The 288,358-nt window shown below is 47.7% G+C and overlaps 1 protein-coding gene across 1 annotated transcript; it reads left to right on the top strand.

Moving 5' to 3' along the window:
* Positions 1-4,036: 4,036 nt before the first annotated feature.
* LOC140480811 (disintegrin and metalloproteinase domain-containing protein 12-like) lies at positions 4,037-234,783 on the top strand. The gene is made up of 14 exons (XM_072576233.1): positions 4,037-4,253; positions 56,380-56,489; positions 88,261-88,337; positions 104,944-105,022; positions 116,337-116,413; positions 117,336-117,510; positions 140,625-140,690; positions 142,070-142,141; positions 158,870-159,036; positions 171,288-171,372; positions 182,546-182,691; positions 218,786-218,963; positions 223,943-224,038; positions 234,532-234,783. The coding sequence occupies exons 1-14, from the start codon at positions 4,037-4,039 to the stop codon at positions 234,781-234,783; spliced, it is 1,797 nt and encodes a 598-aa protein (XP_072432334.1).
* Positions 234,784-288,358: the final 53,575 nt, after the last annotated feature.

Below are 288,358 nucleotides of genomic sequence, written 5' to 3' on the forward strand. Positions count from 1 at the left end.
AACATTCAGTATGTGCTTGTATTTGGGTAAAGGAGCTGCTAGGCAGGAGTCTCAGGAAAATGTTGTAGTGGTGATGAGAGGGAGAGAAAGAATGACAGAGTTAGAGACCCCTCTCCCTTCAGCAGCAGATCCAGTGCTCTCTTTTCGCAGACCCACAGAAATGGGCGTATCAAGGGAGGCCACTCATCCATCATGTCTGTATCTGCTCTTTAAAAGAACAACTCAGTTTGTCTCATTTCACTCCTTCTCCCTCTCTTCCAGCCTTGCAGATTTTTCCTTCCAGTTATTTATGATATTTACTGTGGCTTCTGTTTCCACTGTCCTTTACTCATTGTGTCAGAGAGGCTTCTCACCTCACCTGTTTCTATACCCACTTTCCTTACAGACAGTGCTTTTGGCTGCAGTTTACAAACACTGCCAAAATATCAAAAACTCTGATGTTGTGCCAACCTTTTATCCTACTCTAAGATCAAACTAACCTACATACCCTTCATTTCACTGTCATCCATGTGCCTATCCAAGAGTCGCTTAAATGTCCCTAATTGTCTGACTCTGCTACCACTGCTGGCAATGCATTCCACATACCCTCCACTCTCTGTGTAATGAGCCTACTAATGACATCTCCCCTAAACCTTCCTCCAATCACCTTAAAATGATACCCCTTTGTGATAGCCATTTCCGCCCTGGGAAAAAGTTTTGTACATCTCTATCAAGTCACCTCTCATCCTTCTTCACTCCAATGAGAAAAGCCCGAGCTCCCTCAACCTTTCTTCATAAGACAGGCCTCCAGTCCAGACAGCATCCTGGTAAATCTCCTGTGCAACCTCTCTAATGCATCTACATTTTCCCTGTAGTGGGGTGACCAGAACTGAACACATTAACCCAAGTGTGGTCCAGCCAGGGATTTATAGAGCTGCAGCATAACCTCATGGCTCTTAAACTCAATCCCCCTGCTAATGAAAGCCAACACACCATACACCTTCTTAACAACCTTATCAACTTGTGTAGCAATGTTAAGGGATATATGGACACGGACCCCAAGATAACTCTGTTCCTGCATGCTGCCAAAAATCCTGCCTTTAACCCTGTAATCTGCATTCAAATTTGACCTTTCAAAATGAATCACTTCACACTTTTCCAGGTTGAACTTGTGAGAAACAAATCCCACTTAATCAATAATTTTAGTCCGAGTCAAAGAGTTCTGAAGCAGCACATTTATTCGAACATTTTTAAAGATGGGTGGCTGTACGAGGAGAGATATACCCGACAATAAAATACAGAGCTTTTATACTTTTCTGAGGGGTCTCTCAACACCCCTACACTGAGCAATAAACCTATCATAAGAGTCTATTTCATTCTATCCCCTTATTTGATTATTACTTGCGCCCGTTATTCCTTCATTTGCTAATTCCCTGCACCCAAGCCTAAGCCTATCATACTTATTAATTACCTCACTTGTTTTTCTTTAAATCTGCCTTATTTGGCTGTCCTTGTTTGTTACAGCCTTCCTGTTATTTTGTCCAGTTTCTCTTTTCTTATCTAACCTTCTGACTTCTGAGATCATCCTTTACTATCTTGATAGTCCAAAAAGTGGCATCCAAGGAGCAGGAGAATCGACTTTTCGGGCATGAGCAGAAGGGCTCATGCCAAAACGTTGATTCTCCTGCTCCTTGGATGCTGCCTGACCTGCTGCATTTTTCCAGCAACACATCTTCAGCTCTGATCTCCAGCATCTGCAGTCCTCACTTTCTCCTAGTCCAAAAAGCGGACCTACAATTGCAAAATGCTCCTCCTGCTTTTTTTCTTTTGTGGTCAGCTACAGCATTCAAAGTAATTTCTTAGCTTAAAACTATTTCTTAAAAGACCCTCTATATTCATTAAAATCAACATACACCTGACAACCTGAAAATTTTCTCTCTCAAACTCCATCTGCCACTTCTCAGCCCATCTCTGCATCCTGTCAATGTTCTGTTGCAACCTACAACAGATCTCCACACTCCATAACTCCACCAGCCTTCATGTCATAACGAACTTAGTAATCCATCTTTCCACTTCCTTATCCAAGTCATTTTTAAAAATCATAAATGCAGAGGTCCCAGAACTGATCCCTGCGGAATACTACTGGTCACCGAGCACCAGGCTGAATACTTTCCATAACTACCACCCTTTGCCTTGTATGGGCCAGCCAATTCTGCATCCAGACACCCAGACCTTCCCTGCTTCCTGTGCGTCCTTACTTTCTGAATGAACCTACCATGGGGAACCTTATCAAATGCTTTGCTAAAAATCATGTACAGAAGCACCTCGACTTACGAACTTAATCCGTTCCGGGACCCAGTTCGCGAACCGAGAAGTTCGCGAACTGAATCAATTTTTCCCATTGTTCGGATAGCGTAAGAATGCTTGGACAGCTGCTCACAGCGCACGCACCAAAGACGAACTGAATGAGATCACGCGGGGCCCGAGAGCGTTTGCGTTCAACAAGCGCATAGCAAAGCAGAACAATGAAACCACATGGTCGCACATGGGCTTTTTGCATTTGTCCCTTCATTCGTACCTTGAATTTCATATATATGTTGAATCAAAATTTTAGGTACAATCCTGTTCGTAAACTGATTTGTTCGTGAACGGGGTCGTTCGTATGTCAAGGCGCTACTGTACACCACATCCACTGCTCGACTTTATCAATGTGTTTTGTCACATCCTCAAAGAATTCAGTAAAGTTTATAAGGCATGACCTGCCCCTCACAAAGCCATGTTGACTATCTCTAATCAAGCTGTGGTTTTCCAATTAATCATAAATCCTACCTCTCAAAAACCTCTTGAATAATTTACCCACCCCTAATGTAAGACTGACTGGTCTCTATTCCCTTTCTTGATCAAGGGAGTAGCATTTGCCACCTTCTAATCATCTGGCACTATTACAGTGAACAGCAAGGATGCAAAGATCATCTCCAAAGTGCAGCAATCTCTTCCCTTGCTTCCTGTAATAACCATGGGAATATCCCGTCTGGCCCAAGGGACTTATCTATCCTTATGTTTTTCAAACTTTTCAGTGTATCTTCCTTCTTAACATCTACCTGTTCAAACATATCAGCCTGTTTGACGCTGTCCTCACAAATGTCAAGGTCCCTCTCACGAATGAATACTGAAGAAAAGTATTCATTAAGGACCTCCCCTACTTCCTCTGACTCCAGGCACAAGATCTCTCCACTATCCCTGATCAGCCTTATTCTCATTTTGGCCATCCTTATGTTCCTCATAGAAGTGTAGAATGTCTTAGATTTTCCTTAATCTTACTCGCTAAAGCTTTTCATGCCCCCTTCTTCCTTTCCTCAGTCCATTCTTCAGTTCCTTGCTGGCTATCTTGTAACCCTTTTGAGCCCTGCCTGATCCTTGCCTCTTCAACCTTCGTTCTTCCTCTTGACTATATGTTCCACATCCCTTGTCACTCACAATTCTCTCAACCTACCATCCCTTCCTTTCTCGAACCAATGTTCATTGGTGACGTGACCTGTTGCTGCATCTTTCCTTTATGGTCTTTGAGTTGTCCCTCTAGCCCCGACAGGAATTCAGACAATTCCCCTGTCCTCTGCAGAGCCCAGTAAGTTCCCCTTATCCAGTGAAGCAGTTTGGGCAGGATGAGGGGAAGTGGGTACAGTGCATGCTCTATCAGAAATGCACAGAAAGTCAAAACTGATCTCTGTACATTTTGTATTTGTCCTGTAGAAGTGTACAGTGTCTCGGCAGAATGTACTGTCGTCAGATTACTAGGTCCCAACTTTTTCAATTCTGTCTCTTTTTCAGGGTTTCCTCTTTCTGCCTGGGTAAGGTTAGGGCTGTTACAAAGTTATTTCTGACATGAATCCCAGAATGATACAGATTCTGAAACAAGCTGAGACACAGAGAGGTTGAGAGCACAAGCACAGAGAAACTGAAAAGGGAAAGAGAGATCAATGAGGAGGTCAGGCAGAAAACTGTGTTAACACAGAGACAGAACTTTGAAGTGGAGAGCAGAGAGTTGTGATCATTTACAATGTCCGCCTGCAATGTGTGTTTGGTATTTCTGATCTGGTGCCAGGTTTTAAATCTTTCAGCAGCAGGGAATGAAGAATCTGCCGTTGACAATGGGAACCGTGGAAATGGAACTGTGTTCACTGTCCCCCGTAACAGACCTACCAGTCATTCACCAGGAGTTGGCTGGGAGACCAAGATTAAAGGAGCTACTTCACGTAGACAAGGAACTGCTTCAGGTGAGGAAGATTGCTTTCTTGTTTTTAATGGAATGAGGACATTGCTGGCTGGGCCAGTATTTACAGCTGATCATAAATTTCCTGGAGGGAAGTTAAGAGTGAACAACAGTCCTGTGGGTCTGGAGTGACAATTTCGGCCAGACCAGATAACGATGGCTGCTTCCTTCCCTAAAGGACATTAATGAGCCTGATGGTTTTTTCCCTGACAATCGACAATGGTTTCTTGGTCATCATTAGAGTGTCAATTCCAGATTTTCATTGAGTCTGAACCTCAACATCTGACATAGTGGGATTTGAACACTGGTCCCCTGATCATTACCCTTGTCCCCTGATCATGACACTGGTTCTCTGATCATTATCCGGGTCCCCTGATAACTATCCTGGGTCCCCTGATTATGACCTGGGTCCCCTGAGCATTACCCTGGGAGCCTGGATCATTACCCCAGGAGTCCTAATCATTACCCCGTGTCCCCTCATCATTTCCCCTGGTTCCCTGACAATTACCCAGGTCCCCTATCATTACCCCAGGACTCCTGAAGGTTCCCTGACCATCACCCTGAGACCCCTGACCATTACCCCGCATTCACTGACCATTACCCAGGTCCTCTGATCATTACTCCGGGACCCCTGACAATTACTCCTGGTCCCCTGACACCTACCCTGGGTCCCCTGATCATTACCCCGGACCCCTGACAACTACCCCAGGCCATGATCATTACCCAGGTTCACTGGCCATTACCCCGGATCCCTAATTGTTACCCAGGTTCCCTGACCATTATCCTGATCCCCTGTTCATTACACTGGGTCCCTTGACAATTACCCAAGTCCACTGATCATTACCCAAGCCCCCTGATCATTCCCCGGGTCCCCGATCACTACCCAAGTCCCCTAACTGTTACCCCAAGTCACCAGATTATTACCCACATCCCGTAATCATAACCCACGTTCCTCCAAACCAAAGGAGTAGCCATGGGCACCCGCATGGGCCCCAGCTATGCCTGCCTCTTCATAGGATATGTGGAAGAGTCCATCTTCTGCAGCTACACTGGCACCACCCCCCACCTTTTCCTCCGCTACATCGATGACTGTATCAGCGCTGCCTCGTGCTCCCACAAGGAGGTTGAACAGTTCATCCATTTTACTAACACCTTCCACCCCGACCTCAAATTTACCTGGACCGCCTCAGACACCTCCCTCCCCTTCCTAGAGCTCTCCATTTCTATCTTGGGCAACCGAGTCAACACGGACATTTACTATAAACCAACCGACTCCCACAGCTACCTAGATTACACCTCCTCCCACCCTGCCCCCTGTAAAAACGCCATCCCATATTCCCAATTCCTTCGCCTCTGCCGCATCTGCTCCCAGGAGGACCAATTCCAATACCGAACAACCCAGAAGGCCTCCTTTTTCAAAGACCGCAATTTCCCCTCAGACGTGATTGACAATGCTCTCCACTGCATCTCCTCCACTTCCCGCTCCTCTGCCCTTGAGCCCCGCCCCACCAACTGCCCCCAGGACAGAACCCCACTGGTCCTCACCTACCACCCCACCAACCTCTATATACAGCATATCATCCGCCGTCATTTCCACCATCTCCAAACGTACCCCACCACTAGGGATATATTTCCCTCCCCTCCCCTATCAGTGTTCCAAAAAGACCACTCCCTCCGTGACTCCCTCATCAGGTCAACACTCCCCACCAACCCAACCTCCACTCCCAGCACCTTCCCCTGCAACTGCAAGAAATGCAAAACTTGCGCCCACACCTCTCCCCTTAATTCCCTCCAAGGCCCCAAGGGATACTTCCATATCTGCCACAAATGGGCAGCACGGTGGACGGCACGGTGGCACAGTGGTTAGCACTGCTGCCTCACAGCGCCTGAGACCCGGGTTCAATTCCTGCCTCAGGCGACTGACTGTGTGGAGTTTGCACGTTCTCCCCGTGTCTGCGTGGGTTTCCTACGGGTGCTCCGGTTTCCTCCCACAGTCCAAAGATGTGCAGGCCAGGTGAATTGGCCATGCTAAATTGCCCATAGTGTTAGGTAAGGGGTAAATGTAGATGTAGGGGTATGGGTGGGTTACGCTTCGGCGGGGCGGTGTGGACTTGTTGGGCCGAAGGGCCTGTTTCCACACTGTAAGTAATCTAATCTAATCTAAATTCACTTGCACCTCCACACATATCATTTATTGCATCCACTGCACCCGATGTGGTCTCCTCTATATTGGGGAGACAGGCCACCTACTTGTGGAACGTTTCAGAGAACACCTCTGGGACACCCGGACCAACCAACCCAACCACCCAGTGGCTCAACACTTCAACTCCCCCTCCCATTCCACCAAGGACATGCAGGTCCTTCGACTCCTCCATCGCTAGACCATAGCAACACAACGGTTGGAGGAAAAGCGCCTCATCTTCTGCCTAGGAACCCTCCAACCACAAGAGATGAACTCAGATTTCTCCAGTTTCCTCATTTCCCCTCCCCCCACCTTGTCTCAGTCCCAACCCTCGAACTCAGCACCACCTTCCTAACCTGCAATCTTCTTCCTGACCTCTCCGCTCCCCACCCCCAGTCCGGCCTATCACCCTCACCTTATCACCCTCACCTTAACCTCCTTCCACCTATCGCATTTCCACGCCCCTCCCCCAAATCCCTCCTCCCTACCGTTTATCTTAGCCTGCTGGACACACTTTCCTCATTCCTGGAGAAGGGCTCATGCCTTAAACGTCGATTCTCCTGCTCCTTGGATGCTACCTGAGGTGCTGCGCTTTTCCAGCAACACATTTTCAGGCCCTATTCTCTCCCTAGTTACCCTTTTGTCCTTAATGTATTTGCACAAACCCTTTGGATTACAAAATCATGAGGGGCATGGATAGGATAAATAGACAAAGTCTTTTCCCTGAGGTTGGGGATTCCAGAACTAGAGGGCATAGGTTTAGGGTGAGAGTGGAAAGATATAAAAGTAACCTAACAGGCAACTTTTTCACACAGAGGGCAATACGTGTATGGAATGAGCTGCCAGAGGATATGGTGGAGGCTGGTACAATTTCAACATTTAAGAGCCATCTGGATGGGTATATGAATAGGAAGGGTTTGGAGGGATATGGGCCGGGTATTGGCAGGTGGGATGAGATTGGGTTGGGATATCTGTTCGGCATGGACGGGTTGGACCTAAGGGTCTGTTTCCATGCTGTACATCTTTATAACTCTATCTCATGCCTCCTTTTTGCCTCCTGATTTCCTCAGGTCACACGGCATCTGAGGAGCAGGTAAATCGATGTTTCTGGCAAGAGCACTTCATCAGGAATAAGGCTGAAAGCCTCAGGAGTAGAGCAATAAATGGGACCAGGGATTGGGGCTGGGGAGAAGGTAGCTGGGAGTGCAAGAGATGGATGGAGGAAGGGGTAAAGCTGATAGGTCAGAGAGGAGGGTGGAGTGGATAGGTGGGAAGGAAGATTGATAGGTAGGACAGGTCATGAGGACGGTGCTGAGCTGGAAGTTTGGAACTGGGATAAGGTGGGGGAGGGGAAATGAGGAAACTGGTGAAGTCACATTGATGCCCTGGGGTTGAAGGGTTCCGAGGTGGAAGGTAAGGCGTTCTTCCTGCAGGCATCAGGTGGCGAGGGAGTGATGGTGGAGGAGACCCAGGACCTGCATATCCACAGCAGAGTGGGAGGGGGAGTTGAAATGTTTAGCCATGGGGCAGTGGGGTTGATTGGTGCGGGTGTCGCGGAGATGTTCTCTAAAGCATGTTGTGAGAAGGCATCCAGTCTTCCAAATGTAGAGGAGACTGCATCGGGAGCAACGGATCCAATCAATGATATTGATGCATATGCAGGTGAACCTTTGATGGATGTAGAAGGTTCCTTTGTGGCCTTAGATGGAGGTGAGGGGGGAGGTGTGGGTGCAGGTTTTGCAATTCCTGCGGTGGCAGGGGAAAGTGCCAGGTGGGGAGGGTGTGGACGTGACCAGGTTGTCACAGAGGGAACAGTCTTTGCAGATAGCGGATACGGGTGGGGAGGGAAATACATCCCTGGTATTGGGGTCCGTTAGAGGGGTGGGGATTGAGGGCGGAGGTGCGAGATGTGGATGAGATGCATTGGAGGGCATCTTCAACCATGTGGGAGAGGAAATTTTGGTCTTTTAAGAAGGAGGTCATCTGGTGTGTTCTGTGGTGAAACTGGTCCTCCTGGGAGCAGATATGGCAGAAGCGGAGGAATTGGGAATATTGGATAGCATTTTTGCAGGACGTAGGGTTGGAGGATGAGTATTCCAGGTCGCTGTGGGAGTTAGTGGGTTTGTAAAAAAATGTTGAGTCGGTCACCATTGATGGAGATGGAGAGGTCAGGGAAGGGGAGGGAAGTATCAGAGATGGTCCAGGTGAATTTAAGGTCAGGGTGGAATGTGTTGGTAAAGTTGATGAACTTGGTTCTGGATTAGTGGTGCTGGAAGAGCACAGCAGTTCAGGCAGCATCCAAGAAGCTTCGAAACCGACGTTTCGGGCAAAAGCCCAGCACCAAAGTTGATGAACCATTACCCAGGCCCCTCTGACCATTACCCTGCTCCCATGACCATTACCCGGCTCCCCTGACCATTACTCTGGCTCCACCAACCATTACCCGGGTCCGCTAACCATTACCGCGGTTCCCCTGACCATTACCATGCTCCCCTGACCATTACCCAGCTCCCCTGACCAATATCCAACCCCCTGACCATTACCCTGCTCGACTGACCATTACCCCAACTCCCCTGATCATTACCGGGTCCCCTGACCATTACCCTGGCTCCTCTGACCATTACCCTGCTCCCCTGACCATGACCCGGCTCCACTGACCATTACCCCGGCTCCCCTGACCATGACCCGGCTCCCCTGATCATTACCCTGCTCCCCAGACCATTACCCGGCTCCCCTGACCATTACCCTGCTCCCCTGACCATGACCCGGCTCCACTGACCATTACCCCGGCTCCCCTGACCATTACCCGGCTCCCCTGATCATTACCCTGCTCCCCAGACCATTACCCGGCTCCCCTGACCATTACACTGCTCCCCTGACCATTATCCCTGTTGATTTCGAAGCTCCTTGGATGCTGCCTGAACTGCTGTGCTCTTCCAGCACCACTAATCCATTATCCCGGTTCCTCTGACCATTACCCTGCTCCCCTGATCATTACCCTGCTCCCCTGACCATGACCCGGCTCCCCTGACCATTACCCTGCTCCCCTGACCATAACCCTAGCTCCCCTGACCATAACCCTAGCTCCCCTGACCATTACCCTGCTCCCCTGACCATTACCCTGCTCCCCTGACCATTACCCTGCTCCCCTGACCATAACCCTAGCTCCCCTGACCATTACACTGCTCCCCTGACCATTACACTGCTCCCCTGACCATTATCCCTGTTGATTTCGAAGCTCCTTGGATGCTGCCTGAACTGCTGTGCTCTTCCACTAATCCACTATCCTGGTTCCCCTGACCATTACCCTGCTCCCCTGACCATGACCCGGCTCCACTGACCATTACCCCGGCTACCCTGACCATTACCCTGCTCCCCTGACCATGACCCGGCTCCCCTGACCATTACTCGGCTCCCCTGACCATTACCCTGGCTCCTCTGACCATTACCCTGCTCCCCTGGCCATTTCCCAGCTCCACTGACCATTACTCCGGCTCCACTGACCATTACCCTGCTCCCCTGATCATTACCGGATCCCCTGACCATTACCCCGGCTACCTTGACCATTACCCGGCTCCCCTGACCATTACCCTGCTCCCCTGACCATTACCCGGCTCCCCTGATCAATACCTGGCTCCCCTGACCATTATCCCGGTTGATTTTGAAGCTCCTTGGATGCTGCATGAACTGCTGTGCTCTTCCACTAATCCATTATCCCGGTTCCCCTGACCATTTCCCGGTCTCCCCTGGCCATTACCCCGGCTCCCCTGAACATTACCCTGCTTTCCTGACCATTACTCGGCTCCCCTGGCCATTACTCGGCTCCCCTGACCATTACCCTGCTCCCCTAACCATTACGCTGCTCCCCTGACCATTTCCCGGTCTCCCCTAACCATTACCCTGCTCTCCTGACCATTTCCCAGCTTCACTGACCATTACCCCGGCTCCCCTGACCATTTCCCAGCTTCACTGACCATTACCCCGGCTCCCCTGACCATTTCCAAGCTCCACTGACCATTACCCTGGCTCCCCTGACCATTACCTCAGGTCCCCTGACCATTACCCTGCTCCCCTGACCATTACCCTGCTCCCCTGACCATTACCCTGCTCCCCTGACCATTACCCCGGCTCCCCTGACCATTACCCTGCTCCCCTGACCATTACCCTCGCTCCTCTGACAATTACCCTGCTCCCCTCACCATGACCCTGACAACCCTGACCATGACCCGGGTCCCCTGACCATTACCCCGGGTCCCCTGACCATTATCCGGGACCACTGACCCTTATTCCGGCTCCCCAGACCATTACCCTGGCTTGCCTGACCATTACCCTGCTCCCCTGACCATTACCCCGGCTAGCCTGGCCATTACCCTGCTCCCCTGACCATTACCCCGGCTGCCCTGACCATTACCCTGCTCCCCTGACCATTACCCTGCTCCCCTGACCATTACCCCAGCTCCTCTGACAATTACCCTGCTCCCCTGACCATGACCCCGAGTCCCCTGACCATTACCCAGGTCCCCTGACCATTACCCGGGTCCCCTGACCATTATCACGGCTTGCCTGACCATTACCCTGACCCCTGCCCCTGCTGCCCTGACCATTACCCTGCTCCCCTGACCATTACCCTCGCTCCTCTGACCATTACCCTGCTCCCCTGACCATTACACTGCCACCCTGACCAATACCCGGCTCCCCTGACCATTACCCTGTTCCCCTGACCATTACCCTGCTCCCCTGACCATTAAACTGCTCCCCAGACCATTACCCTGCTCCCCTGACCATTAAACTGCTCCCTTGACCATTAAACACGGCTCACCTGAGCATTATCTTGCTGGCCTGACCATTATCCTGGTTCCCCTGACCATTTCCCTGCTCCCCAGACCATTACCGCAGCTCCTCTGACCATTACCCTGCTCTCCTGACCATTACACTGCTCCCCTGACTATTACCCCAGCTCCCCTGACCATGACCGGCTCCCCTGACCATTATCCTGCTCCCCTGACCATTACCCCGGCTCCCCTGACCATGACCCGGTCTCCCCTGACCATTACCCTGCCCCTCTGACCATTTCCCGGCTCCACTAACCATTACCCGGGTCCCTTGACCATTACCCTGCCTCCCCTGACCATTACACTGCTCGCCTGACCATTATCCCGGCTCCCCTGACCATTTGCTGAACAAGGGCTCATGCCCGAAAAGTCAATTCTCCTGCTTCTTGGATGCTGCCTGACCTGCTGCGCTTTTCCAGCAACATATTTTCAGCTCCCCTGACCATCTGCAGTCCTCACTTTCTCTCCTGACCATTATCCCGGTACCCCTGACCATGACCGGCTCCCCTGACCATTATCCTGCACCCCTGACCATGACCCGGTCTCCCCTGACCATTACCCTGCTCCCCTGACCATTTCCCGGCTCCACTAACCATTACCCGGGTCCCTTGACCATTAACCTGCTCCCCTGACAATTTGCTGAAGAAGGGCTCATGCTCGAAACGTCGATTCTCCTGCTCCTTTGATGCTGCCTGACCTCCTGTGTTTTTCCAGCAAAACATTTTCAGCTATGATCTCCAATATCTTCAGTCCTCACTTTCTCTCCTGACCATTACCCGGCTCCCCTGACCATTACCTCGGCTCCCCTGACCATTACCCGGCTCCCCTGACCATTACCCGGCTCCCCTGACCATTACCTCGGCTCCCCTGACCATTACCCGGCTCCCCTGACCATTACCTCGGCTCCCCTGACCATTACCCGGCTCCCCTGACCATTACCTCGGCTCCCCTGACCATTACCCTGCTCCCCTGACCATTACCTCGGCTCCCCTGACCATTACCCGGCTCCCCTGACCATTATCCCGGTGCCCCTGACGATTACCCTGCTCCACTGACCATTACCCCGGCTCCCCTGACCATTATCCCGGTGCCCCTGACGATTACCCAGTCTCCCCTGACCATTACCCGGTCTCCCCTGACCATTATCCCAGCTCCCCTGACCATTACCCTGCTCCACTGACCATTACCCCGGCTCCTCTGACCATTACACTGCTCCCCTGACCATTACCTTGCTGCCCTGACCATTACCCCAGCTCCCCTGACCATTACCGTGACTCCCCTGACCATTACCCCGGCTCCCCTGACCATTACCCCGGCTCCCCTGACCATTACTCCGGCTCCCTGACCATTACCCTGCTCCCCTGACCATTACCCCGGCTCCCCTGACCATTACCCTGCTCCCCTGACCATTACTCTTATCCCCTGACCATTACCCCGGCTCCCCTGACCATTACCCTGCTCCCCTGACCATTACCCTGCTCCCCTGACCATTACCCCGGCTCCCCTGACCATTACTCCGGCTCCCTGACCATTACCCTGCTCCCCTGACCATTACCCTGCTCCCCTGACCATTACCGTGGCTCCTCTGACCATTACCGTATCCCCTGACCATTACACTGCTCCCCTGACCATTATCCGGCTCCCCTGACCATTACCCTGCTCCCCTGACCATTACCCGGCTCTCCTGACTATTACCCCGGCTCTCCTGACTATTACCGTATCCCCTGACCATTACCCGGCTCTCCTGACCATTACCGGGTCGCATGGCCATTACCCCAGCTCCCATGACCATTACTGGGTCCCCTGACCATTATCCCGGGTCCCCTGACCATTACCGTATCCCCTGACCATTACACTGCTCCCCTGACCATTATCCGGCTCCCCTGACCATTACCCTGCTCCCCTGACCATTACCCCGGCTCTCCTGACTATTACCGTATCCCCTGACCATTACCCTGCTCCCCTGACCATTACCCCGGCTCTCCTGACTATTACCGTATCCCCTGACCATTACCCGGCTCTCCTGACTATTACCCCGGCTCTCCTGACTATTACCGTATCCCCTGACCATTACCCGGCTCTCCTGACCATTACCGGGTCGCATGGCCATTACCCCAGCTCCCATGACCATTACTGGGTCCCCTGACCATTATCCCGGGTCCCCTGACCATTACCCGGCTCCCCTGACCATCACTGCAGCTCCCCTGACCATTACCCCGGCTCCCCTGACCATTACCCTGCTCCCCTGACCATTACCCTAGCTGCCCTAACCATTACCAGGGCTCCCCTGACCATTACTCGTGTCACCTCACATTTGCCCGGGACCTCTGACATTTTTCCGGGACCCCTGACCATCATCTGGGTCCCCAGACTATTACCCGGGTCTTCTCATACCCCCCCCACCACACATCGCCCCATCATTTCCACTCCCTCCCCACACTGCTCCATCATACCCACCCACATCCCCCCCACCCCCACACCCCCACACTGCCCCATCATACCCACTCCCCTCCCACACACCACACCATCATTCCCACTCCCCCCCAACATGCCGCCCCATAATACTGCACCCCCCACACACCACCCTATCGTACCCACTGCCCCCCCAACACACTGCTCCAACATACCCTGTCCCCCCCTACATCGCAACATCATACCCACTCCACCCCCACACCACCCCATCATACCCACTCCCTCCCCCCACACCGCCCCATCGTACCCACTCCACCCCCACACCACCCCATCATACCCACTCCCTCCCCGCACATCGCCCCATCATACCCACTCCGCCCCACACATCACCCCATCATACCCACTCCGCCCCACACATCGCCCCACACATCGCCCCACAATACACAATCCCCCCACAACAAACCCCCCATCATACCCACCCCCCCCACACACCACCCCTTCATACCCACTCCCCCCACACACCGCCCCATCATACTCCCCCCGCCAACACGCTGCCCCATCAATCCCATTCACCCCCAAATGCCGCCCCTTCATACTCCCCCTGACATGCCGCCCCATCATACTCCCCCCCCAAACTCATTGCCCCATCATGCCAACTCCACCCCAACACACCACCCCATCATACCCAGTCCCCCCTCCCACACCACCCCATCATACCCCCCCACCAACACATCACTCACCCCACACATGCCGCATCATACCCACACCCCCCCCCCCGCGCCGCCCCATCATACCCACTATCCCCCCCGAACACACTACCCCATCATAGCCACTCGCCCCCCAACACACCGCCCCTTCATACCAGCTCCCTCCTGCACACACCGCCCCATCATACCCACTTCTCCCCCACACACCGCCTCATCATACCCACTCCCCTCCCTACACATTGCCCCATCATACCCACTCCCCCACACACCACTCCATCATACCCACTCTTCCCCAACACACTGCCCATCATACCCACTCCCCCCTCACCGCCCCATCATATCCGCTCCCCCCACACACCACCCTATCATACCCACTCCCCCTCCCCCCCACACCGCCCCATCATACCCACTCTCCCCCCACATACTACCCCATCATACCCAACCACCCACACATCGTCCCATCATACCCAGTTGCCCCAACACGCTACCCCATCATACCACTCCACACCTCCCATACCGCCCCATCATACCCCCCAACACCCCCTACCCCATCATAGAAATCACGCCTCCCCCACACTGCCCCATCATACCCACTCCCCCAGCACACACCGCCCCATCATACTCCCCTCCCGACACTGCCCCATCATACTCACTCGTTCCCCACACACTGCCCCATAATACTCACATCCCCCCACACACACCGCCCCATCATACCCACTCCCCCCCACACACACCGCCCCATTATAACCCCACACACCCCACACACGGCCCCATCATACCCACTCCCCCCCACACACTGACCTTTCATAGCCACTCCCCCCCCCACTGCCCCATCATACCCACTCCCCCCACACACACCGCCCCATCATAACCCCACACACCCCACACACCCCACACACCGCCCCATCATACCCACTCCCCCCCACACACTGACCTTTCATAGCCACTCCCCCCCACTGCCCCATCATACCCACTCCCCCCCCACACACCGCACCATGATACCCACTCCTCCCTCCCACACCGCCCCATCATACTCCCCCCCACACGCTGCCCCATCATACCCACACCCCCCCCACACACACACACCGCCCCATCATAACCCCACACACCCCCACACACACCACCCCTTCATACCAACTCGCCTCCCACACACACCACCCCATCATACCCCCCCACACCGCCCCATCATACCCACTCCCCCCCACACACACCGCCCCATCATAACCCCACACACCCCACACACCCCACACACCGCCCCATCATACCCACTCCCCCCCACACACTGACCTTTCATAGCCACTCCCCCCCACTGCCCCATCATACCCACTCCCCCCCCACACACCGCACCATGATACCCACTCCTCCCTCCCACACCGCCCCATCATACTCCCCCCCACACGCTGCCCCATCATACCCACACCCCCCCCACACACACACACCGCCCCATCATAACCCCACACACCCCACACATCGCCCCATCATACCCACTCCCCCCACACACACCGCCCCATCATAACCCCACACACCCCACACACCCCACACACTGCCCCATCATAGCCACTCCCCCCCACACACCGACCTTTCATAGCCACTCCCCCCCACTGCCCCATCATACACATTCCCCCCCCAAACACCGCACCATGATACCCACTCCTCCTTCCCACACCGCCCCATCATACTCCCCCCCCCCCACACACTGCCCCATCATACCCACACCCCCCACACACACACACACCGCCCCATCATACCCACACACCCCCACACATACCACCCCTTCATACCAACTCGCCTCCCACACACACCGCCCCATCATACCCCCCGACACCACCCCATTGTACCCACACCCCCACACACACCGCCCCATCATACAAACTCGCCTCCCACACACTGCCCCATCATACCCACTCCCCCCCACATACTGCCCCATTGTTCCCACTCCGCTCCCACACACTGCCCCATTGTACCCACTCCCCCCACACCGCCCCATCTTACCCACTCTATCCCCACACACTACCCCATCATACCCACCCCCCCAAACACCGTCCCATCATACCCACTTGCTCCCCACACGCTGCCATATCATACCCACTTCCCCCCACCTACATGCCGCCCCATCATACCCACCTTCCCACCCGCACACTGGCCTATCATACCCACTCCCCCCCCAAACACTGCCCCATCATACCCACTCCCCCCTCACACTCCACCCTACACACCGACCCATCTTACCCTCTCACCCCCACACACTGCCCCTTCATACCCACACCCCCCCACACACCGCCGCTTCATACCAACTCGCCTCCCAAACACCACCCCATCATACCCACTCCCCCCGCACACACCGCCCCTTCATACCCACACCCCCCTCACACTCCACCCTGCACACCGACCCATCCTACCCACTCCCCCCCACACACCGCCCCTTCATACCCACACACCCCCACACACCGCCCCTTCATACCCACTCCCCTCCCCCTCACCGCCCCATCATAGACACTCTCCCCTCCACACCGCTCCATCAAACCGACTCACCCCAACACATCGCGCATCATTCCCACTCCCCTCCCCCACATCGCTCCATCATACCCATTCACCCCTCACACATCGTCCCATCATACCCACTACCCTCCAACACACCGCCCCTTCATACCCACTCCCCCCACACGCACCACTCCATCATACCCACTCCCACCCCCACACATCGCTCCATCATACCCACTCCCCTTTCCCACACATCACCCCATCATACACACTCCCCCCACACATCGCCCCATCATACCCACACCCCCCAACACACCACCCCATCTTACCTACACACCCCCAACACACCGCCCCATCATACCCACTCCCCCCACACACCGCCCCATCATACCAATTCCGCTCCCACACACCGCCCCAACATACCCACTCCCTCCCACATGCTGCCCCATCATACCCACCGCCCCATCATACTCACTCCTTCCCACACACCGCCCCATCTTACCCACTCTATCCCCACACACTACCCCATCATACCCACCCCCCCAAACACCGTCCCATCATACCCACTTGCTCCCCACACGCTGCCATATCATACCCACTTCCCCCCCCCTACATGCCGCCCCATCATACCCACCTTCCCACCCGCACACTGGCCTATCATACCCACTCCCCCCCCAAACACTGCCCCATCATACCCACTCCACCATCACTCCACCCCGTGATACCCACTCCCCTCCTTTCATATCGCCTCATCATACCCACTCCCCCCTACACGCCGCCCCATCATACCCACTCGCCTCCCACACACCGCCCCATCATACCCACTCCCCCCCCACACTGCCCCATCATACTCACTCCCCCCCCCACACCGCCCCTTAATACCCACTACCCCCCCCCCCCCACATGCCGCCCCATCATACCTACTTTCTCACCCGCATACTGGTCCATCATACCCACTCCCCCCCCAAACACTGCCCCATCATACCCACTCCCCCCTCACACTCCACCCTACACACCGACCCATCTTACCCACTCACCCCCACACACTGCCCCTTCATACCCACACCCCCCCACACACCGCCCCTTCATACCAACTCGCCTCCCAAACACCGCCCCATCATACCCACTCCCCCCGCACACACCGCCCCATCATACCCACTTTCCCACCCGCATACTGGCCCATCATATCCACTCCCCACACATCGTCCCATCATACCCACTCCCCCCTCACACTCCACCCTACACACCGACCCATCCTACCCACTCCCCCCCCACACACCGCCCCTTCATACCCACTCCCCCCCACACACCGCCCCTTCATACCCACACACCGCCCCTTCATACCCACACCCCCCAGCACACACCGCCCCATCATACCCACTCCCCCCCACACACCGCCCCTTCATACCCACTCCCCCCCACACACCGCCCCTTCATACCCACTCCCCCCCACACACCGCCCCTTCATACCCACTCCCCCCCACACACCGCCCCATCATACCCACTCCCCCCAGCACACACCGCCCCATCATACCCACTCCCCCCACACACCGCCCCATCATACCCACTCCCCCCACACACCGCCCCATCATACCAATTCCGCTCCCACACACCGCCCCAACATACCCACTCCCTCGCACATGCTGCCCCATCATACCCACCGCCCCATCATACTCACTCCTTCCCACACACCGCCCCATCATACCCACTCCCCCTCACAAACTGCACAATCTTACCCACTCCGCTCCCACACACACCGCTCCATCGTACCCACTCAACCCCCACACAACCCCATCGTACCCACGCCCCCCCCCCACACACCGCCCCATCATACCCACTCCCCCCACACACCACTCCATCATACACACTCCGCTCCCACACACCGCCCCATCATACCCACTCTCCCCCCACACACCACCCTATCATACCCACTCCCCCTCCCCCCCACACCGCCCCATCGTACCCACTCTCCCCCCACACACTACCCCATCATACCCAAGCACCCACACATCGTCCCATCATACCCACTTGTCCTCACACGCTACCCCATCATCCCACTCCCCACCTCCCATACCGCCCCATCATACCCCCCACCACCCCCTGCCCCATCATACAAATCATGCCTCCCCCACACCGCCCCATCATACCCACTCCCCCCCGACACAATGCCCCATCATACCCACTCCCTCCCCACACACCACCCCATCATACCCAATTCCTCCCCACACACACCGCCCCATCATACCCACTCCTCTCCCACACACCGCCCCATCATACCCACTCCCCACCACACACTGCCCCATCATACCCACTCCCCATCACACACCGCCCCATTGTACCCACTCCGCTCCCACACACCACCCCATCATACCCACTCTCCCCCCACACACCGCCCCACTATACCCATTCCCCCCCACACACCGCTCCATTGTACCCTCTCCGCTCCCACACACCGCCCCATCATACCCACTCCCCCCAGCACACCACCCTATTATACCCACTCCGCTCCCACACACCGCCCCATCATACCCACTCCACCCAGCACGCTGCCCCATCTTACCCACTCCCCCCCACACACCGCCTCATCATACCCACAGCCCCCACACACCACCCCATATACCAACTCGCCTCCCACACACCGCCCCATCATCCATCATTCCCACTCCGCTCCCATACACCGCCCCATCATACCCACTCCTCTCCCACACACCGTCCCATCATACTCACTCCCTGCCCACACACCGCCCCATCTTACCCACTCCCCCACACACACCGCTCCATCATACCCACTCCGCTCCCACACACCGCCCCATCGTACCCACTCCACTCCCACACACCACCCCATCGTACCCACTCAACCCCCACACCGCCCCATCATATCCACTCCCCCCCACACACCACCCTATCATACCCACTCCCCCTCGCACACAGACCGCCCAATCCTATCCACTCCCTCCCACACGCCGCCCCCATCATACCCACTCCCTCCCACACACTGCCCCATCATACCCACTCCCTCCCACACATCGCCCCATTGTACCCACTCCCCCCCACACACCGCTCCATCGTATCCACTCAGCCCCATCATACCCACTCCCCGCCCTCACACCACCCGATTATACCCACTTCCCTCCCCCACACAACGCTCCATCATACCCACTCCACCCACACACACCCTCCCATCATACCCATCACTCCCCCCACACTTCGCCCCATCATACCCACTCCCCTCTCCCACACATCACCCCAGCATACACACTCCCCCCACACACCGCCCCATCATACCCACTCCCCACCCCCACACACCACCCCATCATACCTACTCCCTCCCCCACACCACCCCATCATACCCACTCCCCTCCCCCACACTGCCCCATCATACCCACTCCCTACCCCCACACACACCTCATCATACACACTCCACTCCCCCACACCGCCCCATCATACCAACTCCCTACCCCCACACACCACCCCATCATACCCACTCCCCTCCCCCACACCGCCCCATCATACCAACTCCCTCCCCCACACCGCCCCATCATATACACTCCCCCCAGACACACCGCCCCATCATACCCACTCCCCTCCCCCACATCGCTCCATCATACCCAATACCCCCACACACCGCCCCATCATACCCACTCCCCCAACACACACCCCCATCATACCCATTCCTCCAGCACATACTGCCCCATTGAACCCACTCTGCTCCCACACATCACCCCATCATATCCACTCTCCCCCCACACACCGCACCATTGTACCCACTCCACTCCCACACACCGCCCCATCATACCCACTCTCCCCCCACACACCGCGTTATCATACCCATTCCCCCCCACACATCGCACCATCGTGCCCACTCTGCTCCCACACACTGCCCCATCATACCCAATCTCCCCCCACACACCGCCCCATCATACCCACTCTCCCCCCACACACCGCCCCATCATACCCACTCCCCCCCACACACACCGCCCCATCATACCCACTCTCCCCCCACACACCGCGTTATCATACCCATTCCCCCCCACACACCGCACCATCGTGCCCACTCTGCTCCCACACACTGCCCCATCATACCCAATCTCCCCCCACACACCGCCCCATCATACCCACTCTCCCCCCACACACCGCCCCATCATACCCACTCCCCCCCACACACACCGCCCCATCATACCCACTCCCCCCCACACACTGCCCCATTATACCCACTCCCCACCACACACCGCCCCATCATACCCACTCCTCTCCCACACACCGCCCCATTATACCACTCCCTCCCCACACACTGCCCCATCATACCCACTCCCCACCACACGCCGCCCCATCATACCCATTCCCCCCCACACACCGCCCCATTGCACCCACTCCGTTCCCACACACCGCCCCATCATACCCACTCCCCCCACACCGCCCCATCATACCCACTCCCCCCACACCGCCCCATCGTACCCACTCTCCCCCCACACACTACTCCATCATACCCACCCCACACACACACCGTCCCATCATACCCACTCGCCCCCCACACGCTGCCCAATCATCCCACTCCCCCCTCCCATACCGCCCCATCATACCCCCCACCACCCACTGCCCCATCATACAAATCATGCCTCCCACACACCGCCCCATCATAGCCACTCCCCCTCACACACCGCCCCATCATACCCACTCCCTCCCCACACACTGCCCCATAATACCCACTCCCTCCCCACAAACTGCCCCATCATACCCACACACCCCCCCACACACACCGCCCCATCATAGCCACTCCCCCTCACACACCGCCCCATCATACCCACTCCCTCCCCACACACTGCCCCATAATACCCACTCCCTCCCCACACACTGCCCCATAATACCCACTCCCTCCCCACAAACTGCCCCATCATACCCACACACCCCCCCACACACACCGCCCCATCATACCCACACACCCCCCACACACCGCTCATCCTACCCACACCATCCCCCACACACACCGCCCCATCATTCCCACACACACCCCACACACCGCCCTTTCATAGCCACTCCCCCCCACCGCCCCATCATACCCACTCCCCCCCACACACCGCACCATGACACCCACTCCTCCCTCCCACACCGCCCCATCATACCCACACCCCCCCCACACACACCGGCCCATCATACCCCCCCACACCGCCCCATCGTACCCACACCCCCACACACACCGCCCCATCATACCAACTCGCCTCCCACACACTGCCCCATCATACCCACTCCCCCCCACATACTGCCCCATTGTTCCCACTCCGCTCCCACACACCGCCCCATTGTACCCACTCCCCCCACACCGCCCCATCTTACCCACTCTACCCCCACACACTCCATACACCGCACCATCATACCCACCCCCCCAAACACCGTCCCATCATACCCACTTGCTCCCCACAAGCTGCCATATCATACCCACTTCCCCCCCCCCTACATGCCGCCCCATCATACCCACCTTCCCACCCGCACACTGGCCTATCATACCCACTCCCCCCCCAAACACTGCCCCATCATACCCACTCCCCCCTCACACTCCACCCCGTGATACCCACTCGCCTCCCTTCATATCGCCTCATCATACCCACTCCCCCCTACACGCCGCCCCATCATACCCACTCGCCTCCCAAACACCGCCCCATCATACCCACTCCCCCCGCACACACCGCCCGATCAAACCCACTTTCCCACCCGCATACTGGCCCATCATATCCACTCCCCACACACATCGCCCCATCATACCCACTCCCCCCTCACACTCCACCCTACACACCGACCCATCCTACCCACTCCCCCCCCACACACCGCCCCTTCATACCCACACACCCCCACACACCGCCCCTTCATACCCACTCCCCTCCCCCTCACCACCCCATCATTGACACTCTCCCCTCCACACCGCTCTATCAAACCAACTCACCCCAACACATCGCGCATCATTCCCACTCCCCTCCCCCACATCGCTCCATCATACCCATTCACCCCTCACACATCGTCCCATCATACCCACTACCCTCCAACACACCGCCCCTTCATACCCACTCCCCCCACACGCACCACTCCATCATACCCACACCCACCCCCACACATCGCTCCATCATACCCACTCCCCTTTCCCACACATCACCCCATCATACACACTCCCCCCACACATCGCCCCATCATACCCACACCCCCCAACACACCACCCCATCTTACCTACACACCCCCAACACACCGCCCCATCATACCCACTCCCCCCAACACACCACCCCATCTTACCTACACACCCCCAACACACCGCCCCATCATACACACTCTCCCCCCACACACCGCCCCATCCTACCAATTCCACTCTCACACACCGCCCCAACATACCCACTCCCTCCCACATGCTTCCCCATCATACCCACCGCCCCATCATACTCACCCCTTCCCACAGACCGCCCCATCATACCCACTCCCCCTCACATACTGCACAATCGTACCCACTCCGCTCCCACACACACCGCCCCATCATACCCACTCGCCCCACACACCACTCCATCATACCCACTCTCCCCCAACACATTGCCCCATCATACCCACTCCCCCCCTCACCGCCCCATCATATCCACTCCCCCCACACACCACCCTATCATACCCACTCCCCCTCCCCCCCACACCGCCCCATCGTACCCACTCTCCCCCCACACACTACCCCATCATACCCAACCACCCACACATCGTCCCATCATACCCACTTGCCCCCACACGCTACCCCATCATACCACTCCCCACCTCCCATACCCCCCCATCATACACCCCAACACCCCCTGCCCCATCATACAAATCACGCTCCCCCACACTGCCCCATCATACCCACTCCCCCAGCACACACCGCCCCATCATACTCCCCCCCCCACACTGCCCCATCATACTCACTCGTTCCCCACACACTGCCCCATAATATCCCCACACACCCCACACACCGCCCCATCATAGCCACTCCCCCCCACACACAGACCTTTCTTAGCCACTCCCCCCCCACTGCCCCATCATACCCACTCCCCCCCCACACACCGCACCATGATACCCACTCCTCCCTCCCACACCGCCCCATCATACTCCCCCCCCCACAAACTGCCCCATCATACCCACACCCCCCCCCACACACACACACCGCCCCATCATACCCACACACCCCCACACACACCACCCCTTCATACCAACTCGCCTACCACACACACCGCCCCATCATACCCCCCCATACCGCCCCATTGTACCCACACCCCCACACACACCGCCCCATCATACAAACTCGCCTCCCACACACTGCCCCATCATACCCACTCCCCCCCACATACTGCCCCATTGTTCCCCCTCCGCTCCCACACACCGCCCCATTGTACCCACTCCCCCCACACCGCCCCATCTTACCCACTCTATCCCCACACACTACCCCATCATACCCACCCCCCCAAACACCGTCCCATCATACCCACTTGCTCCCCACACGCTGCCATATCATACCCACTTCCCCCCACCTACATGCCGCCCCATCATACCCACCTTCCCACCCGCACACTGGCCTATCATACCCACTCCCCCCCCAAACATTGCCCCATCATACCCACTCCCCCCTCACACTCCACCCTACACACCGACCCATCTTACCCACTCACCCCCACACACTGCCCCTTCATACCCACACCCCCCCACACACACACACCGCCCCATCATAACCCCACACACCCCACACACCGCCCCATCATACCCACTCCCCCCACACATACCGCCCCATCATAACCCCACACACCCCACACACCGCCCCATCATAGCCACTCCCCCCCACACACCGACCTTTCATAGCCACTCCCCCCCCACACACCGCACCATGATACCCACTCCTCCCTCCCACACCGCCCCATCATACTCCCCCCCCCACACACTGCCCCATCATACCCACACCCCCCCCACACACACACACCGCCCCATCATACCCACACACCCCCACACACACCACCCCTTCATACCAACTCGCCTCCCACACACACCACCCCATCATACCCCCCCACACCGCCCCATTGTACCCACACCCCCACACACACCGCCCCATCATACAAACTCGCCTCCCACACACTGCCCCATCATACCCACTCCCCCCCACACACCGCCCCATTGCACCCACTCCGTTCCCACACACCGCCCCATCATACCCACTCCCCCCCACACCGCCCCATCGTACCCACTCCCCCCACACCGCCCCATCATACCCACTCCCCCCACACCGCCCCATCATACCCACTCCCCCCACACCGCCCCATCGTACCCACTCCCCCCACACCGCCCCATCGTACCCACTCTCCCCCCACACACTACTCCATCATACCCACCCCACACACACACCGTCCCATCATACCCACTCGCCCCCCACACGCTGCCCAATCATCCCACTCCCCCCTCCCATACCGCCCCATCATACACCCACCACCCACTGCCCCATCATACAAATCATGCCTCCCACACACCGCCCCATCATACCCACTCCCCCTCACACACCGCCCCATCATACCCACTCCCTCCCCACACACTGCCCCATCATACCCACTCCCTCCCCACACACTGCCCCATAATACCCACTCCCTCCCCCCACACCGCCCCATGATACTCCCCCCACACACTACCCCATCATACCCACTCCCTCCCCACACACTGCCCCATCATACCCACATCCCCCCACACACACCGCCCCATCATACCCACACACCCTCACACACACCGCCCCATCATACCCACTCCCCCCACACACACCGCCCCATCATAACCCCACACCCCCTAAACACAGCCCCATCATACCCTCTCCTTCCACCCACACACCGCCCTTTCATAGCCACTCCTCCCCACTGCCCCATCATACCCACTCCCCCCCACACACCTCACAATGACACCCACTCCTCCCTCCCACACCGCCCCATCATACTCCCCCCCCCACAAACTGCCCCATCATACCCACACACCCCCCCACACACACCGCCCCATCATACCCACACACCCCCCACACACCGCTCATCCTACCCACACCATCCCCCACACTCACCGCCCCATCATTCCCACACACCCCCCACACACCGCTCATCCTACCCACACCATCCCCCACACACACCGCCCCATCATTCCCACACACCCCCCCACACACCGCCCTTTCATAGCCACTCCCCCCCACCGCCCCATCATACCCACTCCCCCCCACACACCGCACCATGACACCCACTCCTCCCTCCCACACCGCCCCATCATACCCACACCCCCCCACACACACCGCCCCATCATACCCACACACCCACCACACACTGCCCATCCTACCCACACCATCCCCCACACACACCGGCGCATCATACCCCCCCCACACCGCCCCATCGTACCCACACCCCCACACACACCGCCCCATCATACAAACTCACCTCCCACACACTGCCCCATCATACCCACTCCCCCCCACATACTGCCCCATTGTTCCCACTCCGCTCCCACACACCGCCCCATTGTACCCACTCCCCCCACACCGCCCCATCTTACCCACTCTATCCCCACACACTACCCCATCATACCCACCCCCCCAAACACCGTCCCATCATACCCACTTGCTCCCCACACGCTGCCATATCATACCCACTTCCCCCCCACCACATGCCGCCCCATCATACCCACCTTCCCACCTGCACACTGGCCTATCATACCCACTCCCCCCCCAAACACTGCCCCATCATACCCACTCCCCCCTCACACTCCACCCCGTGATACCCACTCGCCTCCCTTCATATCGCCTCATCATACCCACTCCCCCCTACACGCCGCCCCATCTTACCCACTCGCCTCCCAAACACCGCCCCATCATACCCACTCCCCCCGCACACACCGCCCGATCAAACCCACTTTCCCACCCGCATACTGGCCCATCATATCCACTCCCCACACATCGCCCCATCATACCCACTCCCCCCTCACACTCCACCCTACACACCGACCCATCCTACCCACTCCCCCCCACACACCGCCCCTTCACACCCACACCCCCCCCACACACCGCCCTTCATACCCACTCCCCTCCCCCTCACCACCCCATCATAGACACTCTCCCCTCCACACCGCTCTATCAAACCAACTCACCCCAACACATCGCGCATCATTCCCACTCCCCTCCCCCACATCGCTCCATCATACCCATTCACCCCTCACACATCGTTCCATCATACCCACTATCCTCCAACACACCGCCCCTTCATACCCACTCCCCCCACACGCACCACTCCATCATACCCACTCCCACCCCCACACATCGCTCCATCATACCCACTCCCCTTTCCCACACATCACCCCATCATACACACTCCCCCCACATATCGCCCCATCATACCCACACCCCCCCAACACACCACCCCATCTTACCTACACACCCCCAACACACCGCCCCATCATACACACTCTCCCCCCACACACCGCCCCCATCCTACCAATTCCACTCCCACACACCGCCCCAACATACCCACTCCCTCCCACATGCTTCCCCATCATACCCACCGCCCCATCATACTCACCCCTTCCCACAGACCGCCCCATCATACCCACTCCCCCTCACATACTGCACAATCGTACCCACTCCGCTCCCACACACACCGCCCCATCATACCCACTCGCCCCACACACCACTCCATCATACCCACTCTCCCCCAACACATTGCCCCATCATACCCACTCCCCCCTCACCGCCCCATCATATCCACTCCCCCCACACACCACCCTATCATACCCACTCCCCCTCCCCCCCACACCGCCCCATCGTACCCACTCTCCCCCCACACACTACCCCATCATACCCAACCACCCACACATCGTCCCATCATACCCACTTGCCCCCACACGCTACCCCATCATACCACTCCCCACCTCCCATACCCCCCCATCATACACCCCAACACCCCCTGCCCCATCATACAAATCACGCTCCCCCCACACTGCCCCATCATACCCACTCCCCCAGCACACACCGCCCCATCATACTCCCCCCCCCACACTGCCCCATCATACTCACTCGTTCCCCACACACTGCCCCATAATATCCCCACACACCCCACACACCGCCCCATCATAGCCACTCCCCCCCACACACAGACCTTTCTTAGCCACTCCCCCCCCACTGCCCCATCATACCCACTCCCCCCCCACACACCGCACCATGATACCCACTCCTCCCTCCCACACCGCCCCATCATACTCCCCCCCCCACAAACTGCCCCATCATACCCACACACCCCCCACACACACACACCGCCCCATCATACCCACACACCCCCACACACACCACCCCTTCATACCAACTCGCCTCCCACACACACCGCCCCATCATACCCCCCCACACCGCCCCATTGTACCCACACCCCCACACACACCGCCCCATCATACAAACTCGCCTCCCACACACTGCCCCATCATACCCACTCCCCCCCACATACTGCCCCATTGTTCCCACTCCGCTCCCCACACACCGCCCCATTGTACCCACTCCCCCCACACCGCCCCTCTTACCCACTCTATCCCCACACACTACCCCATCATACCCACCCCCCCAAACACCGTCCCATCATACCCACTTGCTCCCCACACGCTGCCATATCATACCCACTTCCCCCCACCTACATGCCGCCCCATCATACCCACCTTCCCACCCACACACTGGCCTATCATACCCACTCCCCCCCCAAACATTGCCCCATCATACCCACTCCCCCCTCACACTCCACCCTACACACCGACCCATCTTACCCACTCACCCCCACACACTGCCCCTTCATACCCACACCCCCCCACACACACACACCGCCCCATCATAACCCCACACACCCCACACACCGCCCCATCATACCCACTCCCCCCACACACACCGCCCCATCATAACCCCACACACCCCACACACCGCCCCATCATACCCACTCCCCCCACACACACCGACCTTTCATAGCCACTCCCCCCAACACACCGACCTTTCATAGCCACTCCCCCCCCACTGCCCCGTCATACCCACTCCCCCGCCACACACCGCACCATGATACCCACTCCTCCCTCCCACACCGCCCCATCATACTCCCCCCCCCACACACTGCCCCATCATACCCACACCCCCCCCACACACACACACCGCCCCATCATACCCACACACCCCCACACACACCACCCCTTCATACCAACTCGCCTCCCACACACACCGCCCCATCATACCCCCCCACACCGCCCCATTGTACCCACACCCCCACACACACCGCCCCATCATACAAACTTGCCTCCCACACACTGCCCCATCATACCCACTCCCCCCGCACACACCGCCCCTTCATACCCACACCCCCCTCACACTCCACCCTACACACCGACCCATCCTACCCACTCCCCCCAACACACCGCCCCTTCATACCCACACACCCCCACACACCGCCCCTTCATACCCACTCCCCTCCCCCTCACCGCCCCATCATAGACACTCTCCCCTCCACACCGCTCCATCAAACCAACTCACCCCAACACATCGCGCATCATTCCCACTCCCCTCCCCCACATCGCTCCATCATACCCATTCACCCCTCACACATCGTTCCATCATACCCACTACCCTCCAACACACCGCCCCTTCATACCCACTCCCCCCACACGCACCACTCCATCATACCCACTCCCACCCCCACACATCGCTCCATCATACCCACTCCCCTTTCCCACACATCACCCCACCATACACACTCCCCCCACACATCGCCCCATCATACCCACACCCCCCAACACACCACCCCATCTTACCTACACACCCCCAACACACCGCCCCATCATACCCACTCCCCCCACACACCGCCCCATCATACCCACTCCCCCCAGCACACACCGCCCCATCATACCCACTCCCCCCACACACCGCCCCATCATACCAATTCCGCTCCCACACACCGCCCCAACATACCCACTCCCTCCCACATGCTGCCCCATCATACCCACCGCCCCATCATACTCACTCCTTCCCACACACCGCCCCATCTTACCCACTCTATCCCCACACACTACCCCATCATACCCACCCCCCCCAAACACCGTCCCATCATACCCACTTGCTCCCCACACGCTGCCATATCATACCCACTTCCTCCCCCCTACATGCCGCCCCATCATACCCACCTTCCCACCCGCACACTGGCCTAACATACCCACTCCCCCCCCAAACACTGCCCCATCATACCCACTCCACCATCACACTCCACCCCGTGATACCCACTCCCCTCCTTTCATATCGCCTCATCATACCCACTCCCCCCTACACGCCGGCCCATCATACCCACTCGCCTCCCACACACCGCCCCATCATACCCACTCGCCTCCCACACACCGCCCCATCATACCCACTCCCCCCCCACACTGCCCCATCATACTCACTTCCCCCACACACCGCCCCTTAATACCCACTACCCCCCCCCCCCCCCACATGCCGCCCCATCATACCTACTTTCTCACCCGCATACTGGTCCATCATACCCACTCCCCCCCCAAACACTGCCCCATCATACCCACTCCCCCCTCACACTCCACCCTACACACCGACCCATCTTACCCACTCACCCCCACACACTGCCCCATCATACCCACTCCCCCCGCACACACCGCCCCTTCATACCCACACCCCCCTCACACTCCACCCTGCACACCGACCCATCCTACCCACTCCCCCCCACACCGCCCCATCTTACCCACTCTATCCCCACACACTCCATACACCGCCCCTTCATACCCACACCCCCCTCACACTCCACCCTACACACCGACCCATCTTACCCACTCACCCCCACACACTGCCCCTTCATACCCACTCCCCCCCACACACCGCCCCTTCATACCCACTCCCCTCCCCCTCACCGCCCCATCATAGACACTCTCCCCTCCACACCGCTCCATCAAACCAACTCACCCCAACACATCGCCCATCATTCCCACTCCCCTCCCCCACATCGCTCCATCATACCCATTCACCCCTCACACACCGCCCCTTCATACCCACTCCCCCCACACGCACCACTCCATCATAAACACTCCGCTCCCACACACCGCCCCATCATACCCACTCTCCCCCCCTCACCGCCCCATCATACCCACTCTCCCCCCACACACCACCCTATCATACACACTCCCCCTCCCCCTCACACCGCCCCATCGTACCCACTCTCCCCCCACACACTACCCCATCATACCCAACCACCCACACATCGTCCCATCATACCCACTTGTCCTCACACGCTACCCCATCATCCCACTCCCCACCTCCCATACCGCCCCATCATACCCCCCACCACCCCCTGCCCCATCATACAAATCATGCCTCCCCCACACTGCCCCATCATACCCACTCGCCCAGCACACACCGATCCATCATACTCCCCCCCCCACACTGCCCCATCATACTCATTCGTTCCCCACACACTGCCCCATAATACCCACATCCCCCCACACACACCGCCCCATCATACCCACACACCCTCACACACACCGCCCCATCATACCCACTCACCCCACACACACCGCCCCATCATAACCCCACACACCCCACACACCGCCCCATCATACCCACTCCCCCCCACACACAGCACCACGATACCCACTCCTCCCTCCCACACCGCCCCATCATACACCCCCCCCCACACACACCGCCCCATCATACCCACACACACCCCCACACACCGCCCCATCCTACCCACACCATCCCCCCACACACACCGGCCCATCATACCCCTACACACTGCCCCATCATACCCACCCCCTCCCCACACACCGTCCCTTCTTACACACTCCCCCCGAAACACAATGCTCCATCATACCCAATCCCCCCCACACACCGCCCCATCATACCCACTCCCCCTCACACACCACCTCATCGTACCCATTCCGCTCCCACACACTGCCCCATCATATCCACTCCCCCCCACACACCACCCTATCAATCCCACCGCCCCTCCCACACACACCGCCCCATCGTACCCACTCCCCCACTCACTGCCCCATCATACCCACTCTCCCCCCACACACTACCCCATCATACCCAACCCCCCATACACCATCCCATCATACCCACTTGCCCCCACATGCTACCCCATCATCCCACTCCCCCCTCCCATACCGCCCCATCATACCCCCCACCTCCCACTGCCCCATCATACAAACAACGCCTCTCCCACACCGCCCCATCATACCCACTCCCCCAGCACACACCGCCCCATCATACTCCCCCCCCAAACACTGCCCCATCAGACCCACTCTCCCCTCACACTCCACCCCATCATACCCACTCCCCTCCCTTCATATCGCCTCATCATACCCACTCCCCCCCCAAACACTGCCCCATCATACTCCCCCCCCAAACACTGCCCCATCAGACCCACTCTCCCCTCACACTCCACCCCATCATACCCACTTCCCTCCCTTCATATCGCCTCATCATACCCACTCCCCCCCCAAACACTGCCCCATCATACCCACTCCCCCCTTACACTCCACCCCGTGATACCCACTCCCCTCCCTTCATATCGCCTCATCATACCCACTCCCCCCTACACGCCGCCCCATCTTACCCACTCCCCCCCCCACACACCGCCCCATTGTACCCACTCCCCCACACACACCGCCCCATCATACCAACTCGCCTCCCACACACCGCCCCATCTTACCCACTCCCCCACTCACTGCCCCATCATACCCACTCCCCCCAACACACTGCCCCATCGTTCCCACTCCGCTCCCATACACCGCCCCATTGTACCCACTCCCCCCACACCGCCCCATCTTACCCACTCTATCCCCACACACTACCCCATCATACTCACCCCCCCAAACACCGTCCCATCATACCCACCTTCCCACCCGCACACTGGCCCATCATACCCACTCCCCCCCCAAACACTGCCCCATCATACCCACTCCCCCTCACACTCCACCCCGTCATACCCACTCCCCTCCCTTCATATTGCCTCATCATACCCACTCCCCCCTACACGCCGCCCCATCTTACCCACTCCCCCCCACACACCACCCCATTATACCCACTCCCCCCCAACGCCACCCCATATAACAACTCGCCTCCCACACACTGCCCCATCATACTCACTCCCCCCACACACCGCCCCTTAATACCCACTACCCCACCCCCCCACATGCCGCCCCATCATACCCACTTTCCCACCCGCATACTGGCCCATCATACCCACTCCACCCCCAAACACTGCCCCATCATACCCACTCCCCCCGACACGCCACCCCATCTTACCCACTCCCCCCCACACACTGCCCCATTATACCCACTCCCCCCCACACACCACCCCATATAACAACTCACCTCCCACACACTGCCCCATCATACCCACTCCCTCCCCACACACTGCCCCATAATACCCACTCCCTCCCCCCACACCGCCCCATGATACTCCCCCCACACACTACCCCATCATACCCACTCCCTCCCCACACACTGCCCCATCATACCAACATCCCCCCAAACACACCGCCCCATCATACCCACCGCCCCATCATATCCACTCCCCCTCACACACTGCACAATCGTACCCACTCCGCTCCCACACACACCGCCCCATCGTACCCACTCAACCCCCACACAGCCCCATCGTACCCGCGCCCCCCCCACACACCGCCCCATCATACCCACTCCCCCCACACATCACTCCATCATACACACTCCGCTCCCACACACCGCCCCATCATACCCACTCTCCCCCAACACACTGCCCCATCATACCCACTCCCCCCCTCACCGCCCCATCATATCCGCTCCCCCCACACACCACCCTATCATACCCACTCCCCCTCCCCCCCACACCGCCCCATCGTACCCACTCTCCCCCCACACACTACCCCATCATACCCAACCACCCACACATCGTCCCATCATACCCACTTGTCCTCACACGCTACCCCATCATCCCACTCCCCACCTCCCATACCGCCCCATCATACCCCCCACCACCCCCTGCCCCATCATACAAATCACGCCTCCCCCACACTGCCACATCATATCCACTCCCCCAGCACACACCGCCCCATCATACCCACTCCCCTAGCACACACCGATCCATCATACTCCCCCCCCACACTGCCCCATCATACCCACTCCCTCCCCACACACTGCCCCATAATACCCACATCCCCCCACACACACCGCCCATCATACCAACTCCCCCAGCACACACCGATCCATCATACTCCCCCCCCCACACTGCCCCATCATACTCATTCGTTCCCCACACACTGCCCCATAATACCCACATCCCCCCACACACACCGCCCCATCATACCCACACACCCTCACACACACCGCCCCATCATACCCACTCCCCCCACACACACCGCCCCATCATAACCCCACACACCCCACACACTGCCCCATCATACCCACTCCCCCCCACACACCGCACCATGATACCCACTCCTCCCTCCCACAACGCCCCATCATACTCCCCCCCCACACACTGCCCCATCATACCCACCCCCCCCCCCACACACACCGCCCCATCATACCCACACACACCCCCACACACCGTCCCATCCTACCCACACCATCCCCCACACACACCGGCCCATCATACCCCCACACACTGCCCCATCATACCCACCCCCTCCCCACACACCGTCCCTTCTTATACACTCCCCCCGAAACACAATGCTCCATCATACCCCATCCCCCCCACACACCGCCCCATCATACCCACTCCCCCTCACACACCACCTCATCGTACCCATTCCGCTCCCACACACCGCCCCATCATACCCACTCCCCCTCACACACCGCCCCATCATACCCACTCCCCCACACACTGCCCCATCATACCCACTCCCCCCCTCACCGCCCCATCATATCCACTCCCCCCCCCACACACCACCCTATCAATCCCACCGCCCCTCCCACACACACCGCCCCATCGTACCCACTCCCCCACTCACTGCCCCATCATACCCACTCCCCCCAACACACTGCCCCATCGTTCCCACTCCGCTCCCACACACCACCCCATTGTACCCACTCCCCCCACATCGCCCCATCTTACCCACTCGCCCCCCACACACTACCCCATCATACTCACCCCCCCAAACACCGTCCCATCATACCCACTTGCTCCCCACACGCTGTGCCATCAAACCCACTCCCCCCCCCCAACATGCTGCCCCATCATACCCACCTTCCCACCCGCACACTGGCCCATCATACCCACTCCCCCCCCCCAAACACTGCCCCATCATACCCACTCCCCCTCACACTCCACCCCGTCATACCCACTCCCCTCCCTTCATATCGCCTCATCATACCCACTCCCATCTACACGCCGCCCCATCTTACCCACTCCCCCCCACATACTGCCCCATTATACCCACTCCCCCCCAACGCCACCCCATATAACAACTCGCCTCCCACACACTGCCCCATCATACTCACTCCCCCCACACACCGCCCCTTAATACCCACTACCCCACCCCCCCACATGCCGCCCCATCATACCCACTTTCCCACCCGCATACTGGCCCATTATACCCACTCCACCCCCAAACACTGCCCCATCATACCCACTCCCCCCTACCCGCCACCCCATCTTACCCACTCCCCCCCACACACCGCTCCATTATACCCACTCCACCCCACACACCACCCCATATAACAACTCGCCTCCCACACACTGCCCCATCATACCCACTCCCCCCCCACACACTGCCCCATAATACCCACTCCCTCCCCCCACACCGCCCCATGATACTCCCCCCACACACTACCCCATCATACCCACTCCCTCCCCACACACTGCCCCATCATACCCACATCCCCCCCCACACACCGCCCTATCATACCCACATACCCTCACACACACCGCCCCATCATACCCACTCCCCCCACACACACCGCCCCATCATACCCACTCCCCCCCCACACACCGCCCTTTCATAGCCACTTCCCCCCCACCGCCCCATCATACCCACTCGCCCCCACACACAATGCACCATGATACCCACTCCTCCCTCCCACACCGCCCCATCATCCTCCCCCCCCACACACTGCCCCATCATACCCACACCCCCCACACACACACCACCCCATCATACCCACACACCCCACACACAACGCCCCATCCTACCCACACCATCCCCCCACACACCGGCCCTTCATACCCCCCCACACTGCCCCATTGTACCCACTCCCCCCTGACACTCCACCCCATCATACCCACTCCCCTCCCTTCATATCGCCTCATCATACCGACTCCCCCCTACACGCCACCCCATCTTACCCACTGCCCCCCACACACCGCCCCATCATACCCACTCCCCCCCACACTGCCCCATCATACTCACTCCCCCCACACACCGCCCCATCATACCCACTCCCCCCACATGCCGCCCCATCATACCACACCCCCCTCACACTCCACCCAACACACCGACCCATCTTACCCACTCCCCCCCCACACACCGCCCCATCATACCCACACCCCCCCACCCTCCGCCCCTTCATATCAACTAGCCTCCCACACACCGCCCCATCATACCAACTCGCCTCCCACACACCGCCCCATCATACCCACACCCCCCCACACACCGCCCCTTCATATCAACTAGCCTCCCACACACCGCCCCATCATACCAACTCGCCTCCCACACACCGCCCCATCATACCCACACCCCCCCACCCTCCGCCCCTTCATATCAACTAGCCTCCCACATACCGCCCCATCATACCAAATCCCCTCCCCCACATCGCTCCATCATACCCATTCACCCCCCACACATCGTCCCATCATACCCACTACCCCCCAACACACCGTCCCTTCATACCCACTCCCCCCATTCACACCACTCCATCATACCCACTCCCACCCCCACACATCACCCCATCATACACACTCCCCCCCAGATCACCCAATCATACCCACACCCCCCCCAAAACACCACCTCATCTTACCTACACCCCCCCAACACACCGCCCCATCACACCCACTCCGCTCCCACACACCGCTCCAACATACCCACTCCCTCCCACACACCGCCCCATCATACCCACTCCTTCCCACACACCGCCCCATCATACCCACTCAACCCCCCACACACCGCCCCATCGTACCCACGCCCCCCCCACACACCGCCCCATCATACCCACTCTCCCCCAACACACTGGCTCATCATACCCACTCCCCCTCCCACACACACCGCCCCATCATACCCACTCCCCCCACACATCGCCCCATCGTACCCACTCCACTCCCACACACCGCCCCATCGTACCCACTCAACCTCCACACCGCCCCATCGTACCCACTCTCCCCCCACACACTGCCCCATCATACCCACTCTCCCCCCACACACCGCCCCATAATACCCACCTACCCCCACATCATCCCATCATACCCACTTGCCCCCCACACGCTGCCCCATCATCTCACTCCCCACCTCCCATACTGCCCCATCATACCCCCCACCACCCACTGCCCCATCATACAAATCACGCCTCCCCCACACCGTCCCATCATACCCACTCCCCCAGCACACACTGCCCCATCATACCCACTCCGCTCCCACACACCGTCCCATGATACCCACACCCCCCCACGCACCGCCCCATGATACCCACTCCTCCCCCACACACCACCCTATCATACTCCCCCCCCCACACACTGCCCCATCATACCCACTCCCTCCCCACACACTGCCCTATAATACCCGCTCCGTCCCCCCACACCGCCCCATCATACTCCCCCCCCCACACACTACCCCATCATACCCACTCCCTCCCCACACTACCCCATCCTACCCACACCCCCCCCACACACCGCCCCATCATACCTACTCCCCACCCCACACACCACCCCTTCGTATGCACTCCCCCCCACACACCACCCCATCATACCCATGCCCACCCACACACCATCCCATCATACCCACTCCCCCCCACCGCCCCATCATACTCCCCCCCCCCCCCCCCACACACTACCCCATCATACCCACTCCCTCCCCACAATAGACAATAGACAATCGACAATAGACAATAGATGCAGGAGTAGGCCATTCAGCCCTTCGAGCCTGCACCGCCATTCAATATGATCATGGCTGACCATTCCCAATCAGTATCCTGTTCCAGCCTTATCTCCATAACCCTTGACTCCACTATCTTTAAGAGCTCTATCCAATTCTTTCTTAAATGAATCCAGAGACTGGGCCTCCACTGCCCTCTGGGGCAGAGCATTCCACACAGCCACCACTCTCTGGGTGAAGTAGTTTCTCCTCATCTCTGTCCTAAATGGTCTACCTCGTATTTTTAAGTTGTGTCCTCTGGTTCGGCACTCCCCCATCAGCGGAAATATGTTTCCTCCTGCCAGAGTGTCCAATCCTTTCATAATCCTATACGTTTCAATCAGATCCCCTCTCAGTCTTCTAAACTCAAGGGTATACAAGCCCAGTCGCTTCAGTCTTTCAGTGTAAGGTAATCCTGCCATTCCAGGAATTGACCTCGTGAACCTACGCTGCACTCCCTCAATAGCCAGAATGTCTTTCCTCAAATTTGGAGACCAGAACTGTACACAGTACTCCAGGTGTGGTCTCACCAGGGCCCTGTACAGCTGCAGAAGCACCTCTTTGCTTCTATACTCAATCCCTCTTGTTATGAAGGCCAGCATGCTATTAGCCTTCTTCACGACCTGCTGTACCTGCATGCTTGCCTTCATTGACTGGTGGACAAGAACACCCAGATCTCTCTGAACAGCCCCTTTACCTAATTTGATACCATTGAGGTAGTAATCTGCCTTCCTGTTCTTGCCACCAAAGTGGATAACCAGACATTTATCCACATTAAACTGCATCTGCCATGCATCTGCCCACTCACCCAACTTGTCCAGGTCACCCTGTAATCTCCTAACATCCTCGTCACATTTCACCCTACCACCCAGCTTTGTATCATCAGCAAATTTGCTAATGTTATTGCTGATACCATCTTCTATATCATTTACATATATTGTAAAAAGCTGCGGTCCCAGCACGGATCCCTGCGGTACCCCACTGGTCACTGCCTGCCATTCCGAAATGGAGCCGTTAATCACTACCCTTTGCTTCCTATTAGCCAACCAATTCTCTATCCAAACTAGTACTTTGCCCCCAATCCCGTGCGCCCTAATTTTACTCACTAACCTCTTGTGTGGGACTTTATCAAAAGCTTTCTGAAAGTCCAGGTACACTACATCCACTGGATCTCCCTCGTCCATCTTCCGAGTTACATCCTCAAAAAATTCAAGAAGATTAGTCAAGCATGATTTCCCCTTCATAAATCCATGCTGACTCTGTCCTATCCTGTTACTATTATCCAGATGTGCCGTAATTTCATCCTTTATAATAGACTCCAGCATCTTTCCCACCACTGAGGTCAAACTAACTGGTCTATAATTTCCTGCTTTCTCCCGCCCACCCTTCTTAAAAAGTGGCACAACATTAGCCGCCCTCCAATCCTCAGGAACCGACCCCGATTCTATTGAACTCTGGAAAATAATCACCAGCGCATCCACGATTTCCCGAGCCACCTCCTTCAGTACCCTGGGATGCAGGCCATCAGGTCCCGGAGACTTATCAACCTTCAGACCTAACAGTCTCTCCAACACCAAATCCTGGCAAATATAAATTCCCTTAAGTTCAGGTCCTTCAGCCACTGTTATCTCAGGGAGATTGTTTGTGTCTTCCCCAGTGAACACAGATCTGAAGTACCCATTTAATTCCTCTGCCATTTCTTTGTTCCCAGTCATATATTCCCCTGTTTCTGTCTTCAAGGGCCCAATTTTTGTCCTAACCATTTTTTTGCCTTGGACATACCTAAAAAAGCTTTTACTATCCTCCTTTATATTCTTGGCCAGTTTACCTTCGTACCTCATTTTTTCTCTGCGTATTTCCTTCTTACTAATCCTCTGTTGTTCTTTAAAAGCTTCCCAGTCCTCAGTTTTCCCACTTATCTTCGCTAAGTTATACTTTTTCTCTTTTAACTTTATATGTTTTTTTACTTCCCTCGTCAGCCACGGCCGCCCATGTCTCCTCCTGGGATCTTTCTTCCTTTTAGGAATGAACTGATCCTGCAACTTCTGCATTATACACAGAAATATCCGCCATTGTTCCTCCACGGTCTTCCCTGTTAAGGTATTGCACCATTGAACTTTGGCCAGTTGCTCCCTCATAGCTCCATATTTCCCTTTATTCAACTGAAATATTGTCACTTCCGATTGTACCCACTCCCTCTCAAATTGCAGATTGAAGCTTATTGTATTATGGTCACTACTTCCCAATGGTTCCTTCACTTCGAGGACACTGACCAATTCAGGTTCGTTACACAATACCAGATCCAGAATCGCCTTATCCCTGGTCAGCTCCAGCACCAGCTGCTCTAAAAATCCATCTCTGAGGCACTCCACAAAGTCTCTTTCTTGAGGCCTGATACCATCCTGATTCTCCCAGTCTACCTGCATGTTAAAATCCCCCATAACAACTGTAGTAACATCTTTGCGACAAGCCAATTTCAGCTCCTGATTCAACTTACATCCGACATCCAGACTACTGTTTGGGGGCCTGTAGATGACTCCCATGAGGGTCTTTTTACCCTTAGTGTTTCGAAGCTCTATCCATACTGACTCTACATCCCCTGACTCTAGGTCCCCCCGCGCAAGGGACTGAATATCCTCCCTTACCAACAAGGCCACCCCACCCCCTCTGCCCGTCAGTCTGTCCTTACGATAGCACGTGTAGCCTTGAATATTCATTTCCCAGGCCCTGTCCCCATGAAGCCACATCTCAGTTATCCCCACAATATCGTATCTGCCAATTTCCAAAAGAGCCTCAAGCTCATCCACCTTGTGTCTAATGCTTCGTGCATTCATATATAGAATTTTTAATTTGTTACTGCTCTCACCCATCCCCTCAACCCTTATTTCACTCAACTTTACAGCATGATGCCTTTTCCAGTTTTCTGCCTCCTTGATACAGTTGTCTTTCTTTACTTCTCTTGTTCTAACTACCCCTTCAATTTCCTTTTTAAACATCCAGCTTGTCCCCTCCCCCCGCTACTTAGTTTAAATGTAGCGGTGTTGCAGCAGAAAACCTGCCTGCCAGAATGCTGATCCCTGATCTATTAAGGTGCAAGCCGTCTCTCTTGTAGAATTTATGGTTACCATAAAATATACCCCAGTGATCCAAGAACTTGAAACCTTGCTTCCTGCACCAGTTCCCCAACCACACGTTCAAGTCCATTATCTCCCGGTTTCTGGCCACACTAGCCCGAGGAACTGGAAGCAAACTGGAGATAACCAACTTGGACGTCCTGCTTTTTAGCCTTCTTCCTAGTTCTCCGAAGTCTCGCTGTAGTATGTTCCTCCTCTTCTTCCCGACATCATTTGTGCCGACGTGTACCACCACCTCGGGCTCTTCACCCTCGTCCTTGAGGATGTCCTGCACTCTGTCCGCGATGTCTTTCACTCTAGCACCAGGAAGGCAACACACCATCCTTAAATCCCGTCTGCTGCCACAAAAACCCCGGTCAGTTCCTCTCACGATGGAGTCCCCTATTACCACGGCTCTGTGCGATGTCCGACTCTTCCGCTCTGCTTCTGCGGCAACTTTTGATTGACAAACATGGCCGCCTTGCGAACTGGCAGTGTCATCAGACTCTACTGTGTCCAAAAGCTTCAACTTGTTCCTGACAGGTACTTCTCCCGGCGTCTCTTGCACCTGTCTCCTCTCTGCCTTCCTCATCGTCTGCTCTCTTCTGCTCTCTTCTGGCATGATTGGTGTAATAACATCACTGAAGGTCTTGTCCAGAAAGATCTCGTTCTCTCGGATGAGCCTAAGGTCTTCGAGTTCTTTCGTCAGTGCAGCAATATGCTTGGTCAATTGCTGAATGTGCGCACACTTTCCACACATATACGAGCCAGACACACCAGAGTCGTTGACCTGCCACATCAAACACGTAGCGCACTGAACCAGCTGAGCAGTCATGTCTTCACCCTCTTCAACTGTGGCGTAATCTCTTTACTCAACCTCCTTATCAAGATTCCTGAGCTGAAGCCTCACTCTTCGATCTAAACTTCCTTAGACCCTCTTCCTATGGCAAGTCTGTGGACTCTTAATTAAGGTTAGAGGAGGAGGGAGGGAGGGAGACTCGACTTTGTAGGAGCTGGGGTTTAGAACACACCCACTCTAATAACAATCACTTACCTTCCCGACCGGCTTTGCACTCCATCTGAACTTCCGCCCAGCTCCCGCCGCTCTCTGCCGCCCCATCATACCCACATCCCCCCACACACCGCCCCATCATACCTACTCCCCACCCCACACACCACCCCTTCGTATGCACTTCCCCCCCCACACACCACCCCATCTTACCCACTCCCCCACACACACCGCCCCATCATACCCACACCACCCCTCCACACCGCCCCATTGTACCTACTCCCCCACACACACCGCCCCATCATACCAACTTGCCTCCCACACACCGCCCCATCATACCTACTCCCCCCACACACCGCCCCATCGTTCCCACTCCGCTCCCACACACCGCCCCATTGTACCCACTCCCCCCCACACCGCCCCATCTTACCCACTCTCCCCCCACACACTACCCCATCATACCCACCCCCCCAAACACCGTCCCATCATACCCACTTGCTCCCCACACGCTGCCCAATCATCCCACTCCCCACCTCCCATACCGCCCCATCATACCCCCCACCACCCATTGGCCCATCATACAAATCACACCTCCCTCACACCACCCCATCATAGCCACTCCCCCAGCACACCGCCCTATCATAGCCACTCCGCTCCCACATACTGCCCCATCATACCCACTCCTCCCCCCACCGCCCCATCATGCCCACTCCCCCCCCCACATGCCGCCCCATCATACCCACTTTCCCACCCGCACACTGGCCCATCATACCCACTCCCCCCCCCAAACACTGCCCCATCATACCCACTCCCCCCTCACACTCCACCCCGTCATACCCACTCCCCCCACACACACCGCCACGTGATACCCACTCCCCTCCTTTCATTTTGCCTCATCATACCCACTCCCCCCTACACGATGCCCCATCTTACCCACTCCCCCCCACACATCACCCCATTATACCCACTGCCCCCCGCACACCACCCCATATACCAACTCGCCTCCCACACACCGCCCCATCATACCCACTCCCCCCCCACACTCCCCCATCATACTCACTCCCACCACACACCGCCCCATCATACCCACTCCCCCCCACATGCCGCCCCATCATACCCACACCCCCCCACACACCGCCCCTTCATACCAACTCGCCTCCCACACACTGCCCCATCATACCCACCCACCCCACACATCGTCTCATCATACCCACTTGCCCCCCACACGCTGCCCCATCATCCCACTCCCCACCTCCCATACCGCCCCATCATACCGCCCACCACCCACTGCCCCATCATACAAATCACGCCTCCCCCACACCGCCCCATCATACCCACTCCCCCAGCACACACCGCCCCATCATACTCCCCCCCCCAAACACTGCCCCATCAGACCCACTCCCTCCCCACACACCGCCCTATCATACCCACTCCGCTCCCACATACCGCCCCATCATACCCACTCCTCCCACACACCACCCCATCATACCCACTCCTCTCCCACACACCGCCCCATCATACCCACACCCCCCCACGCACCGCCCCATGGTACCCACTCCTCCCCCACACACTGCCCCATCATACTCCCCCTGCCACACACTGCCCCATCATACCCACTCCCTCCCCACACACTGCCCTATAATACCCACCCCTTCCCCCCACACCGCCCCATCATACTCCCTCCCCACACACTACCCCATCATACCCACTCCCTCCCCACACTGCCCCATCATACCCACACTCCCCCCACACACCGCCCCATCATACCCACTCCCCCCCACACACCGCCCCATCATACCCACACACCCTCACACACACCGCCCCATCATACCCACTCCCCCCACACACACTGCCCCATCATACCCACTCCCCCCCCACACACACCACCCCATCATACCCACTCCCCCCCCACACACACCGCCCCATCATACCCCCACACCCCCCACACACCGCCCCATCATACCCACTTCCCCCACGACACTCCGCCCTTTCATAGCCACTCCCCCCCACACACCGCCCCATGATACCCACTCCTCTCCCCCACACCGCCCCATCATACTCCCCCCCACACACACTGCCCCATCATACCCACACCCCCCCATACACACTGCCCCATCATACCCACTCCCCCCCACACACCACCACATCATACCCACACCCCCCATCATACCCACTCCTCCCCTCACACTGCTCCATCATACCCACACCATCCCCCACACCTCCCCATTGTACCCTCTCCCCCACACACACCGCCCCATCATACCCACTCCCCCCTCACTATCACCGGCCCATCATACTCCCACTCACCGCCCCATCATACCCACTCCCTCCTGACACACCGCCCCTTCTTACCCACTCCCCCCGAAACACAACGCTCCATCATACCCAATCCCCCCTACACACCGCCCCATCATACCCACACACCCCCCACACACCGCCCCAACATTCCCACTCCCCCCACACACTGCCCCATCATACCCACTCTCCTCCATACACCGCTGTATCATACCCACACACCCTCAAACACACCGCCCCATCATACCCACATTCCCCCCCACACACTGCCCCATCATACCCACACCACCTCCCCACACCGCCCCATTGTACCCACTCCCCCCACACACCGCCCCATCATACCCACTCCCCACCCCACACACCACCCCTTCGTTTGCACTCCCCCCCACACACCGCCCCATCATACCCACTCCCACCCACACACCACCCCATCATACCCACTTCCCGCCACTGCCCCATCATACCCACTCCCTCCCACACACCACCCCATCATACCCACTACCCCTTAAACACAATGCTCCATCATACCCAATAACCCCCACACACCGCCCCATCATACCCCACACCACCCCCCACACCGCCCCATTGTACCCACTCCCCCACACACACCGCCCCATCATACCCACTGCCCACCCCACACACCACCCCTTAGTATGCACTCGCCCCCACACACCATCCCATCATACCCACTCCCACCCACACACCACCCCATCATACCCACTCCCCCCCACTGCCCCATCTTACCCACTCCCCCACACACACCGCCCCATCATACCCACACCACCCCCCCACACCGCCCCATTGCACCCACTCCCCCACACACACACCGCCCCATCATACCAACTTGCCTCCCACACACTACCCCATCATACCCAACCACCCACACACCGTCCCATCATACCCACTTGCTCCCCACACGCTACCCCATCATTCCACTCCCCACCTCCCATACCGCCCCATCATACCCCCCACCACCCACTGCCCCATCATACAAATCACGCCTCCCCCGACACACTGACCCATCATACCCACTCCCTCCCCACACACCGCCCTATCATACCCACTCCGCTCCCACATACCGTCCCATCATACCCACTCCTCCCACACACCACCTCATCATACCCACTCTCGCCCCCCCCCCAACATGCCGCCCCATCATACCCACCTTCCCACCCGCACACTGGCCCATCATACCCACTCCCAACCCCACTGTACCCACTCCCCCCCATCGCCCCATCATACCCACTCCCTCCCACACACCGCCCCATGATACCCACTCCTCCCCACCCACACCGCCCCATCATTCCCACACCCTCCACACACACTGCTCCATCATACCCACTTCCCCCCCCCCCACAAACCGCCCCATCATACCCACTCCCCCCTCACACCGCCCCTTCGTACCACTACCCCTCACACGCCGCCCCATCGTAGCCAATCCCCCCACACACTGCCCCATCGTACCCACTCCCCCCCCACACCGCTCCATCATACCCACTAACCCCTCCACACACTGCCCCATCATACCCACTTTCCACCCCCACACCACCCCATCATTACCATTACCCCACCCCACTCACTGCCCTTCATACCCACTCCCCCCACACACTGCCCCATCATACCCCCTCCCCCCCACAAACCACCCCATCATACCCACTCCTCCCCACACACCGCCCCATCATACCCACTACCACCCCCACTCACCGCCCCATCATACCCACTCCTCCACCACACACCACCCCATCATATCCACTCTCCCACACAGCCTGCCCACTGCCCCTGCCTGCCCATTCCGCCCACCTTCACTGCCATGGGCTGAGCACCCCCTTCGCCTCACTGCCACTCAGGATGGATGCCATCAGCACAGGGGATCTCTCTTGCCATTACATGGCTTCACCTTCCCCACGCTGGCTGAATCTTCTCTGCAACCAGCTCTTCAGTCCTGCACACCTCACATCCAAGAAGTTGGTTCAATTAAGAAAAAAATGTCATGAAAGTAGAAAAAAAGAAGTGAAAGTGTTCACAGTAGATGAGCTCCAAGCTGGAGCCCTCGTGTTACACTGCCACTCCACTGCCATTAATTCACCAAGGTGCCCAGAACTGAACACTCAGCCTCATCCTCACATTCACTATTCTCCCTAGCTTAGTATCATCTGTAAATTTACAGATCTTGCCATCAACATCCAACTCCAAATTGTTTCTATAAATCAGAAAAAGCAAGAGTCCCAACACAGATTTGTGGGGAACACTACTTGCAGTTGGTCTCTAATTTGAGAAATGCCCATCTACACCTTCCCCCGTTTCCTATCTTTTTGCCAATTGCTCATCCATGCTGCCATGGGCTCTTCAATTCCAAATGGTTCCAATTTGCTGAGCAACCTGCCACGTGGAATCGTATCAATACTTTCCAGGAGTCCAAATATACAATATCCACTGCACTACCCTCATTCATTACCTCTTCAGAGAACTTAATTAAATTTGTCAGACATGACCTGCCCTTGACAAAACCATGTGACCATCTGGTATTACCTTATTTTTCTCTATGTGTAAATTTACCTTATCCTCTTTTATGATGATTATCAGTTTTCCCACTGTTGATGTCAAACTGACAGGTCTGTAGTTTCCTGCTTTATTCTTTCTCCTTTCTTGAAAAGTGATATCACATTTGCAATCCTCCAGACCCTCAGGATTAAACCTGTCTTCAGGGAGGCCAGGAAAATGTCTGTAAACAGCTGCACTGTTTGCTCCTTTATTTCTGTCATAATCTGGGATGTGCATCCCATCCGGGTCTGGTGGCTTCTCTACCTAGAATACTGCCAGCTTTTTTAGCACCTCTTCTTTATTGATCATTATGTTGTTCAGTTGCTCAACACCCATGTTTTCAACAAGCTTATTGTTACCATTTTCTAATTTGCTAAAGGCTGAAGCAAATGTTCATTTAGTACCTCTCCCATACCTTAGCTTCAGTGAGAGCTTACCCTGCTTGTTCCTTATATGCTCCATGCTATTCCTCACTCATTTTTGACTATGAAATATTTGAAGAACATTTTACTATTCATTTTATTGCAGTCTACCATCCTTTCCTCATGCTTCCTCCTAGTGTTCCTTATTTCAGCCTTAGTCTCTGTTCTGTATTTAATATTTTCTTTCTGATTTCTATTGCTGTTATTATTCTACTGTGCCTGATATTTCTCCTTTCTCTTTTTAATCAATATTATTAGTCATCCAAGGTACTTTGGCTACCCAGTATTTATTTCTCATGGGTATGTAACTAGCTTTCACCCTATTCATCTTCCTTTTGAAATGTTCCCATTTTTATTTCACTGTTTTACCTACCAGAATGCATTTATAACCAACACACTCCAGTTCAATGTTAAGATCATGAAAATCTGCCCTTTTCCAATCTGGGATCTTAATCATTGACTGATTTGTGTCCATTTCCAAATTCATACTGAACCTGATTATGTTATGATTACTATTTCCCAAATGCTCCCTCACTCAGACGTTCTCCAATTGGCCTGCTTGATTCAGAACAGATTCAGCACAGCCTCCTTCCTGGTAGGACTGGAATTAGATTATAGAACAGTATAGGCCTTTCAGCCCTCAATGTTGTGCTGGCCTTTTATCCTACTTTAAGATCAAACTAACTTACATACCTTACAGTTTATTATGGTCCATGTGCCTATCCAAGAGTCGCTTAAATGCCCCGAATGTATCTGACCGTACTACCACTGCTGGCAGTGTATTCCACGCACCCATGACTCTCTGCATAAAGGACCGACCTGTGACATCTCCCCTAAATCTTCCTTCAACCACCTTAAAATTATGACCCCTTGTGATAGACATTTCCGCCATGGGAAAAAGTCTCTGGCCATCTACTCTATCTATGCCTCTCAACAGCTTGTACACCTCAATCAAGTCACCTTTCATCCTTCTTCGCTCTAATGAGAAAAGCCCTAGCTCTCTCAACCTTTCTTCAAAAGCCATGCCCTCCAGTCTAGACAGCATTCTGGTAAATCTCCTCTGCAACCTCTATGAAGCTTCCACATCCTTACTATAATGAGGTGATCAGAACTAGACATAATATTCCAAGTGTGGTCTAACTAGGGCTTTATAGAACTGCAGCATAACCTTACGATTCTTAAACTCAATTCTCCTGCTAATGAAAGTCAACACATTGTATGCCGTCTTCACAATCCTATCAATTTGGGTGGCAACTTTGAGAGATCTATGGATGTTGACCCCAAGATCCCTCTATTCCTCCACACTGCCAAGAATCCTGCCTTTAACCCTGTAATCTGCATTCAAATTGGACGTTCCAAAGAGTGAATTACTTCACACTTTTCCAGATTGAACTCCAGCTCTGTATCCTGTCAGTATCCCGTTGCAATCTACAACAGCCCTCCACACTATCCACAACACCACCAAGCTTCGTGTAATTGGCAAACTTACTAAGCCACCCTTCCACTTCCTCATCTAAGTCATTTTTAAAAATCACAAGGAGCAAAGGTCTCAGAACAGATCCCTGCAGAACACCACTGGTCACCGACCTCCAGTGTGAATACTTTCAATCTACACTGTCTTCTATGGGCCTGCCGATTCTATATACAGACAAGCAAATTTCCCTGCATCCCATTCGTCCTTACTTTCTGAATGAACTTCTCAAACGTCTTGCTAAAATGCATATATAACACATCCAGTACTCTACCTTCATCAATGTGTTTTGTTACATCCTGAAAGAATTTGATAAGGTTTGTGAGGCATGACCTGCTCACTATTTCTAATTAAACTGGGCCTTTTCAAATAATCATAAACCCTGTCTCTCAGAATCCTCTCCAATAATTTGCCCACCACCGATGTAAAACTGATTGGCCTGTACTTCTCAGGGTTAAGCCTATACCCTTTCTTGAACAAGAGAATAACATTTGCTACCCTCCAATCATCTGGCACCACTCCAGTGGACAGTGAGGATGCAAAGAACCTTGCCAAAGGTGCAGCATTTTCACTCCTCACTTCCTGTAATGACCTTGGGTATATCCCAACTGGTCCAGTGGACTTATCTATCCTTATGCTTTTCAAAATTTTCAGCACATCCTCCTTAATATCAGGGAGAAAGTGAGGACTGCAGATGCTGGAGATCAGAGTCGAGAGTGTAGTGCTAGAAAAGCACAGCAGGTCAGGCAGCATCCAAAGAGTGGGAGAATTGACATTTCTGGCATAAGCCCTTCATCAGGAATTAGGTCTTATGCCCGAAATGTTGATTCTCCTGCTCCTCGGATCCTGCGCTTTTCTAGCACTACACTCCCGGCTCCTTCTTAACATCAAGCTATTTAAGCGTATCAGCCTGTTTCACGCTGTCCTCATAAACGACAATATTTGTTAATGACCTCCCCTACCTCCGTGGCTCCAGCATAAATTCCCTCCATTATCCCTGACCCCCCTAGTCCAGGAACTCCCCACATACATTCGAGATACCACCCACGCCCTCCACCTCCTCCAAGACTTCCATTTCCCGGCCCCCAACGCCTCATCTTCACCATGGATATCCAATCCCTCTACACCTCCATCCGCCATGACCAGGGCCTCCAAGCCCTCCATTTTTTCCTCTCCAGACGTCCCCAACAGTACCCTTCCACTGACATTCTCATTCGTTTGGCCGAACTGGTCCTCACCCTTAACAATTTCTCCTTTGAATCCTCCCACTTCCTCCAGACCAAAGGGGTAGCCATGGGCACACGTATGGGCCCCAGCTATGCCTGTCTCTTTGTTGGCTACGTAGAGCAGTTGATCTTCCGTAATTACACCGGCACCACTCCCCACCTCTTCCTCCGCTACATTGATGACTGCATTGGCGCCACCTCGTGCTCCCACGAGAAGGTTGAGCAATTCATCAACTTCACCAACACATTCCACCCTGACCTTAAATTTACCTGGACCATCTCTGACACCTCCCTCCCCTTCCTGGACCTCTCCATCTCCATTAATGACGACCGACTTGACGCTGACATTTTTTACAAACCCACCGACTCCCACAGCTACCTGGATTACACCTCTGCCCACCCTACCTCTTGCAAAAATGCCATTCCGTATTCCCAATTCCTTCACCTCCGCCGTATCTGCTCCCAGGAGGACCAGTTCCACCACAGAACACATCAGATGGCCTCCTTCTTTAGAGACCGCAATTTCCCTTCCCACGTGGTTAAAGATGCCCTCCAATGCATCTCATCCACATCCCGCACCTCCGTCCTCAGACCCCACCCCTCCAACCGTAACAAGGACAGAACACGCCTGGTGCTCACCTTCCACCCTACCCACCTTCGCATAAACCAAATCATCCGCCGACATTTTCGCCACCTCCAAACAGACCCCACCACCAGGGATATATTTCCCTCCCCACCCCTTTCCACCTTCCGCAAAGACCGTTCACTCCGTGACTACCTGGTCAGGTCCACACACCCCCAACAACCCACCCTCCCATTCTGGCACCTTCCCCTGCCACCGCAGGAACTGTAAAACCTGCGCCCACACCTCCTCCCTCACCTCTATCCAAGGCCCTAAAGGAGCCTTCCACATCCATCAAAGTTTTACCTGCACATTCACTAATATCATTTATTGTATCCATTGCTCCCAATGCGGTCTCCTCTACATTGGGGAGACTGGATGCCTCCTAGCAGAGCACTTTAGGGAACATCTCTGGGACACCCGCACCAATCAACCACACCGCCCCGTGGCCCAACATTTCAACTCCCCCTCCCACTCTTGCCGAGGACATGGAGGTCCTGGGCCTCCTTCACTGCCGCTCCCTCACCACCAGACGCCTGGAGGAAGAACGCCTCATCTTCTGCCTCGGAACACTTCAACTCCAGGGCATCAATGTGGACTTCAACAGTTTCCTCATTTCCCCTTCCCCCACCTCACCCTAGTTCCAAACTTCTAGCTCAGCACTGTCCCCATGACTTGTCCAGACTTGTCCTACCTGCCTATCTCCTTTTTCACCTACCACTCCACCCTCTCCTCCCTGACCTATCACCGTCATCCCCTCCTCCACTCACCCATTGTACTCTATGCTACTCTCTCCCCACCCCCACCCTCCTCTAGCTTATCTCTCCACGCTTCAGGCTCACTGCCTCTATTCCTGATGAAGGGCTTTTGCCCGAAACGTCGATTTCGCTGCTCCTTGGATGCTGCCTGAACTGTTGTGCTCTTCCAGCACCTCAAATCCAGAACCATGCCCTCACTCTGCCCATCATCTTGTTCCTCACATAATTGTAGAATGCCTTGACTAGATGTTCCACTTATCTTGTCATTCAAGGTTCCTTCACCCTACCATCTTTTCCTTGCCTCAGTGGGGCAAACCTGTCCAGCACTATCTGCAAGTGCTCCCTAAACAACTTCCACATTTCTGTCATGCATTTCCCTCAGAATAACTGCTCCCAGTTTATGCTCCACAGTTCCTGCCTAAGTGCATTGTAGTTCCCCGTCCTCCAATTAAATACTTGCCCCTGTCGTCTACTCCTATCTATCTCCATGAGTATGGTAAAGGTCAGGGAGTTGTGATCACTATCACTTCAGTGCTCTCCCACTGAGAGATCTACACCTGACCTGGTTCATTGCCAAGCACCAAATCCAATATGACCTCACCTCTTATTGGTCTATCTACATATTGAGTCAGGAATCCTGACAAAATCTGCTCCATCCAAACTATTTGAACTAAGTTGGTTCCAATCAATATTCGGGAAGTTAAAGTCACCCATGACAACAACCCTTTTACTTCTGCACCTTTCCAGAATCTGCCTCCCAATCTGCTCCTCTGTGTCTCTGTTGTGGCGTCTGTAGAAAACTCCAAATAAAGTAACTGCTCCTTTCCTGTTTCTGACTTCCACCCATACTGACTCTGTAGACAAACCCTCCTCAACAATCTCCCTTTCTGCAGCTGTGATACTATCCCTGATGAGAAATGCCACTCTTCCACCTCTTTTATCTTCTCCCCTATTCATTTTGAAACATCTAAACTTTGGAACATCTAACAACCATTCCTGCCCTGTGATATCCAAATCTCCGTAATGGCCACAACATCATCGTTCCAAATACTGATCCATGCTCTAAGATCATCACCCTTATTCCTGACACTTTTTTTAGATTAGATTAGATTAGATTACTTACAGTGTGGAAACAGGCCCTTCGGCCCAACAAGTCCACACTGCCCCGCCGAAGCGCAACCCACCCATACCCCTAACCTACACTACAGGCAATTTAGGATGGCCAATTCACCTGACGTACACATCTTTGGACTGTGGGAGGAAACCGGAGCATCCGGAGGAAACCCACGCAGACACGGGGAGAACGTGCAAACTCCACACAGTCAGTTGCCTGAGGCGGGAATTGAACCCGGGTCTCTGGCGCTGTGAGGCAGCAGTGCTAACCACTGTGCCACCGTGCCGCCCACTATTTTAACTTATTATGTTAAAATAGACACACTTCAACCCATTACACTGACTGCCACTTTGCCTATCAACTTCTATTGTTCCTCACAGACTCTCTGTATCAGGCTGTTTACTACCTACCCTCTCCTCTGATCAGTAGCTCAGGTTCCCACCCCCTGCCAAACTAGTTTAAACCCTCCTGAAGAGCTCTAGCAAACCTCTCACCCAGGATATTGGTGCCCCTCCAGTTCAGGTTGAACCTGTCCTCCTTGTACAGGTCCCACCTTCCCCAGAAGGTATATGATCAACATATCTGAAGCCCTCCCTCCTACGCCAGCCCTGCAGCCACGTATTCAGCTGCACTCGTTGTCTGTTCCTAGCTTCACCAGCACATGGCACCTGTAGCAATCCTGAGATTATTACTCTGCTCCTTCTGCACTATAGCTTCCAACCTAACTCCCTATATTCTCTTTTCAGGTCCTCATCCCTTCTACTACCTATGTCATTGATACCAATGTGTACCACTACTTCTGGCTGCTCACCCACGTCCTTAAATATCCTGTAGACTTGATCCGAGATATTTCTGACCCTGGCACCTGAGATACCATCCGGGAGTCTTGCTCACAATCACAGAATCTCCTGTCTGTTCCTCTAACTGTAGAATCTCCTTTCACTGTTGTTCTCCTAATCTCCCTCCTTCCCTTCTGAGTCACAGAGCCAGGCCCAGTGCAGAAACCTGGCCACTGTGGCTTTCCCTGTTAGGTCGCTCCCCTCAACATTATCCAAAATGGGATACTTATTGTTGAAGGGGAACTTCCACACGGGGTTCCTGCACTGTCTGCCTATTCTCTTTCCCTCTCCTGACGGTCTCCTAGCTCCCCTTATCCTGTAACTTATGTGTGACTGCCTCCCTACAACTCCTCTCTATCACCCAGTCAGCCTCCAGAATGATCCAAAGTTCATCCAGTTCCAGCTCCAGTTCCCTAACGCGGTCTGTGAGGAGCTGGAGTTGGGTGCACTTCTCCCAATGAAGTCAGCAGGGACACCATTGGTGACCCTTACCCCCCACATCCTGCACGAGGAGCATGTTACTGCCCTAGCCTCCATCCCCTCTGCTCTAAATTGCCAAAAGAGATAAAAAGAAACCTTACCAATCCTTGTCACAACCTTTTTTTTGGTTAGAGGAGAAGGTTGCGTGGGAGATACCCGCCTGGAATTGTACTGTTCCAGAAAGTTCTCCTGGACACATAACAGGAATGACTTCCCTTCCTTGCCCCATACTCAACCTTTTTTCTCAGTCTACCCTAGGGTAGTTGTCATCACCAGCCATCCTTGTCCTGCAGATTTCCATGATCTTCATAGAAATGCTCTCTTCTACTTCCTCTCCACCATTTGGAGGTTTATAGTAATTACCCAACAAGTTCACTGGCCATTTCCTGTTTCTCACCTCCAACCATATTGATTCTAATTTACAAATGGTATCTTGTTCAAGGATAATGATAGTATCTTTAACCACCATTTCCCCGAAAACTCACCCTATTTCCACTGAAATCTTTATAATGCTGGATGTTAAGTATCATGTTCTGGCTTGAACCAAGTTCCTTTCAATGCTACAATGTCATATTCCCTGAGAGCAATTTTAGCTTCTCGTTCCCCAGTTTTGGAGAAATGTACTTCTCCTATAACACTGTAGGTGTGTTCCAGCGAAACCTCGCTTACTAGAAATAATGGGGCCTATGGGAAAAGTGGGGTTGAGGCAAACCAGCAAAAAGTATCACTCACAATCACTCAAAAATCACCCAAAAGTCTAACACAAAGTATAGCACAGCCTGAATGAATCATATTTATTAACAAACAAAAGTTAATTTAACACAGTACATTTAGAAAATGTAAGAAAGCTGCTTTCTGTATCTCTCACAGAAAGTTGCTCTGTCAGCAGCTGACATCATACATACAGCATGAAGCGCGCAAACTGATTCCTGCTGGAATTGTGCTATTGCAAATAGAGGTAAGTGTTCTTGAAAATACTGTTCCCTAATTCACCAGTGATGTGAAAGCAAAATCACACTGCCGAAACGTACGTTATCCCAGAACTACCTGTACATATAATTTAACCCTGCCCTTATCTCTTTCTTACCCATTGGAAGCCATTTAAGCCTTCCCTGTCTTCCTTTCTCCTGTTCCCCATCTTCTCTCTTTGGTCATCTCTAGTACTTAGGGAGAAAGAGAGGACTGCAGTTGTTGGAGAGTCAGAGTCAAAAAGTGCAGAGCTGGAAAAGTACAGCGGGTCAGGCAGCACCAGAGGAGCAGGTGAGTCGACATTTTGGGCATAAGCACTCCCGTCAGGAATGTAGAGGGTTTATGCCCAAAACGCTGCCTCTCCTGCTCCTCAGATGCTGCCTGACCTGCTGTACTGTTCCACCACCACACTTCTTGTCTCTAGAACTTCCGAAACCAGGTCCGTTAGCAAACCTAATCCCCTGCCTTAAATCCACCCCTACAAAACATCTTCCTCTCTCAATCAGGAGATTCGTTCCGTTCCTGCTCAGGTGAAGGCTATCTCTTCTAAACAGTTTTCTTCTTTCACAAAAATGATCCCAATGTCCCAGAAATCTAAACTTGTCAAGCTCTGATCAGCTTTCGCCTGAACAGTCAAGTTTGTGGCACAGGGATTATTTCTGAGATTACTAACCTGTGTGTGTTCGGGAATGTGTTTCAACCCACTCCCGAACTGAAGCTGTTACTGCAAGACGTCTGAGCTGCTGCTGTCTACGTTATTGGTTCCCACATGAACCACTACCACTGGCTGTTCACCCTTCCTTTCCAAAAGTTTATTCAGCCTTTCCATTATATCCTGAACTCTTGCAACTCTTCCAATCACACAGGACTCATGATTTTGACTGTAAACTTGTTTCAGTGTTCTTTGACACCAGGTCTTTCATGATCTCTTAAAAAGTCATGGTGACTGAGCTGATTTCTCCCAGAATTGTCCCCAGTCGCTTCTCACTAACACTCTTTGTTCTGAAGCAACTATAGTTATTACTTATGTGTCTTGTTCTCATGAAAACTGCTGATCTGACGTGACAAGTAGACAATTAGTGCACATAATGGAATGCTCCTGACTGTTAAGGATGTAATTTGTCAGCTGAACGTTTGAAAAATTGCTGACCTCTTGAAAAAGAGCAAATTGAAGACAGACTGGAGACATTACTGAATCATTAAAAACATCTTTATTTCATATAACACTGGCACGAGCTCAACACCAAAGCCCTTTTCTCTCCCTGAAGAAGAAACACTAATGAATGCTGCTCACTTAGTGTGAAGACATTGCCATTTTGTGAAGTTACTGTGAGCTTTCAAACTGTTGTGCTGAGAGATCCCAGTGCTAGGCTCTGCTAGTGCTGGGAGATCCCTGTACTAGGATCTGCTGATGCAGGGTGTTCCCAGAGCTGCTGCTGTGTGGTTATAATGGTGCAGAAATCCTGATAGATCATTCAAGACCTGTGCACTGACCATTGTTGATGTGTCATTCATTTCCCCCCTGTGTTTCAAACAGGCTTTCGATTTCGCCAGGAAAAGTTACTTGAAGAACTGAAGGATTATAAGTTTGTATTCCCCCTGCTGCTTTCAGGAAGAGGGAAGCGGAGTATATCCATACTGCCTCAGGTAATGACTGTGAATCAGATCTCCAGGCTGATTGCTTCAGCTCACTCCAATCCACATGCTGTTGCTGCTGCTCCTGAAGCTGTGATCAGAATCTCAATCATTCAAGGTAATGAGAGGCATGGACAGAGTAGATAGCCAGAGACTTTTCCCCAGGACAGAAATGGCTGTCACGAGGGGTAATAATTTTAAGGTGTCTGGAGGAAGGTTTAGGAGAGATGTCAGAGGTAGGTTCTTTATGCAGAGAGTTGTGGGTACATGGAATGCACTGCCAGCGGTGGCAGTAGAGTCAGAGACGTTAGGGACATTTAAGTGACTGCTGGACAAGCACGTGGATGGCAGTAAATTGAGGGGAGTGTAGATTAGGTTGGTCTTAGAGTCACAGAGTCATAGAGATGTACAGCATGGAAAAAGACCCTTCGGTCCAACCCGTCCATGCCGACCAGATATCCCAATCCAATCTAGTCCCACCTGCCAGAACCCGGCCCATATCCCTCCAAACCCTTCCTAATCATATACCCATCCAAATGCCTCTTAAATGTTGCAATTGTACCAGCCTCCACCACTTCTTCTGGCAGCTCATTTCATACATGTACCACCCTTTGCGTGAAAACGTTGCCCCTTAGGTCACTTTTATATCTTTCCCCTCTCATCCTAAACCTATGCCCTCTAGTTCTGGACTTCCCGACCCCAGAGAAAAGACTTTGTCTATTTATCCTATCCATGCCCCTCATAATTTTGTAAACCTCTATAAGGTAACCCCGCAGCCTCTGACGCTCCAGGGAAAACAGCCCCAGCCTGTTCAGCATCTCCCTGTAGCTCAGATCCTCCAACCCTGGCAACGTCCTTGTAAATCTTTTCTGAATCCTTTCAAGTTTCACAACATCTTTCCGATAGGAAGGAGACCAGAATTGCATGCAATATTCCAACAGTGGCCTAACCAATGTCCTGTACAGCCGCAACATGACCTCCCAACTCCTGTACTCAATACTCTTACCAATAAAGGAAAGCATACCAAACGCCTTCTTCACTATCCTACCTACATGCGACTCCACTTTCAAGGAGCTATGAACCTGCACTCAAAGGTCTCTTTGTTCAGCAACACTCCCTAGGACCTTACCATGAAGTGTATAAGTCCTGCTAAGATTTGCTTTCCCAAAATGTAGCACCTCGCATTTATCTGAATTAAACTCCATCTGCCACTTCTCATCCCATTGGCCCATCTGGTCCAGATCTTGTTGTAATCTGGGGTAACCCGCTTCCCTGTCCATTACACCTCCAATTTTGGTGTCATCTGCAAACTTACTAACTGTACCTCTTATGCTCACATCCAAATCAATATGTGTTCTCTAGTTTACTACCGGTGCCACGAGATAACGAGGTGAGGAACAGGGAGAGGGCGCAGCTTAATACGTGGCTTCGCAGCCGGTGTAGGAGGGAGGGCTTCAGATATGTAGATAATTGGGATGCCTTCTGAGGAAGGTGGGACCTGCACAAGAAGGACGGGTTGCATCTGAACTGGAAGGAGACCAATGTCCTGGGTGCAAGTTTTGCACAAGTAGTTCGAGAGGGTTTAAACTAGTATGGCAGGGGGGTGGAACCTGAGCTGTACATCGGAGATGAGAGTTGATGCAGATGAGGCAGTAGCAAGAGGTCGACCAGCTAGTGGGAAGGATTTTCCTGGCAAGGAACCAAGGTATCAGTTAAAGTGTGTTTGCTTTAACGCAACGAGTATCAGGAATAAAAGTGATGAACTTAGAGCATGGATCAATACCTGGTGCTATGATGTTGTGGCCATAACAGAGACATGGGTTTCTCAGGGGCAGGAACGGTTGCTGGATGTTCCAGGGTATAGAGCATTTAAAAAGAATAGGGAGGGGGGAAAAAGAGGAGGGGGTGTAGCACTACTAATCAGAGAGGGTATCACAGCTACAGGAGCTTCCATTGTCGAGGAAGATCTGCCTACCGAGTCAGTATGGGTGGAAATTAGGAACAGCAAGGGAGCAGTCACCTCTTTCGGGGTTTACTACAGGCCCCCCAATAGCAGCAGGGAGATGGAAGAAAGCATAGGTCGGCAGATTTTGGAAAAGTGTGGACGTAGTAGGGTTGTTGTAATGGGTGACTTTAACTTTCCCAATACTGATTGGAACCTCCTTCAAGCAGATTTGAATGGAGCTGTTTTTGTAAGGTGTGTTCAGGAGGGTTTCCTAACTCAGTACATTGACAGGCCGATGAGGGGAGAGGCCATTCTAGACTTGGTGCTTGGAAACGAGCCGGGGCAGGTATCAGATCTTGTGGTGGGAGAGCATTTTGGTGATAGTGACCACAACTGCCTCACATTCTACATAACTATGAAGAAGGAGAGGATTAGGCAAAATGGGAGGATGTTTAATTGGGGAAGAGGAAACTATGATGCAATTAGACATGAGTTAGGAAGCATGGATTGGGAGCAATTGTTCCATGGTAAAGGCACTATAGACATGTGGAGACTGTTTAAGGAACAGTTGTTGCAAATGATGAATAAATATGTCCCTCTGAGACAGGCAAGAATTGGTAAGATAAAGGAACCTTGGATGACGAGAGGGGTGGAGCTTCTCGTCAAAAGGAAAAAGGTAGCTTACGTAAGGTGGAGGAAGCTAGGGTCAAGCTCAGCTCTAGAGGATTACAGGCAGGTGAGGAAGGAGCTTAAAAATAGTCTGAGGAGAGCCAGGAGGGGGCACGAGAAAGGCTTGGCAGAATGGATTAGGGAGAACACAAAGGCATTTTACACTTATGTGAGGAATAAGAGAATGGTCAAAGAAAGAGTAGGCCCAATCAGGGATAGCATAGGGAATTTGTGTGTGAAGTCTGAGGAGGTAGGGGAAGCCCTAAATGAGTTTTTTGCTTCTGTCTTTACAAAAGAAACAAACTTTGTCATGAATGAAACCTTTGAAGAGCAGGTGTGCATGCTGGAATGGATAGAGATAGAGGAAGCTGATGTGCTGAAAGTTTTGTCAAACATTAAGATTGACAAGTTGCCAGGCCCGGACCAGATTTGTCCTCGGCTGCTTTGGGAAACGAGAAATGCAATTGCTTCACCACTTGCGAAGATCTTTTCATCCTCGCTCTCCACTGAAGTCGGACCTGAGGACTGGAGAGAGGCAAATGTAATTCCTCTCTTCAAGAAAGGAAATAGGGAAATCCCTGGCAATTACAGACCAGTAAGTCTCACATCTGTCGTCTGCAAGGTGTTAGAAAGGATTCTGAGGGATAGAATTTATGACCATCTGGAAGAGCATGGCTTGATTAAATGCAATCAACACGGCTTTGTGAGGGGCAGGTCATGCCTCACAAACCTTATCGAGTTCTTTGAGGATATGACTAGAAAGGTTGCTGAGGGTCGAGCTGTGGATGTGGTGTATATGGACTTCAGCAAGGCATTTGATAAGGTTCTCCATGGTAGGCTCATTCAGAAGGTCAGGAGGAATGGGATTCAGGGGAACATAGCTGTCTGGATACAGAATTGGCTGGCCAACAGAAGACAGCGAGTGGTAGTAGAAGGAAAATATTCTGTCTGGAAGTCAGTGGTGAGTGGTGTTCCACAGGGCTCTGTCCTTGGGCCTCTACTGTTTGTAATTTGTATTAATGACTTGGATGAGGGGATTGAAGGATGGGTTAGCAAGTTTGCAGATGACACAAAGGTTGGAGGTGTCATTGACAGTGTAGAGGGCTGTTGTAGGCTGCAGCAGGACATTGATAGGATGCAGAGATGGGCTGAGAGATGGCAGATGGAGTTCAACTTGGATAAATGTGAGGTGATGCATTTTGGAAGGTCGAATTTGAAAGCTGAGTACAGGATTAAGGATAGGATTCTTGGCAGTGTGGAGGAACAGAGGGATCTTGGGGTGCAGGTACATACATCCCTTAAAATGGCCACCCAAGTGGACAGGGTTGTTAAGAAAGCACATGGTGTTTTGGCTTACATTAACAGGGGTATTGAATTTAAGAGTCGTGAGATCTTGTTGCAGCTCTATAAAACTTTGGTTAGACCGCACTTGGAATACTGCATCCAGTTCTGGTCACCCTATTATAGAAAGATGTGGATGATTTGGAGAGGGTTCAGAGGAGGTTTACCAGGATGCTGCCTGGACTGGAGGGCTTATCTTATGAGAAGAGGTTGACTGAGCTCGGACCTTTTTCATTGGAGAAAAGGAGGAGGAGAGGGGACCTAATTGAGGTATACAAGGTAATGAGAGGTATAGATAGAGTTGATAGCCAGAGAGTATTTCCCAGGGCAGAAATGACTAACACGAGGGGTCATAGTTTTAAGCTGGTTGGAGGAAAGTATAGAGGGGATGTCAGAGCTGGGTTCTTTACACAGAGAGTTGTGAGAGCATGGAATGCGTTGCCAGCAGCAGTTGTGGAAGCAAGGTCATTGGGGACATTTAACAGACTCCTCGACATACATATGGTCACAGAAATTTGAGGGTGCATATATGACGATCAGTGGTCGGCACAACATCGTGGGCTGAAGGCCCTGTTCTGTGCTGTACTGTTCTATGTTCTATGTTCTATGTAAATGACACAAAGTAGAGGACCCAGCACCAATCTTTGTGGCACTCCACTGATCACAGGCCTCCTGATCACAGGCTGAGAAACAACCCTCCACCACCACCCTCTGTCTTCTCCCTTTGAGCCAGTTCTGTATCCAAATGGCTAGTTCTCCCTGTATTCTATGAGATCTAACCTTGCTAAGCAGTCTCCCATGGGGAACCTTGTTGAATACCTTACTGAAGTCCATATAGATCACATCTACTGCTCTGCCCTCATCTATCTTCTTTGTTACTTCTTCAAAAAACACAATCAAGTTTGTGAGACATGATTTCCCACACACAAAGCCATGTTGACTATCCCGAATCAGTCCTTGCCTTTCCAAATACATGTACATCCTGTCCCTCAGGATTCCCTCCAATAACTTGCCCACCACTGAGGTCAGGCTCACCGGTCTATACCGGTGGCTTGTCTTTACCACCCTTCTTAAACAGTGGCACCACGTTTGCCAACCTCCAGTTTTCCGGCACCTCACCTGTGACTATCGATGATACAAATATCTCAGCAAGAGGCCCAGCAATCACTTCTCTAGCTTCCCACAGAGTTCTCGGGTACACCTGATCAGGTCCTGGGATTTATCCGCCTTTAACCATTTTAAGACATCCAGCACTTCCTCCTCTGTAATCTGGACATTTTGCAAGATGTCACCATCTATTTCCCTCCAGTCTATATCTTCCGTATCCTTTTCCACAGTAAATACTAATGCAAAATATTCATTTAGTATCTCCCCCATTTTCTGTGGCTCCATACAAAGGCCGCCTTGCTGATCTTTGAGGGGCCCTATTCTCTCCTGAGTTACCATTTTGTCCTTAATATATTTGTAAAAACCCTTTGGATTCTCCTTAATTCTATTTGCCAAAGCTATCTCATGTCCCCGTTTTGCCCTCCTGATTTCCCTCTGAAGTATACTTCTACTTCCTTTATACTCTTCTAAGGATTCACTCGATCTAGCCTGTCTATGCCTGACATATGCTTCCTTCTTTTTCTGAACCAAAACCTCAATTTCTTTCGTCATCCAGCATTCCCTATATCTACCAGCCTTCCCTTTCACCCTGACAGGAATATATTTTCTCTAGATTCATTTCCGAAGGCTTCCCATTTTCCAGCTGTTCCTTTACCTGCAAACATCTGCCTCCAATCAGCTTTTGAAAGTTCTTGCCTAATACCGTCAAAATTGGCCTTTCTCCAATTTAGAACTTCAACTTTTAGATCTGGTCTATCCTTTTCCATCACTATTTTAAAACAAGTAGAATTATGGTCGCTGGCCCCAAAGTGCTCCCCCACTGACACCTCAGTCACCTGCCCTGCCTTATTTCCCAAGAGTAGTTCAAGTTTTGCACCTTCTCTAATAGGTACATCCACATACTGAATCAGAAAATTGTCTTGTACGCACTTAAGAAATTCCTCTCCATCTAAACCTTTAACACTATGGCAGTCCCAGTCTATATTTGGAAAGTTAAAATCCCCTACCATAACTATACTATTATTCTTACAGATAGCTGAGATCTCCTTTCAAGTTTGCTTCTCAATTTCCCTCTGACTATTGCAGGGTCTATAATACAATCCCAATAAGGTGATCATCCCCTTGTTATTTCTCAGTTCCACCCAAATAACTTCCCTGGATGTATTTCCAGGAATATCCTCCCTCAGCACAGCTGTAATGATATGCCTTATCAAAAATGCCACTCCCCCTCCTCTCTTGCCTCCCTTTCTCTCCTTCCTGTCGCATTTGTATCCTGGAATATTAAGCTGCTAGTCAGGCCCTTCCCTGACCCATGTTTCCATAATTGCTATGATATCCCAGTCCCATGTTCCTAACCATGCCCTGAGTTCATCTGCCTTCCCTGTTAGGCCCCTTGCATTGAAATAAATGCAGTTTAATTTATTCGTCCTACCTTGTCCCTGCCTGCCCTGACTGTTTGATTCACTTCTGTTCTCAGCTGTATCTGTCTCAGATCGATCTCTTTCCTCACTATCTCCCTGTATCCCACCCCCCACCTGACTAGTTTAAATCCTCCCAAGCAGTTCTAGCAAATGTCCCTGCCAGTATATTAGTCCCCTTCCAATTTAGGTGCAATCTGTCCTTCTTGTACAGGTCACTTCTACCCCAAAAGAGATTCCAATGATCCAAAAATTATGAATCCTTCTCCCATACACCAGCTCTCAGCCAAAGATTCATCTGCTCTATCCTCCTATTCCTGCCCTCACTAGCTCGTAGCACTGGGAGTAATCCAGATATTACTACCCTTGAGGACCTCCTTTTTAAATTTCTACCTAACTGTCTGTAATCTCCCTTCAGAGTCTCAACCTTTTCCCGTCCAATGTCATTGGTTCCAATGTGGATAGTGACCACCTGCTGGCCCCTCTCCCCCGTGAAAACATTCTGCTCCTCTCTGAGACATCCTTGATCCTGGCACCAGGGAAACAACACACCATTCTGCTTTTTCTCTGCTGGCCACAGAAACATCTGTCTGTACCTCGGACTACAGAATCCCCTAACACAATTGATCTTGTGGAAGCTGACGTACCCCTCGTTGTTAGTGTTTTTGGAGATAAGTCTCTTGATTAAACTTAAAATATAAGCCACAGATATTAATTTAACCTGGGCAAATTAACTACTGCAGCCTTTCTCTTGGACAGACTTAAAACAACAATTAACTTATCTGATTCTGTGCTGTGAACTTTGCCCAACAGTTCCTCCAAGATTAGTTGTGAATTTCACTGTTTGTTAATTTTCCCAGATGCACTCCGATGTCCAGCGATACACGAATTCAACCAGCGAAGGCAGTAACTGTGCAGGTTTTCTTTCTTTCTCTCTCTCTCTCTCTCCTGCACTGTCATCACCATGTGCTTCCTTTGCCTGTTCTTCTCCCTTTTAAACTGCTGTTGTTTTGACTTTTTTTTTCCAAAGTTCCAAAATAATGCAACAGCATATGAAACAGTAATTGCTGCTCCTGGAATTCAAGGAAATCACCTCCAGCACCTAAAATACCTCAAAAAAAAGGAGCAGCTCTTACAGCTAGAAATTTTTCCCGTCCTCCATTTTGGATTACCCAGAATCCATTCAGATAAATGCTTGGCACAACATTGAAGGCTGAAGGGCCTGTACTGTGCGATACTTTTCTGTGTTCTGTGATATTGTGTCAATAACTGGTCGTTACCAGGAGAATGAGGGAAGAGGAGGACGAGTCAGAGAGATCAAACATGGATGTAAGACAGGACATACCTTCACAAATCAGTAAGTGGGGTGGGGGTCTGCTGTTTCTTATCAACCTCCCCCCTCCACGTTCCCCTCCCCCGTCCCCCCCAAGCCAGTGAAAATGTCTTGTACTCTCTTTACATCACAGAGTTCCCTATAGAAAGGGGGTGCCCTGAACAAGGTCAGTATGATTTTTCAGCCACTGACCCAGCCCAGCAGCAGCAGCAGAGTTCTGTCCTGTCCTGTCCCCTTCCTGTCCCTTCCCCTCCCCTTCCTGTACCATACTGACCTTGGGCAGTTACAGTCCCATTATAACCACTCCATCACAGTTTGTACCACTCTGCAGCTTATGTGACATGGTGAATGAGAGCAGCTATCAGGAGATTGTCTGTTCCTTCTTCAGCTCAGGGTGAGAGAAAGATTGAGGTGCTTTCTCCTTTTCAGGCTCGAGCTTCTTCTAGTTTTTTCCAAGTCTGTGGTCACCTGCACAGATTCCAACGCAGTCCTGAATTGTCCTGACTAAAGAATCAATCTGAGGACAGTTCTGGACATCCTGCCTGCATCAAACACACACATCAGCAGTGCCTTGCTATCTCACAGTCTCTCCCACTGCCTGAATAACGCCACATTGTGGACACAACCCACAATCTGTCCTAGAAACTCATTTTTAAAACTGCAGCATCTTCTTCCATAGTTTTAGTCATTCAAAATGGTAGCTCTTCCCATTTATAATCCACAGTCAAAAAACAAACCATCTCTGCATTGACATCATGTGGACTAAGTAAGACTGGTATCTGTAATGCTGGGGACAACTGGGGATCATTCATTCAGCTCTCTCCAAATGCTTCAGCCATATCTTTTGCATTGATGTGCTGGGCTTTTCTATGACAGGGAAAGGGGATATTTGTGGAGCCTCCTCCTCCAGTGAGTTGTTTAATTGTTCTCCACCATTCACCAACTTACAAGACAACCAGTATTACCAGCAAGTGATAGAACTTGGTAATCCCTCAACCAATGGGTCAGATCAAATTTGCAGTCCTTGGGCAGCCATTGCTCCCCAAACCTTGAAATTCTCTCCATCAAATGCCACCCTTTCTATCTACCATGGGAATGTACCGCTGCTATACTAACTGCTGTGTACATACCGCCACAAGCAAAGTTGAGGAAGCTCTGGATGTTCTGTACTCCACCACTAACATTCTGGAGACTGAATACCCTGAGGCCCTGCTATTGTAACTGGTGGTTCAATCAAGCCAATCTAAGGAAGGTGTTGCCCAAGTACCACCGGAACATTACCTGCCCCACCAGGGGCCTGAACATTTTAGACCACTGCTACACCACTGAGAAGGATGCCTACTGCTCCATCCCTGCCCTTATTTCAGGAACTCTGACCACGATGCCATGTTTCTTCTCCTGGCTTACAGGCAAAAGCATAAACAGGAGACCCTCCCCTTGTGGGTCCAGTGCTAGTCAGAGGAGGCAGAGGATCAACTCTGGTGCTGTCTGGAATCAGCTGATTGGGCCATGTTCAAACAGCCTGCAGGTACCTTGGACGGTATTCCACCACCGTCACTGACTTTATCAGCAAGCGTGAGGAGGATTGCATACCGAGGAAGTCATTCCTGGTGTTCCCCAACAGGAAACCCTGGATTAATCAGGACATATAGAACCTGCTAAAAACCAGGCATGAGACCTTCAGACCAGGAGACCCCAGCCAAGGACCATTACTGATTCAAACTAGAGACCCAGACAGACACCTTGCAACTATAGCAAGGACTGAATGACATCACCGGTTCTAAAAAGAAACAGTGCACGGTAGTAAATGATGACATATCGGATGACATATCCCTCCTAGATCGCCTCAACAGATTCTGTGCTCGCTTTGAGCAGAATTTTGGGGGAGAGGTAACACCTATTAGTTCTGACTAACTTATCCCAACAGTCACTGCATCAGAGGTCAGATCAGTTTTTCTTCATGTCAATCCAAGACTGAGTAAGAGGTTGTGCACTCAGAGCATGTGCAGATCAACTGGCAGAGGTCTTCTCCCTGCAGCAGACCACTGTCCCTGCCTGTTTCAAGAGGGCCAACATTATTCCTGTGCATAAAAAGGCTCATGCAGCATGTCTCAATGACTACCGCCCAATGGCCCTAAATTTAGTTGTCATGATGTGCTTTGAAAGGTTGGTTATGGCAGCCTCCCCACGACTCTTGACCCACTCCAATTTGCCTATCAGACCAACCGATCCACATCAATGCTGTATCACTTGCCCTTCACTCCTCCCTAGAACATCTTGACACCAAGGACAGCTCCTTAACAATCCTACAGGGAGAACTAGCCATTTGGATACAGAACTGGCTCAAAGGTAGAAGACAGGGTCGTGGAGGGTTACTTTTCAGACTGGAGGCCTGTGACCAGTGGAGTGCCACAAGGATTGGTGCTGGGTCCTCTACTTTTTGTCATTTACATAAATGTTGTGGATGTGAGCATAAGAGGTACAGTTAGTAAGTTTGCAGATGACACCAAAATTGGAGGTGTAGTGAATAGGGAAGAGGGTTACCTCAGATTTCAACAGGATCTTGACCAGATGGGCTAATGGGCTGAGAAGTGGCGATGGAGGTTAATTCAGATAAATGTGAGGTGCTGCATTTTGGGAAAGCAAATTTTAGCAGGACTTATACACTTAATGGTAAGGTCCTAGGGTGTGTTGCTGAACAAAGAGACCTTGGAGTGCAGGTTCATAGCTCCTTGAAAGTGGAGTAGCAGGTAGATAGGATAGTGAAGAAGGCGTTTGGTATGCTTTCCTTTATTGGTCAGAGTATTGAGTTCAGGAGTTGAGAGGTCATGTTGCAGGTGTACAGGACATTGGTTAGGCCACTGTTGGAATATTGCGTGCAATTCTGGTCTCCTTCCTATCGGAAAGATGTTCTGAAAATTAAAAGGGTTCAGAAAAGATTTACAAGGATGTTGCCAGGATTGGAGGATCTGAAATACAGGGAGAGGCTGAACAGGCTGGGGCTGTTTTCCCTGGAGCATTGGAGGCTGAGGGGTAACCTTATAGAGGTTTACAAAATTGATGGGCATGGATAGGGTAAATAGGCAAAGTCTTTTCCCTGGGATTGGGGAGTCCAGAACTAGAGGGTGAGAGGGGAAATATATTAAAGAGACATAAGGGGCAACTTTTTCATGCAGAGCGTGGTACGTATATGGAATAAGCTGCCAGAGGGTGTGGTGGAGGCTGGTACAATTGCAACATTTAAGAGGCATTTGGTTGGGCATATGAAGGGGAAGGGTTTGGAGGGATATGGTCCGGGTTCTGGCAGGTGGGACTAGATTGGGTTGGGATATCTGGTCAGCATGGACGGGTTGGACCGAAGGGTCTTTTTCCATGCTGTACATCTCTATGACTCTACTCACTGACTACAATTCAGCCTTCAACACTAATATCCTCTCAAGACTGATTACTAAATTTAGTGATCTTGGACTAAGCCCCACTCTCTAACTGTTTCCTCAGTTTCCTGACTCACAGGCCACAATAAGTGAAGATTAGGGACAATATTTCATCCTCACTAACACTCAACACTGGAGCCCCCTAGGGATGCTACTGTACTCTACTGTCATGTATGCACATGACTGTCGCTAAATACCTGACAAATGCCATTTACAAGTTCGCTGAGGACACGATCATCGTCAGTCAAATTTGAGATGGCAACAAAACAGACTACACACAGGAGGTGGAAGACTTGGAAAAATTGTGCACTGAGAACAACCTAGCTCTCAATGCCAGCAAAACCAAGGAACTCATTACGGACTTTCGGCAGGATGTTAGTCATGCCATCTTACACATGAACAGCACAGAGGTAGAACGAGTGGAGAGTGTCAAGCTTCCTGGGAGTGGTCATCCACAACAAGCTTCCTTGGACTCTTCATGTGGACGCACTGGTTACAAAGGCCCAACATTGTCTCTTCTTCCACTGGCAGCAGAGGAAATTTGGCATGACTTTTATAGATATACCCAGACAGAATGCTCTCGATGGCACATCACCTGCTGGTTTAGCAGCTGTACCATTTAAGATCTGAGATGGTTACAGAGAGTGGTGATCTCGGCCCAGACAATTACAAAGGCCAACCTCCCATCTATAGAATCCATCTACCAGGCCCACTGTCAAGGAAAGGCCGCCAGCATTCTCAAAGATCCATCCCACCCTGGCAATGTTTTTCTACAACTTCTACCATCGGGGAGAAGGTACAGAAGCCTGAACACACACACCAGCTGGTTTCCTAACCATTTCTATCCTACTGTTGTTAGAATACTGAATGAACTCACAAACTCCTCGCATTCGCCTGTACCTATTTTTGTTTGCCACTGCTTACCTATTATTACTTATCCATGCTATTTCACTCTGTGATCTGCCTGTGTTGCTCACAAGACAAAGCTTTTCATTGTGCCTCGGTACACATGGCAATAAATTCAATTCAATTCAGAACTGGGCTGATATGTGGCAGTTGAAGTTCAACCAGAAAAAGTGTGAAGTGATTCATTTTGAAGGTCAAATTTGAATGCAGATTACAGGGTTAAAGGCAGGATTCTTGGCAGTGTGGAGGAGTAGAAGGATCTTCGGGTCCATGTCCATAGACCCCTCAATGTTGCCACCCAAGTTGATAGGGCTTTAAGTATGCATATAGTACTTTGGCTTTCATTAGCAGGGGAATTTAGTTTAAGAGCCACAACACTTGGAATATTGGGTTCAGTTCTGCTCACCTCCATATCGGAAGGATATGGCAGCTTCAGAGAGTGCTGAGGAGATTTACCAGGATGCTGCCTGGACTGGAGGGCATGTCTTGTGAAGAAAACTTGAGAAGTTAGGGCTTTTCTCATTGGAGCAAAGAAAGGTGAGAGGCAACTTGATAGAGGTGTACAAGATGATGAAAGGCTGGATAGCCAGAGACCATTTCCCAGGGCAGAAATGGCTTTTTCTCAGGACACAAGGGGGAATAATTTTAAGGTGTTTGGAGAAAAACTTAGGGGAGATTTCAGGGGTAGATTCTTTACACAGTGAGTGGTGGGTAGAGTCAGTGACTCTTGGATGGGCACATGGATGATAGTAAAATGAAGGGTATGTAGGTTAGTTTAATCTTAGAGTTAAATAAATTGTCGGCACAACATCAAGTGTCAAAGGGCCTATATTGTACTATACTGTTCTATGTTGAATCAGGGAGCCCTGGCTGACAGATGAAAAGTGTCAGAGATTCTGGCACTCTGAGATGACTATGGAGAGGCAGTACAGAAGTCAAGGACTCTTCATGCAAAATAAAGGTATTTTGATGGGATACTGGCCTCTTTGGAGATATTTCAGTGGTGATAAGAGTCAAGCATGTTCCTGAAGAAACTCTCAACAGTTGTCTTTCAGTTCTGGTATCATGCTGTTATTTGGGAAGCTTGCCCCACTTCAGGGCTGCGGAAGACTGAGCTCAGTATATGGAAAGAATGCATACTTTTTTTTCCAGGCAAGTGACATTGGAGCAGACAAAAAAGCAACAAGTGATTTCCCTGACAGCCTGTGGAGCTGCAGCTTTTTCAGTTATTAGGAACTTGACTTTCCCTGAGGCATCAAATACTAAAACCAATAAAATGCTAAATTCACCTTGATGGATTTAGCTGAACAATATTACGACCCCAAGACTCCCTTAATTCTGAGACATGATTATTTTTATTTTGAAATTTAAGAACCATTGGAATCTGTATTGGGATTTTAGACCATAAGAACTGGCAGATGCATGTGATTTTGGTTTAACCTTTAATGAGATGCTCAGAGATCACTTGGGGGGGGGTATGTGGGATTAATGATGTAAGTGTGCAAAAGTACCTACTAGCTGAAGCCCAACTGGATTTCAAACAAACACTACAGCTGGCTTTCTCATTGGAAAATATAGTAAGTGGAGCATATGAGTTGCAGGTTTTTCTGTTGGAAGTAGACATCCTCACCAGTCTTATTTAGCGTGGGGAACACTACTTGAATACAGGCACTTGCACAGCCTCACTCAGGACATATCCTAAACAGAGGAACTCCAGGTCAGCCCACAGCAAAACCCTAAAACAAAACAAAACCTGGCCATAAGGTTAAATTTCTTGAGGATCCTGTCCAGGAGGCCATTGTAGTTGCTGCTGGTGTGCAGATTCGAGACAACTAAAGAGTCCTACTAGATATAAATTGAGTAGCTTGACACATAGGCTGGTTTCCAGGAGAGTTTATATGCTGGAGAGTCCACCTACATCTGGTTTGAAACAGATAAATTGCTTAGCTACATCAAACTCAGAACCAATCAGCATAAACATCTCATTAAATGGTCATCCAGTTCTAATAGAGGCTGATACTAGCTCATCTGTATCAGTGATCAAGGAGCTTGTCTTCAATTAAATTCCCCTGGACTACCATTTATAAGTTTGTGCAAGACCTCAGCCAGGCTAAGAATCCATACTGGGGACCCTTTACAGATTAACAGTACAACTTTAGTTCCCATCTCTTATGAGAAGCAGTTGATTTAGTTACCACTGATTGTAGTAAAAAGCTATTTGGGAGAGACATTCACCTAGATTTACTCAACATTTCCCAATTAGAAAATGCCTGAGAGGTTTACAGGAAGGTCTGGGAATTATGAGAGGAGTGAGGGCCACCTTGCATGTTCCATGATACCCTGTGTTATTTGTCTTTGGTGCAAATGTAGGAGCAGAAATGAGAAGATTGGAAAGTGAAGGAATCATCAAACCTGTACAGTCTGTGGATTGGGCAGCACCAGTTGTACCGCTCGTGAAGCCTGAAGAGTCGGTTTGCCTTTGTAAATGGTAAACTGCTTCTCGCTGCTGATTAAATACCCAATCCCTCACATCGAGGGCTTGTACACAAAGCTGGCATGGAGGCTGTCCTTCACAAAGCTGGACGTGAGCCAGGCTTACCTACAATTAGAGTCATAGAGATGTACAGCATGGAAACAGACCCTTCGGTCCAACCCGTCCATGCCGACCAGATATCCCAACCCAATCTAGTCCCACGTGCCAGAACCCGGCCCATATCCCTCCAAACCCTTCCTATTCATATACCCATCCAAATGCCTCTTAAATGTTGCAATTGTACCAGCCTCCACCACTTCCTCTGGCAGCTCATTCCATACACGTACCACCCTCTGCGTGAAAACGTTGCCCCTTAGGCCTCTTTTATATCTTTTCCCTCTCACCCTAAACCTATGCCCTCTAGTTCCGGACTCCCCGATCCTAGGGAAAAGACTTGCCTATTTACCTGATCCATACCTCTCATAATTTTATAAACCTCTATAAGGTCACCCCTCAGACTCCCCTCCAGGGAAAACAGCCCCAGCCTGTTCAGCCTCTCCCTATAACTCAGATCCGCCAACCCTGGCAACATCCTTGTAAATCTTTTCTGAACCCTTTCAAGTTTCACAGCATCTTTCCAATAGGAAGGAGACCAGAATTGCACGCAATATTCCAACAGTGGCCTAACCAATGTCCTGTACACCTGCAACATGACCTCTCAACTCCTGAACTCAATACTCTGACCAATAAAGGAAAGCATACCAAACGCCTTCTTCACTATCCTATCTACCTGCTACTCCACTTTCAAGGAGCTATGAACCTGCACTCCAAGGTCTCTTTGTTCAGCAACACACCCTAGGACCTTACCATTAAGTGTATAAGTCCTGCTAAAATTTGCTTTCCCAAAATGCAGCACCTCACATTTATCTGAATTAACCTCCATCGCCACTTCTCAGCCCATTAGCCCATCTGGTCAAGATCCTGTTGAAATCTGAGGTAACCCTCTTCCCTATTCACTACACCTCCAATTTTGGTGTCATCTGCAAACTTACTAACTGTACCTCTTATGCTCACATCCACAACATTTATGTAAATGACAAAAAGTAGAGGACCCAGCACCAATCCTTGTGGCACTCCACTGGTCACAGGCCTCCAGTCTGAAAAGTAACCCTCCACGACCCTGTCTTCTACCTTTGAGCCAGTTCTGTATCCAAATGGCTAGTTCTCCCTGTAGGATTGTTAAGGAGCTGTCCTTGGTGTCAAGATGTTCTAGGGAGGAGTGAAGGGCAAGTGATACAGCATTGATGTGGATCGGTTGGTCTGATAGGCAAATTGGAGTGGGTCAAGAGTCGTGGGGAGGCTGCCATAACCAACCTTTCAAAGCACATCATGACAACTAAATTTAGGGCCATTGGGCGGTAGTCATTGAGACATGCTGCATGAGCCTTTTTATGCACAGGAATAATGTTGGCCCTCTTGAAACAGGCAGGGACAGTGGTCTGCTGCAGGGAGAAGACCTCTGCCAGTTGATCTGCACATGCTCTGAGTGCACAACCTCTTACTCAGTCTTGGATTGACATGAAGAAAAACTGATCTGACCTCTGATGCAGTGACTGTTGGGATAAGTTAGTCAGAACTAATAGGTGTTACCTCTCCCCCAAAATTCTGCTCAAAGCGAGCACAGAATCTGTTGAGGCGATCTAGGAGGGATATGTCATCCGATATGTCATCATTTACTACCGTGCACTGTTTCTTTTTAGAACCGGTGATGTCATTCAGTCCTTGCTATAGTTGCAAGGTGTCTGTCTGGGTCTCTAGTTTGAATCAGTAATGGTCCTTGGCTGGGGTCTCCTGGTCTGAAGGTCTCATGCCTGGTTTTTAGCAGGTTCTATATGTCCTGATTAATCCAGGGTTTCCTGTTGGGGAACACCAGGAATGACTTCCTCGGTATGCAATCCTCCTCACGCTTGCTGATAAAGTCAGTGACGGTGGTGGAATACCGTCCAAGGTACCTGCAGGCTGTTTGAACATGGCCCAATCAGCTGATTCCAGACAGCACCAGAGTTGATCCTCTGCCTCCTCTGACTAGCACTGGACCCACAAGGGGAGGGTCTCCTGTTTATGCTTTTGCCTGTAAGCCAGGAGAAGAAACATGGCATCGTGGTCAGAGTTCCTGAAATAAGGGCAGGGATGGAGCAGTAGGCATCCTTCTCAGTGGTGTAGCAGTGGTCTAAAATGTTCAGGCCCCTGGTGGGGCAGGTAATGTTCCGGTGGTACTTGGGCAACACCTTCCTTAGATTGGCTTGATTGAACCACCAGTTACAATAGCAGGGCCTCAGGGTATTCAGTCTCCAGAATGTTAGTGGTGGAGTACAGAACATCCAGAGCTTCCTCAACTTTGCTTGTGGCGGTATGTACACAGCAGTTAGTATAGCAGCGGTACATTCCCATGGTAGATAGAAAGGGTGGCATTTGATGGAGAGAATTTCAAGGTTTGGGGAGCAATGGCTGCCCAAGGACTGCAAATTTGATCTGACCCATTGGTTGAGGGATTACCAAGTTCTATCACTTGCTGGTAATACTGGTTGTCTTGTAAGTTGGTGAATGGTGGAGAACAATTAAACAACTCACTGGAGGAGGAGGCTCCACAAATATCCCCTTTCCCTGTCATAGAAAAGCCCAGCACATCAATGCAAAAGATATGGCTGAAGCATTTGGAGAGAGCTGAATGAATGATCCCCAGTTGTCCCCAGCATTACAGATACCAGTCTTACTTAGTCCACATGATGTCAATGCAGAGATGGTTTGTTTTTTGACTGTGGATTATAAATGGGAAGAGCTACCATTTTGAATGACTAAAACTATGGAAGAAGATGCTGCAGTTTTAAAAATGAGTTTCTAGGACAGATTGTGGGTTGTGTCCACAATGTGGCGTTATTCAGGCAGTGGGAGAGACTGTGAGATAGCAAGGCACTGCTGATGTGTGTGTTTGATGCAGGCAGGATGTCCAGAACTGTCCTCAGATTGATTCTTTAGTCAGGACAATTCAGGACTGCGTTGGAATCTGTGCAGGTGACCACAGACTTGGAAAAAACTAGAAGAAGCTCGAGCCTGAAAAGGAGAAAGCACCTCAATCTTTCTCTCACCCTGAGCTGAAGAAGGAACAGACAATCTCCTGATAGCTGCTCTCATTCACCATGTCACATAAGCTGCAGAGTGGTACAAACTGTGATGGAGTGGTTATAATGGGACTGTAACTGCCCAAGGTCAGTATGGTACAGGAAGGGGAGGGGAAGGGACAGGAAGGGGACAGGACAGGACAGAACTCTGCTGCTGCTGCTGGGCTGGGTCAGTGGCTGAAAAATCATACTGACCTTGTTCAGGGCACCCCCTTTCTATAGGGAACTCTGTGATGTAAAGAGAGTACAAGACATTTTCACTGGCTTGGGGGGGACGGGGGAGGGGAACGTGGAGGGGGGAGGTTGATAAGAAACAGCAGACCCCCACCCCACTTACTGATTTGTGAAGGTATGTCCTGTCTTACATCCATGTTTGATCTCTCTGACTCGTCCTCCTCTTCCCTCATTCTCCTGGTAACGACCAGTTATTGACACAATATCACAGAACACAGAAAAGTATCGCACAGTACAGGCCCTTCAGCCTTCAATGTTGTGCCAAGCATTTATCTGAATGGATTCTGGGTAATCCAAAATGGAGGACGGGAAAAATTTCTAGCTGTAAGAGCTGCTCCTTTTTTTTGAGGTATTTTAGGTGCTGGAGGTGATTTCCTTGAATTCCAGGAGCAGCAATTACTGTTTCATATGCTGTTGCATTATTTTGGAACTTTGGAAAAAAAAAGTCAAAACAACAGCAGTTTAAAAGGGAGAAGAACAGGCAAAGGAAGCACATGGTGATGACAGTGCAGGAGAGAGAGAGAGAGAGAAAGAAAGAAAACCTGCACAGTTACTGCCTTCGCTGGTTGAATTCGTGTATCGCTGGACATCGGAGTGCATCTGGGAAAATTAACAAACAGTGAAATTCACAACTAATCTTGGAGGAACTGTTGGGCAAAGTTCACAGCACAGAATCAGATAAGTTAATTGTTGTTTTAAGTCTGTCCAAGAGAAAGGCTGCAGTAGTTAATTTGCCCAGGTTAAATTAATATCTGTGGCTTATATTTTAAGTTTAATCAAGAGACTTATCTCCAAAAACACTAACAACGAGGGGTACGTCAGCTTCCACAAGATCAATTGTGTTAGGGGATTCTGTAGTCCGAGGTACAGACAGATGTTTCTGTGGCCAGCAGAGAAAAAGCAGAATGGTGTGTTGTTTCCCTGGTGCCAGGATCAAGGATGTCTCAGAGAGGAGCAGAATGTTTTCACGGGGGAGAGGGGCCAGCAGGTGGTCACTATCCACATTGGAACCAATGACATTGGACGGGAAAAGGTTGAGACTCTGAAGGGAGATTACAGACAGTTAGGTAGAAATTTAAAAAGGAGGTCCTCAAGGGTAGTAATATCTGGATTACTCCCAGTGCTACGAGCTAGTGAGGGCAGGAATAGGAGGATAGAGCAGATGAATCTTTGGCTGAGAGCTGGTGTATGGGAGAAGGATTCATAATTTTTGGATCATTGGAATCTCTTTTGGGGTAGAAGTGACCTGTACAAGAAGGACAGATTGCACCTAAATTGGAAGGGGACTAATATACTGGCAGGGACATTTGCTAGAACTGCTTGGGAGGATTTAAACTAGTCAGGTGGGGGGTGGGATACAGGGAGATAGTGAGGAAAGAGATCGATCTGAGACAGATACAGCTGAGAACAGAAGTGAATCAAACAGTCAGGGCAGGCAGGGACAAGGTAGGACGAATAAATTAAACTGCATTTATTTCAATGCAAGGGGCCTAACAGGGAAGGCAGATGAACTCAGGGCATGGTTAGGAACATGGGACTGGGATATCATAGCAATTATGGAAACATGGGTCAGGGAAGGGCCTGACTAGCAGCTTAATATTCCAGGATACAAATGCGACAGGAAGGAGAGAAAGGGAGGCAAGAGAGGAGGGGGAGTGGCATTTTTGATAAGGCATATCATTACAGCTGTGCTGAGGGAGGATATTCCTGGAAATACATCCAGGGAAGTTATTTGGGTGGAACTGAGAAATAACAAGGGGATGATCACCTTATTGGGATTGTATTATAGACCCTGCAATAGTCAGAGGAAAATTGAGAAGCAAACTTGAAAGGAGATCTCAGCTATCTGTAAGAATAATAGTATAGTTATGGTAGGGGATTTTAACTTTCCAAATATAGACTGGGACTGCCATAGTGTTAAAGGTTTAGATGGAGAGGAATTTCTTAAGTGCGTACAAGACAATTTTCTGATTCAGTATGTGGATGTACCTATTAGAGAAGGTGCAAAACTTGAACTACTCTTGGGAAATAAGGCAGGGCAGGTGACTGAGGTGTCAGTGGGGGAGCACGTTGGGGCCAGCGACCATAATTCTACTTGTTTTAAAATAGTGATGGAAAAGGATAGACCAGATCTAAAAGTTGAAGTTCTAAATTGGAGAAAGGCCAATTTTGACGGTATTAGGCAAGAACTTTCAAAAGCTGATTGGAGGCAGATGTTTGCAGGTAAAGGAACAGCTGGAAAATGGGAAGCCTTCGGAAATGAATCTAGAGAAAATATATTCCTGTCAGGGTGAAAGGGAAGGCTGGTAGATATAGGGAATGCTGGATGACGAAAGAAATTGAGGTTTTGGTTCAGAAAAAGAAGGAAGCATATGTCAGGCATAGACAGGCTAGATCGAGTGAATCCTTAGAAGAGTATAAAGGAAGTAGAAGTATACTTCAGAGGGAAATCAGGAGGGCAAAACGGGGACATGAGATAGCTTTGGCAAATAGAATTAAGGAGAATCCAAAGGGTTTTTACAAATATATTAAGGACAAAATGGTAACTCAGGAGAGAATAGGGCCCCTCAAAGATCAGCAAGGCGGCCTTTGTATGGAGCCACAGAAAATGGGGGAGATACTAAATGAATATTTTGCATTAGTATTTACTGTGGAAAAGGATACGGAAGATATAGACTGGAGGGAAATAGATGGTGACATCTTGCAAAATGTCCAGATTACAGAGGAGGAAGTGCTGGATGTCTTAAAATGGTTAAAGGCGGATAAATCCCAGGACCTGATCAGGTGTACCCGAGAACTCTGTGGGAAGCTAGAGAAGTGATTGCTGGGCCTCTTGCTGAGATATTTGTATCATCGATAGTCACAGGTGAGGTGCCGGAAAACTGGAGGTTGGCAAACGTGGTGCCACTGTTTAAGAAGGGTGGTAAAGACAAGCCACCGGTATAGACCGGTGAGCCTGACCTAGCAACACACCCTAGGACCTTACCATTAAGTGTATAAGTCCTGCTAAAATTTGCTTTCCCAAAATGCAGCACCTTGCATTTATCTCAATTAAACTCCATCTGCCACTTCTCTGCCCATTGGCCCATTTGATCAAGATCCTGTTGTAATCTGAGGTAACCCTCTTTGCTGTCCACTACACCTCCAATTTTGGCGTCATCTGCAAACTTACTAAATCTACCTCTTATGCTCGCATCCAAATCATTTATGTAAATGACAAAAGTAAGGGGCTTAGCACCGATCCTTGTGGCACTCCACTGGTCACAGGCCTCCAGTCTGAAAAACAACCCTCCACCACCACCCTCTGTCTTCTACCTTTGAGCCAGTTTTGTATCCAAATGGCTAGTTCTCCCTGTATTCCGTAAGATTTAACCTTGCTAATCAGTCTCCCATGAGGAACCTTGTCGAACGCCTTACTGAAGTCCACATAGTTCATATTTACCACTCTGCCCTCATCAATCCTCTTTGTTACTTCCTCAAAAAACTCAATCAGGTTTGTGAGATATGATTTCCCATGCACAAAGCCAATTACCAGAGTCCCAGAAATATGCAACAATTATTACTCATACGGGTTTGTACCAGTACGTGATACTGCCATTTGGGGTATTATCAGTCTATGCCACTTTTCAGTGGATGATGCAGAACAAAGAACATTTACCCCATGTCGCTATTTATATGGATGCAATGGTAATAAGAATGAATATTAATAAGGAACACTTAGAGAACTTGGTTATAGTCCTAAATCAATTTTTCCAATGTGGGCATCTGCTTAGGAAGGGAATAATGTGTGCTCCACATCTCTGCTTGAGCTACAGAGTTGGCATGACCAGGTTATACCTGTTGGAAGATAAAGAGAGGATGATCAAAGGTGCCTCAGCCCATGTCTGTCCAGGAGCTTAGTTCATCTCTGGGTCTGGTAAATTATTACAGCAAGATCATTGATAACCTGGCTTCCATTCTTGCACCTTTGCATCAACTCTAAAAAATAGGGTCTGCCTTGGAAATGGTCACATAGACAAGCCCTAGATTCCAGTGAAGTTAAGAGACAGCTATTATCCTCGAAGGTGTTAGCACATTATATCCCAAGAAAGATCTGATACTGACATGCGATGCCTCCCTGTACAGCATCAGCGTGGTATGAGCTCAAATACCACGGGGTGGCCCAATTGAGAAGAACAACCCTTAGCTTATGCAGAGAGTAAATACACTCAGTTAGAGGAAGAAGGATTAGTAGTCCCAACAATATCTTTGTGGATGAAAATTGTGATAATAGTGCACCACAAACCTCTCTTGGTCTGCTTTAAGAGGACAAGGCAGTGCTGCCCATAGCTTCAAGGCACATTCAGCAGTGGGCTGTAATACTTCGTGTGAATAATTACAAATTAGAACACCATCCAGGAGGTCGAATAATGAATGTGGACGCATTGAGCCACCTCCTGTTAGCAGGTAAACCACCGTTGTAACACCAAAAGTGTGTAATGATATTAAATTTTCTGGACACACTCAGTCACAGCTGACAATATCAGAACTATGGACACAGCAAGATCTGTTCCTGATAAATCAGAAACAGCTGGGGAAACCAAGTGGTCATCCCAGACAGAAATGAAATCCTTTTAACCCGGACAGACCAGCTCATGTTAGAGGATGGCATATTGTTATAGGAAGTGAGACTGATTGTCCCGAGCAAAGGTCGCTGCAAAATTGTGGCTGAACCTCACCAGGGTCTTCCAGGGATCTCCAAAATGAAGGTGTTGGGAAGAAGTTCTGTCTGGTGGTCAGGACTGGATACAGACATAGTTGCATTGATGATGCAGTGCCCAGAGGGTCAGCAAGGACAAAATTACCACCAGCAGCTTTTCCCACATCAGTGGGAATGGCTGGGTAAACCCTGGACTCAGTTACATGTCAACTATGCTGGTCTATTCATGGGCCCAATGTTCTTCATCATTCTAGATGTTCACTCAAAGTAGTTGACTATGCATAGAGTTAATTTGTCACACATGATGATGTTAAATATTGTGCAAGCATTTTTTGCAGTTCATGGACTCCAGACATGTTAGTCCTAGACAGCAGATCTTCATTTACCAGCAGTGAGATTGAGTATTTTGTAAAGTCGAATGGGATTTGGCACATAAGAACAGCTCTGTACCATCCATCGTTCAATGGTTTGGCAGAAAGAGCAGTCCAAACTTTGAAGACAGGCTTAAAGAAACAGTCTACAGCTTCATTAGATTCCAAACTGTCCCAGATTCTATTTGAATATAGAGCCATCCTTAATGCAACGACAGTTGCTAATGGGAAGACTCCTCACCAGATTAAGTTTGATCACCCCAGACCTAGCGGGAGAATGAAACAGGATCAAGAACACCAAAGCCACACACAAGATTCTGCCAAGTGAGAGAGACAGGTTGATGCCAAATCCCATTCGACTTTACAAAATACTCAAACTCACTGCTGGTGTAAGGACCATGGAAATTGTCATGCATTGGGAAGAGGCATGGTCAAGTTGAGGTCAGATTCAGTGATGTATAGGTTTGGGTAGGGGCGATGGTCCTGAACAAGCCTGTGGACCATATGAAAGCCACACACTCTCAAATGGTGCTGGAGCAAAACATGCTGTATCTCTGTTTTCTGAAAAGTCAGAAAAGCTTCCAGAACCCATCATCTCAGTTGATTCCATCTCTTAGCAACCTTTAATACCCTTCTTCCCCATCTTGTCATTTAGACACTTTCAACGATGACTAACTGCTTTGTATTTCCTTTCTCACCATGTTTAACCCACCCATTCCTCTTTAACAGCCATGTGGGAGTGTATTAAAACTCCTCACTACCACCCCACCTCACCTCTGCACGGGTTGATTTCAGGTCCAGGATGGGTGAGATAGAACAAAATGAATGGCCAATGCACCATCATGCTGAGCTGCTGCCAATCTTAATGTGTGTAGGGAGAGGGATTGGGTTTTTGTTTATCAGCCAGTCTGTCTCACCTTTAACACTGAGGTTCTGACCAGGCTGACCACTGACTAGTTTAAGACTGACATGTGCCTTCAAGCATGTGACTGGCGGGCTCAGATTGAAGCAGACTAGAGAGATACATTTTGGCTCTTCAGTGGGAAGGGTACCAAAGGGAGGGGGAGCCACCTCATTTGGAGGATCCATTGGCTAATACCTAATGTACGCAACCTGCAGCCTCCATACCCCAATAACTGAGGCACATGCCCTCCCACCCAACTACAGTGGCTGCAGTCCTCAATCCTACCCAACCCAAAAATGTCCCACACTTACCTTTCAGTCCAGTATCCATAAACTTTCACTTGAATCCAGTTTCAGAATTCTGCTTTAGATTGTCCTTACTTTTCTCTATTCGAAAATGTTGAAACCAGACAGAGAGGAGAATTCAGCAGGAGAATTTCTCTTTTAAAATTGGTTCTGATCTGATTCCGCACAAAACCCTCCACTTGTGGAGTCCAGTTTGTAAATGACCTGCAAAAAACTATCTTTCAAGTTAAGAGGTCAAGTGTTCACTGTGGGTGATAACTCACAACATGTACACACAAGTATACAAGGAACAGGTAAGGGGAAAGACATGACTGCAGAATACTGTTGTTAAAGAAAAATCTGTTAAAAACTTTCATCTCAAAGTCATCAGGACATTTCACACACCTCCCTTGTTAGGTCCACGCCCCCGCCAACTCCCTCTCCATATCTGGCACCTTCCCGTGCTACCGCAAGGGATGCAAAACCTGCACCCACACCTCCCCCTCCCTCCATCCAAGGCCACAACGGATCATTCCAAATCCGGCAGAAATGTACTTGCATATCCTCAAACCCCATTTACTGCATCTGTTGCTCTCATAGAAACAAAGACAAAGAACATGCGGATGATACGAAAGTCGGAGGAGTTGTAGACAGTGAGGAAGGATATGGCAGGTTACAGCGGGATATAGAGAAGCTGCAGAGCTGGGCAGAAAGGTGGCAAATGGAGTTCAATGTAGCTAAGTGTGAAGTGATTCACTTTGGTAAGAGTAATAAAAAGATGGATTACTGGGCTAATGGTAGACTACTTGGTAGTGTGGAAGAGCAGAGGGATCTTGGTGTCCATGTACACAGATCTCTGAAAGTTGCCACCCAGGTAAATAGTGCAGTGAAGAAGGCATATGGCGTACTGGCTTTTATTGGTAGAGGAATTGAGTTCCGGAGTCCTGAGGTCATGCTGCAGTTGTATAAGACTCTGGTGCGGCCACATCTGGAATATTGTGTGCAGTTTTGGTCGCCATACTATAGGAAGGATGTGGAGGCACTGGAACGGGTGCAGAGGAAGTTTACCAGGATGTTGCCTGGTATGGTAGGAAGATCCTATGAGGAAAGGCTGAGGCACTTGGGGTTGTTTTCATTGGAGAAAAGAAGGTTTAGGGGTGATTTGATAGAGGTGTACAAGATGATTAGGAGGTTAGATAGGGTTGACAGTGAGAACCTTTTTCCACGTATGGAGTCAGCTATTACAAGGGGGCATAGCTTTAAATTAAGGGGGGGTAGATATAGGACTGATGTTAGGGGTAGGTTCTTCACTCAGCGAGTCGTAAGTTCATGGAATGCCCTGCCAGTAGCAGTAGTGGACTCTCCCTCTTTATGGGTATTTAAGCGGGCATTGGATAGGTATATGGAGGATAGTGGGTTAGTGTAGGTTAGGTGGGCTTTGATCGGCGCAACATCGAGGGCTGAAGGGCCTGTACTGCGCTGTATTCTTCTATGTTCTATGTTCTATGTTAACATTACAGCACAGGAACAGGCCCTTCGGTCCTCCAAGCCTGCGCCAATCCAGATCCTCAATCTAAACCTGTCGCCTGTTTTCTAAGGATATGTATCCCATTGCTCCCTGCCCATTTATGGATCTGTTGAGATATATCTTAAATGACACTATCATTCCTGCCCCTACCACCTCCGTTAGCAATGCGTTCCAGGCACCAACCACCCTCTGCATGAAGAATTTTCCCAATCTATCTCCCCTAAACTTTTCCCCTCTCTCTTTGAACTTGTGACCCCTAGTAACTGAGTCCTCTACTCTGGGAAAACTTTCTTGCTATCCACCCTGTCTACATCTCTCATGATTTTGTAGGCTTCATGCCAGTCTCCTTTCTATTGAAAATAATCCTAATCTACTCAATCTCTCCTTGTAGCTAATACCCTCCATGCTAGGCAACATCCTGGTGAACCTCCTCTGCACCCTTTCCAAAGCATCCACATCCTTTTGGTAATGTGGTGACCAGAACTGTACGTAGTATTCCAAATGTTGCCGAGCCGAAGTCTTGTATAACTGTAACTTGACCTGCCAACTGTTGTACTCAATAACCCGTCCAATGAAGAAAAGCATGCCGTATGCCTTCCTGACCACTCTATCAACTTACATTGCCACCTTCAGGGAACAATGGACATGAACATCCAGATCTCTCTTTACATCAATTTTCCCCAGGATTTTTTCATTTACTGGATAGTTCGCTCTGGAATTGCATCTTCTAAAAAGCATCACCTCACATTGGTCTGATTTGAACTCCATCTGCCATTTTTCTGCCCAACTCTGATCTATCTATACTCTGCTGTATCCTTTGACAGTCCCTTCACTATTTGCCACTCCACCAATCTTTAGTGTCATCTGCAAACTTGCTAATGAGGCAACCTCCACCTTCCTCCAAATCATTTATGTATATCACAAACAACAGTGGCCCCAGCACGGCTCCCTGTGGGACACCACTGGTTACAGGTCTCCACAACTACTCAGTCTTCTGTTGCCCAATCAGTTCTCTATCCATCTAGCCAGAACACCCTGGACCCCATGTGACTTCACCTTCTTCATCAGCCTATCATAGGAACTTTCCTGAAGAAGGGCTGATGCCTGAAACGTCGATTCTCCTGTTCCTTGGATGCTGCCTGACCTGCGCTTTTCCAGCAACACATTTTCAGCTCTGATCTCCAGCATCTGCAGTCCTCACTTTCTCCTCGAACTTTATCAAACGCCTTACTAAAGTCCATATATATATTTCATCCACACCGCCTTCCCTCATGAATCAACTTTGTCACCTCTTCAAAGAATTCTATTACGTATGTAAGATATGACATTCCCCCCACAAAACCATGCTGCCGATCACTGATAAACCCATTTTCTTCCAAATGGGTATATATCCTATCCCTCAGTATCTTCTCCAGCAGCTTCCCTACCACTGACATCAGGCTCACAGGTCTGTACTTAACTGGATTATCCCTGCTACCCTTCTTAAATAAGGGGACAACATTAGCAATTCTCCAGTCGTCTTGGACCGCTCCTCCCTCCTACCCCCCACCACTGCATTCAAGGACACTGCAAAGATATCCATTAAAGCCCCAGCTATTTCCTCTCACATCCCTCAAAATTTGGGATAGATCCCATTTGGATATGGGGACTTGTGCACCTTAATGCCTTTTAGAGTACACAACATTTCCTCCCTCCTTATGCCAACTTGACCTAAAGTAATTAAAGATCTATCCCTAACCTCAATGTCCACCATGACCCTCTCCTCGGTGAATACCACTGCATTACATCCATTTTCTCTGACACCACGCATATCTTTCCTCTTTTGTCCTTGTGTGGGCAACCCTTTCCCGAGTTACCCTCTTGCTCCTTACATATGAATAAAAGGCTTTAGGGGTTTCCTTAACCCTGCTCACTAAGGATATCTCATGACCCCTTTTAGCCATCTTAATATCTCATTTCAAATTGGCCCTACATTCCCAATATTCTTCCAAGGCTTTGTCTGTCTTCAGTCCATATATCGAATGTGGATTTCCCTTCAAACAGCTGCTCCCAATCTTCATTCCCTAGCTCCTGCTGAATTTTGGTATTGCTGGCCTTCCTCCAATTTAGCCCTCTTCCTTTAGGACCACTCTCATCTTTGTCCATGAGTATTCTAATATTTATGGAATTGTGATCACTATTCCCAAACTAATCCCCAACTAAAACTTCAACCACCCAGCCGGGCTCATTCCCCAACAGCAGGTCCAGTATGGCCCCTTCCAAGTTGGACTATTTACCTACTGCCTGAGAAAACCCTCTGGATGCACCTTACAAATTCTGCTCCATCTAGACCTCTAACACTAAATGAATCGCAGTCAATGTTGGGAAAATTAAAATCTCCCATCACCACCACCCTATTGCTCCAACATCTTTCTATAATCTCTCTACATAGTTGTACCTCTACCTCACCTTTGTTGTTGGGAGGCCTGTAGTATAGCCCCAACATTGTTACCTTACCCTTCCTATTTCTGAGCTCTGCCCATATTGCCTCACTGCTCGGGTCCTCCATCATGCCGTCCGTCAGCACAGCTGTGCTATCCTCTCTGACCAGTAATGCAACTCCTCCACCCCTTTTATCTTCCTCTCCATCCTACCTGAAGCATCGATATCCTGGGATATTTAGTTGCCAATCTTGCCCTCCCTCAACCAATTCTCAGAAACAGCAATAACTTTACACTCTCAGGGACTAATCCAAGCCCATAGTTCATCTCCCTTACCGACTACACTTGCTGTATTAAAACAAGTGCACCTCAGATCACCAGTCCATTTGCATTCAATATCTGCCCCCTGCTTACTCTTCCCCTTAGTCACGCTGACTTCATTATCTAGTTCCTTACAGGCTTTAGTTACTGCCTCCTTCCTGTCCACCAGCCTTCTCATTTGGTTCCCATCCCCCTGCCACATTAGTTGAAACCCTCCCCAACAGCATTAGCAAATGCGTCCCCAAGTACATTGGTTCCACTCCAGCCCAGGTATAGACCATCCAATATATAATAGTCCCACCTTTCCCAGAACCGGTCCCAATATCCCAAAGATCTGAACCCCTCCCTCCTGCACCATCTCTCAAGTCACACATTTGTCCCGCCTATTCTTTCATTTCTACTTTGACCAATGCATGACATTGGCAGCAATCCTGAGATTACTACCTCTGAGGTTCTACTTTTTAACTTGGCTCCAAACTCCTTAAATTCTGCTTGTAGGAACTCATCCTGTTTTTTTAACAATATCATTGGTGCTTATATGAACTGGCTATTCACCCTTCCCCTTGAGATTTTACTGCAGTCGATCTAAGACATCCCTGACCTGTGCATCTGGGAGGCAACATACCATTTTGGAGTTTCGTTTTTGACCACAGAAATGCCTAACTACTCCCCTTACAATTGAACTCCCTATGAATATAACCCTTCCACTCTCTTTCCCACCTTTCTGAACAGCAGAGCCAGCCACGGTGCCATGGACCAGGCTACTGCTGCCTTCCCTTGCTGATCCATCTCCCCTAACCGTATCCAAAATGGTAAACAAAATGGGAGATGACCACAGGGCACACCTGCACTACCTTCCTGCTCTGTCTCTGCCTTTTGGTCACCCATCCCCTTTCTACCTCAGCAATTCTAATCTGCGGTGTGACCAATTCACTAAACATGCTATCCACAATCCCCTCAGCATCGCGGATGATCCAAAGTGAGTCAATCTGCATCTCTAAAGCTGTCATGCAGTTTTAACAAGAGCTGTAACTGGACACACATCCTGCATGTGAAGGAGCCAGGGACATTAGTAATGTCTCTGAGCTCCCACATTGAGCAAGAGGAACATAGCATGGGTCTGCGATCTCCTACCATCTTAAGCTTTACCTAAGTTGAGACAAAAGTCACAAAAAAGGAAAGAGAAGTTTTCTTTTTACCAACTTACTTTAACTTACCAAAATCCTTCCCTTATCAACACACCACAGTCTTTTTTTGATGAGAGGAGGAGGTAGGGTGGGAAATACTAGACAGGTAGTGTCTCGGGTTCAGCCAATGCCCGAATATATCAGCCTTTTATGCGGTTTGCTTACCTTCCTGGCAGCCTCCCAGTCGTCATGCTCTCCACCCTCACTGCAATTAAAATGGACCCCACAGCCTCCTGAGGGAAGCTTTTTAAATAGTTTGTTTACCTTCCTTGTTCGCTCCGCCCTTGCTGCAATTAAAATGGAGGCTGCAGACTCAAGAGGGAAGGTTTTTTAATTATTTGTTTGCCTACCTGGCAGCGACCCCCACCCACCCATCAGTTTTCGTTCTCTCCGCCCTTGCTGCAACTAAAATGGAGGCCACAGACTCCCAAAGGAAGTTCTCGATGTTATCTCCTCTACGTAGGAGAGACCAAATGCAAACTTGCAGAACAGTTCAGGGATCATCTCTAGTCCGTACAGACCAACCACTCCCACTTTCCTGTGGCCAATCTCCCACCTCCCACCCCCACTCCCACTCCTCTGATGAGATGTCCATTCTGGGCCTCCTCCACTGCCTACACAAGGCTACCTGCAAGCTGGAGGAGGAACACCTCATCCTACGCCTCAGGAGCCAGCAACAACACAGCCTCAGCATTGAACTTACCAGTTTCCATATCTCCCCTCCCCCACCACATCCCAGATCCAACCCTCCAACTTGGCACCGCTCTCTTGACCTGACCATCGTCCTTTCCACCGACCTATCACATCGCCTACCCTCATCCACTATTGCTGTCCCACCTACCTTCCACCACCCCATCCCATCCCATCACCATCCCCCTTCCTCTATTTATTTCTCAGCCACCTTCCCCTCGCCAGTCCATATGAAGGGTCCTGCCTGAAACATTCACTGTGGGCGGCACAGTGGCACAGTGGTTAGCACAACTGCCTCACAGCGCCAGAGACCCGGGTTCATTTCCCGCCTCAGGCAACTGACTGTGTGGAGTTTGCACGTTCTTCCTGTGTCTGCGTGGGTTTCCTCCGGGTGCTCCGGTTTCCTCCCACAGTCCAAAGATGTGCAGGTCAGGTGAATTGGCCATGCTAAATTGCCCGTAGTGTTAGGTAAGGGGTAGATGTAGGGGTATGGGTGGGTTGCGCTTCGGCGGGGCGGTGTGGACTTGTTGGGCCGAAGGGCCTGTTTCCACACTGTAAGTAATCTAATCTAATCTAATCCTGCTCCTCAGACGCTGCCTGACCTGCTAAGCTTTCCCAGCACCACATTTTACCAACTCTTTTCACAAGAATACCAACATAAAGGAAAAGCGACATTTGCACTGATCGAGAGGAGAGTGCTGATTGGTTAACAAGTACAATCTGATTGGAAAGTGAACTCTGAATGGCCAATTGGCAACTCTGAGTCAAAATTCTTCAAGCTGCATGAAGAGGTTAAAGATCAAACAGGTGGCATCAAATTCAGTTCAAACTTTTGATTCAGTCATGATGACAAATTGACCATACAATTAGAGTATGGTACCGCACAGGAGGGCACAATCGGGTCTTTCCATCAGTGTCAGCTTCTTCGGAAAGCATTTGGATTAGTGCCACTGAACATACCATAATCATCCTGGTTGGTCCATGTGTGACTCCTTCCCAGTGATGAAATCAGAATGTCTATTGAGAGGTCAGTCAGTCCTATTCACAGTGTGAGAGCACCTGATTGGGAAAAACTAGGGAGTGAAAGCCAGTGCTGCTTTTTCAGATGTGACAGGTTCATCAGACAAAGGAACAAATTCAATTTACTTAACTTTCTTTCAAATGTTTATTCAATTCACCATTGGTTCATGTGCAAATTTCAAAACAGCATTTAGAAAGAAGGGAGGTAGGTATTTGAACAATCATTTACTGTTTAAAGAAATTACACTGCTGTGTGTAACTCATCAGGTTCAGTGAGTAAATCAATTTGAATAACAACCCATTCATTGTATCCCACACAGAGCAACTTTTCAAATAACCTCACCATCTTGGTGGAGCTTGATGGAAAGAACTGCACATTGGACCTCAGCAGCAACGAGTAAGTTACATTATTTACACAACTCTATCACCAATCCAGTGTGACTGTGGTACATTATTAATACAGCTCTATCACATATCCGCTATGCCTGTATTACATTATTAACACAGCTCTATAATCAATCTACTGTCACTGTTTTACATTATTAACATAGCTCTATTACCAATCCACTGTGTCAGTGTTACATAGAACATAGAACATAGAAGAATACAGCGCAGTACAGGCCCTTCAGCCCTCGATGTGGGGCTGATCAAAGCCCACCTAACCTACACTAACCCACTATCCTCCATATACCTATCCAATGCCTGCTTAAATACCCATAAAGAGGGAGAGTCCACTACTGCTACTGGCAGGGCATTCCATGAACTTACGACTCGCTGAGTGAAGAACCTACCCCTAACATCAGTCCTATATCTACCCCCCCTTAATTTAAAGCTATGCCCCCTTGTAATAGCTGACTCCATACGTGGAAAAAGGTTCTCACTGTCAACCCGATCTAACCCCCTAATCATCTTGTACACCTCTATCAAATCACCCCTAAACCTTCTTTTCTCCAATGAAAACAACCCCAAGTGCCTCAGCCTTTCCTCATAGGATTTTCCTACCATACCAGGCAACATCCTGGTAAACTTCCTCTGCACCCGTTCCAGTGCCTCCACATCCTTCCTATAGTATGGCGACCAAAACTGCACACAATATTCCAGATGCGGCCGCACCAGAGTCTTATATAACTGCAGCATAACCTCAGGACTCCGGAACTCAATTCCTCTACCAATAAAAGCCAGTACGCCATATGCCTTCTTCACTGCACTATTTACCTGGGTGGCAACTTTCAGAGATCTGTGTACATGGACACCAAGATCCCTCTGCTCTTCCACACTACCAAGTAGTCTACCATTAGCCCAGTAATCCATCTTTTTATTACTCTTACCAAAGTGAATCACTTCACACTTAGCTACATTGAACTCCATTTGCCACCCTTCTGCCCAGCTCTGCAGCTTCTCTATATCCCGCTGTAACCTGCCATATCCTTCCTCACTGTCTACAACTCCTCCGACTTTCGTATCATCCGCAAACTTGCTCACCCAACCTTCTAACCCTTCCTCCAGGTCATTTATAAAAATGACAAACAGCAATGGTCCCAAAACAGATCCTTGCGGAACACCGCTAGTGACGGCACTCCAAGATGAACCTTTGCCATCAACTACTACCCTCTGTCTTCTTCCAGAGAGCCAATTCCTAATCCAAACCTCCAACTCACCCTCAATGCCATATCTCTGTATTTTCTGCAGTAGCCTACCATGGGGGACCTTATCAAACGCCTTACTAAAATCCATATATACCACATCTACCGCTTTCCCCTCATCTACCTCCTTAGTCACCTTCTCAAAGAATTCAATAAGGTTTGTGAGGCACGACCTGCCCTTCACAAAACCATGCTGACTATCCTTGATCACATCATTCTTATCCAGATGTGCATAAATCCTATCCCTTACAATTCTCTCTAAGACTTTGCCCACAACAGAAGTGAGACTCACTGGCCTATAGTTACTAGGATTATCCCTACTCCCCTTCTTGAACAAGGGAACCACGTTTGCTAGCCTCCAGTCCTCTGGCACTACTCCTGTCGACAAAGAGGACACAAAAATCAAGGCCAATGGCTCTGCAATCTCCTCCCTTGCTTCCCAGAGAATCCTAGGATAAATGCCATCAGGCCCAGGGGACTTATCTATTTTCACCCTTGCCAGAATTTCCAACACCTCTCTCTACATATCTCAAAGCCATCCATTCTACTTATTCGTGCCTCAGTATTTATATCGACAACAATGTCCTGTTCCTGAGTGAATACTGACGAAAAGTATTCATTCAGCGCCTCCCCAATCTCTTCAGCCTCCACACGCAACTTCCCATTACTATCCTTGATTGGACCTATTCCTTCCCTAGTCATTCTTTTATTCCTAACATACCTATAGAAAGCCTTAGGGTTTTCCCTAATCCTACCAACTAAGGACCTTTCATGTCCCCTCCTTGCTGCTCTTAGCTCTCTCTTCAGGTCCTTCCGGGCTACCTTATAACTCTCAATTGCCCCTATTGAACCTTCACGCCTCATCTTTACAAAGGCCGCCCTCTTCCATTTAACCAGGGATTCCAACTCCTTATTAAACCACGGCTCCCTCACACGACCCTTTCCTCCCTGCCTGATAGGTACGCACTTATCAAGGACACTCAATAGTTGCTCCTTGAACAAGTTCCACATATCAATTACGCTCTTGCCTTGGAATCTACTTTTCCAATCCACACATCCTAAGTCATGCCTCAACGCATCATAATTTCCCTGCCCCCAGCTATAACTCTTGCCCTGTAGTACACACTTATCCCTCTCCATCACTAGAGTAAAAATCACCGAATTGTGGTCACTGTCCCCAAAGTGCTCACCTACCTCTAGTTCTAATACCTGGCCTGGTTCGTTACCCAGAACCAAATCCAGTATGGCCTCACCTCTTGTTGGCTTATCTACATATTGTGTCAGGAAACTCTCCTGCACACATTGCACAAACACTGACCCATCTAACGAACTTGAGCTATAGCTTTCCCAATCAACATTATTAACACAGCTCCATCACCAATCCACTGTGTCAGTGTTACATTATTAACCCAGCTTTATCACCAATCCACTGTGTCAGTGTTACATTATTAACACAGCTCTATCACCAATCCACTGTGTCAGTGTTACATTATTATTACAGTTCCATCACCAATCCACTGTGTCAGTATTACATTATTAATACAGCTCTATCACCAATCCACTGTGTCAGTGTTACATTATTAACCCAGCTCTATCACCAATCCACTGTGTCAATGTTACATTATTAATACAGCTCTATCACCAATCCACTGTGTCAGTGTTACATTATTAATACAGCTCTATCACCAATCCACTGTGTCAATGTTACATTATTAATACAGCTCTATCACCAATCCACTGTGTCAATGTTACATTATTAACACAGTTCAATCACCAATCCACTGTGTCAGTGTTACATTATTAACCCAGCTCTATCACCAATCCACTGTGTCAGTGTTACCTTATTAACACAGCTCTATCTTTAATCCATTGTGATTATGCAGATTATTGCTGATGCTTGATGGCACTGTTGATGACACCTTCCATCACTTCACTGATAGGGTCGTAATTGGCTGGGTTGGATTTGTCCTATGACTTTGGGACCATTTCTGGTTGAGGTAGGGCCTGTCCAAATTCGATGGGTTCCACCTCGGCATGGGACCGATATCCTATAGTGATTGTTATCTCAAGCAGTTATGTAGGGTTTAAATTAATGTTTGAAGTTTTTTTGCGAAGAAAACTTATGTAAGGAGTCAGAGAAGGAGCATGGATAAAAGCAAAAAGTAGAAAAGGGAATATGAAAAGTGATAGGCAGAGAAACCAGACAATTCAAACAGGGCTGTTGAGAAAAGTATTGTGGAGGAGTGGATGTTGGACTTGGGTGGACAAAGTTAAAAATCATGCAATAGGTTATAGTCCAACAGGTTTATTTGGAAGTACTAGCTTTCGGAGCACTGCTCCTTCATCAGGTGGATGTGGAGTAAAAGATCTTAAGAGAGAATTTATAGCAAAGGTTAACAGTGTTGTAACAGTGATATATTGAACAAACTTGGATTGTTAAGTCTTTCATCTTTTAGAATGGTTTGCAAGTTTCATTTGCGAGACAAACGGTGTTAAAAAAGACAAGCTAAAAAAACTTGGGCCTTAATGAGGAGAACATTTGCAATAAAGTGGATGAACTAATCATGCAGATCAATTTAAACGGATATGATATAATTGTTTTACCAAGACGGTGACCAGGATGGGAACTGAATGTCCCAAGATATTCAGCATTTAGAAAGCACAGGCAAAAAGGAAAAGGTGGTGGAGTGGCTTTGCTGGTTAAAGAGTACAATTAACACCATAGTGAGAAAGGATGCTAGCTCTGACAATGTGGAGTCTGTATGGGTTGAGCTGATAAATACCAAGGGTGAAAATATTAGTGGGTGTATTATATAAAACCTCAAGTTGAAGTAGTGATGTTGAGAATGGCGTTGAACAGGATGATAGAGATGCATGTGACATGAGAACATCAGTGATCATGGATGATTTTAATCTGAACACAAATTGGGAAAATCAGATTAGCTACAATGCCAAAGAGGAGGAAATCCTGGAGTTTATATGGTTTTCTTGATCAATATTAGTTTAGATTACTTACAGTGTGGAAACAGGCCCTTCGGCCCAACAAGTCCACACCGCCCCGCCGAAGCGCAACCCACCCATACCCCTACATCTACCCCTTACCTAACACTACGGGCAATTTAGCATAGCCAATTCACCTGACCTGCACATCTTTGGACTGTGGGAGGAAACCGGAGCACCCGGAGGAAACCCACGCAGACACGGGGAGAATGTGCAAACTCCACACAGTCAGTCGCCTGAGGCAGGAATTGAACCCGGGTCTCTGGCACTGTGAGGCAGCAGTGCTAACCACTGTGCCACCGTGCCGCCCATATGTGGAAGATCCAACAAAGCAGCAGGCCACCTTAGACTGAGTACTGTGTAATGAGAAGGGAATCATTGCCAATCTAACTGTGCCAGACCTCTTGGGGATGAGTGACCATAACATGATAGAATTTTATATCAAGATGAAGAGTGAGATAGTTGATTTGGAGACTGTGGTGCTGAATCTTAATAAAGGAAACTATGAAGACATGAGGCGTGCGTTGGCCTTGATAGATTGGGAGAGTTACTTAAAGGGATGACAGTGGATAGGCAATGGCAAATTCAAGGAACATATTGGGGAACTGCAACAACTGTTTATTCCTGTCCAGAGCAAAAGCAACATGGTTAAGAGGACCAATCCATGGATTACAAAGGAAGTTAGAGATAGTATCTGATCCAAGGAAGAAACATACAGATTGACCAAGAAAAATATTAGGTCTGAGGATTGGCAGCAGTTTAAAGTTCAGCAAAGAAGGAACAAGGAATTGATGAAGAAGGGAAATTGCAATACGAAAGTAAGCTTGCTGGGAACATAAAGACTGACTAAGAATTTCTATAGGCATGTAAAGAGAGAGAGAGATTGGTGAAGACAAATGTAGGTCTCCTACAGACAGAAACAGGGCAATGTATAATTGGGGGCACATGAAATGGCTGAGCAACTAAATACATACAGTGGCTCTGTCTTCACAAAAGAGGACACAAATCAGATACCAGAAACATTGGAGAACGCAAGATTTAGTGAGAGGGAAGAACTGACGGAGATCAGTATTAGTAGAGAAATTGACGGAATTGAAGGTGGATAAATCCCCAGGGTACTTAAGGAAGTGGCTGTAGAAATAATGGATGCATTGTAGTCACCTTCTAGGATTCGATACACTGTGAAAGAATCTGCAGATTGGATGGTGACTAATGCCACTTCAATGTTCAAAAAGGGAGGTAGAGAGAGACCAGGGATTTGTAGACCAGGAAGCCTAACATCGGTCATGGGGAGAAGTCCCACATAAGAGATTATTGTGCAAGATTAAAGGCCATGGGATTGGGGGAAGTGTATTGAGATGGATAGAAAACTGGTTGGCAGAGAGGAAATGTCGAGTAGGAATTAATGGGTCCTTTTCACATTGGCAGGCAGTAACTAGTGAGGTGCCACAGGGATCGGTGCGAGGATCCCAGCTATTCCCAATATGTATTAATGATCTGGATCAGGGAAGGAAACGGAACATCTCAAAGTGTGCAGATGATACCAAGTTGGGTGGGAGGGTGAATTGTGATGAGGATGCAGAGATCCTTCACCATGATCTGGATAGGTTGGGTGTGTGAGCAAATCAGTGGTGGTTGCACGTTCTCCCCGTGTCTGCGTGGGTTTCCTCCGGGTGCTCTGGTTTCCTCCCACAGTCCAAAGATGTGCAGGTCAGGTGAATTGGCCATGTTAAATTGCACATAGTGTTAGGTAAGGGGTAAATGTAGGGGTATGGGTGAGTTGCGCTTCGGCGGGGCGGTGTGGACTTGTTGGGCCGAAGGGCCTGTTTCCACACTGTAAGCAATCTAATCTAATCTAATCTAATCGAATCTAATGTGAGGTTATTCACTTTGGAAGCAAAAGCAAGAAGACAGATTATGACCTGAATGGCTGTAAACTGGGAGAGGGGAGTGTGCAGTGGGACCTGGGTGTCCTTGTGCACCAGTTGCTGAAGGTAAGCTTGCAGGTGGAGCAGGCGGTAACGAAGGCAAATGGGATGTGGGCCTTCATTGCGAGAGGTTTCGAGTCCAGGAGCAGGGATGTGTTGTTATAGTTATACAGGGCTTTGCTGAGGTCACGCTGAGAATATTGTGTACAGTTTTAGTCTCCTTTTCTGAGGAAGGATGCTCTTGCTGTCGAGGGAGTGTAATGAAGGTTTACCAGGCTGATTCTGGGGATGCTGGGACTGATGAATAGGGAGAGATTGACTCAGGTGGGATTGTTTTCACTGGAGTTCACACAAATGAGGGGAGAATCTTATAAAGACTTTTAAAATTCTAACAGGACTAGACAGGGTAGATGTAGGGAAGATGTTCCCAATGGTGGGTGTCCAGAATCAGGGCGTCACAGTCTGAGGATTCGGGGGTCCATTTAGGATGTTGATGAGGAGACATTTGTTCTCCCACAGAGTGGTGAGCCTGTGGGATTCATTACCACAGGAAGGAGTTGATGTCAATCCATTGAATGTATACAAGAGGCAGCTAGATGTAGCACTTGGGGGGGAATGGGATCAAAGGTTATGGGGAGAAAGCAGGATTAGGCGACTGAGTTGGGCAATCAGCCGTGATTGGGAGGAATGGCGGAGCAGGCTCAAAGGGCTGAATGGCCTCCTGCTCATATCTTCAAGTTTGCTGTGTTTTACAGGACACAGCTGGGCAATTTTCCACATTGATGTGTGCATGCCAGTGTTGTAACGGTACTGGAACAGCCTGGGTAGGGACATAGAAAATTCTGTAAAGCAAGTAGGACAAGTTGTTGGAGGGAATCCTGAGGGACAGAATGTACATGTATTTGGAAAGGCAAGGACTGATTAGGGAAAGTCAACATGGTTTTGTGCATGGGAAATCATGTCTCACAAACTTGATTGAGTTTTAGAAAAAGTAACAAAGAGGATTGATGAGGGCAGAGCAGGAGATGTGATCTATATGGACTTCAGTAAGGCGTTTGACAAGGTTCCCCATGGGAGACTGGCTAGCAAGGTTAGATCTCATGGAATACAGGGAGATCTAGCCATTTGGGTACAGAACTGGCTCAAAGATAGAAGACAGAGGGTGGTGGTGGAGGGTTGTTTTTCAGACTGGAGGCCTGTGACCAGTGGAGTGCCACAAGGATCGGTGCTGGGTCCACTACTTTTTGTCATTTCCATAAATGATTTGGATGCGAGCATAAGAGGTACAGTTAGTAAGTTTGCAGATGACACCAAAATTGGAGGTGTAGTGGATAGCGAAGAGGGTTACCTCAGACTGCAACAGGATCTGGACCAGATGGGCGAATGGGCTGAGAAGTGGCAGATGGAGTTTAATTGAGATAAATGCAAGGTGCTCCATTTTGGGAAAGCAAATCTTAGCAGGACTTATACACTTAATGGTAAAGTCCTAGGGAGTGTTGCTGAAGAAAGAGACCTTGGAATGCAGGTTCATTGCTCCTTGAAAGTGGAGTCGCAGGTAGATAGGATGGTGAAGAAAGTGTTTGGTATGCTTTCCTTTATTGGTCAAAGTATAGAGTACAGGAATTGGGAGGTCAGTTTGCGGCTGTACAGGACATTGATTAGGCCACTGTTAGAGTATTGCGTGCAATTCTGGTCTCCTTCCTATTGGAAAGCTGTTGTGAAACTTGAAAGGGTTCAGAAAAGATTTATAAGGATGTTGCCAGGGTTGGAAGATTTGAGCCAAACGGAGAGGCTGAACAGGCTGGAGCTGTTTTACCTGGACCATTGGAGGGGTGACCTTATAGAGGTTTACAAAATTATGAGGGGCATGGATTGGATAAATAGGCCAAGTCTTTTCCCTGGGGTTGAAGAGTCCAGAACTAGAGGGCATAGGTTTAGGGTGAGAGGGGAAAGATATAAAAGAGACCTAAGGGGTAACGTTTTCACACAGAGGGTGGTATGTGTATGGAATGAGCTGCCAGAGGAAGTGGTGGAGGCTGGTACAATTGCAACATTTAAGAGGCATTTGGATGGGTATATGAATAGGAAGGGTTTGGAGGGATATGGGCCGGGTGCTGGCAGGTGGGCCTAGATAAGAATAAAAAGATATAACTGAAAGAGAATCCTGAACCCTGAGCCAACTCACCAGTACCCACTGCTGCCTGCACCAGACCCAGCAATGTAGGCATCGCTACTCTTTAGGTTTCATCTCTTTGCCACTGGGCCTGCCTTACCACTGACACTAATGCCATGTCCCGTATGGAAACCATACTTACCCGACAACTGCTGCCGGGCCTACTGCACCCAAGGGTGCCTGTACTGGGCCTACTGCAACCAGGAGTCCCTGCTTTTGGACTAGCGCAACCAGAGGTTCCCATGCTGAGTCTATTACAACCAAGAGTCTCCGCTTTGGGCCTTCCACAACCAGGGGTGCCCACTCTGGGTCTACTGCAACCAGATGTCCCTGCTTTGGGCCTACCACAACCAAGGGTCCCTGCACTGGGTCTATAGCAACCAGGAATCTTTCCTCTGGTTCTACTCCAACCAGGACTACTCACTCTGTGCCTACTACAACCAGGAGTCCCTGCTCTGGTCCTACTACAACCAGGGGTCCCCGCTCTGGTCCTACTACAACCAGGAGTCCCTGCTCTGGTCCTCCAACAACCAGGGGTCCCCGCTCTGGTCCTCCAACAACCAGGAGTCCCTGCTCTGGTCCTCCAACAACCAGGGGTCCCCGCTCTGGTCCTCCAACAACTAGGAGTCCCCGCTCTGGTCCTACTACAACCAGGAGTCCCCGCTCTGGGCCTACTACAACCAGGGGTCCCCACTCTGGTCCTCCAACAACTAGGAGTCCCCGCTCTGGTCCTACTACAACCAGGAGTCCCCGCTCTGGGCCTACTACAACCAGGGGTCCCCACTCTGGTCCTCCAACAACTAGGAGTCCCCGCTCTGGTCCTACTACAACTAGGAGTCCCCGCTCTGGTCCTCCAACAACCAGGGGTCCCCGCTCTGGTCCTACTACAACCAGGAGTCCCCGCTCTGGTCCTCAAACAACCAGGAGTCCCTGCTCTGGTCCTCCAACAACCAGGGGTCCCTGCTCTGGTCCTACTACAACCAGGGTTCCCCACTCTGGGCCTACTACAACCAGGGGTCCCCACTCTGGTCCTCCAACAACCAGGGTTCCCCGCTCTGGTCCTACTACAACTAGGAGTCCCCGCTCTGGTCCTCCAACAACCAGGGGTCCCCGCTCTGGTCCTCCAACAACCAGGGGTCCCCACTCTGGTCCTCCAACAACCAGGGGTCCCCGCTCTGGTCCTCCAACAACCAGGGGTCCCCGCTCTGGTCCTCCAACAACCAGGGGTCCCTGCTCTGGTCCTACTACAACCAGGTTTCCCCGCTCTGGTCCTCCAACAACCAGGATTCCCCGCTCTGGTCCTACTACAACTAGGAGTCCCCGCTCTGGTCCTCCAACAACCAGGGTTCCCTGCTCTGGTCCTACTACAACTAGGAGTCCCCGCTCTGGTCCTCCAACAACCAGGGGTCCCTGCTCTGGTCCTCCAACAACCAGGGTTCCCTGCTCTGGGCCTACTACAACCAGGGGTCCCCACTCTGGTCCTCCAACAACTAGGAGTCCCCGCTCTGGTCCTCCAACAACCAGGGGTCCCCACTCTGGTCCTCCAACAACTAGGAGTCCCCGCTCTGGTCCTCCAACAACCAGGGTTCCCTGCTCTGGTCCTACTACAACTCGGAGTCCCCGCTCTGGTCCTCCAACAACCAGGGGTCCCTGCTCTGGTCCTCCAACAACCAGGGTTCCCCGCTCTGGGCCTACTACAACCAGGGGTCCCCACTCTGGTCCTCCAACAACTAGGAGTCCCCGCTCTGGTCCTACTACAACTAGACAGTAGGCATTATTTGTTTGGATCTTAGTAACACCTTTGACAAGGTTCCACATGGTAGACTCATTTGTAAAGATAGAGCACGTAATTCAGGATGCACTTGCCAATTGGATACATCACAGGCCTATGACCAGCGGTGTCTTTTGTTTTTCATTTATATAAATGATTTGGATGAAAATATAGAATGCATAGTTAGTAAGTTTGCAGACAACACCAAAATTGATGACATAATATACAGTGAAGAAGGTTATCTAAGATTACAAAGGGATCTTGATCAAATGGGTCAGTGGGCTGAAAAATGGGAGATGGAGTTCAATCTGGATAAATGCAATTACAAATAGAATTTGGTAAAACAAACAGGGGTAGGACCCATACAATTAATGGTAAGGCCTTGAGTTGTGTTGTAAAAGAGAGACACCTAGGGGCTCAGGTACATAATTATTTGAAGTTTCTGTCACTTACAGATATGGTGGTTAAAAAAAAGCATTTAGCACTCTTGTGTTTGTTGCTCAGTCCTTTGAGTTTAGGAGTTGGGAAGTCATGTTGAAGTTGTACAGGACATTGGTGAGGCCTTTTCTGGAATACTGTGTCCAGTTCTGGTTACCCAGTTATAGGAAGGATATTATTAAGCTGGAGAGGGTTCAGAAGAGATTTACCAGGATGTTGCCTGATATGGAAGGTTTAAGTTTTAAAGAAAAGCTGAATAGGTTGAAAGATTTTTAACTGGAGCGTAGGAGATTGAGAAGTGACCTGATAGAAGTTTATAAAATTATGAGAGGTATAGATAGTTAATGGTAGTTGTCTTTTCACAAGAATAGGAGTTTTCAAACTAGGGGACACATTTTTAAGGTGAGAGGAAAAAATGTTTAAAAAGTCATCTTTCCCAATAGAGGCGGGGGTGGGGGTTTGTGTATGGAATGAACTTCCTGAGGAAGTGGTAGATGTGGGTACAATTACAATCTTTAAAAAAAATTTGAATGGATACATGAATAGGAAAGTTTTGGAGGGTTATGGGCCAGGAGCAGGGAGGTGGAATTAGTTTAGGTTGGTATGATGTTCAGCATGGACGTCATGGACTAAAGGGTCTGTTTCTGTGTTGTTCGGGTCCATGAGTCTATATTGCCTGGGTGGGCAGCCATCTTGAAAAGTCTGTGACCACCTCTGATTGCTGGAGGAGCTTTGCTGCTGTTGCTGTTGCCAACCTCGAACACCAGGAGAATATTCCTGCTGCCAGCACTATCTCCAATCACTCCGTGAGCTACCTTTCCACTCTTGGCTCCAGCTGCCACACCAGTTTGGCTGACTAACCTATCACGAAGGCTCCAAATGAAGGAAAACAACAGAAAAAAATGGAAAAAAAGAAGTAAAAGAGAAAAAAAAACATGAAGTCTGAGGAGGCAGTTTACATTCAGGGAGCCCGCTTGCAGCACTTCTACTCCACTGTCATCTACTTGCACAAAAGGTCAGGACATGTCCATAAAGATTCTTAGCAATTTTTATAGATGCACCCAAGAAAGCATCAATCACATGTATCACAATATGGTTTGGCAACTGGTCTGCCCAAGACTGCAAGACACTACAGAACATTGTGAGCAGAGCCCAGTCCAACATGAAAACCCACTTTCCCTCCACTCACTTCATCTACACTTCCCACTGCTTTAAGAAAGCAGCCAGCATCATCATGATTCCTCCCACCCTCTTCCACCTTCTTCCATCAGGCAGAAGACAGAAAACTTTGAAAGCAGATACCAACAGGTTTTTCCTCGCTGTCATCAGACTTTTGACGGACCTCTCATATATTAGAGTTGATCTTTCTCTGCACCTTCTCTGTAGCTGTAACACTATATTCTGCATTCTGTTCATTACTCTGATGTACTTGTGTAAGGTATGGTTTGTTGGGTTAGCATGCAAAGCAATACTTTTTCACTTTCCTGCCTTCCCCATAACCCTTGATTCCCTTTCTGATCAAGAATCTATCTTAGCCTTAAATATACACAGCTCTGCCCCCACAGCTGTCTGTGGCAAGGAGTTTCAAAGATTCACAACCCTCTGAGAGAAGACTTTTCTCCTCGTCTCAGTCTGATGCCCCTACATTTGAGATTATGTACTCTGCTCCTAGATTCTCCAACAAGGGCAGGCATCCCCTCAGTATTTGAGCTGACAATGTGTTGCTGGAAAAGCGCAGCAGGTCAGGCAGCATCCAAGGAACAGGAGAATCGACGTTTCGGGCATCAGCCCTTCTTCAGGAATCCCCTCAGTATTTACCCTGTTACCCACTTAAGTTTCAATGGCATCACTACTCATTCTTCTAAACTCCAGTCAGCCAGGTCCCAATCTGTTTAACCGTTGCTCATAAGACAATCCCTTTGTAGGGATAATGCAAGTGAACCTTCTCTGAACTGACTCCAATTAAATAATAAGTTTCCTTAAAGAAGGAAAGGGGACCAAACCTGCTGACAGGACTCCAGATGTCATCTCCCCAGCACCTTGTACAATTGCAGTAGGATTTCCCTCCTCTTATACACCAACCCCCTTGATATAAAGGCAAATATTCTAAAGGGGCTATTTCCACACCACAGGGATTCTATGATTCCGCTTCCTGATTACCTGTGTGCTATCTTTCTGTGTTTCATGCGCAAATCCTTCCAAAGTCCCTTTGTGTTGCAGCTTTCTGCACTTAATCTTCATTTAAATAATATTCTGCTCTTTTGTTCTCCCTCCCAAAATGAACAACTTCACATTTTCCCAGATTATATTCCATTTGCTAACTTTTTGCCCATTTACCTCGCCCGTCTATATCTCTGGGTAAACTGTTAGTATCCCTCTTGTAATCTGCCTTTCCACCTAATTTTGTGCAAGCTGTGAATTTGGCTCCAGTACATTCACTTCCTTCCTCCAAGTCAGTAATGTGTATCGGAAACTGGTGCAATGCCTGCACTGAGCCATGTGGAACTCCACAGGTCAGGGGTTGCAAACCTGAAAAAGATCCCCTTATCCCCACTAAACAAAAACACCAAAGAACTCAGAGGTGAATTTCCTAATCCTGCTTTTAATTCCAATGTTTTTTCTTATCACCACTCATTATTTCCTGCCCATGAGCTATTTTTCTATCCATGCCAATAACCTACCTCTCCAAAATTCACAGGCTTAACCTTTTAGAATTAGATTTAGATTTATTATTGCATATTTTGTGATGCACATTGTTTAATGCCTTCTTGAAGAGATTTCACTGAATTGCAGTGAATATAATCATAACTGATTCAAGCTCTCCTCATACATCAGCCCTATCTTTGCAGGAATCAGTCTGGTAAACTTATGTTGCACTCTTTCCATAGCCAGATAATCAAATCTATAATTGCAATAAGACATCCCTGCTCTTCTACTCGAATCCTCTCACTTTGAAGAGTAACATCCTATTGCCATGCTGCACCTGCATTCTTACTTTCAGTTACCGGAATACAAGGGCGCCCAGGTCTGATTGCACTTCCCCTTTTCCCAATCTATCACCATTCACTTAGAGTCATACAGCACAGAAACAGACCCTTCAGTCCAACTCAGCCATGCTGACCAGATATCTTAAACTGAGCTAGTCCCATTTGACTGTGTTTGGCCCATGGCCCTCTGAACCCTTCCTGTCCATGGACTTGTCCAAATGTGTTTTAAATGTAGTCATCGTACTTACTTGTACCACTTCCTCTGTCAGCTCATTCCACACACTCACCATCCTGTATGTGAAAACATTGCCCCTCAGGTCACTTTTAAAGCTTACCTCTCTCACCTTAAACCTATGCCATCTAGTTTTGGACTCACTTATCCTGGTGAAAAGATTTTGACTCGTCACCTTATCTATGGCTCTAATGATTTTATAAACCTCTTTAAGGTCACACCTCAGCCTGCTATGCTCCAGGGACAAAAGTCCCAGCCTATCCACCATTTCCTTTTAACTCAAACCCTCCAGTCTCAGTAACATTTTTGTAAATCTTTTTGGCACCATTTTCAGTTTAATAACATCCTTCTTATAGCAGGGTGACCAGAACTGCATGCAGTATGATAAATGCAGTCTTACCAATGTCCTGTACAACTATAACATGACATCCCAGCTGGTGTACTCATTGCTCTGACCAATAAAGGTAAACATACCAAACACCTTCTTCATCCCCTGTCTACCTGTGAAACTACTTTCAAGGAACTATGTACCTACACCCCTCGGTTTTTCTGTTCGACAACATCCCCCAGGGGAGACAGTGAGGTATGCAGATGCTGGAGATCAGAGTTCAGAGTGCGTTGCTGGAGAAACACAGCAGATCAGGCAGCATCCGAGGAGCAGGCGTCCTGATGAAGGGCTCTGGCCTAAAACGTGATTTCCCTGCTCCTCGGATACTGCCTGACCTGCTTTGCTTTTCCAGCAACACACTCTCAACACTTTCCAGGGTCTTACCATGAACTGTCCTGCCCTTTCATGTGCTTTTCTATTTTTGTTACCAAAGTGGATAACTTGACATTTATCCACATTTTACTGCGTGTGCCATGCATTTACCCATTCACTCAACTTGTGTAAATCTCACTGAAGTACCTTTGTATCCCCTTCACTGCTCACCCTCCCATCCAGTGCTGTGTCATTTGCAAACATTTTGTCCCCTCATCTAAATCATTAATATATTGTGAATAGCACTGATCCCTGCAATCCCATACTAGTCACTAGCTGCCACTTAGAAACTGATCCAAAAGTGATCTGCTTACTAGCCGTTCTCCATGTCAATAGCCTGGCCAAGATGCCTATTTCCACATGATATGATACTGATCCCAACCCATGAGCTTTAAGCTTACATGTTCACCATTTTTGTGAGCCTTCTGCAAGTCCAACTAAACCATATCTACCAGCTCTCCCTTAAAAATAGTACAAGTACTCAGTCCCCAGTTTGTATCTTTATGTGCATGTTCCAAAAGACGTATTTTCAATGTGGAAGAGTGGCAATCTGAGAATGATTGTTGTTCTTTTAAAGATTAAAGTCTAATGGAGAAACTTGTTCTGTTCGAGGTACATGAAGACACTGGTTTGCATCAAGTAATTTTTCTGTTTGATAACTCAGCAGCATTCTGCTGTTTCTCTGCTTTCTTTATTGTTTCACAGGTTGCAGGTGTCATTGGCTGGGCCAAAGTTAATTTCCTATCTCCAAGTGCCTGGAGAAGGTCATGGTGAGCTGTCAGCAAGAACTGCAGCAGTCCATGTTGGATAGGGTGACCAGACAATGCCCTGAGGGAGGGAATTCCAGGATTTTGATTGAACTAAACTGAAGGAACTGTAATATATTTCTGAGATAGGGTGATGTGAGCTTTAGGGTCACAGAATCAGATCCTGGAGTGCAGAAAGAGGCCATTCAGTCCATCGTGCCTGCACCAGCTCATATTGAGTATCATTATCTACAGCCAAAAGCTTGCTTTCTCCCCATCCCTTTGCACATTATTTTCATCCAAGTAACCACCAAATATCCTCTTGAATGCCTCTACCACATTTTTAGACTCTGCATTCTGTACACAAACGACTTGCTATGTCATAGATTTATAGAGCTGTACAGTCTGGAAACGGACCCTTGAGTCCAACTCATCCATGCCAACTGCAACATGACCTCCTAACACCTATATTCATTGCACTGACTAATAAAGGCAAGCATTCCAAACCCCTTCTTCACTTTCCTGTCCACCTGTGACTCTACTTCAAAGGAGCTATGAGCCTGCACTCCTAGGTCTCTTTGTTCAGCAACACTCCTGAGGACCTTACCATTAAGTGTATAAATCCTGTCCTCATTTGCCTTTCCAAAATGCAGCACCTCACATTTATCTAAATTAAACTCCATTTGTCATTCCTCCGCCCATCTCATCAAGATCCCGTTGTACTCTGAGGTAACCTTCGCTGCCTACTACACCTCTAATTTTGGTGTCATCTGCAAACTTGCTAACTATACCTCTTATGCTCGCATCCAAATCATTTATATAAATGACAAAAAGTAGTGGACCCAGCACCAAACCTTGTGGCACACAACTGGTCACAGGCCTCCAGTCTGAAAAACAACCCTCCACCACCACCCTCTGTCTTCTACGTTCGAACTAGTTCTGTATCCAAATGGCTAGTTCTCCCTATATTCCATGTGATGCAACCTTGCTAATCAGTCTCCCGTGAGGAGAGACCTTATCAAACACCTTATCATATCCAGTGCACTGCCCTCATCAATCCTCTTTGTTACTTCTTCAAAAACTCAATCAAGTTTGTGAGACATGATTTCCCACACACAAAGCCATGTTGACTATCCCTAATCAGTCCTTGTCTTTCTAAATACATGTGAATCCTGTCCCTCAGGATTCCCTCTAACAACTTGCCCACTATTGATGTCAGGTTCCACAGTCTATAGTTCCCTGGTTTTTCTTTACCACCTTTCTGAAATAATGGCACCACATTAGCAAACTTCTATAGTTCACTCTCATTCTGTTTCTTTCCACAGATTCCTCTTGCCCAGAGGGTTCCAGGTATCGCATTATGATGCCAATGGAACTCTGGTGACAGAGACAGACACTGGAATGGTGAGAGTGCAATAATTGTTAAAGAGATAGCTGTCAATCTTTGTTTCTCTTTCCTATTCCTGCTATTTCTTTCTTTGCTGTCCAGTGCATATATTATCGGCATCAAACCACGTTGGCTTGTGTTTGGTGTGACAATGCTGCCCCTTTCACGAGGTTATATTATCCTTGGCTTTTTTTTTCAGGAGGTTTAAAAGCAGCGATTCTGAAATGTCTGGGCTTTCAATGGGTGTTTGGGGCCAATTTGACGACAGATAACAGATACTGCCTCAGGCAAAAGGCTTTTAAGTTTTTTAAGACAAAATTTGTGCAATGAAAGGGAAGTGGTCAGTTATTCTATTCACCTTTTCTCTAGATTCGTTTGGTTTTGGCAGTGTGGCTATTCACTGAAAGCAGGCAGTCAGTTTGAGGCTGCTGATCCAAGAAACAGCTTCATGGAAGAGGGGTAGGGGGGTTCCATGCTGCCATCTCACTCTCTCTCCTGTAAGACTTTGTGTTTGATTTTACCTTTGGTGCCAAGGAGTATTTATGGGGACTGTTGCAAGTACTGGGAACAGCAGCATTAAGTTGGGATAATCTGCTGGGTTTTTCGATAGGTTACATTATTCAGTATTCTGTTCTCTTTTGTTTGTTTCTTTCGGCAATCTTGTAAATAAAATAAATTCTCTTTTGTTTAAAATTAAGTGATTTGACAACTGCATTCTTCCTGGAATATCCACTTTTACACCTTCTGAAAGCAGCTAGCAAAATTAGGGTCCGGGCTACTTCCTTGACATTGGAAAGATCGGACCTGGTACTTGTCTGGAAGGTTGCAGCTCAGACACCACCAGAGCTTTTTCTATGACTCTATGACCTGGGATAAAGCAGCCTGTTTGATTGGTACCTCAATGACCACCTTCAACATTCCCCCCTGCACTACCAACACACAGGAGCAGCAGATGCATCATCATCAGCCACTTGGGTCTTAATTGGCAGTGGTTTGTGGGGAAATCAAATCATCCTCTGATTAAATTCATATTTCTTAAAAAAAAACACCTATCTTTAGGGAATAACATGTTGGTTTCGACAGGAGATTGGCTCAATAACAGGAAAAAAAAGCAGGCATAAATAGATCATTTTTAGGTGGCAAGACATAATGACTGGAGTGTAACAGGTATCACTGTTGAGAATTTTTATTTATTCATTCATGGAACATGAGCGTAACTGGCTGGGCCAGAATTTATTGACCATCCCTTATCCCTGGAGAAGATACAGTCTTTGGGGTATAACGTCAATCACAATGCAACTGGGGAGGAAATTCCAGAATTTTGACCCAGCAACAGTGAAGGAACTCTATTTCCAAGTCAGGATGACATCAGAAGTCAGACAACACCAGATTAAAGTCCATCAGGTTTATTTGAAATCACAAGCTTTTAAAGCATTGCCCTTTTATCAGGTAACTTCACCCCAGTACAACACCATCACCTCCACATCATAAGTCAGAATGGTGAATGGCTTGGAGCGGAACTTGCAGTTGGTGGGTTCCCAAATATCTGCTTCCTTTGTCCTTCTAGATGGAAGTGGTCGTGAGTTTGAAAGGTGCTGTCTAAGGATCTTTGGTGAATTTCTGTAGTGCACACTGTTGTTACTGAGCATCAGTGGTGGAGTGAGTGAATATTTGTGGCTGTGGTGCCAATAAAGCGGGCTGCTTTCTCCTGGATAGTGTCAAGCTTCTTGAGTGTTGTTGGGGCTGGCAAGTGGGGAGTATTCCATCACACTCCTGACTTGTGCCTTGTAGATGGTGAACAGTCTTTAGGGAGTCAAAAGATGATTTACTTGATGTCGTATTCCAAGCCTCTGACTTGTTCTTGGAGTCACTGTGTTTATGTGGTGAGTCCAGTTGAGTTTCTGGATAACAGTAACTCCCAGGATGTTGATAGTGGAGGATTCAATGATTGTAACACAATTGAATGTCAAGGAGTGATGATTAGATTTTATCTTGCTGTGGATGGTCATTACTTGGTAATTGTGTTATGTGAATGATACTTGCTCCTCATCACAGTGACTGGGATGGGACACTTCAGCAATGGAGAAAACTTTGGAGTTATTTGGATTCTTTTCCATGGAGAGGAATTTTCAACATAATGAGAGGTTCAGATAGAGTAGATAGTAAGAAGTCCTTCTCTCTTGTAAAAGGATTGAGAACTGGAATGCATAATTTTGAAATGTCTTACAAAAGTAGCAAATGCATAGTGAAAGAAAAACTATTTGAAGCAATGGGCGGTTTTGGAATTGACTACATGGAAATCTGGTGCAGGCAGATTCAACTGAGGTATTCAAGAGTACAGTGAGTGATTATCTGAACAGAAACACAAACAAGAACACAATCTGACACATTCACACATGGCATACATTAAAATCAGAGATATCTCACCTTCACACTGACAATGAACACAGAACATTACAGCACATGAGCAGGCCTTTGGCCCACCATGTCTGTGCTGTCGATAATGCCATTCAAAATTATTCCCATCTCCCGACACAAAGTATGGATCCTGCCATTTTCAGCTTGATCATGTTCCTGTCTGAATGTCTCTTAAACAGTGCTGTAGTATCTGCTTCTATCTACCACCTCCCCTGGCAGTGCATTACAGGCACGCGTGTGAAATAAATACCTCACACATCTCCTGTAAACTTTCTTCCTCTCACCTTAAACATACTCCCCTGGTATTTGACATTTCCATCTTGGGAAAGAGAATCAGACTATTCCCTCTTATCCCTGCCTCTCATCATTTTATTTGCTTCAATCAGATTGCCCCTCAGACTCCAACACTCCAGCAAAAACAATCCAAGCCTCTCCTTATAGCTCATACACCCCAATCCAGGCAACATCCTGGTAAATCTCCTTTGCCTCTCCAAAGCCTACACATCCTTCCTGTACTGTGGTCACCAGAACTGCGCACTATATTCCAAATGTGGCCGAACTGAAGTTTTATACAACTGGAACATGACCTGCCAACTTTTATAGTCAATGTCCCAAACAATGATGCAGTATACCTTCTTGTTATTGAAGGTGTAGAAGTGTACTGTACCTTTCAGAGAGTGAAGAACTTAGGCATCCAGAGCGCTGGATAAGATACATTGTAACATTTGGCCCAGCAGATAGGGTTGCTGGTTGCCTGGATACAAAGACAAATTTGAATTAGGCCAATCGGTTTAAATTACACCCCAAAAAATACCAAACTCCGATCTAGTTTGAATTTAGTATATTGACAATATTGAAAGCCAATGACATAATCTGATGTTTTGAGGGTATAAGACCGGGAAAAATTTAACAGTTGAAGAAAGAACTGCCAAGCAAGCAGCATGTATAGACTGCCTGACACACAGCTCTTTTAAAGTATCTTACCTATCAATGACCTTTGAAACAGAAGTCCCTAAAAAAGAGGAAAATCTACAAAGGAAGATGCAAAGGTAAATCTTACTCGTTTTTTTATCAGACTAGTATTATAGAAGGAAAAGTAAACGATAGGTTAGAGGAAGGAGTTGTAAATAGTTATTAGTTATTTATCTCTGTTATTCTTTAAGAAATAAAGTTGTTAATTTTTACATTAACAAATTGGTCTCTCGAATTTTCATAGATTACTGCACAGGTTAAATCCTTTCTGTATTGCTGGTTTAAATTAGCAGAAAGGTTTACCCATGTCATAACTCTTCTTTACACCTTATCCACTTGTGTTGCCACTTTCAGGGAGCTATGGGCTTGCACCCCAAGATCCCTCTGTATTTCAGTGCTCCTAAGGGTCCAGTCACTGACTGTATACTTACTGCTTGTATTTGACCTCTCAAAATGAATCACCTCCCATTAAGTGTCAACCACATTGCTGTGGGTCTGGAGTCCCGTGTAGGCCAGGCCAGATGAGGACAGCAGATTCCTTTCCCTGAACGACATTGAGCCAAATGTTCTTTTTCATCAATCGACAGTAGTTGCATGCATGCCATTAAGCCAATTTTTGTTCCCTTATTTATTCCAGACATTTTATTGAGTTCACATTTCACCATTTATGCTTGTCTTTCCATAACTGTCTTTCCAGAACATAACTAGAACTTTTTTATATTTTCATTTTGTGGGATGTGGATGTTCCTGGCTGGGCCAATATTCATTGTCCATCCCTAGTTGCCCTTCAGAAGGCAGTGGTGAGCTGCCTTCTTGAACCGCGGCAGTTCATGTGCTGTGGATTAACCTACAATGCCATTAGGGTAGGATTTCCAGATTATTAGTCCTTTGACATTAACACCACACCACCTTCCTTTAATTAGATTGCACAGGTTTTCCAAGGTTACTGAACTGGGTCTGAATGCCATTAGATGTCTTGGCTTACAGTTTGAGTTATGCAAAAGCAAGATGCCATAATTGGTAGAAAAGTGAATCAAAAACAGAAAATGCTAGAAATTCTCACCAGATCAGGCAGCATCTAAAGAGAGAGAGTGAGGGAGGGAGTGAACTGCCAGAAGAAGTGGTAGATACAGGTATAGTTACAACATTTAAAAGATATTGAGACAGGTGCATGGATAGGAAAAATTTAGAGGGTTATACGCTGCAGGCAAGGATGCCCTGAGGCATGGTACATTGGTGAGACCAAGCAGCGGCTACAGCAGCAAATAATGGACACTGCACAACAATCAAAAGACAGGACTGTTCTTTCCCAGTCGGAGAACACTTCACTGATCCAGGACATTCAATCGCAGACCTTCGGGTGACCGTCCTCCAAGACGGACTTCAGGACAGGAAACAAAGAAAGGTGGTCGAGCAGAGGCTGATAGCTAAGTTTGGTCCCATGGGGATGGCCTCAACCAGGACCTTGGGTTCATGTCACATTACAGGTGACCCCATTGCACGATACACATACACACACAGACAGACGCACACGCACAGACAAACATAGACACACAGACACTCCTACATATACACGCACAGGCACACACACACACGCACATATACACATATAAGTTTTTCCGGGAGCAGGGGGAGACAGAGTGGAGATGACGTGGAGACCAGGAGGGTGCTGAGAAAGTAAGGCAACTGTTTAAATTCTTAACTTCAAAGCACGCATCCTTTTTTCTGTCTGGGAGCAGCAGGAGACAGAGTGGAGTGGCATGGAGATCAGGAGGGTGCCTGGAAGGTAAGGACTTAATATATTTGGGCAGCGACTAAACCTGAGGTATTACACGTGTAGTATCTCCTGTTCTCCCCCCACCCCCCCACCCCCCACCTCTAACCAGAAGAAAAAGACTCTGTAAGGTAAGGCTTTTTTTCTCTCTTTTCTTTCATATATTTAAGTGCATTGTTTGGTTTTAGTTAGTTGATATAAATGTCAAGGGGACCTCAGACCCGTGGCATGTGCTTCTTGCTTAATATGGGTACTCAGGGGCGTGGCTGACACTTACACTTGCAAGAAGTGTGTCCATGTGCAGCTCTTGTTTGACTGCATGACGGTTCTGGAGCTGCGGATGGACTCACTGTGGAGCATCCGCAATGCTGAGGAGGTCTTGGATAGCACGTTTAGTGAACTGGTCACACTACAGGTTAGAATTGCTGAGGGAGACAGTGAATGGGTGACCAAAAAGCAGAAAAAGAGTAGGAAGTCAGTGCAGGTGTCCCCTGTGGTCATCTCCCTCCAAAACAGGATACTGCTTTGGATACTGCTGGTGGAGATGGTTTACCAGGGGAGTTGCCAAGATCATGGCACAGTGGTGGGCACTGCTGTTCAGAAGGGTGGGAAAAAGACTTGTAGGGCTTTAGTCATAGGGGATTCTATTGTAAGGGGAGTAGAGAGGCATTTCTGTGGCTGAAAACAAGACTCCCGGTTGGTATGTTGCCTCCCAGGTGGTCCTGTCAGGGATGTCACCGATCGGCTACAGAGAATTCTAAAAGGGGAGGATGAACAGCCAGTTGTCTTGGTGTATATAGCCACCAACGATATAAATAAAAAATGAAATGAGGCCCTGAAAGCAGAATTCAGGGATCGAGGAGAGAAGTAAAAAAGGAGGACCTCAAAGGTAGTAATCTCAGGATTGCTATCAGTGCCATTGCTAGCCAGTGTAGAAATGAAAGAATAAGCAGGATGAACACATGGCTTGAGGGATGGTGTAGGAAGGAGGGGTTCAGATTTGTGGGACATTGGGACTGGTTCTGGGGAAGGTGGGACTCTTACAAATTGAACCAGACTGTAAGTAATGTTCTTGGGAGAGTTTTTGTGACTGCTGTTGGGGAGGTTTTAAATTAATGTGGCAGGGGGCTGGGATCCAGAAGAGAAGACAAGTAGACAGCAAGGTAGAAACTGGAGACTGTAAGAATTATGAAGATAGCATTAACGAGGGGAAGAGTAGGCAGAGAGCAGGTGAGCACAAAAGAACTGGTGGCCTGAAGTGCACATACTTTAATGCAAGGAGTATAGTGTGTAACGCAGATGAGCTTAAGGCTTGGATCGGTGCCTGGGAGTATGACATTATTGCAATCACAGAGACTTGGTTAAAGGAAGGGCATGATTGGCAACTAAATGTTCCAGGATAGAGACGCTTCAGACAGGGCAGGGAGGGAAGTAAAGGAGGGGGTGGAGTTGCATTGTTGGTCGGGGATGATATCACGGCTGTGCTAAAGAAGGACATTATGGAGGGCTTGGGTAGTGAGGCATTATGGGTGGAGCTGAGAAATAAGAAGGATGCAGTTACATTGTTGGGGCTGTATTACAGGCCTCCCAACAGTGAGCGTGAGGTAGAAAAACAAATAGGTAAACGGATGATGGAAAGATGTAAAGGCAACAGGGTGGTGGTGATGGGAGATTTTAATTTTCCCAACATTGATTGGAATACACTTCGTGTCAGAGGTCTGGAATGGACAGAATTTGTAAGAAGCGTTCAGGAGAGTTTTCTCAAGCAGTATGTCAATAGTCCAACGAGAGAAGTGGCCATATTGGACCTGACAATGGGGAATGAGCCAGGACAGGTGGTAGAAGTTGGGGGATTTCTTTGGGAACAGTGACCACAATTCTGTAAGTTTTAGAATATGTGTAGACAAAGATGAGAGTGATCCGAAGGGAAAAGTACTAAACCGGGCCAAGGCCAATTATATCAAAATTAGGCAGGAGCTGGGAAATGTGGATTGGACACAGCTATTTGAAGGAAAGCCCACATTTGATATGTGGGAGGCTTTCAAATATACATAAGCTCCAGGCAGCTAAGAACAGAACGGGCCCTGGAGGAATATCAGGAGAGGAAGTCCAGTCTTAAATGAGGAACCAAGTGGGCTAAAAGGGGTAATGAAATAGCTTTAGTGAGCAGAGTTAAGGAGAATCACAAAGCCTTTTATTCTTAGAAAGAAGCATGCAGGTAAATAGAGAAAGGATTGGTCCACTAAAGGATAAGGAAGGAAGGCTGTGTGTCGAACCTGAGAGAATGGGTGAGATTCTGAATGATTACTTTGCATCAGTGTTCACTGAGGAGAGGGACATGATGAATGTTGAGATGAGAGATAGAAATTTAATTTCTCTGGAACACGTTGACATAAGTAGGAACAGGTTGCGGAGGGAGGCCAGAGAGGAAATAGCTGGGACCCCGACAGATATCTTTGTAGCATCCTTAAACACAGGTGAGGTGCCGCAGGACTGGAGGGTTGCTCATTTTGTCCCCCTGTACAAGAAGGGTAGTAAGGATATTCCAGGTAACTACAGACCAGTGAGCCTGACGTCGATGGTGGGAAAGTTGCTGGAGAAGGTACCGAGGGATAAAATCTATTTATATTTAGAACAGAATGGTTTTGTACAGGGGAGGTTGTGCCTTCCCAACTTTCTTTGAGGAAGTGACCAAGTTGAGAGATGAAGGGAGGTCTTTTGATGTCATATACATGGACTTTAGTAAGGTGTTTGATAAGGTTCTTCATGGTAAACTAATGGAGAAAGTGAGGTCACATGGTGTGCAGGGTGTTCTACCTAGGTGGATAAAGAACTGGTTGAGCAACAGGAGACAGAGAGTAGTAGTTGAACGGAGTTTCTCGAAATGGAGGAAGGTGACCAGTGGTGTTCCACAGGGATCAGTGCTGGGGCCACTGTTGTTTGTGATATACATAAATGATCTGGAAGAGGGCACTGTTGGTATGATCAGCAAGTTTGCGGATGACACGAAGAATGGTGGAGTAGCAGAAAACATAAGGGACTGTCAGAGAATACAGATAAACTGGAGAGTTGGGCAGATAAGTGGCAGATGGAGTTCAATCCAGGCAAATGCAAGGTGATGCATTTTGGGAAGTCTAATTCTAGAGCGAATTATACAGTAAACGGAAGAGTCTTGGAAAAAGTTGATGAGCAGAACGATCTGGGAGTTCAGGTCCATTGTACCCTGAAAGTTGCTGTACAGGTGGATAGAGTGATCAAGAAGGCATATAGTATGTTTGCCTTCATCGGACAGGGTATTGAGTATAAGAGCTGGCAAGTCATGTTAAAATTGTACAAGACGTTGGTTCGGCTGCATTTAGAATACTGTGTACAGTTCTGGTTGCCACATTACCAAAAGGGTGTGGACGCTTTGGAGAGGGTGCAGAGAAGGTTTATGAGGATGTTGCCTGGCATGAAAGGTGCTAACTATGAAGAGAGGTTAAGTAGGTTAGGATTGTTTTCATTAGAAAAAAAGAGGTTGAGGGGGGACCTGATTGAGGTCTTCAAAATCATGAAGGGTGTAGACAGGGTAGATTTTTCCCAGGGTGAGGGATTCAATAACAAGTGATCATGCTTTCAAGGTGAGAGGTGAAATGTTTAAGGGGGATACATGTGGCAAGTACTTTAGACACAGGGTGGTAGGTGCCTGGAACGTGTTGCCAGCAGAGGTAGTAGAGGCAGGCACAGTAGATTCATATAAGATGCATCTGGGCAGATGCATGAGTAGGTGGGGAGCAGAGGGATGCAGATGCTTAGGAATTGGGTGACAGGTTTAGTCAGGAGATTTGGATCAGCTCAGGCTTGGAGGGCTGAAGGGGCCTGTTCCTGGACTGTAAATTTTCTTTTTTCTTCTCGGTCTTTGGGTGAATTTGTACTTGGAGAAATTCATTTTACTTTGCTCAAAAACTACATGAATCCATGGAAAATTGCGTAAATCCATTTTTTAGATTAGAATCAGTCTGATTATTGTGGCACAGACAGTCTCACACAGGGCATCTCACATCTTAAATGCATTATCTGGGCCGACATGACACTAATTGTTAAAGTTCACTTGAGAATGTAACTTTTAAATGTTCTGCAATTTACATATGAAAGAACTGAAACCAAGATGGTAATTCTAAAAGGTGAGAGACTTAACAAACAATCCAGGTCTTTTTGAAGATATAATTTCAGTTACATCACACTGTAAACTTTTACTATAATTTCTGTGTCTTACGATCTTATACTCTTCAACCATCTGGTGAAGGAGCAGCGCTTAAAAAGCTAGTGCTTCCAATTAAACCTATTGGACTATAACCTGGTGTTGTGTGACTTTATAACTTGGAACAAGTTTAAATTGGGAGACCTGGTTGGCATGGTTGAGTTGGACTGAAGAGTCTGTTTCTCTGACTCGATCTCATATTTGTGGAGCATAGGTCATAGAGTCATAGAGATGTACAGCATGGAAACAGACCCTTTGGTCCAACCTGTCCATGCCGACCAGATATCCCAACCCAATCTCGTCCCACCTGCCAGCACCCGGCCCATATCCCTCCAAACTCTTCCTATTCATATACCCATCCAAATGCCTCTTAAATGTTGCAATTGTACCAGCCTCCACTACATCCTCTGGCAGCTCATTCCATACACGTACCACCCTCTGCGTGAAAAAGTTGCCCCTTAGGTCTCTTTTATATCTTTCCCCTCTCACCCTAAACCTATGCCCTTATGTTCTGGACTCCCCGACCCCAGGGAAAAGACTTAGTCTATTTCTCCTATCCATGCTCCTCATAATTTTGTAAACCTCTATAAGGTCACTCCTCAGCCTCTGATGCTCCAGGTAAAACAGCCCCAGCCTGTTCAGGCTCTCCCTATAGCTCAAATATTCCAATCCTGGCAACATCCTTGTAGATCTTTTCTGAACCCTTTCAAGTTTCACAACATCTTTCCGATAGGAAGGAGACCAGAATTGCATGCAATATTCCAACAGTGGCCTAACCAATGTCCTGTACAGCCGCAACATGACCTCCCAACTCCTGTACTCAATACTTTGACCAAGACAATAGACAATAAGTACAGGAGTAGGCCATTCTGCCCTTCGAGCCTGCACCACCATTCAATATGATCATGGCTGATCATCCTTAATCAGTATCCTGTTCCTGCCTTATCTCCATAACCCTTGATTCCACTATCCTTGAGAGCTCTGTCCAACTCTTTCTTAAATGAATCCAGAGACTGGCCCCTCTGGGGCAGAGCATTCCACACACCCACCACTCTCTGGGTGAAGAAGTTTCTCCTCATCTCTGTCCTAAATGGTCTAACCCGTATTTTTAAGCTGTGTCCTCTGGTTCGGCACTCACCCATCAGTGGAAACATGTTTCCTGCCTCCAGTGTGTCCAATCCTTTAATAATCTTATATGTCTCAATCAGAACGCCTCTCAGTCTTCTAAACTCAAGGGTATACAAGCCCAGTCGCTCCAGTCTTTCCAGGAATCCCACCATTCCAGGAATTGACCTCGTGAACCTATGCTGCACTCCCTCTAAAGCATACTAAACACCTTCGTCACTATCCTATCTACCTGCAACTCCAAGGAGCTTTCAAAGAGCTCTGAACCTGCAGTCCAAGGTCTCTTTGTTCAGCAACACTCCCTCGGACCTTACCATTAAGGGTATAAGACCTGCTAAGATTTGCTTTCCCAAAATGCAGCACCTCGCATTTATCTGAATTAAATTCCATCTGCCACTTCTCAGCCCATTGGCCCATCTGGTCCAAATCCTGTTGTAATCTGAGGTAACCCTCTTTGCTGTCCACGACACCTCCAATTTTGGTGTCATCTGCAAACTTACTAACTGTACCTCTTATGCTCGCATCCAAATCATTTATGTAAATGACAAAATGTGGAAGACCGTGCAGACAATGATAATTATTACCCACTGACATTTAATCTGGGCAAGCTTTGTTACCCTAATTTTATCGCTTTCCTAACCTATTCAACCAGCAACCACTATCTCAATTCTCTGAGACTCATTCTGTGTGCTGCATCTGCTGGTATGGTCCATTTAAGAGAGAGCCAAATTCTGGGAAATGTGATCTCATGTGATATTGCTACTTATCAGGAGGTTTAATGCTGAGATGTATGTTCCTACAGTATCGCTGTTACTATGAGGGATCTGTGAGAAGATTCCCTGGATCCCAGGTCTCTGCAAGCATGTGCTCAGGATTCAGGTAAAGAAACTGATAGTTTCTTCTCAGGTTTTGAACTGGATTTAGGTAAGAACATTTTAGGCTTTAAGATATTACCTCGGCAGGATCACTCACTGTGTAACTGTACTGAGATGTGTTTATTCAGCAGAATGAGGGTCATTCATTGTGTAACTGTACTGGGATGTGTTTATTCAGCAGGGTGAGGGTCACTCACTGTATAACTACAGGGATGTGTTTATTCAGCAGAGTGAGGGTCATTCACTGTGTAACTGTACTGGGATGTGTTTATTCAGCAGGGTGAGGGTCACTCACTGTATAACTACAGGGATGTGTTTATTCAGCCAGATTGGGGTCACTCACTGTGTAGCTGTACTGGGATGTGTTTATTCAGCAGAGTGAGGGTCACTCATTGTGTAACTGTACTGGGATGTGTTTATTCAGTGGGGTAAGGGTCACTCATTGTGTAACTGTGCTGGGATGTGTTTATTCAGTGGGGTAAGGGTCACTCATTGTGTAACTGTACTGGGATGTGTTTATTCAGCAGAGTGAGTCTCACACACTGTAACTGTACAGGGATGTGTTTATTCAGCAGGGTGAGGGTCACTCACTGTGTAACTACAGGGATGTGTTATTCAGCCAGATTGGGGTCACACACTGTGTAACTGTACTGGGATGTGTTTATTCAGCAGAGTGAGGGTCACTCACTGTGTAACTGTACTGGGATGTGTTATTCAGCAGGGTGAGCGTCGCTCACTGTGTAACTGTACTGGGATGTGTTTATTCAGGAGGGTGAGGGTCACTCACTGTGTAACTGTACTGGGATGTGTGTCTTAGCAGGGTACAGGTCACTCACTGTGTAACTGTACTGGAGTGTGTTTATTCAGCAAGGTTACAGTTGCAAGCAATGTTTTTTTCTCTGTGTATCCCTCTGTCTTTTTTGCAGTGCTGTGATTGTGTTCAATAGTCGAACTTATGTAATTGAACCTGTGGTTGGGGATGCAGATGGTCGTCATTTGTTATACAGAGCTGAAGATCTCCTGCCAGTACCGAGTAGCTGTGGAGTCAGAAATCTAACCCTTGAGTTAAACCTGACTGATCACCTCCAGCCTTCTCAGAGGGTGAGTAATGAACACTGTAACTAACTGACTCACTGAAAGAAAGGAGTCCGGTAGAAAACACAATCTGCAGACACAGCCTTCAGCTCAGTCAGCTCATGGTAGGTTCATTTACTCAGCATATTCCCCTTTTCCTTCTAACTGTTACAACACAGCAGTGAAACCTTCTGTTAATTAAACCAACCACCCAGAAAAGCTCTTCTCGGCTCGTAATCTGTTAAAATATGAGCAACAGAGAACTCCCAAGTTACACTATTTAAAGAAAATAATATCAATTTATTCTTTCATTCTTAAAAGCGAACATTAAACAATGCATATTCACAACTGTTAGCCCCTCTTTCTCTTAATTGCTTTTTTCTGCCTCCAACTCTTCAACAGTATGCTCTTCTTATGAGGCATATTCAAAACCATACAGCAGCTGTCGTCTTTGGTGTCTTTCTTTTTCCACCTGAAGATCTACCTGGGTCATCTTCATTCTTTTTTTGTGAAAATGGAGTGTTTTGATATCTTGGGTCTTTCTCAATGACAGTTACTCTGTCTGACTTTCAAAATACCTGTCTGTTTTATACCCCCAACATCGGATTGTCTCATTAGTTCGAAGTTGCCAAAGCACTAAACTCAATTGGGTTTTAATATCCTGAGGCATGATTTAAACTGATTGGTTAAATTTGAATTGTTATCAAAATGACAATCAACTCAGGTATCTATTTCACAGCCAAATGTTACATACTTTCAATTTTCCAGTACATCCTGAGACTGCTATCAACTCAAATACACAGGTGCTTGCAAGCTCTCAGTTCAGAACAGCATTTACTCTCTCTTAAAGGTACAGTACACGCCTTCAACTTCTTAACATCTTCCCCATTCAGAAAAAATGGACCATCATAATATAGACTATAGACATGTGGAGACTGTTTAATCAACAGTTGTTGCGAGTGATGAATAAATATGTCCCTTTGAGACAGGCAAGAAGGGGTAAGATAAAGGAACCTTGGATGACGAGAGCGATGGAGCCTCTTCTCAAAAGGAAGAAGGTAGCTTACATAAGGTGAAGGAAGCTAGGGTCAAGCTTAGCTCTAGAGGATTATAGGCAGGCAAGGAAGGAGCTCAAAAATGGTCTGAGGAGAGCCAGGAGGGGGCACGAGAAAGGCTTGACAGAATAGATTAGGGAGAACACAAAGGCATTTTACACTTATGTGAGGAATAAGAGAATGGTCAAAGAAAGAGTAGGCCCAATCAGGGATAGCATAGGGAATTTGTGTGTGGAGTCTGGGGAGATAGGGGAAGACGTAAATGAGTTTTTTGCTTCTGTCTTTACAAAAGAAACAAACTTTGTCGTGAATGAAACCTTTGAAGAGCAGGTGTGCATGCTGGAATGGATAGAGATAGAGGAAGCTGATGTGCTGAAAATTTTGTCAAACATTAAGATTGACAGGTCGCCAGGCCCGGACCAGATTTGTCCTCGGCTGCTTTGGGAAACGAAAAATGCAATTGCTTCACCACTTGCGAAGATCTTTGCATCCTCGCTCTCCACTGGAGTCGTACCTGAGGACTGGAGAGAGGCAAATGTAATTCCTCTCTTCAGGAAAGGAAATAGGGAAATTTCCAGCAATTACAGACCAGTAAGTCTCACATCTGTCATCTGCAAGGTGTTAGAAAGGATTCTGAGGGATAGGATTTACGACCCTGTGGAAGAGCATGGCTTGATAAAATGCAGTCAACATGGCTTTGTGAGGGCAGGTCATGCCTCACAAACCTTATCGGGTTCTTTGAGGATGTGACTAGAAAGGTTGATGAGGGTCGAGCTGTGGATGTGATGTATAGGGACTTCAGCAAGGTATTTGATAAGGTTCTCCATGGTAGGCTCATTCAGAAGGTCAGGAGGAATGGGATTCAGGGGAACATAGCTGTCTGGATACAGAATTGGCTGGCCAACAGAAGACAGCGAGTGGTAGTAGAAGGAAAATATTCTGCCTGGAAGTCTGTGGTGAGTGGTGTTCCACAGGGCTCGGTCCTTGGGCCTCTACTGGTTGTAATTTTTATTAATGACTTGGATGAGGGGATTGAAGGATGGGTCAGCAAGTTTACAGACGATACAAAGGTTGGAGGTGTCATTGACAGTATAGAGGGCTGTTGTAGACTGCAACGGGACATTGACAGGATGCAGAGATGGGCTAGAGATGGCAGATGGAGTTCAACCTGGATAAGTGTGAGGTGATGCATTTTGGAAGGTTGAATTTGAAAGCTGAGTACAGGATTAAGAATAGGATTCTTGGCAGTGTGGAGGAGATCTTGGTGTGCAGGTACGTAGATCTCTTAAAATGGCCACCCAAGTGGACAGGGTTGTTAAGAAAGCATATGGTGTTTTGGCTTACATTAACAGGGAGACTGAGTTTAAGAGTCGTGAGATCTTGTTGCAGCTCTATAAAACTTTGGTTAGACCGCACTTGGAATACTGCGTCCAGTTCTGGTCACCCTATTATAGGAAAGATGTGGATGATTTGGAGAGGGTTCAGAGGAGGTTTACCAGGATGCTGCCTGGACTGGAGGGCTTATCTTATGAGGAGAGGTTGACTGTGCTCGGAATTTTTTCATTGGAGAAAAGGAGGAGGAGAGGGGACCTAATTGAGGTATACAAGATAATGAGAGGCATAGATAGAGTCGATAGCCAGAGACTATTTCCCAGGGCAGAAATTATTAACACGAGGGGTCATAGTTTTAAGCTGGTTGGAGGAAAGTATAGAGGGGATGTCAGAGGCGGGTTCTTTACACAGAGAGTTGTGAGAGCATGGAATGCGTTGCCAGCAGCAGTTGTGGAGGCAGGGTCACTGGGGACATTTAAGAGACTCCTGGACATGCATATGGTCACAGAAATGTGAGGATGCATACATGAGGATCAGTGGCCGGCACAACATCGTGGGCTGAAGGGCCTGTTCTGTGCTGTACTGTTCTATGTTCTATGTTCTATAATGAAAAATAGCTTCAGTTTTTAAATTCTTAACCCTATTACAATGAAATACATTGGACATTAATCTAAGTTCATATTAATTTCTGCACACATTTGTAACATTGGAACCTGTTCAATCTTATCAATACTTTATCCTTTAAATCCGCAATAGCATATCTGCTATCTCATTCTTACGACCCGCAACATGTACAGTTTGTAAATTAAAAGTCAGTAACATAAGATTCTAATGAAATAGTCTCATATTTTTATCTTTAAATTGTTCCAAGAATGTCAGAGGATTGTAGTCAGTGTACACAACTGTCTTCAATGCATTGTTTGTCACAAACATTAAAATGCTGTTAGGCCAGTATCAAATTCAATCATTCTTTCTCAATAGTAGAGTATTTTCTTTGGTTGGTGTTGAGTTTCTTTGAAAAGTTGCCAATTGGCCGTTCAATTCCAACATCATCTTCCTGTAGCGGTATAACTCCAACTCTTATATCGATTGTAATTTTGAAGGTTTTTAAAGGATTTGATGTAGCTAAAACTGCTGTGGTGGTTAATACTGCTTTTAAATTCTCAAATGCCTCCTGGCATTATTTTGTGCACCAAAGTTTTATGTTTATCTTTAGCAGTGTCGTGGCACCGCGAACAGACTTACTAAAGTTTGGAACAAACTTCTGGTAGAATCTGCTTAGTCCAAAAAATTAAAGTAACTCTTTCTTCAAGGATGGCCATGGAAATTCCTTGCTGGCCTTCGTCTTTGCGTTCCCTTATAGGACCAATGTTATGTCCCAAGAACATCACGTCTATCTTCACGAATTCTGTTTTCTTCAAGTTTATTACGAGTTTTGCCTCTCGTAATCATTTAAAGGGCTTGCCAACTGTACCGTGTGATCTTTCCATAGCTTGCTAAAGATCACATTGAGGGGGAGCGAACAGAGGACTGCTGCGTAAGTGAGGCTTTACATTTGGGTGGTTGCGTTACCCGAAACACAACTTGGGTAATGTCTCCCACCCATCCTCCTCAAAAAAAAATGTTTCTGTGTGCCGTATTGGTAAGGTAACTCATTTGTTTTTATTCTTTATTTTTCTAGTCTTGTTTGCAATTTAGAATAGTGGGAATGTGGTGAGGGCAGTTGAATGTTCCTCCTGCAGAATGTGGGAGGTAAGGGTCACCAATCGTGTCCCTGCTGGCTACATCTGTGGGAAGTGAACCCCAACTCCAGCTCCTCAAAAACTGCATTAGGGAACTGGAGCTGGAGCTGGATGAACTTCGGATCATTTGGGAGGCGGAGGGGGTTATTGAGAGGAGTTACAAGGAGGTAGTCACACCTCAGGTACAAGAAGGCGGTAGTTAGGCTACAGTCAGGGGATGCAAAGGGAACCAGCAGGCAGTGCAGGGATCCCCTGTGGCCGTTCCCCTCAAAAACAAGTACACCATTCTGGATACTATTGGAGGAGAGTCTTATCAGGGCAAACAATGGGGCACAGGTCTCTGGCACAGAGTCTGTCCCTATTACTCAGAAGGGAAGAGAGAAGAGCAGCAGAGCAATAGTCATTGGGATCTCCTTAGTTAGGGGGACACATAGGAGGTTCTGTGGGAAGCAAAGAAACTCGTGATTGGTGTGTTGCTTCCCAGCTACCAGGGTTTGTAATGTTTTGGATCTTGTTTTCAGGATCCTTGAGGAGGGGGTGCAACCCCAGGTCATGGTCCAAATAGGCACTAATGACATAGGTAGGAAAAGGGATGGGGATTTAAGGCAGACATTCAGGGAGCTGGGTGGAAGCTCAGAGCTGGAATAAACAGAGTTGCTTTCTCGGGTTTGTTGCGCCCGATTAGGGCCAAATCATCCGCCGACATTTCCGCCAACTCCAAAAAGACCCCACCTCCAGGGATATATTTCCCTCCCCGCCCCTTTCAGCCTTCCGCAAAGACTGTTCCCTCCGTGACTACCTGGTCAGGTCCACGCCCCCCTTACAACCCACCCTCCCATCCTGGCACTTTCCCCTGCCATCCGCAGGAACTGTAAAACCTGTGCCCACACCTCCTCCCTCACCTCCATCCAAGGCCCTAAAGGAGCCTTCCACATCCATCAAATGTTTTACCTGCGCATCCACCAATATCATTTATTGTATCCATTGCTCCCAATGCGGTCTCCTCTACATTATCTGCACACACTAGACAAAAACTGTCCCATCTATAGTACTCGTACTGTAGTGATCCCAGTCAATATTTGGAAAGTTGAAGTCGCCCATGACAACTACCCTATCTGTCTCACTCCTATCGAGAATCATCTTTGCTATGCTTTCCTCTACATCTTTTAAACTATTCGGAGGCCTACAGAAAACTCCCAACAGGGTTACCTCTCCTTTCCTGTTTCTAACCTCAGCCCATACTACCTTAGTTGACGAGTCCCCAAACATCCTTTCTGTAACTGTAATACTGTCCTTGACCAACAATGCCACACCTCCCCCTCTTTACCATCTTCTCTGTTCTTACTGAAACATCTTAATCCTGGAACTTGCAACAACCATTCCTGTCCCTGTTCTATCCATGTCTCCGAAATGGCCACAACATTGAAGTCCCAGGTCCAAACCCATGCTGCAAGTTCACCCACCTTATTCCGGATGCTCCTGGCGTTGAAGTCGACACACTCCAAACCAACTTCTTGTTTGCTGGTGCCATCTTACAACCCTGAAACTTGATTTTGGACTTCTCTACTCTCAACCCTTCCTATACTCGAACTACAATTTTGGTTCCCATCCCCCTGCTGTGTTAGTTTAAATCCACCTTAATAGCCTTAGCGAATATCCCCCCCAGGATATTCGTACCCCTCTGGTTCAGATGAAGACCATTCTGCTTGTAGAGTTCTCACCTACCCCAGAAAGAGCTGGTGGAAAGGTAATTACGATGCAATTAGGCAAGATTTAGGATGCATAGGTTTGGGAGGGAAACTGCAGGTATGGGCGCAACAGAAATATGGAGCTTATTCAAGGAACAGCTACCGTGTGTCCTTGATAAGTGTGTACCTGTCAAGCATGGAGGAAGCTGTCAAGCGCAGGAGCCATGATTTATGATGGACGTTGAGTCTCTTGTCAAGAAGGAGAAGGCTGATGTTCGGATGAGATGTGAAGGCTTAGTTAGGGCGCTTGAGAGTTACAGGTTAGCCAGGAAGGATCTAAAGAGAGAGCTAAGAAGAGCCAGGAGGGGACATGAGAAATCATTGGCAGATAGGATCAATGAAAACCCTAAAGCTTTCTATTGGTATATTATGTATTAGAATGGTATTATTTTGGTATAGAATGATTAGAGTAAGATTAGGGCCAATCAGGGAAAACAGTGGGAAGTTGTGCGTGAAGTCCGAGGAGATAGGGTAATCGCTAAATGAATTCATTTTGTCAGTATTCACACTGGACAAAGACAATATTGTGGAGGAAATACTGAGACACAAGCTACTAGACTTCACAGGATTGAGTTTCACAAGCAGGAGGTGTTTGCAATTCTGGAAGTGTGAAAATACATAAGTCCGGATGGGACTTATCCTTGGATTCTTTGGGAAGCCAGGGAGCAGATTGCAGAGCCTAAGGCTTTGATCTTTACATAGAACAATACAGCGCAGAACAGGCTCTTTGGCCCTTGATGTTGTGCCGACCTGTGAACTAATCTAAGCCCATCCCCTACACAATCCCATCATCATCCATGTGCTTATCCAAGGACTGTCTAAATGCCCCTAATGTGGTTGAGTTGACTACATCAGCAGGCAGGGCCTTCCACGCCCTTACCACTCTCTGAGAAAGGAACCTGCCTCTGACATCTATCTTAAACCTATCAGCCCTCAATTTGTAGCTATGCCCCCTTCTACCAAGCTGACGTTATCATCCTCGGAAAAACAGTCTCACTGTCCATCCTATCTTATCCTCTGATCATCTTGTATGTCTCTATTAAATCCCCTCGTAGCCTTCTCTTCAATGAGAACAGACACAAGTCTCTCAGCCTTTCCTCGTAAGACTTTCCCTCCATATTAGGCAACATCCTGGTAAATTTTTGCAAGGTTTGTAGCTCAGGTTGAGGTTTAGGGTGTAGGTTTGCTCGCTGAGCTGTAGGTTTGATATCCAGACATCATCAGTGGCGACCTCCAAGTGAAGTAAAGCTGTTGTCTCCTGCTTTCTATTTATATGTTTGTCCTGGATGGGGTTCCTGGGGTTTGTGGTGAAGTCATTTCCTGTTCGTTTTCTGAGGGGTTGATAGATAGCATCTAGATCTATGTGTTTGTTTATGGCGTTGTGGTTGGAGTGCCAGGTCTCTAGGAATTCTCTGGCATGTCTTTGCTTAGCCTGTCCCAGGATAGATGTGCTGTCCCAGTCGAAATGGTGTTTTTTGCCTCCGTGTGTAGGGCTACGAGGGAGAGAGGGTTGTGTCTTTTTGTGGCTAGCTGGTGTTCGTGAATCCTGGTGCTAACTTTCTTCTTGTTTGCCCTTCATAGTGTTTGTGGCAGTCCTTGCATGGAATTTTGTAGGTGACGTTGGTTTTGTCCATGGGTTGTACTGGGTCTTTTAAGTTTGTTAGTTTTTGTTTGAGAATGTTGGTGGGTTTGTGTGCTACGAGGATTCCGAGGGGTCTTAGTAGTCTGGCTGTCATTTCTGAAATGTATGGTAAGGTGATAAGGGTTTCTGGCTGTGTTTGGTCTGCTTGTTGTGGTTTGTTATTGAGGAATCTGCGCACTGTATTATTTAAGTATCCGTTCTACTTGAATACGTTGTATAGGTGGTTCTCCTCTGTTTTCCAAAGTTCGTCTGTGCTGCAGTGTGTGGTGGCTCGTTGGAATAGTGTTCTGATACAGCTTCATTTGTGTGTGTTGGGATGGTTGCTGGTGCAGTTAAGTATTTGGTCAGTGTTTGTCGGTTTTCTGTATACGCAGGTTTGTAATTCTCCGTTGTCCTTTCTTTCGACTGTGATGTCCAGGAATGCGAGTTTGTTGTCGGTTTCTTCCTCCTTGGTGAACTTTATGCCTCTGAGGGTGTTGTTGATGATGTTAAATGTCTCTTCTATCTTGTTTCGTTTTGTGATGACAAAGGTGTCATCTATGTAGCAGACCCAGATTTTTGGTTTGATGGTTGGTAGGACTGATTGTTCTAGTCTTTGTATTGCTGCTTCTGCTATGACTCCTGATAGTGGAGATCCCATGGGTGTGCTGTTGGTTTGTTTGTAGACTATGCTGTTGAAGGTGAAGTGGGTGGTGAGGCACAGGGCCACTAGTTTCATGATGTTTTAGTTGGTAATGTGATTGATGGTGGTTGGGGTGTGTGTGATGGTCTCTTCTAAAAGTGTGCTAAGTGTTTCCTTTGATTGGTCGATGTTGATGGAGGTGAACAGTGCTGTTACATCGAATGAGATCATTGCTTCGTCTTCCTCTATTTTGGTGTTTTTGATGATTTTTAGGAATTCCTGGGTGGAATGGATGGAGTGCTGTGACTCTTCTACTAGGTATTTCAGTCTTGCGTGTAGTTCTTTGGCCAGTCTGTAAGTTGGTGTTCCGGGTAGTGAGACTATAGGTCTGAGGGGGGCTCCTGGTTTATGAATTTTTGGTAGTCCGTAGAATCATGGGGTGTTGGTCTCGTCTGGTTTCATTTTCTGGAATTCCGTCTTGTTTAATTGCCCAGAATTGTGTAATTTTCTTAGGATACGTGTAATTTTGTTTCCTAATTCTGGGGTCGGGTCTAACGCTACCTGTTGGTAGGTGTTGGTGTCTGCGAGTAGTGCATTGGCTTTCTCGATGTAGTCCCTTCTGTTCAGGATGACTGTGAGCCGACCTTTGTCTGCAGGTAATATCATGATGTTTTTGTCTTTTTTGAGGTTTTCTAGGGCTTTCTTTTCTTGTGTGTTCAGTTTGTTTCCTTCCCTCTTTCGGCTCAGAGTAGGTGCAACTGTCTGTCTGATCATTTGTTGTGTTTCTTCCGTGAGATTGTTATCCTTCAATGTGGTTTCTAATGCCACTAGGAAATCCTTCTGGTCAGCGTCTCAGTAATTGAAATTTAATCCTTTGACTAGTACCGCTTTTTCTGTGTCTGATAGGGTCCGGTCTGATAAGTTCTTTATCCATGCCCCTGTGTTATCGGTTTTGTCTTTGTTCGGAATCCTAGTAGCACACAAACCCACCAACATTCTCAAACAAAAACTAACAAACTTAAAAGACCCAGTACAACCCATGGACAAAACCAACATCGCCTACAGAATTCCATGCAAGGACTGCCACAAACACTACGTAGGACAAACAGGAAGAAAGTTAGCACCAGGATACATGAACACCAGCTGGCCACAAAAATACGCGACCCTCTCTCCCTCGTAGCCCTACACATGGAGGAAAAAAAACACCATTTCGACTGGGACAGCACATCTATCCTGGGACAGGCTAAGTAAAGACATGTCAGAGAATTCCTAGAGGCCTGACACTCCAACCATAACGCCATAAACAAACACATAGATCAGATGCCATCTATCAACCCCTCAGAAAACGAACAGGAAATGACATCACCACAAACCCCAGGAACCCCATCCAGGACAAACATATAAATAGAAAGCAGGAGACAACAGCTTTACTTCACTTGGAGGTTCGCCACTGATGATGTTACCTAGCCAGGTAATGAAACATCTGGATATCAAACCTACAGCTCAGTGAGCAAACCTGCACCCTTTTTCTGGTAAATTTCCTTTGCACCTTGTCCAACGTTTCCACATCCGTCCTGTAATGGAGCGACCAGAACTGTACAATATTCCAAGTGAGGTCGCATTAGCGTTTTGTACAATTGCAGCATGACATCACGGCTCCAGAACTCAATCCCTCTACCAATAAAACCTAACACACCTTATGCCTTTTTAACAGCACTATCAACTTGGGTGGCAACTTTCAGGGATCTATGTACATGGACTCCAAGATCCCTCTGCACATCCACACTACCAAGAATCTTTCCATCGACCCAATACTCTGCCTTCCTGTTATTCTTCCCAAAGTGAATCACTTCACATTTAGCTGCACTGCACTCCATTTTCCACCTCTCAGCCCAATTCTGCAGTTTATCCAAGTCCCCCTGCAACCTGTAACATTCTTCCAAACTGTCCACTACTCCATCGACTTTAGTGTCATCTGCAAATTTACTAATCCATCCACCTATGCCTGCGTCTAAGTCATTTATAAAAATGACAAACAGCAGTGGTCCCAAAACAGACCCTTGTGGAACACCACTAGTAACTGGACTCCAGGCTGAATATTTTCCATCAACCACCACTCGCTGCCTTCTTTCAGAAAGCCAGTTTCTAATCCAAACTGCTAAATGACCCACAATCCCATGCCTCTGCATTTTCTCCATCAGCCGACCATGTGGAATCTTATCAAAGGCTTTACTGAAGTCAGTGTACACCATGTCAACTTCCCTCCCCTCATCTACATGCTTGGTCACTTTCTTAAAAAACTCAATGAGGTTTGTGAGACACGACCTGCCCTTGACGAAACCATGTTGACTGTGTCAAATCAAGTTGTTGCTTGCTAGATGATTATAAATCTTATCTCTTATAATCCTTTCCAAAAGCTTTCCTCCAACAGAAGAAAGGCTCACTGGTCTATAATTACCTGGGTCATCTCTACTGAACAAGGGCACAACATTTGCAATCCTCCAGTCCTCTGGTACTAAACCTGTAGACAATGACGACCCAAATATCAAAGCCAAAGGTCCTGCTATCTCTTCCCTAGCTTCCCAAAGAATCCTCAGATAAATCCTATCTGGCCCAGGAACTTGTCTACTTTCACTCTTTCTAGAATTGATAACACCTGTTTGTAACTAACCTCAATCATTTCTAGTCTAAGATCTCGTACCTCATTCTTATCCTCTACAATATTCTCCTTTTCCTGAGTGAAAAACTGAGAAGTGTTTGTTTAGCATCTCTCCAATCTCCACAGGGTCCACAGTCAACTTCCCACTTCTATCTTTGACTGGTCCTATTCCGACCCCAATCATCCTTTTATTCCTCACATACCTATGGAAAGCTTTAGGATTCTCCTTTATTCTATTTGCTAAAGACTGTTTGTGTCTTCTCTTTGCTCTTCTTAACTCTCTCTTTAAATTCTTCCCAGCTGATCTGTAACTCTCCATCACCTCATCTGAACTATCTTGAAAGGGGTTCAGAAAAGATTTACAAGGATGTTGTCAGGATTGGATGATTTGAGCTATAGGGAGAGGCTGAACAGGCTGGGGATGTTTTCCCTGGAGCATTGGGGGCTTAGGGGGGTTTACAAAATTATGAGGGGCATGGATAGGGTAAATAGACAAAGTCTTTTCCTTGGGGTCGGGGAGTCCAGAACTAGAGGGCAGAGGTTTAGGATGAGAGGGGAGAGATATAAAAGAGGCCTAAGGGGCAACTTTTTCACACAGAGGGTGGTAAGGGTATGGAATGAGCTGCCAGAGGAAGTGGTGCAACATTTAAGAGGTATTTGGATGGGTATATGAATAGGAAGGGTTTGGTGGGATATGGGGCGGGTGCTGGCAGGAGGGACTAGATTGGGTTGGGATATCTGGTCGGCATGGATGGATTGGACCAAAGGATCTATTTCCATGCTGTACATCTCTATGACTCTCTGACTCTAACCACGGTTCCCTTACCTTATCACATCCTCCCAGCCTGACAGGGACATACCTATCAAGGACATGCAATATATGTTCCATAAACGAGCTCCCCATTTCCATTGTCTGCATCCCCTGCATTTTTCTACCCCATTCTTTGTATCCTAATTCTTGCCTAATCGCAATATAATTGCCCTTGCCCCATCAATAACTCTTGACCTGTGGCATGTACCTATGCCTTTCCATCGCTAAACTAAACATAACTGAATTATAGTCACTCTCTCCAAAGTGCTCACCTGAATCAAACACCTGGCCTGGTTCATTACCAAGCACTAGATCCCGTGTGGCCTCCCCTCTTGTTAGCCCTTCGACATAATCTCAGGAAACTCTCCTGTACACATTGGACAAAAACTGATCCATCCGACGTGCTAGAGTTACAGCATTTCCAGTTAATGTTGGGGAAGTTAAAGTCCCCCATAATGACCACCCTGTTCCTTTTACTCCTACCCAGAATAATTTTGCCAATCCTCTCTTCCACCTCCCTGGAACTCTGCGGAGGCCTGTAAAAAAACTCCCAGCAGTGTGACTTCTCCTCTCCTGTTTCTAACCTCAGCTCACACTACCTCAGTAGACGGGTCCTTGTCAAAAGTTCTCTCAGCCACCGTTATACAATCCTTGACTAACAAAGCCACACCGCCCCCTCTTTTACTGTGTTGCCTGTTCTTAATGAACTTAATGGATTTTTACCTGTGCCACATGCTCACAAGGTGACGAGCAGGGACAAATATCAGCTAAACATGTGGCTCCAGGGATGGTGAAGGAGGCAGGGTTTCAGGTACTTGGATAATTGGGGCTCATTCTGGGGAAGGTGGGACCTGGACAAACAGGACGGTCATCACTTAAACCAGAGGGGTACTAATACCCTGAGTGGGAGATTTACTGGTGGTATTCAGGTGGGTTTAAACTAGCTCAGCAGGGGGATGGGATCCTGTGTTGTAGTTCCAGTACACAGGGGGATGAGAATAGGGAGGACAGGGACAGGATTTCATGGCCACAGGAGTGTGCTAGCAGACAGCAAGATGGTTTGAAATGTCTCTACTTCAATGCCAGGAGTATCCAGAATATGGTAGGTGAGCTTGCAGCATGGATAGGTACCTGGGACTTTGATGTTGTGGCCATTTCAGAGACATAGATAGGTCAGGAATAGATGTTGCAGGTTCCAGGGTTTAGATCTTTCATTAAGATCAGGGAAGATGGTAAAAGGGGGAGGTGTGGCCTTGTTAGACAAGGACAGTTTAATGGTGGTTGAAAGAACTTTTGAGGAAGACTCGTCTACTGAGGTGATATGGGCTAAGGTTAGAAACAGGAGAGGAGAGGTCACACAGCTGGGAGATTTTTATAGGTGTCTGCAGAGTTCCAGGGTTGTGGGAAGAGAGGATTGGCAAATCGACCTGGAGTGAAAGGAACAGGGCGGTTATTATGGTGGACTTTAACTTCCCCAACATTGACTGGAAATGCTATAACTCTAGTACTTCGGATGGATCAGTTTTTGGCCAATGTGTGCAGGAGAGTTTCCTGACACAGTATGTCGAAGGCCTGACCAGCAGGGAGGCCACACTGGATCTGGTTCCTGAAGAAGGGCTGATGCCCGAAACATCGATTCTCCTGCTCCTTGGATGCTGCCTGACCTGCTGCGCTTTTCCAGCAACACATTTTCGGCTCTGATCTCCAGCATCTGCAGTCCTCACTTTCTCCACACTGGATCTGGTGCTTGGTAATGAACCAGGACAGGTGTTCGATTTAGTGGTAGGCGAGCACTTTGGAGAGAGTGACCATAATTCAGTTACGGTTAATTTAGCGATAGAAAGGGATAGGTATAGATGGTGGAAGGGTAATTATAATTATAATGCAATGAGGCAAGACTTAGGAGGCATAGAATGGGGTAACAGGGGATGGGGACAATAGAAACCTTGAGCTGCTTTAAGGAACAGATATTGCATGTCTTTGATACGTATGTCCCTGTTAAGCAGGGAGAAAGTGATAAGGTAAGGGAATCGTGGTTTACTTAAGTTCTTGTATCTCTTGTTAAGCGGAAGAGAGAGGCTGACGTGACGTTGAAGTGAGATGGTTCAGTTGAGACAATGGATAGTTAGAGAGTACCCGGAAGGATTAAAGAGAAAGTTAAGAGCAAGGAGCAGACATGAGCAGTCTTTAGCAGGTAGAATAAAGGAGAACCCTAAAGCTTTCCATTGGTATGTCAGAAATAAAAGGATGACTAGGGTAGGAATAGGGCCAGTCAAAGACAGAAGTGGGAAGTTGTGTGTGGACCCTGTGGAGATCAGCGAGGTACTAAATGGACATTTCTCATCTGTTTTCACTCAGGAAAAATATAGTATTTTAGAGGAGAAGACTGAGATATGGGCTGTTAGACTTGAAAGGATTGAGGTTAGTAAGGAGGAGATGTCATCAATTCCTGAAGTTGTAGATAAGTCCCTTGGGCCGGATGGGATTTTTCCAAAATTCTCTGGGAAGCTAGGGAGGAGATGGCCGAGCCTTTGGCCTTGATCTTTGAGTCATCATTGTCTACAGGTTTAGTACCAGAGGATTAGAGGATTGCAAATGTTGTGCCCTTGTCCAAGGAGAGCAGGAGAAATGACCCAGGTAATTATAGACCAGTGAGCATTACGTCTGTTGTAGGAAAAGTTTTGGAAAGGATAATAAGAGATCGGATTCATAGTCAGCTGGGAAGCAACAATTTGATTGTAAATAGTTAACATGGATTCATCAAGGGCAGGTCATGTCTCACAAACCTCACTGAGTTTTTTGAGAAGGTGACCAACCATGTGAATGAGAGTAGGGCAGTTGACGTGGTATATATGGACTTTAGTAAAGCCTTTGATAAGGTTCCACGTGGTAGGCTGTTGGAGAAAATGCGGAGGCATGGGATTGAAGATGATTTTGCAGTTTGGATCAGAAACTGACTTTGTATAAGAAGCCAGCGAGTGGTGGTTGATGGAAAATATTCAGCCTGGAGTCCGGTTACTCGTGGTGTGCCACAAGGATCTGTTTTGGGACCATTGCTATTTGTCATTTTTATAAACGACTTGGACGCAGGCATAGGATGGATTAGTAAATTTGCAGATGACACTAAAGTCAGTGGAGTAGTGGACAGTTTGGAAGAATGTTACAGGTTGCAGGGGGACTTGGATAAACTGCAGATTTGGGCTGAGAGGTGGCAAATGGAGTTCAATGCAGCTAAATCTGAGGTGATTCACTTTGGGAAGAATAACAGGAAGGCAGAATACCGGGTAGATTCTTGGTATTGTGGCTGTACAGAGGGATCTTAGTGTCCATGTCCATAGATCCCTGAAAGTTGCCACCCAGGTGGATAGTGCTGTTAAGAAGGCATACGGTGTGTTAGGTTTTATTGGTAGGGGAATTGAGTTCCGGAGTCGTGATGTTACGCTGCAACTGTACAAAATGCTGGTGTGGCCGCACTTGGAATATTGTGTCCAGATCTAGTCGCCCCATTACAGGAAGGATGTGGAAGCATTGGAAAAGGTGCAGAGGAGATTTACCAGGATGTTGCCTGGTGTGAAGTGAGGTCTTATGAGGAAAGGCTGAGGGACTTGGGTCTGTTCTCATTGGAGAGCAGTAGGCTAACAGGCAATTTTGTAGAGACATACAAGATGATCAGAGGATTAGACAGAGTAGACAGTGAGAGTCTTTTTCCAAGGATGATAACGCCAGCTTATACAAGGGGGTAAAGCTGCAAATTGAATGGTGATAAATGTAAGACAGATGTTAGAGACTTGTACAAGGGGGCAGAGTGACAAATTGATAGATTTAAAACAGATGTCAGAAACAGGTTCTTTACTCAGAGAGTGGTAAGGGTGTGGAATGTCCTGCCTGCCAATGTAGTCAACTCAGCCACATTAGGGAGATTTAAACAATCCTTGGATAAGCACATGGATGATAATGGGATAATATGGGGGGATGAGCTTAGGTTAGTTCACAGGTCAGTGCAACATCAATGGCTGAAGGGCCTATTCTGCACTGTATTGTTCTATGGCAAATGTTAACCACATTCTTGTGCAGTCCAGGCCATTAAAAGTCCTATTGGACCTTAGTTTTACTCTTCCTAACACCTTGGTGAGTTCCTCCTGGTAATTCATGTGTGACCCATACACTTCCTCTCTCTGTGCTACCAACAACACAATCTGGTGCACTTTTGACTATTTCTCATCTGCACTAACCTGCCGGGGTCTCCATTTTCATCTTTAAAATAATAACCTCAGAAATGGAGGGTGATTACCTTAAATATAAATAAGGATTCTGTGAACGTCTATGAAGAATACATTCTGTCTCCCTTTCTGAGTATACATCAATACATGTATCTTTTATTGTCTCATCTTTCTATTGTCAGTCCATGAGTCTTTCAGGGGGAAACACGTCTGTCTGACCCTCTGCCTGTTCAGGTTTTTCCTGCACCATGACATCAAACAGGGTGTCCACTAACTGAACCTCACCTCCTTCATCTTTCTGTTTAGTTTATGCTTCTTGTTGTGACTTATCATAGTAGGATCTGGTTACTACTTAATCTGGAAAAATTCCAGGATGTTTTTCTTTTGACTCCTCAGTTCTTGGTCTTCCTTTGTTCTCCACAACAAGGTGTTTCACTCCCAACTTGGATCCTGCTAAATTGTTCCCAAAAACAAGCTATATTCCTGGAACTGACACTCTGTCAATCACTGCCACTGTTACTTCCCCAGTTGTGAGTTGGTACTCCAACCTGATCTTACATTGGGGAACGCTAAATTTCTGTCCATCTACCCCACAAATTACCACTCTCTCGGGTTACAGGCCAGAAAGAATGTAAGTACATTCATCTCTTACTATGAGAGACTAATTAGATCCCTTATCTGTCAAAATTATAACTACTTTCCCTTCTCCCCCTGTTCTTTCTGAGTAAACTTTATCCACAGAGGTGAAGTCTTTATAGAGGTCAGGCACTAACTATATACCTAGAATCTGCCTCAGCCGGACACTCTCCAGCAGCTCCTCAACTTTTCTTAGGGTTTTCTTTACTACTTTCACTAATATCCCCGCTTAGCCTCTTTTATCACACCTTTTCCCACAGTGCCTTTCTTTAATGACCAGCACTGTGTCTTTACATGTCCCACCTTCTGGCGGTGAAAACACCTTTTCCCAGTACCCTTCTGAAACCACCAGCACTGGAATTTTCAGCGACCCACTCCATTACAGTGAAAATACCTGAGGCCTTTCACCTCCTTTCCACCCTCTTGGGCTTCATTTTGCACTTGTGGTAAACTATTACCAGTGTGCTCTCCTCTTTATTTTGTAGTGAAGGATCTCCCTTCTCCCAGCTTCTGTCCCTCACAAGAAGAAATTCTTGCCGGAAGCTAAATTTCACCTTCTGCCCCAGTGTATATTTATCTGCCATCTCTGCTGCTCTTCTCACTACTTGAACTTTGTGTTCCTCCACATGAATTCATATCATCTCTGGAAGTGAGGTTTTAAACTCCTCTAGCAGAATAATCTCCCTAAGAACCTCATAGATATTATCTATTTTTAAGGCCTGTACCCATCTATCAAAATGACTATGTTTAATTCTTTTAAACTCAATGAGTCTGACCTGGTTCTTTCTTTACGTTTCTGAACCACTGTCCATATGCTTCTGGTACCAATTCATAGACACTCAAAATAGCCTGTCTGACACCTGCATAATCCCTGGACCCCTCATCTGACAGTGCTACAAATACCTCACTAGCTCTGCCTACCAGCTTAGTCTGAACTAGCATTACTCAAGTTTTCTGACCACTCCATCTGCCTAGCCAATTTTTCAAATGAAATAGAGAAGGCTTCAACATCTTTCTCATCAAAATGTGGCAATGTTTTAACATATTTGTACGTGTCATTACCTGCTCTCTTCATCTCCATCCTGTGAAATTGACTTTCCTGTCTAGTTTGCAGCTTCTGATATTCAAATTCTCTCTCCCATTCTCTTTCTTCTCTCTCTCTTTGCTCAGCTAAGAACCTTCTCTCTCTTTCTTTTTCAGCTCTTTCTCTTTCTTCTCTCTCTCTCTTTCTTTATCTTCTAATTCCATTTACCTCAATTGTAATTTAGGTTTTTCTAACTCTACTGCACCTGTCTGTTTCTGCTTGACCAACTCCATTACAATTTAAGCTTTCCTTTTGTCCCTGGTTAAACCCAATTCTAACCTATTTGCTAATTCTGAAAATATGGCCTTTTTCTGTCTTTTTAAACTTTCTTGGCAAATTTTCAAATCCCAGAACTTCTTCAGCCACCTTCAGAGCTATTTCTCTCACTTTTAGTTTAACAAAATACAAGTAACCAAAATTAAACAAGTTGTCTCACTTACGTTTTATTGAAAAATCTAGGAAACTAATCGGCAAGCGTTTAAATCTGCTGGAATCTTTCGCACCCCAAATCTGTTCAAATCTGTCCAAATCTCAGGCTGGATCTATCTAAACATGTCCAAATCCCAACAAATCCCCAGACTGTTCTAACACCATGGTGAACCCTCCTGTTAATTAGCCTTGCACCTAGTAAAGCTCACCTTGCCTCATAATCTGTTAAAATATGAGAGACCGAGAATTCCCAAATTCCACTATTTAAAGAAAATAATATCAATATATTTCTTTAATTCTAAAAGTAACATTAAACAATGACTATTCACAACTCTAAACCTCCCTTTCTCTTGACTTCTTATTACCTGCCTCCAACTGTATAACAATATACTATTCCAATAAAACACTTGTTAAAATTACATCAACTTAATTTCAAAACCATGCACCGGCTGTCAGCTTTTGGTGTCTTTCTTCCTTCAGTTGAAGATCTCCCTGGGGGGTCTTCTTTCTTTTTACTGCGATCATCTTTTATATGAAAAGGCACTTTTGATAGAGAGTGTTTCAAGATCTTGCACTCTCTCTCAGTGACAATTATTTTGTCTGACTTTCAAACTGCCTGTCTTTTTTATATCCCGAACATCGGATCATCACATCGGTTCGAGGTTGGCAAAACAAGAAAATCAAACTTAATTGAGTTTTAGTATCTTGTAGCAAAATTCAAAGTTGATTGTGTTTAAGTATCCTGAGGCAAAAATTAAACTGATTGTTTAAATTCAAATTGTTTGCAAAACAGCAACCAACTTAGCTATCTATTTCACAGCCAAATGTTGCATTTTTTCAATTTTCCAGGATACTTTGAGACTGCTAGTTAGCCATATGACAGGTGCTTGTAATCTCTCAGTACAAAACATTCACACTGTCTCGAAAGTACAGTAAATGCCTTCAACTTCATAACATAACTCTCCTTCTCCTGCTGAAATTCGATACTGATTCTGACTCTAGTATTGAATTCATGGCTTTGCTATTCCTGAAGTGATATCAAAGTTAGTATTTCAGGACCCTTCCTCAGAATGGATGGTAGCTGGGAAATTATCAGTTTTTATGCAGAAGGTAGGATGGGGATGGGGGTAAGGAGTAAACAATAGGTGGGGATAGAGCCCAGAGACAGAGAAAAACACTTGGACAGACAAAGGAGTGGATAACAATCTGGCTGGGAGAGTGAGTGGCTGTTCATGCAGACTGTTAATGGCTCACAGTAGGTTGTGTGGAATGGCGGACTATATGGTAACAAATGTGGTGGACCAAGGCAGACCCCCTAAAACCATTTCAAGAAAGTAGCCCAGACTCTACCTTTGCAAGTTGTTTTAAGCAGTTATAGAGACATGAAGATATACAGCATGGAAACAGACCCTTCAGTCCAACTCGTCCATGCCGACCAGATAGGGCGGCATGGTGGCACAGTGGTTAGCACTGCTGCCTCACAGCACCAGAGACCTGGGTTCAATTCCCACCTCAGGCGACTGACTGTGTGGAGTTTGCACGTTCTCCCCGTGTCTGCGTGGGTTTCCTCCGGGTGCTCCGGTTTCCTCCCACAGTCCAAAGATGTGCAGGTCAGGTGAATTGGCCATGCTAAATTGCCCGTAGTGTTAGGTAAGGGGTAGATGTAGGGGCATGGGAAGGTTGCGCTTCGGCGGGGCGGTGTGGACTTGTTGGGCTGAAGGGCCTGTTTCCACACTGTAAGTAATCTAATCTAATCTAATCTAATCTAATCTAGTTCCATTTGCCAGCACTTGGCACATATCCCTCTGAACCCTTCCTATTCATATACACATCCAGATGCCTTATAAATTTTGTAATTATACTAGCCTACACCACTTCCTCTGGCAGCTCATTCCATAAACACACCACCCTCTGTGTGAAAAAGTTGGCCCTTAGGTTCCTTTTATCTTTCCCCTCTCACCCTAAACCTATACCCTCTAGTTCTGGACTCCCCCACCCAAGGAAACGACCTTGTCTATTTGCCCTATCTATGCTCCTCATAATTTTGTAAACCTCTATAAGGTCACCCCTCAGCCTCCGACGCTCCAGAGAAAACAGCCCCAGCCTATTCAGCCTCTCTCTATAAGCCCAAATCCTCCAAACCTGGCAACATCCTTGTAAATCTTTTCTGAACACTTTTAAGTTTCACAAGATCCTTCCTGTAGGAGCGAGACCAGAATTGTCCACAATATTCCAAAAGTGGTCTAACCAATGTCCTGTACAGCCACAACATGACCTCCCAACTCCTGTACTCAATGCTCTGACCAAATACCTTCTTCACTATCCTATCTACCTGTGACTCCACTTTCAAGGAACTATGAACCTGCATATGACATAGGACGTAACAGAAGTTTTGTGTGAACCACTGTCTTAAATAATTCAGTGTATAACAATGTGTACTGGCTGAATGAAAAAAATCTTTGACTTTGTTCGACTATCTGTGCAGTTGTTTCACACTCTGCAGTGCCCCAAGCAAGCTGAAGCACTACTCTGCCCTCTGGTGCCCTACATTCATGCAACAGGAGTTGAGCCATAAAAAATTTTACACATCGTTTCTCAATTAATCTTAACCCAATCAAACTATAAGAGAGTCAGTCAGTGTCATAAATAGGTGCACAATCTTATTAGTAATCAAATTGTTAGCCCCGCTAATTCACAGCTATGACAAACGTCTCCCCAACAATTAAAACATTTCAGATGATAATTCACAAAGTCTTGTGTGTTGTCAAATCCATGATATGAGTCGTGATTCTGAACACATTTAAAGGCATGAGTCATCTTTCAACCACAACCACAATATTGCAATTACTGTGCAACTAGTCAGTAACATTTTGGATTACTCAGATATGTGGAATACAGATTCTTTGGGATATATTTTAGACTGGTCAATCTCTGAGGGGTTCCCACAGTCAATCTGAGGATCAATAATTTATTGCAATGGTTCCTAAAACAATCAGTTGTTTTAACTTGGATATCCCAGGAGAGATGCTGCTGTTGAAACCAGATAGTTTTAAACAAAACAGAATTTATTTACAAGATTACTAAATACCAGAATACAAAATAATTTAACCAATCCGAAATTTAACAGATTATCCCAATTTAATGATGTTGTTCCAACTACTGGCAACAATCTCCATAAATACCCTCGGCTGACAAAGTAACATCAAACCCAGTGTCTTGCAGGAGAGATGTCAGACAGAGAGGAGGACTAGCATAGACCTGCTTCTTTGGGTGCAGCAGCTTCACAACCACTGCTTGTTGAAACCAAACTAAACTAAACCAGAAAAAAGCTGAGCTGGGTGAACCGGCCACTCCCCTTTTCATTGTATAAGTGTTTTCTTTAAATGTGAAAGCCATTTACCTGAGGCAGTATCTGAAAGTTATAATCAAATTGGACCTAAAATCCATCCAAGCCAGACCTTTCAGAATTGCTGCTTTTACGACATCTCTGAAAAGAAAAGCCAAGGATAGCATAACCTTGTTAAAGGAGCAGCTTTGTCACACAAGGGATGTGGAGGGTGAGGTCTGGGACAGAGGGGAGTTCAGGCCCAAAAACTTTGCTGGAGCACTGCAACAAGCCTGAGACAGAGATATTGGCCAGGGAAGCTCAGCATCAGCTGGAAGAACAGCACTTCATTTTTTACTTGGGGACTGTGCATCCTTCTGCACTCAATATCGAGTTCAATAATTTTAGGACTTGAACTGTCCTATGTCCTCTAGCGCCCATCCAAACACACCAGGCCTGGACATCTCTCTGACTCCATCTACTCTATGACTGTGATTCAGCATTGTTGTACAGAGGGATCTTGGGTTTCAAGTAAGTGGCCACACATGTAGATAGAGTGGTAAATAAGAGTATGGTATGCTTGCCTTTATTGGTCTGGGAATTGAGTACAAGAGTCAGGATGTCACTTTGCAGCTTTATAAGACTTTGGTTAGGCCACACTTACAGAGTATTGTGTTCAATTCTGATCACTGCATTACAGGAAGAATGTGGAGGCTTTGTAGAGGGTGCAGAAGAGGTTTACCAGGATGCTGCCTGGATTAGAGGGTACGAGCTATAAGAAGAGGTTAGAAAAACTTAGGTTGTTTTCTCTGGAGCAGTGCAGGCTGAAGGGAGATAGAACTCTATAAAATTATGAGATGCTGGTTCCTGTGCTGTACTGTTGTATGATCTTTGACTCTATGACTCTTAACCAGTCACATAGCCATTTCTGCTGCTGGATGTCTGACCACAGGTTCAAGAAGGCAGCTCACCATCTCAAAAGCAACTTGGGATGGGCAATAAATGCTGGCCCAGCCAGTGACACCCATGTCCAATGAGAAAATAAAACAAAGGCCTTTAACAAGCAATAATAACTGTCAGTTTGCATATTGCTGCTGCCTATTGAGAACCTTGCAATGTTGCTTTTGAAGAGCATCAATGCTGGTGCATGTTGTTCCTGATGTTGAGACAGGCCACACTGCAGTGGTCACCCAATTCTCCAAATCTCGATTACCCACATCACTCAGAGAGCAGTAAGATTCTGCCCCTTGTCTCAGCCTTAAATGCATGGCTCCTAGTTCTCAATGTTCTTCCATTTCCAACCCACTGATGTATGCAGATCTGGGCCACACCTACCTGATGATGGCCCACAGATTTGATCTGCAAATTGTGATGTGAGCTTGTGTTTTCTGGGCTGGAGGCAACTGTTACTGAAAGGGAAAAGGAGAGCGGGTTGGGAAAAGGAGAATGTAAAAGAAGGTCTCGCTCTCGAATGCTTTGTGCTTGTATGTGAAGTGCCTGAAAGGGTGTAGTATAGAAGAGGCCTTTCAGCCCATCAAATCTACATCAGTCAAATATACAATATTACCTGCATTACTTGCAATTTCCTGTCGCCTTGATCCCGGTTACAGATTAAAAATACCTTTCAACAGAAGGGCTGAACAAGTCAATTAATAGACCACTCTTAATTTTAAACTGAGGATCATTCTGAGGAAATAAAGATAGTGGACGGACAAAATACTCGGGCCTACGAGAAAAGGGATAAGCCATGTGAATTGGCCTGTAACCGGTACTGGCTCATTCAGGGCTCACTGTATCGTTTCACTTTAAACTGACAGAGATTTTCTCTTTCTCCAGATGGGAAGGGATGTGCTGTCAGAGACAAGATATGTCGAGCTGGTGCTTGTGACAGACCAGAATCTGGTGGGTAAAGTCTCTTCCTGCAGGATCAGGATTGTGTTTAACTTCTACTCTTCCTGTTGCACATTTTCAATTTTATTTAATCAACAATCATTTCATGAAGATGTTCAGAATAAAGAATAATATTGTTAGTGACAATAAGGAGGAAAAGTTTCATTGATGAGAGGCTTCACCATAAGAGTAAAATTCATTAAGTTGTAGACACAGAAATGGCCATTCAGCCTCAAGAGTCTCTTTGTCAAGAAATGTGAACAGTCTTGTTCCCTCAATCTATCCCCTGACCACATATCTTTATTTTTAACTGTGACCATTCACTTTCCTTTAAAAAGTATCACCTTCTCCATTCCCATTTCTACGAAGCTCATTAGCAGAGAGGTTTACATCATTGCCACTTTCGGCACATATATGATTTTCTGGACAATGCCTGTGTATTCTGTAACTGACTCAGAAATGTCTGGTTCTCTTCATTTATTTTCCCTTATTATTGTACTTTAAACTGACATGAACCGACTGGCCTGTATTAATAAAGACAGTTCTTACCCTTTGCTTGAGAGTTATTGTCACATTTGGCTCTGTCCAAACCACTGAGCTCTTCTGAGGAATCTGGGCCAGATTAAGACATCATGCCAAGGCCTTCCACTGCGAGCATACTCATTTCCTTCAGCAACCTGTGATGTAAAGTGTAATAATAAAAGTGCAGGGTATGTATCCACTCACTGAGGAGCCAATCTCTCCAGTCTATTCTGCCAATTAATTTTCATCCATTCCCTGTACCACCTCCACTTGTCAGAATACAGAGCTCATGTACTCAGTCAGCAGCAGCTCATCTTGACAGCTTTCTATCTCCTGATACTCTTGTTTCAGCATTGGTAATTACCTGAATTCGGAAGTTCAGGCATTCCCCTTTCATGACAATCTCAGTCTCGATTGCTTTGTGCTTGTATGTGAAGTGTCTGAAAGGGTGTAGTAGAGAAGAGGCCTTTCAGCCCATCAAATCTACATCACTAAAATACACAATATTACCTGCACTACTCCCAATTTCCCGTAGGCTTGAACGTGGTTACAGTTTCAAAATACCTTTCAAAAGAAGGATTGAACAAATATGTGAGGGGGAGGAAACAATGTCAGGCTATGGGGGCAGAGCAGGAACGTGATATTAACAGGAGAGCTCCTCCACAGGTACAGCACTGGCAGGTTAGGTGAATGGCCTCAGCCTGTGCTCTCTAACCCTCCCACTGTGGAGAAGTCAGAAAGGATTATGAGGACTCCACACAACTTTGGGGAGTGTTTGGAGAGCAGTGGAGGGTGTGTGTGATCATGGGGAGTCTGAATTGGTCTGTTTGGTTCACTGAATCAGCACCAACCATTCTGTTTCCTTCCAGTATCAGAATATGGACAGTAACCGAGGAGCTGTAGTGCGAAGAATGATTGACATTGCCAACACAGTCGACCTGGTGAGTATGAAGACTCTGTTCCCATACAGGTTCACCTTTCTCTGCTAAATCTCTGTTCAGTCTCTCCTTCCTATCAGGCAGGGCAGAATGACAATGCCATTAAATACAGCATTGTGGTCATTCACAACAATTGAAATCTCTGACACAAATGTTCCCACTCCCCGCTTTCAAATCGACAGAAAATTGCGACACTTAAGCAAATCATCTAGACAGGATATTTCACCTGTATTCATGGATTACAAAAAGATCATGCACGGGTTTGTAAAGGCAATGATGGTTAACCAGGGAAGTTAAGGGTAGCTTCAGATTGAAATAAAACCACACATAGTGGCAAAAGATGTTGGTAAGTAAGAGGATTGAGAACATCCTATAAACTAACAAAAGGCAAACAAAAAATTTATAAAAAGGGAGAAAATAAATGTTGAGGGCAAAATTACAAGTAATATCAAGATGGACAGCAAGAGCTTTGTGAAATATATAACAATGTGGAGATGCTGGTGCTGGACTAGAGTGGACAAGGTCAGAAATCACATCACAGGTTATAGTCCAATAGATTTATTTAAAATCACAAGCTTTCCAAGCACTACCCTTTCATTAGGTGAAGACCTCACCTGATAAAAGAGCTGTGTTCTAAAAGCTTGTGATTCCAAAGAAACAAGTTGAACTGTAAGCTGCTGTCATGTGATTTCTGATCTGAAATATATTAGAAACAGAGAAACCAAGCCCATCAGAGAATTAAGTTAGGGAAATATTAATACCAGAAAGTGGCAGAGGAATTGGAGGATACTTTGCACCGGTCTTCACAGTAGAAGAGACGAACATCATTCCAAAGTTCCTAAATAACCGAAGGGCAAAGGAGGAGAAGAAATAAATACAATAAACATCATTAGAGAACATGTACTGAGAAAAGTAGTGAGGCTAACGACCGGTATACTCTCAGATCTGATATGATGCATTGTAGAATATTAACAATGTAGCTACAGAAAGAATGGATGCACTGGCAGTAATCTTTCATAAGTCCTCAGATTCTGGAATAGTCCCTGAAGATTGGAAAAAAAAGGCCAATGTATCATCTTTATTTAAAAAGTGTGGCAGACAGAAAACAGGTACCGATAGGCCAGTTAGTTTCATGATTGTTATTAAGAAAATGTTAGAGATGATTATAAATTATGTAGTACCAGGTTGTTTAAAAATACGCAAGCTGATTGAGGGAGAGCAACATGGCTTCATGAAGAGGAAGTCATACCTGACAAATTAATGAGAATTCTTCCAGGAGTTGACAAGCAGATGAGAGAAAGGAGAAACACTGAATGTCATACATTTGAACTTTTGGAATCAGTGGAGCATAGGATATAGGAATGGGGTAGGCCATTCAGTCCATCAAACCTCCGCTATTCAATATAATCATGGCTGATCATCCAACTCAGTCCAATGTTCCCATTTTCTCCTCATACTCTTTGATCCCTTTAGCTCTAAGAACTATATCAAATTCCTTGAAAACATTCAATGTTATCAAATCAACGACTGTCTGTGCAAGTGAATTCGATAGGTTCACCGATCACTGAGTGAAGATATTTCTCCTCATCTCAGTTCTAATGGTCTGCCCTGTATTACATTTACTGTAACCCCTGGTTACGAGCTCCCTGGTCATAGAATCAGAGTGGTGCTGGAAAAGCACAGCAGGTCAGGCAGTATCCAGGGAACAGGAGAGTCGACATTTCAAGATTAAGCTCTTCATGATTCCTGTTGGAGGGTTTATGCCTGAAACATTAATTCTCCTGCTCCTTGAATTGAATTGAATTGATTGAATTTATTGTCCCGTGTACTGAGGCACAGTGAATAGCTTTATGTTGCGAGCAATACAGGCAGATCACAGAGTTAAGTAGCATAGATAAGTAAATAATAGGTAAACAACGGTTAAAAACGAAAACACAGGTACAGGCGAACATTAAGAGTTTATGAGTCCATTCAGTAGTCTAACAACAGTAGGGTAGAAATTGTTTCAAAACTGGTTTGTGCATGTGTTCAGGCTTCTGTATCTTCTCCCCATTGTAGAAAAGCATTGCCAGGGTGGGATGGATCTTTGAGAATGCTGGTGGCCTTTCCTTGACAGTGGGCCTGGTAGATGGATTCTATGGATGGGAGGTTGGCCTTTGCGATTGTCCGGGCCGAGTTCACCACTCTCTGTAACCATCTCCGATCTTGAATGCCATTACCAGGTAGTGATACATCCAGTCAGATTGCTCTCGATGGCACACCTATAAAAGTTGGCAAGGGTATTTGTCGTCATGCCAAATTTCCTCAGCTGCCTGAGGAAGAAGAGACATTATTGAACCTTTGTAACCAGTGCGTCCACTGAAGAGTCCAAGAAAACTTGTTGTGGATGACCACTCCCAGGAGCTTGTCACTCTCCTCTCATTCCACCTCTGTGCTGTTAATATGTAGGCGGGGGGCATGAGAAACATCCTACCGAAGGTCAATGATGAGTTCCTTGGTTTTGCTGACATTGAGAGCTAGGTTGTTCTCAGTGCACCATTTTTCCAGGTCTTCCACCTCCCATCTGTAGTCTCATTCATCGCCATCTGAGATTCAACCGACTATGATCGTGTTATCAGTAAACTTGTAAATGGCATTAGTCTGGTATTTGACAATGCAGTCATAGGTATACAGTGAGTAGAGTAGGGGGCTGAGTACACATCCCTGGGGGGCTCTAATGTTGAGTGTTGGTGACAATGAAATATTGTCTCCAATCATGACTGATTGTGGCCTATTGGTCAGGAAACTGAGGATTGCAGAGAGTGGGGCTTCGTCTGACATCACAAAATTTAGTAATCGGTTTTCGAGGGGATAACTGTAGTCAATGAGTAGGTTTCTTATGTAGCTGTTCTTGGTGTCAAGATTTTCTGAGGAGGAGTTAAGGGCAAGTGATATTGCATCTGACATGGATTTGTTAGTCTGATAGACAAATTGGTGTGGGTCAAGAGTAGTGGGGAGGCTGGAGTTGATTAATGCCATGACCAGCCGTTCAAAGCACTTCATGACCACCGAAGTTAGGGCCAATGGACAGTAGTCATTGAGACATGCTGCATGAGCTTTCTTAGGTACAGGGATGATGTTCGCCTTCTTAAACAATGGGACCATGTTAGCCAACCTCCAGTCTTCTGGCACCTCACCTGTGACTATAGATGATACAAATATCTCAGCAAGAGGCCCAGCAATCACTTCTCTAGCTTCCCACAGAGTTCTGCGGTACAGCTGATCAGGTCCTGGGGATTTATCCACCTTTATGCATTTCAGGATATCCAGCACTTCCTCCTCTGTAATAAGGACATTTTGCAAGGTATGACTATCCATTTCCCTACAGTCTATATCTTCCATATCCTTTTCCACAGTAAATACTGATGCAAAATACTTGTTTAGTATTCTCCCCCCCCCCCCCCCCCCCCCATTTTCTGCGGCTCCACACAATGATAGGCTTATGTTAGGATGAGGCGTGAAGGCTCGGGGCACTTGAGAATTACAGGTTAGTCAGGGAAGACCTGAGAGAGCTGAGAAGAGCCTGGAGGTGACATGAGAGGTCATTGGCAGATAGGATAAAGGAAAACACTAAGACTTACTGTAGGTATATCAGGAATGAAAGAATGACAAGAGAAAGATTATTCAAAGTTTGGGAGAAGATTTGTAGCTCGGGTGATTGTTGTTGTGGTTCTGTTCGCCGAGCTGGGAATTTGTCTTGCAAACGTTTCGTCCCCTGTCTAGGTGACATTCTCACTGCTTGGGAGCCTCCTGTGAAGCGCTTTTGTGCTGTTTCCTCCGGCATTTATAGTGGCCTGTCTCTGCCGCTTCCGGTTGTCAGTTCCAGCTGTCCACTGTAGTGGCCGGTATATTGGGTCCAGGTCGATGTGTTTGTTGATAGAGTCTGTGGATGAGTGCCATGCCTCTAGGAACTCCCTGGCTGTTCTCTGTTTGGCTTGTCCTATAATAGTAGTGTTGTCCCAGTCGAATTCATGTTGCTTGTCATCTGTGTGTGTGGCTACTAAGGATAGCTGGTCATGTCGTTTCGTGTCTAGTTGGTGTTCATGGATACGGATCGTTAACTGTCTTCCTGTTTGTCCGATGTAGTGTTTTGTGCAGTCCTTGCATGGGATTTTGTACACTACATTGGTTTAGCTCATGTTGGGTATCGGGTCCTTCGTTCTGGTGAGTTGTTTTCTGAGAGTGGCTGTTGGTTTGTGTGCTGTTATGAGTCCTAGTGGTCGCAGTAGTCTGGCTGTCAGTTCGGAAATGCTCCTGATGTATGGTAGTGTGGCTAGTCCTTTGGGTTGGGGCATGTCCTCATTCCGTCGTCTTTCCCTTCGGCATCTGTTGATGAAATTGCGAGGGTATCCGTTTTTGGCGAATACATTTACAGGTGTTCCTCTTCCTCTTTTTGCAGTTCTGGTGTGCTGCAGTGTGTTGTGGCCCTTTTGAATAGTGTCTTGATGCAACTTCGTTTGTGTGCATTGGGGTGGTTGCTTTCATAGTTTAGGACTTGGTCTGTGTGTGTGGCTTTCTTGTAAACCTTTGTGGTGAATTCTCTGTTCGGTATCACATCTAGGAATGGGAGTTGGTTGTCCTTTTCTTCCTCTCTCGTGAATCAGATTCCTGTGAGTGTGGCATTGATGATCTGGTGGTGCGTTCTCTATTTCTGTGATTTTAATTATTACAAAGGTGTCATCCACATATCTGACCCAGAGTTTGGGTTGAATTTGCGGTAAGACTGTTTATTCTAACCTTTGCATTACTGCTTCTGCTATGAGTCCAGAGATGGGTGAGCCCATGGGTGTTCCGTTGATTCGTTCGTATATTTGGTTGTTGAATGTGAAGTGTGTTGTGAGGCACAAGTCCAGTAGTTTAAGTATGCCGTCTTTGCTGATAGGTTCAACATCCTGTTGTCTATTATGTCTGTCCAGCAGGTTGGCTATTGTTTCTCTGGCTAGGGTTTTGTCGATAGAGGTGAACAGTGACGTTACATCGAATGAGACCATAGTTTCTTCCTTGTCTATGTGTATATTTCTGATGATGTCCAAGAATTCCTGTGTCGATTGTATAGATTGTCTGGATCCGCTGATCAGGTGTTTTAGTTTCTGCCAAATTCAACCCAAACAAAGGTTTACAGGAAAGCCACACACACAGACCAAGTCCTAAACTATGAAAGCAACCACCCCAACACACACAAAAGAAGTTGCATCAGGACACTATTCAAAAGGGCCACAACACACTGCAGCACACCAGAACTGCAAAAAGAAGAAGAGGAACACCTATACAAGGTATTCACCAAAAACGGATACCCCCACAATTTCATCAACAGATGCCTAAGGGAAAGACGAAGGAACGAGGACATGCCCCAACCCAAAGGACTAGCCACACTACCATACATCAGGAGCATTTCCGAACTGACAGCCAGACTACTGCGACCACTAGGACTCATAACAGCACACAAACCAACAGCCACTCTCAGACAACAACTCACCAGAACGAAGGACCCGATACCCAACATGAGCAAAACCAATGTAGTGTACAAAATCCCATGCAAGGACTGCACAAAACACTACATCGGACAAACAGGAAGACAGTTAACGATCCGTATACACGAACACCAACTAGACACGAAACGACATGACCAGCTATCCTTAGTAGCCACACACACAGATGACAAGCAACATGAATTCGACTGGGACAACACTACCATTGTAGGGCAAGCCAAACAGAGAACAGCCAGGGAGTTCCTAGAGGCATGGCACTCATCCACAGACTCTATCAACAAACACATCGACCTGGACCCAATATACCAGCCACTACAGTGGACAGCTGGAACTGACAACCGGAAGCGGCAGAGACAGGCCACTATAAATGCCGGAGGAAACAGCACAGAAGCGCTTCACAGGAGGCTCCCGAGCACTGAGGATGTCACCTAGACAGGGGACGAAATGTTTGCAAGACAAATTCCCAGCTCGGCGAACAGAACCACAACAGAAAGATTATGGCTGATCAAGGACAGTCATGGGAAGTTGTGCATGATGTCTGAGGAGAGAGGAGAAAAATGAATATTTTTCATCAATATTCACACTGGAAAAAGACAATGGTGACGAGGAGAATACTGAGAAACAGGCTACTAGACTAGATACATTTACTATATACCAACGGACTCCCACAGCTACCAAGATTACACCTCCTCCCACCTTGCCCCCTGTAAAAACGCCATCCCATATTCCCAATTCCTTCGTCTCCGCTCCATCTGCTCCCAGGAGGACCAGTTCCAATACCGAACAACCCAGATGGCCTCCTTCTTCAAAGACTGCAATTGCCCCCCAGACGTGATTGACAATGCTCTCCATCGCATCTCCTCCACTTCCCGCTCCTCCGCCCTTGAGCCCCGCCCCTCCAATCACCACCAGGATAGAACCCCACTGGTCCTCACCTACCACCCCACCAACCTCCATATACATCATATCATCCGTCGTCATTTCCGCCACCTCCAAATAGACCCCACCACCAGGGATATATTTCCTTCCCCTCCCCTATCAGCGTTCCGAAAAGACCATTCCCTCCGTGACTCCCTCGTCAGGTCCACACCCCCCACCAACCCAACCTCCACTCCCGGCACCTTCCCCTGCAACCGCAAGAAATGCAAAACTTGCGCCCACACCTCCCCCCTTACTTCCCTCCAAGGCCCCAAAGGATCCTCCCATATCCGCCACAAATTCACCTGCACCTCCACACACATCATTTACTGCATCCGCTGCACCCGATGTGGCCTCCTCTATATTGGGGAGACAGGCCGCCTACTTGCAGAACGTTTCAGAGAACACCTCTGGGACACCCGGACCAACCAACCCAACCACCCCGTGGCTCAACACTTCAACTCCCCCTCCCACTCCACCAAGGACATGCAGGTCCTTGGACTCCTCCATCGCCAGACCATAGCAACACGACGGTTGGAGGAAGAGCGTCTCATCTTCCGCCTAGGAACCCTCCAACCACAAGGGATGAACTCAGATTTCTCCAGTTTCCTCATTTCCCCTCCCCCCACCTTATCTCAGTCCCAACCCTCGAACTCAGCACCACCTTCCTAACCTGCAATCTTCTTCCTGACCTCTCCACCCCCACCCCCACCCCCACTCCGGTCTATCACCCTCACCTAATCTCCCTCACCTTCACCTCCTTCCACCTAGAACATAGAACATAGAATATAGAACAATACAGCACACAACAGGTACTTCGGCCCATGATGTTGTACCGAACATTTGTCCGAGCTTAAGCACCTATCCATGTACCTATCCAATTGCCGCTTAAAGGTCGCCAATGATTCTGATTCTGCCACTCCCACAGACAGCGCATTCCATGTCCCCACCACTCTCTAGGTTAAGAACCTACTCCCGACATCCCCCCATACCTTCCACCCTTCACCTTAAATTTATGTCCCCTTGTAACACTCTGTTGTACCCGGGGAAAAAGTTTCTGACTGTCTTCTCTATCTATTCCTCTGATCATCTTATAAACCTCTATCAAGTCACCCCTCATCCTTCGCCGTTCCAATGAGAAAAGGCCTAGCACTCTCAACCTATCCTCGTATGACCTATTCTCCATTCTAGGCAACATCCTGGTAAATCTCTTCTGCATCCTCTCCAAAGCTTCCACATCTTTCCTAAAGTGAGGCGACCAGAACTGCACACAGTACTCCAAATGTGGCCTAACCAAAGTCCTGTACAGCTGCAACATCACTTCACGACTCTTGAATTCAATCCCTCTGCGAATGAACTCTAATACACAATAGGCCTTCTTACAAGCTCTATCCACCTGAGTGGCAACTTTCAAAGAGCTATGAACATAGACCCCAAGATCCCTCTGCTCCTCCACCTGACTAAGAACCCTACCGTTAACCCTGTATTCCGCATTCTTATTTGTCCTTCCAAAATGGACAACCTCACACTTGACAGGGTTGAACTCCATCTGCCACTCCTCAGCCCAGCTCTGCATCATATCTAAGTCCCTTTGCAGCCGACAACAGCCCTCCTCACTGTCCACAACTCCACCAATCTTCGTATCATCTGCAAATTTACTGACCCACCCTTTGACTCCCTCTTCCAAGTCATTAATAAAAATTACAAACAGCAGAGGACCCAGAACTGATCCCGGCAGAACTCCACTTGTAACTGGGCTCCAGGCTGAATATTTACCATCTACCACCACTCTCTGACTTCGACCGGTTAGCCAGTTTTCTATCCAACTGGCCAAATTTCCCTCTATCCCATGCCTCCTGACTTTCCACATAAGCCTACCATGGGGAACCTTATCAAATGCCTTACTAAAATCCATGTATACTACATCCACTGCTCTACCCTCATCCACATGCTTGGTCACCTCCTCGAAGAATTCAATAAGACTTGTAAGGCAAGACCTTCCCTTTGCAAATCCGTGCTGGCTGTCCCTAATCAAGCAGTGTCTTTCCAGATACTCATAAATCCTATTCCTCAGTACCCTTTCCATTACTTTGCCTACCACCGAAGTAAGACTAACTGGCCTGTAATTCCCGGGGTTATCCCTATTCCCTTTTTTGAACAGGGGTACAACATTCGCCACTCTCCAGTCCCCTGGTACCACCCCTGTTGACAGTGAAGACAAAAAGATCATTGCCAACTGTTCTGCAATTTCCTCTCTTGCTTCCCACATAATCCTAGGATATATCCCGTCAGGCCCGGGGGATTGTCTATCCTCATGTTTTTCAAAATGTCCAACACATCTTCCTTCCTAACAAGTATCTCTTCTAGCTTACCAATCCTTTTCACACTCTCCGCTTCACCTATTGCATTCCCAACGCCCCTCCCCCAAGTCCCTCCTCCCTACCTTTTATCTTAGCCTGCTTGGCACACTTTCCTCATTCCTGAAGAAGGGCTCATGCCCAAAACGTCGATTCTCCTGCTCCTTGGATGCTGCCTGACCTGCTGTGCTTTTCCAGCAACACATTTTCAGCTCTGATCTCCAGCATCTCCTACTAGACTAGATAGGATTTATTACTGTCTAAAAAGAAATAAGCGTTTTAGCGACAGTGAACACTGTTCTATGAAGGGTAGGTTGTGCCTCACAAATCGTATTGAGTTCTTTGAAATGGTGACCAACAGGCTGATGAGGTTAAAGCAGTTGATGTGGTGTATGTGGATTTCAGTAAGGCATTTGATAAGGTTCCCCGTGGTAGACTATTGCACAAAATATAAAGGCATGGGATTGAGGGGGATTTTGTGGTTTGGATCAGAAATTTGCTCGCTGTAAGAAGATAGAGAATGGTGGTTGATGGGAAATGTCCATCCTTGAGTTCAGCTGCTACTGGTGTACTGCAAGGATCTGTTTTGGGTCCTCTGCTGTTTGTCATTTTTATATTTGACATGGAATGATGGGTTAATAAATTTGCAGATGAGACTAAGGTCAGTAGAGTTGTGGATAGTAACCCAATGTTGTGGGTTACAGAGGGAGATAGATAAGCTGCAGAGCTGGGCTGAGCGGTGCCAACTGGAATTTAATGTGGAAAAATGTGAGATGATTCATTTTGAAAGGAACAATAGAAGTGCAGAGTACTGGGCTCATGGTAAGGTTCTGAATGTTGGTTTTCTCACTGAGCTGGAAGGTTCATTTTCAGACGTTCCGTCACCATACTAGATAACATCATCAGTGAGCCTCCAGATGAAGCACTGGTGGTATGGCCCACTTTCTATTTATGTGTTTAGGGTTCCTTGTGTTGGTGATGTCATTCTCTGTGATGATGTTATTCCCCATGATAATGTCATTTCCGGTTCTTTTTCTCGGGGGTGGTAAATGGAGCATTAAAGAGCCACAAAGACATGACCCACTCTTACTAGTATCATAGAACATAGACATAGAACATAGAAGAATACAGCGCAGTACAGGCCCTTCGGCCCTCGATGTTGCGCCGATCAAAGCCCACCTAACCTACACTAACCCACTATCCTCCATATACCTATCCAATGCCCGCTTAAATACCCATAAAGAGGGAGAGTCCACCACTGCTACTGGCAGGGCATTCCATGAACTTACAACTCGCTGAGTGAAGAACCTACCCCTAACATCAGTCCTATATCTACCCCCCCTTAATTTAAAGCTATGCCCCCTTGTAATAGCTGACTCCATACGTGGAAAAAGGTTCTCACTGTCAACCCTATCTAACCCCCTAATCATCTTGTACACCTCTATCAAGTCACCCCTAAACCTTCTTTTCTCCAATGAAAACAACCCCAAGTGCCTCAGCCTTTCCTCATAGGATCTTCCTACCATACCAGGCAACATCCTGGTAAACTTCCTCTGCACCCGTTCCAGTGCCTCCACATCCTTCCTATAGTATGCCGACCAAAACTGCACACAATATTCCAGATGCGGCCGCACCAGAGTCTTATACAACTGCAGCATGACCTCAGGACTCCGGAACTCAATTCCTCTACCAATAAAAGCCAGTACGCCATATGCCTTCTTCACTGCACTATTTACCTGGGTGGCAACTTTCAGAGATCTGTGCACATGGACACCAAGATCCCTCTGCTCTTCCACACTACCAAGTATCCGACCATTAGCCCAGTACCCCATCTTTTTGTTACTCTTACCAAAGTGAATCACCTCACACTTAGCTACATTGAACTCCATTTGCCACCTTTCTGCCCAGCTCTGCAGCTTCTCTATATCCCACTGTAACCTGCCACATCCTTCCTCACTGTTTACAACTCCTCCGACTTTCGTATCATCCGCAAACTTGCTCACCCAACCTTCTAACCCTTCCTCCAGGTCATTTATAAAAATGACAAACAGCAATGGTCCCAAAACAGATCCTTGCAGAACACCGCTAGTGACGGCACTCCAAGATGAACCTTTGCCATCAACTACTACCCTCTGTCTTCTTCCAGCCAGCCAATTCCTAATCCAAACCTCCAACTCACCCTCAATGCCATATCTCTGTATTTTCTGCAGTAGCCTACCATGGGGGACCTTATCAAATGCCTTACTAAAATCCATATATACCACATCTACCGCTTTCCCCTCATCTACCTCCTTAGTCACCTTCTCAAAGAATTCAATAAGGTTTGTGAGGCACGACCTGCCTTTCACAAAACCATGCTGACTATCCTTGATCACATTATTCTTATCCAGATGTGCATAAATCCTATCCCTTACAATTCTCTCTAAGACTTTGCCCACAACAGAAGTGAGACTCACTGGCCTATAGTTACTAGGATTATCCCTACTCCCTTTCTTGAACAAGGGAACCACGTTTGCTAGCCTCCAGTCCTCTGGCACTACTCCTGTAGACAAAGAGGACACAAAAATCAAGGCCAATGGCTCTGCAATCTCCTCCCTTGCTTCCCAGAGAATCCTAGGATAAATGCCATCAGGCCCAGGGGACTTATCTATTTTCACCCTTGCCAGAATTTCCAACACCTCTTCTCTACATATCTCAAAGCCATCCATTGTACTTATTCGTGCCTCAGTATTCATATCGACAACAATGTCCTGTCCCTGAGTGAATACTGACGAAAAGTATTCATTCAGTGCCTCCCCAATCTCTTCAGCCTCCACACGCAACTTCCCATTACTATCCTTGATTGGACCTATTCCTACCCTAGTCATTCTTTTATTCCTAACATACCTATAGAAAGCCTTAGGGTTTTCCCTAATCCTACCAACTAAGGACCTTTCATGTCCCCTCCTTGCTGCTCTTAGCTCTCTCTTCAGGTCCTTCCTGGCTTCCTTTATAACTCTCAATCGCCCCTATGGAACCTTCACGCCTCATCTTTACAAAGGCCGCCCTCTTCCATTTATCAAGGGATTCCAATTCCTTATTAAACCACGGCTCCCTCACACGACCCTTTCCTCCCTGCCTGATAGGTACGTACTTATCAAGGACACTCAATAGTTGCTCCTTGAACAAGTTCCACATATCAATTACGCTCTTGCCTTGGAATCTACTTTTCCAATCCACACATCCTAAGTCATGCCTCACCGCATCATAATTTCCCTGCCCCCAGCTATAACTCTTGCCCTGTAGTACACACTTATCCCTCTCCATCACTAGAGTAAAAATCACCGAATTGTGGTCACTGTCCCCAAAGTGCTCACCTACCTCTAGTTCTAATACCTGGCCTGGTTCGTTACCCAGAACCAAATCCAGTATGTCCTCACCTCTTGTTGGCTTATCTACATATTGTGTCAGGAAACTCTCCTGCACACATTGGACAAACACTGACCCATCTAACGAACTTGAGCTATCGCTTTCCCAATCAATATCAGGAAAGTTAAAGCCCCCATAACAACCACCCTATTACTGTCACTCTTCTCCTGAATCATCTTCGCAATCCTTTCTTCAACGATTCTAGGACTATTAGGAGGCCTGTAAAAGACTCCTAACAGGGTGACCTCACCTCTCCTATTCCTAACCTCAACCCAAACTACCTCAGATGGCAAATCTTCGTCCATCTTCCTTTCCACCGCTGTAATACTATCTTTGACAAGCAAAGCCACAACCCCCCCCTCTTTTACCCCCACCTCTGACCCTACTAAAACATTTAAACCCTGGAACCTGCAACAGCCAATCCTGTCCCTGATCTAGCCATGTCTCCGTAATAGCCATAACATCGAAGTCCCAGGTACCAACCCACGCTGCAAGTTCACCTACCTTATTTCGTATACTTCTGGCATTAAAGTATACACACTTCAAGCCACTCTTCTGTTTACAGGCACCCTCCTTTAAGATTGATGCCATATTCCTAACCTCCCTACACTCCAGGTCCTGCACCCTAAAGCTACAGTCTGGGTTCCCATGCCCCTGCAGAGTTAGTTTAAACCCCCCCCCAAGAGCACTAGCAAACCTCCCCCCAAGGATACTGGTGCCCCTCAGGTTCAGGTGCAGACCATCCTGTTTATAGAGGTTCCACCTTCCCCAGAAAGAACCCCAGTTATCCAAGTACTGAAATCCCTCCCTCCTGCACCATCCCTGTAGCCACGCATTTAACTGTTCTCTCTCCCTATTCCTTGACTCTCTATCACGTGGCACGGGTAACAAACCAGAGACAACAACTCTGTTCGTTCTAACTCTGAGCTTCCAACCTAGCTCCCTAAAAGCCTTACATGCAGATGAAGAAGGACACTACTTAACTGGGACAGCACATCTGTCCTAGGACAAGCTAAACAGAGACACATACAAGAATTTCTAGAAGCATGGCATTTCAACCAGAACTCGATCAGCAAACGCATTGACTTAGATCCCATTTACCACTCCCTGAGAGAAACAACAGTGAATGACATCACCACAAGAAATGACATCACCAACCCAAAGAAACCTAAAAACACAAATAGTCTGTGGGCCATCCCACCAGTCCTTCATCCAGAAGCTTACCTAGCATGGTATTGAAATGCCTGAAAACGAACCTTCCAGTTCAGCAAGCAAACCTACACCCAGAGCCTCAACATGAGCTACAAATCTTCTCAAAACTCACTCATGCTAAGATTCTTGGTAGTGTAGATGAGCAGAGAGATCTCGGTGTCCGTATACATAGATCCCTGAAAGTTGCCACCCAGGTTGACCAGGTTGTTAAGAAGGCATACAGTGTGTTAGCTTTTATTAGTAGAGGGATTAGATTTCAGAGCCATGAGGTCGTGCTGCAGCTGTACAAAACTCTGGTCAGACCGCACTTGGAGTATTGTGTACAGTTCTGGTCACCGCATTATAGGAAGGGTGTGGAAGCTTTGGAAAGGATTCAGAGGGAATTTACTAGAATGTTGCCTGGTATGGAGGGAAGGTCTTATGAGGGACTTGAGGCTGTTTTCATGAGAGAGAAGAAGACTGAGAGGTGACTTAATTGAGACATATGAGATAATCAGCAGATTAACAGTGAGAACCTTTTTCCGCAGATGGTGATGGCTAATACGAGGGAACACAGCTTTAAGTCGAGTGGTGATAGATGTAGGACAGATGTCAGAGGTAGTTTCTTTACTCAGAAAGTAATATATGCATGGAATGCCCTGCCTACACCAGCAATAGACTCGCCAGCTTTAAGGGCATTTAAATGGTCATTGGATAGACATATGGATGAAAATAGAATACTGTTGGACAGATAGGCTTCAGATTGGTTCCATAGGTCGACACAACATTGAAGGCCAAAGGCCTGTCGCTGTCATGTTCTATGTTCTATATTCTATATCATCCCAGAAATCAGTCTGGCAATCTTCACTGCATTCCACTATAGCCAGAAAATCCTTCTTCAGATAAGGAGACCAAAACTGTACACAGTACTCCAGGTGTGGCCTCACCAATGCCCTGTACAATTACAGCAAGATATCCCTGCTCCTGTACTCAAATCGTCTCACTGTTAGGGTCAGCATCCCATTTACTTCCTTCATTGCCTACTTCACCTACATACTTACTAGTGCGCGAAGACACCCAAGCCTCACTGCACCTCCCCCTTTCCAAATCTATCACCATTTAGATAATAATCTACTTTCCTGTTTTCACTGCCACTGTGGATAACCTCACATCTATCCACATTTTACTGCATTTGCCATGTTTGTCCACATACTCAACCTGTCCAAATCACACTACAACATCTCGGTATTCTCCTCACAGCTCACCCTCCCTCCTTGCACTTTGTCATCTGTAAACTTGGAGATATCACATTTTGTTCCCTCATCTCAATCATTAATACATTTTGTGAATAGCTGGGGTTTTAGTATTGATCCCTGTGGTACCTCTTTAGTCACTACTTGCAACTTGGAAATAGACCTGTTTGTTCCTACTTTTTGTTTCCTGTCCTGCCTGTTCTTCATTTATAGATTAGATTAGATTACTTACAGTGTGGAAACAGGCCCTTCGGCCCAACAAGTCCACACCGCCCCGCCGAAGCGCAACCCACCCATACCCCTACATTTACCCATTACCTAACACTACGGGCAATTTAGCATGGCCAATTCACCTAACCTGCACATCTTTGGACTGTGGGAGGAAACCGGAGCACCCGGAGGAAACCCACGCAGACACGTGGAGAATGTGCAAACTCCACACAGACAGTCGCCCAAGGCTGGAATCGAACCTGGGGCCCTGGCGCTGTGAGGCAACAGTGCTAACCACTGAGCCACCATGCCGCCATCTGTATGTCAGTACACTACTCCCAACTCCAGGAACTTTTACATACTAATCTCTTTATGGCACCTTGTCAAAAGCCTTCTGAAAGTCCAATTAAACCACATTCCTTGGTTCTCCTTTATCACTCTACTGGCTATGTCCTCGAGAGATTCGAGCAGAGTTTTCCTTTTGTCAATCCAAACTGATTTGATCCATTCTTATCTCGGTCTTTCAAGGCTCTCCGTTAAACCGTTCAGAATGGACTCTCGCTATCTCCCCAATCCTGATGTCAGGCTAGCCAGTTTATGATTCCCAGATTTCTCTCTGCCTCCCTTTTGAAATAGTGAGGTTACATTAGCTACCTTCCAATCTGTATTTGGAGGTATTGGACTGGAGTGGACAAATTTAAAAATCACACAACATCAGGTTATAGTCTAACAGGTTATAATCCAGCACTAGTCCTGATGAAGAAGCATTGCTTTGAAGATTAGTGCTTGCACTCTGTAGGAAGTGTTCCAGAATCTAAAGAAGTTTAGAAGATGACCACTGACACATCCATTATTTCGAGAACAACTTCCTTAAGATCCTGAAATGTACATTATTGGGCCCAAGCCTTTAATCCCATCAATTTCCCCATTACCATTTCCCTACTCATACTGATAATCTTCACTTTCACTTGACCATGTGCTCTCCAGTATTTTGGGGATATTGTTTGTATTGTCCTTTATTTAAGTAGTCTGCCAACTCTTTGTTTCACATTACAATGTCTCCTGTTTGTGATTAAAATGGGCCTACATTTATCTTCACTAATCCTTCACATTCCCTTAAAATATTTTACAATCAGTTTATATGTTCCTCACAAGCTAATGTTTGTGAGGAATGCTATTTTCCATTTCTGAGTCAACCCTTTGGTCCTTTTTTGCTGAAATCTAAACTGCTCCCAATCCTAAGGTCTGCTTTTGCCATTCTGACCAATTTGTTTCCCTTTCCTTGGATTATATAGTCCCTAATTTCCCTTGTTAACTATGGTCAGGCCATCTTTCCCATTTGATTTTTGACTCAGATGGGAATGAACATTTGTTGCAGATCCTCCATGCATGCTTTTATTGTTTCTCATTTCCTGTCCACTATCAGCTCTTTAAGTAATGTTCCCCAATTTAATATAGCCACTTCATGCCATATACCCTTGCAGTTTCCCTTATTTAGATTAAGGATCCTAATCTCAGAATCAAAAATGTCACTCTCCATATTAAAGAATAATTAATCTGTTCTTAGATTGTGACTCTAGGCAGAGTCAAATGTGGTTTTCAATGTGCAATGGGATCATTATGGAAAGAGGAAAGATTTGCAGAGCTGTAGGTGATAGGCAGGGTAGTGAGACTAACAACATTGCGAATGCAAACATTCAGTATAGATGTGTGGGCTGAATGGTCTCTTCACTATTGTAACCATTCTTTCACACTATGGTTTGGTTTATACATACACTTCAAGGGACTGAATTAATACTTCTACCAGAAGCCATTAGTTTTAGTTCAATTCAGTCCCTTGAGTGACTGACACTTCTCTTTTTCCAGTATTACAGACAATTCAACATTCGCATTGCTCTGATTGGAGTGGAGGTGTGGACCACAGACCAAATTTCTATTGACAAGAAAGCTCCATCAACAATGACCAGGTTCTTGATGTGGAGGATGAACACACTTCTCCCGCGACTCCAGAATGACAATGCCCATCTCCTCATGTATGTACCTCACACCCATCTCCCCATGTGTGTCCCTCACACCCATTTCTCCATGTGAGTACTTTAGACCTGTCAATTTTGTCCAATGTGCGCAGGAGGGTTTCCTGACTCAGTATGTAGATAGGCCAACAAGAGGTGAGGCCACATTGTATTTGTTACTGGGTAATAAGCCGGCCATGTGTTCGATTTTCCAGGTAGGTGAGCACTTTGATGATAGTGACCACAATTCAGTTACCTTTACTTTAGCAATGGAAAGGGATAGGTATATACCACAGGGCAAGAATTAATACTGGGGGAAAGGCAATTATGATGTGATTAGCAAGATTTAGGATGCATAGGATAGAGAAGGAAACTTCAGGGGATGGGCACAATAGGAATGTGGAGCTTATTCAAGGAACAGCTACTGTGTGTCCTTGATCAATATGTACCTGTCAGACAGGGAGGAAATTGTCAAGCACGGGATCGGTGGTTTACTAAGGAAGTTGAATCGCTCGTCAAAAGGAAGAAGAAAGCCTAAGTTAGGATGACATGTAAAGGCTCTGTTAGGGTGATTGAGAGTTACAAGGTTGCCAGGAAAGACCTAAAAAGAGAGCTAAGACAAGCAAGAGGGGACATGAGAAGTTGTTGGTGGATAAATCTAAATAATAGAAGCTTTCTGTAGGTATGTAAGGGATAAAAGAATGGCTAGAGTAAGATTAAGGCCACTCAAGGACAGGAGTGGGAAGTTGTGCGTGGGGTCAGAGGAAAAAAGGGAAGCGCTAAATGAATAATTTTCATCAGCATTCACACTGGAAAAAGACAATGTTGTCAAGGAGAATACTGAGAAACAGGCTACTAGACTAGATGGGATTGTAAGGCTTTTGCCCGAAACGTCGATTTTCCTGCTCCTCGGATACTGCCTGACCTGCTATGCTTTTTCAGCACCACTCTAATCTAGATGGAATTGTAGTTCACAAAGAGGAGATGTTAGCAATTCTAGAAAGTATGAAACTAGATAAGTCCCCTGGGTCGGGTGGGATTTGTCCTGGGTTTCTCGGGGAAGCCAGGAGCAGGATGCAGACCCGTTGGCTTTGATCTTTAGGCTGTCATTGTCAAAAGGAATAATGCCAGAAGACTGGAGGGTAGCAAATGTTGTTCCCTTGTTCAAGAAGGGGAGTAGAGACATCCCTGGTCTAGTGACCAGTGAGCCTTGCTTCAGTTGTTGGTAAAGTGTTGGAAAAGGTTATATGAGATAGGATTTATAACAATTAGAAAGGAATAATTTGTTCAGGGATAGTCAACATGGTTTTGTGAAGTGTAGGTCATGCCTCACAAACCTTATTGAGTTCTTTGAGAAGATGACCAACCAGGTGGATGAGGGTAAAGTGGTTGATATGGTGTGTATGGATTTCATTAAAGCATTTGATATGTTCCCCATGATAGGCTATTGCACAAAATACGGAAGAATGGAGTTGAGGATGATGTAGCGGTTTGGATCAGAAATTTGCTACCTGTGAGAAGGCAGAGGGTGGTGGTTGATGGGAAATGTCCTGGAGTTCAGTTACTAATGGTGTAACGTAAGGATTTGTTTTGGGGCTACTGCCTGGATGAGGTCATAGAAGGATAAGTTGGTAAATTTGCAGGTCTTAACAACCCTATCAACCTGGGTGGCAACTTTCACGGATCTATGTACTTGGACATTAAGATCTCTCTGTTCATCTACACTACCAAGGATATGGAAGATATAGAATATAGGGAAATAAATAGCGATGTGGGGGAAGATGGAAGAAGTACTATATGAGTATTTTGCATCAGTATTTACTGTGTAAAAGGAGGTTGAATGTCTAGTAAAGAGGAAGAAGGAGGCTTACATAGGTTGAGGAAACAAGGTTCAGACAGAGCAGTGGAGGGATACAGGATAGCCAGAAGGGACCTGAAGAAAGGGATTAGGAGAGCTAAGAGAGGGCATGAAAAATCCCTGGCGGATAGGATCAAGGATAACCCCAAGGCATTCTATGCGTATGTGAGAAACCTGAGAATGACGAGAACGAGGGTAGGTCCCATCAAGGACAGTGGTGGGAGACTGTGTATTGAGTCAGAAGAGATAGGGAGGTCTTGAACAAGTACTTCTTTTCAGTATTTACGAACGAGAGGGACCGTATTGTTGAAGAGGAGAGTGTGAAACAGACTGATAAGCTAGAAGAGATACCTGTTAGGAAGGAAGATGTGTTGGACATTTTGAACAACTTGAGGATAGACAAGTCCCCCGGGCCTGACGGGATATATCCTAGGATTATGTGGGAAGCAAGAGAGGAAATTGCAGTACCGTTGGCAATGATCTTCTCGTCTTCACTGGCAACTGGGGTGGTACCAGGGGACTGGAGAGTAGCGAATGTTGTGCCCCTGTTCAAAAAAGGGAATAGGGATAACCCCGGGAATTACAGGCCAGTTAGTCTTACTTCTGTGGTAGGCAAAGTAATGGAAAGGGTACTGAGGGATAGGATTTACGAGTATCTGGAAAGACACTGCTTGATTAGGGACAGCCAGCACGGATTTGTGAAGGGTAGGTCTTGCCTTACAAGTCTTATTGAATTCTTCGAGGAGGTGACCAAGCATGTGGATGAGGGTAGAGCAGTGGATGTAGTGTACATGGATTTTAGTAAGGCATTTGATAAGGTTCCCCATGGTAGGCTTATGCGGAAAGTCAGGAGGCATGGGATAGAGGGAAATTTGGCCAATTGGATAGAAAACTGGCTAACCGGTCGAAGTCAGAGAGTGGTGGTAGATGGTAAATATTCAGCATGGAGTCCAGTTACAAGTGGAGTTCCGCAGGGATCAGTTCTGGGTCCTCTGCTGTTTGTAATTTTTATTAATGACTTAGATGAGGGAGTCGAAGGGTGGGTCAGTAAATTTGCAGATGATACGAAGATAGGTGGAGTTGTGGACAGTGAGGAGGGCTGTTGTCGGCTGCAGAGGGACTTAGATATGATGCAGAGCTGGGCTGAGGAGTGGCAGATGGAGTTCAACCCTGCCAAGTGTGAGGTTGTCCATTTTGGAAGAACAAATAAGAATGCGGAATACAGGGTTAATGGTAGGGTTCTTGGTCAGGTGGAGGAACAGAGGGATCTTGGGGTCTATGTTCATAGATCTTTGAAAGTTGCCACTCAGGTGGATAGAGTTTGTAAGAAGGCCTATGGAGTGTTATCGTTCATTAGCAGAGGGATTGAATTCAAGAGTCGTGAAGTGATGTTGCAGCTGTACAGGGCTTTGGTTAGGCCACATTTGGAGTACTGTGTGCAGTTCTGGTCGCCTCACTTTAGGAAAGATGTGGAAGCTTTGGAGAGGGTGCAGAGAAGATTTACCAGGATGTTGCCTGGAATGGAGAGTAGGTCGTACGAGGATAGGTTGAGAGTTCTCGGCCTTTTCTCGTTGGAACGGCGAAGGATGAGGGGTGACTTGATAGAGGTTTATAAGATGATCAGAGGAATAGATAGAGTAGACAGTCAGAAACTTTTTCCCCGGGTACAACAGAGTGTTACAAGGGGACATAAATTTAAGGTGAAGGGTGGAAGGTATAGGGGAGATGTCAGGGGTGGTTTCTTTACCCAGAGAGTGGTGGGGGCATGGAATGCACTGCCCGTGGGTGTGGTAGAGTCAGATTCATTGGCGACCTTTAAGCGGCATTTGGATAGGTACATGGATGGGTGCTTAATCTAGGATAGAAGTTCGGCACAACATCGTGGGCCGAAGGGCCTGTTCTGTGCTGTATTGTTCTATGTTCTATGTTCTATGACATGGAAGATATAGACTGTACGGAAATAGATGGGTGACATCTTGAAAAGCATCCATATTACAGAGGAGGAAGTGCTGGATGTCTTGAAATGCATAAAAGTGGATAAATCCACAGGACTTGATCCGGTGCAAAAGGAAACTCTGTGGGACGCTAGGGAAGTGATTGCTGGGCATCTTACTGTGGTATTTGTGTCTTCAATAGTCACAAATGTGGTGCCGGAAGACTGGATGTTGGCTAATGTGGTCCCACTGTTTAAGAAGGGTGGTAAGAACAAGCCAGGGAACTGTAGACCAGTGAGTCTGACATTGGTGGTGAGCAAGTTGTTGGAGGGAATCCTGAGGGACAGGATGTACATGTATTTGGAAAGGCAAGGACTGATTAGGGATAGTCAACATGGCTTTGTTCGTGGGAAATCATGTCTCAGAAACTTGATTGAGTTTTTTTGAAGAAGTAGCAAAGAGGATTGAGGAGGGCAGAATGGTAGATGTGACCTCAATGGACTTCAGTAAAGCATTCAACAAGGTTCCCCATGGGAGACCGGTTAGCAAGGTTAGATCTCATGGAAGACAGGGAGAACTAGCCATTCAGATACAGAACTGGCTCAAAGGTAGAAGACAGAGAGTGGTGGTGGAGGGTTGTTTTTCAGACTTGAGGCCTGGGACCAGTGGAGTGCCACAAGGATCGGTGCTGGGTCCTCTACTTTTTGTCATTTACATAAATGATTTGGATGCAAGCATAAGAGGTACAGTTAATAAGTTAGCAGCTGACACCAAAATTGGAGGTGTAGTGGACAGTGAAGAAGATTACCTCAGATTACAGCAGGATCTGGACCAGATGGGCCAATGGGCTGAGAGGAGGCAGATGGAGTTTAATTTAGATAAATGTGAGGTGCTGCATTTTGGGAAAGCAAATCTTAGAAGGACTTATACACTTAATGGTTAGGCCTTAGGGAGTGTTGCTGAACAAAGAGACCTTGGAACGCAGGTTCATAGCTCCTTGAAAGTGGAATCGCAGGTAGATACGACAGTGAAGAAGGCATTTGGTATACTTTCTTTTATTGGTCAGAGTATTGAGTACAGGAGTTGGGAGGTCATGTTGTGGCTGTACAGGACATTGGTTAGGCCACTGTTGGAGTATTTCCTGCAATTCTGGTCTCCTTCCTATTGGAAAGCTGTTTTGAAACTTGAAAGGGTTCAGAAAAGATTTACAAGGATGTTGCCAGGGTTGAAGGATTTGAGCTATGAGGAGAGGCTGAACAGGCTGGGGCTGTTTTCCCTGGAGCGTCGGAGGCTGAAGGGTGACCTTATAGAGGTTTACAAAATAATGAGGGACATTGATAGGATAAATAGACAAAGTCTTTTCCCTGGGATTGGGGAGTCCAGAACTAGAGGGCATAGGTTTAGGGTGAGAGGGGAAAGATATAAAAGAGACCTAAGGGGCAACATTTTCACACAGAGGGTGGTATGTGTATGGAATGAGCTGCCAGAGGAAGTGGTGGAGGCTGGTACAATTGCAACATTTAAAAGGCATTTGGATGTGTATATAAATAGGAAGGGTTTGGAGGGATTTGGGTCAGGTGCTGGCAGGTGGGACTAGATTGGGTTGGGATATCTGGTCGGCATGGACGGGTTGGACCGAAGGGTCTGTTTCCAGGCTGCACATCTCTATGACTCTATTTACCAGGATGGTGCCTGGTATGGAGCGAAGGCCTTATGAGGAAAGGCTGAGGGACTGAGACATTAGAGAGAAGAAGGTTGAGTGGTGACTTATTTTAAGTATAAACAAGGGCTGCAGATGCTGGAAACCAGATTCTAGATTAGAGTGGTGGTGGAAAAGCACAGCAGTTGAGGCAGCATCTGAGGATCAGGAAAATCGCCGTTTCGGGCAAAAGCCCTTCATCAGGAATAGGATGAAGGGCTTTTGCCTGAAACGTTGATTTTCCTGCTCCTCGGATGCTGCCTCAACTGCTGTGCTTTTCCACCACCACTCTAATCTAGAACCTGGTAACTTATTTTAGACAGATAATGTCATTTATATACTTCATATAAAGTCTTCAGTACTGACTGAAGGAGAATAGCAAAGAAGGAGAATATAAAAACACTGGCAAATAAAATAAATGAAATTCCAAAGGCAATTAAGAGCAAAGTACGGACAAATGGATCGTGAGTAAGGGCCGATCAGTCGCAATCTGTGTATGCAGATGGAAAACATTGATAAGGTTTTAACTGTTTTCACCTTAGGTGAGGATGCTGGGATCGTGACATTTAGGGAGAGTGTCTTTGATACTTTTAAGTAAATTAAATTTTGAGAGGTATGAGTGATTTTAATTGGATTAAAATTGCACGAATCCTCAGGACCCGATGAAATGTACCTCAGAATGCAGTGGGAATCAAGGGAGGAGAGTGAAGGCTCCCTGACTTATTTTTCAATCCCTCTCTGGTCATTGGAAAGGTGCCAAGGGACTCGAGGACAATTAATGTGGTACCATCTTTCAAAATGATGTTGGGGTAAACTACAAGACAGTGAGTCTAACATCAGTGGTTGGGAAATTTTTGGAAAAATTTCTGAGGACCAGAATTAACCTTGATTTGGAAAGGCAAGGATTTTAGTCAGCATTGCTTTGTCACAGGGAGATGATGTCTGACAGTTTTCAAGGAGGTGACTCTGTGTGTAGGGGTCGAAGTTAGTTCAGTGGATGAAACTTTTTTGACAAGATTTTTGACAAGGGGCTACATTGCAGACAGGTCAAGAAGGTAAGAGCCCATGGGATCTAAGGAATTTGGATCTTAAATTGTCTTAGTGGTAGGAGGCAAAGAGTAATGTTCAAAGCTAGTTTACGTGGCTGGAAGTCTGTGTCCAGCTGCATATCACAGGGCTGGAGCCATTGCAGGTATTGTGTTCATTAATGATCTAGACAGGAACATATGACATGTAATCAGTAAGGTCACTGATGCTATGAAAATTGGCAAAGCAGTAAATAGTGAAGAGGAAGTCTGAGACAAAGGATGATGTGCTGAACAATATCTCATGGAGTTTAATCATGAAATGTGTGCAATTTCACAATCTGTTTGGAAAAAAAGAACATCTAAACGTGAGTTTCATTCTTCTTGGGATTGCCACAAAAATAAATAATTTAATCAAAACACCCAAGTCCTCGACTTACCACTTTGATGGGATCACCATGAACCCAAAGCACTGACGAGCTTCCCACACTTAGCAATTATAAAATACAAATCAATATATTCTAATCACAAGTAAACAGCTTCCAATTATCAACATATGGCTGTACTCAGACAAAGAAAATTACAGCACAGGAACAGGCCCTTCGGCCCAACAAGTCCACACTGACCCTCCCAGGTCTTGGCCAACAGACTCAATTCCCCCCCTACCCTATATTTACCCCTTATATAATACACCCCTGAACACTATGGGCAATTTAGCATGGCCAGTTCACCTAATCTGCACATCTTTGGACTGTGGTAGGAAACCAGAGCACCCGGAGGAAACCCACGCAGACACAGGGAGAACGTGCAAACTCCACACAGACAGTTGCCAGAGGCTTGAATCTACGAGGTAAAAACAATGACTGCAGATGCTGGACACCAGATTCTGGATTAGTGGTGCTGGAATCTAACCTGGCACTGGCACTGTGAGGCAGCAGTGCTAACCACTGAGCCAGCATGCCTCCCCTCCTAGCCCGTTCATGCATATGTCTAGATACATCCTAAATGACACTATCATGCCCACCCTTACCACTTCTACTGGCAATGCTTTCCAGGCACCCACCACCCTTTGTGTAAAAAACTTTGCACGCACATCTCCCCTAAACTTTACCCCTCTCACCTTGAGCTTGTGAACCTACTAACTGAGTCCCCTACTCTGGGATAGCTTTTTGCTAACCACCCTGTCTATACTCTCATGATTTTGTAGATCTCAATCAGGTCTCCCCCCAGTCTCCATCTTTCTAATGAAAATAATCCTAACCTACTCAACCTCTCTTCATAGCTAGTGCCCTCCATACCACGCAACATTCTGGTGAACCTCCTGTGCACCCTCTCCAAAGCAGCCACATCTTTTTGGTAATGTGGCGACCAGAATTGTACAAAGTTTTCCAAATGTGGCTGAACCAAAGTCTTATACATATGTAGCATAACCTGTCAACTCTTGTACTCAATACCCCGTCCGATGAAGGAAAGCAACCCGTATACCCTTCTGTCAACCTGCATTGCCACCTTCAGGGTACAATGGACCTAAACACCCAGATCTCTCTGTATATCAAGTTTCCCCAGAACTTTTCCATTTACCGTATAGTTCTCTCTTGGACTGGACCTTCCAAAATGTGTCACCTCGCATTTGCCCGGATTGAACTTCATCTGCATTTCTCTGCCCAATTCTCCAATCTATCTATATTCTGCTGCATTCCCTGACAGTCCCCATCACTATCTGCTCCTCCATCAATCTTAGTGACATCTACAAACCTGTTAATCAGACCACCTATACCTTCCTCCAAATCATTTATGTCCATCACAAACAACAGTGGTCCCAGCACTGATCCCTGTGGAACACCATTGGTCACAATTCTCCATTTTGAGAAACACCCGTCCACACCTACTCTCTGTCTCCTGTTGCCCAGCTAGTTCTTTATCCAGCTAGCTAGTACACCCTGGACCCCATACAGCTTTACTTTCTCCATCAGTATACCATGGGGAACTTTATCAAACACATCACTGAAGTCCATATATATGACATCTAGAGCCCTTCCCTCATCAATCAATTATGTCACTTCCTCCAAGAATTCTATCAAGTTGGTAAGACACGACCTTCCCTGCACAAAACCATATTGCCTATCACTGATAAGCCAATTTTCTCCCAAATAAGAATACATCCTATGTCTGAGGATCTTCTCGAGCAGCTTTCCTACCACTGACATCAGACTCACCGATCTGCAATTACCTGAATTATCCCTGCTACCCTTCTTAAACAAGGGGACAACAGGAGCAATTCTGCAGTCCTCTGGGACCTTGCCTGTATTCAAGGATGCTGCACAGATATCTGTTAAGGCCCCAGCTATTTCCTCTCTCACTTTCCTCTTTAACCTGGGATAATCCCAACCAGACCTGGGGACTTGTCCACCTTAATGCTTTTTAGAGTACACAACACTTCCTCCTCCTTATGCCAAATTGCCCTCGAGTAATCAAACATCTATCACTAACCTCAATATCCGTCACTCTCCTCGGTGAATACCGATACAAAGTACTTGTTCAGAATCTCACCCATTTTCTCTGACTCTATGCATAACTTTCCTCCATTGTCCTTGAGTGGACCAGCGCTTTCTCTAGTTACTCTCTTGCTCCTTATGTATGGATAAAAGGCCTTGGGATTTTCCTTAATCCTGTTTGCTAAAGATATTTCATGATCCTCTTTAGCCCTCTTAATTCCTCGTTTCAGGTTGGTCCTACATTCCCAATATTCTTCTAAACCTTCATCCATCTTCAGTTGCCTCAACCTTATGTATGCTTTGTTTCTCCTCTTAGCTAGTCTCACAATTTCACCTGTCATCCATGCTTCCCTAATCTTGCCATTTCTATCCCTCATTTTCACAGGGACATGTCTATCCTGAACTCTAACCAATCTCTCTTTAAAAGCCTCCCTCATACTGAATATGGACTTACCCTCAAACAGCTGCTCCCAATCCACATTCCTCAGCTCATGCTGAATTTTGCTATAGTTGGTGTTTCCCCCAATTTAGCACTCTTCCAAGGAACACTCGTGTCTTTGTCCATACGTATTCTAAAACTTACGGAATTGTGATCATTATTCCCAAAATAATCCCCGACTGAAACCTTAATGACCTGGCTGGGCTCATTCCCCAACACCAGGTACAGTATGGCCCTTTTCTGAGTTGGACGATTCACGTATTGCTCTAGATAACCCTCCTGGATGCTCCTTACAAATTCTGCTCCATCTAGACCTGTAACACCAAGTGAATCCCAGTCAATGTTGGGAAAATTTCCCATGAAGACCACCCTGTTGCTCCAACAACTTTCCATAATTTGTTTACATATTTGTACCTCTAGCTCGCTGTTGGGAGGCCTGTAGTACAGCCCCACATTGTTACTGGACCCGTCCTGTTTCTGAGCTCAGCCCATATTGCCTCACTGCTCGAGTCCTACATAGTGCCCTCCTTCAGCACAGCTGTGATATCCTCTCTGACCAGTAATGAATCTTCTCCACCCCTTTTACCTCCCTCTCTATCATTGTCAGTAAGCATCATTGTCAGTAATGCCCTTCCCTCAACCAAGTCTCAGTAATAGCAATAACATCACACTCCCAGGGACTAATCCAAGCCCTAAGTTCATCTCCCTTACCTACTCCGCTTGCCGCATTAAAACAAATGCACCTCAGACCACCTGACCCTTTGTGTTCATCATCTGCTCCCTGCCTACTCTTCCCCTTAGTTATTAGCTGACTTCATTATCCTGTTCCTTACAGGCTTTAGTTACTGCCGCCTTACTGTCCACTAACCTCATTTGGATTCCCTTTCACCTGCCACATTAGTTGAAACCCTCTCCAACAGCATTAGCAAAAGCACCCCCAAGGACATTGGTTCCACTCCAGCCCAGATGTTGGCCGTACAATTTTTTAAAAGTCCTACCTCCCCCAGAACTGGTCCCAATGTCCCAACAATCTGAACCCCTCCCTCCTGCACTATCTCTCAAGCCACGTATTTATCCTGTCTATTCTTTCATTTCTACTCTGACCAGCACGTGGCAATGGTGCCAATCTTGAGATTACTACCCTTGAGATCCTATTTTTAACTTGGTTCCTAACGCCCTAAATTCTGCTTGTAGGACCTCATCCCATTTATTACCTGTATCATTGGTGCCTACATGCACCACGACAGCTGCCTGTTCACCCTCCCCCTTCAGAATGTCCCGCAGACGATCTGGGACATTCCTGACCCGTGCACCTGGGAGGCAACATACCATTCGGGAGTCTTGTTTTCAACCATAGAACAGCTGATCTACTCCCCTTACAATTCAATCCCCTTTGACTATAACCCTTCCACTCTTTTTCCCGTCCTTCTGAACAGCAAAGCCAGCCACGGTGCCATGAACCTGGCTACTGTTGCCTTCCCCTGGTGAGCCACCTCCCCCAACAGTATCCAAAATAGTTTTAATACCTTGGGGCATAGTTTAAATTGATTGGTTAAATTTGAGCTGCTGTGAAAGCAACTAAGGTACCAAGGTTACAGCCAAAATGTTACATCTTTCAAATTTCCAGCACACTGTGACTGCGAGTCAGTCACATGACAGGTGCTTGCCAGTTTTTAGCTTTCACTCTCTTAAAGGTACAGTACACACCTTCAACTCAGCAATCTTTCAGAATGGGGATGCAGGTTTCAGTTCATTAATATGTAAATCCCAGAACTTCTTTCAAGTCACATTCCCAAGATAACCTCAGGTTTCATAAAACAAGGTGATATCTTAGTTCAGACAATGCATAAAAGGTGTGAGGTTAGAGTCTGTCTGTATCCCAACTTGAGTCAGACTGGTTCTATTTCCAAAGTGGACTGACATGGACTGACTGCCGACAAATTGTGCCTTTTGAACAAATTAGAATGTATCTGCAAATGCAAATTTGTATGTTTGAGTGAACGACTGAGTGAATGAGAGAGAGAGAGTGTGTGTGTGTGTGTGTGTGTGTGTGTGTGTGTGTGTGTGTGTGTGTGTGTGTGTGTGTGTGTGTCACATTCCCACAGGCCAGACCAGGTACTGGCAAATGGGACATGACGAGATAACATTTTGATGCCTGGCTCAGACATGTGGGCAAACTAATTGGGTGGCTCAGTGGTTAGCATTGCTGTCTCACACCACCAGGGACCTGGGTTCGATACCAGCCTTGGGTGACTGTCTGTATAGAGTTTGCACATTCTTCCCATGTGTGTGTGGGTTTACCCCAGGTGGTCCAGTTTCCTCCCACAGCCCAAAGATGTGCAGGTTAGTTACATTGACCATGCTAAATTGCCCATTGTGTTCAGGGATGTGGAGGTTATTCGCATTGGTCAGGGGTAAATATAGGATAATAAGGTAGGGGAAAGGGTTTGGGTGGGTTACTCTTCAGAGGTTCAGTGTGGACCTGTTGGGCTGAAGGGCCTGCTTTCACATTGTCGGGATTCGATTCTACAAATTTCTTCACGCTACAAGGCATTATGATTCGATCAAGCTTGTATACTTATAGGGTGGTAATTGACGGAGTTGGATTTGTCCTGCTTTTTATGTACAGGACTTACTGGGTGATTTTTCACAGTGTCAGGTAGATGCCAGTGTGCAACTGTCCAGGAACAGTTTGGTTAGGGGAGTAGCAAATTCTGGAGCACACAAAAAATGCAACAAGCCTGTGTTCTTTATCAAAGATGACTGTTCTGTCAAACATTTTTAATTGTAGAATGATGTTAACAGTGATTTCTCTTTTACAGAGGTGACAGTTTTGAGCATGGCGTTACAGGTTTGGCACCGTTAAGCGTGATGTGTTCATCGGATTATTCTGGAGGAGTAAATATTGTGAGTACTCATTCTACCTTTGATTTCCCAACCCCTTGGGGATTGTAACACATTGCCCCTGTCTAAGACTGAGGAGAGGACAGTGACTGATCCACTCTGAACATTGTGAGGATTTTGTTCCAATGTTTTTTCCAATGGTTTAACAGTTGTCAGGATCCCCATGGAAATCAACAAGCCAACAACAGCAAATATAGTAAATGACTGTAGTCAGTTCCTTAGGGCTTTGGACGAGGACCCTTGCTATTTGTTGTGTATGTTAATGGTTGAGATATGAATGTGGGAGGTCATAGCGTCATGGAGTCCTACAGCACGGACAAAGGCACTTCGACCCAAACTGGTCTATGCTGACCAAAAGATCCATCCACGCAAACCTCATTTCCCTGCACTTGGCCCATAAACTTTCTAAACCTTTCCTATCCATGTATTTGTACAAATGCCTTTTAAATGTTGTTAATGTCCCTTTCTCAACCACTTCCCCTGGCAACTCATTCCATATGGCGAAAGTGAAGACTGTAGATGCTGGAGGTTAGAGTCGGGCATTTCGGGCAAAAGCCCTTCATCAAGAATGAGCTGATGAAGGGCCTTTGCCGGAAACGTCGACTTTCCTGCTCATCTGATGCTACCTGATCTGCTGTGCTTTTCCAGTGCCACATTCTCAAGCTCATTCCATATGCATACCACCCTCTGTGTAAAACATTGACCCCAAGTACTCTTTTATTCTTTCCCCTCTGACCTTAAACTGATGCCCTCTCATCCTTGAATCCCCAACCCTGGGAAAAAGACTGAGTGCATTCACCCTGTCCATGCCTCTCATGATCTTATACACTTATATGACGTAATCCCCCTCATTCTCCTATGTTCTAAAGAAAAAAGCCCTAGCTTGTCCAACTTCTTCCTATAACTCAAATCATTGAGTCCTGGCAACATCCTTGTAAAATTCTTCTGCGCTCTTTCCAGTTTAATAGCATCCTTCTTGTAACAAGGTGACCAAACGGAAGACAATACTCCAAGTGCAGCCTCACCTACGTCCTGGTAAGGCCGCACCTGGAGTTTTGCGTGCAGTTCTGGTCACTACATTATAGGAAGGATGTGGAAGCTTTGGAAAGGGTTCAAAGGAGATTTACTAGAATGTTGCCTGGTATAGAAGGAAGATCTTACAAAGGAAGGCTGAGGGAACTGAGGCTGTTTTCATTGGAGAGAAGAAGGTTGAGAGGTGACTTAATCGAGATGTATAAGATGATCAGAGAGTTAGACAGTGGATAGTGAGAGCCTTTTTCCTTGGCTGGTGATGGCTAGCATGAGGGGACGTAGCATTAAATTGAGGGGTGATAGATTTAGGACAGACATCAGGGGCCGTTTCTTCACTCAGAGTAATAGGGGTGTGGAACGGCCTGCCTGCAACAGTAGTAAATCTGGCCGGCAAGGTGAGTTGGACTGAAGGGTCTGTTTCAATGCTGTACATCTCCATGTGGGTAATTAGAAGCTGGAACCACATATATCTCTCCTCCACAGATGAAAAAGGAAAGTTCTGAGTGTGAAAGTGAAACCATAGTAACAAGTTGGAATGCATTTGATGGATTATCCCCTTGGCACCCTGACTGAAGGTTGCTAAGAATGCTTCAGCCTTATCTTCTGCATTGATGAGGATAGAGATAGAGATATTTGTGGAGCCTCCTCTTCCAGTGAGTTAGAGTCATAGAGATGTACATACGGAAACAGACCCTTCAGTCCAACTGGTTCATGCTGACCACATAGCCTAAATTAATCTAGTCACATTTGACAGCACTTGGTCAATATCCCTCAAAACCCTTCCTATTCATATACCATTCAGATACCTTTTAAATGTTATAATTGTACCAGCGTCCACCACTTCCTCTGGTAGCTCATTCCATATGCACACCACCCTCTGTGTGAAAATATTGTCCCTTAGGTCCTTTTTATATCTTTCCCCTCTCAGTCCATACCCATGCCCACTATTCTGGACTCCCTGACCCCAGGGAAAAGACCTTGTCTATTTATCTTATCCATGCCCCTCATGATTTTATAAACCTCTATAAGGTCACCCCTCAGCCTCTGATGCTCCAGGGAAAACAATCCCAGCCTGTTCAGCTTCTTCATATAGTTCAAACCCTCCAACCCTACATCCTTGCAAATCTTTTCTGAACCCTTTCAAGTTTCACAGCATAGAACTTTACAGCGCAGTACAGGCCCTTCGGCCCTCGATGTTGCGCCGACCTGTCATACCAATCTGAAGCCCATCTAACCTACACTATTCCACGTACATCCATATGCTTGTCCAATGATGACTTAAATGTACTTAAAGTTGGCGAATCTACTACCATTGCAGGCAAAGCATTCCATACCCTCACTACTCTCTGAGTAAAGAAACTACCTCTGACATCTGTCCTATATCTATCACCCCTCAATTTAAAGCTATGCCCCCTCGTGTTCGCTGTCACCATTCTTGGAAAAAGGCTCTCCCTGTCCACCCTTTCTAACCCTCTAATTACTTTATATGTCTCTATTAAGTCACCTCTCAACCTTCTTCTCTCTAACGAAAACAGCCTCAAGTCCCTCAGCCTTTCCTCATAAGACCTTCCCTCCAGACCAGGCAACATCCTAGTAAATTTCCTCTGCACCCTTTCCAAAGCTTCCACATCCTTATAATGCGTTGACCAGAACTGTACACAATACTCCAAGTGTGGCCGCACCAGAGTTTTGTACAGCTGCAGCATAACCTCATGGTTCCAGAACTCTATTAATAAAAGCTAAAACACTGTATGCCTTCTTGACAACCCTTTCAACCTGGGTGGCAACTTTCAAGGATCTGTGTACATGGACACCGAGATCTCTCTGCTCATCTATACTACCAAGAGTCTTACCATTAGCCCAGTACTTTGTATTCTGGTTACTCTGACCAAAGTGAATCACCTCACACTTGTCCACATTAAACTCCATTTGCCACCTCTCAGCTCAGCTCTGTAGCTTATCTATGTCTCTCTGTAACCGACAACATCCTTCATCACTATGCACAACTCCACCGACCTTAGTGTCGTCTGCAAATTTACTAACCTATCCTTTTACGCCCTCATCCAGGTCGTTTATAAAAATGACGAACAGCAGTGGACCCAACACCGACCCTTGCGGTACACCAGTAGTAACTGGACTCCAGGATGAACATTTCCCATCAATTACCACCCTCTCTCTTCTTTCAGCAAGCCAAATACTGATCGAAACTGTTATATCTCCCACAATCCCATTCCTCCGCATTTTGTACAAAAGCCGACTGTGGGGAACCTTATCGAACGCCTTGCTGAAATCCATATACACCACATCAACCGGTTTACTCTCATCTACCTGTTTGGTCACCTTCTGAAAGAACTCAATAAGGTTTGTGAGGCACGACCTAACCTTCACAAAACCATGCTGACTATCTCTAATCAAATGAATCTTTTCTAGATGATTATAAATCCTATCTCTTATAACCTTTTCCAACACTTTACCAACAACTGAAATAAGGCTCACTGGTCTATAATTACCAGGGTTGTCTTTACTCCCCTTCTTGAACAGGGGAACCACATTTGCTATCCTCCAGTCCTCAGGCACTATTCCTGTAGACAATGATGATTTGAAGATCAATACCAAAAGCTCGGCAATCTCCTCCCTGACTTCCCAGAGGATCCTAGGATAGATCCCATCCGGCCCAGGGGACTTACCTATTTTCACACTCTGCAGGATTTCTAATACCTCTTCCTTGTGAACCTCAATCCCACCTAGTCTAGTAGCCTGTATCTCAGTAATCTCCTCGACAACATTGTCGTTTTCTAGAGTGAATACTGTCAAAAAATATTCATTTAGTGCTTCCCCTATCTCCTCCAGGGGAGCTCCACACACAGCTTCCCACTACTCTCCTTGATTGGCCCTAATCTTACTCTCGTCATTCTTTTATTCCTTAAATACCTATAGAAAGCTTTAGGGTTTACCCTGATCCTATCCGCCAACAACTTCTCATGTCTCCTCCTGGCTCTTATGAGCTCTCTCTTTAGGTCTTTCCTGGCTACCTTGTGACCCTCAAGCGCCCTAACTGAGCCTTCACATCTCATCCTAACATAAGCCTTCTTTCTCCTCTTAACCAGAGATTCCACTTCCTTCATAAACCACGGCTCCCGCGCTCTACAGCTTCCTCCCTGCCTGACAGGTACATACTTATCGAGGACACACAGGAGCTTTTCCTTGAATAAGCTCCACATTTCTAATGTGCCCATCCCCTGCAGTTTCCTTCTTCATCCTATGCTTCCTAAATCTTGCCTAATCGCATCATAATCCCCCAGCTGTAACTCTTGTCCAGTGGGTAAGTATCCCACCTATCCCTTTCTATCACTAAAGTAATATAACAGAATTGTGATCGCTATCACCAAAGTGCTCACCTACCTCCAAGTCTAATACCTGGCCGGGCTCATTACCCAGTACAAAATCGCCCCTTGTAGGCCTGTCTACTTACTGTGTCAGGAAGCCCTCCAGCACACACTGGACAAAAACTGACCCATCTATATTACTCGTATTATAGTGTTCCTGGTCAATATTTGGAAAGTTGAAGTCCCCCATGACAACTACCCTGTTTCTCTCTCACTCCTATTGAGAATCATCTTTGCTATCCTTTCTTCTATATCTCTGGACTTATTCGGAGGCCTGTAGAAAACTCCCAACAGGGTGACCTCTCCTTTCCTGTTTCTAACCTCAGCCCATATTACCTCAGTTGACAAGTCCCCAAACATTCTTTCTGCAACTGTAATACTGTCCTTTTGACAGGAGGGAGACTAGAATTGCACAAATCTTCCAAAAGTGGCCTAACCAATGTCCTGTACAGCCGCAACATAACCTCACAAATCCAGTGCTCAATGATCTCCTTTGAACTTTCCCCATCTTACCTTAAATGCATGCCTCCTAGTATTAGACATTGCAATTCTGATCGTCAATTTTATTTGCGCATCTCATAATTTTAAAGACTTCTATCAAGTGTCCCCACAGCTTTCACCACACCAGAGAAAACAACCCAAATTTTTCTAACTTGTCCTTATCGCTCATACCCTCTAATCCAGACAGCATCCTGGTAAACCTCTTCTGCATCCTCTCCAAAGGCTCCACATCCTTCCTGTAATGCAGAGACTGGAATTGAACACAGTAATCTAAGAGTGGCCTAACCAAAGTCTCACACAACTGCAGCATCACACCCTAACTCTGTACTCAATTCCCCAAACCATAAAGGCAAACATGCCATACTCCTGCTTTACCACCCTATCTACTTGTGTAGCCACTTTCAGGGAGCTATGAACCACAGGATCCCTCTATACATCAATACAATTCAGGGTGCTGCCATTAACTGTGTACTCTTCCTTAACATTTGATTTCTCAAATTGCAACACCTCACGCTGACCTGGATTAAACTCCATCTGCCATTTCTCGGCCCTATAAGGCCATAAGACTAGAAGGCTTAAGACTAGAAATTAGGCCATTCAGCCCATCAAGTCCGCTGTGCCATGCAATCATGGCTGATAAGTTTGTCAACCCCATTCTCCTGCTTTCTCACGATAACCCTTCATCCCCTTGATACTCAAGAACCTACCTATCCCAGTCTTAAATGTACTCAATGACCTGGCCTCCACAGCCTTCTGTGGCAGTGAATTCCATCGATTCCCCACTCTCTGACTGAAGAAGTTTCTCCTTATCTCCGTTCTCAAAGCTCTTCCCTTTACTCTCAGTCTGTGCCCTCGGGTCCGAGTCTCTCCGACTAATGGAAACATCTTCCCAACACCCAATCTGACCAGGCCGTTCAGTAATTTCTATGTTTCAAGTAGATAACCCCTCATTCTTCAAAATTCCATTGTGTATTAACCCAAAATCCTCCAATGTTCCTCGTATGTTAAGCTGTTCACTTCTGGAACCTTTCTAGTGAATCTCCTCTGGACATGCTCGAGGGCCAGTACATCCTTCCTGAGATATAGGGCCCAAAACTGCATACAATACTCCAAATGTAGTCTGACCTGAGCCTTATAAAGCCTCAGAATACGTCCCTGCTTTTATATTCAAGTCCTGTCAAAACAAATGCTATCATTGCATTTGCCTTCCTAACTCCTGACTCAACCTGCAAGTTTACCTTGAGAGAATCCTGGACTAGAGCTCTCAAATCTCTTTGCACTTTAGACTTCTGAATCTTTTCCCAATTTAGAAAATAGTCCATGCCTCTATTCTAAGAGAAAGTGAGGACTGCAGATGCTGGAGATCAGAGCTTAAAAATGTCTTGCTGGAAAAGCGCAGCAGATCAGGCAGCATCTAAGGAGAAGGAGAATCGACGTTTCGGGCATAAGCCTGAAGAAGGGCTTATGCCCGAAATGTCGATTCTCCTTCTCCTTGGATGCTGCCTGACCTGCTGTGCTTTTCCAGCAACACATTTTTAAGCTCATGCCTCTATTCTTCCTACCAAACTGCATGACCTCACTTTCCCACATTGAACTCTAACTACCACTTCTTTGCCCACTCTCCTAACCTGTCCAAATCCTTCTGCAGCCTTCCCACCTCCTCAATGCTACCTGACCCTCTACCTATCTTTGTATTATCTGAAGACTTAGCCAGAATGCCCACAGTTTCTTCATCTAGATCATTAATGTATAAAGTGAAAAGTTCTGGTCTCAACACAGAACCTTGTGGAACACTTGTCACCAGTTGCCGCCCTGAGAAGGACTCTTTTTTTCCATGCTCTGCTTTCTGCCAGAAAGTCAGGCTTCTATATATGCTAACAACTTGCCTCTGACACCATGGGCCCTTATCTTACTCAGTAGTCTCTTTTGCAGCACTTTGTTAAAGGCCTTCTTGAAGTCCGGGTAGATAACATACATTGGTTCTCCTAGGTCTAACCTGCTTGTTACTCCCTCGAAGAATTCTCGCAGACTACCCTTTGATGAAACCATGCTGACTCTGCTCTATTTTATCTGTGACTGATCTATATCCTACTGTATCCTTTGACAACCTTCTGCATTATCCACAACTCCTCCAATCTTTTGCATCACTTGCAAACTTACTTACCCACCCATGTACATTTTCATTCAAATCATTTATATGTATATATCACTAACAGCAGTGATCCCATTACTAGTCATGGCCCTGCAGCCTAAAAAGCACCCTTCCACCATCTTTTAGGGGCAAGACAATTCTGAATCCATGCAGCCAAGTCACCGTGGATCCCATGCATCTTCATCTTCAGGATGAGCCTATCATGAGGGGCCTTGTTGAAAACCTTACTAAAATCCATATAAACAACATCCACCACTCTACCCTCATCAATCACCTTCATCACCTCCTCAAAAAACTCAATCAAGACATGACCTGCCCCACACAAAGCCCTGCTGTATGGCCCCAATTAGGTCATGCTTTTCTAAATGCATGTAAATCCTATTCCTAAGAATGCTCTTCAATATCTTCCCAATCACCAATGTGAGACTCACCAGTCTATAGTTTTCTGGAATATCCCTATTTCTCTCTTGAACAGACGAACAACATTAGCTCCTTACCAGTTCTCTAGGACCTCTCCAGTGACTAATGAGGATACAAAGACCTTGGTCAATGCCCCAGTAATCTCCTCTCTTGCCTCTCCCAATAACCTGGAGTAGATATCATTGGTTTCTGAGGACTTATCCACCTTAATGCTCTTCAAGAGTCCCAACATCACTTCTTTCTTGATCACAAACTGCCCTAACACATTGGCATGCTCCACACAAATCTCATGGTCCTCCATATCCTTTTCCTGGGTGAATACTAATGCAACATACGCAATTAGGATCTCACCCACATCCTCTGCCTCCAAGCACAAGTACTATCCTTTATCCTTGAGTGGTCCTATCTAAACCTCTTGCTATGAGCAAGTCCCAGTCAATATTGGGCAAGTTAAAGTTACCCCGTATAACAAAGCTATTGTTATTGCATCTTTCCATCTGCCCACAATCTTCCTCACTGTCATGGTGGCTATTGGGGGCCTATAGTGTAATCCCTTCAGAATGGTTACACCCGTTTTCATTTGGAGCTCTCCCCATATTGTCTCAGTAGATGAGCCCTCCTGTATGTCCTCTCTGATCGCAGCTGTAACATTCTCCCTGATTAGTGATGCAATTCCCCCACCTCTTTAACCTTCCTCTCTATCTCTTCTAAAAGAACAAAACCCTGGAACATTGAGCATCCAGTCGTGTCCCTCTCTCTCAACCAATTCTCTGTAATGGCCTCAACATCATAGTCCCATGTACTGATCGAGGCGCTAAGCTCATCTGCCTTACCTTATGTTGAAGTAAACACATTTCAGCCCATTCATACCATTGTGTTCAGTTACCTGTTTCTGCCTGTCCTTCCTTTCAGACTGACTGGTCCCAACATCTACCATCCTCTCAATTCCTCCACTTGTTGAGTTGCTGCTCTGGTTCCCAGCCCCCTGCCACTCTAGTATCAACCTTCTCGAGTAGCACTAGTGAAGCTCCCTGTGAGGATATTGACTGGTGCCTGTCCACATGGTTCACTCAGATGATCCTGAAGTTCAGCAGGGCTTGTTCTTTTTTGATCTCTCTCTTGCTTCTGCTGCTTTTGACCTCCTTGCACAGAGCAATGTCCATATAAATTATAAAACCTTTGACTTATTGGTTAAAAGCCATAGTTCTGAAATACTTAAAAGCATTCAGAGTATTGTGTTCAGTTCAGTGCACCTCATTGAAGGAAGGGTGTTAAAGCCCTGGACAGAGTGCAAAGGATATTTACGAGAATGATACCACGAATGAAGGAATTTAGACACAAAGAAAGATGAGAGAGATTGGGTTTATTCTCTTTGGAGCAGAGAAATTTAAGAGGTAACCTTATTCAGGTGTTCAAAATGATGAACAAGACAGCCTTTGTGAGGAGCCGCAGGAGATGGGGGAGATACAAAATGAATATTTTGCATCAGTGTTTACTATGGAGAAAGACATGGAAGATATCGAATGTAGAGAAATAGATGGTGATATCTTGAAAAGTGTCCATGTTACAGAGGAGGAAGCACTTGGTGTCTTGAAAAGCATAAAAGTGAATAAATCCCCAGGACCTGATCAGGTGTACCCTAGAACTCTGTGGGAAGCTAGAGAAGTGATTGCTGGGCCTCTTGCTGAGATATTTGTATCATCGATAGTCACAGGTGAGGTGCCGGAAGACTGGAGGTTGGCAAATGTGGTGCCACTGTTTAAGAAGGGCGGTAAAGACAAGCCAGGGAACGATAGACCGGTGAGCCTAAAGTCGGTGGGCAGGTTGTTGGAGGGAATCCTGAGGGACAGGGTGTACATGTATTTGTAAAGGCAAGGACTGATTACAGATAGTCAACATGGCTTCATGCATGGCAAATCATGTCTCACAAACTTGATTGAGTTTTTTGAAAAAGTAACAGAGGATTGATGAGGGAAGAGCAGTAAATGTGATGTGTATGGACTTCAGTAAGGCGTTCAATAAGATTCCCCATGGGAGACTGATTAGCAAGGTTAGATCTTACGGAATACAGGGAGAACTAGCCATTTGGATACAGAACTGGCTCGAAGGTAGAAAACAGAAGGTGGTGGTAGAGGGTTGTTTTTCAGACTGGAGGCCTGTGACCAGTGGAGTGCCACAAGGATCGATGCTGGGTCCACTACTTTTTGTCATTTACGTAAATGATTTGGATGTGAGCATAAGAGGTACAGTTAGTAAATTTGCAGATAACACCAAAATTGGAGGTGCAGTGGACGGCAAAGAAGGTTACCTCAGATTACAACAGGATCTTGACCAGATGGGCCAATGGGCTGAGAAGTGTCAGACGGAGTTTAATTTAGATAAATGTGAGGTGCTGCATTTTGGGAAAGCAAATCTTAGCAGGACTCATACACTTAATGGTAAGGTCCTAGGGAGTGTTGCTGAACAAAGAGACCTTGGAGTGCAGGTTCATAGCTCCTTGAAAGTGGAGTCGCAGGTAGATATGACAGTGAAGCAGGTATTTGGTATGCTTTCTTTTATTGGTCAGAGTATTGAGTACAGGAGTTGGGAGGTCATGTTGTGGCTGTACGGGACATTGGTTAGGCCACTGTTGGAATATTGCGTGCAATTCTGGTCTCCTTCTTATTGGAAGGATGTTGTGAAACTTGAAAGGGTTCAGAAAAGATTTACAAGGATGTTGCCAGGGTTGGAGGATTTGGGCTATAGGGCAAAGTTGAATAGACTGGGGCTGTTTTCCCTGGAGCGTTGGAGGCTGAGGGGTGACCTTATAGAGGTTTATAAAATCATGAGGGGCATAGATAGGATAAATAGGCAAAGTCTTTTCCCTGGGTTGGGGAGTCCAGAACTAGAGAGCATAGGTTTAGGGTGAGAGGGAAATAACATAAAAGAGACCTAAGGGGCAATATTTTCAAGAAGAAGGTGGCACGTATATGGAATGAGCTGCCAGAGGAAGTGGTCGAGGCTGGTACAATGGCAGCATTTAAAAGGTATCTGGATGGGTATATGAATAGGAAGGGTTTGGAGGGATATGGGTCAGGTCTGGCAAGTGGGACTAGATTAGGTTAGGATATCTGTTTGGCATGGACAGGTTGGACCAAAGGCTCTATTTCTGTGCTGTACATCTCTATGACTCTATAAGGCTGCCTTCTCATCCTTGTGCATTCCAAAAAATACATGCTCAATCTACATACCTTTCCTCATAAGACAGTCATAAGGGAATGCCATGTGGGTTTATTTGATTGTGTTACAGTCATAACTAGCTTTCGACATAAGATGTATTGTGTACACACTATCATATTATGAATACTGTGTTGGAAAGTAATGTTTGTTTTTTGAGGGAATGAAAACTAATTTTCAAATAGTGTTGGACAAGAGAACATATGTCAGCCAATATCATGAGCAGCTGTCCATTATTGGTCAGATGGATTTAGACAATTGATTGGCACAGAGTAAGGCCTCAGTCTCTGAAAATAATCCAATAACAACTGCACAAGGGTAAAGGATAGTCCCATTTCACTTGGACTTCACTTGCAGGATTCTAAACTGCTTCCAATCCTCAGGCTTAGCATTTTTGACTATTTTACAGACCTATTTATTATTTATTGAAATACAGTTTTCACAGTACGTTTTACCTTTTCTCTCTCAGGACATCAGGCCCAGCCATTTGGTTGTTTCTTCCACTCTTGCACATGAGATGGGACACAATCTAGGAATGACACATGACAATCCAGCACGGAAGTGTTCCTGTAAAGACAATATCATCGGTGGCTGCATCATGGATAGAGTACTAGGGTGAGAAATGTATTCAAACCGTGTACCTGATATTGGAGGGATTCATTCCTATACAACACCTAACACCAAGAATTAACATGAAGAACACATTGACTGGAAATTAGAGAGTCAGCAAATATGTATGAAAATGGATTAGCAGGTAACGGTGAAGATAGTCTTTTAAAAGATATTGGGAATTTTTTTGCTGAAAAGCGAGAAACACTGTAGATATGTGCATGGTGGCCGAGTGGTTAGCACTGCTGCCTCACAACTCCAGGGATCTTGGTTCAATTCCACCCTCATGCGACTGTCTGTGTGGGTTTCCTCCAGGTGCTCCAGTTTTCTCCCACAGTTCAAAGATGTGCAGGTTAGGTGAATTGGCCATGTGAAAATTGCCCGTAGTGTTCAGAGATGTGTAGGTTAGGTAGTCAGGGGTAAATGTAGAGTAATAGGGTAGGGGAATGGGTATGGGTGGGATACTCTTCGGAGGGTCAGTGTGGACTTGTTGGGCCAAATGGCCTGTTTCCTGTTGCAGGGATTCTATGTTCTATGCTATCAAAACAGATGGATTTTTAGGGACAGGATTTACTCACATTTGGAATTATATGATTTATTAGCGATAGGCAGCATGGCTTTATCTGGGGGAGCTCATGTCTCACAAACTTGATTGAGTCTTTTGAAGAAGTGACAAAAACGATTGGCAAGGTCAGGGCCTGAGATGTTGTCTATATGGACTTTGGAAAGGCCTTTGACAAGGTCGCTCATGGCAGGCTGATACAGGTAAAGTCTTTCCACTCCACCCTCTCCTCCCTGACCTATCACCTTCATCCCCTCCCCCACTCACCCATTGTACTCTATGCTACTTTCTCCCCACCCCCACCCTCCTCTAGATTATCTCTCCACACTTCAGGCTCACTGCCTTTATTCCTGATTAAGGGCTTTTGCCCGAAAAGTCGATTTCAAAGCTACTTGGATGTTGCCTGAACTGCTGTGCTCTTCCAGCACCACTAATCCAGAATCTGGTTTCAAGCATCTGCAGTCATTGTTTTTACCCTCTAATAGGATCATGGTGAGCCAGTAAGATGGATTAGTCAGAGAAGACTGATAGTAGTGGGGGAAAGGTGTTTTTCTAACTGGAGATCTGAGACCAGTGATGTTCCACAGGGATCAGTGCTGGGATTCCTGGATATATAATATATATAAAAATGACTTGGAGTGAGAATGGAAGTGGCCTGATGAGTCAGTTTGTGGATAACACAAAGATTGGGAAAGCTGGGGAAAGTGAGGAGGATTACCAGAGGGTACAGCAGGCTTGGGATAAGCTGGAGCCCTGGGTGGAAAAATGGCAGATGGAGTTTAGTTTGGAAAAATGTGAGGAGATATATTTTAAAAGGTTAATGCAGGTGTTATGGACCATACCAGACCCTCAAAACACTTCAAGAAAGTAGCCCCAAACCTTGCAGGTTGTTTTAATCAGGTGTGAAGTGGATATTCCAGGAGAGATTTTGTTGGCCCAATCATTTGGTCTTAAACAGAGCAGAGTTTATTTACAGACTACTGAATGAAACACAAACAAAAGTGAAAAGAATTTAGAATAATTTACCCTGTCTGAAAACCCAATCGGTTCTATCGCAACTTAATGATGTTGTTCCAAATGCTTGCAGCATTCCCATAGAGCATAGAACATTACAGCTCAGTACAGGTCCTTCGGCCCTCGATGTTATGCCGACCTGTGAAATGAATCTGAAGACCATCTAACCTACACCATTCTATTAACATCCATATGTCTATCCAATGACCATTTAAAGTTGGTAAATCTACGACTGTTACAGGCAGTGCATTCCATGCCCTTACTAGTCTCTGAGTAAAGAAACTACCTCTGACATCTGTCTTATATCTATCACCCCTCAATTTAAAGCTGTGTTCCCTCATGCTGGCCATCACCATCTGAGGAAAATGGCTCTCACTGTCCAACCTATTCAACCCTTTGATCATCTCTATTAAGTAACCTCTTAACATTCTTCTCTCCAACGAAAACAGCCTCAAGTCCCTCAGCCTTTCCTCATAAGACCTTCCCTCCAAACCAGGCAACATCCGAATGTAAGTGGCCTCTGCACCCTTTCCAAAGCTTCCATGCCCTTCCTATAATGTGGCGACCAGAACAGTGCACAATACTCCACGTGCGGCCGCACTAGAGTTTTGTACAACTGCAACATGACCTCATGGCTCTGAAACTCAATCCCTCTACCAATAAAAGGTAACACACCGTACACCTTCTTAACAACCCTATCAACTTTCAGGGACCTATACACATGGACACCGAGATCTCTCTGCTCATCCTCACTACCAAGAATCTTACCATTAGCCCAGTAATCTGCACCCCTGTTGCTCCTTCCAAAGTGAATCACCTCACACTTTTCCAAATTAAACTCCATTTGCCACCTCTCAGCCCAGCTCTGCAGCTTATTTATATCTCTCTATAACCTGCAACATCTTTCAGCACTACCCACAACACCACCAACCTTCGTGTCATCTGCAAATTTACTAATCCATCCTCCTTATCCCTCATCCGGGTCATTTATAAAAATGTCAAACAGCAATGGCCCCAGAACAGATCCTTGTGGTACACCACTAGTAACTGAGCTCCAGGATGAACATTTCCCATCAACCACCACCCTCTGTCTTCTTTCAGTTAGTCAATTTCTGATGCAAACCGATAAATCATCCTCAATCCCATGCCTCCATATTTTGTCCAGCGTGTACCATGGGGAACCTTTTCAAATGCCTTACAGAAATCCACATCAACCGCTTTACCCTCATCCACCTGTTTGGTCACCATCTCAAAGAACTCAAAAAGGTTTGTGAGGCACGATCTACCCTTCACAAAACCATGTTGACTGTCCCTAATCAACTTATTCCTCTCTAGATGATTATAAATCCTATCTCTTAAAACCTTTTCCAACACTTTACCCACAAATGAAGTAAGTCTCACAGATCTATAATTGCCAGGGGGTTGTCTCTACTCCCCTTCTTGAACAAGAGGACAACGTTTGCTATCCTTCAGTCTTCTGGCACTATTCCTGTAGACAATGACGACATAAAGGTCAAAGCCAATGTCCACCTTGGCTTCCCAGAGAATCCTTGGAGAAATACCATCCATCCCAGGGGGCTTTTCTATTTTCACACTTTCCAGAATTGCGAACACCTCTTTCTTTCAAGGTTGATATTTCACTTGTTGCCATGAGATCTCAAATCGATGTTCTTTATTCTCATTTTGAGGGCAAACAAAGCATCTGCTTCCTGACTGGGTATGCCACTGTGCTGCCACCTCTGATTGGTTTGTCTTGCCTTTGGAAGGAGTATAGCCAGGGATGGTAAAGATGGTATGATTTAATCAGGCTATTGTCTAACTCATCTGTGAGTCAGCTCATCTTATTTTAGCACCAACTCCCAGATGTTTAGAGGGTCAACAAAGTTGAGACTGCCATTGTAACTTCCAAAGACTAAAGCAACATTAGGTGGTTCATTTGGTTTTGACCCTGTTCTTATATTTCATAGCAGTTTGACAAAACTGACTGGTTTGCTCGGCCATTTCAGAGGCCAGCTAAAAGACAAAATCAGCTAAAAGTGCAAGTTCATAGCTGCTTGAAAGTGGAGTCGCAGGTAGATAGGATAGTGAAGAAGGTGTTTGGTATTCTTTCCTTTATTGGTCAGAGTACTAAATACAGGGGTTGGGAGGTCATGTTGCAGTTGTACAGGACATTGGTTAGGCCATTGTTGGAATATTGCGTGCAATTCTGGTCTCCTCCCTATTGGAAAGATGTTGTGAAACTTGAAAGGGTTCAGAAAAGATTTCCAAGGGTCTTGCCAGGGTTGGAGGATTTGAGTTATAGGGAGAGGTTAAATAATCTAGGGCTGTTTTCCCTGGAGCATCAGAGGTTGAGGGGTGACCTTATAGAGGTTTACAAAATCATGAGGAGAATGGATAGGAGAAATAGGCAAAGTCTTTTCCCTGGGGTCGGGGAGTCCAGAACTAGAGGGCATAGGTTTAGGGTGAGAGGGGAAAGACATAAAAGAGAGCTAAGGTGCAACATTTTCACTGAGAGTAGTACATGTTTGGAATGAGCTGCCAGAGGATGTGGCAGCTGGTGAAGGTTGGTACAATTGCAACATTTTAAAGGCATTTGGATGGGTATATGAATAGGAAGGGTTTGGAGGGATATGGGCCGCGTGCTGGCAGAGGGGACTAGATTGGGTTGGGATATCTGGTCGGCATGGATGGGTTGGACGGAAGGGTCTGTTTCCATGCAGTAAATCTCTATGACTTTGTGACTCTATGCCAATTACACTGCTGTGGTTTTGGAGTTATATATTGGCCAGACCAGGTCAGTGCTGGGGAGAGATGTCAAAGAGCAATCTCAAGTTCTGTATTCAGCAGTACCATCAATCTTTATTTGAGCTCTTTACCACACATGTGAAGGAGGCGTGAAATCTGGCTTTCACGTGGGATAAAGTCGCCCTCTTTATCACTGCTCAGATCTTAGGAGAAGTTAATGTCACACTGATTTGCCTTGTGGGATATGGCATTTTAATGCACTTCATGATAGAATAACTACATGCAACATTGATGTCATTGCTCGCCATGCCCCACCCCCATCTATACATCCAATCCTGTAAACATACAATCAATGATGGACCCCCTATGGACAGCCCGAGATCTCCCATGACCTCACGATATTGATCAGATATCATGTCATCAGATCTTTGGATCTTACAACGTATCCCATTAATTATACTCTGCTTCAGAAAGAAGGAGACCAGAATTGCACACGATATTCCAACAGTGGCCTAACCAATGTCCTTTACAGCCGCAATATGACCTCCCAACTCCTGTACTCAATACTCTGACCAATAAAGGAAAGCATACCAAAAGCCGCCTTCACTATCCTGAATTAAACTCCATCTGCCACTTCTCAGCACATTGGCCCATCTCACCCATGTTCAAGGATGCTGCACAGGCCCCAGCTATTTCATCTCTCGTTTCCCTCAGTAACCAGGATAGATTCCATCTGGACCTGGGGACTAGTCCACCTTTAATGCTTTTTAAAATTCCCAACACTTCCTCCCTCCTTGTGCTGACGTGACCTAGAGTAATCAGACATCTATCCCGATCCTCAGCATCTGTCATGTCCCTCTCCTCGGTGAATACCGATGCAAAGTACTCATTAAGAATTTCACCCACTTTCTCAGATTCCATGCATATTTTTCCTCCTTTGTCCTTGAGTGGACCAACCCTTTCTCTAGTTACCCTCTTGCTCGTTAGGTACAAATGCTTTGGAATTTTCCTTAACCCTGTTTGCTAAAGATATTTTGTGATCCCATTTAGCCCTCTTAATTCCTCGTTTCAGGTTGGTCCGACATTCCCAATGTTCTTCTAAACCTTCAACCTTATGTATGCTTTGTTTTTCCTCTTAGCTAGTTTCACAATTTCACCTGTCATCCATGCTTCCCTAATCTTGCCATTTCTATCCCTCATTTTCACAGGGACATGTCTATCCTGAACTCTAACCAACCTCTCTTTAAAAGCCTCCCTCATACTGAATATGGACTTACCCTCAAACAGCTGCTCCCAATCCACATTCCTCAGCTGAATTTTGCTATAGATTAGATTAGATTACTTACAGTGTGGAAACAGGCCCTTCGGCCCAACAAGTCCACACTGCCCCGCCGAAGCGTACCCACCCATACCCCTAACCTAACACTACGGGCAATTTAGCATGGCCAATTCACCTGACCTGCACATCTTTGGACTGTGGGAGGAAACCGGAGCACCCGGAGGAAACCCACGCAGACACGGGGAGAATGTGCAAACTCCACACAGTCAGTCGCCTGAGGCGGGAATTGAACCCAGGTCTCCGGCGCTGTGAGGCAGCAGTGCTAACCACTGTGCCACCGTGCAGCCCTATAGTTGGTGTTTCCCCCAATTTAGCACTCTTCCAAGGAACACTCGTGTCTTTGTCCATGAGTATTCTAAAACTTACGGAATTGTGATCATTATTCCCAAAATAATCCCCGACTGAAACCTTAATGACCTGGCTGGGCTCATTCCCCAACACCAGGTACAGTATGGCCCTTTTCTGAGTTGGGTGATTTACATCCTCCTCAAGAAAGCCCTCCTGGATACTCCTTACAAATTCTGCTCCATCTGGACCTCTAACACTAAGTGAACCCCAGGAGAAAGTGAGGACCTAGGATTATATGGGAAGCAAGACAGGAAATTGCAGTACCATTGGCAATGATCTTCTCGTCTTCACTGGCATCGGGGGTGGTACCAGGGGACTGGAGAGTAGCGAATGTTGTGCCCCTGTTCAAAAAAGGGAATAGGGATAACCCCGGGAATTACAGGCCAGTTAGTCTTACTTCTGTGGTAGGCAAAGTAATGGAAAGGGTACTGAGGGATAGGATTTACGAGTATCTGGAAAGACACTGCTTGATTAGGGACAGCCAGCACGGATTTGTGAAGGGTAGGTCTTGCCTTACAAGTCTTATTGAATTCTTCGAGGAGGTGACCAAGCATGTGGATGAGGGTAGAGCAGTGGATGTAGTGTACATGGATTTTAGTAAGGCATTTGATAAGGTTCCCCATGGTAGGCTTATGCGGAAAGTCAGGAGGCATGGGATAGAGGGAAATTTGGCCAATTGGATAGACAACTGGCTAACCGGTCGAAGTCAGAGAGTAGTGGTAGATGGTAAATATTCAGCATGGAGCCCAGTTACAAGTGGAGTTCCGCAGGGATCAGTTCTGGGTCCTCTGCTGTTTGTAATTTTTATTAATGACTTAGATGAGGGAGTCGAAGGGTGGGTCAGTAAATTTGCAGATGATACAAAGATAGGTGGAGTCGTGGACAGTGAGGAGGGCTGTTGTCGGCTGCAGAGGGACTTAGATATGATGCAGAGCTGGGCTGAGGAGTGGCAGATGGAGTTCAACCCTGCCAAGTGTGAGGTTGTCCATTTTGAAAGAACAAATAAGAATGCGGAATACAGGGTTAATGGTAGGGTTCTTGGTCAGGTGGAGGAACAGAGGGATCTTGGGGTCTATGTACATAGATCTTTGAAGGTTGCCACTCAGGTGGATAGAGTTTGTAAGAAGGCCTATGGAGTATTATCGTTCATTAGCAGAGGGATTGAATTCAAGAGTCGTGAAGTGATGTTGCAGCTGTACAGGACTTTGGTTAGGCCACAGTTGGAGTACTGTGTGCAGTTCTGGTCGCCTCACTTTAGGAAAGATGTGGAAGCTTTGGAGAGGGTGCAGAGAAGATTTACCAGGATGTTGCCTGGAATGGAGAGTAGGTCGTACAAGGATCGGTTGAGAGTTCTCGGCCTTTTCTCGTTGGAACGGCGAAGGATGAGGGGTGACTTGATAGAGGTTTATAAGATGATCAGAGGAATAGATAGAGTAGACAGTCAGAAACTTTTTCCCCGGGTACAACAGAGTGTTACAAGGGGACATAAATTTAAGGTGAAGGGTGGAAGGTATAGGGGAGATGTCAGGGGTGGGTTCTTTACCCAGAGAGTGGTGGGGGCATGGAATGCGCTGCCCGTGGGAGTGGTAGAGTCAGAATCATTGGCGACCTTTAAGCGGCATTTGGATAGGTACATGGATGGGTGCTTAATCTAGGATAGAAGTTCGGCACAACATCGTGGGCCGATGGGCCTGTTCTGTGCTGTATTGTTCTATGTTCTATGTTCTATGACCGCAGATGCTGGTGATCTGAGTTGAGAGTGTGATGCTGGAAAAGCACAGCAGGTCAGGCAGCATCCAAGGAGCAGGAGAATTGATGTTTTGGGCATAAGCCGTTCATCAGGAATGATTCCTGAGGAAGGACTAATGCCCAAAACATCGATTCTTCTGCCCTCAGATGCTGCCTGACCTGCTGTGCTATTCCAGCAACACACTCTCAACACTAAGTACATGTAACTAAATACACGAAGTACCAAGGATGTACATGAATTTGGAAATGCAAGGACTGATTAGGGATAGTCAACATGACTTTGTGCGTGGGAAATCATGTCTCACAAACTTGATTGAGTTTTTTGAAGAAGTAACAAAGAGGATTGATGAGGGCAGAGCAGTAGATATGAAACATGTGGACTTCAGTAAGGCGTTCGACAAGGTTTTCCGTGGGAGACTGGTTAGCAAGGTTAGATAACATGGAATACAGGGAGAACTAGCCATTTGGATACAGAACTGGCTGAAAGGTAGAAGACAGAAGGTGGTGGTGGAGGGTTGTTTTTCAGACTGGAGGCCTGTGACCAGTGGAGTGCCACAAGGATCAGTGCTGGGTCCTCTACTTTTTGTCATTTACATAAATGATTTGGATGTGAGCATAAGAGGTACAGTTAGTAAGTTTGCAGATGACACCAAAATTGGAGGTGTAGTGGACAGCGAAGAGGGTTACCTCAGATTACAACAGGATCTTGATCAAATGGGCCAATGGGCTGAGAAGTGGCAGATGGAGTTTAATTCAGATAAATGTGAGGTGCTGCATTTTGGGAAAGCAAATCTTAGCAGGACTGATACACTTAATAGTAATGTCCTAGGGAGTGTTGCTGAACAAAGAGACCTCGGAGTGCGAGTTCATAGCTCCTTGAAAGTGGAGTCGCAGGTAGATAGGATAGTGAAGAAGGTGTTTGGTATGCTTTCCTTTATTGGTCAGAGTATTGAGTACAGGAGTTGGGAGGTCATGTTGCGGCTATACAGGACATTGGTTAGGCCACTGTTGGGATATTGCATGCAGTTCTGGTCTCCTTCCTATCGGAAAGATGTTTTGAAACTTGAAAGGGTTCAGAAAAGTTTTACAAGGATGTTACAAGGGTTGAAGGATTTGAGTTCAAGGGAGAGGTTAAATAATCTAGGGCTGTTTTCTCTGAAGCATCGGAGGCTGAGGGGTGACCTTATGGAGGTTTACAAAATCATGAGGAGAATGGATGGGATAAATCGGCAAAGTCATTTCCCTGGGGTCGGGGAGTCCAGAACTCGAGGACATAGGTTTGGGGTGAGAGGGAAAACATATAAAAGAGACCTAAGGGGCAACGGTTTCACATAGAAGGTGGTACGTGTATGGAATGAGCTGCCAGAGGAAGTGGTGGAGGCTGGTACAATTGCAACATTTAAGAGGCATTTGGATGGGTATATGAATAGGAAGGGTTTGGAGGGATATGGGTCAGGTGCTGGGACTAGATTGGGTTGGGATATCTGGTCAGCATCGACAAGTTGGACCGAAGGGTCTGTTTCTTTACTGTAGAACTCTCTGATTCTAAGTGAATCCCATACATCTTTCCGTAATTTGTTTACATGTTTGAACCTCTACCTCACGCTCACTTTTGGGAGGCCTGTAGTACAGCCCCAACATTATTACTGGACCCGTCCTGTTTCTGAGCTCTGCCCATATTGCCTCAGTGCTCGAGTCCTCCATAGTGCCCTCCTTCAGAACAGCGGTGATCTCCTCTCTGACCAGTAGTGCAACTCCTCCACCCCTTTTACCTCCCTCTCCATCCCACCTGAAGCACCGATATCCTGGGATATTTCATCGCCAATCATGCCCTTCCTTCAACCAAGTTTCAGTAACAGCAATAACAGCAGTTATCTTCCCCTTAGTCATACTGACTTCACATCTAGTTCCTTACAGGCCTCAGTCACTTCCTCCTTTCTGTCTACTCATCTCCTCATTTGCTTCCCATCCCTCTGTCACATTAGTTATAACCCTACCCAACAGAGTTCACAGAAGCACCCCCAAGGACATTGGTTCCACTCCAGCCCAGGTGTTAACCATCCAATTTGTAACAGTCCCCCGTCCCCCAGAACCGGTCCCAATGTCCCAAAACTCGATATCCCTCCTGCACCATCTTGCAAGCCACGCATTCATCCTGCCTATTCTTTCTGACTAACACCTCTGACCAATACGTGGCACCGGTGCCAATCCTGAGATTACTACCCTTGAGATCCTATTTTTAACTTGGTTCCTAACTCCCTAAACTCTGCTTTTTGGACCTCATCCATTTATTACCTGTATCATTGGTGCCTACATGCACCATGACAGCTGGCTGTTCACCTTCAGAATGTCCTCCAGCTGAACTGAGATATCCCTGATTTTCGTTTTTGACCACAGAAATGCCTAGCTACTCCCCTTACAATTGAATCCACTATGACTCTAGCCCTTCCACTCTTATTCCCGTCCTTTTGAACAGCAGAGCCTGCCACGGTGCCATGAACCTGGCTACTGTTGCCTTCCCGTGGTGAGCCATCCCCCTTCACCGTATCCAAAATGCTAAACCTGTTTTGGAGGGAGATAACCACTGCCTTCCTGCTCTGTCTCTGCCTTTTGGTCACCCATTCCCTTTCTCCCTCAGCAATCCTCATCTGTGGTATGGCCATTTCACTAAATGTGCTATCCATAACCCATCAACACTGTGGATCCATCATTCGTTCTATGAAGACCTCACAGCTAACACTTCAGATGCCACCGTCATTACATTCCTGAATATGTTCTGTCCCACCAGCAGGACAGACCCAGCAGAGGTAACGGCACGGTGGGATACAGTTGGGAGGGAGTTGCCCTGGGAGTCCTTAACATTGACTCCGGCCCCCTTGAAGTTTCATGGCTTCAGGTTAATCATGGGCAAGGAAACTCTTACTGGTTACCATGTACCGTCCTCCATCAGCTGATGCATCAGTACTCCACCATGTTGAACAACACTCGGAGGAAGCATTGAGGGTGGAAAAGGTGCAAAATGTACTCTCGATGGGCGTTTCAATCACCACCACCAAGAGTGGCTCAGCAACAGCACTACTGATCGAGCTGGTCAGGTTGCAAAGGGTATAACTGCTAGAGTGGGTCTGCAGCAGGTGGTGAGGAAAGCAACAAGAGGAAAAAACATACTTGACCTCATCCTTAATAATCTGCCAGCTGTAGAACATCTGTCCATAATAGTATCGGTAAAAAATGAGCACCGCACAGTCCTTGTGAAGAAAAATTCCCACCTTCACATTGAGAATACCTTCCATCATGTTTTCTGGCTCTATCACAGTGCTAAATGGGACAGACTTTAAACCAATCTAGCAACTCAAGACTGGGCATCCATGAGGCACTGTGGGCCATCAACAGCAGCAGAATTGTACTCCAGCACAGTCTGTAACCTCATAGCTTGGCATATCCCCCACTCAACCATTACCATCAAGCCAGGCAAACAACCCGGGTTCAATGGAGACGATAGGAGGGCATGCCAGGAGCAGCACCAGCATCAACCTGGTGAAGCTACCAAACAGAACTACTTGCATGCAAGATGGTATAAACAGCAAATGATAGACAGAGCTAAGTGATCTCACAAACAACAGATCAGATCTAAGCTCTGCAGTCCTTCCACATCCAGTCGTAAATGGTGGTGGACAATTAAACAGCTCACTGGAAGAGGCAGCTCCTGAAATATCCCCATCCTCAAAGATGGAAGAGCCCGAGATGGATCTTCTACTCGCCATATCTGACTGATAGTTATTGCGAATGTTTCAGCCTTATCTTTTGCACTGGTGTGCTGGGCTCCTCCAGTGGTCCCCAGCATCACAGATACCAGATACCAGATTCCAGCCAATTCAATTTGCTCCATGCAAAATCAAGAAACTGCTGGAGGCACTGGATTCTGCAAAGGCAATGGGCCCTGATAACATTCTGGCAATATTACTGAAGGCGTGTGCTCCAGACCTTGCTGCTCCTCTAGCCAAGCTCTTCCAGTACAGTTACTGTGGATGTGGAAAATTGCCTCAGTATGTCCTGGCACAAAAAGCAGGACCATTCCAACCTGGCCAATTACTGCCCAATCAGTCTCCATCATCACTAAAGTGATAGAAAGTGTCATTAACAGTGCTATTAAGCAGCACTTGCTCAGTGACACCCAGTTTGGTTTTGCCAGAGTCACCCAGCTCCTGACCTCATTGCAGCCTTGGGTCAAACATGGACAAAAGAGCTGAATTCCAGAGGAGAGGGGAGAGTGACAGCCCTTGACATCAGGCTGCATTCGACTGAGTGTGGTATTAAGGAGCCCTGGCAAAACTGGAATCAATGGGTATCAGGGGGAAAACACTAGTGGTTAGAGTGATACCTGGCACAAAGAAAGATGGTTGTGGTTGTGGAGAGTCAGTCATCTCAGCTCCAGGACATCACTACAGGAGTTCCTCAGGGTACTGTCCTAGGCCCAACCATCTTCAGCTGCTTCATCAATGACCATCCCTCTGTCATAAGGTCAGAAGTAGAGATGTTCATCGATGATTTCATAGTGTTCAGCACCATTCACGATTCCTCAGATACTGGAGCAATCCAAGTTCAAATACAACAAGGTCTGGACAATATCCAGGCTTGGGCCGACAAGTGGCAAGTAAAATTAGGACCACTCAAATACCAGACAATGACCGTCACCAATCAGAGACTACCGCCCCTTAGCATTCAACGGTATTGCCGTCACTGAATCCCCCACTGTCAACATCCTTGGGGTTACTATTACCAGAAAGTCAAACGGACTCACCACATAAATACAGTGATTACAGGAACAGGTCAGAGACTAGGGAGACTGTGGCAAGTAACTCACCTCCTGACACCCCAAAGTCTGTCTACAAAGCACAAGTGGTTAGGCCATTTTTGGAAATTGCGTGCAGTTCTGGTGTCCTTCCTACTGGAAGGATGTTGTGAAATTTGAAAAGGTTCAGAAAAGATTTACAAGGATGTTGCCAGAGTTGGAGGATTTGAGCAATAGGGAGAGACTGAACAGGCTGGGGCTGTTTTCTCTGGAGCGTCGGAGGCTGAGGGGTGACCTTATAGAGGTTGAAAAAACATGAGGGGTATGGACAGGATAAATAGACAAAGTCTCTTCCCTGGGGTGGAGGAGTCCAGAACTTGAGGCATAGGTTTAGGGTGAGAGGGGAAAGATTGAAAGGAATGGAAGGATCAACTTCTTCATGCAAAGGTAATAGCTGCCAGAGGAAGTGGTGGAGGCTGGAACAATTGCAGCATTTAAAAGGCACCTGGATGGGTATATGAATAGGAAGGATTTAGAAGGATATGGGTCAAGTGCTAGCAAATGGGACTAGATTAGGTGAGGATATCTGGTCGGCATGGATGAGTTGGACTGAAGGGTCTGTTTCCGTGCTGTACATCTCGATGATTCTAAGTCAGGAGTGTGATGAAATACTCCCCACTTGCCTGGATAGGTGCAGCCCCAACAACACTGAAGAAACTTGACACCATCCAGAACAAAGCAACACGCTTGATTGGCACCATATCTACACACGTCAATCCCTCCATGACCAGAACTCAGGAGCAGCAGTGTGCACTCTCTAAAGAATACACTGCACCAAAGTTCCTCAGACTGCACCTTCCAAACCCACAACCACTTCCATCTAGAAAGACAAGGGCAACTGGTACTTGGGAACACCATTACCTGCAAGTTCCCATTTAAATCACTCACCAACGTGACTGAGAAATGTACCACCATTTCTTCATAGTCATTGGATCAAAATCCTTGAATTTTCTCTCTGTCGGCATTATGGGTTAACCCACATGCAAGTGCAATGCAGCAGCTCAAGAAGGCAGCTCAAGGGCAACATGGGATGGGCGATCAATGCTGGCCAGCCACAAACAATTGAAAAAAAACACTTTCAGCATGTGAAGGGGTCAGGGACACCAGCCATGTCACTCAGCTCCAACAGTAAGCAAGAGCAGCATAACACGGAGCTGAGAAACCCTGCCGCTTTTTACACTTAACCTTAATTTAATGCAACTATAATATCAAATAAGAGATAATTTGAAAATGAAAAAAAAATTACCAATCATAAAAAAGAAATGCAAAACCCTGCCCTTATCAAGGCCCACTGAGCCCTTTTTGTTTTGATTAGAGGAGGAGGAGGAGGATATTTGTGGTGTCTCAGGTTCAACCACTGTCCAAATATATCAGTTCACTCACATCCCCAGAGAAACTGGACTACTTGTACTCAGCTCCACATTCTCCCCGCTCCCACTCAGCTCCTCACTCTACCCGCCCACTCTCGGCTCCTCACTCTCCCCCCTCCCACTCAGCTCCTCACTCTCCGCACTCCCAAGTAGCTCCTCACTGTCCCACTCCCGCTCAACTCTTCACTCTCCCCGCTCCCACTCAGCTCCACATTCTCTCCACTCCCGCTCAGTTCCTCACTGTCTCACTCCTGCTCAACTCTTCACTCTCTCCGATCCCAATCAGCTCCTCACTCTCCCCGCTCCCACTCACCTCCTTCCTCTCCCCGCCCACTCTCAGTTCCTCACTCTACCCACTCCCTCTCAGCTCCTCACTCTCCCCGCCCACTCCAGCTCCTCACTCTCCCCACTCCCAGTCAGCTCCTCACTCTCCGACTCCCAGTCAGCTTCTCACTCTCCTCACCCATTCTCAGCTCCTGACTCTCCCCGCTCTCAGTCAGCTCCTCACTCTCCAACTTCCAGTCAGCTTCTCATTCTCTCCTCTCCCACTCAGCTCCTCAATCTCCCCGCCCACACTCAGCACCTCACTCTCCCCGCTCTCACTCAGCTCCTCACTCTCCCCACTCCCACGCTGCTCCTCACTCTCCCTGATCCCACTCACCTCCTTTCTCACCCCGCTCACTCAGCTCCTCACTCTCCCACTCTGCTCCTCACTCTCCCACTCTGCTCCTCACTCTCCACGCTCCCACTCACCCCCTTCCTCTCCCTGCTCCCTCTTAGCTCCTCACTCTCCCCGACCACTCTCAGCTCCTCACTCTCCCTGCTCCCACTCAGCTCCTCACTCTCCCCGCCCACTGTCAGCTCATCACTCTCCCCGCCCACTGTCAGCTCATCACTCTCCCCGCTCCCACGCTGCTCCTCACTCTCCCCGCTCCCACTTAGCTCCTCACTTTCCCCACTCCCACTCAGCTCCTCACTCTCCCCGCTTCCGCTCAGCTCCTCACTCTCCCCACTCCCGCTCAGCTCCTCACTCTCCCCACTCCCACACAGCTCCTCACTCTCCCCGCTCCCACTCATCTCCTCACTCTCTCACTCAGCTCCTCCATCTCCCCACTCCCTCTCACCTCCTTCCTCGCCCCGCTGCCACTCAGCTCTTGACTCTCCCCGACCACTCTCAGCTCCTCACTTTCCCCGTTCCCACTCAGCTCCTCACTCTCCCACTCAGCTCCTTACTCTCCCTGCTTCCAGTCACCTCCTCACTCTCCTCAGCCACTCTCGGCTCCTCACTCACTCCTCTCCCACTCAGCTCCTTAATCTCACCGCTCCCTATCAGCTGCACACTCTTCCCGCTCCCACTTAACTCCTCACCCTCCCCGCTCCCTCTCAGCTCCTGACCCTCCCCGCTCCCTCTCAGCTCCTCACTCTCCCCGATCCCGCTCAGCTCCTCAATCTCCCCATTCCCACGTAACTCTTCATTCTCCCCGCCCACTCTCCGCTCCTCACTCCCTCTCAGCTCCTCACTCTCCCCAGTCCCTCTCAGCTCCTCACTCTCCCCACTCCCACTCACCTCCTTCCTTGCCCCGCTCCACTCTGCGTCTCAGCTCCTCACTCTCCCCGCTCCCACTCAGCTCCTCACTCTCCCCACTCCCACACAGCTCCTCACTCTCCCCGCTCCCACACAGCTCCTCACTCTCCCCACTCCCACTCAGCTCCTCACTCTCCCCACTCCCACACAGCTCTTCACTCTCCCTGCTCCCACACAGCTCTTCACTCTCCCCGCTCCCACACAGCTCCTCACTCTCCCCGCTCCCACAGAGCTCCTCACTCTCCCCACTCCCACACAGCTCCTCACTCTCCCCACTCCCACACAGCTCCTCACTCTCCCCGCTCCCACAGAGCTCCTCACTCTCCCCGCTCCCACAGAGCTCCTCACTCTCCCCGCTCCCACACAGCTCCTCACTCTCCCCACTCCCACACAGCTCCTCACTCTCCCCGCTCCCACAGAGCTCCTCACTCTCCCCGCTCCCACACAGCTCCTCACTCTCCCCACGCCCACAGAGCTCCTCACTCTCCCCACGCCCACACAGCCCCTCACTCGCCTCGCTGCGACTCAGCTCCTCACTCTCCTCAGTCCCACGTAACTCTTCACTCTCCCCGCTCCCTCTCAGCTCCACGCTCTTCCCGTTCCCACTTAGCTCCTCACTCTCCCACTCCCTCTCGGTTTCTCACTCTCCCCGCTCCCACTCAGCTCCTCACTCTCCCACTTAGCTCCTCACCCTCCCCGCTCCCTCTCAGCTCATCACTCCCCCCACTCCCATGCTGTTCCTCACTCTCCCCGCTCCCTCTCAGCTCCTCACTCTCCCCGCTCCCTCTCAGCTCCACAATCTTCCCGCTCCCACTTAGCTCCTCACTTTCCCCGCTCCCACTCTGCTCCTCACTCTCCCACTCAGCTCCTTACTCTTCCTGCCCAATCTCAGCTCCTCAATCTCCCCGCTCCCATGCTGCTCCTCACTCTCCCCACTCCCACATAACTCTTCACTCTCCCCGCTCCCTCTCAGCTCCACACTCTTCCCGCTCCCACTTAGCGCCTCACTCTCCGACTCCCACTCAGCTCCTCACTCTCCTCACTCCCACTCATCTCCTCACTCTCTCACTCAGCTCCTCCATCTCCCCACTCCCTCTCACCTCCTTCCTCGCCCCGCTGCCACTCAGCTCTTGACTCTCCCCGACCACTCTCAGCTCCTCACTCTCCCCGCTCCCACTCAGCTCCTTACTCTCCCTGCTTCCAGTCACCTCCTCACTCTCCCCAGCCACTCTCGGCTCCTCACTCACTCCTCTCCCACTCAGCTCCTCAATCTCCCCGCTCCCTATCAGCTGCACACTCTTCCCGCTCCCACTTAGCTCCTCACTCTCCCCGATCCCGCTCAGCTCCTCACTCTCCCCATTCCCACGTAACTCTTCATTCTCCCCGCCCACTCTCCGCTCCTCACTCCCTCTCAGCTCCTCACTCTCCCCAGTCCCTCTCAGCTCCTCACTCTCCCCACTCCCACTCACCTCCTTCCTTGCCCCGCTCCACTCTGCGTCTCAGCTTCTCACTCTCCCCGCTCCCACTCTCAGCTCCTCACTCTCTCACTCAGCTCCTCACTCTCCCCGCCCACTCTTACACCTCACTGTTCCCGCTCCGACTCAGCTCCTCACCCTTCCCGCTCCCACTTAACTCCTCATTCTCCCCGCTCCCAATCACCTCCTTCCTCTCCCTGCTCCCAGTCAGCTCCTTACTCTCCTCACCCGCTCTCAGCTCCTCCATCTCCCCACTCCCTCTCAGCTCCTCACTCTCCCCGCTCCTTCTCACCTCTTTCCTCTCATCGCTCCCACTCACCTCCTTCCTCTTCCTGCTGCCACTCAGCTCCACATTCTCCCCGCTCCCACACAGCTCCTCACTCTCCCCACTCCCACACAGCTCCTCACTCTCCCCGCTCCCACAGAGCTCCTCACTCTCCCCGCTCCCACACAGCTCCTCACTCTCCCCGCTCCCACACAGCTCCTCACTCTCCCCGCTCCCACACAGCTCCTCACTCTCCCCGGTCCCACACAGCTCCTCACTCTCCCCGCTCGCACAGAGCTCCTCACTCTCCCCGGTCCCACACAGCTCCTCACTCTCCCCGCTCCCACACAGCTCCTCACTCTCCCCGCTCCCACACAGCTCCTCACTCTCCCCGCTCCCACACAGCTCCTCACTCTCCCCGCTCCCACACAGCTCCTCACTCTCCCCGCGCCCACACAGCTCCTCACTCTCCCCGCTCCCACACAGCTCCTCACTCTCCCCGCTCCCACAGAGCTCCTCACTCTCCCCGCTCCCACACAGCTCCTCACTCTCCCCGCTCCCACAGAGCTCCTCACTCTCCCCGCTCCCACACAGCTCCTCACTCTCCCCGCTCCCACACAGCTCTTCACTCTCCCTGCTCCCACAGAGCTCCTCACTCTCCCTGCTCCCACAGAGCTCCTCACTCTCCCCGCTCCCACAGAGCTCCTCACTCTCCCCGCTCCCACACAGCTCTTCACTCTCCCTGCTCCCACACAGCTCCTCACTCTCCCCGCTCCCACAGAGCTCCTCACTCTCCCCGCTCCCACACAGCTCCTCACTCTCCCCGCTCCCACACAGGTCCTCACTCTCCCCGCTCCCACACAGCTCCTCACTCTCCCCGCTCCCACACAGCTCCTCACTCTCCCCACTCCCACACAGCTCCTCACTCTCCCCGCTCGCACAGAGCTCCTCACTCTCCCCGGTCCCACACAGCTCCTCACTCTCCCCGCTCCCACACAGCTCCTCACTCTCCCCGCTCGCACAGAGCTCCTCACTCTCCCCGCTCCCACACAGCTCCTCACTCTCCCCGCTCCCACACAGCTCTTCACTCTCCCCGCTCCCACACAGCTCCTCACTCTCCCCGTTCCCACAGAGCTCCTCACTCTCCCCACGCCCACACAGCCCCTCACTCTCCCTGCTCCCACGCTGCTGCTCACTCTCCTCACTCCCACGTAACTCTTCACTCTCCCCGCGCCCTCTCAGCTCCACGCTCTTCCCGTTCCCACTTAGCTCCTCACTCTTCCACTCCCTCTCGGTTTCTCACTCTCCCCGCTTCCAATCAGCTCCACACTCTCCCTGCTCCCTCTCAGCACCTCACTCTCCCCGCTCCCACTCAGCTCCTTACTCTCCCTGCTTCCAGTCACCTCCTCACTCTCCCCAGCCACTCTCGGCTCCTCACTCACTCCTCTCCCACTCAGCTCCTCAATCTCCCCGCTCCCTATCAGCTGCACACTCTTCCCGCTCCCACTTAGCTCCTCACCCTCCCCGCTCCCTCTCAGCTCCTCACCCTCCCCGCTCCCTCTCAGCTCCTCACTCTCCCCGATCCCGCTCAGCTCCTCACTCTCCCCATTCCCACATAACTCTTCATTCTCCCCGCCCACTCTCCGCTCCTCACTCCCTCTAAGCCCCTCACTCTCCCCGTTCCCTCTCAGCTCCTCACTCTCCCCACTCCCACTCACCTCCTTCCTCGCCCCGCTCCACTCTGCGACTCAGCTTCTCACACTCCCCGCTCCCACTCTCAGCTTCTCACTCTCCCCGCTCCCACTCAGCTTCTCACACTCCCCACCGAATCTCAGCTCCTCACTCTCCCCGCTCCCACTCAGCTCCTCACACTCCCCGCTCCCACTCAGCTCCTCACACTCCCCGCTCCCACTCTCAGCTCCTCACACTCCCCGCTCTCACTCTCAGCTCCTCACACTCCCCGCTCCCACTCTCAGCTCCTCACTCTCCCCGCTCCCTCTTAGCTCCACACTCTCCCCGCCCACTCTCACACCTCACTCTCCCCGCTCCAACTCAGCTCCTCACTCCCCCCTCTCCCACTCAGCTCCTCACACTCCCCTCACGGCACTCAGCTCCTCACTCTCCCCGCTCCCACTCAGCTCCTCACACTCCCCGCTTCCACTCTCAGCTCCTCACTCTCTCACTCAGCTCCTCACTCTCCCCGCTCCCTCTCAGCTCCACACTCTCCCCGCCCACTCTCACACCTCACTCTCCCAACTCCCACACTCAGCTCCTCACTCTCCCCACTCCCATGAAGCTCCTCACTCTCCCCGCTCCCCCTCAGCTCCTCACTCTCCGCACTCAGACTCATCTCGTTATTCTGCCCGCTCCCACTTAGCTCCTCACTCTCTCACTCAGCTCCACACTCCCCGCCCACTCTCACACCTCACTCTCCCAACTCCCACACTCAGCTCCTCACTCTCCCCACTCCCATGAAGCTCCTCACTCTCCCCACTCCCACACTCAGCTCCTCACTCTCCCCACTCCCATGAAGCTCCTCACTCTCCCCACTCCCACTCAGCTCCTCACTCTCTCACTCAGCTCCACACTCCCCACCTACTCTCACTCCTCACTCTTCGCGCTCCCACTCACCTCCTTCCTCTCCCTGCTACCAGTCAGCTCCTCACTCTCCCTGTCTGCTCTTAGCTCCTCACTCTCCCCGCTCCGAATCAGCTCCTCACTCTCCTCGCTCCCACGCTGCTGCTCACTCTCCCCACTCCCACATAACTCTTCACTCTCCCCGCTCCCTTCCAGCTCCACAATCTTCCCGCTCCCACTCAGCTCCTCACTCTCCCCACTCCCACTCAGCACCTCTCTCTCCCCACTCCCTCTCAGCTCCTCACTCTCCCCGCTCCCCTCAGCTCCTCACTCTCCCCACTCCCACTCAGCACCTCTCTCTCCCCACTCCCTCTCAGCTCCTCACTCTCCCCGCTTCCTCTCAGGTCCTCACTCTCTGCACTCCCACTCTCCCCGCCCACTCTCACTTCTCACTCTTCCTACTCCCACACAGCTCCTCGCTCTCCCCACTCCCTCTCAGCTCCTCACTCTCCCCACTCCCACTCTGCTCCTCAATCTCCCCGCTGACACGCTGCTCCTTACTCTCTCCACTCCCACATAATTCTTCACTCTCCCCGCTCCCACAGAGCTCCTCACTCTCCCCGCTCCCACACAGCTCCTCACTCTCCCCGCTCCCACACAGCTCCTCACTCTCCCCGCTCCCACACAGCTCCTCACTCTCCCCGCTCCCACACAGCTCCTCACTCTCCCCGCTCCCACACAGCTCCTCACTCTCCCCGCTCCCACACAGCTCCTCACTCTCCCCGCGCCCACACAGCTCCTCACTCTCCCCGCTCCCACACAGCTCCTCACTCTCCCCGCTCCCACAGAGCTCCTCACTCTCCCCGCTCCCACACAGCTCCTCACTCTCCCCGCTCCCACAGAGCTCCTCACTCTCCCCGCTCCCACACAGCTCCTCACTCTCCCCGCTCCCACACAGCTCTTCACTCTCCCTGCTCCCACAGAGCTCCTCACTCTCCCTGCTCCCACAGAGCTCCTCACTCTCCCCGCTCCCACAGAGCTCCTCACTCTCCCCGCTCCCACACAGCTCTTCACTCTCCCTGCTCCCACACAGCTCCTCACTCTCCCCGCTCCCACAGAGCTCCTCACTCTCCCCACGCCCACACAGCCCCTCACTCTCCCTGCTCCCACGCTGCTGCTCACTCTCCTCACTCCCACGTAACTCTTCACTCTCCCCGCGCCCTCTCAGCTCCACGCTCTTCCCGTTCCCACTTAGCTCCTCACTCTTCCACTCCCTCTCGGTTTCTCACTCTCCCCGCTTCCAATCAGCTCCACACTCTCCCTGCTCCCTCTCAGCTCCTCACTCTCCCCGCTCCCACTCAGCTCCTTACTCTCCCTGCTTCCAGTCACCTCCTCACTCTCCCCAGCCACTCTCGGCTCCTCACTCACTCCTCTCCCACTCAGCTCCTCAATCTCCCCGCTCCCTATCAGCTGCACACTCTTCCCGCTCCCACTTAGCTCCTCACTCTCCCCGATCCCGCTCAGCTCCTCACTCTCCCCATTCCCACGTAACTCTTCATTCTCCCCGCCCACTCTCCGCTCCTCACTCCCTCTCAGCTCCTCACTCTCCCCAGTCCCTCTCAGCTCCTCACTCTCCCCACTCCCACTCACCTCCTTCCTTGCCCCGCTCCACTCTGCGTCTCAGCTTCTCACTCTCCCCGCTCCCACTCTCAGCTCCTCACTCTCTCACTCAGCTCCTCACTCTCCCCGCCCACTCTTACACCTCACTGTTCCCGCTCCGACTCAGCTCCTCACCCTTCCCGCTCCCACTTAACTCCTCATTCTCCCCGCTCCCAATCACCTCCTTCCTCTCCCTGCTCCCAGTCAGCTCCTTACTCTCCTCACCCGCTCTCAGCTCCTCCATCTCCCCACTCCCTCTCAGCTCCTCACTCTCCCCGCTCCTTCTCACCTCTTTCCTCTCATCGCTCCCACTCACCTCCTTCCTCTTCCTGCTGCCACTCAGCTCCACATTCTCCCCGCTCCCACACAGCTCCTCACTCTCCCCACTCCCACACAGCTCCTCACTCTCCCCGCTCCCACAGAGCTCCTCACTCTCCCCGCTCCCACACAGCTCCTCACTCTCCCCGCTCCCACACAGCTCCTCACTCTCCCCGCTCCCACACAGCTCCTCACTCTCCCCGCTCCCACACAGCTCCTCACTCTCCCCGCTCCCACACAGCTCCTCACTCTCCCCGCTCCCACACAGCTCCTCACTCTCCCCGCTCGCACAGAGCTCCTCACTCTCCCCGGTCCCACACAGCTCCTCACTCTCCCCGCTCCCACACAGCTCCTCACTCTCCCCGCTCCCACACAGCTCCTCACTCTCCCCGCTCCCACACAGCTCCTCACTCTCCCCGCTCCCACACAGCTCCTCACTCTCCCCGCGCCCACACAGCTCCTCACTCTCCCCGCTCCCACACAGCTCCTCACTCTCCCCGCTCCCACAGAGCTCCTCACTCTCCCCGCTCCCACACAGCTCCTCACTCTCCCCGCTCCCACAGAGCTCCTCACTCTCCCCGCTCCCACACAGCTCCTCACTCTCCCCGCTCCCACACAGCTCTTCACTCTCCCTGCTCCCACAGAGCTCCTCACTCTCCCTGCTCCCACAGAGCTCCTCACTCTCCCCGCTCCCACAGAGCTCCTCACTCTCCCCGCTCCCACACAGCTCTTCACTCTCCCTGCTCCCACACAGCTCCTCACTCTCCCCGCTCCCACAGAGCTCCTCACTCTCCCCGCTCCCACACAGCTCCTCACTCTCCCCGCTCCCACACAGGTCCTCACTCTCCCCGCTCCCACACAGCTCCTCACTCTCCCTGCTCCCACACAGCTCCTCACTCTCCCCGCTCCCACACAGCTCCTCACTCTCCCCGCTCCCACACAGCTCCTCACTCTCCCCACTCCCACACAGCTCCTCACTCTCCCCGCTCGCACAGAGCTCCTCACTCTCCCCGGTCCCACACAGCTCCTCACTCTCCCCGCTCCCACACAGCTCCTCACTCTCCCCGCTCGCACAGAGCTCCTCACTCTCCCCGCTCCCACACAGCTCCTCACTCTCCCCGCTCCCACACAGCTCTTCACTCTCCCCGCTCCCACACAGCTCCTCACTCTCCCCGCTCCCACAGAGCTCCTCACTCTCCCCACGCCCACACAGCCCCTCACTCTCCCTGCTCCCACGCTGCTGCTCACTCTCCTCACTCCCACGTAACTCTTCACTCTCCCCGCGCCCTCTCAGCTCCACGCTCTTCCCGTTCCCACTTAGCTCCTCACTCTTCCACTCCCTCTCGGTTTCTCACTCTCCCCGCTTCCAATCAGCTCCACACTCTCCCTGCTCCCTCTCAGCACCTCACTCTCCCCGCTCCCACTCAGCTCCTTACTCTCCCTGCTTCCAGTCACCTCCTCACTCTCCCCAGCCACTCTCGGCTCCTCACTCACTCCTCTCCCACTCAGCTCCTCAATCTCCCCGCTCCCTATCAGCTGCACACTCTTCCCGCTCCCACTTAGCTCCTCACCCTCCCCGCTCCCTCTCAGCTCCTCACCCTCCCCGCTCCCTCTCAGCTCCTCACTCTCCCCGATCCCGCTCAGCTCCTCACTCTCCCCATTCCCACATAACTCTTCATTCTCCCCGCCCACTCTCCGCTCCTCACTCCCTCTAAGCCCCTCACTCTCCCCGTTCCCTCTCAGCTCCTCACTCTCCCCACTCCCACTCACCTCCTTCCTCGCCCCGCTCCACTCTGCGACTCAGCTTCTCACACTCCCCGCTCCCACTCTCAGCTTCTCACTCTCCCCGCTCCCACTCAGCTTCTCACACTCCCCACCGAATCTCAGCTCCTCACTCTCCCCGCTCCCACTCAGCTCCTCACACTCCCCGCTCCCACTCAGCTCCTCACACTCCCCGCTCCCACTCTCAGCTCCTCACACTCCCCGCTCTCACTCTCAGCTCCTCACACTCCCCGCTCCCACTCTCAGCTCCTCACTCTCCCCGCTCCCTCTTAGCTCCACACTCTCCCCGCCCACTCTCACACCTCACTCTCCCCGCTCCAACTCAGCTCCTCACTCCCCCCTCTCCCACTCAGCTCCTCACACTCCCCTCACGGCACTCAGCTCCTCACTCTCCCCGCTCCCACTCAGCTCCTCACACTCCCCGCTTCCACTCTCAGCTCCTCACTCTCTCACTCAGCTCCTCACTCTCCCCGCTCCCTCTCAGCTCCACACTCTCCCCGCCCACTCTCACACCTCACTCTCCCAACTCCCACACTCAGCTCCTCACTCTCCCCACTCCCATGAAGCTCCTCACTCTCCCCGCTCCCCCTCAGCTCCTCACTCTCCGCACTCAGACTCATCTCGTTATTCTGCCCGCTCCCACTTAGCTCCTCACTCTCTCACTCAGCTCCACACTCCCCGCCCACTCTCACACCTCACTCTCCCAACTCCCACACTCAGCTCCTCACTCTCCCCACTCCCATGAAGCTCCTCACTCTCCCCACTCCCACACTCAGCTCCTCACTCTCCCCACTCCCATGAAGCTCCTCACTCTCCCCACTCCCACTCAGCTCCTCACTCTCTCACTCAGCTCCACACTCCCCACCTACTCTCACTCCTCACTCTTCGCGCTCCCACTCACCTCCTTCCTCTCCCTGCTACCAGTCAGCTCCTCACTCTCCCTGTCTGCTCTTAGCTCCTCACTCTCCCCGCTCCGAATCAGCTCCTCACTCTCCTCGCTCCCACGCTGCTGCTCACTCTCCCCACTCCCACATAACTCTTCACTCTCCCCGCTCCCTTCCAGCTCCACAATCTTCCCGCTCCCACTCAGCTCCTCTCTCTCCCCACTCCCTCTCAGCTCCTCACTCTCCCCGCTCCCCTCAGCTCCTCACTCTCCCCACTCCCACTCAGCACCTCTCTCTCCCCACTCCCTCTCAGCTCCTCACTCTCCCCGCTTCCTCTCAGGTCCTCACTCTCTGCACTCCCACTCTCCCCGCCCACTCTCACTTCTCACTCTTCCTACTCCCACACAGCTCCTCGCTCTCCCCACTCCCTCTCAGCTCCTCACTCTCCCCACTCCCACTCTGCTCCTCAATCTCCCCGCTGACACGCTGCTCCTTACTCTCTCCACTCCCACATAATTCTTCACTCTCCCCGCTCCCACAGAGCTCCTCACTCTCCCCGCTCCCACACAGCTCCTCACTCTCCCCGCTCCCACACAGCTCCTCACTCTCCCCGCTCCCACACAGCTCCTCACTCTCCCCGCTCCCACACAGCTCCTCACTCTCCCCGCTCCCACACAGCTCCTCACTCTCCCCGCTCCCACACAGCTCCTCACTCTCCCCGCGCCCACACAGCTCCTCACTCTCCCCGCTCCCACACAGCTCCTCACTCTCCCCGCTCCCACAGAGCTCCTCACTCTCCCCGCTCCCACACAGCTCCTCACTCTCCCCGCTCCCACAGAGCTCCTCACTCTCCCCGCTCCCACACAGCTCCTCACTCTCCCCGCTCCCACACAGCTCTTCACTCTCCCTGCTCCCACAGAGCTCCTCACTCTCCCTGCTCCCACAGAGCTCCTCACTCTCCCCGCTCCCACAGAGCTCCTCACTCTCCCCGCTCCCACACAGCTCTTCACTCTCCCTGCTCCCACACAGCTCCTCACTCTCCCCGCTCCCACAGAGCTCCTCACTCTCCCCACGCCCACACAGCCCCTCACTCTCCCTGCTCCCACGCTGCTGCTCACTCTCCTCACTCCCACGTAACTCTTCACTCTCCCCGCGCCCTCTCAGCTCCACGCTCTTCCCGTTCCCACTTAGCTCCTCACTCTTCCACTCCCTCTCGGTTTCTCACTCTCCCCGCTTCCAATCAGCTCCACACTCTCCCTGCTCCCTCTCAGCTCCTCACTCTCCCCGCTCCCACTCAGCTCCTTACTCTCCCTGCTTCCAGTCACCTCCTCACTCTCCCCAGCCACTCTCGGCTCCTCACTCACTCCTCTCCCACTCAGCTCCTCAATCTCCCCGCTCCCTATCAGCTGCACACTCTTCCCGCTCCCACTTAGCTCCTCACCCTCCCCGCTCCCTCTCAGCTCCTCACCCTCCCCGCTCCCTCTCAGCTCCTCACTCTCCCCGATCCCGCTCAGCTCCTCACTCTCCCCATTCCCACATAACTCTTCATTCTCCCCGCCCACTCTCCGCTCCTCACTCCCTCTAAGCCCCTCACTCTCCCCGTTCCCTCTCAGCTCCTCACTCTCCCCACTCCCACTCACCTCCTTCCTCGCCCCGCTCCACTCTGCGACTCAGCTTCTCACTCTCCCCGCTCCCACTCAGCTTCTCACACTCCCCACCGAATCTCAGCTCCTCACTCTCCCCGCTCCCACTCAGCTCCTCACACTCCCCGCTCCCACTCAGCTCCTCACACTCCCCGCTCCCACTCTCAGCTCCTCACACTCCCCGCTCTCACTCTCAGCTCCTCACACTCCCCGCTCCCACTCTCAGCTCCTCACTCTCCCCGCTCCCTCTTAGCTCCACACTCTCCCCGCCCACTCTCACACCTCACTCTCCCCGCTCCAACTCAGCTCCTCACTCCCCCCTCTCCCACTCAGCTCCTCACACTCCCCTCACGGCACTCAGCTCCTCACTCTCCCCGCTCCCACTCAGCTCCTCACACTCCCCGCTTCCACTCTCAGCTCCTCACTCTCTCACTCAGCTCCTCACTCTCCCCGCTCCCTCTCAGCTCCACACTCTCCCCGCCCACTCTCACACCTCACTCTCCCAACTCCCACACTCAGCTCCTCACTCTCCCCACTCCCATGAAGCTCCTCACTCTCCCCGCTCCCCCTCAGCTCCTCACTCTCCGCACTCAGACTCATCTCGTTATTCTGCCCGCTCCCACTTAGCTCCTCACTCTCTCACTCAGCTCCACACTCCCCGCCCACTCTCACACCTCACTCTCCCAACTCCCACACTCAGCTCCTCACTCTCCCCACTCCCATGAAGCTCCTCACTCTCCCCACTCCCACACTCAGCTCCTCACTCTCCCCACTCCCATGAAGCTCCTCACTCTCCCCACTCCCACTCAGCTCCTCACTCTCTCACTCAGCTCCACACTCCCCACCTACTCTCACTCCTCACTCTTCGCGCTCCCACTCACCTCCTTCCTCTCCCTGCTACCAGTCAGCTCCTCACTCTCCCTGTCTGCTCTTAGCTCCTCACTCTCCCCGCTCCGAATCAGCTCCTCACTCTCCTCGCTCCCACGCTGCTGCTCACTCTCCCCACTCCCACATAACTCTTCACTCTCCCCGCTCCCTTCCAGCTCCACAATCTTCCCGCTCCCACTCAGCTCCTCACTCTCCCCACTCCCACTCAGCACCTCTCTCTCCCCACTCCCTCTCAGCTCCTCACTCTCCCCGCTCCCCTCAGCTCCTCACTCTCCCCACTCCCACTCAGCACCTCTCTCTCCCCACTCCCTCTCAGCTCCTCACTCTCCCCGCTTCCTCTCAGGTCCTCACTCTCTGCACTCCCACTCTCCCCGCCCACTCTCACTTCTCACTCTTCCTACTCCCACACAGCTCCTCGCTCTCCCCACTCCCTCTCAGCTCCTCACTCTCCCCACTCCCACTCTGCTCCTCAATCTCCCCGCTGACACGCTGCTCCTTACTCTCTCCACTCCCACATAATTCTTCACTCTCCCCGCTCCCACTCAGCTCCTCCATCTCCCCGCTCCCATTCAGCTCCTCCATCTCCCCGCTCCCATTCAGCTCCTCACTCTCCCCGCTTCCACTCAGCTCCTCACTCTTCTCGCTCCCACTCATCTCCTCACTCTTCTCGATCCCTCTCAGCTCCTCACTCTACCCGCTCCAACTCAGCTTCACACTCCCCGCAAACTCTCACTCCTCACTCTTCCCGCACCCTCTCAGCTCCTCACTCTCCCCTCTCCCAGTCAGCTCCTCAGTCTCCGACTCCCAGTCAGCTTCTCACTCTCCCCGCCTACTTTCAGCATCTCACTCTCCCCGCCCACTCTCAGCTCCTCACTCTCCCCGCTCCGAATCATCTCCTCATTCTCCCCGCTCCCACGCTCAGCCCCTCACTCTCCCCGACCATGCTCAGCTCCTCACTCTCCCCGCCCACTCTCAGCTCCTCACTCTCCCCGCTCCTACCCAGCTCCTCACTCTCCCTGTCCACTCTCGGCTCCTTACTCTCCCCGGTCCCACTCTGCTCCTCACTCTCCCCACACCCGCTCAACTCCACACTCTCCCCGCTCCCTCTCAGCTCCTCACTCTCCCTGCTCCCACTCTGCTCCTCACTCTTCCCGCTTCCTCTCACCTCCTTCCTCTCCCCACTCCCACTCAGCTCCTCACTCTCCCTACTCCCGCTCAGCTCCTCACTCTCCGACTCCCGCTCAGCTCCACACTCTCCCCGCCCATTCTCAGCTCCTCAATCTCCCCGCTCCTACCCAGCTCCTCACTCTCCCCGTCCAGTCTCGGCTCCTTACTCTCCCCGGTCCCACTCAGCTCCTCACTCTCCCCGACCACTCTCACTCCTCACTCTTCCCACTCCCACTAAGCTCCTCACTCTCCCCGCTCCGAATCAGCTCCTCACTGTCCCTGCTCTGACTCAGCTCCTCATTCTTCCTGCTCCCACTTAGCTCCTCACTCTCCCCACTCCCACCCAGCTCCTCACTCTGCCATCAGCTCCTCACTCTCCCCGCACCCTCTCACCTCCTTCCTCTCCCTGCTCCCACCCAGCTCCTCACTCTGCCATCAGCTCCTCACTCTCCCCGCACCCTCTCACCTGCTTCCTCTCCCTGCTCCCACTCACCTCCTTCCTCTCCCTGCCCGCTCTTAGCTCCTCATTCTCCCCACTCCCACTCAGCTCCTCACTCTCCCCGCCCACTCTCGGCTCCTCACTCTCCATGCTCCGACTCAGCTCCTCACTTTCCCCGCTCCCACGCTGCTGCTAACTCTCCCACTCCCACGTAACTCTTCGCTCTCCCCGCTCCCTTCCAGCTCCACAATCTTCCCGCTCCCACTCAGCTCCTCGCTGAGAGGGTGTGTGGGTGAGTGTGACGGAGTATAATCCTGTGAGAGGGTGTATGGGTGAGTGTGATGGAGTATAAGCCTCTGAGAGGGTGGGTGGGTGAGTGTGACGGAGTATAATCCTGTGAGAGGGTGTATGGGTGAGTGTGATGGTGTATATGCCTGTAACAGGATATGTGGGTAAGTGTGATGGATTGTAGGCCTGTGAAAGAGTGTGTGTGATGGTGTATAAGCCTGTAAGAGGGTGTGTGGGTGAGTGTGACGGAATATAAGCCTGTGAGAGGGTGCGTGAGTGAGTGTGATTGTGTATACGCCTGTAACAGGGTATATGGCTGAGTGTGACAGAGTATAATCCTGTGAGCAGGTGTGTGGGTGAGTGTGTTATAGTCTAAGCCTGTGAGAGGGTGTGTGTATGAGTGTGATGGAATGTAAGCCTGTAAGTGGGTGTGCGTCTGAGTGTGAGGGAGTATAAGCCTGTGAGAGGGTGTGTGTGTGAATGTGATGCAATATAAGCCTGTGAGTGGGTGTGTGTGTGAGTGTGACAGAGTATACACCTGTGAGTGTGTGTGAGTTTGACGGAATATAAGCCTGTGAGTGGATGTGTGTGTGAGTGTGATGGGGTATAAGCCTGTGAGAGGTGTGTGGGTGAGAGTGACAGAGTATAATCCTGTGAGAGGGTGGGTGGGTGAGTGTGATGGTTTATAAGCCTGTGTGAGGGTATGTGGGTGAGTGTGACTGAGTATATGCCTGTGACAGGATGTGTGTGTGAGTGTGATGGAGTATACGCCTGTGAGAGGGTGTGTATGATAGTAATGGAGTATAACCCTGTGAGTGGGTCTGTGTGAGTGTGACGGAGTATATTCCTGTGAGAGGGTGTGTGGGTGAGTGTGATGGAATATAAGCCTGTGAGAGGGTGTGGTGTGGAGAGTGATGGAGTATAAGCTTGTGAGTATGTGTGGGGGAGAGTAATGGAATATCAGCCTGTGAGAGGGTGTGTGTGTGAGTGTGATGGAGTATAAGCCTGTGAGAGGGTGTGTGTGTGAGTGTGATGGAGTATAAGCCTGTAAGAGGGTGTGGGTGTGAGTGTGATGGAGTATAAGCCTGTGAGAGGGTGTGTGTGTGAGTGTGATGGAGTTTAAGCCTGTGAGAGGGTGTATGTGTGTGAGTGTGATGGAGTATAAGCCTGTGAGAGGGTGTATGTGTGTGAGTGTGATGGAGTTTAAGCCTGTGAGAGGGTGTGTGTGTGAGTGTGATGGAGTATAAGCCTGTAAGAGGGTGTGGGTGTGAGTGTGATGGAGTATAAGCCTGTGAGAGGGTGTGGGTGTGAGTGTGATGGAGTATAAGTCTGTGAGAGGGTGTGGGTGTGAGTGTGATGGAGTATAAGCCTGTGAGAGGGTGTGGGTGTGTGAGTGTGATGGAGTATAAGCCTGTGAGAGGGTGTGGGTGTGAGTGTAACGGAGTATAAGCCTGTGAGAGGGTGTATGTGTGTGAGTGTGATGGAGTATAAGCCTGTGAGAGGGTGTATGTGTGTGAGTGTGATGGAGTATAAGCCTGTGAGAGGGTGTGGGTGTGAGTGTAACGGAGTATAAGCCTGTGAGAGGGTGTGGGTGTGAGTGTGATGGAGTATAAGCCTGTGAGAGGGTGTGTGTGTGAGTGTGATGGAGTATAAGCCTGTGAGAGGGTGTGGGTGTGAGTGTAACGGAGTATAAGCCTGTGAGAGGGTGTGGGTGTGAGTGTGATGGAGTATAAGCCTGTGAGAGGGTGTGTGTGTGAGTGTGATGGAGTATAAGCCTGTGAGAGGGTGTATGTGTGTGAGTGTGATGGAGTATAAGCCTGTGAGAGGGTGTATGTGTGTGAGTGTGATGGAGTATAAGCCTGTGAGAGGGTGTATGTGTGTGAGTGTGATGGAGTATAAGCCTGTGAGAGGGTGTATGTGTGTGAGTGTGATGGAGTATAAGCCTGTGAGAGGGTGTATGTGTGTGAGTGTGATGGAGTATAAGCCTGTGAGAGGGTGGGTGGGTGAGTGTGATGGAGTATAAGCTGTGATGAGATTACTTACAGTGTGGAAACAGGCCCTTCGGCCCAACAAGTCCACACCGACCCACCGAAGTGCAGCCCACCCAGACCCGTTCTCCTACATTTACCCATTCACCTAACACTACGGGCAATTTAGTATGGCAAATTCACCTAACCTGCACATTTTTGGAATGTGGGAAGAAACCGGAGCACCCGAAGGAAACCCGAGCAGACACAGGGAGAATGTGCAAACTCCACACAGTCAGTTGCCTGAGGCGGGAATTGAACACACTTGCTTTATCTGATTTATATAAATGATTTACATTTCCCTCGAACATCGGAGGCTGAGGGGTGACTTTATAGAGGTTTACAAAATTATGAGGGGTATGGATAGGATAAATAGACAAAGTCTTTTCCCTGGGATTGGGGAGTCCAGAACTAGAGGGCATAGGTTTAGAGTGAGAGGGGAAAGATATGAAAGAGACCTAAGGGGCCATTTTTGCACACAGAGGGTGGTATGTGTATGGAATGAGCTGCCAGAGGATGTGGTGGAGGCTGGTACAATTGCAACGTTTAAGAGGCATTTGGATGGGTATATGAATAGGAAGGGTTTAGAGGGATATGGGCCGGGTGCTGGCAGGTGGGACTAGATTGGGTTGGGATATCTGGTCGGCATGGACGGGTTGGACCAAAAGGTCTATTTCCATGCTGTACACCTCTATGACTCTATTTAGAGTTGGATGTTGATGGCAAAATCTCTAAACTTACAGATAGGTCCCTCAGCTCAAGAGAATAGTGAATGTGAGGATGAGGCTGAGTGACTTCGGGGGAGATTGATAAGTTGGCCAAATGGATAGACACCTGGCAGATGAATTTCAATGTAGAGAAATGTGAGGACATTAACTTAGGTAGGAGAAACACAGAGACAGTACAGACTCAGTGGTACAACTTTGAGGGGAGGACAGGAGCAGAGAGACCTCAGGGTTCATGTACATCATTCTCTGAAAGTGGCCAGGCAAGTTGTAACAGTTATTGAGAAGACTTATATGATCCTTGGGGTTATAAATAGAGGCAGAGAGTAAAGAAGCAACAAAGTGATACGACACCTCTCCACATCATTGGTCAGATCACATTTGGAGTATTGTGTTCAGTTCTGGGAACTTTGTTTAAGGAAGGATATTAAAGCCCTGGAGAGAATTTAAAGGAGATTTCCTCGAATGAAGGCTGTTAGATACAATAGACAACAGACAATAGGTGCAGGAGTAGGCCATTCTGCCCTTCAAGCCAGCACCACCAGTCATTATGATCATGGCTGATCATCCTCAATCAGTATCCTGTTCCTGCCATATCCCATAACTCTTGATTCCACTATCCTTAAGAGTTCTATCCAACTATTTCTTGAAAGTATCCAGAGACTTGGCCTCCACTGCCTTCTGGGACAGAGCATTCCACACAGCCACCACTCTCTGGGTGAAGTAGTTTCTCCTCAACTCTGTTCTAAGTGGCCTACCCTTTATTTTTAAACTGTGTCCTCTGGTTCGAGACTCACCCAACAGCAGAAACATGCTTCCTGCCTCCAGAGTGTCCAATCCTTTAATAATCTTATACGTCTCAATCAGATCCCCTCTCAGCCTTCGAAACTCAAGGGTATACAAGCCCAGCCGCTCCAATCTTTCAGCGTAAGATAGTCCCGCCATTCCAGGAATTGACCTCATGAACCTACGCTGCACTCCCTCAATAGCCAGAATGTCTTTCCTCAAGTTTGGAGACCAAACTGCGCACAATATTCCAGGTGCGGTCTCACCAGGGCCCTGTATAGCTGCAGAAGGACTCTTTGCTTCTATACTCAATTCCTCTTGTTATGAAGGCCAGCACGCTATTAGCTTTCTTCACTACGTGCTGTACCTGCATGCTTGCTTTCATTGACTAATGTACAAGAACACCTAGATCTCGTTGTACTGCCCCTTTACCTAACTTGACTCCATTTAGGTAGGAATCTGCCTTCCTGTTCTTGCCACCAAAGTGGATAACCATACATTTATCCACATTAAACTGCATCTGCCATGCATCCATCCACTCACCTAGCCTGTCCAAGTCACCCTGTAATCTCCTGACATCCTCCTCACATTTCACCCTGCCACTCAGCTTTATGTCATCGGCAAATTTGCTAATGTTACTAGTAATACCATCATCTATATCATGAATGTATCTTGTAAAAAGCTGCGGTCCCAGCACTGATCCCTTCGTCACACCACTGGTCACCGCCTGCCATTCCGAAAGAGAGCCATTTATCACTACTCTTTGTTTCCTGTCAGCCAACCAATTTTCAATCCAAGTCAGTACTTTGCCCCTAATACCATGCGCCCTAACTTTGCTCACTGACCTCCTATGTGGGACTTTATCAAAGGTTTTCTGAAAGTCCAGGTACACTACATCCACTGGATCTCCCTTGTCCATCTTCAGAGTTACATCCTCAAAAAATTCCAGAAGATTAGTCAAGCATGATTTCCTCTTCATAAATCCATGCTGACTCTGACCTGTCCTGTTACTGCTATCCAGATGTGTTGTAATTTCATCCTTTATAATTGACTCCAGCATTTTTCCCACCACTGAGGTCAGACTAACTGGACTATAATTTTTCTCTCTCCCTCCTTTCTTAAAAAGTGGGACAACATTAGCCACCCTCCAATCCGCAGGAACTGATCCTGAATCTATAGAACATTGGAAAATGATCACCAACACATCCACGATCTCTAGAGCCACCTCCTTCAGTAGAGCATCAGGCCCCGGGGATTTATCAGCTTTCAGACCTAACAGTCTCTCCAACACCATTTCCCTTTAATTAAATATAAATTCCCTTCAGTTCAGGTCCTTCAGCCACTATTACATCTGGGAGATTGCTCGTGTCTTCCCCAGTGAAGACAGATCTAAAGTACCAATTCAACTCTTCTGCCATTTCTTTGTTCCCCGTAATAAATTCACCCATTTCTGTCTTCAAGGGCCCAATTTTAGTCTTAACCATTTTTTTTCCTTTCACATACCTAAAAAAGCCTTTACTACTCTACATTTTTGGCAAGTTTTACTTTCGTACCTTATTTTTCTTTGTGTATTTCCTTTTTAGTAATCCTCTGTTGTTCTTTAAAAGCTTCCCAGTCCTTTGTTTTCCCACTTATCTTATCTTTTTTGCTTTTGTCTTTATAAGGTCCTTAACTTCCCTCGTCAGCCACGGCCACCCCTGCCTCCCCTTCCTTTTTGGAATGAACTGATCCTGCATCTTCTGCATTATATCCAGAAATACCTGCCATTGTTGTTCCACTGCCATCCCTGCTAGGGTATTGCACCATTGAACTTTGGCCAGCTCCTCCTCATAGCTCCATAGTTCTCCTTATTCAACTGAAATATTGTCACTTCCAATTCTATCCTCTCCCTTTCAAACTACAGATTAAAGCTTATTGTATTGTGGTCACTACCTCCTAATGGCTCCTTTATTTCGAGGTCCCTGATCAAATCCGGTTTGTTGCACAATACCAGATCCAGAATTGCTTTCTCCCTGGTAGGCCCCAGCACAAACTGTTCTAAGAATCCATCTCGGAGGTACTCCACAAACTCCCTTTCTTGGGGTCCAAAACCATCCTGATTCTCCCAGTCTACCTGCATGTTGAAATCCCCCATAACAACTGTAGTAATATCTTTGCGACAGGCTGATTTCAGCTCCTTATTCAACTTACATCTGACATCCAGACTACTGTTTGGGGGCCTGTAGATAACTCCCATTAGGGTCTTTCTACCTTTAGAATTTCTCAGCTCTATTTATACTGACTCTACATCCCCTGATTCTAGGTCCCCCCCGCACAAGGGACTGAATATCATTCCTTACCAACAGGGCCACCCCACCCCCTCTGCCAATCAGTCTGTCCTTTCAATAGCACATGTAGCCTTGAATATTCATTTCCCAGGCCCTGTCCACTTGAAGCCACGTCTCAGTTATCCCCACAACATCGTAACTGCCAATTTCCAAATGAACCTCAAGCTCATCCACCTTATTTCTTTTGCTTCATGCATTCATATATAATATTTTTAATTTGTTACTCTCCTCACCCTTCCTATCAATCCCTATTTCACTTGACCTTACGGCATCATCCTTTTTTGAGTTTTCTGCTCCACTGATTCCATTGTCTTTCTTGACTTCTCTTGTTCTAACTTTCCCTTTAACTTCGTTCTCAAACTCCCAGTTTGTCCCCTCCCCCCCTCTATTTAGTTTAAATGCAACTGTGTTGCAGTAGCAAACCTGCCTGCCAGAATGCTGGTCCCCCACCTATTAAGGTCCAACCCGTCCTTCTTGTATAATTTATCCTTATCGCTGAACATACCCCAGTGATCCAAGAATTTAAATCCTTGCTTCCTGCACCAGTTCCACAGCCACACATTCAAGTCCATTATCTCCCTGTTCCTGGTCCTCTCCAGCCCGAGGAACTGGAAACAAACCGGAGATAACCACCCTGGACGTCCTGCTTTTCAGCCGCCTTCCGAGTCCTCCAAAGTCCCGCTGTAGAATGTCCCTCCTCTTCTTCCCGACGTCATTTGTGCCGACATGCACCACCATACAAAGAACGATGAGAGAAATTGGGCTTATTCCCCTTTGAGCAGAGAATATTAAGAGGTGGCCTTATTGAGGTGTTCAAAATTACAAACAATTTTGACAGGGTAAAGAGGATATTCTGTTTCCTCTAATTGGTATGTCAGTAACTAGGAGTCACAACTTCAAGATTGTCAGCAAGAGCTGGGAGGAGATGAGAAGAAACTTCTTTACTCAGAGAGTTGTTCGGATTTAGAATGTGCTGCCTGGGAGAGTGATGGAGGCGGATTTCAAAGGAGGTTTCAAGGATATATATTTTAAAGTGATTAAGTTGGAGGGCTACGGAGATAGGGCTGGCTGGATACTGATGCTCCTTCCCCACCTTGTTAATTGATGCTCCTTAATAACTGATCCTCCTTCCGCACCTTAATAACTGATGCTCCTTCCCCACCTTATTACCTGATTCTCTTTACCTGACTCCCTCTAGCCCTACATTGTTGCTTTCTCAGTTTCCTCTGCACTGTCATTTTCCTTTGACATGTCTTTGACACTGTTGTGTATTTTTGTACCTTCAGTTCAGTTTTGCCAACAGTCTTCAGTAATTGCAGCCATGTAGACTTGGTGAACAATCTCCACAATGGACTCGGGACATGTCTATACAATGTCCCTAGCCCCGACCAACTGTTTACTTCCTACGAATGTGGCAACTTACGCTTAGAGAAAGGCGAGGATTGTGACTGCGGCAAACCTGAGGTAAGGTGGAGGCTTTTATTTTCTGTGAATTAGAGGCTTTGTGTCAATGTAGAATTGGTTCAAGTTGTGACAGGAATCTGTTGGCTTAGTTCTGACCAGCTCATTTTTTCTTAACAAGCACTCGTCTTGTACAAAAAAAAACTGTTCATCTAATGAGTTTTCACGTAAATAGGGACTTTCTAAAATGTCCTGCAACAAATAAACTGCATTTGATGTCAAGCTAGTGATAGGAAATATAGCAGCAATTTGCTCAAGGAGATTCCTACATGGAGATGAAAAGGATTACACATTTACATACACTTATCCAACAGTATTCATTCTCCCCCACATTCCACAAGTGTTAATAATACTATTCAATTGTACTCAAATCCGTACACATGAGTAAAATATTTATAACTCACAGAATCATACAGTATAGCAGAGGCCTTACAGCCCATCAAGTCTGCGCTGACAAAAAAACTGCTTGAAATCTGGACTCTCCTACATTTAGCACTAGGTATATAACAGTGGAATGTTATGATATTCCAAATGCTTATTTAAATTCTTTTAATAGGTTATGAGCTTTGCTGCCTCAACTACCCTCCGAGACAGTGCATTCCAGACACCTCCACCCTCTGGGTGAAAAGGTTTTTCCTCTAAACCTCCTGCCTTTCACTTTAAAATTATGTCCCTTGTTATTCACCCACATAAATCCAATCAAATTATGACATGTTCACATAGGATATGGCGAGGTCAGAATTTATTGTGTATCACAAATTGCCCTGAGGAAGGGAGGTCTGTCATCTTAGCTCCAGGACATCACTGCAGGAGTTCCTCAAGGCAGTGAGCTAGGCCCAACCATTTTCAGCTGCTTCATCAATGAATGACCTGGATGAAAATATAAAATATGGTACGTAAGTTTGTGGATGACACCAAAATTGGTGGCTTTGTAGACAGTGAAGAAGTTTGGATTTGAGAATATAGTGCTGGAAAAGCACAGCTGGTCAGGCAGAATCTAAGGAGCAGGACAGTCGACACTTCAGGCAAAAGCCCTTCATCAGGAATGAGGCTGTGAGCCAGGGGCTGGTGAGTTAAATGGGAGGGCAGTGGGGCTAGTGGGAAGGTAGCTGGGAGTGCGATAGGTTGATGGAGGTGGAGGGGGGTAATTGTGATGGGTCAGACAGGAGGGTGGACCAGATTGGTGGGAAGAAAGATGAGGACGGTGCTGGGTTGGAAGGTTGGAATTGGGATAAGGTGGGGGGGGGGGGGAAGGGGGAAAGGGTGGGGGAAGAGAGAGAAAATTAGGAAACTGATGAAATCCACATTGATGCTGTGTGGTTGGAGGGTCCCAAGGTAAGTGAGGCGTTCTTCCTCCAGGCATCGGTTGGTTAGGGCATAGCAATGGAGGAGACCCAGGACCTGCATTTGGTTGGCGTAGTGGGAAAGGAGTTGAAGAGTCGGCCACAGGACAGTGGGATTGATTGGTATGGATGTCCCAGAGATGTTCCCTACTCTGCGAGTAGGCGTCCTGTTTCCCCAATGTAGAAGAGACTGCATCGGGAGCAACGGACACAGTAAATGACACGTGTGGAAGTGCAGGTGAAACTTTGATGGATGTGGAAGGCTCCTTTGGGGCCTTGGACAGAGATGAGGGAGGAGGTGTGGACGCAGGTCTCGCAATTCCTGCAGTGGCAGGGGAAGGTGCCAGGAGGGGAAGGTGGGTTGTTGGGAGGCATGCACCTGACGAGGGAATCGCAGAGGAAACGGTCTTTATAGAAAGCGGAGAGGGGTGGGGAGGGAAATGTATCTCTGGGTGGTGGGGTCAGTTTGTAGGTGGCGGAAATGCCGGAGGATGATGCGATGTGTACAGAGGTTGGTGGGGTGGAAGGTGAGGACTGGGGGGGGTTCTGTCCCTATTGCAGTTGGAGGCATGGGGTTAGAGGGCAGAGGTGGGGGAAGTGGAGGGGTGGCATCGTCAACAGTAAAGAAAGGTATCTAAGATTACAAGGGGATCTTAATCAAATGGGTCAGAGGGCTGAAAAATGGCTAATGGAGTTCAATTTGGATAAATGTGAGGTATTACATTTTGGTAAAATAAACAGGTGTAGGACCTATACAATTACTGGTAGGGCCTTGGGTGCTGTTGTAAAACAGAGACACCTAGGGGCTCAGGTACATAATTGAAGTTTCTGTCACTTGTAGACAGGGTGGTTAAAAAGGCATTTAACACTCTTGTGTTTGTTGCTCAGTCCTTAGAGTTTAGGAGTTGGGAAGTCATGTTGAGGTTGTACATGATATTGGTGAGGCCTTTTCTGGAATACTGTGTCCAGTTCTGGTTACCCAGTTATTGGAAGGATATTATTAAGCTGGAGAGGGTTCAGAAGAGATTTACCAGAATGTTGCCTGATATGGAAGGTTTAAGTTTTAAAGAAAGGCTGGATAGGCTGAAAGTATTTTCAGTGGAGCGTAGGAGGTTGAGAGGTGACCTGATAGAAGTTTATAAAATTATGAGAGGTATAGATAGTTAATGGTAGTTGTCTTTTTCCTAGGATGGGAAATTTCAGGACTAGGAGGCACATTGTTAAGGTGACAGGAGAGAGGTTTACAAAAGACTCTTGTAATGGGAGATACACAAACAAAATGGCCTGAAGTTGCAATCGATGAAGCCAAAATCTTCAGAGAAAGCCATTGAAAGACTGGGGGAGATATTTGTGAGGTTTAGTTATCCAGAACAACCTATTAGTGATCATGGTCCACCATTTTTATCACAAGAGTTTATGGATGGTCTAAAGTCGAATGAAGTTTGACATATCCGACCAACATTTCCTCATCCAGCCTCTCAAATATGGTTTGGCAGGAAGATTTGTTCAGACCTTCCTTAAAGATAAACATTCCTTCAAGGTAATTCCAAAACAAGAATCACTTTCCAAAAGACTGAGATAAATTTTGTCAGCATACTAAAGCACAGCATTAGTTCAAGATCCACAAGTCATTGAACTGAAGAGAGACCTGGATATACCAAAGGACAGACAGTAACTGAAGCATCTCAGGGCTACAGTACCTTAGTAGAGAATACCATCAACTTGTCTAAACCTCAGAACATTCAGTCAACTCAGGAAATGACAACAGATGATGTTCCTCATACACTCAAAACACTCGAGGTTAAAGCCAACCAGAAAAATAAACAGACACATGAGGTGCACTGACAGTCACACAGGAATTGATATCCTCCCAAATATCTTATTGAGTCATAGAGACGTACAGCACAGAAACAGACTCTCCCATCCAACTCATCCATGACGACCAGATATCCCAACCTAATCTCGTCCCATCTGGCATCAATTGGCCCATATCCTTCTAAATCCTTCCTATTCATAAACCCATCCAGATGCCTTTTAAATGTTGTAATTGTACCAGCCCCCACCACTTCCTCTGCAGCTCGTTCCATACACACACCACTGTCTGCATGAAAATGTTAGCCCTTTACGTCCCTTTTCTATCTTTCCCCTCTCACCCTAAACCTATGCCCTCCACTTTCCTCCGGGTGCTCCGGTTTCCTCCCACAGTCCAAAGATGTGCAGGTCAGGTGAATTGACCATGCTAAATTGCCTGTAGTGTTAGGTGAAGGGGTAAATGTAGGGGTATGGGTGGGTTACGCTTCGGCGGGTCGGTGTGGACTTGTTGGGCCGAAGAGCCTGTTTCCACACTGTAAGTAATCTAATCTAATCACTTCTGGACTCTCCTATCCCAGGGAAAAGACATTGGCTATTCGCCCTTTTCATGCCCCTACTGACTGTTGTATATATGATTGTGAATGTTTTCATTGCAGGAACCTCTGATGTAATGTAATGTTGGAAGAATGTTGGTGTATTTACGTTAGAATAACGGACTGTCACTTGAAGGGACTGATCATGTAGCAGTATGATGATATAATTCACCATTTTGGACAGGATACAGCTTAGTCTAACTCTGCTTGCTCTAGAGTGAACATTTCTTTAATAAAGCTCTTGCTACTCAACACTTAAGCTTCATGTGCTCTTTGGAACTGAGAGATGTGATTTCTCAATTTGAAGAGCAATTCAGAGTGAGTTACCACTAACACTGACAGCTGATCTGGGATAATTGGTTGAGTTTATAATGAGCCTTATTTATGCTGGCTGAGAATGTCAGACATTCATATGCAGGTGTCCGTTCCCTGTAAGTGAAAGGAGCCTTTTATTTGAATTACCTGGAAGTCTGGAGAGACGATGATTCCTGTTTGTTTTCTCCATGTCAACACTTCAACTAACCAGGATGTGGAGGTGTTGGTGTTAAACTGGGCTGGACAAAGTTAAAAAAAATCACACAATACCAGGTTACAGTCCAATAAGTTTATTTGAAAGTCCAAGCTTTCGGAGCTTTGCTTAACGCTGTGCGATAACCTGGTGTGGTGTGATTTTTAATGGGTTAACCAATCAGAGTTGGATTTGCCAATGAATCAGAATCCTTTTTTCCTGCTGAATGAATTGTTTCAAGGGGTCAGAATTTTTTATTGCATGTTGATGTATTCAATATTGTAAACAATCCCATCATATCTCCCTAAGAAATCTTTGTGACTTGGTTTGGGAATCACTGGCTGAGCCAATATTTATTTCCATTACAGTATGCCCTTGAGAAGCTGGGAGTGAGCTTCCTTATTGCAATGCCGTGGGCCACTGGTGTAGTTGTATCAAAAATGCTGTGAGGAAAGGATTTCCAACTTTGACCCAACAACACTGAGGAAACCTTGTTCAGGAGTTAATGAGAGATGGGACATTGTAAAATGTCCACCACTCTCAGGAATTAACTGTAGCAATTGTCATATTTTGTGCTCAAACCGTGGAACAGAATGTCAGGTCCATGATCTTCTGCCTCAGTGCATATAGTCCGAGTAATCCATCTTACTGCTTTATGGTTGTGTCATTGATAAGTTGAGATGTCACCTTAGTAACCATGAATTTGTGTATTTGTTTTGCCCTCAGGAGTGTACAGACCCCTGCTGTGAGCCCTTGACGTGTCAATTCAAACCTGGTGCCCAGTGCTCTTGGGACACTGGCCTCTGCTGTAAGAACTGCAAAGTAAGAGCTGATTGGATCATTCTGTGTCACACTGGAAACAATAAGGGTGGGGGTAATAACACAATCAGCATCCTAGGCTTTCTTAATAGGCACAGACAGCAAGAGCAAAGTGTTTATGTTAACACCAGACCATAAGCTGGAGGCACAGAATTCGTCTATACAACCTATCAAGTATGCTCCATCATTCAACTCGTTCATGGCTCATCTGACAATCCTCAACTCCACTTTCCTGATTTAAGTCCATAACACTTAATTCTCTCACTGATTTAAAAATCTGTCTCTCTCAACTTTGAATATACTCAGTGACTGAGTTTTTACAGTGCTCTGTGGTAAAGAATCCCACAGACTCACTACAGTCTGAGAAGAAATAGCTTTGCCACCTCTGTCTTCAATTGAAATGATTTACTCTGAAAGCATGCCCTCTAGTCCTAGACTGTCCCACAGGGGAAGCAACCTTTCCACATCGATCTTGTTAACTCCCCAAAAACCTTGTACATAGAACATAGAACATAGAACATAGAACAATACAGCACAGAACAGGCCCTTCGGCCCACGATGTTGTGCCGAACTTCTATCCTAGATTAAGCACCCATCCATGTACCTATCCAAATGCCGCTTAAAGGTCGCCAATGAATCTGACTCTACCACTCCCACGGGCAGCGCATTCCATGCCCCCACCACTCTCTGGGTAAAGAACCCACCCCTGACATCTCCCCTATACCTTCCACCCTTCACCTTAAATTTATGTCCCCTTGTAACACTCTGTTGTACCCGGGGAAAAAGTTTCTGACTGTCTACTCTATCTATTCCTCTGATCATCTTATAAACCTCTATCAAGTCACCCCTCATCCTTCGCCGTTCCAACGAGAAAAGGCCGAGAACTCTCAACCTATCCTCGTACGACCTACTCTCCATTCCAGGCAACATCCTGGTAAATCTTCTCTGCACCCTCTCCAAAGCTTCCACATCTTTCCTAAAGTGAGGCGACCAGAACTGCACACAGTACTCCAAATGTGGCCTAACCAAAGTCCTGTACAGCTGCAACATCACTTCACGACTCTTGAATTCAATCCCTCTGCTAATGAACGATAATACTCCATAGGCCTTCTTACAAACTCTATCCACCTGAGTGGCAACCTTCAAAGATCTATGTACATAGACCCCAAGATCCCTCTGTTCCTCCACCTGACCAAGAACCCTACCATTAACCCTGTATTCCGCATTCTTATTTGTTCTTCCAAAATGGACAACCTCACACTTGGCAGGGTTGAACTCCATCTGCCACTCCTCAGCCCAGCTCTGCATCATATCTAAGTCCCTCTGCAGCCGACAACAGCCCTCCTCACTGTCCACGACTCCACCTATCTTTGTATCATCTGCAAATTTACTGACCCACCCTTCGACTCCCTCATCTAAGTCATTAATAAAAATTACAAACAGCAGAGGACCCAGAACTGATCCCTGCGGAACTCCACTTGTAACTGGGCTCCATGCTGAATATTTACCATCTACCACTACTCTCTGACTTCGACCGGTTAGCCAGTTGTCTATCCAATTGGCCAAATTTCCCTCTATCCCATGCCTCCTGACTTTCCGCATAAGCCTACCATGGGGAACCTTATCAAATGCCTTACTAAAATCCATGTACACTACATCCACTGCTCTACCCTCATCCACATGCTTGGTCACCTCCTCGAAGAATTCAATAAGACTTGTAAGGCAAGACCTACCCTTCACAAATCCGTGCTGGCTGTCCCTAATCAAGCAGTGTCTTTCCAGATACTCGTAAATCCTATCCCTCAGTACCCTTTCCATTACTTTGCCTACCACAGAAGTAAGACTAACTGGCCTGTAATTCCCGGGGTTATCCCTATTCCCTTTTTTGAACAGGGGCACAACATTCGCTACTCTCCAGTCCCCTGGTACCACCCCAGTTGCCAGTGAAGACGAGAAGATCATTGCCAACGGTACTGCAATTTCCTCTCTTGCTTCCCACATAATCCTAGGATATATCCCGTCAGGCCCGGAGGACTTGTCTATCCTCAAGTTGTTCAAAATGTCCAACACATCTTCCTTCCTAACAGGTATCTCTTCTAGCTTATCAGTCCGTTTCACACTCTCCTCTTCAACAATACGGTCCCTCTCGTTCGTAAATACTGAAGAGAAGTACTTGTTCAAGACCTCTCCTATCTCTTCCGACTCAATACACAGTCTCCCACCACTGTCCTTGATCGGACCTACCCTCGTTCTCGTCATTCTCAGGTTTCTCACATACGCATAGAATGCCTTGGGGTTATCCTTGATCCTATCCGCCAGGGATTTTTCATGCCCTCTCTTAGCTCTCCTAATCCCTTTCTTCAGGTCCCTTCTGGCTATCCTGTATCCCTCCACTGCTCTGTCTGAACCTTGTTTCCTCAACCTTATGTAAGCCTCCTTCTTCCTCTTTACTAGACATTCAACCTCCCTCGTCAACCAAGGCTCCCTCACACGACCATTTCTTTCCTGCCTGATCGGTACATACATATCAAGGACACGTCGTATCTGCTCCTTGAAAAAGTTCCACATTTCCACCACATCCTTCCCTGACAGCCTATGCTCCCAACTTATGCTCCTCAAATCCTGTCTTACAGCATCGTAATTTCCCTTCCCCCAGTTGTAAAAACTTCCTTGTTGTGCGCACCTATCTCTCTCCATAACCAAGGTGAAAGTCACAGAATTGTGGTCACCATCACCAAAATGTTCACCCACTAACAAGCCCACCACTTGTCCCGGTTCATTACCGAGTACCAAATGCAATATGGCCTCCCCTCTGGTTGGACAATCTACATACTGCGTTAGAAAAGCTTCCTGGACACACTGCACAAACACCGCCCCATCCAATCTACTTGATCTAAAGAGCTTCCAATCAATATTTGGGAAGTTGAAGTCGCCCATGACTACGACCCTGTGGCTTCTGCACCTTTCCAAAATCTGTTTCCCAATCTGTTTCTCCACATCTCTGCTGCTATTGGGGGGCCTATAATAAACACCCAACAAGGTGACTGCACCTTTCCTATTTCTGACTTCAGCCCATACTACCTCCAGAGGCAGATCCCCCTCAAACTTCCTTTCTGCAGCCGTTATGCCATTTCTAATTAGCAATGCCACCCCCCCTCCTTTTTTACCACCCTCCCTAATCTTACTGAAACATCTGTAACCAGGAACCTCCAACAGCCATTCCTGTCCCTCATCTATCCATGTTTCCGTGATGGCCACAACATCGTAGTCCCAGGTACCGATCCACGCCTTAAGTTCACCCACCTTATTTCTGATACTCCTTGCATTGAAGTATACGCACTTGAGCCCATCTCTGTGTCCGCAAGTAGTCCCTGTCAGTGCTACCTTCTCCACAGCCTCCCTACAGTCTTGGACATCCTGACACACAGCTAGCTTACTTGCTGGACTACAAGTCCGGATCCCATCCCCCTGCCAAATTAGTTTAAACCTCCCCGAAGAGTGCTAGCAAACCTACCCCCCAGGATATTGGTGCCCTTCTGGTTCAGGTGCAACCCGTCCTGTTTATACAGGTCCCACCTTCCCCAGAATGCAGTCCAATTGTCCAAATTTCTGAAGCCCTCCCTCCTACACCATCCTTGCAGCCACGTGTTCAACTGCACTCTCTCCCTATTCTTTGCCTCTCTGTCACGTGGCACCGGCAACAACCCAGAGATGACGACTCTGTCTGTCCTAGCTTTTAGCTTCCAGCCTAACTCCTTGAGCTCTTGAATGACCTCCCCACCCCTCTTCCTACCTATGTCGTTGGTGCCAATGTGCACCACGACTTCTGGCTGCACACCCTCCCCCTTAAGGATTCTGAAGACACGGTCCGAGACGTCTCAGACCCTAGTACCCGGGAGGCAACAAACCATCCGAGAGTCTCGCCCATGTCCACAGAACCGCCTGTCCGTCCCTCTAACTAGAGAGTCCCCTATAACTAGCGCTCTCCTCTTCTCCCCCTTTCCCTTCTGAATCTCAGAGCCACAGACCCCTTCACTGCAGCTTACACCTGCAAGGCTGTCCCCCCCAACAGTTTCCAAAGCTGCATACTTATTTTTTTAGGGGAACGACCACAGGGGTACGTTTCAGTAAGATCTCCTCTCACTCTGAAAGCTGCAATGAGTACAGGCTTAGCAATCTCTCGTCATAACAAAATCCCTTCTCACCTCTTATCAAGCCTAGTGCACCTTCTGTGGACTGCTTCCAATGCCAGTCTATTTTTCCTGAGATAACAGCCCCAAACTGTTCAGTGTTCCAGCTGTGGAATGACCTGTGCCTTGTACTGTTTAAGCAAGGCTTCCCAACATTTGTAGTCCATTTTCTTTAAATTAAAGACCTATATTCCACTTGCTTTTCCTATTACCCAGAGTTTTTCAAAGCTGATCACACACCATGTGATCAAGGCTCTTGTAAACAGTCCCCTTCTCAAGAATAAACTATTGAAGAAACTAAACAAACAATTATTCCAAGAATAATTAAAGAAACTTACAAGTATCAGATGTCAGAGGTTGATTTGATTTGATTTCACTGATGTGTGTGCTCAAGTATAGAAGTACAGAACTACAGTGAAAAGTCTACAATGTAGCCACACAAGGCACCATCTTAGGTACAAGTACTGACGTACAGAATCTGAAGAACAAGGGCAGAAAGAAAGAACAAAGTTAAAAGTTAAACACTGCAGTAATTATAGTAAAGCGTAAAATATACTAACTGCGAGCTTTTTGTAATTCATAGACAAGAAATTCCAAATCCCACTGTTGTGTAGCTTTCTGTAGTCTTTCTCCATTTAAATAATATTCAGCTCCTCTATTTCTCCTGCCTCATAATGTCACATTTTTCCACATTATATGCTATCTTCTAAGTCTGATGAAGGGCTTTTGCCCGAAATGTCGATTTTCCTGCTCCTCGGATGCTGCCTGACCTGCTGTGCTTTTTCAGCACCACTCTAATCTAAACTCTGGTTTCCAGCATCTGCAGTCCTCACTTTTGCCTATATCCTTCCATAGACTCTTCATGCCATTCTCACCACGTGCCTTCCCACCTATTACGCCATTCACTGACTGGCTATAATACAATCACTTCTGTCCTCCAAATCATTAATGTACATTGTAAATAATGATGGCCCAGAAGGGCTCATGCCCGAAACTTCGATTCTCCTGCTCCTTGGATGCTGCCTGACCTGCTGCGCTTTTCCAGCAACACATATTCAGCTCTGATCTCCAGCATCTGCAGTCCTCACTTTCTCTAACCACTGATCCCTAGTTACAGGATTCCATCCTGGTGAATTCTTGATCTTCTATGAGTCAGCTAATCCTCTATCAATGATAATAGGTTACTGTGAGTTTTCAAAAGGTTTGTTGGTGATATTTGTAACAAAATAGAATAAAACATAAAGAACAAAGAATAATCCAGCACAGGGACAGGCCCTTTGGCCCAAGATTGTGCCAACACACAATGCCTTTCCAAACTAAAAACCTTTTGCCTCTATGTGGTCTGTAGCACTGGGGACAAAGTAAGTTTGTGGATGATGTACAGATTGGCCGGGACGTTGGCAGTGAGGAGGAAGGTGTAGGTTACAGGAGGGTAGAAATGGATGGGTCAGACGGGCAGATCAGTGGCAGATGGATTTAACCCTGATAACTCTGAGGTGATCCACTTTGGGAGAAGGAACAAGACAAGGGAAGACTCAATGAATGGCAGGGTACCAGGAAACTCAGAGCGACAAAGTGAACTTGGGGAGGTTTTCCACACACCCCTGAAGGTGGTAGGACAGGTTAACAGGATCATTAAGAAGGCATGCGGGGTGCTTGCCTTTAAGGTATAGATGATAAGAGTCGGGAGGAGATGTTGGTGAGGCCACAGCTGGAGGGCTGTCTGCGGTTCTGGTCCCCATACTATAGGAAGGATGGGATTGTACTGGAGGAGATTCACCAGGATGGTGCCTGGGATGGAGCATTTCAGTCATGAAGGGAGGCTGGCTAAGCTCTGGGTGATTCCTTTGGAACAGAGAAGGTTGGAGGGAGGGCCTCCTGATAGAGGTCGATAAGATTATGAGGGGCATGGACAGTGTGGATAGGAAGTAGCTGTTCCCTGTCAAGAACAAAGGGACATGATTTGAAAGTAAAAGGCAGGAGGTTCCGAGGGGATTTGAGGAAAGAAGTTTTCACCCAGAGGGTGGTAGGGATATGGAATGCAGTGTCTGCGAGGGTAACTCAGGCAAAACAAAACTCAACTTTCAAAACGTACTTGAATGAGGACTTGGAGTGTTGTCAAGTCCAGGGCTGTGGGCTTGTTTGGCATAGTGGCACTGGTGTAGCTTGACGATAGCATCACACAATCACACAATGCAGAAAAGGCTGTTTCTATTCCTATCCTGAGGCTGAGTGATCCTAGGCCTCCCCGCACCCTCTCCCCTCTATCCTCTCCTTATGCTGTTCCTCATCCCCCCTCCCCTCTATCCTCTCCTGATGCTGTTCCTTATCCCCCTCCCCGCTCTCCTATATCCTCACCTGATGCTGTTCCTCATCTCCCTCACCGCTCTCTTCATTCCTCTCCTGATGCTGTTCCTCATCCCCCCTCCCCTCTATCCTCTCCTGATGCTGTTCCTCATCCCCTCTCCCCTCTATCCTCTCCTGATGCTGTTCCTTATCCCCCTCCACGCTCCCCTCTATCCTCTCCTGATGCTGTTCCTCATCCCCCCATCCTCTCCTGATGCTGTTCCTCATCCCCTCTCCCCGCTCCCCTCTATCCTCACCTGATGCTGTTCCTCTTCCCCCCTCCCCTCTATCCTCTCCTGATGCTGTTCCTCATCCCCTCTCCCCTCTATCCTCTCCTGATGCTGTTCCTCTTCCCCCATCTCCCCTCTATCCCCTCCTGATGCTGTTCCTTATCCCCCCTCCCCGCTCCCCTCTATCCTCTCCTGATACTGTTCCTTATCCCCCCTCCCCGCTCCCCTCTATCCTCTCCTGATGCTGTTCCTCATCCCCCCATCCTCTCCTGATGCTGTTCCTCATCCTCCTCCCCTCTATCCTCTCCTGATGCTGTTCCTATCCCCCACTCTCTCCTCTCCTGATACTGTTCCTTATCCCCCCTCCCCGCTCCCCTCTATCCTCTCCTGATGCTATTTCTCATCCCCCCATCCTCTCCTGATGCTGTTCCTCATCCCCCCTCCCCTCTATCCTCTCCTGATGCTGTTCCTCTTCCCCCCCTCCCCTCTATCCCCTCCTGATGCTGTTCCTCATCCCCCTCCCCTCTATCCCCTCCTGATGCTGTTCCTCATCCCCTTCCCCTCTATCCTCTCCTGATGTTGTTCCTCATCCCCCCTCCCCCCATCCTCTCCTGATGCTGTTCCTCTTCCCCCCCTCCCCTCTATCCTCTCCTGATGCTGTTCCTCATCCCCCCTCCCCTCTATCCTCTCCTGATGCTGTTCCTCATCCCCTCTCCCCTCTATCCTCTCCTGATGCTGTTCCTCATCCCCCTCCCCCTCCCCTCTATCCTCTCCTGATGCTGTTCCTCATCCCCCCTCCCCTCTATCCTCTCCTGATGCTGTTACTCATCCCCCCCTTCTCTCTCCTCCCTGATGCTGTTCCTCATCCCCTCCCCTCTCCCCTCTACCCTCTCCTGATGCTGTTCCTTATCCCCCTCCCCGCTCCCCTCTATCCTCTCCTGATGCTGTTCCTCATCCCCCCATCCTCTCCTGATGCTGTTCCTCATCCCCTCTCCCCGCTCCCTTCTATCCTCACCTGATGCTGTTCCTCTTCCCCCCTCCCCTCTATCCTCTCCTGATGCTGTTCCTCATCCCCCTCCCCTCTATCCTCTCCTGATCCTGTTCCTCATCCCCCCCCATCCTCTACTGATGCTATTTCTCATCCCCCCATCCTCTCCTGATGCTGTTCCTCATCCCCTCTCCCCTCTATCCTCTCCTGTTGCTGTTCCTCTTCCCCCATCTCCCCTCTATCCCCTCCTGATGCTGTTCCTCTTCCCCCCTCCCCTCTATCCTCTCCTGATGCTGTTCCTCATCCCCTCTCCCCTCTATCCTCTCCTGATGCTGTTCCTCTTCCCCCATCTCCCCTCTATCCCCTCCTGATGCTGTTCCTCATCCCCCCTCCCCTCTATCCTCTCCTGATACTGTTCCTTATCCCCCCTCCCCGCTCCCCTCTATCCTCTCCTGATACTGTTCCTTATCCCCCCTCCCCGCTCCCCTCTATCCTCTCCTGATGCTGTTCCTCATCCCCCCATCCTCTCCTGATGCTGTTCCTCATCCTCCTCCCCTCTATCCTCTCCTGATGCTGTTCCTATCCCCCACTCTCTCCTCTCCTGATACTGTTCCTTATCCCCCCTCCCCGCTCCCCTCTATCCTCTCCTGATGCTATTTCTCATCCCCCCATCCTCTCCTGATGCTGTTCCTCATCCCCCCTCCCCTCTATCCTCTCCTGATGCTGTTCCTCTTCCCCCCCTCCCCTCTATCCCCTCCTGATGCTGTTCCTCATCCCCCTCCCCTCTATCCCCTCCTGATGCTGTTCCTCATCCCCTTCCCCTCTATCCTCTCCTGATGTTGTTCCTCATCCCCCCTCCCCTCGATCCTCTCCTGATGCTGTTCCTCATCCCCCCCATCCCCTCCTGATGCTGTTCCTCATCCCCCTCCCCTCTATCCTCTCCTGATGCTGTTCCTCATCCCCCCTCCCCTCTATCCTCTCCTGATGCTGTTCCTCATCCCCCCTCCCCTCTATCCTCTCCTGATGCTGTTCCTCATCCCCCCTCCCCTCTATCCTCTCCTGATGCTGTTCCTCATCCCCTCTCCCCTCTATCCTCTCCTGATGCTGTTCCTCATCCCCCTCCCCCTCCCCTCTATCCTCTCCTGATGCTGTTCCTCATCCCCTCTCCCCTCTATCCTCTCCTGATGCTGTTCCTCATCCCCCTCCCCCTCCCCTCTATCCTCTCCTGATGCTGTTCCTCATCCCCCCTCCCCTCTATCCTCTCCTGATGCTGTTACTCATCCCCCCCTTCTCTCTCCTCCCTGATGCTGTTCCTCATCCCCTCCCCTCTCCCCTCTACCCTCTCCTGATGCTGTTCCTCATTCCCCCCCCATCTCCTCTCTATCCTCTCCTGATGCTGTTCCTCTCCCCCCCTCCCTTCTATCCCCTCCTGATGCTGTTACTCATCCCCCCCCCCTTCTCTCTCCTCCCCGATGCTGTTCCTCATCCCCTCCCTGCTCTCCTCTATCCTCTCCTGATGCTGTTCCTCATCCCCCTCCCCTCTCCCCCATCCTCTCCTGATGCTGTTCCTCGTCCCCCCACCTTCTCTATCCTTTCCTGATGCTGTTCCTCATCCCCCCTGCTCCCCTCTATCCTGTCCTGATGCTGAGTGTTCCTCGGAGGTGCAAAATTGTATATTCCCTGATGGTTTGGAAAGGCTGTGACCATTTTTTCTGGAGCATTGGAGGCTATGGAGTGTCCTTACAAAATCATGAGGGGCATAGGTAAGGAGGTAGCCAAGATCCTTTCCACTAGGTAAGGGATTCCAAAACTAGTGGCACATTTTGAAGTTTGGAGTGTAATGTTTGAAAAGGGACAGGAGGACTACCATATCTTGTGCAGTGACCTTTTGTGTGGTACTTTATCTAACACCTCTTGAAATCCACATATATAACATCTCCCAGTCTCCCTTTGTCAACTGTGCATGTTTATCCTCACAGAACTCTTACAAGTTTATCAAACATAATTTTCTCTCCACAAAACCAAGTTGACTGATTACACAAAGATTTTCTAAATGTTCTTCTATTTCCTTAACAATGTTCCCAGGGAATGTGATAGCCTCATGGTATTTTCACTGGATTGTTAACCTTGAGACCCAGGGAATGTTGTGGAGACCTGAGTTCAAATCCCACCATGGCAGATAGTGGTATTTGAATTCTGTAAATATCTGAAGTTAGGAATCTAATGATGACCATGAATCCATTGTTCTTTAGGGAAGGAATGTGCCATCCTTACCTGCTCTGGCCTCCATGTGACTAGAGACCCACAGCAACGTGGTTGACTCTTAACTGCCCTCTGGGCAAATCAGTGGGCAATAAATTCTGCTGAGCAATGCTCTCATCCCATGAATGAATAAAGAAAATAAATGACATATATTAAGATAATCAGTCTCTCATTTCCTGCATTCTGTCTCCCTCCATTGATCGGAAGGTCTAAAATTGAGCAGATTTAATTTCAATTCAGTCCTGTATCTGCCAGAAACATACAGGCAGGAGAGGCTTCGTCAACATCTTGTGACCTCCATAAATCTTTGATGTTCAAGTAACCCAAGATGGAGGACGGGAGAACATTGTGGCTGGAAGCACTGCTCCTTTTGAGGTTTCTTTCACATATTCCCCTGACTATAAGATTGTTGTGTTTCTGCCAGAAAAAAAATGCCCAATTAAAACAAAAGTACCTTTCATTGCTGCCTGTGTTCCACAGTTTCTTCCAGAGGGAACCCTTTGCAGGCCATTGAAGGGAGAATGTGATTTGCCGGAGTTCTGCACAGGTGTCTCCTCAAACTGTCCTGACAATGTGTACCTGAAAGATGGCCACAAATGCAGCAAAGGAGATTTATTCTGCTACAGGGGTGTCTGTCAGTCTGCAGATAAACAGTGCCAGGAGATCTGGGGACCTGGTGAGTACAGACAACCAGTATGTTCCATGCTGTTACAGTACAAATACCTGCTGTGATCAGCTTTGTCAAATGTGTGATCTATTAGATGGATATCTGAGTCTTAAAACACCACCTACTTCCTAAATCCTAGCTTCTGACTTTAACACAGAGTGTGATGGAGTTTTAGTGCATGGTCCTCCCTACATCAGAGGTGAGGCTTTCACCTGAGCCTTACTCTCCTTCACTGTCATTGGGTCAAGATTGGTACCTGCCTGCTGAATAAAAAGCAGCAGCAGAATATTTAAAAATAGAACTGGCACCAGCTTGGAAGAGGAATGAAAGAAGATGGTCAGAGTTTGGAGCAGGAATAGACCATAGATCTCCCTGAGCTGATCTTCTCTGTATCCTTCACATCCCTCATATCCTATTCATCTTTGATCCCTGAATATCTAAAAAATATCTCTATTTCAAAGACTGCTGAATGAATACTTCTCATCGGTTTTCACTCAGGAAAAGGAGAATATTGTAGAGGAGAAGAATGACGAGATATTAGACTAGAAAGGAGCGAGGTTAGTAAGGAAGAGGTGTCATCAATTCCAGAAGGAGTGAAAGTAGACAAGTCCCCTGGGCCAGATGGGATTTATCTGAGGATTCTTTTGGAAACTAGGGAGAAGGTGTTGGAGTCTTTGGCTATGATCTTTGAGTCATCATAGACAACTGGTTGAGTACCAGAGGACTGGAGGATTGCAGATGTTGTGCCCTTGTTCAAGAAGGGCAGTAGTGATGACCCAGGTAATTATAGACCAGTGATCCTTGCGTCTGCTGTAGGAAGTTTTGGAAAGGATTCTGAGATAGTATTTGTAATCATCTGGGAAGCAACAATTTGATTGCAGATAGTCAACATGGTTTCATCAAGGGCAGGTCATGTCTCACAAACCTCATTGAGTCTTTTGAGAAGGTGAGGGTAGGGCAGTTGACATGGTGTACATGGACTTCAGTAAAGCCTTTGATAAGGTTCCACATGGTCAGCTGTTGGAGAAAATGCAGAGGCATGGGCTTGAGGGTGATTTAGCAGTTTGGATTAGAAACTGGCTTTCTGAAAGAAGGCAGCGAGTGGTGGTTGATGGAAAATATTCAGCCTGGAGTCCGGTTACTAGTGGTGTTCCACAAGGGTCTGTTTTGGGACCACTGCTGTTTGTCATTTTTATAAATGACTTAGACGCAGGCATAGGTGGATGGGTTAGTAAATTTGCAGATGACACTAAAGTCGGTGGAGTAGTGGACAGTTTGGAAGAATATTACAGGTTGCAGGGGGACTTGAATAAACTGCAGAATTAGGCTGAAAGGTTGCAAATGGAGTTCAATACAGCTAAATGTGAGGTGATTCACTTTGGGAAGAATAACAGGAAGGCAGAGTACTGGGTCAATGGAAAGTTTCTTGAGAGTGTGGATGTGCAGAGGGATCTTGGAGTCCATGTACATAGATCCCTGAAAGTTGCCACCCAGGTGGATAGTGCTGTTAAGAAGGCATACAGTGTGAATAGGAGGTGTGTTAGGTTTTATTGGGAGAGGGATTGAGTTCCGGAGCTGTAATGTCATGCTGCAACTATACAAAATGCTGGTGCGGCCGTACTTGAAATATTGTATACAGTTCTGGTCGCCCCATTACAGAAATGATGTAGAAGCATTGGAAAAGGTGCAGAGGAGATTTACCAGGATGTTTCCTGGTCTGGAGGGAAGGTCTTATGAGGAAAGGCTGAGAGACTTGGATCTGTTCTCACTGCACAGAAGAAGGCTAAGAGGGGATTTGATAGAGACATACAAGATGATCAGAGGATTAGGGAGGGTAGACAGTGAGAGTCTTTTTCCTAGGCTGATGATGTCAGCTTGTATGAGGGGGCATAGCTGCAATTTGAGGGGTGATAGATTTAAAACAGATGTCAGAGGCAGGCTGTTTACTCAGAGAGTGGTAAGGGTGTGGAAGGCCCTACCTGCCAATGTAGTTAACTCAGCCACATTAGGGAGATTTAAACAATCCTTGGATAAGCACATGGATGATGATGGGATAGTGTAGGGGGACGAGCTGAGAATAGTTCACAGGTCAGCACAACATTGAGGGCTGAAAGGGCCTGTTCTGCGCTGTATTGTTCATTGTTCTATGCACTCCACAGTGAATGGTGTACTTTATTTGGTTTTTCAGAAGTCTTTTCAGAAAGCGATCAACAGGGGAATGGTTAGAAAAATAAAGGAGAGAAAATGGGGAACTACAAGCCTGGTAGCCTTACATCATAGAATATAGAGCATTACAGCGCAGTACATGCCCTTCAGCCCTTGATGTTGCGCTGTTGTGTGAAACCAATCTGAAGCCCATCTACCCTTCATTCCATTATCATCCATATCCACTGACCATTTAAATGCCCTTAATGTTGGCAAGTCTACAACTGTTGCAGGCAGCGCATTCTACACCCCTACTACTCTCTGAGTAAAGAAACTACCTCTAACATCTATCCTATAACTATGACCCCTCAGTTTAAAGCTATGCCCCCTCGTGCTGGTCATTAGCATCTGAGGAAAGAGGCTCTCACTGTCCATCCTATCTAACCATCTGTTTATCTTATAAGTCTCAATTAAGTCACCTCTTAACTTTCTACTTTCTAATGAAAACAGCCTCAAGTCTCTCAGCCTTTCCTCAAACGACGTCTCCTCCATACCAGGCATCATCCTAGTAAATCTCCTGTGAATCCTTTCCAAAGCTTCCACATGCTTCCTGTCATGCGGTGACCAGAACTGCATGCAATACTCCAAGGTGGCCACACCAGAGTTTTGTACAGCTGCAGCATGACATCATTGTTTCAAATCTCAATCCCTCTATTAATAAAAGCTAACACATCATATGCCTTCTCAACAAAAGGAATCATAAGGAAGTATGTTTCTTTTACTGTTTCATTGGAAAGGAGCACCACTGGCAAAGTAAGCATTTGGTGACTATTGGAGAGAGATATCAGAGTCTCAGGCTCCGTGTTTAACAGCACAATTGAACTTTAATCAGAGCTCTGTTAGCATGCAGCATATGAGAGGTTCCTGGAACAGTGTCTACCAAATATTTTGACTAAAAATATAGTATTTTTTATATATTTAGCATTACAATAATTACATACTGCATTGATCTGGGCCATGTCCTCCCAATTTATGCATACAATCCTATAACCACACGATCAATGATGGACATCTCTGTGGATAGCTCTCAGGTTCCCATGATCTTATTGTGTTTACCAGACTTCATTATCATTAGACTGGGGAATCATTTAATGTATCCCACTAATTTATATTTCAATGTTAACAGTCATACACTCAGACATTTTCCAGACTTGCTTATCCTTTTGGACTGTTTGAATTCTGTTTTTCATTGACCTGAACAAATTGTGTAACTCCTCTCATATTTCCAATTATCCTGCTCACAGGAGATACAAAAAGATGCTAACTCCTGCTAATTGCTATAAAATTCATATTATCAGTGCTAACTATAGGTTAGTTGTATATAACGTTATATGGTTACACCTAATGTTAGAATTCTTTCACCAATGAATTGTGAGCAGCTTCTGCCCCATCTGACCTTTCTGCCCCTATGTTGTAACTGTCACTATAATTCCTCCTATTCACATGCTGTTTGTAAATGTGTTCTAAACAGGAGATTGCTTCTAAGATGAAATTTACAGCCTCTACTCAAAACATTTGTACACTACCTCTTTTACTTAAGATAACATCTAACCACATATCATTAATGAAACTTGTCTGAACTCCAAAGGTTTTGCAAAATATATTCTGATTCCCCTTTTACCTTATCAGTTGTTTCTGTATTTCCTCTCTTGATCCTTGGATGTATGAATTCATTTGAGCTGCCTCCATCATTTTTATTTTGGTTCACTTATTTAGTTTCCCAAGCATCTTCTCATCAGACTTTCTTTTATATGGGTTTGTGTTTTAATTTATGAGATTCTTTGTTTGTCTTAGACCTTGTTACCTTGAATTTATCTCATTCTCAAAACAACCATTATCCTAACTTATGATCTCACCCTCATACTAAACAAGCTATTTCTGTCGCGATCACTGAAAATCCTCTCTGCCATATCTATACCAACTAAAAATCCACAACCAGCCATCCTGTGCAATTGGCAGCCAACAGTGACCATCCATAATTGCCCTTGAATGGAGTGAATGAACCGTTGAAATTCAACCATATTGTTGAGGTCTGGTGAGGGGAGTCACATATAGGACAGACCAGTTGAGGCTGTCTGATGTCTTTCCTTAAAAATACATCAATGAGCCAGATGGGATTTTAGGACACTTGTTACCATAAGAATTTCAGTTCTGGATTCATGAACCTAGTTTGGTCATCTCTCATAGAAAGATTCGTTATGATGCCCCAGATCATTAGCTAAGGGCTCTAAAGTACAAGTTCAGTGACAATATCATATGATACTAAGCTTGGGAGAATAGTGAATGTGAGGATGAGGCTGAGTGACTTCGGGGGAGATTGATAAGTTGGCCAAATGGATAGACACCTGGCAGATGAATTTCAATGCAGAGAAATGTGAGGACATTAACTTAGGTAGAAGAAACACAGAGACAGTACAGACTCAGTGGTACAACTTTGAGGGGAGGACGGGAGCAGAGAGACCTCAGGGTTCATGTACATCATTCTCTGAAAGTGGCCAGGCAAGTTGTAACAGTTATTGAGAAGACTTATATGATCCTTGGGGTTATAAATAGAGGCAGAGAGTAAAGAAGTAACAAAGTGATACTACACCTCTCCACATAGAGTCATAGAGATGTGCAGCATGGAAATAAACCCTTCGGTCCAACCTATCCATGCCAACCAGATATTCCCAACCCAATCTAGTCCCACCTGCCAGCACCTGGCCTATATCCCTCCAAACCCTTCCTATTCATATACCCATCCAAATGCCTCTTAAATGTTGCAATTGTACCAGCCTCCACCACATCCTCTGGCAGCTCATTCCATACATTTACCACCCTATTTGTGAAAAAAGTTGCCCCTTAGGTCTCTTTTACCTTTCCCCTCTCATCCTAAACCTCTACCCTCTAGTTCTGGACTCCCCCACCCCAGGGAAAAGACTTTGTCTATTTATCCTATTCATGTCCCTCATAATTTTGTAAACCTCTATAAGGTCACCCCTCAGCCTCCGACGCTCCAGGGAAAACAGCTCCAGCCTGTTCAGCCTCTCCCTGCAGCTCAGATCCTCCAACCCTGGCAACATCCTTGTAAATCTTTTCTGAACCCTTTCAAGTTTCACAATGTCTTTCACAATATCATTGGTCAGATCACATTTGGAGTATAGTGTTCAGTTCTGGGAACTTTATTTAAGGAAGGATGTTAAAGCCCTGCAGAGAATTTAAAGGAGATTTATTAAAATATTACCAGGAATGAAGGGCTTTAGAGACTAGGAACAGAGAAGGTTAAGAAGTGTTTACAATCATGAACACTTTTTGAGAGACTCAAGAAGGATATTCTGTTTCCAGTAGTTGGCACCTGCCAGAAGGATTGGGAATTTTTCTGAAGTGTGTTTGGGATAGTTTCCTTGCCTCCGTATATGTCCGTATCTTTTTTGTGTAAGGTGGAACTGTTCCTTCTCATGGGTACAAACTGCTTCTGAATAGCATTAAATGTTTCTGTAAACACCCTCCATTGTTCCCTCAGTTGTTTTACCAATTATCAGAGCTTCCCACTTGACTGTGGATAGTCTCTGTGTCATCCCAGTAAAGTCTGCCTTATTTAAATTCAAAATTCTAGTGTTCAATCTTTGCTTATCTCTTACAAATCTCTAACAACTGGCTCACTCATTAAGTCAGGCTCTTTGCTCATGATGAGATCCAAAAGTGCTTTGTCCCCTTCTCACATGGAATCATACAATCCCTACATTGTGGAAACAGGCCCTTTGGCCAACAAGTCCACACCGACCCTCCAAAGAGTATCCATCCAAACCCATTCCCAGACCCCATTACTCTACATTTTCCCTGACTAATGCACCTGCACATCCCTGAACACTATGGGCAATTTAGCATGGCCAATTCACCTAACCTGCATACCTTTAGTTTGCAGGAGGAAACCAATGCAGACACGGGGAAAATGTACAAACTCCACACAGTCATCTGAGGCTGGAATTAAACCTGGGTTCCTGCTGCTGTGAGGCAGCACAGTGCTAACCACTGAGCCACCATACCACCCCTTCACATTTGTGAACAGGAAATCATGTATGACCAAACCATACAATGAAAGAACCATGGAAAGGTTCTAACATAGAAAGAGACCGTTCAGCTGGAGTTTCCGCTGCCTGAACCAAACTGGGCAGTAAAATCCATATACCCAGGTTCCTCTGCTATATACACCTCATTCAGAAAGAGGCACTATTTTGGCTCCCGAATGGAGTGTTTTTTCAAAAGAGTAATACCACCAGAATTGATAAAGTGGAGCTTGGAGTATATAGTATACTTGGATTTTTAAAAACTTTTGATAAACTTCACTACATAATGTTGGTTGTCAAAATTAAAGCAAAAGGTATTGGGGGTAATGTGCAAGCATAGATCAGAATTGGCTCAAAGGCAGCAAAAAGACATTAGGAATAGATGGGACATTGCCCTGTTAGAGGGCTGTAACTAGTGGGGTACCACCCAACAATCTATATTTGGGTAAAATAAACCACAGAATGGTAATTACTGGAACAAAAACATAAACTGATGGTGAAATTCAGAAGGTGTGGCAGCGTTTATGGAGAGAAAGTGGAGTGTAAGTCCAATTACGCTTCAGAAGAGTTGGTAGGAGCTAAGAAAAGTGAAAATAGGTGTGTGTGGGAGGGGGTTGGGGGGTCGGGGAAAGGAATAAGCAGATGAGCAGAGACGGAGCCCAGAGAAAAAGAGAAGCAAACAGCCAGCCAGCCAAAGGGATGGATAATGGTAAACCAGGGAGGAAGGAAGGGGGACCATATGTGGGTGAAAAAGGATTGGATGTGCTGAAAGCAGACCATGTTATGACAGGACCTGGGGTGTGGGGGTGGGGAAAGTACATGGAAGGAGGTGTTCAGGCAATAAAATTGTTGAACTCAATTTTGAGTCCTGAAGGCTGCAGCATCCTTTAAGTGGAAAGTGAGGTGGTGTTCTTCCAGTTTGCACTGAGCTTTGCTGGAGCACTGCAGCAAGTCTCAGACAGAGATCAGGGTTTTGAGCCCCAGTTGCTCACAAATAATCTCAGTGATTTGGATGTGTGGGGACTAAATAAATTTCTACAATTGCAAATGATACAAGTACAAAGTAACTTCAAGTAGATTTGAACAGATTTAGTGAGTGGGCAAGCACATCATGAATATAATAGAGGGAAATAAATTAAAACTCGATTGGGTTTTAGCATCCTGGGTCTTAATTTAAACTGGTTAAATTACTGGGGGTCACGAGTTTAAAGTGAGATGGAAAAGGTTTAGGGGAGAAATGCATGGAAAGCTTTTCACACAGAGAGTAGTGGGGGCCTGGAATGCATTGCCAGTGGAGACAGGAACAGTAGCATCATTGAAGGTGTATCCCGACAGATCCATGAATGAGCAGGGAGCAAAGCAGACCCTTAGAAAATAGGCGAGAGGTTTAGATCGAGGATCTGGATTCATGCAGGCTTGGAGGGCCAAAGGACCTGTTCCTGTGCTGTAAGGTTCTTTGTTCTTAGTTGCTGTTTTGAAAACAATTCAAACAAAAATGGTATCCATTTCACAGCCAATGTTCCAGTACACTCTGGGACTGCCAGAGGCGCTTGTAAGCTCTTAGTCCAGAACAGCATTCACTCTCTCTTCACATCTTCAACTTCAGAACACCTCCCCCATTAAGAAAAAAAGTGAACCATCCGAATGAAAATATGCGTTCATTTTTGTTTCCAATTCTTAATACCACGACTATGAAATACATAGAATATTACAGGGGCAGTACAGGCCCTTCGGCCCTTGATGTTGCACCAACCTGTGGAACCAATCTGAAACCCATCTATCCTACACTATTACATTTTCATCCAAATGTTTATCCAATGACCATTTAAATGCCTTTAAAGTTGTTGAGTCTACTATTGTTGCAGGCAGTACATTCCACATCCTACTACTCTCTGAGTAAAGAAACTACCTCTGACATCTGTCCTATATCTATCACCCCTCACTTTAAAGCTATGCCTCCTTATGCTAACCATCACAATCACTGTCCTCCCAATCTAACCCTCTGATTATCTTATATGTCTCAATTAAGTCACCTCTTAACCTTTTTCTCTCTAACGCAAACAGTCTCAAGTTCCTCAGCCTTCCCTCCATACCAGGTAAAAACAATGACTGCAGATGCTGGAAACCAGATTCTGGATTTGTGGTACTGGAAGAGCACAGCAGTTCAGGTAGCATCCACGTAGCTTCGAAATCGACATTTCGGGAAAAAGCCCTTTTTCCCTCCATACCAGGCAACATCCTGGTAAATCTCCTCTGAACCCTTTCAAAAGCTTCCACATGTGGTGACCAGAACTGTATGCAATACTCCAAGTGTGGTTGCACCAGTGTTTTGTACAGCTACAGCATGACCTTGTGGCTCCAAAACTCAATCCCTCTACTAATAAAAGCTAACACACCGTATGCCTTCTCAACAGCCCTATCAACCTGGGTGGCAACTTTCAGGGATCTATGTACATGGACACCGAGATGTCTCTGTTCATTGAATTGAATTGAATTGAATTTACTATCACGTGTACTGAGGCACAGTCAAGAATCTTACCATTAGACCAATACTCTTTATTCCTGTTGCTCCTTCCAAAGTGAATCACCTCACACTTTTCTGCATTAAACTCCATTTGCCACTTCTCAACTTTTTATGTCCCAAGAACATCACCTCTGCTTTTGTGAATTCTGTTTTCTTTAAGTTTATCCTCAGTTTAACTTCTCTTAATCATAGAGCTCTGCCAACTCTACCATGTTACCTTTCCATGAGTCACTCAACACCACTACATCATCAAGGTAAACTGCACAATTGATTAATCCAGTCACAACTCTGTTCTTGAGTCTTTGGAATGTGGCTGGTGCGTTCTTCATTCCAAAAGGCATCACTTCAAATTGATATAGTCCATTGGGGTTACAAATGCAGAAACTTCTTTAATTTACTTTGATAAAGGTACCTGTCATTAACCTGCAGTAAGTACAACATTGTGATGTAACTGGCTTGTCCAACTTTCTCCATACAGTCCTCCAATCTTGGTATTGGGTATAAGTCCGATTTTGTTATGGCGTTGACCTTCTGATAGTCCACACAAAATCGTTGAGGCCCGTCAGGTTTGGGAACTAACATGATTGGCAAACTCCACTCACTCTGACTCTGTTTGATGATATCTTCATTGAGCATCGCATCCACTTCCTTCTGGACCTGTGTAGCTTTCAAAGGATTAAGTCTGTAGGGGTGTTGTTTTATCAGAACAGTATTCCCTATGTCTACCTCATGCAGAATAGTATTAATCCTCTCCATCTCATTCCCACATATGTTCTCAGACTGTTGCAACAAACCATTCAACTGGGTTCTTTGCTCCTGAGACAGGTAGTTCATTAACCTCTCCCACTCCTTAAGGACTTTCTCATTATTTAATGTATTTTGAGATGCATCAAAATCCATACCATCTGGATTTGATTCCTCACTCTGCAGACCAGTAACTAACACCTATTTCTTCAATTCCTTCTCTCTATTAAAGCAAGATTTCAACATATCAAGATGTCATACCTCATAGTTTACCCGACTCAACCTTTTCTCAATTTTATAGAGACCACTAAACCTGGCCTTGAAGGGATCTTCTACCACTGGTAACAGTACTAATACATCATCCCCACAGGAAATCATCTGAATTTCAGAGTTTTTATCTTCCACTTGTTTCTTTCTATTCTGTGCCCTCTTTAGGAGCTGCTTAGCTAACTCACGTACCCGATTTAATCTCTCCCTCACCTCCGATACATAATCCAAGTGTGAGATCTCTGACTTCAGTCTTGTCAATTTTTCTTCAATTAGTTTCAAAGACCCTCTCACTTAATGTCTGAATGTTAACCCTTTATCCCAGCCATTTGGGTAATCCTGACAGTATGCTCTCAACATGGTCTTCAGGGTCTGATGCCATCTTTCCAAAGCTCCCTGGGATTCAGGAGGATATGCACTAGATTTAAAGTGCTGTATACCTAAGCTATCCATAACCACCTTAAACAGCTTGGCAGTAAAATTAGAGCCTTGGTCTGACTGAATCTCTCTGGGTAGCCCATATCGTGTGAAGAAAGCTACTAACTCCTCTACCACCCTTTTCGCCATAATACTCCGTAATGGAATTGCCTCTGGAAATCTAGTACACACATTCATTATGGTTAGCAAGTACTGGTTCCCACTTTCAGCTTCCAAGAGGGGACCTACACACTCAATCATAATCTATGTAAAATGTCCTTTGAATGTGGGAATTAGCCACGAAATTGCTGGTTTTATTACTACCTGAGGCTTATCTTTCATTTGGCAGGTACGACACAGATGGCCAAATGTAGCCACATCCTTGTGCTGTTCAGCCAATAGAAATGCTTTTGTACCTAAGCCTGAGTCTTCCTCAAATCTAGGTGACCTCCTGCTGACAATTCATGTGCTATCTGTAACACCTCTTGTCTGTATGCTACTGGCAACACAATCTGATGCACTTCTGCTCAGTTCTCATCTGCACTAACCTGCTGTGGTCTCCATTTCCATTTTAGGATTCTATCTTTAAGATAATAACCCTCAGGAATACATTCTGATTCCTTTTCTGAGTATCATCAACATATATATTTTTTATTGTCTCATCTTTCTGATGTAAATCCATTAGCCTTTCAGGACCCTCTGCCTGTTCAGGTTTCTCCTGCACCATTGCATCAAACAGGATGTCCACTAACTGAACCTCAATTTCTTCATCTTTCTCTTTAGTTTTTCCTTCTTGCTGTGACTTATCATAGTGGGATCTTGTTGCTACACAGTCTTGAAAATTTTGTTTCTGAACTCCTCAGTTCCCTGATCTTCCTTTGTCTTCTCCACAACAAGAGGTGTCACTCCCACTTGAGATCCTGTTAAGTCGTTCCGAAGAACAAACTGGATTTCTGGAACTGACACTCGTGTCAATCTCTCCCACTGTAACTTCCCCAGTCTTGATTTGGTCTCCAATCTGAACCTACACAGTCGAACGCTAAATTTCTGTCCATCTATTCCACAAATTATCACTCTATCAGGTAACATGTCAGAAAGAGTGCAAACACTTTCACCTCTTGCTATTAGCAACTGATTAGATCCTCTATCTTTCAAAATTAGAACTTCTCTCCCCTCTCTCCCTGATCTTCCTGAGTAAACGTTACCCACAGAGGTAAAGTCTTTACAGAGATTGGGCACTAACTCAATACCCAGCCCCAGCCTAAGCTGTGCACTCTCCTGCAGCCCCTCAACTTTTCTTGGGATTTCCTTTACTAATTTCACTAATCCCACTGGTTTAGCCTTATTTACCACCTCTTTTCCCACAGTGCCTTTCTTCAATGACCAACACTGGGACTATACAGGTCCCACCTTCTGGCGGTGAAAGCACCTTTTCCCAGTACCTATCTGAAACCACCTGCACTGGAATTTTCTGCATCCCACTCTGTTATAGTGAAAACACCTGAGGGCTTTCAAGTCCTCTTCACACTCTTGGGATTCTTTTTTCACCTGTAGTAAACAATTACCAGTGTGCTTTGTTTTGTCATGTAGGATCTCCCCTTCTCCCAATTTATATCCCTCACAGGATGAAATCACTGTCAGAGGCTAAATTTTGCCTTATGCCCCAATGCATATTCATCTGCCATCTCTAGAAGTGAGTTTTTTAAAACTCCTCCAGCAGAATAATCTCTCCAAGAGCCTCATAGGTTTTATCTATTTTTAAGGCCTCACCCATCTATCAAAATTACAATGTTTAATTAGTTCGAACTGAACATAAATCTGTCCTGGTTCCTTCTTTCAGTTTCTGAACTGCTGTATATATGCTTCTGGGTACCAATTCATAAGCAGTCAAAAAGTCTGTTTCATACTTTCACAATTTCTTGACCTCTCATCTGCAGTGCTACAAATGCCTCACTAGCTCTGTCTACCAGCTTCGTCTGAACTAGCATTTTCCACCAGTTTTCTGGCCAGTCCATCTGCCAAGCCAATTTTTCAATAAAATAAAGAAGGCTTCAACAATTTTCTTGTTGAAATGTGGCAATGTTTTAACATGTTTGTATACATCACTAAATTCCCTCTTCACCTCCATCCTGTTAACTTGACTTCACCAACTAATTCACAATTTCTGAAGTTCAAATTCTCGCTCCCTTTCCTTTTTTCTTTGTCTTTCTTCTCTCTCTCTCTTTCTTTTACTCTTTGCTCAGCTAAGAACCTTTTCTCCTTTTTCCTCTAACATGGCTCTTCTTTCTTTCTTTTGCGTCAATTACAATTTAATTTTTTCTGACTCTACTGCACGTGCCTGTTTCTCTGATATACCTCGTGCTTGACCAACTCCATTACAATATCAGCTTTCCTTTTGTCCATAGGATTAAATCTCGTCACATCGTGGGCCAAAGGGCCTGTTCTGTGCTGTACTTTTCTATGTCCTGTGTTCTGTACCCAATTCTAACCTATTTGCTAATTCTAGAAGTAAGTCCTTCCTCTGCCTTTCTAAACTTTCTTGGCAAATTTGGAAAGCATCTTCAAACCACAGAACCTCTTTAGCAATGTTAAGAGCCATTTCCCTCACTTTTAATTTAACTAGCCACAAGTAACCAAAGTTAAACAAGTTTTCTCACCTAAGTTTTATTTAAAGATCTAGGTCACTAACCACCAAGTGTTTAAATGTGCTGGGACCTATCGTAGGAGACAGTGAGGACTGCAGATGCTGGAGATCAGAGCTGAAAAATGTGTTGCTGGAAAAGCGCAGCAGGTCAGGCAGCATCCAAGGAATGAAGAAGGGCTTATGCCCGAAACTTCGATTCTCTTGCTCCTTGGATGCTGCCTGACCTGCTGCGCTTTTCCAGCAACACATTTTTCAGCTGGGACCTATCGTACCCCAAATCTATTCAAATCTGTCCAAATGGCAGACTGGGTCTGTCTAAACCTGTCCATATCACAGACCCGAGTCCCCAAACTGTTAAGATACAGCAGTGAGCCCCTCTGTTAATAAAACCAAACATCCAGCAAAGCTCCCCTCGCCTCGTAAACTGTTAAAGTATGAGTGGCAGAGAACTCTCAGATTCCACTGTCTAAAGAAAATAATATTAATTTACTTTTTAACTCTAAAAGTCAACATTAAGTGATAACTATTCACAACTGTAAGCCCTCCTTTCTCCTAACTGCTTATTACCTGACTCCAACTCTTTAACAATTTACTGTTCTAATAGGATATTTATTAAAATTACATCAACTCGATTTCAAAAACCACACAGTCTCTGTCCTCTGTGTCTTCAGTCTTCCAGCTGCTAATCTCCCTGGGTTGGCATCTTTATTTTTTCAGCAAATATGTTTTATTTTAAAAGGTACCTTAGGCCTGAAGGTATGGAATTCTGTCCTGCCTCCTGTCCATCTCACTATTTCGCATTTCCTCACTCTTCAATCCCTCTCTTAAAGCCAAGTTTTAGATCTTGAGCCTTACTAACTCGCTGTGTGATGCAGAGTTATATATTGCATTACTTTATATTACCAGTGTGAAACAATTTGGTAACTCTGCCAGCAGTTTTTATTTTCAATATTATGTTCTTTCAATTTCTCTGCAGCATGCATTCTGCCTTCTCATCGGGGAACAGGCAGCAAGGAGCGATACAGACCAATTCTGTCCAATATTTGTAATATTCCTATATTCTCTCTAATAGGAGCAAGGTCTGCTGAAGATATTTGTTATAATCTGATGAATAAAGGAGGAAATGAAAATGGAAACTGTGGCAAGGACAAGCACAATAAGTTAATAAAATGTCTCCCTCAGTAAGTTTCACTGAAAATCGAGCATCTTTCATATCATCAGCATCAATGCAATACGTTGAGAACAATTGGAATTGGAAATTACACTGTTCTATTTAATTGTGAATCAGTGAATCGTGTCATGGGTTTTATACAAAAAAATGACATATTTGGCCACAACTTTAAACAAATGGTATCTTCAGATATTTGATATCAGCCAATTCACAGAAGCTATGACACACCTCTGACGCTAATGGACTTGAACTCAGGTCTTTGGGTCCAGAGGTAGGAACTCTACCACTGGATCACAACACCCTCTTGCTAATATTCTTCTCAATGACATCTTTATCTTGAATGCACTGACAATAATCAGGTTGTGTGATTTTAGAGTTTCTCTCACAGTTCTGATCCATATCTGAAGGGACCCAGCTGGATTTCTGTCTGTGTAATATATGTAATTGTGCGCATGTGGGTTTGTTCATATTACTCTCTCTCTCTCTGGATACTTTTCTCTATTCATTCATAGTATGACTGACTAGGGCAGCATTTGTTACTCATCTTCAATTGCCCTGGAGATGTTGGTGGTGAGCCAGCGACTTGTCTAGCTGCAGTCCAGGGACCGTAGGGACATATAGAACAGAGAACATTACAGCGCAGTACAGGCCCTTCAGCCCTCGATGTTACACCGGCCTGTGGAACCAATCTGAAGCCTATCTATCATACACTATTCTATTTTCATCCAAATGTTTATCCAATGATCATTTAAAATGTCTTTAAAGTTATGAAGTCTACTATTGTTGCAGGCAGTGCATTCCACACCCTACTAACTCTCTGAGTAAAGAAACTACCTCTGACATCTGTCCGATATCTATCACCCTTCAATTTAGAGCTATGCCCCATTATGTTAGCCATCACCACCTGAGGAAAGAGGCTCTCATTATCCACCCTATCTAACCCTCTGATTATCTTGTATGTGTCAATTAAGTCACCTCTCAATGTTCTGCTCTCTAATAAAATCAGCCTCAAGTCCCTAAGCCTTTCCTCATAAGACCTTTTCTTCATACCAGGCAACATCCTAGTAAAGCTCCTCTGTACCCTTTCCAAGGCTTCCATATCCTTCCTAAAATGCGGTGACCAGAACTGTGCACAATACTCTAAGTGCGGCTGCACCAGAGTTTTGTACAGCTGCAGCAAGATCTCAAGGTTCCAAAACTCAATCCTTCTACCATTAAAAGCTAACACACTATAGGCCTTCTTAACAACCCCATCAACCTGGGTGGCAACTTTCAGGGATCTATGCACATGGACACTGAGATCTCTCTGCTCATTTACACTACCAAGAATCTTACCGTTAGCCCAGTACTTTTTATTCCTGTCACTCCTTCCAAAGTGAATCACCTCACACTTTTCTGCATTAAACTCCATTTGCCACCTCTCAGCCCAGCTCTGCAGTTTATCTATGTCTCTCTGTAACCTGCAACATCCTTCAGCACTATCTACAAATTTACTAACCCATCCTTCAACGCTCTCATCCAGGTCACTTATAAACATGACAAACAGCAGTGGCCCCAAAACAGACCCTTGCGGTAAACCACCAGCAACTGAGCTCCAGGATGAACATTCCCCAACATCCTCTGTCTTCTTTCAGCAAACCAATTTCTGATCCAAACTGCTAAATCACCCTCAATCCCATGCCTCCGTATTTTGTACAATAACCTACTGTGGGGAACCTTATCGAATGCCTTGCTGATATCCATATACACCACATCAACCACTTTACCCTCATCCACCTGTTTGGTCACCTTCTCAAATAACTTAATAAGGTTTGTAACGCACGACCTACCCTTCACAAAACTGTGTTGACTATCTCTAATCAACACATTCCTCTCTAGATGATTATAAATCCTATCTCTTATAACTCTTTCCAGCACCTTACCCACAGCCGAAGTAAGGCTCACTGGTCTGTAATTACCAGGATTGTCTTAACTCCTCTTCTCAAACTGGGCGACAACATTTGCTATCCTCCAGTCTTCTGGCACTATTCATGTCGACAATTACGACATAAACATGAAAGCCAGTGGCTCTGCAATCTCCCCTTGGCTTCCCAGAGAATCCTAGGATAAATCCCATCTGGCCCAGGTCACTTATCTATTTTCACACATTCCAAAATTGCTAACACCTCCTCCTTGTGAACCTCAATCCTGTCCAGTCTAGTAGCCTGTATCTCACTAATCTCCTCAACAACATTGTCTTTGTCCAGTGTGAATACTGATGAAAAATATTCACTTAACGCTTTCCCTACCTCTTCGGACTCCACGCACAACTTCCCACTACTTCCTTCTCAACATTCTTACCCACAACATTTTTAGGAAGCAATTTTCAGGGAACATTAAGTGCAATGATACATCAACACAAAAGAGTGGTAGTGGCCGATATTTCTGAATAAATACATTTCTACCATAAACAAAATTTGTATGGGGACAGCCCATCCTCTACAATCTAATTGTGGATGGAAATGAGAAAATAACTTTCAAAATGAAGCATCATTGCATGTTTTGAAAGGAAATAACCTGAAAATCATTGCAAGTATTGTTTACAGAACTGCTTGGAATTCAAGGAGTAATTGAAGTTTGTGATTTTTGAGATTTGTAGCTCAGGTTGAGGTTTAGGTTGTAAGTTTGCTGGCTGGTAGGTCTATTCTCAGACATTTTGTCACCACTTTGACTTGGACAACACATCAAAAGAACAAAGAAAATTTACAGCCCAGGAACAGGCCCTTCGGCCCTCCAAGCCTGAGCTGATCCAAATCTCCTGTCTAAACCTGTCACCCAATTCCTAAGCATCCGTATCCCTGTACTCCCCACCTACTCATGCATTTGCCCAGATGCATCTTAAATGAATCTACTGTGCCTGCCTCCAGTACCTCTGCTGGCAACACGTTCCAGGCCCCTACTACCCTGTGTCTAAAGTAGTTGACACATGTATTCCCCTTAAACTTTTCAACTCTCATCTTGAACACATGTGACCTCTCATTATTGAATCCTTCACCCTGGGAAAAAGCTTATCTCTATCCTACCCCTGTCTATACCCTTCATGATTTCGTAAACCTCAATCAGGTGCCCCCTCAATCTCCTTTTTCCTAATGAAAACAATCCTAACCTACTCAACCTCTCTTCATAGCAAGCACCTTCCATATCAGGCAACATCCTCTTAAAACTTCTCTGCACCCTCTCCAAAGCGTCCACATCCTTTTGGTAATATGGCGACCAGAACTGTACACAATATTCTAAATGCGGCCGAACCAATGTCTTATACAATATTAACATGACCTGCCAGTTCTTATACTCAATATCCCATCCGATGAAGGCAAGCATACTAAATATCTTCTTGATCACTCTGTCCACCTGTGCAACAACCTTCAGGGTACAATGGACCTGAACTCCCAGATCTCTCTGCTCATCAACTTTTCCCAAGGCTTTTCCATTTACAGTATAGTTTGCTCGAGAATTAAACTTCCCAAAATGCATCACCTCACATTTGCCTGGATTGAACTCCATCTGCCACTTCTCTATCCAACTATCCAGTCTATCTATATTCTCCGGTATTCTTATACGTTCCCCTGTGCTTTCTGCTACTCCACCAATCTTTGGGTCATCTGCAAACTTGCTGATCATACCAACAGTGCCCTCTTTCAGATCATTTCTGTAAATCACAGAGAACAGTGGCCCCAGCACTGATCCCTGTCAGTGCCCCAGCTATTTCCTCTCTCGCCTCTCTCAGCAACCCGGGGTAGATCCCATCCAGTCCTTAATAACCTCTAACCTACCCAACACATCTTCCCTACTTATGTCAACGTGATCCAGAATAATTAAACATTTGTCTTAATCTCAACATTCGTCATGTCTCTCTCCTCAGTGAACACTGATACAAAGTAATCATTCAGAATCTCATCTATTTTCTCAGGTTCGACACACAGCCTTCCCTCATTATCCTTTAGTGGACCAATCCTTTGTTGAAAAATGTGGTGCTGAAAAAACACAACAGGCCAGGCAGCATCCGAGGAGCAGGAGAATCAATGTTTCGGGCATAAGCCCTTTTTTCAGGAATGAAGAAAGGCTTATGCCCGAAATGTCGATTCTCCTGCTCCTCAGATGCTGCCTGGTCTGCTGTGTTTTTCCAGCACCACATTTTTCAACTCTGGTCTCCAGCATCTGCAGTCCTCACTTTCTCCTTTCTCTAGTTACCTGCTTACTTCTTATATAAGAATAAAAGGCTTTGGGATTCTCCTTAATTCTGCTCGCTAAAGCCATTTCATGACCCCTTTTAATCTCTTGATTCCTCTTTTAAGACTGGACCTATCCTTCCGATATTCCTCCAGGGCCCATTCTGTTCTTAGCTGCCTGGACCTTATGTGCGCTTCCCTTTTCCTCTTGGCTAGTCGTACGGTTTCTCCTGTCTTCCACAGTTCACGAATCTTGTCTTTCCTATCCTTTTCTTTCAACAGTACATGCGTATCCTGCACTATCTTTAACCTATCTTTGAATGCCTCCCACATATCAAATGTGGACTTCCCTTCAAATAGCTGTGTCCAATCCACATTTCCCAGCTCCTGCCTAATTTTGATATAATTGGCCTTGGCCCAGTTTCATACTATTCCCTTAGGACAACTCTTCTTTATCTATGAGTATTCTAAAACTTACGGAATTGTGGTCATTGTTCCCAAAGAAATCCCCCACCGCAACTTTTACCACCTGTCTTGGCTCATTCCCCAGTACCAGGTCCAAAATGTCCCCTTCCCTCGTCGGATTATTGACATACTGCTCTAGAAAACTCTCCTGGATGCTCCTTACAAATTCTGCCCCATCCAGACCTCTGGCATTAAGTGTATCCCAATGTTGGGAAAATTAAAATCTCCCATCACCACCATCCTGTTGCCTCTCCATCTTTCCATCATCTGTTTACCGATTTGTTCTTCTACCTCACCCTCACTGTTGGGAGGCCTGTAATACACCCCCAACAATGTAACTGCACCCTTCTTATTTCTCAGCTTTACCCATAATGCCTCACTGCTCAAGCCCTTTAACACAGCCGTGATATCATCCCTGACCAGCAATGCAACTCCTCACCTCATTTTACTTCCCTCCCTGTCCTGTCTGAAGTGTCTATATCCTGGAACATTTAGGTGCCAATCACGCCGTTCCTTTAACCAAGTCTCTGTGATGGCAAATAACACCATACTCCCAGGTACCGATCCAAGCCCTAAGTTCATCTGCCTTACCCACTATACTCCTTGCATTAAAGTATGTGCACTTCAGGCCACACGTTTTTTTGAATTCCTCTGTTCTCTGCCTATTCTTCATCTTATGCTAACTTCATGATCCTTACAGTCTCCACCTTGCCGCCTACTTGTTTTCTCTTCTGGTTCCCAGTCCCCAGCCACATTAGTTTAAACCCCCCCCCCCCCCCCCCCCAACAGCAGTAGCAAAAACTCCTCAAGGACATTAGTTCCAGTCTGGTTCAGATGTAGACTGTCCAATTTATAATAGTCCCACCTAGGACAGGCTAAACAGAGACATGCATGGGAATTCTATGCCAGCCATTCTAACCAGAACTCCATAAATAAGCACATTGATTTGGACCCCATTTACAAACCTCTTAGAAAATGAACCAGAAATGATATCACCCTCCATAACAGACCAAGACACACAAATAACAAACAGGACAGAAACCAGTGCTTCACCAGAGGCTCACTGATGATGTTACCAGGCATAGTGACGAAATGTCTGAAAACAAACTTTGCAGCTCATCAAGCAAACTTACAACCTGAGTAATTGAAATGTAGATTTATAGATAATCTGGAGCAAATGGTTGTATGCAAATAGAGTTTTGTTTGGCAAAAACTAAATGAATGGGTGATGGACAAGAGGCTCATTATTGATGACAAAGTCTTCCTGCCTGCCAACAACTATTTGATTCTCAGAAAACAAAATAAATACAATAATTAGTGCTAGGGAAACTAAACTAGGGCAAAAGAACAATGGATTCCTCAGATGGACCTGATGGGATGCATTCTCGGACTTTAAAGGAATTATCAACAGAGTTAGTGAATGCACTGCAGTAATCCTTAAACAGAGAACTGATAGATACAGATAGACCATCTGACCTCTACCAGCTGTCTGTTCTCTGCACCTGGTATACTGTGTGCAGTTTTGATCTCCTTATCTGAGGGAGGATCTTCATGCTATCTGGGGAGCCCAGCAGAGATTTACCCAGATGGATTTCTGGGATGTCAGGAGTGATGCATGAGGAGACAGTGAGTTGTCTGGGATTATATTTACTGGAGTTTACAAGAATGAGAGGGGATCTCATAGAAACGAATACATTTTAAAAATAGAATCCCTACAGTGTGGAAACAGACCATTCGGAGATAGTGAGGACTGCAGATGCTGTACTCTTCAATAAGCTGCTTGACCTGCTGTGCTTTTTCCAGCTCCACACTTTATCAACAGGATTTACAGCCCAACAGATCCACACTGACCATCTAAGGGGCATCCCACCGCGTATTTGCATGGCTAACCCACCTAGCCTGCACACCCGTGAACACCATGGGTACTTTAACATGGCCAATCCACCTGACCTATGCATCTTTGAACTGTGGGAGGAAACTAAAGCACCCATCCAGACATGGGGTGAACGTGCAAACTCCACACAAACAGTTGCCCGAGGCTGGAATCGAACCCAGGTCTTTGGTGTTATGAGGCAGCAGCACTGGGCCACTGTGCACCCCTGATTTTCTCCCACAGTCCAAAGTTGTGCAGGTTAGGTAGATTGGCAATTTCATAGAATCCCTACAGTGTGGAAACAGGCCCTTTGGCCCAACGAGTCCACACTGACCCTCTGAAGAGTAACCCACACCGACCCATTCCTCCAACCTACTACTCTACATTTACCTGTGACTAATGCACCTAACCTACACATCCCTGAACATAATGGGCAGTCTGGCATGGCCATTTCACCTGATGTACACATCTTTGGATTGTGGGAGGAAACCAGGGCACCCGGAGGAAACCCAACAGACATGAGGAGAATGTACAAAATCCATACAGTCAATCGCCCGAGGTTGAAATCGAACCAGAGACCCTGGCGCTGTGAGACAGAAGCGTTAGCCACTGAGCCACAATGAGAAATCCAGAGTTGTAGGGATAGAGTAGAAGGAGTAGGTCTGGGTGGGATGCTCTTCGGAAGATTGCTGTGGGCTTGGTGGGTCAACTGGCCTGCTTCCACACTCAGGTTAGATGTAGGTAGGATGCTCCTGATGATGGGGGATTTGAGAACCAGGGGAATCTTTCTTTTAGGATAAATGGTAAACTTTTAAAGCCTGAGATGAGGAGAAATGCCTCCACACAGAGAGTGGTGAGTCTGTGGAATTCACTGCCACAGGAATTGGTTGAAACCAAAACATTGCATGTTTTCAAGAAGGAGTTGGATATTGCTCTTGTGGCTGAAGGGATCAGGAATATGGGTGGGGGAAGAGCAGGATTAGTGCATTGGGTTCAATCATCAGCCATGATTCTCCTGATTCCTGCAGCAGGACTGAGGGATCAAATGACCTACTGCTGCCCATAGCTTCTATTGCTGAGTCAACTTCAGTCTTGACACAATGTGTTGCCAACCTAATCAGGGATCTGGCGATATTGCATCTAATGATGTGTAATCTGGCAGGTGAAAATCGGCTCCTTGGAGAATGAGACAGGGGAACGTAAAAATGGGGAATCAGGAAATGGCAGAGGGGTTGAATAAATACTTTGCATCAAACTTCATAGGAGAAGACAAAAAGCATTCCAAAATTACTAAATAATCAGGGGGCAAGAAGATGAGACAAAATAAATACAATAAATAAAGTGCTAGGGAAACTAAACTAGGGCAAAAGAACAATTAATTCCTCAGATGGACCTGATGGGATGCATCCTCGGATTTTAAAGGAATTATCAACAGAGTTAGTGAATGCACTGCAGTAATCATTCAGGAATCCTTAAACAGAGGATTGGAAAACTACCAATGTAATATCTTCATTAAGCAAAAATGAAAAACAGGCAACTATAGACCAGTTAGCTTATTGGGAAAATTTAGGAAACTTGGGAAAAGATTAGAGTCCATGATAAAGGATGTAATAGCAGAGCATTTAGAAACACTGATTGGTGTGCTCAAGCAGTGTCAGCATGCCTGATTAATTTACTAGAAGTCCTTGCATAGGTAAAAAGAAACCAGTGAGTGCAAAAATTTGGATTGTTAAGAGAGCATTTGATAAGGTACCATACATGAGGCTGCTTAATAAGAGCCTGTGGAGTTGGATGTAGTATATTAGCATGGTTAGAGGATTGGCTGAAGTTGGGATAAGGGAGGCATTTTAGGATGTCAACCTGGAACTAGTATTATACCACATGGACCAGTGCTGGGGCCACTAACATTTCCAACTTGTATGAGTGACTTGGAAAGCAAATGTGTGCAGCAAAATTTGCAGTTGTCACAAAAATAGGTGAAAGTGAGTACTGCAGATGCTGGAGATCAGAGCTGAAAATGTGTTGCTGGAAAAGCGCAGCAGGTCAGGCAGCATCCAAGGAACAGGAGAATCGATGTTTCGGGCATAAGCCCTTCTTCAGGAATGAGGAAAGTGTGTCCAGCAGGCTAAGATAAAAGGTAGGGAGGAGGGACTTGGGGGAGGGGCGTTGCAAATGTGATAGGTGGAAGGAGGTTAAGGTGAGGGTGATAGGCCGGAGTGGGGGTGGGGGCGGAGAGGTCAGGAAGAAGATTGCAGGTTAGGAAGGTAGTGCTGAGTTTGAGGGTTGGGACTGAGATAAGGTGGGGGGAGGGGAAATTAGGAAACTGGAGAAATCTGAGTTCATCCCTTGTGGTTGGAGGGTTCCTAGGCGGAAGATGAGGCGCTCTTTCTCCAACCGTCATGTTGCTATGGTCTGGCGATGGAGGAGTCCAAGGACCTGCATGTCCTTGGTGGAGTGGGAGGGGGAGTTGAAGTGTTGAGCCACGGGGTGGTTGGGTTGGTTGGTCCGGGTGACCCAGAGGTGTTCTCTGAAACGTTCCGCAAGTAGGCTGCCTGTCTTCCTAGTATAGAGGAGGCCACATCAGGTGCAGCGGATGCAATAAATGATGTGTGTGGAGGTGCAGGTTAATTTGCAGCAGATATGGAAGTATCCCTTGGGGCCTTGGAGGGAAGTAAGGGGAGAGGTGTGGGCACAAGTTTTGCATTTCTTGCGGTTGAAGGGGAAGGTGCCGGGAATGGAGGTTGGGTTGGTGGGGGGTGTGGACCTGACGAGGGAGTCACGGAGGGAGTGGTCTTTTCGGAACGCTGATAGGGGAGGGGAGGGAAATATATCCCTGGTGGTGAGGTCTGTTTGGAGGTGGCGGAAATGACGGCGGATGATACGCTGTATATGGAGGTTGGTGGGGTGGTAGGTGAGGACCAGTGGGATTCTGTCCTGGTGGCAGTTGGAAGGGCGGGGCTCAAGGGCGGAGGAGCGGGAAGTGGAGTAGATGCGGTGGAGGGCATCGTCGACCACGTCTGGGGGAAATTGCGGTCTTTGAGGAAGGAGACCATCTGGGTTGTACGGTATTGGAACTGGTCCTCCTGGGAGCAGATGTGGCAGAGACGAAGGAATTGGGAATATGGGATGGCGTTTTTGCAGGGGGCAGGGTGGGAGGAGGTGTAGTCTAGGTAGCTGTGGGAGTCGATCAGTTTATAGTAAATGTCCGTGTTGATTCGATCGTCTGAGATAGAAATGGAGAGGTCTAGGAAGGGGAGGGAGGAGTCTGAGATGGTCCAGGTGAATTTGAGGTCAGGGTGGAAGGTGTTAGTAAAGTGGATGAACTGTTCAACCTCCTCGTGGGAGTACGAGGCGGCGCCAATACAGTCATCGATGTAGCGGAGGAAAAGGTGGGGGGTGGTGCCAGTGTAGCTGCGGAAGATGGACTGTTCCACATATCCTACGAAGAGGCAGGCATAGCTGGGGCCCATGCGGGTGCCCATGGCTACTCCTTTGGTTTTGAGGAAGTGGGAGGATTGGAAAGAGAAGTTGTTCAGGGTGAGGACCAGTTCAGTCAGTCGAAGGAGGGTGTCAGTGGAAGAGTACTGGTTGCTTCGGCGGGAAAGGAATACGTGGTAAGGCAAGTAGACAGGATGATACAAAGGGCACTTTGGTAGAGTTTAATATGATTTAAATTGAGCAAGGAAGCTACAGAATAGAAGAATTTGGAAGTCCTCAACCAAGAATCACAAAAATCAAGCATCCAGTTTCAGTGGGAGAAGCCAAATGGAAGGTTTGCAAAGATAATGGAACATAAAAGTATGGACCATAAAACCATAAGGAATATCAGCAGGAGGAGGCCATTCAGCCCCATGAGTCTGCTGCACTCTTCAATAAGATCCTGGCTGATCTGATATTTTCTGCCCTTTCCCGGTAACGCTGGATTCTCTGAATGATCAAGAATCTATTTCAACCTTAATTATGCACAATGACTCTGTGCCCATTGCTCCACATTTCAGATATTCCCTCTGAGTGGAAAACGTTTTCCTCAGATCTCCTTGAAGCCATTCACTCAATACTTTAAACATACTGGTCTTGGGCACATCTGCCATGGCGAAGCGATTCTCATGATCCAGTCTCTCTAACCCTGTTATAATGTTGTATACCCTAATCACATCCTCCTTCAGCTTCCTCTGCTCCAGGGAAAACAAACCCAGCCTATCCAGCCTCTCCTCGTGCCTGAGATGTTCCATCCCAGGTAACATCCTGGCAAATCTCCTTTGCACCCGTTACACTGCAATCATGTCCTCCTGGTAGTGTGGTGACCAGAACTGCACAAAGTGATCCATCTGTGGTCTAACCAATGTTTAATAAAGTTGAAACGAGACTTCCTCACTCCTATATTCTCTGCACTGGGTAATGAAGGCAAACATCTCGTATGCCTTCTTTCCCACCCTGTCTATATGTGCTGACAGCTTCAGGGATCTATGGAGATGTACACCCAGGTCCCTTTGTTCCTCAGTACTCCCTAGGGACCTACCTTACATTGTGTAATTCCTTCTCTTATGAGACCTTCCAATGCATCACTTCATACTATTCAGGATTAAATTCCATCTGCCAGTGCTCTGCCCATTTTACCAGCTGATTAATATCAAACTGTAACCTGAAACCAGCATCCTCATTGTCAACAATGGCATTTTTTTTGTCCCATCTGCAAACTGACTAATTCGATCACCTACTTTCCAATCCAAGTGTTTAATGTCCATAACAAACAGCAAGGATCTCAGAACCGATCCCTCTGATACCTCCCTGTTCGTCACAGGCTTCCAGTCACAAAAACCTCCCTCCACCATCACCCTTTCCCTCCCATTTATCATCTAATGTTGGATCCAGTTTGCCAACGTGCCTTGGATCCCATAGATTTAGAGAGCTCTACAGCACAGAGGAAGACCCTTTGGCCCAAACTGGTCCATGCCAAACAAACACTAACCCGGTTTCCCTGCACTTGGCCCATATCCTTCTAAACTTCTCCTGTCCATGTATTTTAAATGTTGTTAATATACCTGCCTTAACCATTTTCATTGGCAGCTCATTCCATATGTGCACCACCCTCTGTATAAAAACGTTCCCCCCCAGGTTTCCTTTTATCCTTTCTCATCTAATCTTGAACTGATGCCCTCTAGTTCTCGATTCCCCAACTCTGGGAAAAAGACTCAGTGCATTCAGCCTATACATGCCTCTCATGATCTTATAGACTCCATAAGGTCCCCCTCAGTCTCCTAAGCTATATAAAAAAAAGTCCTAGCTTGTCCATCCTCTTCATATAATTCAGACTCTTGGGTCCTGGCAACATCCTTGTAAATTTCTTCTGCACTTTTTCCAGTTTAATAACATCCTTCCTATAGTAAGGTGGCCAAAACTGAACACAATCCTCCAAGTGTGGTCTCTCCAACATCCTGTCCAACTACAACATAACCTCCCAACTTCTCTATTCAATACCCTGACTGATGAAGGCCAGTGTGCCAAAAGCCTACTTCACTGCCCTATCTACCTGTGTCTCTACTTTCAGAAAACCGTGCGCCTGTGTTCCCTACAGGTCCATCTGTTCCACTACACTCTTTAAGGCCCCACCATTCACCATGAAACTCCTACCTTGATTTGACTTTCTATAATGTAAGATCTCTCACTTATCTATAATAAACTCCATTTGCCATTTCTCAGCCCACTTCCCCAGCTGATCAAGGTCCTGATGCAATTCCTGATAATCTTTCTCACTGTCCACGATACCTCCTATTTTACATTACATTTTACATTACATTACAGCGTGGAAACAGGCCCTTCGGCCCAACAAGTCCACACCGACCCGCTGAAGCGCAACCCACCCATGCCCCTACATTTCCCCCTAACCTAACACTACGGGCAATGTAGCATGGCCAATTCACCTGACCTGCACATTTTTGGACTGTGGGAGGAAACCGGAGCACACGGAGGAAACCCACGCAGACACGGGGAGAAGGTGCAAACTCCACACAGTTAGTCGCCTGAGGCAGGAATTGAACCCAGGTCCCTGGCGCTGTGAGGCAGCAGTGCTAACCACTGTGCCACCATGCCGCCCTTTTTAGTCTCATCAGCAAACTTACTAATTATGCCTTGTACATTCTCATCCAAATGATTGATATCGATAACAAACAGTAATGGACCCAGCATCATCCCCTGAGGCACTTCTCGAATCACAGGCCCTCAGTCCACAATCATCCTTCCACTATTACCCTCTGCTTCCTCCCATCAAGACAATTGTGGATCTAATTTGCCAGCTCCACTTGGGATCCATGCGATCCAACCTTCCAGAGCTGACCGTGTGGAACTTTATCAAAGACCTTCCTGAAGTCCTTTCTTCGTCAACGTTACTGGTCACTTCATCAAAGAACTCTAACAAATTTATGAGGCATGATCTCCCACGCACAAAGCCATGCTGACTATTCTGAATCAAACCATGTCTTTCCAAATGCATGTGTATCTTATCTCAGAATGTTAAGCTTACTGGTCTGTTCTCAGGCTTTTCTTTGCAGCCCTTCTTGAATAAAGGTACAACACTCACTATCCTCCAGTCTTCCAGGACCTCACCCGTGGCTAACAATGATGCAAATATATCAGCCAGGGCCCCTGCAATTTTTTCTCTCACCTTTTGCTGTGTTCTTGGGTATATCTGCTCAGGTCCAGGACCTTCATACAGTCTAATACATCCAACACCTCCTCTACTGTGATACGGACTGTCCCCAAGATATCACCATTAACTTCCCCCAAGTCACCAAGTCTTTTTGTCTTTCTCCACAATAAACACAGAGGAGTATTTTCATTGAGGACCTCGCCCATCTCCTGCAGTTCTACACATACATGTCCACTTTGCTCATTGAGGGGTCCTAGTCTCTCTCTAGTTATTTTTTTCCTTTAATATACTTAAAGAACCTCTTTGGATACACCAAAATCTTATTAGCCAAGGCTATCTCATGCCCCCTTTTCACCCTCCTGATTTCCTTCTTCAGTAAACTCCTGTATTCCCTGTATAACCCCATGAACCTCCCTCCAGCCTCTCACCTGCCTCCCTGCTGTTGGGTATCCCACTCCCTGCCGATCTAGTTTAAACCCTCCCTTGTAGCACTAGCAAACCTGGCCACCATGATATTGGTTCCCCTCCAGTTCAGGTACAACCCATCCCTCTTGAACAGGTCACCTCTGCCCCAGAAAAGATCCCAATGATCTAAACATCTGAATCCCTGCTCCCTGCACCAATTCTATAGCCACACATTTATCTGCCATATCCTTCTGTCCCTACCCTCACTAACACATGGCTCTGGGAGTAATCTGGAAATTATCACTGGCGAGGTCCTTGTTTTAAGATTTTTCTGAGCTCTCTATAATCACTCTGCAGGTCCTCACCCCTATTTCTACCGATGTCATTTGGGCGAACGTGCACAATGACTTCTGGCTGCTCCCCCTCCCCCTTGAGAACGTTCTGCAGCTGCTCTGAGATATCCTGGACCCTGGGCAGTGGGAGGCAACACCCAGATTCCTGTTTGCAGCCACAGAATCTCCGATCCTGTCTTTCCCCCTAATGACTGCGTCTCCTATCCCTGAGGTACAGGTTACCTTTCCCCTTTCTCACTGTGCCCCACAGCCAGTCACAGTGCCACTGACCTGACTATTGCTGCTTTCCCCTGAACGGTCACCCCTACCCCACACTCCTCTCCCCCAATAGTATCCAAAACGGTATTCTGGGTTTCAAGGGGAATGGTCCCAGGAGATTCCTGCACTCTCAGCCGACTCCCTTTCCCTTTCCTGGTGGTCAGAAGTTTTTTTCAGTAATTTTCCTCCCACTGACATTAGACTAACTGCTCTGTAATTCCCTGGCCTGTTCCTGCTGCCCTTCTTCAACAAAGGAACTGCATTAGCTATCGTCCAGCCACGTGGCACTTCACCTGTGGCCAGTGAAGTATTAATCTCTCTGCCAGCAATCTCCTTCCTTGGCTCTGATGGCAGCCTGCGTTACATCTCATCAGGCCCTGGGGATGAATGCACTCTTACACCAGCTAAAACATCAAATACTTCCTCCTTATTAAACTTTACATACTCTAGAACTGTCCCATCACAACTGTAATCTCCAGCTACAATGTTGTTCTCTTTTGTGAATGCAGGTGAGAAATATTTATTTAAAACCTCACCCACATCCACAGGCTCCAAACACAGATTGCAGCTTTGGTGTCTACACGTCCTCCTTTTTCTATGTAATCCTTTTGCGTCGGGGTTTTCCTTAATTTGACGTGCCAAAGATACTTTGTGATCCTTCTTTACTCTCCTTGTATGTTTTTTAAGCAGCACACACACACGCCCCCACAGAAACACATACTCCTGTTTTAGATTAGATTACTTACAGTGTGGAAACAGGCCCTTCAGCCCAACAAGTCCACACCGACCCTCTGAAGAGCAACCCATCCAGACCCATTCCCCTCATTTACCCCTTCACCTAACATTACGGGCAACTTAGTATGGCCAATTCACCTAACCTGCACATCTTTGGATTGTGGGAGGAAACCCATGCAGACACAGGGAGAATGTGCAAACTCCACACAGATAGTTGCCTGAGGCAGGAATTGAACCCGGGTCTCTGGCGCTGTGAGGCAGTAGTGCGAACCACCGTGCCACTGTTTCTCAGCTCTGTTCTTGATAGATGTTTCCCTGACATCTCACATTTCCTGGACTTGCCTCCCTTCCCCTTCACTGTCAGAGAAACACGTTGGCATTGCAAAAACACAGGAGGTCAGGCAGCATCCAAGGAGCAGGAGAATCGATGTTTCGGGCATGAGCCCAAACCCATCAGGGATTTGCCATTCTCCAGTCAGACTATCTACCTCCTGACACAACAGGCTCTCCTGGATGCACTCTAAAAATTGTACTCTGTCTAATGCTTTCACAGTAAGGGGTTCCCAGTTAATGTCAGCAAAATTGAAATCCCTTAAAATTATAACTCAGTTTAAACCCATGGTTAGTTTAACTCATATTTTAAACTGGTGTGGCAGGGGTGGGTGGGAACCAGAGTAGTTGTCCAGGAAACTAACTGACTGAAAAGGCGTTAGAGATCATGGAATCCCTACAGACTGAAAGCAAGCTATTCCACCCATTGGGTTCACACCAGCCCTCCAAAGAATATCCCCGTTGCCCCCCAACTTATCCCTATAACTCTGCATTTCCCATGACTAATCCACCTAGCGTGCACATCCCTGGAAACTCTTGGTAATTTACCATGGCCAATCCACCCAACATGCACATCTTTGGACTGTGGGAGGAAACCAGAGCACCCGGAGGAAACTCACATAGACATGGAGAGAACATGCAAACTCCACACAGTCACCTTAGGGTGGAATGAAACCAAGGTCCCCGGTGCTGTGAGGCAGCAGTGCAAACCACTGAACCCCCATGCCACTCCAAGAAGAGGGCCAGTAAAGTTAAGAAGGTACACTTAATGGTAAGGTCCGAGGGAGTGTTGCTGAACAAAGAGACCTTGGAGTGCAGGTTCATAGCTCCTTGAAAGTGGAGTTGCAGGTAAATAGGATAGTAAAGAAGGCGTTTGGTATGCTTTCCTTTATTGGTCAGAGTATTGAGTACAGGAGTTGGGAGGTCATGTTGCGGCTTTACACGACATTGGTTAGGCCACTGTTGGAAGATTGCGTGCAATTCTGGTCTCCTTCCTATCGGAAAGATGTTGTGAAACTTGAAAGGGTTCAGAAAGGATTTACAAGGATGTTGCCAGGGTTGGAGGATTTGAGTTATAGGGATAGGCTGAACAGGCTGGGGCTGTTTTCCCTGGAGCGTTGGAGGCTGAGGGGTGACCTTATAGAGGTTTACAAAATCATGAGGGGCATTGATAAGGTAAATAGGCAAAGTCTTTTTCCTGGGGTCAGGGAGTCCAGAACTAGAGGGCATAGGTTTACAGTGAGAGGGAAAAGATATAAAAGAGACCAAAGGGGCAACTTTTTATGCAGAGGGTGTTACGTGTTTGGAATGAGCTGCCAGAGGATGTGGTGGTGGCTGGTACAGTTGCAACATTTAAGAGGCATTTGGATGTGTATATGAATAGGAAAGGTTTTTGCAAGGTTTGTGAAGGTTTGTAGCTCAGGTTGAGGTTTAGGGTGTAGGTTTGCTCACTGAGCTGTAAGTTTGATATCCAGACGTTTCATTACCTGGCTAGGTAACATCATCAGTGGTGACCTCCAAGTGAAGTAAAGCTGTTGTCTCCTGCTTTCTATTTATATCTTTCTCCTGGATGGGGTTCCTGGGGTTTGTGGTGATGTCATTTCCTGTTCGTTTTCTGAGGGGTTGATAGATGGCATCTAGATCTATGTGTTTGTTTATGGCGTTGTGGTTGGAGTGTCAGGCCTCTAGGAATTCTCTGACATGTCTTTACTTAGCCTGTCCCAGGATAGATGTGCTGTCCCAGTCGAAATGGTGGTTTTTTTCCTCCGTGTGTAGGGCTACGAGGGAGAGAGGGTCACGTCTTTTTGTGGCCAGCTGGTGTTCATGTATCCTGGTGCTAACTTTCTTCCTGTTTGTCCTACGTAGTGTTTGTGGCAGTCCTTGCATGGAATTTTGTAGATGACGTTGGTTTTATCCATGGGTTGTACTGGGTCTTTTAAATTTGTTAGTTTTTGTTTGAGAGTGTTGGTGGGTTTGTGTGCTACTAAGATTCCGAGGGGTCTTAGTAGTCTGGCTGTCATTCCTGAAATTTCTTTGACGTATGGTAAGGTGATTAGGGTTTCTGGCTGTGTTTGGTCTGCTTGTTGTGGTTTGTTATTGAGGAATCTGCGCACTGTATTATTTAAGTATCCGTTCTACTTGAATACGTTGTATAGGTGGTTCTCCTCTGTTTTCCAAAGTTCGTCTGTGCTGCAGTGTGTGGTGGCTCGTTGGAATAGTGTTCTGATACAGCTTCATTTGTGTGTGTTGGGATGGTTGCTGGTGTAGTTAAGTATTTGGTCAGTGTTTGTCGGTTTTCTGTATACGCAGGTTTGTAGTTCTCCGTTGTCCTTTCTTTCGACTGTGACGTCCAGGAATGTGAGTTTGTTGTCGGTTTCTTCCTCCTTGGTGAACTTTATGCCTCTGAGGGTGTTGTTGATGATGTTAAATGTCTCTTCTATCTTGTTTCGTTTTGTGATGACAAATGTGTCATCTATGTAGCAGACCCAGATTTTTGGTTTGATGGTTGGTAGGACTGATTGTTCTAGTCTTTGTATTGCTGCTTCTGCTATGACTCCTGATAGTGGAGATCCCATGGGTGTGCTGTTGGTTTGTTTGTAGACTATGCTGTTAAAGGTGAAGTGCGTGGTGAGGCACAGGGCCACTAGTATCATGATGTTTTAGTTGGTAATGTGATTGATGGTGGTTGGGGTGTGTGTGATGGTCTCTTCTAAAAGTGCAGCACCAATCAACCACACCGCCCCGTGGCCCAACATTTCAACTCCCCCTCCCACTCTGCCGAGGACATGGAGGTCCTGGGCCTCCTTCACCCCCGCTCCCTCACCACCAGACGCCTGAAGGAAGAACGCCTCATCTTCCGCCTCGGAACACTTCAACTCCAGGGCATCAATGTGGACTTCAACAGCTTCCTCATTTCCCCTTCCCCCACCTCATCCTAGTTTCAAACTTCCAGCTCAGTTACTGTCTCCTTGACTTGTCCGATCTGCCTATCTTCTTTTCCACCTCTCCACTCCACCCTCCCCTCCTTGACCTATCACCTTCATCTCCTCCCCCACTCACCCATTGTACTCTATGCTACTCTCTCCCCACCCCCACCCTCCTCTAGCTTATCTCTCCACGCTTCAGGCTCACTGCCTTTATTCCTGATGAAGGGCTTTTGCCCGAAACGTCGATTTCGCTGCTCGTTGGATGCTGCCTGAACTGCTGTGCTCTTCCAGCACCACTAATCCAGTATTTGGTTTTCAGCATCTGCAGTCATTGTTTTTACCTTATCTTCTAAAAGCGTGCTAAGTGTTTCCTTTGATTGGTCGGTGTTGATGGAGGTGAACAGTGCTGTTACATCGAATGAGATCATTGCTTCGTCTTCCTCTATTTTGGTGTTTTTGATGATTTTTAGGAATTCCTGGGTGGAGTGGATGGAGTGCTGTGACTCTTCTACTAGGTATTTCAGTCTTGCGTGTAGTTCTTTGGCCAGTCTGTAAGTTGGTGTTCCGGGTAGTGAGACTATAGGTCTGAGGGGGGCTCCTGGTTTATGAATTTTTGGTAGTCCGTAGAATCATGGGGTGTTGGTCTCGTCTGGTTTCATTTTCTGGAATTCCGTCTTGTTTAATTGTCCGGAATTGTGTAATTTTCTTAGGATACGTGTAATTTTGTTTCCTAATTCTGGGGTCGGGTCTAACGCTACCTGTTGGTAGGTGTTGGTGTTTGCGAGTAGTGCATTGGCTTTCTCGATGTAGTCCCTTCTGTTCAAGATGACTGTGAGCCGACCTTTGTCTGCAGGTAATATCATGATGTTTTTGTCTTTTTTGAGGTTTTCTAGGGCTTTCTTTTCTTGTGTGTTCAGTTTGTTTCCTTCCCTCTTTCGGCTCAGAGTAGGTGCAACTGTCTGTCTGATCATTTGTTGTGTTTCTTCCGTGAGATTGTTGTATTTCAATGTGGTTTCTAATGCCACTAGGAAATCCTTCTGGTCAGTGTCTCAGTAATTGAAATTTAATTCTTTGACTAGTACCGCTTTTTCTGTGTCTGATAGCGTCCGGTCTGATAAGTGCTTTATCCATGCCCCTGTGTTATCGGTTTTGTCTTTGCTTGTGAGTTTGTCAAGTTTTTTCTTCAAGTCCCGATTTTTCTTTATCTGTGTTTGTCGTTGTTTGGTGTTTATGACTCGTTCTACAACGTCTGTCCATTCTTGATTTGTTGCTTGTTTGAATAATAGTTTTTGGTTCGCAGTTTCCCGGTTGTATTTTCAGAGTCTGTGCTGGGCGTCATTGATTAGTTTGCGGAGCATTCTGCGGCCGTTTTGTTCTGTTAAACTTCTGGCCTGAGGTGTTTTTATCGGCGGTTTGTATTGGAGACATTATATTGGAGAATAGGAGGGGTTTGGAGGAGTATGGGCCGGGTGCTGGCAAGTGGGACTAGATTGGGTTGGGATATCTGGTCGGTATGGACCAGTTGGACCGAAAGCCTGTTTCCATGCTGTACATCTCTATGACTCTAAGAACAGATCAGGAGAGGTTACCGAACATGGTAGGATTGGTAGTCTAAAGTGTATATGTTTTAATGTGAGGAATCAGATAAGGCAGATGAATGTAGAGCTTGAATTTGTACATCTAACTATGACATTGATGCTATTGCAGAGACTATGTTGAGACAGGGACAAGACTTGAAGCTTAATGTTCAGGATTTAGATGCTTCAGGCAATGTAGAGGGGGATGTGAAAGAGGTGAGGAGTTCTGTAATTCATTAGGGAGAACACCACAGCTGTACTGAGGGAGGATATATTGAAGGTGAGGCCTTGTGGGTTGAGATCAGAAATAAGAAGGCTGCAGTCACTTTGATGGGATTTTACTACAGACCTCCCAACAGCCAGCAGTTGACAGAGGAACAGGAATGTGGACAGATGATGGAAAGATGTACTGTATGCAATATAAGGAATCCGGTAAATGATCACAGATCGAAATTGGCAGGTCTGATGTACGTGGAATAGTGTAGGTGGGATGGGCTTCAGATTTATATGACAGGGCAGCGCAACATCGAGGGCCAAAGGGCCTGTTCTGCGCTGTAATGTTCTATGTTCTATGTGTTGGGCATCACAGAGATGTGGCTGCAAGGGGATCAGGATTGGGAGCTAAATATCCCAGGATATATATCCTATCGAAAAGACAGGCAGGTAGGTCGAGGGGATGGGGTTGCCTTAAAAGTAGGAAATAAAATTAAATAAACAGTAAGAAACAAAGTAAGGTCAGATGGTGTAGAATCTATGTGGGTAGAATTGAGTAACTGCAAAGGTCAAAAACAACATAGTTGGAGTTATGCACAGGTCTCCAAACAGTCGTCAGGAGCTTGGGCACAGGATATACCAGGAACTAGAAACGATGTGTAGGAAAAGCAAAGTTACAGTGATCAGGTGGGATTTCAATACTCAGGCAGACTGGGAAATCAAGTTGCTAGTTGTTCGCAAGAATGAGAATTTGTGGAATGTCTCTGAGATGGCTTTTTGGAGCAGCTTGTGGTGGAGCCCACTTGGGAACAGGCAATACTAGATTTAGTGCTGTGCAATAAGGTAAACTTAATAAGGGAGCTTAAGGTGAAGGAACTCTTCGGAGGCAGTGACCATAATATAATTTAATTTACTCTGCATTTGGAGAAGATAAAAATAGAGTTAGAGGTAACGGTATTACAGGTGAATAAAGAAAACCACAGAGCCATGAGGGAGGAGCAGGGCAGAATTGACTGGGAGAGGAGCTGAGCTGGAAAGACAGTGGAACAGCAATGGCAGGAATTTCTGGGAGTCATTCAGGAGACACAGCAAAAATTCATCTCTGGGAAAAATAAGCATGGTACAGGGAGGATAAGGGAATCATGGCTGACAAGGGAAGTCAGGGATAGCATGAAAGCATAAAGCGAACATATAAAGTAGCAAAGACCAGTAGGAAACCAGAGGATTGGGAAGCTTACGAAGACCAACAGAGGGCAACAACAAAAAAAAGAAATAAAGAGGGAGAAGATTAAATATGAGGGAAGCTAGCCAGTAATATAAAGGAAGGCTGTAAGAGTTTCTTTAGATATATGTAGGGCAAAGGAGAGGCAAAAATGGATATTGGGCTGCTGGAGAATGATGCTGGAGATATAGTAGCAGGGAACAAGGAAATGGCTGAGGAACTGAATAATTATTTTGCGTCAGTCTTCATCTTGAAAGACATGAGTAATTTCTCAAAACTTCAAGAGAGTGAGGAGGCAAAGTTGAGTATGGTGGTCATCACCAAGGAGAAGGTGCTAGAAAAACGGAATGGCCTGAAAGTGGATAAATCACCTGGATCAGATGGACTAGTGAAGAAGGCGTTTGGTATGCTTTCCTTTATTGGTCAGAGTATTGAGTACAGGATTTGGGAGGTCATGTTGCGTCTGTACAGGACATTGGTTAGGCCACTGTTGGAATATTTCATGCAATTCTGGTCTCCTCCCTATCGGAAAGATGTTGTGAAACTTGAAAGTGTTCAGAAAAGATTTACAAGGATATTGCCAGGATTGGAGGATTTGAGCTAAAGGGAGAGGCTGAACAGGCTGGGGCTGTTTTCCCTGGAGCGTCAGAGGTTGAGGGTTGACCTTATAGAGGTTTACAAAATAATGAGGGTCATTAATGGGATAAATAGGCAAAGCCTGTTCTCTGGGGCGGGGGAGTCCAGGACTAGAGGGCATAGGTTTACGGTAAGATAGAAAACAGACCTAAGGAGCAACTTTTTCACACAGAGGGTGGTACGTGTATGGAGTGAGCTGCCAGAGGAAGTAGTGGAGGCCGGTACAATGGCAACATTTAAAAGGGATCTGGATGGGTACATGACTAGGAAGGGTTTGGGGGATTTTGGGCCAAGTGTTGGCAGATGATTAGGTTGGGATATCTGGTCGCATGGACAAGTTGGACCATGCTGTACATCTCTATGACTCTATGACTATATCCCAGAGTTCTAAGGAAGACTGCTGAACAATAGAAGCATTTGTGGTGATCTTTCAGGAATCACTAGAATCAGAGAGGACTCCTAGGGGACTTGAAAATGGCTAACGTAACACCTCTGTTTAAAAAGAGAGTAAAGCAGAAGATGGAAAACTTCCATCTAACCTCAGTCATGGGTAAGATCCTGGATCCTGGGTAAGATCATGAAGGATGAGATTTCTGAATATTGGATGTGTATGGTAAAATAGGGCAGAGTCAGCATGGTTTCGTCAAGGGCAGGTCATGCCTGACCAATCTGCTAGAATTCTTTGAGGAGATAATGAGCAGGTTAGACCAAGGAGTACCAATGGATTATATCTACCTGGACTTCTAGAAGGCCTTTGACAAGGTGCAGCACAGGAGACTACTGAATAAGATAAGGGCCAATGGTGTCAGAGGCAAGGTGCTAGCATAGATAGAAGCCTGGCTGTCTGTCAGAAAACAGAGAGTGGGATAAAAGGGTCCTTCTCAGAATGGCAGCTGGCGACAAGTGGTGTTCTACAAGGCTCAGTGTTGGGACTACAAGTTTTCACTTTATATATTAACAATCTACATGAAGGAATGGGGGACATTCGGATGAAATTTTTAGACAATACAAAGGTAGGTAAAAAGACAGGCAGCATTGAGGAGGTGGGGAGGCTGCAGGAGAATTTGGACAGGTTAGGAGAGTGGGCAAAGAGATGGCAGATGGAGCACAATGTGGGAAAGTGTGGGATCATGCAGGAAGAATAGAGGCATGGACTCTTTTCTACATGGGGAGAAAATTCAGAAGCCTGAAGTGCAAAGAGATTTGGGATTCTTAGTTGAGTCAATAGCTAGGAAGGCAAATGCAATGATGCCATTTATTTTGAGAGGACTTGAATATAAAAGCAATGATGTACTGAGCTTTAAGACATAGAACATAGAACAGTATAGCACAATACAGGCCCTTTGGTCTGTTTTGCCAGCCTTATAACCTACTCTAAGATCAGACTAACCTACATACCCTTCATTGTACTATCTTGCAATGTGCCTATCCAAAAGTTGGTTAAATGTTCCTAATGTATCTGACTCTACGACCACCACTGTCAGTGCATTCCACGCAACCTTTCACTCTCTGAATAAAGAACCCACCTCTGACATCTCCCCTAAACCTTCCTCCGATCTCCTTAGAATTATGCCCCGGGTTAAGATCAACTAGGAGAAAGTGAGGACTGCAGATGCTGGAGTACCAGAGTTGAAATATGTGGTGCTGGAAAAACACAGCAGGCCAGGCAGCATCCGAGGAGCAGGAGAATCGACGTTTTGGGCATAAGCCCTTCTTATGCCCGAAACGTCGATTCTCCTGCTCCTCGGATGCTGCCTGGCCTGCTGTGTTTTTCCAGCACCACATTTTTCAACCCTCAGAATTATACCCCGTCATCATTGTCATTTCTGCCCTGGGATTCAGACAGTTTAAGAGAATGGTCCAAGAAATGGCTGTTAAAATTCAATGTGAGCAAATGTGAGGTCTTGCACTTTGGAAAAAAGAACACAGACAAGGAGTATTTTATAGTCATTAAGCCATAAAATTCATAAAGCCAAAGTACAAAGGGATCTGGGAGTGCTAGTACAGGATTCTCTAAAGGTTGACTTGCAGGTTGAGTCTGTGGTTAAGAAAGCAAATGTAATGTTGTCATTTATTTCAAGAGAGTTGGAATGTAAAAGCAGTGATGTGCTTCAAAGACTTTATTAACCTCTAGTTAGGCCCCATTTAGAATACTGTGTCCAGTTTTAGGCTCCACACCTCGGGAAGGACGTACTGGCTCTGGAGCGTGTCCAGTGGAGATTTAATCAGATGATCCCTGGAATGGTAGGTCTATATGATGAACGGCTGAGGATCCTGGGATTGCATTTGTTCGAGTTCAGAAGGTTGAGGGGAGATCTGTTAGAAACTTACAAGGTAATGAATAGCTTAGAAAGGATGGATGCTGGGAAGGGTGGATTTCTGTCAGGCGGGATACTAGAACTCATGGGCACAGCCTTAGAATTAGAGGGGGTCAATTTCGAACGTAAATGAGGAGACATGTCTTCAGTCAGAGAGGCATGGGCCTGTGGAATTCGCTGCCATGGAGCACAGTGGAGGCTGGGACATTGAGTGTCTAAAAGGCAGAGATTGACAAATTCTTAATCTTGCAAGGAATTAAGGGACATGGGGAGAGTGAGAGTAAGTGAAGTTGAAATGCCCATCAGCCATGATTGAATGGCAGAGTGGACTTGATGGGCTGAATGGCCTTACTTCCACACCTATGTCTTATGGTCGTATGGGAAAAAATCTCTGGCTGTCCACTTTATCTATGCCTCTCATCATCTTGTACACCTCAATTAAGTCACCTCTCATCCTTCACTCCAATGAGAAAAGCCCTAGCTCTCTCAACTTTTCTTCATAAAACATGCCCTCCAGCCCAGGCAGCATCCTGATAAATCTCCTGTGCACCCTCTCTAAAGCTTTCAGATCCATCTGATAATGAGGTGACCAGAAATGAACACAATATTCCTGGTCCATCCAGGGCTCTACAGAGCTGCAGCATAACCACACAGCTCTTAAACTCAATCCCCCTGTGAATGAAAGCCAAAACACCATGCACCATCTTAACAACCCTGTCAACTTGGGTGGCAACTTTGAGGGATCTATGGACATGAACCCCAATATCCCTCTGTTCCTCCACACTGCCTAGAGTCCTATCTTTAATCCTGTAATCTGCATTCAAACTCAACCTTCCAAAGTGAATGACTTCACACTTTTCCAGGTTGAACTCCACCTGCCACGTCTCACCCCAGTTCTGTATCCTGTCAATGTCCCGTTGCAACCTACAACAGCCCTCCACACTATCCACAACTCCACCAACCTTCGTGTCGTTAGCAAACTTACTAAGCCACCCTTCCACTTCCTCATCCAAGTCATTTATGAAAATCACAAAGAGCAGAGGTTCCAGAACAGATCCCTGTGAACACCATTGATCATTCAGCTCCAGGTTGAATACTTTCCACCAACTACCACCCTCTGTCTTCTATGTATATAGACAGCCAGATTTCCCTTTTTCCATGCCTCCTTACTCTCTGAATGAGCCTACCATGGAAAACCATATCAAAAGCTTTGCTAAAATCCATGGACACCATATCCACTGCTCTACCTTCAGAAGGCTCTGGTCAGGCCACACTTGGATTATTGTGCACAATCTTGGGCCCCAAATCTCTGGAAGGATGTACTGGCCCTGGAGGGTGTTCAGAGGAGATTCATGAGAATGGTTCCAGGAATGAACAGCTTAACATGTGGGTCTGCCTTAGAGTAAAAAGACGATCTTTTAGAACAGAGATATGGAGAAATGTCTTCAGCCAGAGAGTGGGGAATCGATGGAATTCATTGCCACAGAAGGCTGTGGAGGCCAGGTCATTGAGTATATTTAAGACTGAGATAGACAGGTTCTTCATTGTCAAGAGGATCAAAGGTTTATGGGGAGAATGGGGTTGAGAAACTTGTTAGCCATGACTGAAAGGCACAGTGATTGTGATGGGCTGAATGGTCTAATTTCTGCTCGTCTGTCTTATGGTCTGTCGTGGAAATTATATCAACTTGACTCAATAATTAGCAAGAGCAAAGCAAGGGTCTTTATTAAAAATCATGCAAGATTGACTCATTACACCAAGCCAGATGCCTTAATGGAATGAGTACCAAAAAATTATACAGACGCCTGCCTTATAGCGTTCCTTATCACACTCTCAAGGGCAGAGACTGGGGAAACTCAAGTTGTTATCCTCTCAGCCCCGGTCCTAGACATAACAGTTATTCAGCTTTCGCTGAGTTTGACTATCGCAAGGTCGAGTTGAATGCTTACAGAATTCAAACAGAGATAAGCTAACTGCAAACCTTCATCAAAACATCATTTACAAAGCTTAGCACAGCATTGATTTAAACAAATCATTCTCTTTAAATTTCATAGTAAATAGATTTCACAGTAAATGGATAATTTTCTATTACATTTTCCCCCTTTTTGTCATTTTATGACAACAAGGACAACTACAGCAACAATAAAAATAATACAGAGCCAGAATAGCTATACATCAGAAAATGTTTCGGAAACACCGCCAAACCTCAGATAGCACCTACCCAAAACACAGCTTAGTAGTGGTATCGTCACTTGCTCTTGTATGCCCTGTACACAGCCCATGTTCACACGTCACACTTGTCAAAGCCATGGTAGGGTGGTGTCCACGCAATGCCCTGCCCTTACAAATAGTCCTATCATGGCGCTTGCTAAAAGTGTGTGAGCTGGGGCAGCCCCATATTCGTATGATGCTTCTAATCACTACTTGCACTTAATTGGTTCCGGTGCTGTCCGATGTCTCCTAAGGCCCAGCTACACACTTGCAATGGCTGGCGTGTATCCATGTAGCTCTTTCTGTGATCTTAACTGCTGTCTGTGTTGCAAGGAGCACTTGAAACTGCTCCAGCCATCTCTTCACCTTCCAGTTTTTCCTCCTGAAGTCTTTCACTACTGTCCAGTCTCCCGGTTCTAGATCGTGCAGCTTCCCTCCTCCTGGTTGGGGTAGTGCTGCTTTCACTTGATTCAGTATTTCAGACAAAAGTGTAGAGAGTTTTATACAGTAACACACCATCTCATCCTCACAGTGGCCTGTTATGTGTCTTACCTTAGGTTTTGGGCCAATTCCTGGGTTGGGCAATCTACCAAACAAAATCTCAAACGGGCTATGAATAAGTCTTCCTCCCCTCCTAGATCTCATCTACATTAGCACAATCACCAAACAGAATCTCAAACGGGCTAAGATTAGCCCTTCCTCTCCTCCTGGATCTCATATCCATTAGCACAATCACCAAACAAGATCTCAAACAGGCTATGACTAGCTCTTCCTCTCCTCCTAGATCTCATATACATTAGCACAATCAGAAGTGCCTTTGTCCATGCCACCCCTAGTTCCTTACAACATTTTGTCAATTTATTTTAGAGTAGCATTTTCTCTTTCCACTTTCCCACCACTTGCTGGGTGGTAGGTACAGTGTTGTCTCATGTTTATTCCCAAGTAATCACTGATCTGCTGTAAGGCATTATTGACAAATGGTGTCCCTTTGTCACTACTGAACCTTTCAGGGATGCCTCATCTCAGAATTATCTCAGTTAGCAAAGCTTTGGCTACTGCACTGGCATCCTGTTTAGACATGGGGAACGCTTCCATCCATTTGGAAAACATATCAACTATTACCAGACGATACCTTTTCCCTTCACTGCGTATTAGTTCAATGAAATCCATCTGTAAATGTTCTAAAGGTTTTTGGGGTTGGGGGTGTGCTGCCTGACTCATCTGTAGTCCCCTCCCCACATTATTAGTAGCACAACAACACAACGCTCACAATATTTCTGGGAGTAATGAGTAGATCCGTGTGCTGAAATACTGTCATACATCCCCCCTTTTGACACATGGTCCTTACCATGTGTCGGTTTGGCATAGAATGGAAATAATGATCGTGATAGACAGGGTTTCCCATTGGGACCACACCATGCTCCTTCCCTCACACTGCATCCTGCTTCCGTCCACTCACGCTTTTCTTCTGGTGTGGCCTGTGACTGTAACTCCCATACGTCTGCTGTTGCGATACAAATCTTTGTCATACACGTCAGTCTGCTCACTTATTGGCTGCTGGGCTGCTGTTTTTGCTGCTGAGTCTGCCCTTGCATTGCCTTGAGAAATAAAATCATTATTTTTTTGAGTGGGCTTTACACTTACACACAGCAATTGATTTAGGCAACAGGACCACTTCCTGGAGGTCAGAGATCAGGCCACTGTGTGTGATGGGCTTTCCGGTGGAGGTTAAGAAGCCCCTGTGTATCCAGAGGGTTCCAAAATCATGTACAACCCCGAATGCGTATCTGCTATCGGTGTAAATATTCACTGTCTTTCCCTTAGCCAATATACAGGCCTCAGTCAAGGTAATCAGCTCCGCTGTTTGTACTGACAGACGAGAAGGGAGTGATCCCGCTTTGATTGTCTCGTAGGTAGTCACTACAGCATACCCAACACAATTCTGGCCTGTCTCCTTACTCCTGAATGCTGACCCATCCACAAAAACCTCCATATCTGGATTCTGAAGTGGTGAATTCTCCAAATCTGGTCTAGGGCTGCAAATATCATTAGTTACAGTGACACAATCATGTGGGTCTCCATCTCCTTCTGTTGGGAGAAGGCTAACAGGGCTAAGGATGTTACATCGCTTTATTGTAATGTTAGGCATCTCAAAGAGTATTATATCTGAGCCAACGTGCTGCTGACATGTGTGCAGTTCTTTGCTCGGAAAACAGTAAAGATACTGCATGCGGGACCAGAAGGGTTAATTCACCGTAGCCAACTATATCCCTGGACGTTACAACAGCTTTTTCAGCTGCAGCCATGGCGCGCAGGCATTTAGGCAATCCTGCTGCTACGGGGTCTAGTTTAGCTGAAAAATAAGCTACCAGCCTCAATCTTCCCCCATGATCCTGCAACAGCACAGATGTCATGCAGCCACGCTTATCATCCACTGTTTGTACAAAAGGTTTGTTTGGGTTCGGAATCCCCAGCATAGGTGTAGTTTGGAGCGCCTTTTTTAATTCAACAAAGGTACTCTCGGCCTCTGGGGTCCACTGCAACGGACTCTGGTTCTACAGCCCTTTGCCATGGGGCACCACTTAGGGGTGCCTCAAGGGTTGCATAATGTGGGATAAACGTTCCACAGTAGAAGCACATGCCCAAAATAGATAGTAATTGTTTCTTCGTGTGAGGCTTTGGAATTTGTTGGATTGTTTGAACTCTGTCTTGACCAATAGCCTTACCTTGTTCAGATATTAAGTGACCTAAGAACTTCACCTGTTGTTGCACAAATTGCAGCTTTGTGAGACTGGCTTTGTGCCCTTCCCTTGCTAGATGGCAGAGCAACACAAGGGTATCCTTCTCACATTGTTCCTTTGTTGGTGCCGCTATCAAGCAATCATCTACATACTGCAAAAGTGCTGACCCCGAGGTTAGAACAAGAGTCTCCAGACTCCTGTGCAGAGCCTCATCATATATGGTGGGGGACTCAGAGTAACCTTGACAAAGTCGCATGAAGGTATATGATTTCCCTTTGAATGAAAAACAAACCAGAATTGACTATCTGGGTGCACCAGTACACTAAAGAAGGCATTTGCTAAATCCACAACAGAGAACCATTTACTATCCGGTGGAATTTGAGCCAATATAGTATAGGGGTTAGGAACATTTGGGGCATGCGGGACAACAGGGCTATTGACTGCCTGCAGGTCTTGAACAAACCTCCATTCCTCTGGTTCACCGGGAATGTTTGCCTTTTTGACTGGAAAAATGGAGGTTCTCACCAGTGAGCTTTCACAGGGGATTATCACTCCAGCCTTTAGGAGACTGGAGTAATTCCTTCTATGGCTTCAGGTTTTAATGGGTATTGAGCTCTGCAAGGATGGTACTCAGACTTTGGGGTTATCCTTGTGGACTCACAGCTCTATATGAGCCCCACATCATGTTTGCCCTTTGCCCACAACTCAGTAGGGACCATTTTCAATCTTGGGTCCGAGACTTCTATCTTAGGGAAATGCCAGACTATCCCCCTAGGCTTCTCAGGGCTAGCAGGGCTTACCTGGACTGTCCGATCTGACTGAGTTAGCCAATTTAGTATCTTTTTATATGTCCACATATCTGCATTGAACCAGATACCCACATCATCCCTGAAGACCCAACCTTTCGTTCTTTGTGCCTTTAGCACCCGTGGTCCCAAATCCTGCCACCTGTCACCGGATGCCTTCGCCAGTGACACATGATGAGCCAACCCTTCCACATCAAAAAGATAGGATCTGTTTGCTGTTCCAGTTACCTTAGATAAGTTCACACTGACTGCACATCTGTGATCACTCCAATAAAATTCGCACAATAACAAGTGATCTGGTCTAACCAATCTCCTGAACCAATCCTTCTCATATGGTTCGTCAGGGCCATCACGGTGTATGTGCGCTGAGCAGTGCAACATATCTCCAGCAAGAAAATCGGTGTGAATAGGATTAACATGATTGCTTGCTTCCAGGGTGAGTGAATCGCTCACTGAACTTATCGCTCTCTGATTTAATCACCACTCAAAGACATACATCAGGGGTCGTGGGTCATATTTTACAGCCTGCACTGTAAAGTCAAGTTAGGTAAAGGGGCAATACAAAGAGATCTGGGTGTTCTTGTACATCAGTGAATGAAGGTAAGCATGCAGGTACAGCAGACAGTGAAGAAGGCTAATAGCGTGCTGGCCTTCATAACAAGAGGGATTGAGTATAGAAGCAAAGAGTCCTTCTGCAGCTGTACAGGGCCCTGGTGAGACCGCACCTGGAATATTGTGCACAGTTTTGGTCTCCAAACTTGAGGAAAGACATTCTGGCTATTGAGGGAGTGCAGCGTAGGTTCACGAGGTCAATTCCTGGAATGGCAGGACTATCTTACGCTGAAAGTTTGGAGCGACTGGGCTTGTATACCCTTGAGTTTCGAAGGCTGAGAGGGGATCTGATTGAGACGTATAAGACTATTAAAGGATTGGACACTGGAGGCAGGAAACATGTTTCTGCTGATGGGTGAGTCTTGAACCAGAGGACACAGTTTAAAAATAAGGGGTAGGCCACTTAGAACTGAGTTGAGGAGAAACTACTTCACCCAGAGAGTGGTGGGTGTATGGAATGCTCTGTCCCAGAAGGCTGTGGAGGCCAAGTCTCTAGATACTTTCAAGAAAGAGTTGAATAGAGCTCTTAAGGATAGTGGAATCAAGAGTTATGGGGATAAGGCAGGAACAGGAAACTGATTGAGGATGATCAGCCATGATCATGGTGCTGGCTCGAAGGGCAGAATGGCCTACTCCTGCACCTATTGTCTATTGGTAAATCTTTCCTTTAAATTATCTGCAAGCCCATCGGAGTACTGAGCAAGTCCAGCCCCAGTCTCCCTATGAGATCCCGACCCATCAGATTTAAAGGACAAAATTCCAATAACAAGAAGGAGAATTGGAATGTTTCCCTGTTAGTAGTTTCGCACAATAGGAGTGCGGAAAATCTCTCTCCCACCACAACTCCTGATGCACCCATTGTGTTCAGGAACCTTTCACTCATCTGTATTTGTATCGATTGTCTAAACTGGCTTAATGTAAGGACCGAGTATGTTGCCCCTGTATCTACCAAAAGGGTAACTGATATACCTTCCACATATAACATAGAGGTGGGCATTGACTTATACGCATCATTGCAACATTGGACATACTGTCCACACTTTGCAATCTCAGCGCTCAACATAGAGGTGTGACATGTCTCAGTGCCCATAAGGTTAGAAGAAGAGATTAGCATTAGCATAAGTCTTCGTTGCCAAGCATAAAGAAAAGAGGCTTACCTATACCTTGTGGGCTGCCCACCTCCACCTCAGCCTTCCCCTGTCAGTCCCCCTGTCACTCAGCCTCCAGGGCTGATTGGGACAGTCTGTGTGGGCACTGCCTCGCCCAGTGGGCCATTGCTCTGCAAACAAAGCATCCGCCAGATCTACCTCTGCCAGTTGCTCTTCCTCAACCTCTTTTTCTGCAGCAGCTTCCTCCAACGGCTGGGTGACCATCTTTTTGGCTATTTCATCCTCCATTCCATTGATGAGTCTGTTCCTCTGGTGTGCTTCATATGGCGTGATTTCGCTGCCATTATGTCTTCAGGTAGTCTCAGTCCACTATGACATTATGGACTTCAGTGAGGCGCGTAAGGTACTGGGACTGTCTCACCTTCCCGTTGTTTGCACATTGCTATTTTGGTCATGTCCATTCACACTGGGAGTACCTCCCTACAGGCGGTTGCCTGTGCTGCAACAAAGGCATTAACGTCTCCATTCTCTTCTGCTTGCGGGTTGGCTACTCTGGCATGGAAACTTATGGCTGGCCAGTTATACCTCTCTTGCCTTCTTGCTTTGATCTGTTGCGGGTACGAGATGCTACCGGTGATTCAGCAGACCCTGAGGCAGCAGCCGCTGACTTGGAACCTTCGCCAGGCAGATCGCATCGGGGGGCTGCAGGTCTCGGAGGGCAGTCATCAAGGTCAGGATCTGAAACAGACTTAAGACACTGTACAGCTTCGTTACGTTGTTTGCCGTGTGCATCTGCATGTGAGCTGGTGTTTGCACGTGTATTTGATCTATCTTTTACTTGAGATTTCCTTTCTCTGATATCAGCCTCAGCCTTCCACATATTATAAGCACTCCAATTCACAGGTTCTATTTTTCCCTTCCTTTTCTCCTTCTCTCTCTCCTCCAACCTCGACCTCAATATTTCCAGCTGCCTTTTCCTAAAACTTCCTCCCTCCAGAAAACCACATTCCTTAATCCACAATTCTAACTGCTTCACAGACTCTGGGCCATAATTATTGAGCATGTATTGTAGTTTTGGTTAGCCATTCCAAGTCCTGTGTGGACTCTCCCTTTATTTGCTCTTGCTGGAGCCCATTTTTAATGTAACTGGAAAAGTGTTCAGCTCTCTCTCTCTCGCTCTCTCTCTCTCTCTCTCTCGTGGTACCGTTACCTTTTCCCTTTGACTTGCTTTTATCTCCGGAGGTCCCCTTTCACATTGGGTGTGTCCGCCTCAATGCCTTGGTTTTCGTAAACCAAGAAACCATGTGCCCGGTACATCTTGGGCGAGTCCAACTCAGCCAGTGGTGGTTCCAAGTCTAAAACCAGCCTTAACCTTGCTGTCTCCTAAACACTCTTGAGGCGGCAAGCCCCTTCCCCTGGGGCTTTACTCTAATACCACGCGAGAGTTCACTGAACACTTTTCCTGCTGTATTTATTCTCTAAGAATGAGTCTCTTTGCAGGATTACTTAACCCATGACTCTTACCCTGACCTTGTTTGATTCGAAACCCCGGCGCTAGGGCGATCCACAGATTCCCAGTCCTCTCACGGAAAGGGGCCAATTCAGCGCTCGAGATGAAGTGAAAGACCTTCAAGGCGCTGGTGCCTGCACCGTCTGGGAATCTTCAGAATCTTACCCAGCCGCGGAGTCCTGGACCGAGCCCCCAAGTTTATTGTCGTGGAAATTAAATCAACTTGACTCAATAATTAGCAAAGCAAAGCAAGGATCTTTATTAAAAATCTTGCAAGATTGACTCATTACACGAAGTCAGATGCCTTAATGCATCTGACACAGACGCCTGCCTTATAGCTTTCCGTATCACACTCTCAAGGGCAGAGACTGGGGAAACTCAAGTTGTTATCCTCTCAGCCCCGGTCCTAGACATAACAGTTATTCAGCTTTCACTGAGTTTGACTATCGCAAGGTCGAGTTGAATGCTTACAGAATTCAAACAGAGATAAGTTAAACTACAAACCTTCATCAAAACATCGTTTACAAAGTTCAGCACAGCGTTGATTTAAACAAAGCATTCTCTTTAAATTTCACAGTAAATGGATAATTAATTTCACAGTAAATGGATAATTTTCTATCACATGGTCTTATGTAAAAGCAACAGGATTGTTCTGGTAGGTGATTTTAACAGCCCTAATATTGACTGGGATTTGAGCTATTAGGAGAGGCTGAATAGGCTGGGACTGTTTTCCCTGGAGCATCAGAGGCTGAGGGGTGACCTTATAGAGGTTTATAAAATCATGAGGGGTATGGACAGGATAAATAGACAAGTTCTTTTCCCGATGAAAGGTTTATGCCTGAATCGTTACTTCTCCTGCTCCTCGGTTGCTGCCTGACCAGTTGCGCTTTTCCAGCTTCGCACTTTTTGACTCTGACTCTTTCACATCCACAGTCCTCACTATCTCCAAGGTCTTTTCCCCAGAGTAGAGGAGTCTGAAACTGGAGGGCACACGTTTAAAGTGAAGAATTAAAGGGACCTGAGGGATACCTTTTTCACACAGAGGGTGGAGTGTGTATGGAATGAGCTGCCAGAGGAAGTCATAGAGTCATAGAGATGTACAGCATGGAAACAGACCCTTCGGTCCAACTTGTCCATGCCGACCAGTTAGCCCAAAATCCCCCAAACCCTTCCTAGTCATGTACCCATCCAGATCTCTTTTAAATGTTGCCATTGTACGGGCCTCCATCACTTCCTCTGGCAGCTTACTCCATACACATACCACCCTCTGTGTGAAAGCGTTGCTCCTTCGGTCTGTTTTCCCTCTCACCATAAACCTATGCCCTCTAGTTCTGGAGTCCCTGACCCTAGGGAAGAGACTTTGCCTATTTATCATATCCATGAACCTCATTATTTTGTAAACCTCTATAAGGTCACCTCTCAACCTCCGATGCTCCAGAGAAAACAGCCCCAGCCTGTTCAGCCTTTCCCTGTAGCTCAAATCCTCCAACCCTCGCAACATCCTTGTAAATCTTTTCTGAACCCTTTCAAGTTTCACAACATCTTTCCAATAGGAAGGACACCAGAATTGCATGAAATATTCCAACAGCCAATGTCCTGTACAGCCGCAACATGACCTCCCAACTCCTGTACTCAATGCTCTGACCAATAAAAGAAAGTATACCAAATGCCTTCTTCACTGTCGTATCTACCTGTGATTGCACTTTTAAGGAGCTATAAACCTGCATTCCAAGGTCTCTTTATTCAGCAACACTCCCTAGGACCTTACCATTAAGTATATAAGTCCCGCTAAAATTTGCTTTCCCAAAATGCGGCACCTCATATTTATCTAAATTAAACTCCATCTACCTCTTCTCAGCCCATTGGCCCATCTGGTCCAGATCTCGTTGTAATCTGAGGTAACCCTCTTTGCTGTCCACTACACCTCCAATTTTGGTGTCATCTGCAAACTTACTAACTGTACCTCTTATGCTCACATCCAAATCATTTATGTAAATGACAAAAAGTAGAGGATCCAGCACCGATCCTTGTGGCACTCCACTGGTCACAGGCCTCCAGACTGAAAAACAACCCTCCACCACCACCCTCTGTCTTCTACCTTTGAGCCAGTTCTGTATCCAAATGACTAGTTCTCCCTATATTCCGTGAAATCTAACCTGAGGCTGGTACAATTACAACATTTAAGAGGTTATCTGGATGAGGACATGAATAGGAAGGGTTTGGAGGGATATGGGCCAATTTCTGGCAAATGGGACTTGGTCAGTTTGGGATGTCTGGTCAGCATGTTGGACTGATGGGTCTGTTTCCACGCTTTGTGACTCTCTGACTAAGGCAGCAAAGAACTTATACAAGACAAATCCAATTGCACCAATTTGAGAAATTAGAAGATCTAAATTATTTGCATCTGCCTTACAGGAATGTATTTTGTGGAAAACTCCAGTGTGCAGGTGGGAGTACACAGCCAATCAAAAACAAAGAGGTGGCGACCTTTACCACTTCTTTGGTTGTCTACGGTGTGAAGTATAACTGCAGAGGGATAGTTTCTGATGAAGGTACTGCCGGCACACAAGTTCAAGATGGAACGAAGTGTGGCAACAACAAGGTGAGACAGTCCCTGTTAACACTCTTTGATAATTGGCAGACGGACCCTCTCCCCTCTCATGGAGTCCCTTCAGTCCCAGGGTTGAGTCTATGTTCTGATGCCATTGTCAAAGCCATATCCTTTCACTGTTATCTCTCCATCATTCAAAGTCTGTCCTCCTGAAAGACCTCTCCACTCTGCTCTTCACTGCCTCTAACTTTCCCTGTCACATATTTTATGTGTATTTTCCATTCCACAAGTCTAACCAAGCTGGGAGAAAGTGAGGACTGCAGATGCTGGAGATCAGAGTCAAAAAGTGTGGTGCTGGCAAATGCACAGCTGGGTTAGGCAGCATCTGGGAGCAGGAGAGTCATTCCTAATGAAGAGCTTATGCTTGAAACATCGACTCTCCTACTCCTCGGATGCTGCCTGACTGGCTGTGCTTTTCCAGTACCACACTTTTTGACTCTGACCAAGCTGGCCAAACTACCATTCCAACATAAATTTCACAAAAACAAACAATTACAGATCTATTTGGCTGAACATGGGTATCTCTAATGCTGGGGACTACCGGAGGAGGCTGGGATGGATCATCCACTGGCATTTCTGACTGAAGATTGCTATGAAATCTGCAGCCTTATCTTTTGCACTGATGTGCTGGGCACCTCAATCTTTGAGGATGGGGATATTTGTGGAACCTCCTCCTCCATTGAGTTGTTTAACTGTCCACCATCATTCACGACTGGATGTGGCAGGACTGTAGTCCATAGATCTGATCTGTAGTTTGTGGAATCGTTTAGCTCTGACTGCCACTTGCTGCTTATATTGTTTGGCATGCGAGTAGTCTTGTTTGGTGGCTTCACCAAGTTGGCACATTAGCTATGCCTGGTGCTGCTCCTGGCATGCCCTCCTGCACTCTCCATTGAACCAGGGTTGATGCCCTGGTTTGGTGGTAATGGTTGAGTGAGGGATATTCCAGACCATGAGGTTACAGATTGTGTTGGAGTACAGTTCTGCTGCTGTTGATGGCCCGCAGCACCTAATTGATGCCCAGTCTTGAGTTGTTAGATCAGTTTGAAGTCTGTTCCTTTTAGCACAGTCATAGTTTCACATAACACGATGGAGGGTATTCTCAATGTGAAGGTGGGACTTCATCTCCACAAGGACTGTCTGGTGGTCATTCTTATACTGGATTAGTGGTGCTGGAAGAGCACAGCAGTTCAGGCAGCATCCAACGAGCAGCGAAATCGACGTTTCGGGCAAAAGCCCTTCATCAATGTCATGGACAGATATTTCTACAGCTGGCAGATTGGTTAGGATGAGGTCAGTGTGTTTTTCCCTCTTGTTGGTTCCCTCACCACCTGCCACTGACCCAGTCTAACAGCTCTGTCCTTTAAGACCTGATCAGTAAAGCAGAAATCCCCCACCCAGAGTACATTCTGTGCCCTTGGCAATCTCAGTGCTTCCTCCAAATCTTGTTCAACATGAAGGAGTACTGATTCAGCAGCCGAGAGAGGAAGGTATGTGGTAATCAGCAGAAGGCTTCTCTGCCAATGTTTAACCTGAAGCCATGAGACTTTGATTTGATTTAATTTGATTTGTTGTAGTCACCTGTACCTAAGTACAGTGCAAAGCTTTGTTTGCTTTCAGTCCAGACTGATCATACCAACCAATGACATACAGGTCAGAGGGTGCTGGGGCACTGTGCGTTGTACTGGTTACACTACACAGGAGGTGAACAAAATCAATGTCAACATTATTTGAAGGGGATCCAAGATGGTGGCAACCCAGCAAGTCTGAGTCTACAGTGCTCCTCCCAAGACTTGGGCAAAGTGGGCCACCCACCCCCACCACACTCACCAAATCATTTAAAATTGCTGTTTAATTTAATTAGTTGCTTAGTATTAAATTTAAACAATCTATTATTTAGTAAAAATGACCAAAAGGAAGAGAGCGGCAGCTCTCAACAAGCAGGAACCCCTCCCCCATCCTCTCCAGCTGCAGCAGAGGCGTCTGCAGCCGCCCCGGGGGACTTACCTACAGTGACAAGCCTTGTAGAAATGATCTCCAAACTGGATGCGAAGATCGACGCTTTTATTGAAGAATCCCGAAGTCGATGGGACTCACTCTCGGCCGGGCTGCAAAAGCACGACCAAGACATTAAAGAAATCGAGCGCCGAGTCGGAGGGGCAGAGTTAAAGGCCGCGACCTCTGAAACTACAGCACAATCAGCCATGGATCGAGTCCAGACTCTCAAACAGCAAGTCCGGACCTTAGAGAATCATATTGATGACCTCGATAATCGAGGTCATCGAAAAAATATTCGTTTGCTGGGCCTTCCCGAACGGGAAGAGGAAGCCAAGCTTACAGCGTTCCTGGAGCAGTGGCTGCCACAGCTTTTAAATCTGGAGGCTGGATCAGGCCAGGTAAGGGTAGAATGGGCCTAACAGGTCGCAATACGCGGGCCCGGCTCAAACCAGCACCCTCGCCCGGTCCTGTTCCGACTGCAGAGCTATAGGGAGAGGCAGATACCCCTAGAAGCTTCTAGAAATCTTGGAAAAGACACCAAGCTATGATCTATAAAGGATCCAAGATCATGTTATTTCAGGACTTTTCCCCAGCTCTGGTCCGAAACAGGAAGGCATTCGACGAGGCGAAGAAGCGTTTAAGGGACTTAAATATTCAGTCCTCCTTACGCTACCCAGCGACGCTACACTTTAACCATGAAGGATCCGTGTATAACTTCGGATCACTGGAAAAGGCTAAGGAATTCTTGGACTCTCTTAGATAAATTGTAAGAGATAATGGATGTTGGTTTGCCTTCCCCCCCACTCCGGTTTATATCCCCCCTTGTTTTTTCTTATTTTTTCTTACCTTACTGTTTAATATTATCATGGGGGGGGGTGGGGAGAGGGATTTGATTTTCTCCCCCCCCCCCCCCACCTTGGGGTTGTTTTCTTTTATTATTTTATGTATGTGTGTATATATATGTGTGTGTATGTATGTATGTATGTATGGAAGCTGGGGGGTTTGGTTGGTGTTGGTGGGGGGAGGTGGTTACCTTATTCTATTTTACCTCTGTCTCTAGGAGCGGGGTTGTTTTCCCTTATTATTTTGTATTATTATATTTAATTATTATTTGTTGAGGTTGTAATTTTATAGTTATATATGTTTATATATGGTACTAACATTACCAAATATATCCAGGTGTTGGTGTGGGTGGGGGTAGGGTGCTCACTGTTAACTCTAGCTTTGTATTATATCTGAATTCTCCTCATTTTATTGAGGAGCGTCTGGGTCAAGGGTGGGGCATTGGTTGGGAGGATATGATGGACTTTTGGAGAGGAAGTGACACCCCCTGGGAACAAGGGGGAAAATCTCCATTTAAATATGTTTTTTTATTATTATTTAGAAATAGGTTTTTATTATACTGTTGTGAGTGTATTAGAGAGCCTTTATTTTTGTGAATTTTATATACTCTATGCTCGGGATGTTCTGGATAGGGTTTCCCCTCCAGAGGGATCTCGGATTTGCCCGGACGATTATGGTTGATCATTCGGTTAAGTGGTGCACCTGGAATGTCAAGGGGAGTAATTCGCCAGTCAAAAGGAAAAAAATATTCTCAAATCTCAAGAAAGAAAGAGTTGATATAGCTCTCCGACAGGAGGCACACTTATTGGATAAAGAACACTTGAAATTACGACAGGGTGGATTTGATCAGGCCTTTTTTTGTTCTTTTAGCTCAAAAAGCAGGAGAGTTGTTATTCTTATTCGGAAGAATTTCTCTTTCAAAATCTTAAATCAGATAAAAGACGAATCTGGACAATATATTCTGATTAAAGCCCTTATAAATGGAGAGGAATATGGGATTTTAAATTTGTACTGC

The sequence above is a fragment of the Chiloscyllium punctatum genome, chromosome 1 (assembly GCF_047496795.1).
Source record: "Chiloscyllium punctatum isolate Juve2018m chromosome 1, sChiPun1.3, whole genome shotgun sequence".
NCBI classification, from domain to species: Eukaryota; Metazoa; Chordata; class Chondrichthyes; order Orectolobiformes; family Hemiscylliidae; genus Chiloscyllium; species Chiloscyllium punctatum.

Excerpts from the sequence above, each read along its gene's own strand:
- LOC140480811 (XM_072576233.1), top strand. The coding sequence starts at position 4,037 with ATGTCCGCCTGCAATGTGTGTTTGGTATTTCTGATCTGGTGCCAGGTT. Across the intron at positions 116,414-117,335 it reads AGCATGTGCTCAGGATTCAG|TGCTGTGATTGTGTTCAATA; the intron begins GTAAAGAAACTG and ends TCTTTTTTGCAG. Across the intron at positions 159,037-171,287 it reads GACAATGCCCATCTCCTCAT|AGGTGACAGTTTTGAGCATG; the intron begins GTATGTACCTCA and ends TCTCTTTTACAG.